The following is a 244,479-nucleotide window of genomic DNA, read 5'->3' as shown; positions in this document are numbered from 1 at the left end:
TTCGATGTATATATAACAAATCCTACTCACCTTATGGACTATGAAACACTCCCAGAGTAACGCTGGCTCATTGGCACGTGAGTGAGGAGTGCTGACAGCTTACTCCACAACAGTACGGCAACATACGCGCCATTACTGTGCCCATTTAACAGATGAGAAAACAGGGTTCAGGCACAGAGAAGTTAAGTAATCACAGCTGGTAAGCAGGGAGCTAGAATTAAAACCAGGAGGCTGTACCATCAACATCTTAGCTAAGGTAAATGAGAGACGTGGCCCCAAGATGGACCTCAAGTGTACAATACATATTGGGCATTGGCTCTAAGAGTCCTTTTCCACTTCTCTGCTGCACCCCCCGCCCCATATTGCAGGGAATCAATGGCTATACACGACATTTTCCTTGCAGCTCTGGACACAGAGATTGAGCATATTGGGTACTCTTGTAAATGTTCACCCAAAACACCCATTTTTAGAGGATTTTGAGAAGCAGATGGGCAAGAAGACTTCCTTGGATAACAGTCTTCTTTCCCCCAAGTGATTGTTCAAAAAGAATGAGGAGGATGTGACAGCAAGAATGCATGATATGTGAGTTTATCGACATGGAATTCTCATCAAAGCTAATTTGGTCGCTGAGCACCCAATGTGCCCACAGCAGAGTCCAACTCTGACCGCTCAGTGTGGACTGGTTACATGGAGCCCTTCCCTCATGGAGTGGGCAGGTGTTTGTGGAGTAAACATTTATTTCACTTATGAATTGGCTTTTTCTCCCTGCAAAGCTTCTGCCAGCAACATCACTGTTGGACATTCTAAATACCTGTTCACCATCATGGATTCCCTCCCTAATGAACCCATTTTACAGAAAAAGAAGTGAGGCCGCACACTGACTACCATAGAGTTCAATGGCTTTATTATGAACTCCATCACAAAAGCAGCTGGCCTTACAGGACAGTGGGCTGGCATAGTGAAGACTCAGCTACAGCCCCAGGTAGGAGCCAACACTTAGCATGCAGTATATGCTCTAAACCAAGCTGCTGGGTTTTCTCCACGGCCATAGTACATGCGACTGGGAAACAGGAGAAGTTAAAGGGTTGTCTCCCCCTGGTAGACCTTACCGCGTACTTGCAGATCAAGCGCTTCCTGCTCCTATGACATTGGGCTCTGTTTCCACTAGAGGACATAGAATTCCTTGAATAGGAACTTGAAACTGTATCTGGATATTGCAGGTTCATCGTGCCATTACGTCCTCAAGAAAGTAAGGGGATTACTGAACTGGCTGGGGAGACTGACATGAATTACCAAGGGGAAATAGTGATGCAGCCACACAGTGAAGTCAGGGACTTCTCTGGGGTTCCTTCTAGTAATCCTGTTTTCAGTGATACATGTTAATGGAAGTCCAAAGCTGCTCAACACAAGCAGGACTGTGAAGGACCTTCAGGGCCTTCCAGGTCGTTGATTAGTTATCACCCCACTAGCTGGGGAGACGCCTGAGGGCAAAGGGAACAAAGGAACAAGGACGCTACAGACACCAACTCTGGTCTCACGACCAGTTGCAAAATAAAGGACCACAGAGGCTATGCATGTTTCTTTTTTACTTGCTTTGCTTTTGTATGTATGAATGAATTTCTTTTAATTGCTCTCCCCTTTCCTTTTTTATGTGAGATTTGCTCATGGCAGTTAATTTTATAAGGTCGTCTTTACATGAGTGTCTTAGAGTGGGACTGTGACTAAAATAGAAGAGGAAAGAACATCACATTACAATGGGTATAAAGATGTACAGGCTAGGGTGTGCATGTTTTCATTTGAAGAAGGGAATGAGTTAGGTGAGAATATAGTGTTGTTGTTTGCTTCAAAGATTACTGGTTGAAGAAGTGGACCGTACTAGATATTGTTCATTTTTATTTAGCTTCCATTTGTCATATCTTGCCATGCATAACACACACATTTTGCCCAAATTTTTGAGGGGAAAATAAGGGTGCGCATTATACATGGTTAGTACCTGAAGTACCTTGTATCCGTACTTGTGTTTTCTAATTATTTGTTATATAAAATTTCTTATACCATAGTATGTTCAAAAATAAATGCTAAAATCTCTTTACAATACAAAAAAAGAGTATCTAAATATAAATAAATTAATTAAAAAATTAAAATGAAATTTTTTTTTCCTGAAGTTTGGGCCAAAAATGGGGTGTGTGTCATACATAAAATACAGCATTCCTTTCTGTCTCATCATCTCCTGGATTGTAATATATGGAAGGTTAAAAACATATTTTCCAAATTCCATGAAGTTATGGGTATAGTTGGAGTTCTGCCCGTGACCGGTGAGAAATGGTGTAAGATTTAGAAGATGAAAGGGAGGGTCAGGCAATCCTTTTCGGCAGGACAAGCTGACAAGCAAGTTCCCATGCTCAGGACTGTTTGCAAGAGCTGGACTACGGCGTCCTTGTACATTCTCCAAGGGTCTGAGCATCTGTGGTGGCAGCAGCGGCACTGGCAGGGGCCTGAACTTTGCATAGCAGCTGCTGTGGAGGGCTCCTGATTTCCATGCTGCCATTCATTCTAACAGTTAGGTGGTAAGTTCCTACATAACTTTTTGTTTGGCATATGGACAGTGGTTTGTGATTCCTGTCCTGAACAAGGAGAAGCCTCTCTGGAAAAGGAGCTTACATCGAGGGATTATAGTTGAGAGGTGAAGATTAAAAATCATGTCCTTATTTGAGCCCCAGATCAAGTCTTACCTGAAGCTAGCCCCCATCTCAGATGGATCAGAGCCCCCTGGCTTCTTCTCTTTCTACTATAAACCAATTTGTGTTTGATTTTCTGATAATTACATCAAAAGCATGTTCTGATATACTCAAGACACACTTCTTGGAAAAAAATTCCTTCATTCATTAATTTATTCAATAAAAATTTATTGAGTGCCTCCAGTGTGAAGCACTGTGCTGGAAATACATCATGGCAAGAAATAACATTGTGTCCTTAAGTATTAACATAGAAATTAGTTTCCTAAGGACAGAATGTTTGTAGGAAGAAAGCAACGTTGTGTTTGGTGGAATAGATACATAGATAACAGATACATAGACAGGGCAAAAGCATCTTTGATAACTCTTGTTAATTTTCAGTGATGGTCTCATTTAATATGTAACTCTGTGTGAATTCCCATTTGATTAATTGACCTATAGTTATTGCCATAGATCTACTTTTCAATTTTGACACTCACAATGACTTTAGATCAAATGTATAACAGTACAACTAATCACATACAGATAAAAGAATCTTGCATGTATCAAGTATTTTTAATTTTGTAACTAGAAAATAAAAAACAATAACTGCTCTTCCTACATTGGGAGGTTGCTGAGTAATATAGTTTGTAAACAGGAAATGTGAAGCCTTCAGCTTTGTTCTTCTTTCTCAAAATCACTTTGGCTATTTGGCATCTTTTATAGTTCCATATGAATTTAAGGGTTGTTTTTTTCTATTTCTATGAAAAATGCCATTGGAATTTTGATAAGGATTGCATTGAATCTGAAGAGTGCTTTGTGTACTGTGGCTATTTTAACAATATTAATTCTTTCAATCCATTATCATAGGACACCTTTCCATTTGTTTGGGCCATCTTCATTTTTTTTCATCAATGTCTTCAGTTTTTAGTGAAGAGATCTTTCACCTCCTTTGTTAAATTATCCCTATTTTATTCTTTATGATATTATTACAAATGGGATTGTTTTCTTAATTTCTTTACTATAGTTTTTTATTAGTGTATATAAATGCAACTGATTTTTGTATACTAATTTTGTAACCTGTAACTTTAATGTATTCCTCTATTATTTCTAACAGTTTTGGACAACTTTGATTTCTTTTTTCTTGCCTAATTGCTCTGGCTAGCACTTCCAGTACTATGTTGAGTAAAAGCATAGAGTCGGCATCCTTGCCTTTTTCCTGATGTTAGGGGAACATCTCTAAGTTTTTGTTAAGTGTGATGTTATCTCTGGGCTTATCATATGTGACTTTTATCATGTGGAAGTACATTCCTTCTATACCCATTTGTTTAGTGATTTATTACTAATGTTGAAATTTGTCAAATGCCTTTCAGCATCTATTGAGATTGTCATATGGGTTTGTTTTGGTTTTTTTAGAAAGAGGGGAAGGGAGTGAGAAAGGGAGGGAAACATTAATGTCAGAGAGAAACATCAGTTCAATCAGTTGCCTCTTGTACGTGCCCCTGACCAGGAACTGAACCACAACTAGACATGTGCCTTGACTGGGAATCAAACTGGCAACCTTTTGCTTTGCAGGAAGATGCCCAACCAACTGAGCCACACCAGTCAGGGCCTCATATGGTTTTTATCCTTCATTTTGTTAATGTGATGTATCACACTTATTGAACCATCCTTGCATTCTTAAAATGAACTGCACTTGACCCTTTCGATGTATTTTTTAATTCTGTTTGCTAACATTTTGTTGAGGGTTTTTGCATCTATTTTCATCAGGGATATTGGTCTGTAATTTTCTTTTCTTGTAATGTTCTTGTCTGGCTTTAGTATCAGAGTAATGCTGGACTCATAAAATTAGTTTGGAAGAGTTCCTTCCTCTTCTATTTTTGGAAAGATTTAGAGAAGGACTCATATTAATTTTTAAGTGTTTGGTAGAATTCACAGATGAAGCTCTCTGACCCTGGACTTTTTGTTGTTGGGAGGTTTTTGATTACTGATTCAATGTCTTTACTAGTAATTGGTCTGTTTAGATTTTCTATTTCTTCATTATTCATTCTTGGTAGGTTGTATATTTCTAGGAATTTTTTTTAATTTCTCCTAGGTTATCTAATTTGGTGTATAATTGTTCATAGTAGTTCCTTATAATGCTTAGTATTTCTTTGTTATCAATTCTCATGTCTCCTCTTTCATTTGTAAATTTACTTTTTAGTCTTCTCAGTTTGTTTTGTAAATTTCTCCCTATTTACAAATAATACTTGAATAAACATTTTCCTTCATGTATTCTTATGCAAATGTGGGAAAATTTCTCTAGGGTTTTAGCTTAGGTGTATAATTGCTGGACTGTAAGGTATATAGACATATAACTTTACCAATTTTCTTTCCAACATGTAAAAGAGTATACTTCTATTCCTCCTCTCCCATCCTTTGTGCCATTTTTGTCATACATTTACTTCTGCATACATTATAAGCCACAAAGTACATTGTTACTATTTTCACTTTGAATTGGCAATGATCTTTTAAAGAGATTTTAAAAGAGCTCTTATATATACCCACATATTCACCATTTCTGGTGCTCTTTATTCCTTTGTGTAGAATAAAATTTCTGTCTTGTATCATGCTCCTTTTGTCTATACCCACTTTATCTAATATTCCTTTTTTTAAAAGATTTTATTTATTTATTTATTTTAGAGAGGGGAAGGGATGGAGAAGAGAGGGAGAGAAACATCAATGTGTGGTTGCCTCTTGACCACCCCCTGCTGGTGGCCTGGCCTGCAATCCAAGCATGTGCCCTGCCTGGAAATCTAACCGATGACCCTTTGGTTCTCAGGCCAGCACTCAATTCACTGAGCCACACCAGCCAGGGCTCTAATATTTCTTATAGTGCACGTACATTAGAGATTATTTCTCCCAGTTTTTTAATATATAAAAGCCCTTTATTTTATCTACATGTTTGATAGATTTTTAAAATCCTTTTCGTAGCTAACTGGCCATTCCTCAAAAAGTGAACAAACTTAAGTTTTTGCTCAAAAACTTCAAATATTATCATTATTCTTAAATTTGTATTATTTATCCCTACATGTTATTTACCTATCATTATTTGCTTATTTGACCAATTTGTTGTTTTATTATTTAAATTCAGTTATTATTAAGGAAAATAAAATACCCAAGCCTGAAGAACTGACCAGAATCAAGCTTGGCAATATGACTCATACTTCAACTTTGCTCCTAGTGCAGTGCCTGCTAAGCACTCTTTGAATTTTTCATCCATTTCCTGGTTCTGGGTTTCATTGAACAGATGTTTCCAATCACCAACTTCACCTACAACACACACACAAAAACAGTAGACTCAGACACTTGTTAGAATATTTTTTCTTACTTTTACCATTTTTAAGTGTAGTGCTTCACTTTCAAATGTGAAAACAGACACATGAAAAATATAGAGTCTTAAAAAACTAATGTAATTTCTTTTTTAAAATTAACCATATCCACTGGAGCTTCCCCATCTGTGGTGTGGTAGGCGACATGCTTGCGTTCTATCACTGAGCGGACCCTTGGGCTCAATAATCTCCCATCTCCACCTCTCTCCCAACAGTCAGGACTTAAATGCCTTGTGTTTTTTCAGAGCCACTTTATTCCTCTTTAAAGTCTTTTAAAACCTTAAATACTCCTGGAGAAGTGAACATTTTGGAGCAGGTTTTGTTTAACACCTCAGATCCTGAAAATTTTGCAAAAACTGATTATTTTGCCTGGGGTTAGAATACGTTTTTCTTACTTGCTTTTAAATGTAAAGGAAGTTACTTCTTCCTTTATCATCTTTTGATGATTTGGGTGGAAGTTTTACTTCCTTGTTGCATAGCCATTGAAATGTATGCTTATAAAGGATGGTTCAAAGACATGAGGAAATGCTTAGACATATGAAGGAAATAAAATAAAACACAACTGTTTACACATGTCATCAACTATATAAAATATCACAGAATAAAGCTGGAAGAAATATGCCAAAAAGTTCAACCTGCCTCTGGTGGGGGAAATGTGGATACTTTTTAATGCTTTTTCACATGTTTCAGTGCTTTCTGAATTTTCTACAAGAAATAACAGTAAAAATCTTATTACATTATTTATTTTAAGATTTTTCTACTCCATATGGTATTTGATTAACAATGTATAGAAAAGTTGCATTTCCCCCTCCTTAAAGCCATAAGACTAGGCATAAAAATCAGGGCTAAAGTCAGGAATCAGACCAAAGTCAGAGTTACAATCAGTGGCCCATTCACAGTGGGTTTTAAAAATAGGTTTGTATTTGACAAAGTGTAGTAGAGTCAGTCAAATAGACTTAAGTTCAAGTCCCGACTCCATCATTTATTAGCTTTGTGACAATGGACAAATTAACATCTCTGAGCATGATGCCCACATTTCTAAAAGGAAGGATTCGGTATCTTTTTTTTGCTATAAAATTTAAGCCCAGCAAGGGCCAACCACATGAATAGATGCCTAACAATTGACAGCTGTTGTGACGTATGCTGCCTCTAAATCGCACTGTGCTCTCATTCCGTACGCAGTAGAATAAACTGGCAATCCCTGAGCTATGCCATCATAAATTTCCACAGGGAACTGGAATGCTATAACAAAATTTAGTGGAATCACCAGTGCCAGGGACAACTAGTTGCCCATCCAATATCATTTTCTTTTCCTTCCTCATTTACAAAACCCTAATTTTAATTGGGTTATGTGCCCACCTTTAGAAAATCACATTTCCCAGCCAAGGGCGCAGTGAGAGGTGGCCACCAGATACAAGAAGTCACAGATTGAGGCTTCTAGCAATGGTCTTAAAAGGGGTCTCACTCGCCTAATACACATAATTCTGTCTCTTGCCTTTCCCTTTTCATTTTAATGAAACAATCCTTGAATGTTAACGTAATGGTGGAGCCCTAGCTGCTCCCTTGTCATCAGAAGGTGACAAGCAGAAAGGGAAAGGAACCTAGTACTCTAAAAGATATTCTAAGCTGCCAGTTCCAGCTCTGAACTGTGGCCAGACTTCTTGATAAGGGAGAGAAAAAGAAAAACCTGTCATATTTAAGATAAAGTTATATGAATTGCCTGTTACATGCAAACTGATGGATGTCCTGGAAACCAGCGCAACTTTACCTTTGCGGAACAGGAACGGGCCAACAGCCCCGTGTGTCTCCTGGCACTTGGCTCGCATTGCCTGGAAGGTACTCTGAGCAGAGACAGTTTGAATCTGCTCCCCAGTGAGAGAGAATCCAAAGAACTCAGCGATTTGTTTTATTCCAGCAGCCAGATTCTGAAAACAAAATTTTAAAGGATACCCTTCTTTCAATGTGAATTGTGCCATAAGCAAAGACATACTTCTTAGGCAAAATGGATTTATTAAGCCTAACTGTTTAATTCATCTGTTTATCTCTCTACTCAGATTTACTTTGATATCTCTGTATAAACAGTTGAGATGTCCTTAGCAGATATTCTGTATCAATTTTACATTATAGTTTAAATTTATAATTCTTTTAAATTATTTAGGATGTAAATAATGACATTAAACATTAATTAATAGGTTAGAATTTTATCTAAGATGATAGACTTTTTTTTAAAAAAAGCACCAGTCTAATCTAGCTGAGGAAATTAATGTATTTGTACGTGCTCACTTGAATTCTCTTTTCTTCTGAATCCTATTTATAGCTAATGTTTAATGTGATCAAGGAAGTATAATATTTAGAATCATAAAAAATAGAAGGGATTTTAAAATTTATCTTGTCTAAATACCCTTGTAAATCATGAGCCCCACCTTCACCCCTAACAGTATCCCTGACAGGGGAGGCTCATTAAATTTCTTAAACTATATTCTATAAAACACTCATATACCTCAGGACAGTTATAGATGTTTCACAAAAAAAGAAAGAAAGGAAAGAAAGGAAAGAAAGGAAAGAAAGGAAAGGAAGGAAAGAAAGAAAGAAAGAGAAAGAAAGAGAGAGAGAGAGAGAGAGAGAGAGAGGGAGAAAGAAAGAAAGAAAGAAGTGTGAATGGTTGAGGTCAAATAAGCTTGGAATCCTCCGGATTAAACAAAAGTAAGACTTTTCTCCCCCTGCAGGGTTTCTCAGTCTTTAATATGCAAAATGCAACGTGAATCTCCCAAAGGAGCGGGCTGTCTAATACAGCAGTTCCCAAATCAATTTGAACAAGCAACTGTCTTCCAAACCCCAAGAAAGAATCATTAATGCCTGGGGTAACACTAGCGTTCTATGGAGGATGAGTTTCAGAAACATAATTCTAGACTAGAGGGAGAAAAGACTAAATAATTATGTTCTTCCATGCTATATAAATGCATCCCATAAACGGAAGAGGTAGGTTGCATTATCCTTTCTTTTGATGAAACAGGAGAGACTTGTGTTAAAAACACAGTTCGGTTAGAGGGCATTTGATACTCTCCCTTCCCATTAACATACCTTCTTCACTGGGGTTCCAGGACTCTGGTTACCTCCTACCTCGTTAGTCATTCCTGCTCAGTCTCCTTTGCTGATTCCTCCTCTTTGCCCCCAACTCTTTTTATGGGAGGGCTCCAGGGCACAGTTCTTGGTCTCCTTCTGTTCCCTCCCCATATACTTACACACATAGGTAGGTAATCTCATGGCTGTGAATGCCATCTATGTGCCAGTGATTCACAAATTTGTATCTGTAGCCCAGAGCTCTTGCCTTCAAGAGTTTTATGCCCAACTGACTACTAGACCTCTCCATTTTGGTGACTAGCACGCATCTCAAACATAGCAAGCCCCAAAACAAATCCCAGTGGTCCCCTCAATCCTACTTCACTTGCCATCTCCTACGCAGATGATGGCAATTTAATCCTCCCAGTAAGTCAGGCCAATAATATTGGAGTCTATTTTGACTCCCCTTTTTCTCTCACTACTTTTATCCTCCTCCAACCCAGCAGCAAATCCTACTGGGTCTTCTTTCAGTATATACCCAGAACGCAACCACTTTTCATCACCCCCACTGCTTCTCCTGGTCTGAGCCTCCACATTCCCTTGGCTGGCACCTCACAGTTTTCCCTGCACTGTCTTTGCCCCTCTCCAGTCTGATCTCACATACCAGCCAGGAAGATCCTATGAAAAACACGTCAGCTCCTATCACTGTTCTGCTCGAACCCTACAATGGCTTTCCATTTCACTCAGAGCGAAGGCCAAAGTGAGGTCAGCGTACTGTGACATCAGCCATTCCTCACACTCCGCCCCGCATGGGCAGTGTTCTCATGGGTTACTCTCCCCTTGCCTCCCTCCTGACCCTCAATCATACAGGCACTCCCCCTCAGGGCCTTTAGTCATTTCTTCCGGCCTGCTCTTGTGCCAGTTCCCCACTTGGCTCATTCCCTCACCTCCTTCAGATCTTTGCTTAAATTGCATCCTCTCCAGGATGCTTTCCCTGACCATCCTATTTTATACTGGTGTTTGTCCAGCATCCTAATCCCCCACCCCCAGGCATTTCCAGTTTTTCTTCATCAGCTATGCCATTTCTCCTCACATATTATATACATTTTCATTGTTCCTGTTTTTACTATTCATCATTCTGTCTTCTTTCCTTCTCCGGTGAGAATGTGAGCTTCTCTGGGCCAGTGAACTTTGTCTGGTGTCTCACTGGTATATCACAAGGGCCTAGAACACTGCTGAGCAATCAGTCACTAAATGGTTGTGAATAAACAACTACAAATTACGTGGAAAAATCAATTCACAGCCAAATGCATGTTCAATTAAATCTCAGTTAAGACCTACCTATTGTTTTTCATGTTTCTAATTTGGACCATCTATCATAAAAGGAAACTAAAGCAGCAACTGTGAGTAATAAATTGCTAAGCATTATTTATTTCTGTTAAATAATCCACCTAAGCACGTATGCATTGTTTTTTTTCCCTAGCACTATATCATATCTACAGAATATTCTTTTTTTCCAGCAGAAGAAAGGCCTGCTTGAGTGTGGCTGGTAGGGCAATAATATGGGTGTAATAATTTATAGCTTTAACTTAAACATTTCACCTAAAATGTCATATGGTGTGTTTGAGTGTGATATTGTCATGTTACAGACTTACATGCTTAAGGTTTTATGATCATGTAATTAAAGGGGGCATAATTTGTGCCAGACCCTGTATGTGTTCATATAAGCAGACATTCTAAGTGCTCTGGGTTGTACTTTATAATAAATTTTGTTAAAGAATATCAGGAATCATAATCTCACCTCTTTCAGGTCTTCATATAATATAAACTTAACATGTTCGTCATCAAGATGTTTGTTCCAATTGATTGCAAAATCAAAATAGCTTCCCCAAGAAACTAAAACCATAAGAAAAAAAACTTCTTAGGGAATTCTAAATAACTGAGGTTAAAATGATAGGTGGTTAGTGTATGCTCTAAAACACAAGCCACCCATACACGGGCGAGCTCCGACAATGTGTTTGTAGGTCGTTACACATCCGTGCGGCACAGGCAGCGGCACGAGCCAGTCCTGCAGTCGTATTTGCGTTAACTTTGTCTCCATCAGTACTAACGCAGCTAAGCAAGCTGTACGATGGTTTGATTAAAAACTACAGACATTCATGAATATTTAGGTGAATAACATAATTCAGAAGTAGTGAATGATACATGAAAACTGACAGAGATAATGCCAGAAAAAATGATGGGACAGATATTATCTGGACCAGTATTAGCCAATAGAACTTTAATGTAAGCCACGCCTGTAATTAAATTCTTTTTATTTTTTCCCAGCCTTAAAATGTTTTAGTAGCCGCATTAAGAAAAGCAAAAAAAGAAACATGTGGAATTAATATTTTCTTGTATTTAAGCTAATATATCCCAAAATATTATTACTTCAGCATGTAATCAACATAAAAATTATTAATGAATCATTACACATTGTTTTTGTATTTTAAGTCTTAAAAGCCAGTGATTATTTTGCACTCAGAGAATCTTAATTTGAATGCTAAGTTTTTACCTGAATCACTTGATATGTTTTTAGACTTCACAAAACTTATATTTGGAAAAGTAGATTCATACATTCAACTTGTACCAAACTTACTTTAAAAGTTTCCAGTAAATAAATTGAGTAGTTTTTAAATCTAAATTTAAATTAATTAAAACAGAATAAAAGTAAAAAAATTAACTTCTTAATTGTATCACCTTCCAAGTGCTCAGTTCCCACAGGAGGCTAGTGGCCACCGTACTGGACAATGTGGGGCTAGACATTGATCAGCTGTGCCACTTACTGTGTGACTTCGAGCGACTCCCTAAGCCTCTTCGTGCCTTAGTTTCCTCATGTGTAAAATGGGGTCTGGTGTGTGAGGTTTAAATGAATTAACACATGTCAAATGCCTAATTAATAGTACGTACCAATTCAATAAATTTGGGCTATTATTATTTCATTAATAGTAAAAATAATCTCATAATTTCTATAGTTATCATCCTTATCATGAAGCCCTTGCTTTCATCTAGGCAGTTTCTACATGTTTTATTTGTTGTGGCAAATATAGTAAGTTTCTTACCCTTTATCCAATACACTCCCTTATTGGGTGCTAATCAAACCCCTGTTGTGACTCCCTTAGAAGAACTGTGATTGGTTGACGTGATAGTCTGGCCAGTGAGACACAAGCAGGGGTCTGCTGGAAAGCAATTGTTGTTTCGGTGAGCATTCTTCATGATCTGAAGGTGATGGTTAGAGAGACAGTAACCAACTTGAGAGCACAGTGGAAAAAGCAACAGCATGAGCCCAGGGAGTATCAGAGGTTCAGGCCTTCCTCGCTGGGCTGCCGAACCAGTTGCCTACCTTCAGGCTTCTTGTTGGGTGAGAAAAAGAAAATCTGATGTGTTTGGGCCACTGTGACTGGGATTTCTGCTCTTCTAAATGTAATATTAACTGACACGCACACACTTCACACTGCAATCTTTAGAGCAATCCAGTGAGACAGGTACAATTTTCATGCCCATTTTGTTAATGGGGAAATAGAGAGTGTAAGTAACCACTGTAAGCCCACACAGGTGGTAAGTTGTGGGTGTTGTACATTTCAAAGACAGTCTGACAGTAGACCTTGTGTGGCCAAACAAAATCTATGCTGTCATACCTCCGGTAGGTCAGATACTCTTACGTGTTTTCACAAGTAAGAAAACCATAGTTCGGAGAGACAAAAGCATTGCTCAGAATCCCCCAGGCAATGAATGTTTTGAACCCATGTTTCAGTTCTAACTCTGCTTTTTAATAGCTGTGTGACCTCTCTTTTTTCTTTTTTACTTTTTTTCTCGGTGTGACCTTTCTATGCCTCTATTTCTTTCTTCATAAAATGAGGATAATAATAGTATTATATTTATAGGGGTCTGATGAGAATTAGAGTTAAATAACGTGTGCTAGGGAAAGCATGTAGTGCCTGGCATGTAGTAACTGCTCAGTAAACAGTAGCTATTTTATTTTATATATTGATTACTAATATACAACAATAAGTGGTGGACCCCAAATCCAGGCCTTCTCATTCCAATCTTACATGCTTACAAGTGCATTCAGCTGTCTCCGTAAGTTGAGCTTAACAAATTCATAAGGCAGAAACTCCATCCAGGTTATCACCATCATATCTAATTATTGCCAATCAAATAATTAGGCCAAAAGGATGGATAAGCCAACAAAGGTTCCCCAAAACAGATTATCCCAATGATGACAGGTTTCTCATGGTGGAATGTTCTCTTGTATTACTAAGGGGATGATGTTTCAGACTTGCCCTGGCTCCATCCTGTCTTAGTGAGTGGTTACCAGGTAAACCAAAGTTTTCGTAATGGTGCTTCATAAGCACCTTCTGTGCATTTTCCTTTTTCTCCAACATCCAAGTCCCAATATTTCATCTTTTCTAAGGAGCCAGTCTGTACCCAGTGTCACACACTGCGCTGATCACCTTTAAAAGTGGTCCTCTTAGAGACACGTAGCAACGACGTCCCCTGTAGGTTCACCTGGCATTAATTCTATCTTCTACACTGCGAGAACTCAACAGAGCCACTACTAAAAGGAGGCATTTATTAATCTCTGGCCACTATACCCATGGAAGTAGAGTCGCTGCCACTTACAAGCAGTGGGACCATTGGCAGACAAGTGATTTAACTTGTTTGATGCGTTTTCTCATTTGTGCAATGGGGCTAATACTGCCTTCCTCATAGGTTGTTATGGTCTTAAATGAAATCATGAATATATAACACCTAGTTTAAAACCTGGAGCATTAGTAGGCACTTCAGAATTGTAGTTATCAACAACCAGAAGTAAAATACCAAGGTGGTCTAACAAAAATTTATTTCCTTTCTGGCAAATATTGTGGTTACTCAGTATTATGGTTTTATATATATATTTTGTTTTTATCACTGGGTTAGAGACTTAAGAGAAAATGAACTAGAAATGCTTTTCTATATGATTCTGTTAGAAGCCTCCTTGTCCCATGTCTGAATGGCCACTCAATACTCATGGTCAACATATAAATTGTGTAAATTATTTTTAAAAACAGTAACGTAGCCCTGGCTGGTGTGACTCAGTGGACTGAGCATGGGCCTGTGAACCAAAGGGTTGCTGGTTCAATTCCCAGTCAGGGCACACACCTGTGTTGCGGACCAGCTCCCCAGTTGGGGGCAAGAAAGGCAACCACACATCGATGTTTCTCTCCCTCTTTCTCCCTCCCTTCCCCTCTCTCTAGAAATAAATAAATACTTTAAAAAAGAAAAAACAGTAATGTATTGTTTGATGCACAGACTAGCGGTGCTATAAAACTTCATTGAAAAGTTATTTTGAATTCCTGGATCCAGCTTAATCTCCTTTCTTTCTTTACCCTGAAACACATTTGAATTTTCATATTTATGTGGTCATATGTCAAAGTGAGAATTCTTTCCCCAACAGCCATACCTTGTCCTTTCATGAACTGTCTGAAGAATTCATCCCAAGAGCCATAGCTTGGAATATCAGGGACATCATTGTGGAAATGGAAAAAAGACACTGCCGTATCTTTAGGGTTTCGGAATATCACCAGCATCTAGGGAGACAAAATTCAGTTAATCAATTTAGGACATGTTTTGAACTGTGGAAAAGTGAATGGGTGAGCAATATCATGTGTCCTCTTGCAGGCTGCAGAGTTTTTGACCATGTAGAGAAAGAATGACGGTAAGAAACCGAGGAATAGGAGGTGATAGTTGGGGAAGTCTGGAGAGAGGGGAGAAAAGAAGAAGAAAAAGAACACTGAGGTTATCGGAGAGGACTTCTGGTCATGAGTTTAGAGAGTAAAGAAACATACGTAGAAGATGAACAAAAGGGATGAGGGCAAACTCACAAGCCCATAATCTGGAAGGTTAAACCTCTAAACAAAGTAAAAAATGCAAAATAATATTAAGGACAATTAAGATAATGTTTGAGTTTGATGGGAGAAGATCAAAGAATGGCAGGCCGTTCTTGGGACTGAGGTATGATGGGTGATGTAGATCTGACCTCCTATCTTACACCTATCTTCTCTGATGAGGAGTGAATTTATTCTTTGAAGTGAAGAGTGTGAAATACACCTTGTAAAGAGAAAACTGACACCCAAGCAAACCAAAAGATTACAGGAGAACTTCTGGTCACTCCACGTGGATTTAGTTAGGCCTTCCGTCCTGACGAATTCCATGTCAAGAACCAAGGAGACTGAAGAACACCGTACTGAGCACTGTTGATGGTCACTGAGGAATCTGAGATGACACGCAAGCGCTTCAGGAGACTAGAAGTCGGCAGACATCATTTCAGGTTCGGAAAGGAGGTAGATGGGGATTTGCAAAGTACAGATTTGTGAACCTGACTTCCATTTGGGGGAAGTTTTCTAGAATTGACCGAAGTGGATGATTTGGGGCCACAGAAAAGAGGAAGTAGTAACTGTCAGGGGCAATATGGGTTCTCTAAGAATAAGTCACTGCTAACGCTAGGTTTTTCTTAAGCATACTCATAGTTTCTAAATTAGTAAATTTGCGGCTAATTATTTCTCCTACAAAATGGAACTTAGAAGCTGAAAGCAGAAGCAATGAGGCATACAAAACTCGTGTGCAAAGGAAGTAAATAATTTAGGTAAACATGCCTAGAGGTTTTTTGATGGCATTTCCACTGTCCTGATGAGGCCATCATCATTGTAATGAGTGATTTAGGTAAATATAGAAGCTTTATTTATCAAATTTATAGATGACATGAAACCGAGAGGGAATCAGGATCTCAAAACACCTTGCCAGTCTAAAGAAATGAACTAACGCCAACAGGGTCCAACTAAATACAGATAAGTAAGCTGGGGTCTATGTCTTTCACTTAGATCTACAATGCCCCCCAACCCCTGAATCCAAATATAGCAGATTTTTGTCCTGTGAGGGTGTTATATTTGGGGCTTTGACTATCACTCATTGGTTCCCTTGGCTTGCAGCAGTTACTACAAAGCCATAGATTTGAACAGTGAGGGCCAGCTGCAGTGTGGACAACTCCCCAGCATCAACCACTGCCCTTAGCTGCCTTTCTTTTCTTGCCCTTGTACTCTTGTGACAGTGAAACTGTTTCACTCCAGATCCAAATCCAAATGTTTTATAAATTACTTTAGCTCTGTTTCTTATGCAATAATTAGAGGGAAAAAAATCACCTAGATTTGTGATTATATTTAACTACATTAAACTGGAGAGATTATATGTGGAATGGATTTTAAAGGAATGGTGGAATCCTCAGAAAAAGAGCTAAATGAAATTGAGGCAAGCAATCTATCAGATTTAGAATTCAAAAAAATGGCTATAAGGATAGTCAAGGAACTCAGTGACACCTACAAGGAACTAAGTGGGAACTACAGCAGCATGAAAGAGGACATAGAAACTATGAACAAGAACCAGGGAGAAATGCAGAATACAATATTTGAAATGAATAATACACTAGAAGGAATTCAAAGCAGGCTGGATTAAGCAGAGGACCGAATCAGCGAGCTGGAAGACAAAGTAGAAAGAAGTACCGAAGCAGAGCAACAAAACAAAACAAAAAAAAGACTCAAAAAGAATGAGGACAGTTTAAGAGAACTTCAGGACAACATGAAATGTAACAACATTTGCATCATAGGAATATCAGAAGGGAAAATTACAAATAAACAACCTAACCCTACGTAGACAAGAACTAGAGGAACAACAACAAAGCCCAGAGTGAGTAGAAGGAAAGAAATAATCAAGATCAGAGCAGAATTAAATGACATAGAGACTAAAAGAACAATTCAAAGGATCACTAAACCCAGGAGCTTGTTCTATAAAAGATAAACAAAATTGACAAGCTTTAACCAGATTCTCAAGAAAAAAAGAGAGAGGCCCCAAATAAATAAGATCAGAAATGAAAGAGGAGAGATTACAACTGATACCGCAGAAATACAAAGGATTGTAAGAAACTATTACAAACAACTATATGCCAAGAAATGCGACAACCTGGGTGAAATGGACAAATTTCTAGAAACATATAATCTTCCAAATCAGAATCAAGAAGAAGCAGAAAGCCTGAATAGACAAATAACAACTAGTGAAATTGAAGCAGTAATCAAAAAACCTCCCAGCACACAAAAGCCCTGGACTGGATGGCTACACAGGAGAACTTTACAAAACATTTAGGGAAGAGCTAACTCCTATCCTGCTCAAACTATTCCAAAAAACTCAAGAGGGAAGACTCCCAAACTCTTTTTATTAGGCTACTATTATCCTAATTCCAAAACCAGGTAAAGACACAACAAAGAAGGAAAACTATAGGCCAATATATCTGGTGAACATAGATGCTAAAATCCTCACCAAAATACTAGCAAACTAGATCCAGCAATAGATTAAAAAGATCATACACCATGATCAAGTGGGATCCATCCCAGGGATGCAAGGATGGTACAATATTCACAAATCAATAAATGTAACAAACATAAACAAAATGAAAAACAAAAATCACATGATCATATCAATAGATGCTGAAAAAGCATTTGATACCATACAGCACCCATTTATGATAAAAACACTCAGCAAAGTGGGAGTACAGGGAGCACACCTCAACCTAATAAGGGCCACATACAAGAAACCTATAGCCAAAATCATACTCAATGGGCAAAAACTAAAAGCTCTCCTACTAAGATAGGAACAAGACAAGGGTAACTGCTTTCACCACTTCTATTCAACATAGTATTGGAAGTTCTAGCTACAGTGATCAGACAAGAAATAGAAATAAAAGTCATCCAAATTGGAAAGGAGGAAGTAAAACTGTCATTGTTTACAGATGACGTGGTAGTGTATAGAGAAACCCCATAGGCTCCACCAAAAAATGACTTGACCTAATAAGGGAATTTGGCAAAACAGCAGGATACAAAGGCAATATTCAGAAATCAAAGGCATTTTTGTACACCAACAATGAAATATCAGAAACAGAAACTAGGGGGAAAAATCCCATTTACTGTAGGAATAAGAAAAATAAAGTACCTAGGAATAAACCTAACCAAGGAAGTAAAAGACCAGTACTCAGAAAACTACACAACACTGAAGAAAGAAATTAAGGAAGATAAAGAAATGGAAGTATATACCCCATTCATGGACTGGGAGAATTAACGTCATCAAAATGTCCATACTACCTAAAACAATGTACACATTCAATGCAATCCCTACCAAAATACCAATAACATGTCTCACAGATATAGAACAAATATTTCAAAACTTTATATGGAACCATAAATAACCCCAGATAGCCTCAGCAATTTTGAGAAAGAAGAGCAAAGTAGGAGAGATCACTATAGCTGATATCAAACTATACAACAAGGCCACGGTAATTAAAACAGTTTGGTACTGGCATATGAACAGACACATAGATCAATGGAACAGAATGGAGAGCCCAGAAATTAATCCATGTCTTTATGGTCAGTTAATAGTTGACAAAATGGGCGGGAGCATAAAATGGAGTAAAAATAGCTCCTTCAATAAATGGTGTTGGGAGATCTGGACAGGTACATGGAAAAAAAAAAAGACATTAGACCACCAACTTACACCATACATCAAAATAAACTCAAGATGAATAAAAGACTTAAATATAAGTCATGACACCATGAAAGTCCTAGAGGACAACATAGGCAGTAAAATGTCAAATATCCCTGACAGCAATATTTTTGCCAATATATGTCCTAGGGCAAGGGCTATAAAGGAAAAGAATAAACAAGTGGGACTACATCAAATTAAAAAGTTTCTGCACAGTTAAAGAAACCATCAGCAAAATGAGAAGGGATCCATGTGTACAGGAAAACATATTTGCCAATGATACCTCTGATAATGATACCCTGACAAGGGTTTAATCTCCAAAACACAAAAAGAACTCATATGACCTAATGGCAGGAAGACAAAAAATCATTTAAAAAATGGGCAAAGGACATGAACAGACACTTCTCCAAGGAGGACATACAGAGGGCACAGAGACTTATGAAAGAATGCTCAACATTCTTTAGTAATGCTCATAGCTAGCCATCAGAGAGATGTAAATTAAAACCACAATGGGATACCACTTCATACCAGTCAGAACGGCCATCATTAATAAATCTACAAACAAGTGCTGACGAGGATGTGGGCAAAGGGAACCCTTGTTCATTGTTGGCAGGAGTGCAGACAGGTGCAGCCACTGTGGAAAACTGTGGAGTTTCCTCAAAAAGCTAAAGATGGATCCACCATTTGATCCAGTGATTCCACTGCTGGGATTATACCCTAAGAATCCTGAAACACCAATTCAAAAGAACCTATGCACTCCAATGTTCATAGCAGCGTTATTTACAATAGCCAAGTGCTGGAAACAGCCTAAATGCCCATCAGTAAGTGAGTGGATCAAAAAACTGTGGTACATTTACACAATGGAATACTAAGCAGCAGAAAGAAAGAAGGAGCTCCTACCCTTTGCGACAGCATGGATGGAACTGGGAAGTGTTATGCTAAGTGAAATAAGCCAGGCCGTGAAAGACAAATACCATATGATCTCACCTATAAGTGGAATCTAATGAACAAGACAAAAACATGAGCAAAATAGAACCAGAGACATGGAACTAGGAACAAACTGACAGTGATAAAAGGGGTAGGGGGGAGGGATAACAGGGGAGCGAAGGGGAGGGGTCTAGTCAAGGAACATGTATAAAGGACCCATGGACATGGACAGCAGGGTGGGGACTGACTGAGGGAGGAGGGCGGGACAGTATAGAACAGAGGGGGAAAATTGGGACAACTGTAATTGAACAACAACAACAAAAAGAATTTAAATCCTTATTTCAATTAATTCTCATCTTTGCTCTTGAGACAGAGAAAAGAGGCACCCTGAAATAAGGAAATGGGAAGAGACCAGGTGAAAACAAAAAGGATTGGGTAAAAACTAATAGTTGTAAGAATAGATCAATAATGTTTAATAAAACAAGATTTTTAAACAACTAAGAATAGCCGAAGCACCTACAGTTATTTATGCAAGACATGAAGCTTGCTATTACATCTGAAAATCAGAAATGAAATAATATCAGACTTCAGATAAATAGTGCTGTACCAAATAGAACTCAAAGGAATAATTTTAGCTCACTTTCCTAGGTTGTATTCTTTTGTTAAATGCTAAATGTCCCAGAGCTGAAATCTCTTCACTATAAAACATATTTTAAAATATGTATATGTTTTATATCTTTGTTGATGATTCCACTGATGTGAATGTAACTATAACTCATGAGTAGCATGAGTTATAGTAGCAAACTCATCATATAGTTTAGAAAGCCAATCACTTTACATTAAAAACTTCAAACTGAAATACCACTAGGAAAGGACACTCACCTTGACTTTATTCTTGATGATGGACACGGGTAATTTGTCATAATGGAGGTGAGTTGCCAAAATCCTTGGTGATGGAAACTGTTTCATTCTCTTAAAAATATATAAAATAAGTTGAAAGCATGTGTGTGTGTGTGTCTGTTTATAGTAAATCACTCCTAAGTTTGGTATATGAATGGTAGTGCTTTTTTTTTTTTTAGATTTTATTTATTTTTAGAGAGAGAGGAGGGGAGGGAGAAAAGAAAGGGAGAGAAACATCAGTGTGTGGTTGCCTCTCATATGCCCCCCACTGGGGACCTGGCCCACAACCCAGGCATGTGCCCTAGACTGGGAATCAAATCAGAGACCCTTTGGTTCGCAGGCTGGTGCTCAATCTGAGCTTCACCAGCCAGGGCTGAATGGTAGCTTTAAACATTATTATTGCTGTGTCTTCTTCTCCTCCCTCTCCAATTTTTTTTATTTCTATTTCCTCTGTGGGTACAAGGAATGGAGAATCATAAATGAATAGTTAAAATTTTACTTTTGAACTTCCTTGTTGGACACCACTTATCATTTTTTGGTCATTTTTTTTTGAAAAATTTACCTCTTCCCACAATCATACCAAATATTTTGTTCAAGAAAGCTCATAATGTGCAATCCACCTTTTCACTTAATTTGGGTCTCTTCTACATTCAAGGTCTTTAACAAAAATATTCAAGTCTTCCCATAGCTCCTTCAAATCCATTTTTAACATCTAGATCTATTTCATTTTACAAACAAAACTCCATTCAATTAAACATTCCAGCGGAACCTGGAAGTGCCCAGTCACTTAAGTACCTGAGAAATAATTTATGAGAGAAATTCTTGTCAGTATAAGGACTCAGTGATTGATTCTTTTTTTTTCTTTGTCTTGTAATCTACTTCTACTGATAATTTTACTTATTTTTTTAAGTTTATGTTTCAATCACAGTTACATTCGATACTACTTTGTATTCGTTTCCGCTGTACAGCACAGCAGTTAGACGTACACATCCTTTATAAAGTGATCTACCGAAGATTTTAAAAATGAGTTGTAACCTGTTTAATCTGCCAGGGTGCAGGTTCATCCTGATATCAGACCTTGATCATATGTTATGTGGGGGGAAGAGGGGAGGTTTCAAATATTCATTTCCCTGCTTGTAGACTAGGTTACTCACTGCTTGGTCACATAATTTCAAGTAATAAAATGATATTTTGACATTTATAGGCAATTGTTTTGTAAAAACTTAGTGGAGATTTCAACTCAAGCAAGGAGGCAAAAAATGAGGTTTTAAAAATTAAAAACAATTTAAATCAATGATATGGGTCCAATTGGTGATCAGGAGTCATACCACTTGATTTACATAAAATTGTACTTTTTAGATTTGGATGTACTTTTGTATTCATTCACAGTAATCCTCTCAGGCAGGTATGGTAACCCCTATTTTAGAGATTAACAATAGGCTTTGAGGTTTTAAGCCCTTTGTGAAAAATCACACAGGTGGTAATTTTCAGATTAAGTGATAGAGTCCTTTTTCCACAAACGGCATGGCCAAAAATCACATAAAGACATATGAGAAACAGTAAAGTTCCTAAAAGGATTAGAAAAATGTTCAAGGGGAAAATGGGAGTTAATTGTAACAAAACTGGATAAACATATAATATGTGCATGAAAATGTGTGATACAGCCATACTGTAAGCCATGTAAAAACTAGATACAGCTGCATCTCATTTAAGAAAATATGTGTACTTTAGAGAAGTTTTTTAGAAAGTGAACTTTTATGTGGAGTTCCTCCTGTCACTTCCATTTTAAAACAAAAGGCATATTGCACAGAAAACTATCTGTGTTGTTAGGTATGAAGAAATTACAAAAATACAAAAAATGTCTTTAAAACTACCTGGAGAAAAAAATATAAACATCTCTGATAAATTACAGATATTCAAAACCCAAATACCATCCCGAGTTAAAACATTTTCCTGAAACCCTGGAACTGCAATCTTATTATGTCTCACTCACCTTGTAGAACATTTTAATGTTAGTATAGATGCTTTTAAAGACTTCCTTTTTACTAAAGCTCTCTTTCTTTCTTTCTTTCTTCCTTTCTTTCTTTTTCTTCTTCTTTTTAAATAAGCTGGCTATACTGTGTAGAGGTTAAGAACTCAAATCAGAAAACTCAGGTTCAAATCTTAGCCCTGCCTTTTATTCTCCTCCCCTTGACCTTGGGCAAGTCTCTAACAGTTTTACCTTTTGTAAAATGGCGATGAGATTATTCCGTAATAAAATGAAACAATCTCTGAAAAGTGTGGGGGATAGGATAAGCACACAATAAGTTACAATAATTATTAGTATTATACTTTCTGAACTCAAAACTCAAAGGTACCCAAACCAGAAGAAATCTTTCTTCGATAATTTGCTACAAATTTAAAGGCTATTTTGTACTAACCTGATATTTTTCTGGGTCCCCACATTCAAGAACAGGGAATTCTGGATATTTATACTTTTTTTTAGAAGCAGCAAATATTAACTCACTAATAATGTGAAGAATCCAGTTTGAACCTATAAGAAAAATCAGACATACAAAGTTCATTAAGGAGTCTTGATATAGTAAAGGCATATTACTTTAGCAAACCCATCACAAAAATTAAAATCTGCCACCATTTCCTGATGCGTGCAGTTGGCTCTTCTATGTTTAAAGTAACCTGTGCTGGGCAAAGAAACAAAGGTTTGTGGAAAATGCTATTTACTTACATTAATATAAATTCAACTTATCTCTCAGATTTCTCCTTTAACAAGAGATAGTACTTCTTCCTGAATCTAGCATATGTTCCTTACAGGAAAATGTTATGCTGTGGCAATAACTGTTTAACATATATCACATGTTATTTTACACTAATGAATACTTTCAGTAGGAGTATATATAACTTTGATCTTATAAAAACCCAGCATCAGTGAAGGGAAAGAAAAATATTAAATGAGGTTGGCTTTAATAAACACTTAGAGATAAAACAATGGTTTAAAAAATCAAAAGTTGATGACATGAAATTGGATAATTTATATTCTTATTATTTTATCCTCCACCGATGATCAACCATTCTAAGACTGGTTTGAGAAACTGGAGGGTTGATGTTTTATCCTGAAAAAATAACTGATTACATGGAAATCATATAAATTACGGATGTAGCTGTGCTTTTTATTCAGCCCAAAATCAAGATGAAAAATCGCTGCCACTCTCAGTGCTCCATGGCAACTGGACTTCCCTGCGTCCTGTTTCTGGTTGCCAGCCCCTCCAAGCATCTGTCTCCCTCCACCCCGCCCCAGCCCAGCCCAGCCGCCAAGCTCCAGTCACACAGGCCTCCTTCCTCAGACCCCGGGGTTTCTAAATCTAGCAGTTCCAGTTGGTGACTCTACAACCTGCGCTCTCACCCACCTTGGCCACCCGCTCACCGATTTCTGGCTAGCTTCCTGCAGAAATGAAATGCCTTCTAGCCACCTTTGCCTTGCACCCTGCCCAGCCTACTCACTATGTAAAATTGACCTTGTTGAAAGGGAGTTATTTACCGCACTTTGGATAAGATGCTAGCACTATGTCATCGCTCCGGGCTTCGAAGGCGTCCAAGGCTTGGAACGTTTCTGAGGTGCACATGGTGACTGGGTAAGGAATCCCCTGATAGGTGAAAAACAAGTGAGAAAGTGCAGTATCTTTTGATTTTTCCAGAGCTTCATCAATGTAATCAATAAACCTGGACATATCAGTGGCCATGCTGGCTCCCAGCTAGCGAACCTGCTTTGTAGGGGCAGTGGTAGCTTTTAATGGAGCTTCTCAGGAGGTGGGATAAAGCGCTCCTCCCATTCACATGAGGAGGAAGGCATTTAATTTTCATGCAACCCCCCACCTTTGTGAATACCCACCTCTGACAAAAGGCAAACCACAGGTGCAAAACAGGCTGCGGATCAGGGAATATTACCCCAAGGGCAGATTATATTACCATTATAGGCACCCCTCCCAATGAAAGTAAGAATGGAATCTGTTAATAGACAATAATAGGTATTACATATTGAGCAAATAGTTATTTGATTGAATCAGGCATACAATATTCGTATAGGCAAAAAACAATTCATGAACGAAACCAGCAATTCATGAGCTCTGTCTTCAGTTGATAGCTTTGCACGAACATCCTACATGGCACGACAAGGAAGTAATGCGGTGGAAGAGAGTCCAAGATTTGGGGGGCAATTCTAGACACCAGGCTCAGAACTGCCATTTACTGGCTCAATACATTTAGAAGCCGGAAGACCTGAGTTCGAATCTTGGCTCTGCCATTGCTAGTTGTGTTATTCTGAGCTCATAATACACATGCCAGGGCCATGTAAAATGCAGATGACGACAGCTGCTCCTCCTGACCTATCTAACAGTAGAGTTGTGTGGCTCCTAGAAGGGAAATGCTTTGTCAAGGGGAACAAATGCACTGGTACCACTGTGCTCTGAGCTCCTTCCCTGCCCGTCAAAGTTTCTAGAGTGAGATACTCACTCTGCTATCCAGCTTTTCCCAGCAGTCTCTTTTCCCATCAGGGGGTCCAACCTTTTGGCGTCTCTGGGTCACACTGGTGGAAGAGTTATCTTGGGTCACACATTAAATACACAAACACTAACAAAAACTGATGAGCAAAAAAAAAAAGGTTTTAAGTAAATTTATAATTTTGTGTTGAGCCACCTTCATAGTCATCTTGGGCCACAGGCGGCCCACAGGCTGCAGGTTGGATACCTCTGCAAGTTTAGATAAATTGAACTGTAGTCTTACCTCCTTTGCATCTTGGTGTGGCCCTGGAGGTAGAGGGAGGTAAGCAGAGATAATGCGTTCAACTCCTTGGCCATGTCCTTAACACAGGAAGTTGATTGTTCTCTAATTCTGCTCTTTGCCCTTTCTCACATCTGCACGACAGACACGATGCTAGCCAGCCAGATTTGCAAATTCAGAGAAAAACAGCCTTCCGGGGGATGGTAGACCAAGATAGAAGAAACTTGGCTCACTGGACAACCTGATGAAATAAAGCCACTCTGCAAATAACGTGCCTCCTTCTCAACAGTATTTGAAAGAATACAATTGTCTGCCATGTGGGACCCACTGAATTTTTAGTGTCTTTGTTACAGTAATTTAGCCTATATCCTAATTACACTTTCTGCATCAAAATTTACTCTTTGTCTTCTTTTTAACTCCACTATCCTTGAATATACCCTTGTATATTAGTTTTCTTCTTTCTCTACCATTTCCTTCTCCACATCATTCTTCTTCTTCTTCCATTTTGATCCCCTCTAACCCCAGAAACATATATATTTTTTAAACTATATTTACTTTTCTCTAACTAATGAACTTAAGAAGTTAATTCCTAGGCTAAACCTTAAGAAGTTAACTCTTAGTTATGCATAGTTACCTAGCTGCTACAGTTATTCATATATCGGTTAAAATAACAGCTAATATCATTTAATAATAGCTAACAAAAATGGACAGCTTATATGTACCAGACACACTGCCAAGCTGGTAAGATTACATGGATGATTGAATGTAACTTCATATTCATAACAGCCCTATGAATGAAACCAGTATTGCTAGTGTTACCATTCCCCAGGCAGGTTAATTGGAGTGTTACGGAGCTGAGTCGAGTTAGCTATTGAAGGAGCTGGGCTTGGAAGGCAGGCTGAGTTTCCTGGCAAAAAGGCAACTGCAGCAAGATCCTTCTTAGAGGTCCCGGGTTTAGTTAGCGCCACTGCCTTCTTGGGGCTTCTTCATCGGCTACAAGAAACAAGGCCACAGGACTTTTCAATGAAAAACAAAACAAAAAAACAACTCTCCGCTTCTGAGGAGAGACATTTTTTTTATGACCCCAAGGGAAATAAATTTCCTGGATTCTAAAACATTTTATTTAATAATAGCATTTTGAGAAATCACTATGTCAAATGTACATAGATTGTAAGATGCATTCCAATTTCAGAAATGGAAACATGCATCATGGAATTGAGGAAACGTTATATGTCACTGAAAGTATCTTACTGAGGTACTGGTGGATGTGGGAGGGCAACTTTTAATCTCCATTTTGAGAGGAAAGGAATAAGTATCTGGGTTTTGTTAAAGTTGTGACTATTATTATTATTATTATTATTTTAGAGAGAGAGGGGAAGGGAGGGAGAAAGAGAGGGAGAGAAACACGGATGTGAGAGAGAAACATTGACAGGTTGCCTTTCATCCACGCCCCAGTCGGGGACTGAACCCACAACCCAGGCATGTGCCCTGACCAGGAATCACACCAGTGACTTTGCTCTTTGCAGGATGAAGTCCAACCGAGTCACACTGGTCAGGACATGATTTTTTTTTTAAGCTTGTAAAAAGGTAAAATTAGAATGTGTGAGTGTCTAACTATTTTTTAATTTCCATACAGTACTTCCCCTTCAAGGTCTCATTACCTTACACAATAAGAAGATGCTATTCAGTGGAGGTGGGAAGGTTGCGTATTTCAGAATTTCCTCTCCCCCAAAGAAAATGGGGTAGGACTGGACTCTCTGCCAAGCTGCTTAGTGGGATTGTTCCTTCCATTATAAAGAGTCTTTGTTTTCCTGGGGAAGATGGAATTTAAGACATTAATCCAAACGTTGTTATTGTCCTTTCTTTGGCACTTAGTGAGTAAAACATTAAAAAAGACAGTTTGACTGGATCCTGTTCTGACACTAATGCCTGTAATTATAGGAGGATTCATGGGTTGTTTTCAATTGTAATATGAGCTCTGATTCTTGTTAGTCTCCCTAAACTCAGGGTAACCTGTCAACCTGGTAATTCCATATACTCAATTCTAATGGTCTGGGATGCAGGAGGGGAGGGAACAGTTGCATGGCTGATAGCGAAATAACCTCGACTGCATGATGCATTTGCACTGGCGTGCCTTTGAGTGCAGGTGGGCCTCATGTTCTGTGAAATCCCAGCTTGCTGTTCAGCTCCTGGGTCCATTCAGACCCAGGGTAAGCGGTGGTGGACCTCTCAGACAGTGCTGGCCTGGCTTGGCTCATGGCCGTGGTGGCAACAGCATAGGAGGTTTATTTAAAGCATTCTTCTTTGAGATTAAAAAGATCGTTCCTACTTACCTCCTTTCTTTTATTTTCTAGGCTATCGACTAAGAAAGAGAGAGTGGCAAAAAGAAAAAAAAAAAGTCTAGGGTGATTGAAATCAAGTCTGATCAGGAAACCAGGAATCAAGTAGCATGTGGCTCCGGTGTGCCAACTGGCCCAAGGCCGGTTTTTAGGGGCAGGGAAATTGGCCCCTTCAGTTCTGTCTTCCTATCTACGTAGCGGGTGTCCTTTCATAGTCTTGTGCTTTTTCCCTCTGTTTTAGCAAAGGAAGTTCAGGATTGAAATTTACCTTGGAACCCTGCAGGTAGGAAGAAGGGTGTATCCTCTTTGTAGTTTGGGAGTTTACTAAAACCAGCTCCCCTCTTCAGAAGTTGAACCCCAGGAAGGCAGGATGGAGTCCAGGACATAGTGGATGCTGGACCCATTCCAGATCCAAGGCCATTTGTCTGCTAATGCTTTGGCCTTCTGGATTGGAGGTGTTGAAGAACCCTTCCATCTCAGTAGTGGTGGCTGGCTGCGCGAGGGTCCTGCCCCCACTTCCCTGCCTTGGGGATGGTGTCCCCAGCACCTGCAGCTCTCCACTTCTCTGTGTCCTGTGGCCATCTAATGGAAACCTGGGCCATTCCAAGATCCTGGGCTCTTTTGTCTGTAGGTGCCGTTTGGTGCCCAGCATCAATGGGTCATCTACACAAATCTAGACTAATCTCTGCTGCCTCATGTCAGGTAATTCAATGAGCTTTACCTTGAGGATCCCAGCCAGATTAGCTAGCTGCTCTCTCTCCAAGGTGACCGTGAGAGAATGGGCAGCAAATGTCCTTGGTAGTGTTCACGTGGGGTCGCTGCTGCCGGTGCACCTGTGACCACTACAGAAGACTGGGACTTTAGCCAGCTTCTGTGCCTGGGGTGTGATGCAGCAAGGAGTATCTACTATTGGCCACCTGCTTCCCTCTGCCAGCGTTAGCAAATCAGGATCAGACTGGGAAAGTACAGCCCTCAAAGGACACTTTTGGGAAGGGTACTGGAGACTTGGAGGAGGATCAGCTAGACTTCTGAATGGAAGAGCTGGAGCTTTTGCCTCTGGGGTTGGGGCTGGAGCAGGTTAGTTACCCTTCACCCAAATTATGTGCAGGCATAGCCCTCACACCTGCTACTTGTGAGTTTCTCCACGTGACACTTGTGAGAATCAGTTCCACTTTGAAAATCTGCTGCCAGTCTCTCCCACCTGCCCCCCAAACCCTCTGCCCTCTACCCCAACTCACTGATCAAAGATTGAATCAACTTGACCAGAGTCTCCAGAGTCTAAACTTTTCCTGCCCTAAACCTTGTGGCCAAGTGATCCTTACCTCAAAACATGTTTGTGAAATCTATAGGGAGGTCCAGGATGTGTAAGAAATGAATGTGAGGATGTCAAGTTTTGTGTGATACTGGGGAACTCCCACCCCAATTAAAAGCCTCCCTTAAGTTACTTTATATACACTTATATACACTCCCCAGTGGAAGTGACTGAGTTTCTGGGGAATCATTTCAGTCTTTGTTACCAAGTTTTTTTTCTTCTTCAGTCTGAACCATTTCAATGACCTTTTCATCTTGTTTTGTCATCCTGGTGCCTTTAACGCCAATGCTCTAGCATTTCAAACTGAAGCAGGGCCTGGCGTAGAGTTAAGTGATATATACAGTATATATCATGTCACTTAAATATATAATATATACTTTAAACAAATTGTTGAAGTAACAGGGGTTGCTTTTAAAATGAGCAATATTTCTTGTGGGTGAATCTCTGAATGGGGATGAATCTCTAAAGACTGCAGATGTCCTGGTTGGGGAGGAGGGGAACCTCAACAGAGCAGGTGATGCCTCACAGTTCTGAAAAATTTTTGAGAAAAATGGGTTATAGCAGCAAAAACAGTAACAGACACAATAAAAAGAGACCTTATGAGAAAAGCTTGAGAGAAAGTTGGATACCTAATATTAATAGAATGGAGATTCAGGCCAGAGGCAGTTTCTATAGAGCAAATAGGAGAAGTCAAGAGACTGTACATACCCAAACATGGAGAGGTCACCAGTAAAGTTGTTGTAGTGGAAGAGATTGGAGCTCTGGGTCTGTGTAGACCTGAGTGGTCTTGACTAAAAATGACATTATTACCTTTAAATGAGTATAGTTTACATATCCCCATTTCCCACTGTTTATAATAGTGTAGTTGCGCAAATGAACCACGGGTGGGGGCTGGATAGGAAAACGGGCATCAAAGAGTGCTTCTCAGAGGCACTTCCTTTACTTGGCACTGACAAAACCCGCTCCAGCCATCACCCCTTCTCTTCCAGCTCTCGGATCCCTCGGGTCTGAAGCAAGGCCCTAGTCACTGTGTGCTTTTCATTAGTTATTCGCAGACATGTTTTGCTCTGCGCTACATTACCATGTCAGTGAAGGTAGGTCTGTGTCTATTTGGGGTAGTCCAGGCTTTCTTTTGCACCTGGTGCCTTAATAGACCTTTATATTCCTTTTCTCCTCCTCCCCTTCCCCCTCTTCCTCCTCCTACCTGGTGGGCGTTGCAGGCAGTGCTTCTCAAATTTTAATTTGCAGTCGAATTGTCCGGGGATCTGGCTAAAATGCAGATTTTGATCCAGTAAATCTGCATTTCTAACAAGCTCCCAGGTGAAGCCAATATGCTGATTCTCGGATACTATCATACTTTGGGTTGAAGAGCGTGAAACAACGAGCATAGGCTTTGGAGTTGGCGTCCTTGGTTCAAATATGTGTTGTCTCTTATTAGTTGTGTGATTGTGGGCAGGGTAAGCCTTTCCCCTTCTCTGTACAATGAGATATTCGCAGCATAGAGTTATTTTGAGGGTTCAATAAAATAATGTGTAGTCCGCAGTCAGAACAGGCTCCCAGCAAGCGTACAGCAGTAATTACGGCGTGGGGCGGGGCCAACGCCGGGGGGCGGGGCTCTGCCGCTGCCCGCGCGGGCGCGGCCCTGCGTGCGCGCGATCCCGGCGAGGCAGCGGCGCGGGGCTCTAGTTCACAGGTGTGACTTGCGCTACCCAGAGCCGGGAGTGCGGCAGGTTTGGGTGGGACCTCTCTAGAGTTTTGGGGCCACGCTGAGGACCTTCGGGTGTCACTGTCTCCAGTGCGCTGGAGCGAGCGCGCGACTGGCCCGAGTGTTTCCGGGTCGCTCGGCCACCTGGGCCGCGCGGCCGGGCGGTGCAGGCCGGGCTGGACCTTCTGGGATCCCGGGCCATGGAGAGTCGGGGGCTGCCACGGTGCACCGGGCAGCTAGGGGGACGGTGGGAGCAGGCGCCTTGGCGATGCGGGGCGGCGAGGGGCTGGAGATCGTGGGTGGGTAGGCAGCCTGAGAGCTGCGGCTCAGGCGCCTCGCTGGAGGCTTGGTTCTTGACGGTGGGAACCTGAAAAAACGGCCCTTGCTAATTAAACCCAGAGACGTAGCCGAGAAACCTTGTTCTGCAACATCCAAGCTGGGAGAGACCTTGCGGTGTGAAATCGTGTTGCCTGGACAAACCGAGCCGGTCTGATGTCAAGCTTTGGTGCACAGAGGAGGGGTTTTCTGGTGCAGCACTAACCATTGTCTCAGCTTGTGTGCCTCGAGTCAGCCTGTCTCCCAGTGAGATGGCAACCCCGTGGCGCACAGCCCCGCTTTTCTGCTAGCCCGTCAGAGGACGGCTGTGTTTTAAACCTCACCTAAGTTCCATCCTTCTCCAGATCTTCTCTACTTTTGCTCCTCCTCTGCCGGTTAGTAACCTAGCTTTGCCGTGGACAGTTTGCCTTTGGTGGTCTTATCAAAAGGGCTTTAGCAGTCGTTATAAACACCTCTCCTGAGCTGAGGGACTGGGAAGGTAAAGTGTGTGTGTGTGTGTGTGTGTGTGTGTGTGTGTGTGTGTGAGAGAGAGAGAGAGAGAGAGAGAGAGAGAGAGAAACACATTTTTTTAAAAGATTTTATTTATTTATTTTAGAGAGGGGAGGGGAAGGAGAAAGAGAGGGAGAGAAACATCAGTGTGTGGTCGCCTTTCATGCTCCCCTTGTTGGGGACCTGGCCTGCAACCCAGGCATGTGCCCTGACTGGGAGTCTAACCCGTGACCCTTTGGTTCGCAGGCCAGCACTCAATCCCCTGAATCACACCAGCCAGGGCTCACACACATTTTCAAGAAAAGTAAATGATTTATTATACAGTGTTATTTGGTTTTTATCGCTTGAATCCTTAATCTCACCGTCTCCAACAAAACAAAACAAAATTTTACTTGGATTCCTTACACTGTGGGTCCAGCTACAGACAGGCCTTGTTTTGTTCTTTTCACACCTTGAACATTAAAAATACCTCCGGGAGAGCTCCCTGTTCTCATCAGGATTTATTTCCTGTCAGTAATGTCCAGCATCGTAGTAAAACAATTCTCCCTACCCACTCACCTGCCTGGTGGTTGTAAGTTCTTCTTCTTTTTTTTTTTAAACTTCCTCTGCTTTTCTTTTAGGTAAGAATAATAAAGTTTTAATCTTTTAGTCCCCAGGGTGATCACATTATCAAAATGAGAGAAGGGAATTTGCGGAGAAGGGACACCTGGTAACGATTTTAGCAGGATAATCCTACAAAGGTAGGGTATTTAGTTACCCCCACCCTTGGGCATTGTGAGAAGGAGTCAGAAGGGAATGGAGTAAATAAACGCTTGATTGTGAGCAGAGCTGGGACTGCTGTGTATTAGAGAGCATACCATCTGCACAAAGGACAGAGCAGTGTGAGAAAGAGCATACATGGACAATATCAAAATACTGGGATTAAAAACAATGGTTCTCTTGTTGTTCTTGACTTTAGGGTTATAAGGAGGCAGAGTAAAAACTTGGGTTTACATTCATATATGCAGTAAGAGCGACATAAGCTATTTTCTTGTGACATAGCCCTTTAACTTGCGTAACTTTTACTTTAGAGAAAGAGTAAAGACTCAAATCCTGTCTTTTGATTAGCTTTTATTTTAATTACAGGAAGAGAACCAAGATCTAAAGTCTACTCTTGCCACTTACTGGTTGATGTAGGTCAGTTTTCTTCCTCGTTTGGCCCTGTGGCCTCCTGTATAAATGTTAATTGGAGTTACCTGCTAAAGGGCAAATTACTGAGATACCAACCCTGGAGTTCTAAATCAGAATCTGGGGATTGGGGAAGTGCAGGTCGAGGCCCAGGAATGTGCTTTTTAATGAGGTTTTGGGTGATGTAGTGAGTTTGAAAATAATGTTAGAATAGTAGCTGTTCAGGAACAAGAACCTGTTATTGCTCAGCTTTGTGTAAAGTGCCCGGACTGTGGCACATAGGTCAATATATGCTGTACAAATAAATGAAAAGCTCCCGCTATAAACATGTACAACCACTTACAGAATAACCTTACTTTTGTAGGGTATTTTACAAGCTTTGACATACTGTTCCCATTAGATCATACCTTAATTCCTAGTTCAGCTACAGAATTATTTACTCTTATCTCCCACCATTTTAAATCCTTAGACAATTTTAAAGTTGTAATTCCATAAATTGTCAGTTCTTTTTACAATGCCTTCTATTCTCCTCTCTGCTTTATCCAGTCACATCTTTGGTTCATTGCGCCCTGAGGGCGGCGATTTTCAACACTTGTCATCTCATGGCACACAAACAATTTACTAAAATTCTGTGGCACACCACAAGATATATTGTTGCCAATCTGACCAAAAAAAGGTATAATTTATAGGTATAATTTTTATTCATTCATACCAGATGGTTATTGTGTTGGCTGTTGTCATTTCTTTGACAGTTTTAGGGAAAAAGAGGTCAGTGCCCCTGACTAAATAGTTGGTTATTGCATGTTTTAAACATTCTTGCAGCACAGCGGTTGAACATTGCTGCCCTCAGGCAGAGAGATTGAAAACTAGGAACGTGAGCCATCTCTGATACAAATAAGTAATCAGTAACTGTTTTTTTCCCTATACAGCTAACCATGCAAACTGTAGGAATTGGAGTTATTTTTGTAGAAGCGGTACTACATTTGAACACGTTCACTTAGGTTTACATGTATTTGTTGTTAAACTTAGGATGGCTCGCACTTTGGAACCACTGGCAAAGAAGATCTTTAAAGGAGTTTTAGTGGCTGAACTTTTGGGCGTTTTTGGAGCGTTTGTTTTATTTAAAAAGATGGACACAAGCCAAGGTAATCATAGATCAGAAGTTATTTTTATGGGGGGTATGCAGTTTGCTAATGCATTTTTAGTGCTACATGACATTTTTAGAGAAACTGCTTCAGATTCAGCATTAGTAGACATTTTTATGGCCACAAGGGGAAGCTAGGTATTTATTGTAAATTATTCTTAATTTCCTCCTTAAAAATTAATGTTTGTAGACTAAAGGTTTCACACTTTCCTCAAGTCTTACTAGTGAGGGCAAAGAGCGGTGTCCTTAGTCTGGCTTCTTTTGGGAGCACAAAAGGAGCAAATGCACTTCATCCTTTGGCAGACTGAGTAGCGTAGTTGAATTGTCCAAATTATCAGTTTCTTAGGATCAGAGTTCTGTCTCCATCAGTACTGGGTGCTGAAAACCCTTTCATGCCACTGGCTACCACTGAAAGTGCTCTGACATTTTGTGGGGCTGAATTTTATATGAGCTCAAAAATTTTTAATTAGGAAGTGCTGCTTTCTCTTTCACCGAAGCAGCCCTGAGCGGTGGTCAACTCTAAAAGGTGTCATTTATTTCTCAAAAGTACTTCACTGGAACACTGTTCCATGATAACATTGGATATTCGCAAAATCTCCACACTTTCAAACTGTAAGTAAGGATATAAAAGAAAATATCCAAAACAGTACTTAAAAGCAAATTAAAGTTTAAAACCAACTTAAAGAACTGGGAAGTCTTACTTCTAAATCTAAAACAAAGTAGTTGCATCCATAAAAATAATTCATAGTTACATAAGCACATTGCACATTGAAAAATTGCCCTTTAAATATTTCTAAATAACTTACATCGAATATACAGGCTAGAACTTTAAGTTACAAAATAACTACAGATGGCCACGTGTAAGGCAAGTGCAATTTAGACCCAAACGGATATAGTTCCTGGATTAAGAGAAGGACCTTAAGAAAAATTTCTAATCTGTGGAATTCCTGTTTTATAGACCCTAAGGCTAGCACTCTATTATGGCTGTGTGAGTTAATACAATGAATTTCTAACCATGTCTAATTAAAAAAAAATTTCATCAGATTTCAGGCAAACAATGAGCAAGAAATTTCCCACCATCTTAGAAGGTATGTTTCATGTAACTTATTCATCCTATAGGTATTTATCTAAACTAAGTAGTAATTTTCTTTATGATCAATTAAGAGCTAAATGACTCTATTGTGTGATGTCAATTTCCAAAAGGAGAAAGATACCTTCATACCTATTTAGCTCCTTCTGAGAACTCAAAGTTCTCACCAAGAGTAACCTAAATGAGAGCAGTTAGCTCATGGGCTGGATACCTGAGGTGGTGATAGAATCATAGCTTAACATTAGGTAATTAGCACAGTATTTGCCTAATTAATAGTGTCCACTACAATGATTACTACAGGTGCTTCTACATGCAATATGTAGCAAGAAAGAAAATAAGCCTGATGTTTCTCAATATTGTTTAATTTTAACATTTTTACATGATTTTATAAATTACAACTATTTTTATTTATAGTTTATTACAAATCCATTGAATATTCTGGAATGTATGGAGTCAGAGAGCAAGACCAAGAAAAATGGTTGAACAACAAAAGTTAGGAGTAAGTAGAATTTTATAATTTATTTAGAAAACACTCATTTTCTTTGCTTTTTAATTTTTTGAGTAGTTTTCGGTCTCCTCTTTTTGAAATTCTTCTTTTTCTTGATGATACTTTTCACATCTCTGTTGTGTAGCCAGTCATCACGTTCAGCCTCCCATCGAAGCTGTTTGACACCTTTGGGGGGAGAGGAAAGATGAACACACCACACTCTATACTCTTGGGAGGCCCCACAGAACCACCTACTGAGGAGCAGGAGCTTCTGGCCTGCCAGGGCCTACAGTTGTTTCCCACCCACTATGCAAATCCCCTGCTCATTGTTATTTTCCTTCCATATTTAATATCAAAGATTACCGTTTTATAAATAGGCTAGGACAGGAAAGGAACAAATGCTCTGAAGATTTTATTTCCCCTGAACACTTTTACTAGCAAAAGAACAGAAGCCAGTAACTATCAATATGAGAAAAAATTAAAATGTCTATAAAGCATTTATAAAGTCACTTAGCCAACTCATACTACGTAATCTTCAGAAGTTCTAAGTATGGCTATTAAAAAACCTCATCAAAAAATTCAAGTTACTTACTTGCATTATCTTTGTTAGCCATGGCATTCATGCCAATGTTGTCAAACTTGGGTCCCATATTTTCATCCAATAGGTGGCCAAACTTAAAAAAAAAGGGGGGAGGAGATACACTTATTGGAAAACTTAGAACAATGTTGAATAGCTAACTTGTTTAAATAGTATATTTTTAGCCTTACCTCTTCAGCAGATACAAATAGGTTGGAGTCACTGAGATTTCTTTTCTTTTTTTTTCTGGGTCCTAAAAAGTATAAGCCTAGATTGTTATATTGTAAATCCAATGATTTTTGAAAAATATAAATCTTTCAATGTGGTTTTGTTAAAAGTTGTATTTGGGCTAAAATACACAATTGCAATTATCTTCTAGCACCATTAGGTAGCTAGCACTTAAAGACAGAAATGTATTTAAGAGTTAGTATACACTAATTTTCAAAAAGGTAGTACCCTAATAGAACTATTCAGATGACTTTTATGTCTTCTTGCCTTTCAGGTTTGGCCACTGATCAAAGTTTACCCTATTTCACAGTATCAGGCAAGATTAAAATTCCAGAACTGACATGGATGGATTTTGGAATATTTAAGGCAAAATGTAAATTCTAATTAAGCCAGAGATTTTATTCTTTGGACTATTAAGAAATTATTGAAGGTATGCTTATTACATTATAAATAAAGTTTTATTTATACTACTCAAAATAAAGTGGTTTTCCTTTAAAAATACCTCATCTATCATTCTGAATATATAAACGTTTCAAAACAGATAAAATAGTAACATCTATTTTTAATACTTACTAAATTCTAATTCACATTTAAAATCCATCTATCTAAAAACATATTAACTAGAGAAAGCTTTTTATCCATGTCCTGAAACAGTATTATCCAAACTCTTTGCATCTTTTGTGTCAATGTCTCTGGCACTACTGGAATCACTTTTATTTATTTATATATGTTTTTAAAGATTTTATTTTTTTATTTTTTAGAGAGTGGGAGGGAGGGAGAAGGAGAGAAACATCAATGTGTGGTTGCCTTTCACATGCCCCCTACTGGGGACCTGGGCCCCAAGCCAGACATGTGCCCTGGCTGGGAATAGAACCGGTGACCTTTAGGTTTGTAGGACAGCACTCAATCTGTGAACCACACCATCCAGAGCCTGGAATCACTTAAAATAAAACAGCTGTACCTAGGAATAAAACTTGTCATAAAATCCAGCTGTTTAAGTGTATAATTCAGTATGTTTCAGTAAATTTACAGAGTTGTTTAGCTACAATTTAGAATATTTCTTTTCTATCAACTCCAAAAGATCCATAATGCCCATTTGTAGTCACATGACCACTCCCATGAAGGCTTTGCTTTTTCTGGTTATTTTACGTAAGTGGAATCATAAGTGGTTTTCCGTACCTGGCTTCTTTCACCACATGTACCAGTTCTCAGGCTCGCCCACATTATAGCATGTAGCAGTACTTCTCTCCATTTTACTGCTGTGTAATTTACTGCCGTCCCACTACACGGGTAGACCATATTTTACTATCCAAGCATCAGTCAGTGGACATTTGGGCTGTTAGCCAGTTTTTGGCTATTCTGAATAATGCTGCTATTAACGATTGTGTACAAGTCTTTGCATGAATATACCACAGCCACTATTGATAAAATAGTTTCTAGAGCATTTCATCTCAATTTTTATCAAGGTGAAATACATGTTATATTATTGAAAAACTATACATGATGCTATTATTGAATGTTTTATTTTAAGCTAAAATGCTCGTTGATATAGGATTAGAAAAGGGCTTTTTTTGTTTTTCATTCATCTTACAGGTATATACCTATAACTTTGCTTAGTAAACACTTTTGCTGTACTGCCTTCTTAAAGACAGTTTCCTTTCTTTATCCAGCATTTGTCAATGTAAGGGAAACCCTTCAGGATCAATCAAGTGTAAAATTCCTTTACTTCTTTGTTTTAACCAATTCTATCATGTACACTTGAATTTGCATCCCAAACTATTATTGATTGAGATGTGAGATTCTTTCAGACTGTTGTCTTCTGAAATAGTACTTTTATTATTAAAAATAAGGTTGCTGAGAGAGCATTTTTAATATGACAGGCTCAGCAGGACTGGAGATAAAGCAACATTTCTAAGAGATGACTTTGAGGAAAACTTTGCCTTATATTTGAGCATATGATACTATTAAAGTGACATCACTCAATTGAAAACAAAATCGGGAAGGCACGTTATAATTTAAATATGTATCAGGTAAATCAATCTAAATAAGAGAACTGATTATTAGCAGTATTTTGTCAGCTTTTGGAGCTGATCAAAATTTTCTAAGCATAAAAATCTCTTGAGAGACTACTACCAGTATATAGTTTTTATTTTTATATTTATTGTCAAATATTGAATGTCAAGTTTTTTAGTATTTATTTAATTTTAATGAAGTATTGTTAAGTGTTTTAATTATTTTTAACTTTGCAAGCCTATTTTTATTCATCAGTATTTACTAGTAAGCAGAAGCCAAAGAGGCAAAGCATGAAAAAAAAGCGCAAGCCTGCACATTTATCCACAGGGTTATGGGATGAAATATTTACTGTAGTGCTGTCTGTATTTTTATCAACAACTTACGGTTGTCACCTGATAATAGTACTTTTTTCTTTTATTAGCACAAGTGTTACACTAACATGGATAATCTGTTATGATACACTTTAAAAAACGTTAGAGAACAAATTAGCAGAAAGAATTCCTATCTGTTTCATGTAAGGTATTTTTGAGATTAGAATTGCTTTGTCATGGCAACAAGATGACAGATCTCATAAAAAAGGGAAATGAAGTTAATGAAGAGCATGGATTTTCAGAGGGGTCAAATGGCAAAGAAAATGGGGTTGGTTGAGAAAAGGCAAAAGGTGTTTATGGAGAATGTAGGGCTTAAATTGAGTGATTTAAACATGAATGAAAAAAATCATCTAGAGATATTCAGATATGTGAATTTAGGAAGAGAAAATAATTGAAGATATGTGGGAAATAATTTTTACATACTAAAATACATAAAACTTATTTTCCACTGCAAAAATAAACTAAATTGTACCAACCAACAATTTAGAAAAATTTCCAAAATAATGAGTAATATCTTTCATATGTACACTGTTTATGTTTCAAAGAGACTAGATGCACTTTCTTACCTTGAAACGATCCAGCAAAGTCAAAATCATTTGTACCTTTCCTCTTGCTTTTCTTAGAACTGACTTTGGAGTTGACTTCATTGTTAGGTTCTGTTACCAAAAAAGTGCTATTAAGTAATTTAAAAACAACAGGACTGCTCTAGGGTTAGGATGATGAGTACTCACTTTTAGAAACTGCTAGTTACTATTCTAATAATATTTAAAAAAAGCAACATAACAGCTCAACAGGTATAGCACATATGGCCTAATTGTTGATAAAAATAGAAGTCCAAAACTCAGCACTCAACTGCTTTAAAAAACACCTTTCAGTTTCAAATGCGAGGGAGAAAAGGTCCTCTTTAAATTTCTGGCCTGAGTATTAATCTGAATACAGAGTAATATTAAAAAATATTCAACAGAAAAACAAGCCTATGCTGAAGAAGGAAGGAGGATGTCGTTTGTCTCAGTCTTATACTGAAAACACGCCTCCCCTGAACGCCCTCACCTTCATCATCCAACACATCCATGAACGTCCCTCCACCTTCGTCGATCTCAGCAAATTCTCCATTCATACTTCCTAAAGAAACTTCATCATCATCCAAGTTATCAAGGTCATCATCACTCTCTTCTGAATCTTCATCTTCTGGCTCACCCTTAGCTCCTTTTTTTTTCTTTTTCACGTTGCTGAAGAAAAACAACTCGTAATGTAAAAGAAGCAGCTGTTTTTTAAAATGTGATTTGATGACTACAGGGTATTAGGCTATGAACAAGTTTAAAAGGGGAGTTACAGAAAACTCAGAGCCTTTATTTAATGTGCATTATAAAGGTCCAAAATGAAAGTGCTGGATCTATTTCCCAAGCTTATTCCAGAGGGACAATTTGGGAAATGCTGAGAAAACAGTGAAAAAAAACATATTGAAGAAATGTATTTTACCCAGCAAAATCAAGATCATCCTTTCCAGGAGTGAAACAATTATCATCTTCAAATATATCTGCCAGAGAACAATATACAAATTGTAAGACATAGCAAAGAATAACAAAGTTGACATGTCTTCTAAATCAGTTAACAGTCAAGATTCTTCTGTTTATCATAAACACCAAAATAAACCTGTAACTATACTGACCTTAATTAAATTCCTAAACTAAAATGGTTCCAGTTAATTTCAGATTCTATCTACCGTTCTTTATAGCAAGAGGGTAAATAGCAAATAAAATATTTAGCAACTGCAGTCCTTTTTACTTTATTAGAGCTATGTAAGTGGCCTCAATGTAAGCCTTTCTAATTTCCCATGTTTTTTGTTTCAGTCTAAATTTCAATTAAGGTTTTCTAGCTCTGTGGAGCGTAAAGATAAAATAGATGAAATAGTAGACTGTTGCCACCAATAACGCAAGATTAGGGACAGTAAAAATGGTTCCTCTTTTTTAAAAGATTTGGTCTTAAGAATGAATATACTCATGCCAATATAATTTTTCCTCCATGAATTGTCATATGAATTATCATTATTCCACCAAAATATTTTTTAATTCTCCATTGTGATTTGCATGGTATTCTTAGTTAAGTGATTGTTTAAACTAAGGTCACTCCTACCACTAACGTAATAAATTATTTTACAAATTAAAGACTCAACAAATTACCAATCATCTTTTCAAATTCCTCATCATCCACATCTTCTATACTTTCTTCGTCTGCATTCCGTTTTTGTTTCTCTTTAACGACAGCAACTTTTTTATAATACCTGCAACGAAATTCATGTCACATATCTGATAATTTTACTAAAGGGACTACTTCACTATAACCAAAGCACCTATGACCATTCACCCAAACAAGTGTAAATGCTGTTAACTCTGCTGGATATAAATGACTAAAATTTGTATTTATTGTAGAAAAAAGTTGAATTCTATGAAACAGTTGGAGACTTCTAAAATGTGAAGTATAAATTTCAAATATTCAGGTTTGGTTCCTCATAAAAACACCTCAACTCACCTTAATTAAACGGCATGTGTAAAAGGTTGTTTCAGGGTCAACACTAATGATGAAAGTATTAAGAGTATCATAAAATGTGCTGACTTTTATTCACAATCTTTTATCAGACCTATTGTCATATTAGGATACCATAAAACTTGGCATTTTGCAGATGGGATCATGCCCTCAAAATTCTTCACACAAAAAGCGTCGAAAGAGCAAATCGAATCAAACCAAAGTAACAGCTGCTTTACTACCGTGAGGCATTTAGTACCCCCAGTAGGTTCACGAATTATCTCCATAGCAACACAGTGAATTCTGCTGATTCCGCTTAGAGCCCTGTTTTGCACTAATTACTCATGAGTTATCTATCGTTGGGTTAGATTAATACAAATTTAAAGCCTGTTAGAAAATTAGGGTATTAAAAAGAGGAAATTAGAGATTAAGTTCCCTAAAGTCAAGATTCATAAAACAAAAATTATGCCAGTTAAAAACAAAACCCTCAAATTTACTTGTTTCCGTTCCACTTAGATATCTCAATGGCAGCAAAATGACTGATTTATAAATTACCTTCACAAAAATGGACACTGATATGTCCTTTGATCTTTTCAAGCTTAGCCTATGTTAACAAAGCATTTATAGATTCTAAATTTTAAATTTTAACAGTTCCCCAAACAAAACTATATTAAGTATATTACCTATAGAAAAACACTTGATCCACTGGTATTTGGCTTTCTTCTTTTGCAAGGAACTCCTTGCTGTTCACTAGAAAAATTCAGTTAAAAAATTTTATTTATTAAAAAAATCCCTTTCATGTTATTCAAGCTCAAAGACTAAATACAGCATACCTACAATTCTAAAGTCTCCAAAGATAAAGGAGGTGGGCAGACGGGAACCTAGTGTGCAAAGCGCAGTCTCTGGGGAAGTTTGTGTGGAGTGGGGCCTGCACTGGGAACGATAGTCGGCTATAGTGAAAAGTAGGCGGTGCTGAGCCAACTGCACGTCGCAGGGAAAGAATGGGCTCTCTCACTGTCCCCCAACTGCACCCCAGATCTGAATTTCAAGAGATAAAAAATTCAAAAAGTTCTCTTAATAAATAATCACTTAAAAACTTGCCATTTTCATCTCAGAAAAATGACAATGCCTGTCATTCTGGGAACAGGAAGCAAAGGCAAACGTAGAATTATCCATACTTTTACTTAATGCTGAGGAAAACTAAAAAACAACAGTAGGGAGTGTAAGCACATTAGTTTTCCATCTTCAAAATAAAAATTTCTGATTCATCTTGATTAAAAGGGAATTTGGCTTCTAATTCTATTAACTTCGGGCAGGTCTTCTCACACCTCTGGACCTCTGTGAAGTAAGTTGGAAATGAAATGATTTATACGGTGTGTTTTCACCTTAGCCTTAGACAAAAAGGAGCTGAGACCTGGTATGCAAAGGAATGTTGGCTCTGAACTGAAAAACAAACACTCAGATCCCAGGATGGGCACACACCCATAGAAGGAGAACGTTACCACTCAATTAACAGGATGCTCTAACAACGCTGAGTGGGTTTTCTGCTAAGCTCATATTAGGGAGCTTAACATGGCCAGTCCTACAAGACAGTAGGTACATAATATATATTGGGGGTGGAGCGGGGGTGGTTCACTGATAAAGCCACAGATGATACCAGAAGGGCAAAATATCAATAACTGTTAAAGCTGGTCATGGCCACTGGGAAGGGGGTGGGGGAGAAGTTGATCATACTATTTATTTATTTACTTTGGATATGACTGAAATTTTGTGTAATAAAGTTTAAAAAAAAGGTTCAATCAGACACAGTGGACTTAGAAATGCCTACATGTTCTTGGGAACAAAAGGTGGTCAATGTCTCTGGTGCTTAGGTTTTAATCTAACAGTGGAACAAATAACACAATTTATATGTTATCGACTTGTACTATCTTGTTAAGTTTCAATTGTCCAGACTTTTATAAATTATTACAGCCCTGACTAGCGTGGCTCAGTGGGTTGGGCGCCGGCCTGCAAACCAAAAGCTCGCCGGTTCAATTCCTGGTCAGGGCACGTGCCTGGGTTGTGAGCCAGGTGCTCGTGTTGGGATGCCCAAGAGGCAACCAATCGATGTTTCTCTCACACATCAAAGTTTCTCTCCCCTTCTCTCTCCCTTCCTTCCCCTCTCTCAAATAAATAAATAAACACAGTCTAAAAAATTATTATAAAGTATTCGATAAACACTTACCGGCAAGACTATGACTATCCTTCATAAAATGCCTTCTTTTTGGCTGCATCACAACACTATCCGTGTTTTCTAAAATGTAAAATCCAGACAGTGTAATGTAAAACCTAGTTATACGCTCATACTGTGTATTAGTCAACACTGAAAACCAAATAATCCATCAAATAGAAGCATACCTTTGCCTTTATGTGGCTTTGGATTTCGGTACACAAATCGATCCAAGAATCTCATTAGTGTAAAATCCTGCAGTGGGTCCCCTGAATACTGAATATAATTCCCCTGAAAGGTGACGGGGATTTCAGAACTTAAATTATATGCATGCATCCAGATGAGGAAAAAATAGGAAACTGTAAGCGTCTATTACAATACATAGAAGGCACAAACTGCAATAAATGACTCTTCTAACATCTGTCATGCATATTATTCTTTACTTAAAGAAATCAAACACACTCATACATATTCTATGGTACACTGCTGATTATGTGAATAAGTAAATAATATTAATACTATAGGTCATTTAACCATTAACCCGGAACCAAGCCCTGTAGTAGCAGAGAGGAAATGAGAGGGCAACCTTTCTCCAGGAGAAAAGCCAGAATGTACTAAACAAGTGCGTGGTTTCCTAAAATCCTGTATTCCCATTCATCTCAGAGTGGGAAGACTTAACTGCTGCTCTGTGTTAAACAAGTCATTGCTCCCTTACAACAGCAGGCAAATGGACATGATTCTACCTGGTGGAGAAAATATTGTACGGCCAGTTATTTATCATCTAAAACTAGATCACTTACTTTTCTTTACTCTCTTTTGAATATTTTAGACTTACCTGAAGGATAGTCTTTGCAAATAGAGCCACAGAGGGATGAAAATGTTCAGACAGCTATTAAAAAAAAAAAAAAAGTGAGTGAGGTCCGTTCTTACTACAGTAATTGATTAAGAAAATCCAGAGACCTGGAAGTTAGGCCAATACATTAGGAGTGATTCTCACTATTCTGGTCTCAGGGCTGCTTAAGCTTCCTTACTTCAAGTGGTATATATCTATTGTTATTTACTTAATTAAAAATTACAACAGAAACATTTTAACTTAAAATAACAGTAAACCTATTCCATATTAATAGTCTACTTAAAGTAACAATAAACCTGTTATATATTAATAATATATTTCATGAAAACTTTTGAAAAACAAATAAATATTAGTGAGAAGGGCTGCATTATTTTACAGTTTTGCAAATCTACTTAATGTCTAGCTTAACAGAACACAATGGATTCTCACATCTGCTTCCACATTTCACGTTATTTTAGTTGAAGTATATGAAGAAACTCCGGCCTGATACGGATCTGTAGTTAAAAAAAGAGGGTTTACTAAGAGCCTTTCGCATGACTGTAGGCTTTCTTCATGTCCAAACCAATGGCTCTCAAATACCCAAGTCGCAACAACCGGAGCCGTGTTCAGCCAGTCTTTCATGAAGGACGTAGTTAACTGAGTTTCCAACAACCGCACAGACACCTGTCCTTGGGAGATGAGACGACCTCCACACTCAGCTATGCAGCAGAACGCACCGTGCGTTTTTGCTGTATCGCACACCGGATTATTAAAAACAAATGTCCTTTAGAGTTGAGATAGTAAAATCAATACTTTCACCTGCCTCAACATGCTTACATGATACTGCCTTTTTTTAAAACTGAAAGTATGTGACAGTAAAGAATATAAGAGATGCAAGTGTATCGTAGTGTTAGTCTTTGTCGTGCGAAGGCAGCAAGTTACATCCATCATTTCTTTTATACCATCCGTGCCACTGTGAACATAGTGACAAAGGTCAATGCTGTCTTAGTAACATTCTGAAAGTAGTTGTGACTCACAGACTTGCTGAAAAGCGGTTGGAGACCCCCAGGAATCTGGGCGTGGAATCACACTTGGAGAACCACGGTATAGGAATACTTACTTGCTTTACAAGAGAAACCACAAAATATGAGCTACTCCTATGCATTTATAAAGTAATTTGCAAAAAGTATTTTCACCGCAGAACCTTTCAGGGGTATCTAATGCATAAAGCAAAATTTACCTATTTTACAGAGACCTTATTTATAGCCATGTACAAACTCTTTATTTTGCATGTCCATTATTTAAGAATTTTCTACATGTGAGTGCAGAAAGGTATAAATGTGGAAATTTAACGTTTATCAGAGACAAGAAATATGGGTGATAAAGTATCACACCTGTTTGACATATTTCAAATTGCTTCCTTTTGACAATTAACTCGTGTCTAAGTAACAACTATTTAATTATTTGCAAGAAAAATGAATACTTCAAGGTGTTAAATCCATGAGGACAAATATATCGTACAAATGAATCAAAAGACAAACTGAAATTATCTTACCTTTTTGAGTTCCCAAAAACTTGTATTTTCAGCTCCACAGAACAAAGGGTTTCTACTGAATGGATCGTATGTGTTTAACCGTTTGCCACCTGAGACCAACAAAAAAACCCCAGAATTTCTCAGATGCTAATTCCTAGTCCAAGTTTTCACTAAAGTCAGTACCACTGATGTTGTTACCAAGATATTTATAATTTCCAACATTCTTAATTAGGCATCCTACCTAGATTACAAATTCCAAGTCCCTTCGAGAATTTATCTTGGTACCCACGCCAGCATTTGCTATTGAATAAATCAGGCAGCATTGAAAGGTCCCCTTCAAAACTTCTTTCCTTTTCAACTAACAACAAAAAGTGCCTATTTCTCAGTCAATTATGTCATAAGTGTTAAGATGGCAAATGATCTTAGGAGGAAATAGGTCTAAAGTCTTCTGGAACTTTAGAGTGCTCTAAATCTTTATCATTAGATTATGCCCCCGATAATTCTCACTTGGAACAGGTTTTACGTCTTCTTCATGTTTTCAGACAGTCAAGATTAAAAAACGGAAAACAAAGACCTTTCAGAGACATTATGAATTGTTGACTTCACAATGTACATGGCTCATCATCCTTCTAAGGAATTACTCTCAGTTTAGCCTTAAGACATCTGACAGATTTCTTTCAGAACTTTCCTACCAAACTTGTCTTTGCTACCACACAGACAAACCGAAATTTGCGGAGCTAAAGTAATCTGACCCTGAGTCCACAAGTTTGAAGAAATAGGTCTGGCCTATTTCTTGATCCTCGGGCTAGTAATCTTTTCTTTACAGCCTCAAATGAGGAGAATGTATTCCTAGGATTTCTTTTGCTCCTAGTATTTTATTAACAGACTTAATTCAATTTGTATATGTAAAGTATCTATCTCACAGCAAGTTTTCAATCCTAAAATATTACTTTAAGAAACTATAGAGGGTGAATATGACGCTCAAGCAATAGAACCAAACCTCCATACAATTCACAACATCTAACCAAATACTTTTGTTTATAAATAAAACTTTTATGTACAGACATTTGGTATCTTCATATATGTTCCAGGTTTGAGGCCTTTACATATATACATACACAGGTAAAGATCAAGAAACTGAAACTGGTTCAAAGGTACCAACTTTTATATTAATAGGTAAAGAAAATGAAGGTTTATTGTGCATCTAATATGTCCACAGTTTTCTCACTAAATCTTCAAAGTTCCAAAAGTATTTGCTTTAATTTCTAAGATTTAAATTATTTTAAAATATATATTTACCATCTGTGGTACTGTTAATAAATAAATGATCCACTATATTAAAAATGTACTTCTAAGGTCTTAAATGTACCTGGTCATGAGAGTTCCCATTTTTAAGAAAGCAATACTAAGGATTTCCAGGTCCCTCTTTTAAGAATTCAAGAGAGTAATTTAAAGATTTAAAAAATTCACCTTTCAAATTATCAAAGTGTACCCAAGACGCACACTCTGCTTTTTTGGTTTCCATATCACTTTTAGACACAGTTTCTTCTGTCTCAACTTTTTTCACGGTGCCTTTTTCTTTATCTGCATCAGCATCAGCATCTGCATCAGTAAATGTTTCTATGTCTTCATCATCTCTTATGTCAATAAAATTTTCTTCATCATCAGACTCCTGAAAAAGTGGTTTAATGAATCTGAGTCAATTAACTGGAGGTCTGTATTGAATCGTGTGAGGTAGTTTTAAAGAAGAAATGCACTTATTGTAATTCTGGTGAACATGCAAGTTCCATCAGGGAGATTTAGATCGAGGGGAGAACATATCTTTGCTTCTTAATGTAACAGAGTTAAGTTTTGAGCCAAGAATCCTTGAGACTTTGGGACTTTATTACACAAAGACATTTAGCACTGACATATTTTAAATAACCCTACCAGGCAGGTGTTATAATGTTCATTTCACACCCTAGGAAAGGGGTCTAAGATCGAACAGAGTTTAAGAGATCCACTAGCTCTACGACCATCTGTAACTATCTCACATAATTGTAGTTCCGTGTAGTACGGTCAGTCTGAGTAAAGGGTCGAGCAATACGCCCACCTAGTAAGCTGTACACCTGGGACTAAAGTCCAGGTCTGTCCAAGTGCACGACTCAGGTCTGACATGCTCCAGAAACTAAGAAAGTTACTGTCATTGAAGCAACGTAGAAAAACACCAATATACTTCAGAACCCACTCAATTTAAAAAACAGCTGTAAAACATACCGGATGATCTTCCAGTTGACTTCTTAAACCTGGTTTTGCTTTAAGGATCTCAGACACCAGATACAAAGCTCCACATATGAACGGTGGCATCTGTTCACAAGTAACTTGAAGTAACCTCTTCACAAAAGCCTTCACCCTGCGCAACACGACGTCAGCTTTCAGAGATTTGTAGACAAGGTTAAGGAACATGGCTTGCTTCGAACACATCATCAACCCTGGATCCAACATCTTCCTGTAAAACAAAAATAAGATCAAGCGTTTATTCATAAAACATTTCTACAACCAGCACCCACCTATCAGAGGTAACTATTAACCTCATCTAGGGATAACTTTCCTACTTATTTTAGAACAAGAGATTGTTTCTGACAAGGGGTAAAATGCAAGTCAATGACTAGTACAGAAAGAATGATGATGGTAGGGGTAGGTGATCATAGGAAAAAGACATTTGGGGTTTTTTTTTTTTCACTCTTTCCCAAGTGGTTTTTCATACTCTGGAGTAAGAGGGCACAGCCCTAACAGTATAATTTTTATAGATACAGAACCACACATGAAAAGCTAATCCAAGACCAAACAATGAAAACTGACCTATGGGAGCAGTGGACTAGATCTGGGTTCTCACCCTTGCATCACTATCTACTAGCTGGGTGACCAGATGCAGCCTCCTTCACATGGTTCTAGTGAAGACCATTCAAGTATAGTAGAAAACTGAATTGTGAGGACTTCAGAGAACCTCTAGTCCAATGTACTAACCGTGTAACATCCATACATGCCATTCTCTCTGCCCAGAATGTTCTTCCCCAATTGTCTACATGTCCATAGTATCTAAAACAGGTTCCTCCATTGTCCTCTATTATCAGTCTCATATTTATGTCCTTCACAGTTTAACACACAGTTACCTTTTTCTCCCTCCCATCCCAAGTCCAATGAACAGGGAGTGGGCCTGTGCCATTCACTGTTATAACCTCAGTGTCTGGCACTTAACTGATTGAATGAACAAATGGTTCATCCCATGCTTGGTGGTTATGCAACATCTCTAGTGATTGTGGATTGTTCACTCTCACTAGGAACCCAGTCCAATGTTGGACAAAATTTTACTAGAATGCCTCTCTCTTCTTAACCCATAGCTGAAATCTGCAGGATTCCCAACTATCACCTCATGTAATTTTTAAACTTTCTCTTTATTCTAGCTGCCCAATCCTAGAGATTAGAGATGCTCCAATTGATCTGAACCTCCAGACACCGGACACCCGGAATTAACTGTCCTTCAGATACGCTCACGCGGAACCATTATTTCTTGTTCTAAGTACTTCCACAAACTTTCCCCTACTGATACTAGAAATAAAGACATTTAATGTTGTGAAGCACTGCCATATTGCTCTGCACACCCACTTTTCCAATTTGTCAGCCCCATAATTCTAGCACCTATTAGTGATATTTTGAGATATTCTACACTATTCAAGCTTCGATATTCAATTTTCTCCCGTCACATTGAAATTTTTCAACCTTTCATCTGTTTTGCAACCTATTTTTAATCACTAAGTTCCACTGCACATCAGTGGAAACATGATGGCCTTTAGTTAGATAGGCGTATCTCCGTTTGACAGCATGTTCCTGAAGCTTTTCATAAAGCGCATTTTTGTAAACCAAGTAATTTCTTCATTTTTTACTCCCAAACATCAGGGACTTTTTATTTAAATGGTTCCTGATAGAACCAAGAGGAAATACATTCTTTAAGACGACTTTCAAGCCCTCTGAGGAAATCCATCTGTAAGAGCCCTTGGCAGGAGGTAACTTAAAGAATTCAGGAATGTACTTACTCTCCAGAGATGTGAGACTGTTGTGCTCAACACTGAGATGTTGAATGATATTAGAAAAATGTTTTCCGATAGATTCCAAACGTTTTCTAAAAATTACAAGTTCCTGTGACCCTCAAGTCACAAAAAACAAAAGATCCTGAAACCTCTGCATTTTCAGCATTGGAATCTTTCTAAACTAAAAAAGTGAAGTTTTTATTACTTGAAAAAAATTGTAGATTCTTAAGAGTTATGCAGAGGCCTTGAGATTCTTTTTAGTGTCACAGTGCCATCAGTGCCACGAAACATCATGAACTCCAATATGAGTTAGGGGGACCTGCCACCTAGCTCACTCTTGTGTCGTCTGCCTGACCTTGCACAAGTTACTGAACCTCAGAATAGAGGGCCGTTAAGAGGATTAAACTGAAAAAATCATGTGAACAATATTAATAACAGCAGCAGCCAACACTTACAGAGAACTTGTATGTGTCAGGCACTCCCAAGTGCTTAACATACATATGAAGATTACATGGGATAACATATACATAACTCACTAATCTTATCAAAGTCCTCATTTTGTCATTTTCTAACTGTGTAACCTTGGAAGGTTTCATAATCTTCAAAACAACCCTCAGAGAGAGGTTTCTCACTCCATTTTATAGACAAACTATGGCACAGTAAAATGGGATTAATCATATTTACCAATAGGGCTATAATGAGGATGAAGTAATTTGTCCAGTTACACAGCTGGGCCTCAAATTTAGACAGTGTGGCTTAGTCCAAGAGTTAACCACTACATTACATTTCTCACAAGGCATGTGACTGAGAAATTACAAAAATAAATTAGAAGAAAACGCAAAGCTTGTTGGTATACTCAACACCCTGTTCAAAAGCTCATCCCTCAATGGTGCACTGGAGGACAATTGCAAAGTTCAGTAAACAAAATGTTAATCCAAGTATTAAAATTAACTCCGAAATTGCAACCATCAACCCTCCCTACCTAACAAACTTTCCTGTTTACCATCGGACTTGCCCAATATAAATGTAAGCACCTCTAGTGGTGGGAATTTTGCTCACAGTGCTATATATCCTAAGCACCTGGAACAGTACCCAGCCTATAGTTGGCATTTGAATTCCTGGTGAGTGAGTTACTAAATGGCTGTGTGAAGGACAGGATAAATACAGGACTGGGGAGGGCGTGGGGAGCAGGAGGAGAAGAAACTTGTATCTGTAGTTCTATCTCTTTAATATCCCCAAAGATTTAAAACAAAAACAGCAAAATGTTAAATTTGAAATATTAGGTGGTAGGATATGTATGCTTTGGGCGGGGGAGTGGGGAGGAGTGCATTTTAACAACTTCTCAAAATAAAAAAATAATGTTTTCAAAGCATGTAACATACCGTATTTTGCCATGTATAATGCGTATTTTCTTTTTGCCCCAATTTTTAAAAAATAAGGATGTGCGTTATACATGGGTAGTAGTAATTCTGTCTCTATATAAATGTTTTTAATTCCTTTATTTATGTATTAAAAGTGTAACTCTAGAAAGCAATGATATCTGTGTGCAAAATAATACCCTGGAATATTATAACTGGTTTTGTTTCTAAATATGAATAAAAAGTTGAATTAAAAAATTAAAATGAAAAGATTTTTTCTCCCCTGAAAGTTTGGGTCAAAAATGTGGGTGCACATTATACGCGGGAGCGTATTATACATGACAAAATATGGTAGCTGCCCAGTAGGGAAACAAAGATTAAGTAGTGGCTTAGTCAAAGAGAGTGAGTAGGAAGTCTGAGGGGAGCCTAAAATCCAGTTGCATGAGTCTTTTCTCTTGCCCCACAGAGGGGCACTGTGTGTGTAGCATCATTCCTCATATTCACAAATTGGAGGGGGATTACTCACCTGTATAATGCTGCATAATATCGATTCGATATTGTCTGCTGAGAATTCATTACTTGGAAAAGCAACATTAAAGCCTGCACGCCGGTATTAAAATTCACAATATGCAACACTTTAAACAGCGTGTCAACCTGCTCCCTCACTTTGTCATCACCAGTCTGGGCATAAGGGTACGCCCTATTCACTCCTGTTAAGAGGGCACTAAGCATTTTTGATTCAATATCTTTTTTCTTGATACAAGTCCGAAAAAAACAAAAATAAATCGTTATTAATTTGTTAGCCAGTTCACTTTCTTCATGGGAGAGAACCATTTGATTTAAAAAGCAAATTGCATAATACTGCGCTTTGGAGCTGATATTTGAGCGAAAGAGCAGTCTTTCTACTTCACCACACACAACGCCTTTCATATTGGGATGTTTACAAAGCAACGTCTCTAACAGATGGGAGGCTTTTGTGGCTATTCTGTTCTGTGGATCTCCCAGTTTATTTACCACCTGCACAAGAAGAGCCTTTTCTTCCTCAGGTTTGTTACAAAGAAGCTCATGAGCCACCGAAAGGGCTCGGGTTTTGGTGGCTACTAATGAATCATGACTTAAAGTTTCTAGGACCTGCACAAATTCAGCCACTAAGTGTTTCAGCTGGTGTTCAAAATACCATAAGATCAACCTTCGGTCTCTTGAGTCCCTGTTACCACTGGACAATTGTCCTAGCTTGTCGAAAGGATGCTGGCTGAAAATCCTTAGTTTTCGACTGTCTGGCAAAAGGTCTGTAATGAGTAACTCTTTGAAAGTATCCAAAGCCATGAGGCACTGCTGTTTGCTGCCCTTCTTTTTCACCAGGTTTACGAGAGTTTCTACAAACTGGAGTGTGTGCACAGCATCATCCTGAATAAGAAGAATCATGGCCGCCATCCTGTCACCTAGGGTCCCCGATGACACAATCGCCTTCATCCAGGTAGAAGAGGCTCCCTTTTGATTATTTGTCTTATTTTTGTATAAGTTAATTTCATGCTCATACAACTTCTGAGCCAAAGTTTTGTACTTAGACACAACATCCCGAGGCTGGGGTTCCAAAGAATATTCACTGCTATACTCAAGATCATACCATTTGCCTCCAGGCTTCAGTAACAATGCCTGCCTCTCAAAAAACTCAAACACGTCCTGTTGTTTGTCTTTCTTGACTTTTGGTACTGCGCTGTTCTCATCAGAATGCTGTTGTGGTCTCTTCTTATTTTTCACCTTACTCACAGATGTCCTTTCACTTTCTGCTGCATTTTGCTTTTTATTACCTAATTTAGATACATTTGCTTTTTTGTTGGCATCTTCTTTGTTGGTTGGTTCATCTTCAATGACGAAAGCTTTTGCATACTTGGCCAAACTCAGATTTTGAATAAATGCTTCCAATTCACCTTGTTGAAGGTCATCAATTGCTCCTTTTTTGCCTCCATCCACAACTTCTTCATTCTCATCCAAAGCAGCCAGCATAAGGTAATCTTGCTGCATAAAAACATAAAGTTCAAAATAAATTACAAATCCAACAGTTTAGTTAAAACTTCAAAAGTTAATGTGAAGCCTATGTATTTTATTTTTTAATTGTTGTTCAAGTACAGTTGTCTTCATTTTCACCTCACCACGCCCCCACCCTCACCCATCCCTGCCTCCCAACCCTCAAACCTACCCCCTTTGGCTTTGTCCATGTGTCCTTTATACATATTCCTTGATGGCCCCTCCATTATCTCACATTACCCCTCTCCTCCCTCCTCTCTGGTAACTGTCAGTTTGTTCCTTGAAACCTCTATCTTTGAAATCAAAGCTGACATGGTATCGCCTGGTCTTCCCAACTACACGAAAATACTTGAAGGATCAGAGATTTAAATGTAAAAAATAAAACCATAAAATAATGGGAGAAAGCACAACATAATTTTTAAAAGAATTTCAGAGTAGGGAAAAACCTTTCCAAATTTGACATAAAACTTAGGGCCCATAAAGGAGAGAATGGGTAAATTTATCACCTTCTCATACACAAATCAAAAGACAAATAATAAACTGGAAAAAAAATACTGGCAACTCATATCAAACTAATTTGGCTTAATAATTAATATAAAAGTTGCTACATCAGTTAAGGAAGTGACAAATAACCCAACAGAAAGAAATATATGACAATATAAACAAATGGTTCATAGTAAAAATAAAAGTGATTCTCTAAAAATACGAAAAGATGTTCAACTTCACTGACATTTAGAGAAACTCACATTAAAATCACAGTGATGTACCATTTTTTAATCTGTCAGAGAAGCAAAAATCAAATTATAACAGATGGTGTTAGGGAAGGGGGGGGAGGACACCTCCTTCATGGCTGATGGGAGTGTGAACTGGCAAAACCTCTAAGGAGGCCAACTTGTCATCTTCAATCAAAATACACAGAAGACACACATCCTCTGACCCAGCAGTTCCATTTATGCACATTTAAATTAAACGTACACTTACAAATGTGGGAAAACACATTCAAGATTATAGCTGAGGCACTATTTATTTATTTAAAATTTTTTTAAAAAGATTTTATTTCTTTACTTAGAGAGAGGGAAAGGGAAGGAGAGAGGGAGAGAAATATCAATGTGTGGTTGCCCCTCACGTGTCCCCACCTGGGGACCTGACCCGCAACGCAGGCATGTGCCCTGAGTATGGAACCAGCAACCCTTTGGTTCGCAGGCCCGCGCTCAACCCACTGCGCTACACCAGCCAAGGCTAGCTGAGGCATTATTTTAAAATAGCAAAATACTGACAACTTACATATCCCCAATAAATGGCCGACAGAAAATTAAGACAGACACAATGATTTATGCAGGCATTAAACTAATGACAGAACTTTCCATTTTGATATGGAAGGATAAAAAAAAAAAACGGATGCAAAATATTATAGATGTAGTATGGTGCCCTTAGTGTAAAAAATAACATAGATGCACATGCATTTTCTTGGAAGATACAAGAGACTTATAAAAATATTGCTTCCTGGAAAGTAAGTTGCATGGCTCGAGCTAAAAGTGGGGAAAAAGGGCTTCTCACCATGTACCCTTTCCTTAAAAACGAAGCAAAACAGAACGTTTTCGTAGCATGTACATATATTACATATTTAAAAATCAAATGCAACTCCAGAGCAAAGTTAACCGTGAATCTGTTCCCGTAAGATACATTTCTCCTGCGTCTATTCCACGCCCCATCTCCAATTGTAGTCTCAAAACAACATTTAATAAAGAAAAGCCAAATTCTGTCACATATTTGCTTCAAATCCTCTAATGGTTTCGTCAAACTCGGAGTAAAAGCCCACTGTCTTACCTCGTTTCTTACTACTCTCCTCTTACCTCATTCCGCCTCAGCTAAACTGACATTTTTGTTGTTCATGAAACGAACTGGCTCAGCCCGTATTTTCCCTGAGGTTTTTGCTCGAAGATCTATCTCGGTGATGGGTTCCCGGTTCCCCTCAGCGTCCGACATACTACGTATTCAAAAGTTTGGTTACCGTTCCTTTCCCATAACCAGGATGTGCATTCCAAGAACTTCTTGCGTATACAGCGAGCATAGGCATGTACTCAGTGAGTACACACTATCAATACCAACACCACTAGAGTTCAGAACACTGACGCCACGAGGTCAGGGCCAAAAACGCCAGTCCTCTCCGACCTGACGGAGTGCCAGTTATACTACTTCAACCAAATTGAGAGGATAGCCCACATTCTAAGGCCAAACCATAAAAAACGCTCGACTCGACTTTTATCTTGCAAAGAGCAATGGTAAAGAAGTGGTGCGGGACCACTCCCCAAGCCTCGGTGCCTCTTCTCCCGTAGCCCAAGGCCATTACCTTGGTGCCTCCTAGCCGTAACACCTCCTCCACGGAGAACCCGTTCTCGGCTTCATCGTTATCATCCTCGTCGTCCTCATCCGAACCCTCTACCCCCTGGGGAGGACCCCAGGGCCGCTTAGCGTGGAACTCCAAAGGTTTCTTGCCAGGCCCCATGGTTAGCACAGCGCGCGGGAACCGTCGGGAGGCTCCTTCCGCTAGGCCGCGTGCCGTACTTCCGGTAGGGGCGTAATCTCACCCGGAAGTGGCTGTAATCCCCACCCCCGAGGCGGCTCCCGGCAGCTTGGCTAGTTCAGTATGCGTGTCCTGCGGAAGGCCGGCGCCTGGTCGCTGAACGCTGCGGCGCGAGCGGGTAAGTGTTCGCCCCGGCCGAACCCCGGTTGCCGTGGAAACCGCGAGGGTCCCCTAGCTTAGTTCGGGGCGTCTGGGGCGCTGCCTGCCGGAGACAGTGTCCAAAATAAAATGCCTATGAGGTCGAGGGCAAAGTGCTCGCCTGCCTGCGCCTTGTGTGCGTGCTGCGGCTGGGAGACGGCTTTCCCGGCTTCGGACGAGTTTAAGCGTTAACGAAGCCACTTTGAAAGCTATCAGACAGTTGTGCACGTGTAAATACTAAGGTTTTTAATGGGTCCTATTTAATGTGTGTTTTTCGCAGTCATTCCCTGCCTTTGGAGAGGAAAATATTTCAGCTCCGGTAAAGATCCGGTAGAAAGCAACCAGGTGACTCCGATGCTGCGGCATCTTATGTACAAAATCAAGTCTACTGGCCCCATCACTGTGGCCGAGTACATGAAGGAGGTCTTGACCAACCCTGCCAAGGTATGGGTCGGGGAGCCCGAGGACCATGCCCGCTGTAACAGGTTTGAGAGGTGCGAGCCTGAGCGTTGGAAGGGAGCCTGAGCGTCTTCAGCCCAGACTGGCAGGGTGTCTTCCAGGGGAAGAGCCCCCCGCCGAGTACTGGAGACGGATAAATTAATCTGTCACCTGCTTCGGGGCTGGATCAAGTCAGCGGCAGTGCCAGTATACAGATGACAAATTCCCAAGCTGTTCAGGAGACAATGTAACTGGTTGCATTTATGTGATGAGACAAGCGTGACAGTTCGACCTGGGCTGATGGGAGATGGTGGAGTCATTTCTCTGGGATAAGGGAATGGAGGAAGAGGAAGAGCAGTATCCTATTTAGGAGGGAGGGGAAGGATAGAGTTCAGCCCGATATACAAATTTGCAGTTTAGGGATTCTGAGGTGGAATTAGGAATTTAGTGCCTGGAAAGTTGTCTGTATTGGGATGGCTTCAGCAGGCATTGGAAGCATATTCTGGTTTCTATTTTCGACAATAGAAGGCCTGAGTCTTTGCTGTTCTGCAATTCAGTATTGCAGCTTTCTGGCCTGTATTTCTTTGTCTGCTCCACAAAGCCACTCGTTGAAAGTCTGTAGTCCTTTTATTGTAGAATGTTTCACCATCTGCTGAGTCGAAATGTGAGGTCTGTGGAATTCGGGAGTTGGTATGGCTTGTTGCTGGATGTGGTGGAGCGGCCCACTGTCCAGAGGTTTAGGCAAGGCAGTTATTTTAATTAACTTCTAACTGAACTTTAGCTTTTCTCTGTGAACATAGGCAACGACCAGTAGAATCAGCAATACCTGTGACTTGGGTTAGTATCAGTGGAACGATTGACATTGTCACCGCACGACAGAGTGATCAATCACAGCTATCTCAAAATACCATTGTGCTCGTCCGTGCTTCAGAACTTTGTTCCTTATTCGACCTTCTGTGCGACTTTGGTTTTTAGTAACACAAAGAAGCACATATATTACTGTATCACCAGTTTATTTTTAAATAGTTGATAAGTATTTTTCAGTTGCTTTCCTTTGTAATCCTGTATGTTTTAAGTCCTGTGCATTTGAAAACACTCTCTAAAGGAGTCCACAGGCTTTACTGTACTACCAAAGGGACTCATAACACTAAAAAAACACCCCTGAAGTGCTTACTTATGAAGGGAAGGAGAAAGGCTAGTGGGTAGATGCTGCATGGATCCTCACCTGAAGATATGTTTATTGATTTTGGAAAGAGAGGAAGGAGGAGAGGGAGACATGGATTGGTGCTTCCCATACACGCACCATCTGGGGATCGAACCCGCAACCTAGATATGTGCCCTGACCGGGAATCGAACCCATAACCTTTTGGGTGTATAGGACGACACTTCAACCAACTGAGCCACCAGTCAGGGCAAAAATAATTTTTAAATTTCATTATATTTCTAATGCTGAGGGAAAAGTTGAAGCTGTGAGAGAAAGGAAATCAGGTGATGCGAAAGGTCCTGGCTCATGGGAGCTGGGTGAGGAATTGCGATCCATCCAGAGCACAGGAGGGGTCGGGTTTGGATAAGAACAGAAGGGATGAGCATTTCATATGTGAGTCCCAAGGAAAGAATGGGAGCAGGTAGAGGCCAAGTGGAGTCAGGAAGTTGAGAAGTTGTGTTTAAATCCAGTGTGGGCAGGAGCCCAGGTCATCTGCCATGAGTAAGGTGGTAGAAGAAGGGGCATGAGGACCGTAGGGAATTTTTAAACAATTCCTGAGTGTTTCTTAAAGGTTAGGCATTATGAAAAAACTTGGGATATGAAAGTAAATAAGACTTAGTACTCTCCCCCAACTAACTGTGCCTTCTGGTGAAGAATGGACATATAAATAAGCGTAGAAAAGGGAACAGTGGATTTAGTCTGAGGTTGGAAGGCTGGAGGAGGAGGAGGTCAGAGAAGGTGGCATTTCAGCAGATTTGGTGGATGAGTATAAGATTGCCAGGAAGGTAGTGGAAAAGGAGAGGGGAAGGCATTTCAGTGGCATGGATGTGTGGACAATGACAGCCAATTAAAAAAAAAAAACAAACCCAAACATTGTTGAGCTATGACATTCATATGGAAAATGCATAAATCACAAGTGTACAGCTTGATGAATTTTCACAAAGTGAATATTCCATGGAATTCGCACCCAGGTCAGAAAACACCATGGCCAGCAGGCAGGGCTAATTTGAAACAAAAAGTATGAGAATCTGGGGGAGGAACGCGGTGGGGTAGGCAGGGTCTTACTGTGTTGGGTTTTGGAAGCCGGCAAAGGGAAGGAGGTTGGAAGGCAGAGATGGACACTGCCTGGCTTCTGGCTTTCTAGTCAAGAAGTCATTGGTTTTCCCCAGTTCTGCAAAATGACCGTCACTTTGTAAAATTTAGGCAAAGATACTGTGTTTATCTTGCTTATTTAGAAGAGAGAACTTTTTTACTACAAAATTATTTATTTTGTTGTACCCATTATGTAAGATTCTGGAGGGGTGTTTAAAAAGCTGAATTTGAAAATTAATTTGTTTTCTCCATTTTTCTCTCTTTACTCAGGGATATTATGTGTACCGTGACATGCTAGGAGAAAAAGGAGATTTTATTACTTCGCCTGAAATAAGTCAGATCTTTGGGGAGGTAATACCAGTCTCAACTATAAAAGAAACTAATATCACAAACATTTGAAAGCAGATTAAGGTGTCTTATTCTATAGTAGTATTTTACAGCTTTGTTTTTGTGACTCATCAAAAGTTTTCATTATTTAATAGTTTATATATTGAGGTAATGGAAAGGGAACGGAGGAAAGAAAATGGTAAAATGGACATTTGAAAAGTTTATACTTTTGCTGTAGAAAAGGGAATGTAGAGGTAAGAGACAAAAGGAAGGAGAAGGAAAAGGGATGGAGGTAAAGAGGTAAAAAAAGAGGCGAACCAGATGACAGAGGAGAATGGGGGAAGGAAGTGAGACAAAGGCGATGGTGAGGAAAGGGGTAGACTTGCCCCAGAAGGAATTGCTGCGGCAGAATGAGCTCTAAAGCCCCTCCCCCCCAAACATGATTTAGCCATAGTTACAGCAGAAGTCTCCCTGTAAGAAACTTCAGATTCTTTTCAGGAATTCTAATTTATTTTCATATAATAACCTTTGATCAATGTAGAAATAAGAAATAGTACATAAGAGGAAGTAGAATCCAGGTATTAAAAAGACATTGCTTGTGTCTAAGAACCATGTAATTATTTTCTTGAGAGATTTGGCTTATTTTTAGAGAGAGGGGAAGGGAGGGAGAAAGAGAGGGAGAAAAACATTTATGTGTGAGAGAAACATCAGTTGGTTGCCTCTCACATGACCCCCAACTGGGGATCTGGCCTGCAGCTTAGGCTTGTGACCTGACTGGGAATCACAATGGTGACCTTTCGGTCTGCAGGTCGACACCCAGCCCTCTGAACTATACCAGTCAGGGCGAGCCATGTAATTGTTGAAATCATATGAATGTGAAGAAATGGCCTAGTTAGAGAATTGTATTTTATATGTCTGTTTGCTTTCAAATACTAGTACCTTTCTGTGAGAGATACTCTCTTATCTGTGTCATGGGACCTTTTATAGTGGAGGGTGCCTTGTAACTATTTGCTCTAGTTCTTTAAGCTTCCTAACTGGTATGTGTTGTACCATAGTCCCACTGAAGTTTCCTTTATTCAGTTCATATGGTTGTTTGCAAACAGTTTGCTTTCTGACATAAATTATGCATTTTCATGGAGTTTTATGTTGTGGTATGCTTTTACACTTTATAATACTTCAATGTGTTTTTTTCCCTTGTCACAGCTGCTAGGGATATGGTTTATTAGTGAGTGGATGGCCAGTGGAAAAAGTGCAGCTTTCCAGCTGGTGGAACTGGGCCCAGGTCGGGGGACCCTCACAGAAGATATTCTGAGGGTAGGTAATAAAAGAGTCTTCAAGTCTCATGTATGTCTGAGTTTGCACTTTCGGTCCCACCTCCTTAACCTCGTATTTCTCAGCTAAAATATAATGTCAGAATAATACAGTGTTTGGTTAGTTATTGTCTGTTTACAAGATGGAAATATCGGGGTAGGGGAGAATGTGAAAGCTAAAACTATAAAACATTTAGAAGACATTATAAGAGAACATATTTGTCTTCTGAGTAGGGAAAAAGTTTTTGAATTATACATAAAACAGAAGCCATAAAAGAAAATATATTAATAATTTCCACTACATTAAAATTGAGAACTTTGTGTTCTTTGAGGAAACTAGGAGCTTCTTGTTCTTTGAAGACACCATGAAGAGAGTGGTGAGACAAACCCCGAGCTAGAGCAGTTATTTGCAGTACATGTAACCAGCAAAGAACTAGTAGTCCTTTAAGTCGGTGAGGCGACAGAGAGCTCACTAGAAAAACCAGGCCAAACATGTGAACAAGCCCAGCATGAAACAGAAAACCCAGATGGGCAATAAAAACAAAAAAATGCTCAGACTCGCTGGCATCAGGGAAATGAAGGGTCAGGTCGGAGAGACGCCACCAAACCATCCAAGTTACAAAGTCTGACACCACCAGGTGCCGGTGAGGATGGGGCAGTCTCTTATTCTCATTTGTAATCACAGTCCTAAATGTTACCCTTAGGGAACCAAACTGCGACCTGTTCCTTTCTTATGTAGACTGTGTAATAACTCTAAGAAGGTTATGATTCTCATGGAGTGCTGGAGAGTGGCTTGTGTAAGGAACACATTTCTCTGGAACTAATTATAACTTGTACTGTGACGAGCAAATTACTGAGGCCAGTGGTTAGAAAACGTAAAATCTACTCAATGTGTATTTTGCCAATTTGTCTTCTTTTTGTATTTAGGTGTTTAGCCAGCTTGGATCTGTGCTGAAAAACTGTGAGATTTCAATTCATCTAGTAGAGGTGAGCCAAAAATTAAGTGAGATCCAAGCATTAACTCTGACTGAAGAGAACGTTCCCGTAGAGCGAAGTGCGGGATCCCCGGTATATATGAAAGGTGTTACGAAGTCTGGGATTCCAATTTCCTGGTACCGAGACCTGCTGGATGTACCAAAAGGTAATGATTTTACATTGATTAATGAGAGAATTTTGATCACAGCCCCTCACAGTAGTGATAGGTAATCACAACCTTGTAGAACAATATACAGACTGTCCCAATTTAACAATGGTTCAATTTACAATTTTTCAACTTTACGATGGTACAAAAGTGATATGCATTCGATAAAGCCTGCACTTCAAGTTGTGAATTTTGATCTTTCTGGGGCTGCTGATAGGCAGTACAGTACTGTCTTATGCAGGGCAGCAGCAGTGAAATGCTTTTGCCCCGTTGTGTGCTAATGAAAGTGTGCTGAGCATGTTTAAAGAAGGCTGGGCTGAGCTGTGGTGTTTGGTAGGTTAAGAGTATCAAATGCATTTTTGACTTAACAAGGCTTGTGAGGAGGTAACCCCAACATAAGTTGAGAAGTATCTGAATTAGACTGAGTTAGTGCTGCCAAGTCCCTTACAAGAAGAGCGAACTTCATTCTATAAAAAATCCCTTGTAGCCCTTATGGGTGTGGCTCAGTGGGCTGGTTGTGGTCCCTCAAAGCTACGGGTTGCCAGTTCAGGGCACACGCCTGGCTTGCTGGCCAGGTCCCCAGCTGGGTACGTGTGAGCCGCAACTGATCTGTTTCTTTCCCTCTCTGCCTCCCTCCCTCCCTCCCTTTCTAAAAAATAAAAATATATTTAAAAAACAACAACATTGTATTAGAAAATAAAATTGCCTAACATTAAGGAACAATGAATTTCATGTAGTTTTGCAAAAACAAAACCAAATAAAATCCCTTCGTACTTTTGTGCTTTTTAGTGTTGCCCTACCCCTAACATAGGACTGCTGCCAAAGCAGCCCACTGCCGCATGGGCTGGAGGAGGGAGTGTTAGGTGGGTATAGCTGAATTATCCCATCTTTTGAACATCCTGACTTGCCTAGAGGCAAGCAGTGTAGTACAGGAAAAGGCCTGCGCTCTTCAGGAATCTTACATGATGAACTCCGGCTCAAACCTGAAGGTCTGATTTGGGCAAGACACCTCAGCCGTTCCTGGCCTCGGATGGTTTTAGGAAATGCAAGTCTTCTCTCAGCCAGCAAGTTTGCGTTCTGATTTCTTTCGGCCTAGTAATGAATAAGAAATTAAACTGATAACTGAGATATTTGGCTTTATGATCCTGGGGTGTGGAAAGTGAGAATAATAGTAATTGACCCTCTGTATTTTCTGCAGAGTAGCTTTGCTGGGAAGAGCGCAGTGGTTCTGTGGTAGAGATGATGATGGAAGCATCGCAGGCTCCAATACAAAGAACCAGGCATTTTTTATGTTAATGTTCAAAAGAACCAATTCATTATCTTAAAAATGCTTAAACATTAATTTTTCTTCTACTTCTAAATAGGATACAGCTTCTACCTTGCACATGAATTTTTTGACGTTCTTCCCGTGCATAAGTTTCAGGTATGATGGGGAAAAAGCCATGTTTATAATTGACTAACAAAGGGCCTTGTGTTGTAAGAATGAATATTTTTGCTATTTAATTAACATGTAAATACTATTGGTTGAAGTTAACTGTATTTAGAATGCCTCATGAATATAAATAATTGAAAAGCAATCATGAAATATCAAGTGGAATTCTTAATTCTCGTAGGATAATTATTAAGAATTCTTAATTCTCTTAAGATAAAGATGCATGAGAATATAAGATGGTAAATGGCTTTAGTACAATGAAGATCTCTTTTTAGCAAATATTTTTAAATGCCAAAGATTAAAATTTGTCTGTATTCTTTCCATGAGATTTAAGATTTGGTGGTAATGTATGTGTACTGATAACCTCTAAGGCTGAGAGTATGTATTATTATGTAACAATTTATTAGCAAAAGCTTCTGATTAGTCTTCGTAAGTCTGTTTTCCATTTTGAGGCATGCTGCTTATTTTGTCTTCCCCAGCTCTACCTCTTATCTCAACTACATTAATAGTCTGTATCTAACAGCCTACTCATTGGTTTAGAAGAAGTGAAGTAAAGCCTTGAAATAATTTCAAGTGGTAAAGTGCTCTGCAAGTGTTACTTACCTGTCTTACATATGGTAAGGGGAGAAAACTGGTGGTACTTTTGGCTCAAGAGTTTTGAGAACAAACTTGCAAAAATTGGTTTCTGTGTGTTACTTTGTGTTAGAAAACCCCAGAAGGATGGCGAGAAGTATTAATTGATATTGATCCAGAAGGTTCTGATAAACTGAGGTTTGTTTTGGCGCCTTGTGCCACCCCAGCAGAAGCCTTCATACAAGTAAGAATATGTTTCTTCTTAGTTTATTACCAGCCAAGTCTTATTTTCTGAGTTACTATTTTAGAGCTTCTTTACACAGGGGGGAAGGAGTTGCTCACAACATGTGAGATGTTTTTCATTAATAATGGAAAGTGGGGAGGATCTAGAGTCAGGAGAGTCATTTCTTAGCCGTGTGACTTTATATGTAATAGAGAAGTGAGTACACACTTACTCAGCAAGTCCCTTACCTTCTCTGTTTACCTGTCAAATGTTGACAGTATTGTCTCTTTACAGGAAGGGTTTGATGTCTGTGAGAACAGTGTAGTACAGTGTATGGTGAAGTAACAACAATAAGTGTTTATTGAGTCCTTTGTATGTATTACTCTGTATTTTCTCACCTAATTCTCAAAACAACTCCATTACTTGTGCCTTTCTTTTCTGTTTCCACCCAGATCCAAATTTGATTCTAGGCTGCCAGAATGGTATTTTACTACTCTTGGCTCCAAGGAATAAATCACAAAGAACCCATCTTGGGGTTATGCATAAAGGTTAAAAAAAAATCCTGTCCTTCTCAGGAATATTTAGGCTCTAGACTGTCTGTTTCATTCCTTTCTTTTCCAGTTCAGAAAAGAGATTTCCACTTTTTAGACCATAACTAAGAACTTATAACCCAGAATTTATCAGTTTTAAAGATTTTATTTTTATTTATTTCTAAAGAGAAGGGAAGGAAAAGAGAAAGGGAGGGAGAGCAACATCCATGAGCAAGAGAAACATAGATTGGTTTGCCTCTTGCACGTCCCCAATGGGGAACCGGTCCCACAGTGCAGGCATGCACCCTGACTAGTAATCAAACTGGCGACCTTTAAGTTCGCAGGCTGGCACTCAGGCCGGATCTCAGGCCACTGAGCCACACCAGCCAGGGCCAGAAGTTAGCAGTCTCAAAAGCACAGGACCTTTTAAATATGAATCTATGAATTAAGTTTTCTTTGCAAAACATAAGTTAAAATACCAGCCTAAGCGCTTGTGTACATTTCTGTTTTTTCGTATTCTGGCTACTTAATTTTATCTGAGAAACAAATTCATAAAGCTACCAAGAGCTAAGCCCCAGGTCCTGGGACTTGTGATTCTTTTTAGTTCTTGACTTGAGTAGTATTCATTTATGAGAGAGGGAGGGATGCTTTTTCCTCTCATGTGAACAGGGCGAATGGTAATAGAACTCATCATCTTGAAGAGCAGGCTAAGATGGTAAGAATGTCAGCGTGGTTCACTGGGCTGTGTCATTTATGCCCAAAGGTTTATAGTTAAACCACATTGATTTAATTTATCCTCACCTGAGGATATTTTATTACTGATTTTAGAGAGAGAGGAAGGCAGGAAGAGAAACACTGATGGGAGAGAGCAGCATCAACTAGTTGCCTTCATACACACCCTGACTGGGGATTGAACCTGCAACCTAGGCATGTGCACTGACCTGGGACTGAAACCACAGCGTGCTTAGTCGATGCTCCAGCCAACTAAGCCACCTGGCCAGGGTGAACCACAATAATTTATTTCATAGCACTGGGGCAAAACAAAACAAAAAGAAAACCTAAACACAAAAGAACAAAGAAAAAAAGATAGCTCTGGGGCTGATTTACTGTTTCATTTAAGCCTCACCACAAGCCTAGTACACATGTGATGAGGAAGGGGACCCCAAAAGGCTAAGTAACCTGTCTCTGGTAAGCAGTGGGAAGAGCTGAGGCCAGAAGCTGACTGGGTCTGACCTTGTGCCTGTTACAACTGTGCCATTATAGGCCCAGATGTCACGGCAGGGCAGCACTTCATTTTCAGCGGGGCGTTAGGAGAGGGCAAGAGTCAGTGTACGTTTCACTTAAGAAGCAAAGGAAATTTGCCATTATTCTAGGAGCTAGTGAAATTTCACATATACTAGTCAAGTTGACCAATATTAATATTGCCATTTCACTTTTTAAGCTGAGAGGCACTTACTGAGGACACTTATTAATGCTTGAACGTCTTGGGAAATAAAGGCCTCAGGTACATTGGTATTAGTTCATATGCTGATGTTTCTAGATACAGAGCATATCATTAGGATGCCGTTAGCTCCAACAGAAGGCATCATGATACACTTGTTTAATACGGTCTGTTTTTTTAAATCGGATTTACGTCATTTCGTTCAGCACAGTGTTTGGAGTACCTGTTATGTGGCAGGCGCTGAAGTGGGAATGTACTCGGCCACCTGAAGGGTTGGGAGGTCACCTGCCTTTTTAAAGAAAGGATTAACATTGAAATGCATTTGTAAGCTTAGTGCATGGCATCCGAAAGCCGAGTAGTTTTGTATAATAAAGAGGATGTCATGCGAAAAGTTAGTGTAGAGAACATAATTCGTATTGAGAATAAATTTATTTTTATTGTAACTAAGAAACGTTCATCGTAGGAAAACCGGAAAAACCCTGAGGAAACAGTTCTTTGGAGTGATGTATTTTCTTTCACCTTTTCCTTACTAGCACGATGAAACAAGGGATCACGTGGAGGTGTGTCCTGATGCTGGTGTTATCATTCAGGAACTTTCTCAGCGCATTGTGTTGACTGGAGGGGCCGCACTGATTGCCGATTACGGTCACGACGGGACTAAGACAGACACGTTCAGAGTACGTACACCTCCACACTGTGACTTCTCTGAAGGTGGTGGGTGTGATTTATTCAGCTGTCACTTGTTAGGGTCGAGGCCCACTCAAGATCTTTATTTTTGCTTTCTACAGTGTGCAGCACTGTTGTATTACATTATTTTATAATTAATATTGATGTTAAAACTACTCATAACTCTAGATCTTATCCCTAACTAAGGCTAAATCCACTGTCTAACTTTCCTTCGAACAGGACCTGAATTGTATACATTCTTCCTTAAGTTGCTGAACCTGGGTCTGCATAGATCCCAGTAAGCATCCAAATCGTACAAATGGAAAGATTTTCCTAAAGTTTTGAAATTTTTCTACCCTTTCTTCATTTAAAAAACTTTTTTGGTACTTCTTTGGAGATTTGACCTAGCTGCTATAATCAGACATTTTCTATCAGATTTTCAACATCTTTTTTTCTTCTCCAGATTTATTTTTTTATTCTTCCTAAACACCCATCCTTAAGTTCTTTGAATGTGATCAATTCTGTTGAATATACTTTAATTGAAATACATTTAACTAGATGCCATTAGTCATTTTCTGCATCTGTGGTTCTCAGTTTTTAACTTTATCGTACCTAAGGAAAACCTGGGTATGTGTTTAAGATGCCAATTTCCTAGCCTTACCTTCAGGGATCTGTTTCAGTGGGTCTGGGTAGAGTCCAGGAACACACAGGGTCTGTCCAGAAGGTATCCAGCCATGTGTTATGAAAAATAGAGACATTTCTTGAAGATACAAGAAACATTGTACAATGACGCCTCAATCCCCTTCAAAGTAGGCACCTTGGGACCTCACACAGTTCTCCCAATTGCCATCAGCTGCCCTGTTGTATTTTCCTGAATCTCATCAATGGTCTGAAATCTCTTCCCTTTCAAACGTGATTTTAGTTTTTGGAAAAGCCAGAAGTCACAGGGCACCAAATCTGGGCTATAGAGGGGGCTGAGTCACCTGGGTGATGTTTCCCCAAAAACCTCTCCACGAGATGTGATACAGCGGGCACGTTGTTGTGATGAAGCTGCCAATCACCAGCTGCCCACAGCTGTGGCCTTCTGAATCATCCAAATAGTTTCTGTGGAGGGAATGTTCAAGCTTAACACAAAATTTGGTGCAGACTCATTGTCCTACTCACTCAGTCATTTTGAATGCTACAGCCACACAGGACACATGCTTGCTCAGTGGGCATCTCCTACCCCCACTGACTAGTACAGTGAAGTCGTCATTGTTCACACGTGTGCACTGCAGTCCACTCTCCTTGGCTGCCAGGTTACATCCATGTTGAGCAAACTGTTCTCGCTATGTTAACAGTGGTTGGACTTTTTCCGGACAGACCTTGTATTCTTAGGTGATTCTGATGGGTTGATGGTAAGACTTTATAAAACACCATCTGAGAATTAGTGAGATCTCCTCTATCCACAGGCATTAATGAAAATGTTAAATTAAGTGTTAAGGGCATCAACATCTTTAGGTGCTCCAACACTGTGCTTTATATTGGGCTTTCCACATAGCATCTCATTCGAAGAAATGGGTGCTACTACAGTAAGTTTGTAAACCATTGACTTAGGTCAGCAGTCTCAAACTCATTATCACCGGGGGCCACAGCAGCCTCGTGGTTGCCTTCAAAGGGCCAAATGTATGTTTAGGACTGTATAAATATAACTACTCCTTAACTAGGGGGAAGGAGCTTGGTGCTGCTGCCGGGTAGAAACAAGGTGGAGGGCTGGATTCCACCCTCAGGCCTTGTGTTTGCCACCTGTGACTTAGGCCTTGTTTTCCTTACAGCTGTTACATAAAATGTGCTAAAGTGATGGTATTTCTTTAATCTTGACAATAGCATAAAAGGATAAAAACTCATCATTTTATTTAAAAATTATGTTCAAGGGGTTTTGTGGCCACAAGCTTCATGATGTCTTAATCGCCCCAGGAACGGCAGACCTAACAGCTGATGTGGACTTCAGTTATTTGCGCAGAATGGTACAGGGAAGAGTGGCTTCTCTGGGCCCAATAACGCAACAAATGTTTTTAAAAAATATGGGCATTGATGTCCGGCTAAAGGTAATGATTTATTTCCCTATCATTAAATATTTTAATTTCACGGTATTTCCAGCAAATATTTTAAATGAAGTTTACCTGGCCTTAATACGCTTGTAGTTAATCAGAACCCTGGAGTGCCAGCCTTTTCAGTAGTGTAGGACTTAGTTTCACCAGATGGCCTGCAGGTGGAGCAGCCCTAGATTCATGCATCTCCATGAGACGTAGAATTAAGACTTTCAAAGAGTGTTCATGTTCATTAAGAAAACTTGACTGCAGTTATAGGTATCAACTTTATAACTGTTCAGAGGACGTTTTAACCCTTCGGTATGTTCAGACCTTCTGGGAATATTGGTTAAACATACAAATTCACAGGGTTGTGTCACAGAAACATGTTTTTATTAAGTGCCTGTGATTTCGAGGCAGTTCATTAGAAACCACGTTTTAAGCGCTGCTTTATTGAATAGCTGATAGTCACTAGTATTGCTGCATGCAACTAGAAATCTTTTCTGCTGTTATTTTTACTAAGAATTTTTTTTCTTTTCAGGTTCTTTTAGATAAGTCAGCTGAGCCCTCATTGAGGCAGCAGTTACTTCAGGGGTATGATATGTTAATGAATCCCAAGAAGATGGGAGAAAGATTTAACTTTTTTGCCTTGCTGCCTCATCAGAGACTTTGTGGTAGGAACCCACAGATAACTGAGCATCAGTCAAAACCTTCTCCATCACCTGTAGCTGGATTTAGTGAACTTGCTTGGCGGTGATATTTCAAGTTGGGCCTTTTTGTCCCCAAGTCTGTCTAAGAAACCAAAATAAAGGGAATGAATTTCATATATCACAGGTAAAATAAGTATTTTATCTCTTTATAGTCAATAAAAGTAGCCCATTTTATATATAGTACAACTGAACATTGATCTTTTAAAGTTGTTTAACTGTGGGAATAAATGTGTGTTCTTAGGTATGAAATGAGTTATGAAACTGAATTTCCTTTATTAAGTAAAGCTAGTTGCTGTATTTGTATTTTAAAAAGTAAACATAAACACTAATTGGTTCAATAAAAACTGGAAACAGTCTAAATGGTCATTTACAGGAACTGATTAAATAGAACTGTCCATGTATTATTTTAAAAAACGATGTAGTGTGTTCTGCATGGAAAGATCTCTAAGACTTTTTTAAGTGAAAAGAGTAGGTGCAAAATGTTTTAGAGTAATTATTCCATTTTTGTTGGAAAAAAGCTACAGTTGAAGAAATGCTTGTAAGTAACTCCACAGAAATATTTTAGTGAAGACTGGTGGTTTTCTGTTTGGTGATATTTACTTGTATATAAGAAGGAAAGGATACCCAATAATCGTTATTAAATTTCCCAATCAGAGTGATGAGTTTTAGGGGTAGGAAGACACTTAATTTTTTATTTGTTTTCCTTCAAGGTATTTGATTTTTTTTACACCATGTGCTTCTGTGAATTCAGAATTTAAAATGTTTAATAATCACAGTAAAACCAGTAAACCTGACATGTACTTAAAATATGAGTTAAGTGTAGAGTACCTAGGATGAATAATTTGCTAAATTGAACTGCTTCTCCCTTATTTTCAGATAAATGCCAAATTTTAGTTCTATTAAGTTCTCATGTTTTCGTTCACAGAACTTCTATATTAATACCAGACACAGGGACTTTGTGAAGAATTGTTATATAAGCAACACAAATTTACATGTGAGAGTAAAAGAAAAGAATATTATCTTTGTGTCCTGAACTTCTGGCGTAACTATATGGGAAGTTCATTGGCAGAGTGATGAACTGTTGCTTTTTATTGCTTCTTTGGCCTAACTGGGAACAGGACTAGCATTCTGTACCTCACTCTGAAGTAAAGGAAGATGGAGGCCTTATTTTCCAGATGCTGTCCAGCCTTGGGCCATCCCTAGGCATCCTTTTCTGTTTCCGTATTTTTTCCAAAGTCTTGGGACAATTGATGTAAGATGAAAATGCCCAGGGTTTGCTCCTTTCAATTATTTATATAGTTTTTATAACTGGGGGGGAAGAGTCAGGCAATGCCTTATATCTTAAAACCTAGGAAGTTCACTTTGATATTAGGTGTTTAACTTATTTAAGTTCTCTGGCAGTTGCAGAAGTGGATTATTTGATGGAAGCTCCTGAAAACTTATAATTATTCCAGACTTTAATTCCAAGAAATAAGACCTCCAGATAATTGCCTCAAGTTGCATATAAAATAATAATAATGAGTAGTTTTTTATTTTAGGCAGTTAAAAAAATCAGTGTTCTTAAATAGAGCATTAGTTCCATTTACAAATACTATTTCCAAAATAGTTCTCTTACCAAGGCCTGGGAATATAATACAACCAAATAAAATTTTCTTTGGCTACCCTGACTAGAGACATAGGTAGGCTCAGGTTTTCACGTGGAGAAGCATGGTGATATGGAAATACATTTTATTATTAAGCTTCTTTGAGGATATTTACAAAAAGTGGGATGTAACAAAAAATATAAAAATGTACTCAACAGTGTCATTATAGACTACTTTGTACATTATCAAATGTTTCTCACAATTATTTCTTATATAAACACGGCTTCAAGACAAAAAAAAAGGTTATACAGGTTATACAGTATCTGGAGTAATTACTTAACTCCAAATTATCTAACAGTGCCTTTACAAATTTAGAAAACTTCTTAGGCATTTAACAACAAAAACAGAAAGAGTGCAATTAACTTCATGGCTTGTAGAGTTTGATTATAACTCGTGTAAGTATAGCAAACAAACACCATTCCAGTTAATTTTTACCTTATGCAGTAAAACCACAACAGAATGCCTAGTGACTCAGAATTACTCAATTTTAGCACGTTGATACAAACAGACTTAGCAGAAATTTGGGGACATCTTCTATCCTAGGGAAAACATTTCTAAAAGGTTTTGCAGAAGTAACTAGACTTTTAAAACTCATGTATGAGAATGAAATACTGGGAGACGTGGAATGTCTCCTGGAGACAGAGGGACTCCAGAGCCACACTGTTTGGGTTCAAATACTGTGTGACCTTCAGCAGCTAGTTAATCTCCCTGTGCCTCAGTTTACTTATCTGTGAGATGGGGTTCATCATGCCACACAGCCCATGGCAGTTGTGAGGGTAAGTTAACAACTGAAGAGGTGAGCACATAGGAACACATAGGAGTCTGTGTTCATATGACGAATCTTTTTCTTTTCTGCGCCTAATCAATGGGCAATAATAGTTAACAAATTTATAGTTTTTAGTTTATTGGCTACGTTCATGTATAACTAATCTGCAAAACAATGAGAAAGGTAGAGGCAGGTATTACGATCTTCATTTTACAGACTGAGGAACTCGAGGCTCAGACAGACTGTCACCTGGCCAGGCCTACATAGCTAGCAAAAGGAGCCAAGACTTACAAGGCCTACACCCAGATCTTCTGATTCCAAATCTTTTGCTCTTTTTGGGAGGGAAAAAGGTTTACAATGATTACCAAGGAATGAGGAAACAAAAAGCAGTTAGATTTTGTAAGTCCCAGATATTAAACTTTTTGGGGGGGAGGAAACTATTTAAAAACTATGAAAAAGTCTAACCTCTTAAGTCACATATTATATCTGAGTAGAAAAAACCTTCTTTAGCTGGCTACTGGAGCTGAAATGTTGAAGAGTATTTAGTCTTTCATTTGCTCTCCTGAGACTATAGCCCTACCCTTATAAGTGTTTCATGCTCAACTCAAAGTGCTTAAAATAACTGATTTAAAAACATTCCATGGGGGTGGGGGGGCGCAGTTCACAGCAGAGGGGGATAAAGGGGAGAAAAAAATTGGGACAACTGTAATAGCATAACCAATAAAATATACTTATATAAAAAAAAAAAAAACATTCCAGCTATCTGTAAAGCCTTCCATTAAGCTGAGGGATGAAAAAAAAGGACAGTTTGCTATTCTTTCCTATAGTTTTAACTGACCCTGCACTGGCCTTATTAATTTCCTCCCTCAAATTACTGAACCCTGTGTAAAGATGAACTGTATAATTATAGTTTAGGTCGATACCCATTCGATGCTGGAGCCTACCTGTGGCAACACAACGGTGTCAGCGGGAACTAAGTTGAGCTATGAGAAGGTAACAGGGTCTGGCAGAAGTAACGCCAGTGAGTGTGGGTGGAGGGCATGTGGATGTCTTGCACGAGACCGACAGCAATTTGAACATTTCACCTAAAATGTCTTGTGGTGTGCTTGAGTGTGATATTATGTCACACAATTACATGCTTATATTTTGTAATAAAAGATTTTTATGTAATAAAAAGGGGCATTATTTGAGCCAGACTCTGTATTGTACATAGTATTCAACACTCAGACCAGTAGTTCCTGGTTTGTAATGTCAGTTGTCCCAAATTATCTTGGAGGCTATTTTGTAACATACAGAAGGTGACAACTTAGTATGTTGGAGAGAGGATATTCAGAGTTTCAACTCTAAAAAGGTCAGGGATCACTGTTTTGGAGTCTTGACTGACCTGGAAAAAAAAAACAAAAACAAAAGCCCCAAAAAGGTAAAAAAGTCCAGCACCACTTTTGTAGGTGTCTGGTAAAAAACCCCTCAATCACTATATGCTCAATCAAACAAATGTTTCAAATCCTTACAGAAAATTGCATGCCAGCAGCCTCTGATATCACTCAAATGCAAACCTGTTTAGTAACCAACCTTGTAACTTTCATATGATTTGGTCAAGCCATGCAATAACTGGATTCTAGCTTGCCTTTTTGTACTTTTTTGAAAATAATATAAGAACAGGAAAGGGAAGATAAAAATGCCACTACTGTACTAAAGTGAAGGATTAGGAAAAAATACAAAAACCAGTTATTTCTTATGCTATAAAATTTATGAAAAGCTTCATCTTGGTTCCATTATGTGTTTTTATTACTCACTTTCCACTCTTGTACCTACTTATTATGAACTACAGTATTGGTGTCACCCATTCCTTATCATATTTCCTCATGTCTTTGCATCCTTGCAAATGACAACCTCCAACAGTTGTGCAGCAAAGTATCAGCCCATAAAATGAAATACGTCCTTACTGAAGTTCTTAGGTCATTGATAATTAGGGATCCTCTTCCATATCATCTGGATTGGGAGCCATGATGAAGTGCTTTGGGTATTCCAGGTTGTGTGTGTATGCATGTATTTCCCAGCGGGCATCATCACTTTCGTGTGTAATGTAACGTTCTCCAATGCGAGTTTCAAATTCTCTAAGGTCAAGCCAGGTCTGGTAGTCCTAGAAAGCAGGTGAAGTGGTTATGAACCGTAAAAGAAACAATCCTGTCACACACCCCCCTTTTTTTTGCTTAGCACTCTAGTCATATAATTGACAAACCCCTACTAACAGGTGCCTGCTGTAAGTTCCATTTGTAATATTTTAAAGTAGCAATGTTAAATACATTTTCAAATTGAGTCTATGAAGAAATTACCGAGTTTCTAAAATTTAAAAAATACTATCTCAGGGTTCTGAGGTGGCTAATAACAATCACTTAAACATTTTGTTCTATATTTCGAGAGGCCTACAACTTACTCCCTATAATAGGGGAAAGTGCTTAGTTTGAATCTATTATTGGAGTAATTTAATAATCCCTGAGAATAACTATGATTGTATTTTCTTGAAGTTAACTCTACCCCTCACTCCCTTTAAAATAGTTCTAAAGCTTCTCTCTTTACACTGAAGTTTGGGGGTAACTTTTTACCAGTCTATGCAACAGCTTTTGGAGGAATTAAGCCAAACGTTTGAAGTGGCATTTCCGACCCTTTCAATGCAAATGTAAACCTTTCAGTGGATATTTTAAAAGTAAAATGTATTTGGCAAAATAACATGTTATGTTCACCTTACAAAAAGGTGAGATGAATACATAAAGCCCTATAAAAGGTGAATTCGTTGCTTTTAGTTCCTGTGAGTTTAACTGCCTGTATCAGTTCTGCACTTCAATGGTATATTGCAAAACTTCCAGAGATTCAGGCACAGTACAAACTAATCACTAAAGATCACTTACGTCCTAAGAAGTGTAGAATCTGTTGATCTTAGGGTGGTTTCATCAGGCAAAAGAAATCAGTGATCTGTTCAAATGAGGACTGCCCAAGAGAGAGACAGATTTTTTTTTACCTGTAGCCAGGGATGACTAAGAGATTTGTCCACACTGTAGCGTTTTCTCATCTTCACTTGAAGGAGGTTGTTTATCAAATCAATTGCTAAGGAAAAGACAAATTAGATACATGAATTTGGGTAAATGAAGCACCTCGAACCTGTGACTCTGCCTGGAAGGCACTTCAATCCATGGAAATAAAGGGTTATGGATTTTTTTTCTCAAGGACTTGGCCTTTAAGCTAATAATTGGTGATCCATGTTTACTGAATTTACAGTGTATTTGTTTTATTAAGGAGTAATATAGGATACAGATTAAAAGTATAGACTCTGATAGGAAGAATTAACATTAAAATGTCCATACTACTCAAAGTAATCTATAGATTCAACACAATTGATATCAAAATACCAATGGTGTATTTCACAGAACTAGGACAAATATTCCAAAAATTTATATGGAAACAGAGAAGACCCCAAACAGTTCTCACCAACAAGGAGAAAGAACAAAGTTGGAGGTACCATACTATCTGATCCAAACTGTACTACAAGGTCCTAGTAATTGAAACAGCATGGTACTGGCATAAAAACAGACATACAGATCAAAGGAATAAAATAGGGAGCCCAGAAATAAGCCCATGCCTTTATGGTTAAATATTATTCAACAAAGGAGGAAAGAACATACAATGGGGTAAAGACAGTCTATTGAATAAATGGTGTTGAGAAAACTGGACAGATAAGATGCGAAAAAATGAAACTATTAGACCACCTTCTTATACCATAAATAAGAATAAACTAAAAATGGATTTAACACTGAAATGTAAGACATGAAACCATAAAAACTTTAGAAGACATAGCAGTAAAATCTCAAGACAATTCTCACAGCAACAATTTTTGCAATATATCTCCCTGGGCAAGGGAAACAAAAGGATAAACAAACATGAGACTACTTCAAACTAAAAAGATTTTGCACAGCATAGGAAACCATCAACAAAATGAAAAGACAACGCAGAGTCACCAATAACACAAGGTCTGTCTGGAAAAAGTCCAACCACTGTTAATAATATAATGAGAACAGTTTGCTCAACATGGATGTAACCTGGCAGCCAAAGAGAGTGGGCTGCAATGCACATGTGTGAACAATGACGATGTCACCATACTAGTCAGTGAGGGTAGGAGAACTATCATTCCAACTGGTGAATCTGAATCTCTGGGACAGAGCCAAAGGACTTTATCATCTCACCAAGCCTTTCTGATATGAGAGGTCTATGGACCACATGGCTGCAGGAGCTCTAAGATGCTTTTGGTAATATCCCCAAAGCCTCACATGCACTTTTTCCATCAGCTCTGCTCATTACCAAATGAGCCTGCTAGGTCTTTACATGTTGCTCCTTAAACTTTTCCCATTTTCATGAACAATCTTTCTGCTTCGGTTATATTTTTGGAAAAACAAAAAAGACCCCCTTGTTCCAAGGGTTGGCTAAATCCAGGTGGGGGTATTCCCCAGCAGTAGTTCTACTAAATTCTATGGGACTGCTAGATATGTTTGAAATGGATACTCTTCCTATCCATATCAGTAAACTAAAGAGGGCCAACCAAGTCATTGTTCCTGGACACAGAACCAGGGATAGAAAACTCAGAAGCCTTCACCAGGCAGGAAAAATAAATGCATAAAGCTTTCCAGTAGGGGTCCACAGGACAGCTGAAAACAAACTGGTGAGTGTCTATTAACTATGAAGCTCATTCCAGATATAAAGAACCTGAGCTAAAGGTCTCCTTTCAAGGAGCTTACAGTCTAGTTATGAAGATACGAAAAGTGACTGAAAAGATATAATACAGTATTTAAGGAAAAAATATGCCCAACTAGTAGCCAAAGTAGATCTTACACAGGTTAAAGGATGGGTTCAGGGAAGGACCTGGTAGATGAGCCACAGTTGAGGGGTCCCTAAAGTTCCACAAGTACAATAGTGGGGAGGAAGGAGTATAGGCAGGGGAAGGCCTCAGCAAAATGCAGAAAACGATTCAGAAGAGAGGACACAGCCGGGCAGGAGTAGTGGGAGATGGGCTAGAAGTAAGCCTGGGCCGGCTCACAGACACAGCTGCAGTGTGGTCAGGGGGAGGCTGGCAAGATGAAAGTAGTGTTTCCTGAAGATGCATTTGCCACTGGTGACTGGGAAGGACAGTTTAGAGATTTTAGTGTTTTCAAAATGAGCCAGTTGGGGCCTGGATTAGTGCCCTGCCTGGCAACCTAGAAAAGTGCTCAAAACCTGGTAACTAATTGAATTTGGAAGATGAATAGGAGATAGAAAAAAGAGAAGTCAAAAAAGGCTGACGGAGGATTACGAAGATTTGTAGACTAAGGCACAGAGGTAATTTTTTTTTTTTTTTTTTTTTACCTTCACCAGAAATTTCTTTCCATGGATTTGGTGGGTACATAAATGCAGCATTTTGGATTTGGTCATTTATATCTTCATCTTCATTAAAGGGAAACGTGCCACTGAGGCTCACATAGACAATGACTCCCACTGACCACATATCTAGAGAACGGTTGTAACCTTTGCTTCTGAGAACTTCAGGGGCTAAGTACGCTGGCGTTCCCACCACAGACCTCCTGAATGACTTTTCACCAATGATGCGTGCAAAACCAAAGTCACACAGCTTCACCTGGAATTCAAAGGATGGTGTTAGTTTTATATTATTAAATATGCATATCTACCTACCTACCTACAGACACCTGTCTCTAAATATGAGTGTGTGTCATTTTAACACACTTGCCAACTGTACTGATAATGAATGTGAAATAACTGTAGACAGGGAAATTATAAAGTACATTTATAACCTGTGATTCATTACTAACAGTGCATCTTTCAAAAAACCACTTTTGGATTCTAGCTTCCAGAATGCCAAAAGCAGGCTGGTATTGTAAGTGTTCCAAGTTTTTTATGAAATGGAGAGTGCTGATCTTTTATCATTTGGAGTTTAAGGAGATTACTTTTCCATCATCTGAGAGCAAGAATTATGTTTCATTTTTGAATCCTCAGTGGACTCACAGTGCCTGGGCACATAAAAGTACTTAATAAATGTTTGTTGAATGAAAAGTTATGATATTTAAAAGCCTACCCTTTATTTTGCTTAATCCTAGAATCTCTCTTCCCAAGGATACCATAAAGTCAAGTAAATGAAATTAAAATGTACTTAAGAGACTGCTTGAAAGAATAACAGTGTTTCTGTGCCTGTGGAACAAATTATTGCTAATCAGATGTTTATAGATTTTTAAAAAGTTGTATCTGAAGGTAGTCATGTCACTAACATGTCCATTTGGGAACGGAGTTCCGGAAGTGAGATAAGCTTGGCAAAGTTCAGAACACGTATCTTGCTGCCTTCTAGTAGGAGGTTCAGATTTTGGTGATGAATGATGCATTCATTCTGAATAAGCAAATACCAAGCCCTTTCCAGAGGAAATGCCCTGATCCACAAAATGTCTTCAGAAAAGCATTAATATAAAATGAGAGAAGGGATTTGGCCTGTATGAGCGAGTGGTACAAAGAGGGATGGGACAACAAAGATGAAGGTGTATTCAAGTGATACTACTTTGGGGATATGGACCTTCAAACATGTTTTTAGGATATTTTTTCTGTGTCATTGAATTTGACTACTTCTCTATTTGAGCCTTTGAAGAACAAGACTACTGACCATGAAGAAATATGAACTATCTCTTTTATTTTTTTTGTTAAAAGCCATAATTGAGCTAACATCTTGATAAAGTAAAGATGACTTGGCAGTTTGGCAACTGAAAAAGAAGTGTGGCCATGGCTAGCACTTGAGCAAAAACCATACCATTTACTTGATGGTGTTATTTTCCCTTTGTTCTTAGTGGAACAATGGGGATCACGGAAGCAGAGACCATGAGGCTGGAGTCTTAGCCTTAGCTCTAGGGGTTTGCATCCTTTGCCCATACTATTGTGAATTTCAAATGAGATGAGACATGGAAGCATGTTATTTAAAACATTGCACCAACTATTAGGGAATCCTTTTTGCCCTCACAGTGATAAGGAATCACTTCTAATCACATAAGCATTATAAAAGTATGATTTTGTCTTCAAAAAAGTGGATTTACTTTTAAAAATATCTTTTCTTTGAAAGACAATTTGAGTTGAATTTACACAGTGACAGAGCCATCTGCTGTTTTTACTCCAGCCATTTCTCTAGTTGTACACGTTTTAAACGTACATAACAGTCTGGCAACAGATATTCCAGCTATTTGGAGGATTCATCAATGACACAATCGTGAAAAACATACGTACTACTAACATATATCCTCAGGAAAACTCAAACTTTGGGTTATGATCCATTTTTAGGCTATGAAATAATCTGGATCAAGATCAACATTTTTTAGTGAAATGAAATTTAACTGAGTAAAATCAATGCATCATGCATGAGGCATACACACAGTACTGTCATAGACGTGTGAGTGCTGGTAGTGATGGCAAATGTCACTCTTATGTTGGTTTTGGTGAAACTGTTTGAAATATAACATTCTAAAGAGCAAGAAGAGTTAGCTTACTGCCCATAGATGTCAAAATCTATTATCTCCAAATTCAAAGTTACCCTCCAGTTTGCTTTATTTCATGGGGAATTTGTCCTGAGCAAGGAGCACCTACCAAGGTTTACCCCCCCCCCCCAACTTCATTCCCAACCCACAGAGAGAGAGGTGAATTTCGAACAGCATGTGCAGGAGGTATTCCTTGAGATCTGGTTAAGTCTAAAGAGTCTTAATGAAAATAAACAACATAATTAGTAAAATCTGAAATCACACTATTCAGGTGTTAATCCTCACTGGCAGTTGCAGGCCAAAAACCATTTCTGGAAAATGGTTACTATATATTTGAACCTATAGCACTGCCTTTCCTTACACAGGTTTTTCGTAATGTAGTCAGCTACTTAAAATGATACTTACGTTTTTTAGAGAATATCTCACCTGAGGAAATGGCTCTGCTGATGCGAGTAGCACATTTTCTGGCTTTAAATCACAGTGCACAATATTCTTAAAGTGTAGATTCCTCAAAGCAACAAGTATCTGTTACAGAAGGAAACATTTTTTTCAATGTCCAGAAAAGTCATAGCTAAACCCTAATCTGACCCATTAAATGGTACAGTAATTTGAAAAGTCCACTACAGGTCATCCACTAAAAGTGTTATTCTGTTCTTCAAGGTTAACAATTCCCACATTATGAATATGTAAAATACACATAATGCTATTTAATTCTCATATGTAGTTTTTAATCACAATATATTAAAAAAATAAAAAATAAAGTACATCATAGGGAAGACAGTCAATAATATTCTAACAACTATGTATCACATGGGTACTAAACTTACCAGGGTAATCAGTCACTTTGTAAGTATATAAATGTCTAATCACTACACTGTACACATGAAACTAATATAACACTGTATGCCAACTGTAATTTAAAAATTATGGAGAAAACAATGTTAACATACAAGACAACTTCTAAAATAGGATAAAGTCAAAATTAAAATAAAAAACTAAGCAGTTATCTTTCATTGTCAGAAAAAATTACTTACTGGTTTTAAAAAAAGAGTGAAAATACCTGTGTCACCATGAATTTAGTAATTCGTTCTGGAAGTCGACTTTTCTCACTGGACAGAATCATTTCCAACATATCTCCATGCAGCTTTTCCATTACTACGAAGACTCGTTCTGGGGTTTCAAACATACATTCCAGGTTTACAATCCCAGGATGGTGCAAATTCTGAGGAGTTGCAGGATTGTGTGGAATACATGGCACAGAAAGAAAACCAGCTTAGAAAAATAATAGAAGCAAAGAAAATAAACAGCATCATAGATTATGATATTCCCAAGTTACAGAGTTAAGCACTGAGAGGAAAGAATATGTCCTCAATGTGATCCTATAATTGCCCTTGCCCGTTATTGCTACTTTCCCTTTTCATCTTTTTCATCTTCTGACACTAACTTTATGCTGTCCATGAATAGGCACCAATTGCCGGATGTGAGTCAAGTACACAGAGCTCTTTGGGGCAGGTATTTGTGAAGGTTTTTGTTGAAGACATGGTTTTGTTTATAAGGTACTTATATACCTAAGGCTTGATTCTCCTTAATGTCGATTTGGTCTTCCCTCTTTTAGGCTCATCATCTCTTTATCTCCACCATCTTGTTTCTGAAGTACTACTATGTTACCAGGGTTGGACAATACAACGATGAATGTGATATGGTTTCTGTTAATAAAAAGCAACCTGTCTCACTGGAGAAAAATAAATGAAATGTCCTCTAAAGCCAATTTGAGAAGTCAGCCATGCTCAGAAACATTCAGTGGCTCTTTATTGCTGGGCATAAATCTAAACTTCTCTGCTTCGATTTTAAAATCTTAAAATATCTGGCTTCACTATCCCAATTCCATCTTAAATATTCTCTATTCGCCCAAATGATTAAGCTCTTTATTTCTTATTAATTGAAATATATTTTTCTTATGTTTTCCCCTTATTTTTGGTATCTAATTATGCTAAGAAGGCAAACTTTTTTTTGGCCTCTGAAGTTGACCTCCATCCCCAAAATATTTTTAAAATCCACCACCATCTCTCAATTCCCCCTGCAAGTGCCTTCATGTTGGCTCTCAACATTACTTCTTTTCAGGACTACTGCAACTGTTCCCACTAAACTCTACATGCGCAGCAACACTGAACCCATGGTACGTATTATGTGTGTATGTCTCTTACTCTGTAGCCTCATTAGCTCCCTGGGGGCAGAGACTGTGCCTTCGTCATTTTTAACTCAATGTCTAAGTCATGGTTGTTCTTTTTAAAAAATGTTTAGAAAAATGCAGAAGCACAAAATAATTGTTTACTAATCAACTTAAAACAACTTAATGTTCCAATCTACTAATCAGCTTAAAACATCATGATATTCCAAGTAGCAAAATAAAAAGTGACACAAATTTATAGTGGATAAACAAAAGTGAAAGTTATTTTAGACAAAGGGGAAAGGGGAGAAAAAGAGAAGAAGAGAAACATCAATGTGTGGTTGCCTCTAGCACACCCCTTATTGGGGACCTGGCCCACAACCCAGGCATGTGCCGTGACTGGGAATCGAACCAGCGATCTTTCGGTTTGTAGGCCAGTGTGCTATCCACTGAGCCACACCAGTCAGGGCTCCACATTTTCAAATTTATTTAATAAGGGTTGTACAGTATCTTAAAATTCCCTTCATTTTTTTTTCAGTATTTATGGTGATCTCCTCAAGATCCTTTTATATTTTATTTTTTTGATTAGGTTAACTACTTATTGTTACCCCCCCCCCCCAGAACGTGCTTTTGGATGTATTTTATTCTTTTCTATATTAAGTTTATTAATATCCATTTTTATATTTGCTAATATTTTTGCTTTCCTTAGGTTCACTGTTTGTACATTCTTTAACTTCCTGAGTTGGATTCTTATTTTCACTCTTTCTTCCTTAATACTTGAAGTTAAAAAGCTTCCTCTGAACGCTAGTCCAAAAGCCCTGATATACAATATTTTTACAGGTATTTTCTAAATAGTACTCTGAAATTTTGATTTTGCTCTGATTCAAAAATTAAGGTATTAAAATATTATTTTCAGGTGATGGGGGCTTTTTGGTTTTTGATTTTGAAATTTATTTCTAGTTATACTGCATTACGATCGCATAATACTGATTATTTGTCGAATATCTGTATATTCAAATGCTGGTTATTAGTAGAGTGTGATTCACACTCTTCCACTGGTAAGTGTCCTTCTTCAGTTCATTTAATGTGTTTTCCCTGAATTAAATCTCACCATATCACGACCATGACTGTCTCCTATCTAAGAAGGCTCCTAGATGTCACAATGGTAAACCTCAGAAAGAGCCAGCAGAAACAGTTCTTATCGTGGTACCGCTTCCTGCCCACGCCCCTCCTCCATCTCCACTGTTTTTGGAAAAACTTCTACCTATTTGGTAGGTCTGAACTCTCTCGCCTTTTTTTATGAAAGAGTATGCTTTTCTATTTACCATTTTTCTTGCAGCTTTTAGATGACTCCTGAGATGGGGAAAATGCTGAATCTGTAAAATTGTTTAAAGTAGAAAGTTCTCTCTTAGGGTTTTGATAACCCTTCCCTGTTTATACAGGTAGCCATGAGAGTACCACACCTTTTCTTCCTCTACTCCACTATCCTTGGGCACTAGCAAAGAAACACTTTACTATATCTCTGAAACAAAAGTAAAAATCCCTGTTTCCTTCTTGAACCACAATGTGCTGCCCAGATGTGGCAATGCTGAAAGTGTATGTAGGTATGAATCCTTTTCTGCACATACCATATACAGAGATGTATAGTGTACACATTACCGTAAGAATTTTTACAAATGGAATCATTCCATAATTCCGTCTTAAAAATTTACTATTATAGATAATTCCCCACATAAATACTTTATTCATCAAATAATAAGAGTATTTTCTATGTGCCTCGTATTATGTAGGCAGTCTGAATTCATCAGTCAACAAAACTGATTAAGTATCTCTTGTCTCATGGAGCTGCTTCTTGCTGGGTGAGTTTAGCTGCTGACACAAAATAAGCCATTCACCAACCATAAAAGTGTAAATATTTTTTGTGAACAATTTGAAGAGAATCTACCACAAAGATAGTATTGTATTAAATTTACGACGACAATATTATACTTGAAGACATGCTATATAATCACTTACTTCTATTCTCAGTTGGGCAATTTCAAGGAAAATAACCAGAAGGGTACACTAATAGTTTTTACATGGGCATTATTCAGTCACTGCGGCCCAGAATTGATAACACGGGTGAAAACAGGTTCTGTGTTTGTAATCAAAGTGACATCACGACATCACGCTTTAGGAGTATATCCTTAATATTTATTTTTTGCATATTAGACAGACAATGAGAGAGATTCCAAAATTAGGTATGAAAAAAGATCTCTTAACAATGTACTCACTCCCTAATACAGAGTGAGAAGGCTAATAATATTCTAAGCTGGCTCTCCTTGTAGGAGGCAGCCTTGAGGTGAGCACAGGGAGCTTGTAGACCGATCTTGTAATTGTCGCTCCTCTGAAAAAGAAAGTGAGGCAAATGTCATTGCTAGTGACCAATAATGTAATACATATAAAGTTAATTATGTGCTTATAAATTTCGTACCTTTGTCAAGGAAGCACAAGTTCAGTGAGCTGTGTCTTCTCGAACTTCACCCGCAGCAAATGGGGCACTGACAGCATTAACTATCACATCACCATGATTTCTTACATATTATGCAAAAGCTACACAATGAGTTAACAGAAACTTCCATATTATTAGATATTAAAAGAGATAAAATAAACATTTAAGATAAATAAGATAAACGTGTATCAGAAAAATTAAAGATAAAAGATAAATTTTAGTCTTCTAGATGACCCCCAAAAGACGAAAAAATGTTAAATGAAAATAACTTATAGATGGAGAGCAGATGACAGCTATTGGGGGGGCGGGGAGTTGAGGGGGGTGGAGGGACTGAGCAGAAAGGAAAAAGGACGCATGGACATGGACAACAGAGTGGTGACCGCTGGGGGAGGGGGATAATAAAGAGGACTAAATGGTAATGGAAAAAAAGTACAATAAAGATTCAATTAAAAAAAATTAAAAAGCAGCTTTGTATGTCAAAAAAAAAAAATTATTGCCATAGATAGGCTTTCTCCATAATTATCTAATTTTTGTTAATGAACTGTAGTGGTTCTAATATTTTCCATTTAGCATATAAGGTACTATCCCCAAAATGAAGGTGTACAATAGTTTAACTATAGGATACTGGCCGATTGCTAAGTTAGTAATGAAACCACTGACCTATCAGGCTTATAAGGAACCTATTAGAATGTAAGAGTATAGAAACAAAGTTAATATTCATCATTTTCATTATTAAATAAAACCCACATGTTGCAAAAAACAAAAAAAAGAAAATAATATAAAGTAATTTATTTTATGGGATTTAAATCATTGCCAATATATATTTTATAATATACCTTAATAAACTGAACTATTAAGTCCTTAGAGTTTTGACTTAATAACAAATACTACTTTTAAGAGGTAAACAATTTTTAAGCAGTCTTTATTTTTATAGTAATTGCTGTAATAGTCAAGCACCTCATTTGTGAGAATTGGGTGGGTACAAAAATGACCTAGCAAGAAAATATGATGATAAACATGTTAATTATTTTGAGCACCTGAATTAAGATTGATATTTTATTTTTTAAAGATTTTACTTATGAAAATGAGTTCTAAATAAATTACTACCGTAATACAAAATAATGGCAGTCCATGTAACTCCTACCTTACTGTAATCTAATTTTTCCTTGTTAAAAAAGCACTGAAGGAGTTAATTCAGATGTCCACCCTCTCAGAGCGAAAAGGTCATAACATGAGACCAAAACAAAACAAAAAAATGAACCTTATCAGTACTAAACAGTCTTTGATTTAAAATTCATAAATCAAAAATTAAAACAAATACAAGACAGCTTTTTGTTTTGTTTTTTACCTGTAAAATAGCCACTTCATTTCGGAGCTGACTTTCCTGTTTTGTAGGAAATCTCATCTTATCAATTACTTTAATAGCCACATCCCTTCCAGTCTTCCTATGTTTTCCTAGTTATAAAGAAAGTATAGACAGAAAAGAAAAAGCAAATTGACAGCTCATACACAAAAATTTATCAGAAAGTTTTTCACAGATGCAAATTTATATGAATTTACTCTTTTTTAAAAAAGTGTATTTATTTTTAGAGAGAGGGAAGGAAGAGAGGGAGAGAAACATCAATGTGTGGTTGCCTCTCATGTAGGCCCCCCGCCACCCCACTGGGGGCCTGGCCCGCAATTCAGGCGTGTGCCCTGACTGGGAAAGGAACTGGCAACCCTTTGGTTTGCAGGCCGGCACTCAATCCACTGAGTCATACCAGCCAGGGCTGGATTTACTCTTATGTTTCTTTTCTTTGGCCCATTTTTCTCTTTCTCCTTCATTCACTTTTAATTTTGAGAAATAAATTATGTTCTCCCTCTATAGAATTTGCACCTTATAAAGGGTGTCTCATTATTTGAAATTTGAATCAACTTTTTGGTGAAAAATAACCTGCCTTATTAAGTAAATGAGAGTTAACTTCCCTGACCTGGTATTCAGAGAGACTGTCAAGATGGAAACACTGTACCAATGAGTTAACTTTATTCTAGGTTCACTAAATCACCCCAATGTGATTTAGCCACATATAAGAGCAAGCCTGGAGGCAGTAAGGCCAACTAGGAGATTACCGTACTGTCTCAGCAAGGGATACAGGGGTTTAATGTTACATTTCTTTTGTAATGTGGATCATGCATGGCTTAATGTACGTACCCTTACATACATTCAGTTTAATACTAACAACCCTGTGAGCTATGCAAATCAGCTTTATTAACTCAGTTAAACTGATGAAGATAATGAGGCACAGTGAGATTACATGACTTTGCCAATATCCTAAGTCACAGAGCAAACAGGAGACAAGTGGTGCCATTTGTGTGGAAAATTAGGAGGGCATATACTTCAATAAACAAGCCTACACAGCCCAACATAAACCTCAAACCACTTATTTTTCCCACACAAATATCTTTATGTATGAGCTACAGGAATAAAGTGAGGCTGCTGTGAAACTAATTTTGTAATTCTTTCTGTTACTTAATGTGGTAAGATGTAACATCTGGCAGATGTAAAATTTCACAACTTTTCTATAGTATATACAATACACAAATGACTAGTCACTTACCTCCATAAACAATACCAAACTGGCCTGAACCAAGCACCTCATCTGCAAAGATCTGGTAAACAGTACTGATGTCCTATTTAGGAAAGAGGAAGCAGTAAGTATAATTTACTTTTACAAAGCACTGTCAGCACCTCTAACTCTTTTCATTCAAATGCTTAAGTACATTTTTGTTTTTATGACATAGGCAACTAATTTTCATAACAATATTTTATGAAACAGGCTTTCTATGTCCTAGAAAAGTAAGCCCAATTTTCATACTATCACTCTCAATGTGCAAGTATAATGTACTCTGTAAAAAGACCTTTGGGAGCCCTGGCTGATGTGGCTCAGTGGCTGAGTGCCTGCCTGCAAACCAAATAGTCGCTGCTTCCCCAGTCTAGGGCATGTGCCTAGGTTGCCTGCCAGGTCCCCCAGTAGGGGGCGCGCAAGAGGCAACTATAAGTGGATGTTTCTCTCCCTCTCTTCCCCTCAGTAAAAATAAATAAATCAAATCTTTAAAAAAACAAAAAAACAAAAAAAACGACCTTTGGGAAAAAATGCTTTGACTAAAAAAATCTTAAGATTTATTAAGTAGTGAATTAAAAAAGTAAATTAACATAAAAAAATTAAGAACAGAGTTTTACCTATTTTATCGTTAAAGAGATTTGCCACTTTAAAAAGAAAACTCAAAAGGTTCATATTATTAACATTAGGCTAATTTGGAAAGACTAATGAAAAGAGTATGTATGAGAAAAATCTGTAATTCCAATCTACTCAATTTTATCCCTTCTTTCCCTCCCTCCCCTTTCCTTCCTTCCTTTTTTGTTTTCTTAAACAACAGTGGTTGTCGGAAATTTGGGGGGGGCACTCTCTAATGCCATCGATAGCTCTTCAGCAATGTCATTCTTCTGTTTGGGAATGTCTTGCATCCTCCATGAAGTTCGGGACTCTCTATCTTGTTTAGTGTTACATTCCTAGCCAGCACCTGTCTCATGGTAATCCCTCAAATAATTTCGTCTCCTAGGCCTCAATTTCTTTTTGGTAAAATGGATACAGTAACATCTATCTCACTAGATTTCTGAGTAAATTAAATTATGGTGTATATAAAGTATCAAGATGTCCAGTGCCTGACATACAACAATCAGTACAGCTAACCCTCGAACGATGTGAGGGAAGGGACTACAAGCCCCACGCAGTTGAAAATCAACATATTACTTTTAACTCCCCCAAACTTAACTACTGTTGGCCCTTTGCAACTGAGGATTCAACCAAATGCAGAACAAAAATACTGTTTTCGCTCTGCACTTGGTTGAATCCATGGATGTGAATCCTGAGGATACCATGGAAGGGTAATTTTTACTTACCACATTCTCCTGGATCTGACAATTAGATACAGAGATACTGGTACACAAATCTTCTGTAAAATATAAGAATGATGTATGAGGAAAGAACAAAATTGTTAGTATATGACTTAACAATATTAATATTTACTGATATGTGAATACCCTGAGTATATTAAATTTAAAACACTGGCTAACATTCAGTTAATATAATTACATTTGTTAAAAAAAATTCATACATGCAACACTAATCCAGGAAGAGGAAACTGGTTCAATTATATATGGTACATCCATACAAAGGGATACTATCTAAACATTTAATAGTGTAGAGCTATAAGTAATGCATCAAAAGGTATCCGTGACATATCATGGAGTGATAAACGTAAGTTGCAGGGTAGTAGCATTTGAATTAAAAACAAACAAAAATAAAGATTACTTCTAGTGAGTGAGAGCACCAGAGCTGGGGAACAAAGATTGTAGTCTTCATATACTTCTATACAGTTTGTAATTTTTAAAACATAAGCATATACATTATTTTAATAAAAAATTTAAAAATTAGGTAAATCTATATACTGACATTGAAATATATCTGATATATATTAAATAGTGGATAACAGCAAGTTGCAGAAAGAACACAGAGTATGACTACATTTTTAATAAAAATATGATAATGTAGTACAGACAGTAAAGGTGCCTCTTCCCCTCACCCCTCCCCAAACCAATAAATATACACCAAACTATTCGTTGTTTTCTGAGGGGGAGATATGCAATTGGGAATGGGGGGATGTTTTATGTGTATAGGGAGCACTTTCTCATTTTATATATTTATATAATGTTTAAAGGTTTGTGTTACTTGGGAAGTAAAGAAAGTAACAAGAAAAAGAGAACCGGAGAACGTGGAGAGTAAGCCAAGAGACTAGATATCAAACATCCAGACCCTTGGAGACAACTAAAGAAACAAGATACAAAACTTCCTTTAAAATCCCAAATATAAAAATATAAAACTTCATTAACAAGGAAATGGTAAGTAATATATAGCTCAAAAAATAAGTAATATGACTGTAAAAAACTCAATTTTAAGTCAATTTAAAAATATTTCAAATATTGATTAATGAAACAAAAAAGGCACAGCATCAACAAAATTAATGTGTTTAAAACTCTGCTTTTCAGTAGTTGTAGTTTCCTAGTTTAAATCAATATTTAGCTTCAAAGGCCTTCACTATCTAGCTCGATCCAGTTTTTTTCCATTTTAAATCATTTTTCTTTTTCAATTACACTTGACATACACTATATTGGTCTCAGTGATTAGATATTATATTTCTTACTAAGTGATCGTCCCAATAAATCTATCACATATCTGACACCATACGTAGGAGAGATTTAAATGCAGAGGCCAAGATTACATAGCTAGTAAGTGGCAGATCTGGGGTTTCATTCTCCAGAATCCTCACTCTTAACCCTTCTCCAGTTCTGCTTTTAGAAACCCTTAACCCTAGGGAGGAGGTCCCTAAATCCAATGATATATGTAACTTGTGTGTATGTGCCTGTATTATATAGGGGGAAATATACTACAGTTCTGTCTAAAATCCCTCCGAACTTGAGGAGCACTGTAAACATCCATCTATTCATCCTCTAAAGATCTTAGACACCAAACGTGGTCATGGTCACTACCTTTCTCCCTTTGATCACGCTGTCTCCTCAACTAGAGGCCACTACCACATCCACCTCTGCCATTTAGCCCTGCCTATCCTCACCTACCTGAGATCCAAGCTTAAGGCCCAAATCAGGTTCTTCTACCAGGAAGTAAGTCTCTGTTTACTCCTCCTGTCCAGTTCGAGTAATGCGTTACTCATTTTTGCACTCTACTGCTTTATACTGCCATCTAACACTGGTGTATATATGTCTTTTCTCCTTAAACAGCCTTTAAAATTTCTAGTTTTCTTTTGTGTTCTAGCTGAGAACCTAGCATAATGCCAAGAATAGCTTCACAAAATAATACAGCTGAACTGAAATAAATCATACTCAGAAACTGGTTGATGTCTGTTTCAATTTAGATATATTCGTTTAATAAATGAGTTATGTTTCCCCATAAATAGCATGCCAGTGGAGGAGAAGTGCCATTAAACTGTGGCTTTCTGATTTAGTGTTCAGCTGAACCTTTATCAAATTTTGTTGGTACCAAGGACATATGTTTCCCTAATTTTAAAATATTTCCGAATGTTTTAATTCAGTTAAAAGAAACAGAGCATTTCTGACTTCACAGATTTCACGAGTATGATGTGAACAAACCGTAACACTTTACAGCCTGCTACTGAAGCAAAATACTGATACTAGTAGTTAATCCAACAATAATGCATGGATGGACGCTAAACCCTGTTATATGTATCTTATATGTCCTCCTTCATTTAATACTGATAACCGTAAAAAGAAGGTAATGTTTTAGAACAGTACAGTACTTGTCTAAGATCACACAGCAAGTTGGCCAAGCCAGGATTTAAATGTAGGGAGACAGACCCTGGAGCCTAGCTCTAGGGGACTTTATGTATACCCTATAACCAACATAACTGTATAAAGGAATTAACTTTAAGCTTTGTTAACACCAAACAAAGCTTAAAATGAGCATTAAAAATACATACAGAACATATGACCACACCACAAAATACTTAAGAACCGAAGGGGAAAAAAAGCCATCAACAAGCATATTGCTTACTGTGATCTTTCCCTTGCCCTGGAGAAGTGCAGACACTGGCTTGAGGGGTAACAGGCATGAGAGCTTGGCGAATTGCTTTCTCCCAGCTCTGTGCTACATCGAGTCCAACTCCAGTGGCGGCAAGAACAGGATTGTGAGAGCTATCTCCAATGTTCTCACCCACAAAGTACACCATAGTATCAGTGATGATTTCAAAACAGTGTGGGTTGCTGCCTTGTGAAACGTTTGTCAGATCTTGTGGCGAGGATATGCGGAGAATTTCTGAAAGTGGAATTTCCTGAAGTAAAAATTAAGCATTGGAAAATATAAAACTTTGTTTTTATTTTCATTACACTAAACAATAAAAAATATGCATTTCTAATAAATGCTATTAATACACACATGCGTGGCCCATGGAACATACAGTCAAGTCTTGTGATAGTATCTTCCTTGAATAATCTGCATGTTCAGCAAGGCCAGAGGCAGAGCATGAAGTGTCAAAACCGTCAGTGATTCCCTATCACAGGTCATTATAATGTAAGGAAGGAGAGGATTTAAGAAGCCAATGGCTGCTATAGACAATACTTGTCACTTTCCAACTGTCATTAAATCAACTCAACAACTACTTTTATACTGGCTGCTGTCTGCAAGATACAAAGTGGGCAAAAGTAGGTTTACAGTTGTTTGTATGGAAAATGATACAATAATTAATAAACAGTAATACAAGAATAAACTCTGTTTTGCGCACTCACAACTGTAAAGCTATTTTTGCCCCACATTGTATATCCCCAAAAGGAGACCAAAGCAGATATAATAGCAGCAAATTAGAATGTCCAATTCTGTCCATAACTGTAACAATGATTTATGTTTAGTCCACTTCTTAAGGCAAAAAAAATTTATCAAATAAACCCCAACTAACTTTAAGTCATTTGTTTCTAGTCTCTTTCTTACTGTTACAATTACAATCGTGTTGGGGTCAGTCAGTGACAGGGCAAAATGTGGAGCAAGCCAAGCAAAGAAGACTGTACAAAGTAAATGAAGAGGCAGAAGCAGCATCTGGGAACTGGGAGCTAAGGCAAAGTGGAAGGTGTGAGAAACAATACCATGGTGGCCTGTTCTGGACGTGCAGTGATCGTGTGAGTTTCTGAATAGTTTAATCTAAACCACAGTACCAGAAGTGAAGCAGCAGCAACCTGACAGGCAACCGAAAACAAAGAAACACAGGCACACAAAACAGCCTTTGGTAGCAGAACTGTTGAAGGGAATGAGATGGACAGGTGGGGACAGGTACTTCAACAAGGAACTGAACAGTGAGTGACTCCTAAAAACTATTAGGCAGAGTCGTAACGGGTATATTCCAATATAACATTTAATGAATATTATTCAGATGTATTTGGAAAACACACTATTTTAATGTACGTATCTTTAAAAATGTGAAATCTTTACCTTATAATACTTTGATCCAGATTCGTTTTGAAACAATGTTAGACATTTGCTGTCAAGTCTCCAATAATGCCTCTTTCTCTATAAAATAAAGAATATAAAACTGAAGTTCAAACAATGATTACTCCCAAGTACCTCTCCTTTTCACTTCTATTCATAAATTTGTACTTTTTAATAGGTTTAAAATTCATGAGGTTCAAAACTCTGAAAATATAGAAGATACAGAGAAAAGTATACTCCCACCATCACTCCTACTCTTACATTCAGACATCAATATTGCTAAGTTTGGGGAATCCTTTTAGAGAACTTTATACATGAACACACAAATATATATGTATTACACACACAGAGATACGGAATTTACCTATTGGCTAAATTTCTAAAGGCTGGCTTGCTGGGTCGAAAGATATGTTTACATATAATTCTGTTTGACAGTATTAAATTACCCTACATAAGCTTTCACCCAATTTAAAGGCTAATCAGCAACATGAGAGTGCCTGTGTACTCATACCTTCACAAATGCAGTATGTTATGAAACTTTTTGATGTTTGATATACTGCTAACACAAACTGGTACTCAGTGAAATTTTAAGTTGTATCTTAAGATCATGCTAAGTTTAAGAGTCATTTGTATTTTCTTGTCTGTGAACTCTGTTCATTAGTTTCTCACATAATATGTATTCATGGTTCCTCCATGTCTTCTCATGGCTTGGCAACTCATTGTTTTTTAGTGCTGAATAGTATTTCACTGTCTGAATGTACCACAGTTCACTTACCACTCACCTACTTAAGATTACTCCATTGCTTCCAAGTTTTGCAATTATGAATAAAGGTAATATAAATATCCATACGCAGGTTTTTAAATGGATATAAATTTTCATCTTATCGTAAATAGCAAAGAGTGTGATTTCTAGATCATATGATAAGAACATTTTAGTTTTGTAAGAAACTGCCTTCCAAAGTGGCTGTACCATTTTGCATTCCCATCAGCAATGAATGAAAAGTGCCTGTTGCTCTTTATCCTCACCAGCATTTGGTGTTGTCAGTGTTCTGGATTTCAACCATTTTAGTAGGTGTATAGTGGTAGCTTGTCGTTTTAATTGGCATGTCCTGCTAACATATAATGTGGAGCATCTTTTCATGTGTTTATTTGCCATCTGTGCACCTTCGTTGGTGAGGTATATGTTAAGGTCCTGTGCCGATTTAAAAAAAATTTTTTTATCTGTCCTAGCTGGTGTGGCTCAGTGGACTGAGTGCCAGCCTGTGAATCAAAGGGTCGCTGGTTTGATTCCCAGTCTAGGGCACATGCCTGGGTTGTGGGCAAGGCCTTGGTAGGAGGCACACAAGAGGCAACCACAAGCTGATGTTTTTCTCCCTTTCTCCCTCCCTTCCCCTCTCTAAAATAAATAAAATAAAATAATAAAATAAAAAGAATTTTTATCTTCACCCAAGGATATGTTTGATTTCAGAGAGAAGAGAGACATTGATGTGACAGAAAAACATCCATCAGCTGCCTCCCACATGCACCCCAACTGGGGATCGAACCTATGACCTAGGTATGTGCCCCGACCGGGAATCAAACCTGCCACCTTTTGGTGTATGGGATGATGCTCCAACCAACTGAGCCATTCGGCCAGGGCTGGGCCCATTTTTTAAATTGTTTTCTTACACTTGAGTTTTAAGAGTGTTTTTGTATATTTTGGAGAACAGTCTTTTATCAAATGTCTCTTGCAAATATTTTCTTCCAGTTTGTGGCTTGTCTTCCCATTCTATTAACAGTGTCTTTCGTAGAGCAGAACTTTTTAACCGTAATAAAGTACAGCTTATCAATGATTTCTTTCATAGGTATACATTTGGTGTTGCAAAAGGTTATGCAAAGGGTCTCTCCTTAGACCTCTTCTGACTCTACTGCTACACAGTTCACAATTCATTAAATATTCTGCCTTTTAAAAATCTTTACAAATATATACATCTGATTCTCATTTTGATTTAAAAATGCACAATACAGCACATAACAAAGTTTCACTACCACATTTAAATGTCTGTGATTACTGACCAGGGTGTCCCTGCTGGTATAATGGACCATCCAGCCTTCCTTCACCATAGTGCTGCTCTTCCTCTTGGTGTGCTTGATGGATTGTACGACCCTCATCAGTGGAATATTATTGCTTGTTGAAGGACTAAAAAATATTTAGTATTTGTGGTAAATACCGATTATTACAATTTTAAAAAATCATATACACACTATAAGTTAATCAAGCCTTTTTAAAGGTAATGAGCTAAAATTTTTCAAAATATCTCTGGAAGACAAACAATGGCTTCAGGAAATAAATCTGTTATGCTGATACACAGTTGATCTATGAAAGATTAAGATAACACCGTAAGTCCTGATTATTTGCCATATTTCTGGAGGTCACAGGACATAAGGAAACACTGAAGAGAGCAGAAAGAATCCTCCCCAGTTAGAAGATCTGGAGCCTGGGAGAGAGTCCCACTGGGGGCTGCTGTTTAGAAAGCTGCCTGTCCCAGGCAGCATGATAAATTAGTAAACTCACAGCCAGGCAAAAGCGAGTATACCTATACTCAAATTCTCATGGTTCAAAAGTCAAATTCTATTGTTTATGTTGATAGCAAAAAGTACTTCTGGTAGAAAGTATTTCAAAGAGAATTATTTACAGATATTAAGAAAATAAATAATGTAATGAGTCACAATGGGTTATACTGAAACACAGGTCGGTGACAGTGTAGCTAGAGAAGAAGAGTGATTTGGGGGCCATGAATGAAAAAAACACTATTTCTGAGTTTCAGTCTAAAACAGTTAACTGCTTTCTCTTAAACATATGAAGTACTCATGCTCAAGAAGCTAAGTCTTCTCAATAGTCTCCAAACTGGGTAAACGAGTTTTAGTTAATAATGATATAATAAGACCTGTAATTTAAGGAGAAGTCAAACTGAGTAAATAACAACTCTGCCATGTGAGACTGATAAATGACCCATTTCTCTTAAATTCATCTTTGTTGACAATGAAAAACAAAATCTGCCAAAATGTTAATATTCTACTATGAAGTAGTGTATCCTACGGGGCTGTATATACAAAATGTTGAGTTTCCGTTACCATACGGGATATTTAAAAGTTCTATAATCAAATACCATTTTTACAAAGTGCTAAAAGTCACATTAATTGTGGCATATGAAAACTGCCCCCAAATTCGTCACCATCATCTTTGTGTAACATTCTCAGGCATATTCTTACCGTGTTTCTAACATCGGGTAATCTGCCTGTGTAAAGGCTGCGTGAAGCTAGTGGCTTTAACTGGTGGTTCAATTCTGGCACCTTACAGGAGCTATTCTACAGCTAGATGATCACATCTAGACTATATTTAAATAAAGCATTTTTCCCTTTAAAAAAACAGAATTATACCTTTCCATCTTCAGTGGGTGGCAAGAGTGATAATTTATTTCAGAAATACTGTGGTGCATGTAAAAGAATTAGCCACAATTTAATTAGATTTTAAATTACGTTTTTGGTTCCACTTAAAGAGATGTGGCTTTTTCCTCATTAATGAAGCTCCTGGACCAACTCTGCATTTGGAAGCACAGTAGCTTGCAATACCTAAACGTGTATTACCTGATTGTTTTAACAGCTTCTTCGTCTCTTTCCACATCAAGATCAGATGGATCCAGGAAGAACATTTTATCTTCTGGGGGAGATGGTTCTTCTGTGTCCTCCAAGCCCCTACTGCCATCACTATTCATGTCACTGCTGTCAATATCCATTGGCATATCTGTATCTGTTCCCAGACTGGAAGGTTCTGGCAAAGTTTTACATGAACTTCAGAGTTTTATACTAATGAGATACCAATACATCTAAACAGAGACATTATATTCAACATGAAAAAAAAGTTTGAAAACTCTTAAATGAAAAGGTAGGAAATATCTTTATGATTTAGGATGAAATATTTCGTAAGAAAGATAAAATGCACAAACCATAAAGCAATAAAAGCAATTTATTTGATTATATTACAATTTTTAATTTCTGTATGACACAAGATACTAGAAGCAAAGTAAAAGATTTACCCACTATTATTATACTTGTGGCCAATTGATTTTCTACAAGGGTCTAAGGCAATTCAGTTTAAAAAGAACAGTCTTTTCAATAAATGGTACTAGGGCAACTGGAAAACTACATATAAAAAAATGAAATTGGACCCCTTCCTTAATAAAATACAAAAATGAACTTAAAGCAGATCACAGACCTAAATATAAGAGCTAAACCTATAAAATTCTTAGAAGAAAACATAGGGGCAAATCTTTGTGGCCACGGGCTAGGCAAAGCCTTCTGAGATAGCTATGGTACCACAAACCTAAGTGACGAAAGAAAAACATAAGTAAATTGAACTTCATCAAAATTAAAAACTTGTGGTTCTACAAATGATACTTCAAGAAAGTAAAAAGACAGCCTACAGAACGAAAGTATTTGCAAATCATATTATCAAATAAGGAATTTGTATCCAGACTATTTAAAGAACTCTTACAATTCAGTAATAAAAAGATAAACAATCTAGTTAAATGGGCAAAATATCACAATAGATATTTTGCCAAAACAGATGTAAAAATGACTAATAAGTACATGAAAAGTTGTGCAGTATCAATTAGCCATCGGGTAAACGCAAATCAAGACCACAATGAGATCTCACTTTATGCTCACTAGGATAGCAATAATCAAAATAACACAGTAACAAGAGGTGGTGAGGATGCAGAGAAATCAGAATCCTTACACACTGCTGCCGGGAATGTGAAATAGTACAGCTGCTTTGGAAAACAGTTCGGCAGTCCTCCAAACGTTAAACAGAGTTTATCGTATGACTCAACAATTCCAATACTAGGTATCTACCCAAGTGAAATGAAAACATATGTCCACAGAAATTATGCTCAAATATTCACAGCAGCATTATTCATAATGAACCCAAAGTGGATACAGCTCAAATGTTCATTGACTGGTGAATGGGTAAGTAAAATGTAGTACTTTCACGCAGAGGAATATCATTCATCAATAAAAAATATGTTACAATGTGGCCAAACCCTGAAAACATTATGCTAAGTGAAAGAAACCAGTCACAAAAGACCACATATTGTATGATTCCATTTATATGAAATGTCTTGAATAGACAAACCCATAAACATAGAATATGGTTAGTGCTTGCCAGAGGCTAGGAGGGAAAGTGGATGGGAAATGACCACCAATGGGTATGGAGTTTTTTTTCTGGTGAAGAAAATGTTCTAACATTAGATTGTAGTGACAGCTGTATAACTTTGTGAATAAACTAAGTGGGTGAATTGTAATATATATAAGTTATATCTCAATAAAGCTGCTTAAAAAATGATAAGCCAGCAACTGAGAGGAGTTTGTATCACATATAACTGACAATTAGAATTATCAACAACTTCTGCAAATCAATAACTACTAATATACAAACAAAAAAATGGACACAACTTGTGAACAGGCAATTTATAGTGGAAAAACCCCTAAATAAACAGTAAACATTTGAAAGGTACACAAATTCATTAGTACTCAGATAAATACACATTAAAATAAATGTAAATAGTATTTTATATCCATTTGTCAACAAGTATAAAGGTACAAAAATATATGAAAAGACTTCAGTAATGTAGAAAAACGAGAAAACCAATCATGCTCCGTCAATGGTGTTAAACAGCAACCATAAAAAACATGCCTTAAGAGAAAATGGTAAACTCTTAAGGAGTTGTGATTTCCATCCCGTGTGCTTTTTGTCCTACAGAACTACTTACATTCAATTTTTACCGGTCATGGAACTGTTAAAGAAAAATTATGCTGAACGTTTAAAGTCATTATTCCGTCCTTCCAAAAAAAGGTAATCACTTTGATTAATATAATCTTGAAAAGAGAAAAAAATGCCAAAGAAGGGGAAATGTTTAGCTAATGATTATTTAATGGGCGAAAGAGATAGTGAAGCTATACAATGTGTTCTAATAACTATGGACTATGAAGTCACACCATATGGGTTCAAATCTTACATACTGGCTGTATTTTTCTTTGTGCCTAAGTTAAATCATCTGTAAGTACTTACCTCAAAGAGTTGTTCTTAAGAGTAATTTTCAATATGTGTAATGAGTTTAGAACATTCCTGGCATATAGAAAGCAGTCAATAAATGTCAGAACTATGAAATAGTTCTAGGAGTAACAACATGGTTTTAAACTATGTCTTTTTATATCTAAAGATGAAAGGAGATATCCAGCACTATTTGCTATATTAAACTATAAGGCAGTAGATGGCTAAAGGGAAGATGGAAAAGGATAATTAGTAATAAAAGTATATCATTACTGATTTCTGTATTTTGCTTGATTATTAAATCAGGAAAAAAAAGTCAAAGCCAAAAAACAAAATATGCAAATATAACACCATACAAAGATGATACAAAAAAGAACTGTGACCTTGTTTTAATCTTTTATGAAAATTAAGAAAAAGAACTTTACCTCCATTGAAAGTAACCTCTCCAAGGCAGTCTCTTGGTACTTTTGATGCACAGCGTTTATGGCAGTTGAATTTGCAATCTAAAATAAAATATTCAGCTTATTAATTTATGTCAAAAGTCAAGCAATATCAGATATGATTAAAGACTTTCTTTAAATTGCTCACAAATAGGGCATTAGAAATGACAATGAAGATAAAACAAAGTCTTCCTTTACTAAGAACTTAGGTCTTGGACTAAAAGGTCTAGTTTCAAATTCTGAGGCCCCCTCTTAAGTTATTTTAACTCCTCAGGGCTCAATTTCTTTATCTGTAAAATGAAATTAAAATGTTGCTGGCAAGTTTGTTTCCTTCCCTTAACTCACATTCATCTTGCCAAATACCTCTGAAAGGTTTCTCAGACTGATTCAATTCTTTTCCAATACATGTTAAGCCTTACTTACAACGTCTACTTATTAGGACCTAGGGCATATGCAGAAATAAGAGACTGAGCTCCCCCAACCAGTTATTAGGAATCAGTGAGGGCTTTCCCATACAACCATGTAAGGAAGGGCTGAGCTTCTCATGTACAAGGTCTTCCACTAATACATAATGGTTCTTTTCAGCCTGCAAGAACCTCCGAGTTGATAGCACTGCAAATCAGTCAGGTACAAGTGGTTCAATACTACTGTGTAACTCAGTGGTTCTTAAGCTATGGTCCCCAGACCAGCAGCATCAGCATCATTTGAGAAATTGTTAGAAATGCAAATTTTGGGGTCCCACCCCAGAACTACTATCTCAGCAGCTCTGGGACTGGAGTTGAGAAATGTGTTTTTTAATAACCTCTTTAGGTGACACTAAAATTGAAAGACACTGCTGTAAACTACTAACACCACCACCTACCAGCAATAACTGGGTAAAAAAGTAATGACAGGTCCTGACTTAAAAGAAAAAAACCCATCAAATTAGTAATTTGGTGGCTAATAAAACTTGCATCATATAACATTGTCTTTTTAAATGAGAAGCCTTGGAAAAATACATACATATTAATATCTTGCATATATTTTAAATAATTCATTTGTTTATCTCATAAGTTTTACAAATTGTAAGGTCCCCATTTTCCCTTTAAAATGTAGAGCCAAATTTGTGGCCCACCTGCAGCAAGTATGTAAGTTCTAATGGCAAGCATTTTTATTTCTTGTACTCCTACTCATGTTTTATTAATTTAAGTTTTCTTATATTTTATATGTGCTCTCAAGTTGCCTTGTAGTTTTAATAAAGTAAAAAATAAACAAGATAACTGAGTTGTTCTTGGAGTTGTATTCTCAAATAATCCAGCATTACTGTTTTATCTTAAAGACTAAATTATTTTTTTCATTGTTAGCTTTAAAAGTGAATGAAAATTCTAACTATTGTACTTTTTAAGCATTTTAATTTATATAAAACTACAAGAATCAGTGAAGTAAGTTCTGATTGATTTTGACTGATAAACAAAATAACTATAACCAATATAATCACAAAATATTATTCTTTTAGAGCTCTAAGAAATTAAAACTAATAACCCAGTGACAGTTAACTGGTTTAATTTCAAAATTCATTAATCTACATATTTATTTTAGTTCCTCTACAAATATTGTACTTTTCTGCATATGACTTTAGAATGTTTCTGTTCTGCTCAGCAGAGCGGCACTATTTTACTACATTCAGTAAAATTATCTGTTGGCTAGAATTTGTACATCTGTTATTAATGTTCTTTCCCAAAACATTCCTTAGTGGCTGCTTGCCAGTATACTTATGTGTTGATATTTTAAAGTAGTAACATATATTAACTCATATTCAAAAGTAAGCTGTTGAAATAAAATTTCAACATGTAATTATTCCTGCTGGACGGTTATTAGATAGTTGACAACAAACGTACAACCTATTCTCTATCTGGTGTTCCCCAATGCTGTCATATTTTTACATATTTAAGTTAAATTTGTACACAATTATTTGATTTTGTGTTGTAAACAGGATTCATTGTTGCAAAGACCTCAGGTATGTTTTATTTAGATAAAACTAGTTTTTTCAATTCCACAAATACTTCTACTATATAAAAAAGTATGGTACCAACAAGAACTGTTAAAATAATTGCATGAAAAATAAGTACCTAAGATTATTTAGAAAGGTAACACTATATCCTGTCTTAATGACTAATAATACATTTAAATTGTTTTGGTTTTCACGCTACTGTACAGCATTGCTGAGAAGAGATTTAAAAAATATAAAATCATCTTTAAAAAGCATAAAAATAATATGTAACTATAGGAAAAATTATTCCATTATTCTATTAAAAACCTGGTTCATTAAAAGATGTTTCTGAGATACTATGACAGTGTTTTAGTTTAGTGTCCAAATATGGGTGATCCCTATTATAAGTGGCTTCTACTATCTTCTACCTATTTTGGGAATGACAGTTTTTATATAGCTTTCCTAGCTATATAATTTAAAACAAAAATAACAAAATTCTTGTAATGTGTGTGTATATTTAATGGAAAAGAGAAAGCATTATTTTCTATCTTAGGTAGTATCTATTTTTGGAATCAGTAAGACTTAATTAAGCTCAAATATTGCTTACCTGCCTACTAACTCTTCTGTGTTACCAAGTACTAAGCAGCCATACCTCAGATATCCAAATTCTAGTTTTTCTGTTTACGTTCTATTTCTTTAGCATAGTTCTTGGTACACAGTACACATTGAAAACATTAGTAGTTGTTAGTAAATGTTTCGGTCTGTGGGTATCTTTTTAAGTTATCAACTACAAAACCAATATCGTTGCTTAATACTTCTAAATGTAAATATTGGGTTGGCCAAAAAGTCAGTATAGTTTTTCCACAAAATAAAAGGCACGTTTTTCATTTTCACTAACAACTTTATTGATTTAGATAGTTGGAATATGTTGGCTATCTCCCACGTGGTATAACACTGATTCTTCTCAATGAATGTCTCGATTTGATCAACTTCAATTGGTCTACCTGACCGTGGAGCGTAGTCCAGTGAGAAATCTCCAGCACGAAACTTTGCAAACCACCCTGTCACAGCATCTTCTCTATACACTGCACAAATCTTTTTTTGCATTTCAGTTGCATTTTTACTTTTCTTGAAATAATAAAGCATAATATGCTGAAAACAGTTATTTTCTTCCATCTTTGATATTAAAATGGCTACACAAAAATTCACCAATTTTGGTAATGCTCATTGACATGACAGCTGTCACAACACAGTCTAACAAGATTGTTTCAAATGAGGTCAAAGACAACTAAGTGCTACTAGAGCCATCTTATGGGGAAAAAAAAACAAACGAACATTTTGTCCAATCCAATATTTGAAACGCACATTCGCTAACAAAAAGTTATAAACTTTAATTAAGAAAAACACCCAATCCTACCTTTACACTGCATTCCTTGGCGAAAGAGGCCTTTCAGCAACCGCTTGCAGTACTGACATATAGTGGGACGGGTGTAAGAGTGAACGGCAAATGTGTGCGGCACTTTTACTCTGCACATTACCATCTTTTCCATCCAGATCGGGCGGCCGCTCCAAGAAGGAATTCTCTTACTTGGTTCTTGGTGAAGATGTGACTGAAACACACGTAACTTCCGTAAGTCAATATTAAGAAACAAAATAATAAGAGCAGGGCTTGACCACAAATGTCATTTTTCTCAAACTGTACAGCCAAAAATCTAAAAATGTAGATCTCAGCAGTTTCCTTTGGAAGCTTAACTTACCAACCTTTGAATGAGAAAAGTGCAAACCTTTTTTTGCTATTTACAATTTTTAAAAAAGGGTATTTTCATCCTCATGTATGTACATTCATTGGTTAGCTATTATTTGCCAGGAACATATGGCATTTTTCAAATAAAAAACCAAAGGGTTTAAAATCAATTTACAACAGATGTTCAAATTGCTCCAAAAACCTTACCAAGGAATTAATCACAGAAAAAGTAAATAAATTCAGAAAGTGTTATTGCCGTTCATATTAAATTACTGAGCACAATGTCTGAAAATGTTTCATAATGTTATTTTTCAAATTTATTTTTAGAAAAGACTAAAATATGTATGTAAAAATTTAAGTCTAACTAACATGATGATACAAATAACGGCAGAGTCAAGACTAACTAAAGCAACTTTACCCCCAGTAATTATGCTTTAAAAAGTTCCTTGATATTTTAAATATATCAAGTTATTCAGATTTCTCCTTTTTTTGAGCAAGTAAAACAATTAAAGAAGGCACTGATTGAAATTTTTTGTGTAACCTTAGGGATAAGTGTTTTTTGCAACAAGGGCTCTTTCTATGTATACAAAAGTAGGAATCATATTAGATTATATGTGAGTTGAATATGGCTCATCCCAGTCATTCCATGTTCATTGATTACTATAGGCCAGGTCTAATAGTATGTGTGGGGGATACAAAAATAGATATAGTCCATGTTTTCAAGCACAAAATCCAAATACCTATCTAGCTATAGTACAGATATTATTGTACCTGCATGCATCTTTACTGCTAGAACTGAGGTCCTGAGATCTTTTTTTTTTTTTTTAATACTTGCCCAAGGATACATTTACTGATTTTAGAGAAAGAAAGGACGGGGAGAGAGGGAGAGAGACACTGATGTGAGAGAGACAGATCAATCGGCTACCTCCCATGCACACCCGATCCAGTTGACTGGTAGCCTCCCGTATATACCTCATCCAAGGAACCAAATGCACAATCTAGGTGTGTGCCTTGATCTGAACTGAACCTATGACCTTGTGGTGCAAGAGATGACACTGCATCCAACCAAGACACACGGGTCAGGCTAGGTCCTGAGATCTTTCAAATGCTTTCTGTAACTAGTAATGTCTGTACCCTCATGAAAGTTGAGCCATTCTACGTTGATATGTCAACCAATGGAAGGAAAAGAAGCCAGAAGAACAAACAGAGAAGTGTGAGAGAGAAATGAAATGAGGAGATGGGAAAAAAAGATTTTTTGAAGAAAGTAAGAAAAAGGAAAAGAAAAAAAGAAAAGGACAGATGAATGGAGAAAGGCACTATAAAAAGAATACAAATACAGCCTCTGATGGCTAGGTTTTCAATAATGTACAGTGAGAAATTTTCTAAAATAAATTATGAAGTAGTTTAAGAAAAGTACGAACGGAATGTTAAACCCAAACGAAACCTGTATGCTCTATGTGTCTAAGGTGTCCTGCTCTAGTGTGGCACACCCTTCATCCATGCTGCTATGTACGGAGCATCTTCAGCAAAAGAAACACCACAGTGATTCTGCAAAGCTAACAAAGAAGTCAGTGGGAACCAGAAACATGTTTTAGGCCTTTGTTCATTCCTGGCTTCCTATTCTAGCAGTGACTCAACACTTTGTCTCCTGCTCCTGCTTCTACCACTTTTAGTGTGTCTCAAGTTTAAAACATACAAGATGGAATAAGCCTAATATAGCCAGTGATCATCAAATATATACGATATCCCTAAGAACATTCCTAACAGACCCCTTAATATACCAACAGCCAGTTAGTGACTGCCTTTTTTCAGGGATCCTGCTGGGACTGGGGTATTTGGGCCATGGTACACAACATGTGTACAAGGACTGTGCCACGGCATGAAGTCTGGCACATGAAAACTCAGGAGGCACTTACTGTGCAGCCACTTAGAAATTAGTTCCTCCTTATCTTTGGTTCAGATTTGAGGTTTTGTCCCTTCTTGTCATTGCTATCTCCTCTGTTCCTCTACAGGGTCCTCTTTTCCCATTCTTCCTTCCCGGATTTTCTACCCTGAGCTCTTCTCTTACTGTGCCTCCTTCCTTTTAGAGTGCATGCATGGACTGACATTCCCCTCTACAATTTCTACTTACTCTACAATACTCTGCACAATCTAACCAATCAAACATATCACTCTACTTCTTATACTTCCCTAGGAAACTTTCATCTTCAGGATAAAACATAAATTAATGAACTAAAATGTAATGCCATCTTCATCTGCTCTGTCCCTGTATTTCCTAATCTACTAATATCCAACTAAGGGTAGCTGGCATACCAAAATCATTGCAGGGGTCTTAAAAGAATATATGTCTATCTTACAGTCCACATTCCCAGCTGAGTCTCCTGTGTTGATGTATAAAATGTGCTGACTTTGCTATTATCAATCTTTCTCCAAGCTCTTGTATATGTTTATAACTCACTATTCTCAGTTCCTTATGTGATGGGAATCTTCTACTTTAGGGCTAAGCGATGTGGAGATATGGGATCTTTTGTGAAAGAATTTCAGAAGCTTTTATTCTGCTTCCTCAGTTTACAAAATCTTGAGACTAGGGAATCAAGAAACAGTCCAAAGGCTTGATTTTATCATTAATTTATAGAAGAACAAAGGCTTTATAGAAGCAACTAAGTAAGATTTGGTCTATGAATGGAAATCATTTTAAGTACTATAAAATGAACAAGAAAGTTGTTTCTTTCTTCCCTGATCTACTAACTTTACACTTGAGGGATATAATATATAAGAAAAAGCCATTGATTTAAAAATAATCAGTTCTGAATTAAATTCTAATATTACTTCTTATTTTGTTCTATGACTTCCCTGAAGTCACTTGACCACTCTGAGCCTCAACTTTCTCATGGTAAACAGATGTACTGATCGATAGATCTCACTGGATCTCACTGAGGGTCAGTGGGGTCATTCACTCACTCATTCACTCATCACTGAGTATACCTACTAAGTACCAGGTATTGTGCTCCCCAGCCCTATGGTGGGGCACCCAAAGACACAAGCATTGCTTTCTTTAAATAAATCATAAACTTCTTGAGGACAATCTAGTATACAAGCACTACATATACCATTAGGAGCTTTCAAAAGTACTATGGCATTCAGAAAATAAAACAACTTCTAGATAAGAGGAAAATCAGGAAAGGTAGCTATTGATCTAGGTCTGGAGAAACATGTAGGGTAGAGAAGAGCAAAAGTGGGAAGAGCAAGGATGTGTTCAGGGAATGCTGAACAGTACAGATGTGCTCAGTAACAGAACGTACAGAGGTTTTCTGGTAGGGAGCTGTGTATCATGCAGTGTAAGAAGAAGGTCCAGATGTAATATGTAACATGGAGTAAAGTGTGGAGACGAGAAGTTGGGATACTGGTTAAGAGGTAATGCAGTGAGGTCCAAGTGACAATGTGATACCAAAGTTAAAAAAATGCAGTTCATTACTATTGGTAAGCCCTATCTCCATAACACATTTTAAGCTTCTTAATTGTAGGAATCTTATTATTCTTTAGTATAAAACTTATGCTCTAAAATGATGTCATATGTACCATACAACATAAGGAATAACTAGTACAGCGCTGTTCTATTTCCTTAGAATACGTACCTCTTCAGTGGGAAGAGCTACATACTCAGTTTGCAGGGGTCTTGGGACTGAGAGACCAGGTCCTGGCAGAGACACATTTGACAGACGCCTCTTTCTTACTCCACTGCAGTTATTTGGAATCTTGAAGGCACATCGTTTATGATAATTTAATCCACAACCTAAATGTATTTTAAAAGATTAAATAAGAAAGTAGATTAGAGAACATTTTTACTTATGTGTTACTTAAAAAAACAGGTGCCTCTTTTATTTATTTTCTCTGGCAGCAATAGTTACCCTAATTAAGAACCCAGATGACAGGCTAAATTAAATCTAACAAATTTAAGAACAGGAAATGTGTAAGGTTTATTAGAAAGGTTAAGTTAGAGTGGTAGTTCTCAAATTGTGGTCCCCAAGTATGGCATCACCTGAAAATCTGTTAGAAACGTAAATTACTTGGCTGTACTTTAGACCTACTAAACCAGAAACTCTGGGGACAGGGCCTACCGAAGATGTTTTAACATGTCCTCAAAGTGACTCTGACACAAAGTATGAGAACTGCCAGCTTAAAGCACTTCAACGAAGTATGGCCTGTATACCAAATCCTTACCATGACATGTGTAAATTATATGAAATTCAAATTTCAGTGTTCATAAAGAATTTTATTAGAATATAGCATGCTCATCTTCTTCCACACTATAACAGCAGAGTTAGTAGTATTGAGAGACCATACATGGCCAGCAAAACTTAAAATATTTACTCTGGCTCTTTACAAAAAAAATGTTGACCCTTCACCTTTGAGTTTATTTTTTTCTTTTTTTTTTTTAAATCCTCACTCAAGGATATACTTACTGATTTGAGAGAGAGGAAGAGAGAAACATCAATGTGAGAAACATTGATTGGCTGCCTCCCATATGTGCCTGGATCAGGGATCCAACCCGTGACCTTTTGGGGGTACAAGACGACACTCCAACCAAATGAGCTACCTGACCAGGGCACCTTAGAGTTTCTAAACAGAAATCTGCACCTCATCCTATTCCCTAGCAATTTGAATTTAGAGCAACTTTGTTGTGGCAAAAGACTAATGTTTCCTTTAAGAAAAAGGAAATTATTATTTCTTTTTTTTGATGTATTTATTGATTATGCTATTACAGTTGTCCCATTTCTGCCCCTTCACTCAACTCCATCCTGTCCACCCCCTCCCTCCCATATTCCCCCCCTATAGTTCATGTCCATGGGTCATACTTATAAGTTCTTTGGCTTCTACATTTCCTACACTATTCTAACCTTCCCCCTGTCTATTTTCCACCTATCATTTACGCTATTTATTCTCTGTACCTTTCCCTCCTCTCTCCCCCTCCCAATCCCCTATTGATAACTCTCCATGTGATCTCCATTTCTGTGGTTCTGTTTCTGTTCTAGTTGTTTGCTTAGTTTTCTTTTGTTTTGGTTTTAGGTGTGGTTGTTAATAACTGTGAGTTTGCTGTCATTTTTACTGTTCATATTTTTTATCTTCTTTTTCTTAGGTAAGTCCCTTTAACATTTCATGTAATAATGGCTTGGTGATGATGAACTCCTTTAACTTGACCTTATCTGAGAAGGCACTTTATGTGCCCTTCCATTCTAAATGATGGCTTTGCTGGATACAGTAATCTTGGATGTACACCCTTGCGTTTCATGACTTGGAATACTTCTTGCCAGCCCCTTCTTGCCTGTAAGGTCTTTTTTGAGAAATCAGCTGAGTCTTATGGGAACTCCTTTGTAGGTAACTGTGTCCTTTTCTCTTGCTGCTTCTAAGATTATCTCCTTCTGTTTCATCTTGGCTAATGTAATTATGATGTGCCCTGGTGTGTTCCTCCTTGGATCCAGCTTCTTTGGGACTCTCTGAGCTTCCTGGACTTCCTGGAAGTCTATTTCCTTTGCCAGATGAGGGAAGTTCTCCTTCATTATTTGTTCAAATAAGTGTTCAATTTTTTGTTCTTCCTCTTCTCCTTCTGGCACCCCTAGAATTCGGATGTTGGAACGTTTCAAGATGTCCTGGAGGTTCCTAAGCCTCTCCTCACTTTTTCGAATTCTTGTTTCTTCATTCTTTTCTGGTTGGATGTTTCTTTCTTCCTTCTGGTCCACACCATTGATTTGAGTCCCAGTTTCCTTCGCATCACTATTGGTTCCCTGTACATTTTCCTTTGTTTCTCTTAGCATAGGCTTCATTTTTTCATCTAGTTTCCGAACAAATTCACCCAATTCTGTGAGCGTCTTAATAACCAGTGTTTTGAACTGTGCATCTGATAGGTTGGCTATCTCTTCCTCACTTAGTTGTATTTTTTCTGGAGCTTTGAAGTGTTCTGTCATTTGGGCCATTTTTATTTGTCTTGGGGCATCTGTTACTTAAAGGGGCGGAGCCTTAGTAACACCCCTTCACTGAACACCCAGTGAAGGGGTGTTCACTGGGGCGGGGTAACACTGGTCGCTGCGCTGTGACCCTGTACGTGGGGGAGGGGCCGAGAGGGAGCAATGGTGCCCGCTCCACTCTCCACAGGATTCCAGTCACTCCCTCCGTTACCCACAATCAAACTGGGCCCCTCTGGTGCTGGTTCCCAAGTGGGTGGGTTTGTGCACACTCTAGGCCCCTGTGGGTCTCTCCAACGACCTCTCCTGTGAGGCTGGGAGTCTCTCCTGCTGCTGCCCCAACCCCCACGGGCCTTTTCAATCAGAGGTTTGAGGCTTTATTTCCCCTAGCTGTAGCCCTGGGTTACTCAGTCTGCTTCGCCCCCCTCCGTTGGTCCTGGTTTATCTGTGCGTGAATGTGGGGCTGCGGGGTGCTACCCACCGCTCTGCCTGCCCCACTCTCCGCCACTCTGAGTCCGGCCCTCTCAGTTTATCTGCGCGAATGTGGGGCCGCAGGGTCTGCTAGTGGTCGGACTGCCTGCCCCATTCATCCCACACTCCGCCAGTCTCAGTCCCGCCACAGCCACACGAGTCCTCTCCGCCCTGGTGCCCATCTCCGCCCCTCCTACCGGTCTGGGTGTATGTTTCTTTTTTATTTCCTTGGTGTCGGACCTCCTTGCCGTTCGATTCTCTGTCAGTTCTGGTTGTGCGAGGAGGCGCAGTGTGTCTACCTATGCCACCATCTTGGTTCTCTTCCAAATTATTATTTCTTAAGTCACAGTGTAGCCACAAGTATTTTACCCATATTACCTCATTTAACCATTTACTCTTTCATGACACCAGAGAAGTAAAGTATATTTTACAGAGAAATGATCCTCAGAGAGGTTTAGTAAGTTGCCCAAGAATATGACCAAGAAGGTGACAGAGGAAGGACCGGAGTCTAGATCTCTCCAATTCGAAACCTGGCTTACTTCCTAGTTACCAACTAGTGATCTCCTTCTTTCACTGATGATAAGAGAATGCAAATGTGAAATCCTATTTCAAATGACACAAAATTTAGAACACATACCTTCACATTTCAGTCCCTGACGTACCAGTCCCCAGAGCATCTCACCACAATAGTCACAAAAAGTAGGAGCTTTGTAGGAATGTACATAGAGCGTATGTGGACGAATCTGGAAATCTTCCACTGTGGCCAAAGCTTTTTAAAAAGAAAAATATTAAAATAAACCTTTTTATATTTATAATTACTATGAGCTTAGGAACGTTGTTCATGATAATTTTTTCTCTGAAAGTTTCATCTAATCATAAAAATAAAATTATTTTCGGCATTTAACATTGTGGTTTTTAAACTCAATTTTAGGAAGTTTATTAGCTTCAATTAATTCCAGCTCCAAAAGCAAATATGTAGGTAGATATTTTGACCTCCAAAAGCATTTTTTCGTAGTTACAAGACTGGATTGCAAATAGATGTTAGGTCTATTTTAGCCAATTAGAAGGCTAAAGTAAGTAAGTAAGTAAATAAATAAATAGAATTCTGGAACCTGACCTCAATTTATAGCAGTGTTCCTGTGAGAAAGGTACTCAGTTCTAACTTAAGCTCTCAGGGTGTGCTCTCTGTCTGTTCTCCATAGTCCTAGGGGTTAATAGTCTCCTCTCCCCTCTGTAAGCAACTGACCAGTGGACACATCTACCAATAGACATCATCTCACCTACACCACAAGTCATTACTATCCACAGTGGCCTGATGAAGGGTCCATAACAAAGAAGGAATGGATGTGAGCATGACCTCTAGAGAGGATAGAGACTGATGCCCCTTCAAAGTGAAGAGGAACAGAAGGACTGAGAAGTATAGAGATGTCTGGGGTTGTGATACAGCAAATGAGTGATTGATGTAGGTGCTAAATCAATGGGAAGGATCAGGGACTCATAAGGAAAAGTGATGGTCAGAGAGGATCTTAAGAACAGGCTACAAAAATGAGTTTGAAAGAGGTAAAACTCATGGTAGGACCCTGGACTCTTGGCTGGCATTCCTCTCTTTTCTTCCCTTCCTTCTCCTCCATCTCTTCTTTCCCTCCCTTCTTCTTGCTTTTTTACTCTCTCCCTAAGTCCCTGCCAAACAAGTTTTGTGGGCTTACTATATGCATTCTTTGTTCCTTTACAATTGTCACTAACAATCCTGTCCACCTTTTACTGCATGCTATCTGAAATATCAGGAGCTAAGGAACAATGAATGGCAAGAATCGGTGAGAGAGGGAAAGAAGAGAGGTAAGAAAATGTCCACTGAGAACAACAAGAAGCATGACTTAAGTTGTGGCAACAACCAGCACTGTAGTTGCCTCTTCCACATCTTCATTACTTCTCTATTTTTCTGATTTTCTTTTCTGAACCCCAATTCTCTTCTTTTATACTCTTTACAAAAATGAAGAAAGGAGAACAGAATTTTAGTGTATTTATTTCATTTCTTCGATTCAATTCCTCTTCTAGTTCAACTGATAATTTCCCTTAGCTTAGTAACACCCAGTAAGTTAATTCAGGGATTATTTTCCTATGTTCTCATCTGTGATATAATTTTTCTGAAAGTTAAAATCACATGATAACCATTATTATAGATGAAAGAAGTCAGCAACTATAGTACAAAGTATAACTGAATTTAGCACTTAGTACAAAAATAAAGCTTGTTGAAAAAAAAAGGCAACAAAATTAAAAAAACTATTTACTTACCTGAAAGAACAACTTCTACCAAGTCGCCTTCACGTATTTCATCTGCGGAGGTAATCAGCTGCAAAATATTTTCTGAGTTCATGTCATGGCGAAAGAGAAGAATTTTGTCATACATGCCAAAGAACCCACACTCTGGAAACTGCAGGAAAATAGTCTTATATCAGTATAACTATAGCTTTCTACTTTTATAAGTAAATGTCTCAATCTCACAAAAGAATTTTAAATGTAGTTTTTAGCTTAACACTGTCTATTTGCTAACAATTTTACTAATACCTATAAGATCGATCATGTACTCTATTCAAGCATCCTGGTTAATTTTCAAGTTCAAAATAGAAAAGCAAACTTAAATATAACCACTGATTATCTTAAAATACATGTCTCTTAGAAATACAGGATTTCTTTATTCAAGTACAGATGGAGAATATAAGTTTGAACTTATTGCTACTCTATCTTACATAGCCTGAAAGGAAAGCAGTTTTTCCTCTCCTCTAGAACTGAGTTTCCTATGTGTTTAGCTATTAGCCATGTGCAGTTACTTAAATTTAAGTTAATTAAAATTAAATTAAATTAGAAGTTGAGTTCCTCAGTCACACTAGCTACATTACATGGTAAGTGGAGGCAGTCTGGCTTACTCACCCAGGTGTCTGGGTAACTAAGGGAAGCAGTGTTCCCACAGCCTTAGAGGGGCCTGATAAATAGTGTTCTCATAGCCTTGAGACTGGGTCCAATAAACCGTTCCCATAACCCGAACTGGGCTCGCATGCACAGAATTATGTTATGAAATGTTCTGGCAGTTTTCCGGCTTTGTTCCCCTCTAGTACTTAAACAAGTAAGGACTTCTCACTAGTGAGACTACATGCAAGGGGACGGTTGCCACGATGGGTGCCATGCTGGGGAGCAAGGCACATGACATGTACCACACAGAGACATGCAGAAGGACAGGCGGCTTGCAGCGTGCATGGCTCACCCACCCATGAATAAAAGGCATGTCAGACATCCCAACGGCGCTGTGAATATTATTCCAACTGCACGAATACCACGGACCTGCCAGGCCTTGAATGGTTGCCAACACAGTACCATTTTGAACAGTGCACAAAGGAACACTTCCATCATCAGAGTAAAATGAATAGTGCTGGTAGGTCAACAATTCCCAAACCACAGTCACAAAAGTTCCAAAAATCCAATATTTTTGCTAAATGCCTCGGTAGCCTCCAGCATTTATCTAATATTTTCTTTAATCTAGTCACTGTAATTACAAATACATGATTATTATGGTATCTTAAAAAACAACAACAACAAAAACCTTTAGCCAGAGTAGCAGACTTGCAGCTCTGTTCACATTTGCCCTAAGTATATTATTTCAGTTCATCTAAATCTTGTGACTATAGTGCTAAGATAATTTAGGGATTAGTATTCCAAGGACTAAAATATGAAGGTACGTGTTCTAAAACTGTTTATAGTTAATAAAATTATTTAAGAGAAAATTTTAAGTACTTGTTTTATAAAATAATTATGTTTAAAAAAGAGACCGTCTGCCTTGGGAAATGCTGCTGTAGATATTTCCCATTTACTTAATCTTAGAATTGTGTACTCTCATTTTGGCTCCTCATAGAATATCCTTTAATAAGCTACGCAGTATGTCACTGGCCTGAACTGAACGGCCTGATATGGAGTACTCTCACTAAACTATCACTGCACTTAGCGCAAGGATGTTGATGAGGATATGGCTCACCGATTTGATACGACAGTCCTTTGTGAGGACCCATATAAGAAATTTCTCTGGATGGTTTTATAGTATGAACAATTTGATCAGGTAACTGATCATGTTTTCTTATTTACTTTGCCCACAGCAAAAGCAAAGCCAAATCTGTGGCCCACTTCTAGCATCAGGCTAGGTAGGATCTCATGGCATGTGTTATAGGTAGAAACACAAACCTTGCCTTGTCTTAGTTTCTGACCTTAATTTTCCCATTAAAAATTCTTGTCTATGTCTCCAAAAAGGTGTCAATTTTTTTCTGAATAAGTTAATTTTTTAAAAAGATTTTATTTACTTATTTTTAGAGAGAAGGGAAGGAAAGGAGAAAGAAAGGGAGAGAAATATCAATGTGTGGTTGCCTCTTGTGGTGCCCCTAACTGGGGATCTGGCCTGAAACCCAGGCATGTGCCCTGACTAGGAATCAAACTGGCAGCCCTTTGGTTCACAGGCCGGCACTCAATCCACTGAGCCACACCAGCCAGGGCTGAATAAGTTAAATTTTAAAAATTGAAAACAATGACTTTATTAGAAACTAAAGAGTTTATTTGTATTTTTTAAATCATGGGTAAAGAGTGGAAAATGCAGAAATATTTAGAAATAATACAGAAATTTTTATAGTACCAATTATTCTTTCAATTATTTGTTACCATTAATATTTATAAAATTCCACTGCCCTGGCTGGTGTGGCTCAGTGGACTGAGCATTGACCAGTGAACCAATGGGTCACGGGTTCAATTTCCAGTCAGGGCACATGCCTGAGTTCCGAGCCAAGTTGGGCCCCCCACTAGAGGGCATGCGAGAGCCAACCACACATTGATGTTTCTCTTCCGCTTTCTCCTTCCTTTCCCCTCTCTCTAAAAGTAAATAAAATACTTTCTTAAAATGTTTATAAAATTTCATAATATGCTTTAAATATATACTTAACACTAAGTATTTTCAATGGAAAAGAGGGAAAATAGAATCTAAAACTTTATATTAAATTTTTAAAAAGATTTTATTTACTTATTTTTAGAGAAAAGGAGGGATAAAGAGAGGGAGAGAAACATCAATTTGTGTTTGCCTCTCGCATGCCCCCAACTGGGGAGCTGGCCCGCAACGCAGGCATGTGCCCTGACTGGGAATTCAACTGGTGACCCTTTGGTTCGCAGGCCAGCTCTCAATCTACTGAGCCATCACAGCCAGGGCTATTAAATTTTTTGTTGTTAAATTCTACAACATCCAATAGGGTACAAAGCATACCCATAACTTGGTTGTAACAATGGTCAAGGATTAGTAAAAGATTCCACATTCCATCCTTATAAAAATAAAATCTCTAAAAATATTTGTATGAATAAAACTCATTTTAAAAATTCTCATTTTTCACATGTCTGCTAAATGTAAGGCACTGGTCTTGCAGTTTGTAGAGACAAAACGGTCCTTGTCTTCCAGGAACTTACAATGCAACAGGAAGATTGAAATAAACACAAATATTACACAACATGATAAGGGAACTGCCAAAAATGAAAAATAAACAAAGTTCTGGAAGATAGAACAAAAAACTTTAGCTGGGAAGGTGGAATAGCACTTTAACAGTGATACTTGAGTAGAATCATAAAAAAAAGAGAAGCAGGGTTTCCAAGGGCAGAAAGTGAAAGTGAAGTGTAAAGTCATGGTTGAGAAAATACAAGGTAACTGGGAGAAGGTAAGCGGACCTTTGTGACTGAAGAATGAAGTAGAAAGGGGGTAAACATGCACACAGAAGCCCCACGAGGGCCATCCTAATAGAAAAACTTGGAGCCAATAGAACTGGGTTTAAGCTTTGCCACCTACTAACTATAGCACCTCAGATAAGCTGCTTATCCTCTACATGGTCAGCTTCTTGTCTATAAATTGAGAATAACAAGACAATGGCTATATAAGGTCCTTGTAAAAATTAAATTACATGATAGCTATAAAACACTCAGCACTGTGATCAATTAATACTAGTGGTTCATACTATTATCCTATATCCAAGGGTGAGGGACAGTGGTCCCAGAACAAGGTAGTAACATGATCAAATCTCTATTTTAAACTGATGATGCTGACAGCACTGTGTAGCAGGAACTGGAACAGGAAGAGACCAGAGCAAGCTCCTGAGGAATTCGTCAGGAAAGAAGTATCAGGGTCTGGTTTATACAGTAAGAAAGTAGCAAGGCAACAAGGAATGCTTTTCCTTAGAAACTATCTTTGGTAAATTACATAGATCATTATTACAGCAGGTCCTTGAATAATGCCACTTCGTTACGATGATGAGATACTATAATTTAACTCATAAGATGAGGAATTTAACTCTGGTTCATAATTCATATATATATTAAAATATATAATTGGTAAAATTGGTTTCATTATATATTGTTTCATTTAAAGACAATGAACCTGTCAAGTGAGGATTTACTGTATTAAGTTTATTCTCCTAGGACAGTGGTTCTCAACTGGGGCGATTTTGTCCCCCAGAAGATATGTGGCAATGTCTTTTTTTTTTTTTTTTTTTAATGTGGCAATGTCTTGAAACACTTTTGATTATTACATCTTGAGGTACTGGCATCCAATGGATAGAGTCCAAAGATGCTGTTAAATGGCCTACAATGCACAGGAAAGCCCACAGAACAAAGAACTGTCTCACCGAAAATGTTGAAAGTGCTAAAGTTGAGAAACACTGCTCTAGGAAATAAGGGAATAAGAGCACAGAGAGAATGGAAAACGTGGAAGGAAGTTGACAAACTTCTGAAAACTAGACATGCCCATATTTCCTCTCCTAGCCTACCTCAGCATTGATTAAAAGAAGAAAGAGGAAATGAAAGAAACAGCAAGAACATCAGGGTAGAAGCAAAACAGGCCTTTAATCTGGCCTCTTTCAAAATTCCCCAGGCTCTTCTGGATTTGTTTTTACAGACTGTGCCAATGACTATTCTTGACTGTGCAAAATGAAGTATGTTCCCAATCCATAAGGAAAATTAATAGAATTTTATCATAAAGTTATCAAATTCCCACCTCTTAGGAGTTCTCTTTGCATACTTCAGACTCTTTCTTTGCTTTGCATTAAAGATGGCTTCAAGAATAAAGAAACAGATCATGTTATCTTTCGATAACCGTATTAGAAGTTATTTTTATGTTATTCACTTACACTTGTTATAAGTAAAAAGTTGCAATACTTGCAAATATAACTCCTTCAAGTAACATTATATGTTGAGAGTTCTTTATGTAAACAGTTTACAAGTCATGTCATTAAAACCCTGCAGATGTCAATGAGGTAGGAAGTTTTCTAGTTTTTAATTCTATATGGTCACATACCATTTTTACTTGTTAATAAAGTAGCTTCAGAATCTAATATTATCTGAACAAATAATTTATCACTATACACCTTTTTAAAAAGGAGCATGAGTTTTATTCTAAGTACAATGGGAAACCTTCAAGAATTTTAATGTACATTTAGTTTACTTGAAAAAAAGTCTAACTGAAGTATAATGAGTAAGTGCACTAGTCTTAATTAAAAGATAGATAAACGATACACATACACACGCATGCATGCCCGTAACCCCCACCCAGGTCAAGATGTAGAACATTCTCAGCATTACGGGTTTCTTTACATTCATTTAATTTTAGAAGCTGAATATGAAAATCATTTTTACATTTGATGCCAGATAAATCTTCACAGTACATCTTTCTAATAACCAGATCATAGTAAGTAAGCACCATGAGGGCAAGGGCCTTCTCTTTTCATGGTCCCTACTGAATGAATCCGTTAGCACCTAGAACTTAGTATTTCACAGGCACTTACTAAAAACAGTTGTTGGCTATTTTTTTCTTTTACTGGCTCTAGAGAGAGAGGAAGGGAATGAGAAAGAGAGGGAGAGAATCATCGATGTGAAAGAGAAATGTTGATTGGTTGCCTCCTGCACACACCCCAACTGGGGACCAAACCCACAACTCAGGCATGTGCCCTGACTGGGAAATGAACCTGCAAACTTCCAGTTTGCAGGACAATGCCCAACCACACTGGCCAGGGCTAAAGTTGCTGGATAATGAGCAAAGTTACCTAATTTAACACTAACTTATTTCCCAGGAACAAATATAATACTAATTTAACATCATTTTTAGGAAAGAATTTAATTAAAGAATAAATTCAATGATTCTGTTTCTAAATACTGACGGAAGGCAAAGAGTGTAGATGAGTCAAAGAAAATTACTCAACATGGACTCTGAACGTATTCTGAACTTCCATCATTAATCTCTAACCCAGAATTTTCTGGATAAACCAGGAGCGCTTCATTTAACATTTGCTATCTCTCTTTGACACAAACCAGAGCAATCTTGTTTCATTTTCCTCCCTTCTTGTTTTTATTAGTTCTGATTACCTTTAATTCAAACTTCCTGGAATTTTCTATTCTAGCCAAGGTCTTTACCTGAATATCCAGCAGAACTGAAAACGAAAACAAAAATAAAATGAAACACTTCTTCGAGTCTGAGCCTCTAGATTATTTACAATTGCCTGACACTGGTTTGCCAAAACAAAAAGGGCTAGGGTAAAGAGTAGGTTGTCACCTAGCCTTTGCAACCCAGCTGTAGTAGAAAAAACAAGACAGAAAAAAAAACCCAAACACCCACAAAGACAACTGGTTTCTAGAAAACAAAAGAAACAGCTGGGGTTTTTGTTCTTTGGAAGGACCTGAAAATTACACCCAACCCATGTCTGCAGAGACAATGTATTTGGTCAAAGAACAGACCCAAAACACTCCTGAATAAAGATACATAAGCAAAGAGTCTTCAGGTCTAGTGTCATGGAAATGGTGAAAACTAAGAACAAATGTTTTAAATTAGCTAAAAACACACAGTCAACTTTAGTTAGAATCATTTCATTTTCAGTAAACACCATTATAGCTTAAAATGAATTGTTGTTTGGCAATTTTCTTTCTCACCCTAATTACATGTACTATGTTCATTCAGCAAATTAACACAGTAGCAGGCATGCAGTGGTATTTCCTAAGCCTTTTGGGGATATGAAAGCAAGAAGGTGGGGAACTAACATTCACTGAGCATAGTTATTATGCATGAGGAACCAGATATGGGTGCCTCATTTAATTTTCTCAAAATTCCTAAAACAATCTCAGCTCTCAAATAAAATGAACAGCTGAGCTCTATTTTTTTAATAGTTTGTCATATGCCAAATACTAAAGTCAAAAGGCAAGAGTAAAGCAATGACAGCATGTTGGAAGAATGCTATAGATACTTTGTTATTTACTAAAATTTCAAGAAGCTACAGGACCAATGGTGCTTCCAGATTTAAAGAGAATTAAAAACCATAACTATTACTATTTGGGGGCATTAATTATGTGCCAGACGCTGTATCAAGGGCTTTGCATTTAATCTCCATAGTTTTTAAAATGGAGATACACTCGTGAGTACACAGATCAGAATCAAAAGTCAAGTGACTTAAGAGTTCTGGCCAAGATAGAGGCATAGGTAGAAACCCTTTGCTTCCTCACACAACCAAAAGGAAGATAACCAATCTAAAATCAATAAACCAGAAGTGCCAGAAAATCAAACTGCATGGAACTCCGACAACCAAGGAATTAAAGAAAAAAATCGATCAGAACCACCAGACTGGTAGGGTGGTGGACCACAAGGGTGGGGTTGGCTGCAGCAAGGCGGTGGGGTGCTCCAGCTACGTGGGCGGGGCTGACTTCATGGGAAACAGACCCAGAGTTGATACGGCGGTTGGTACATTGGAAGAAACTCCCAGTCTCACACAAGAGTCCCATGGAAAGTGTGCTAGGGACAAATAGGGCAGCTGCATTGTTCCCTCTGGCACCTCCCCCACAGGGAGTGCTGCTGTGCAGCAAAGAGGGTTACCCTGCTGGGGTGAATACCTAAGGCCCCACCCCCTTACAACTTATCTGGTGTGTGGAGACAAAGAAATGTGGCCCAAATGAAAGAACAGAGCATAACCTCAGAAAGAGAATTAAATGGTGAGGACATAGCCAACCTATCTGATGGAGAGTTTAAAGCCCTGGTAACCAAAATGCTCACAGATCTGATTGAGCTTGGTTGAAAAATGAAAAAAACAAATGAAAGATAGCCAAAATGAAATAAAGCAAAATATTCAGGGAACCAACAGTGACAGGAAGGAAACCAGGACTCAAAGCAACAATTTGGAACAAAAGGAAAAAATAAACATCCAACGGAAACAGAATGAAGAAACAAGAATTCAAAAAAGTGAAGAGAGTCTTAAAAACCTCTGGGACAACCTGAAACACTCCGATATTTGAATTATAGGGGTGCCAGAAGGAAAAGAACAGCGGCAAGAAATTGAAAACTTATTTGAACAAATAATGAAGGAAAACTTCCCCAATCTGGCAAAGGAAATAGACTTCCAGGAAGTCCAGGAAGCTAAGAGAGTCCCAAAGAAGTGGGACCCAAAGAGGAACACACCAAGGCACATCATCATTAAGTTACCCAAGATTAAACATAAAGAGAAAATCCTAAAAGAAGCAAGGGGAAAGGAGACAGCTACCTACAAAGGAGTTCCCATTAGACTATCAGCTGATTTCTCAAAAGAAAGCTTGCAGGGGAGGAGGAGCTGGAAAGAAGTATTGCAAGTCATGAAAGGCAAGGACCTACATCCAAGAACACACTATCCAGCAAAGCTTTCATTTAGAATGGAAGGGCAGATAAAGTGCTTCCCAGATAAGGTCAAGTTAAAGGAATTCATCATCACTAAGTCATTATTATATGAAATGTCAAAGGGACGTAATTTAAGAAAAAGAAGATCAAAACTATGAGCAGTAACATGACAACAAACTCCCAACTATCAACAAATGAACCTAAAAGAAAATGAAAACAAAAACTAAGCAAACAACTAGAACAGGAACAGAATCAGAGAAATGGACATCATATGGAGGGATTTCAGTGGGAAGGGAGGAATGGGTGAAAAAGGTACAGGGAAGAAGCATAGTTAGCAGGCATAAAATAGATGGGGAGGGATTAAAAATGGTATGGGAAACAGAGGACTCAATTATATGTACAACCCATGGACATGAACTGGGGGGGTGGGATACTCGAGGGCTGGGGGGGTGCTGGGGGGTTGGAGGGGCAGGGCAGAGGGGGGATAAAGGGAAAAGAAAATTGGGAAAACTGTAATAGCATAATCAATAGAAAATACTTGAAAAAATGGTCAAGTGTCTTGAAAAGGGTCTATAATCACAAAACAAGAAAATGGCACAATTGTATCACCACCTGGGTCTGTCTGATTTGAAAACACTGCTACTTCTTTTTTTTTGGGGGGGGGGGGCGGGTTAATTCCTTTTTTAAAAAAAAAAAAACATAACCAATAACAAAAAATAGTACAGATGTAAACACTAATGTAATTTTGACACTGGGAATCCATGCACACATAATCACTGTAAAACAGGCAGGGCTTTTGGCCTATTCCGTCAATTTTGATTTGCTCATTTGTAATATGACTCTCTGGTATTAGCCTCCCAGGAGAGATCTGATCAGCCAGTTTCTGCTTGGCTCAATCACAGCTCTACCTGCTGCTTAGATCTGCCTGCTTTCTTGGTTCTCCTGATTGCCAGTCCCACTAGTTCTTTGGCTTTTATCAGTATAAAAAGCATTCCCTTCAGCTTTAAACTCCTAGAAGGCAGAGATCCTGTTTGTTGCTAAGTTTGCTTTGTAAACCAACATGAAAATATAGGAATCTAATAATACATATAGATTAAAATTTTACATCCTTGTTTAACTATATCCATATTTATAATGGAAACTATGTGCTATTCTTTTAAAATAATTTATTAAAAGATTTTATTTATTTATTTTCAGAGAAAGTGAGGAAGAAAGAGGGAGAGAAACATCAATGTGTGGTTGCCTCTCTTGCACCCCCAAATGGGGACCTGGCCCACAACCCAGGCATGTTGCCTGACTGGGAATTGAACTGGCGAGCCTCTGGTTCGCAGGCCAGCGCTTAATCCACTGAGCCACACCAGCCAGGGTCTATGTGCTATTCTTAAAACAAACACACTCAAGCTAAACAAGAAATCCTATTTTAAAGCTCTCAAGCTTTCCCAAAGATATTCATATTCACTAATTCAATAAGATCCTGTGCTAGTATTAACAGAAGTTTTCAATTTCTCCAAACTTCAGAAATTCTGTTTCTATATCAGTTAATCTTAGGGATTTTTCAACTTCAGAGAGAGAGGAAGGGGGAAAGTAGGGAGGCGGGGGAGAGAGAGCGAGAGAGAGAAACATTGTTCTGCTATTCCATCCATCTCTGCATTCACTGGTTGTTCCCCAGGCCCTGACTGGGGATACGCAAGCCTGGTGTTTCTGAACGACAATGTTCCAAACAATGAGACAGCCAGCTGCAGCTGGGCCAGGTAATTCTTTGTTGGGGTGGGGGGGACACTCTCCCGTGCATTGTAGCAGCATCCCTGCCTTCCTGCCCTCTACCCACTAAATACCAGTAGCACTCATTCCGTCTCCTCCAAGTTGTCCATAATGGTCAAAATAACCCCAGTGGAGAACTGCTGGTTTAATTTAATCTTATACATTAAAATTAGATACTAGGTTTGTAATATTTGCCAATAAAATAGTGCAAAGTCTTAAGGAAAAAAGGGAAGAAGGAAACCCTTCCATTTGGGACAGCATGGATAGACTTAAGAACATCATGCTAAGTCAGGCAGATAGTGAATAACTGAGAATTTCAGAGTCTTCTAGAAGAACCTGACCTTTTGCACAGTCACAGAAAGAGCTCTACCAATTAAATACAAGTATCCCCTCTTTTCTAAAGTTCACTTAATGCCACTTCACTTTTATGAAAGACCAGCATTAGTACCTGTTTTCATTAACTGAAAGATATCAGAAGAGGATTTTCCCTTTTACAAAAAAAAAGGTGAAAAGTGGAAACAGCATTTGGTGGTTGTTTTGCAGCAAGATATTAAAGAGGCAGAACAGCGAGACTGGCACCAGGCTCCCTCTACACTCCGCACTGTAGCATCAAGCTAGCACAGCTCTGAACTGTGTCTCTGCTGTATCTAGATTTATTTTGTGCATTTGTTAGCAAAATGTGTACCTAAAGCCTCAGAAAACTCCTAAGGATGCTATTCTTAGCATAAAGCTGGACATAATTTAGCATTTCAACTGCAGTGAATGAAATGAAGACATTGTACATGTACTGAATTTTGGGTCTGGAATGTTAGAAATTTTTTCTACAGAAATTAATAGTAAATGCTTCTTTATTTTACACTATTCTGCTATGAAAGGTTTCATAGGAACACTCTACTTTTAGATAGAGGGGAAACCTGTACTTAACCATCTAAACTACTAGTGGAATAGGTGGGCACAACTAACAATACTAGTGCTCATCTGCTCATTTCTTTGCAGTTCTGACAACTATAAATAATTTCATCAATGAGAGTAATTACCACTATCAATTATTTGCAGTATTCAAGTATCATGTTTTTAGCAGTTAAAAGCAGGTAAAATGTGTCCTTTAACAAGTTTTTATCGAGTGTAAGGCATTTAGGGATAGAAAGATGAGTAAGATATCACCAACATCAATGTAACCTAAATATTGGAAGTGTTTCAAATCTTCCACCCAAAAAAAAAAAAAAAGGAAGCTAAATTTTAGGCTTAAGCTAACAACAACAACAACAACAAAAGAAACTCCACCTACTCCACCCTCAGGATGTGTCATGAAAATTGGACTGAATTCAAAGAGTGACCACTTCAGGTTTAAAGCAAAGCTCCGCTATAAATAATCTGTTGGTTTCAGAGATATACAACTACCATATGATCTAGAAATTCCATTTCTCGGTGTATATCCAGAAGGAAAAGAAGTCATTATCTCAAATAAGTATCTGAACCCCCATGTTCATCGTGGCATTATTTACAATAGCCAAGACATGGAAACAACCTAAGTGTACACTGATGGATAAAATGCATAAACAGTAGAATATTATTCAGCCACTAATAATAAGGAAATCCTGCCATTTGGGACAACACGGATGGATCTTACGGACATCATGCTAAGTGAAACAAGTCAGGCAGAGAAAGACAAATATTGTATGCTCTCACTTATATATGGAATCTACAAAAACCAAATTCACAGAAACAGAGAACAGATTGGTGGTTACCAGAAGTGGAGGGTAGCAGGTGGGGGAAATACACAAAGGTGGTCAGAGGTACAAACTTTCAGTTATAAGATCAATAAGTTCTGGCAATGTTTGTCATGTACAGAAAGGTAACTATAGTAACAAAAGAAAGCAAAAACATAAAATAGATGGAATCTACATTTGGCATCACCACTAGTAGATTACAAATGCATTTTAAAATATCTAAAATACGATTAAAATAAAATTACAGTTGGGGAAGCCCACCTTCCCATAATTTAAAAGTAGGGCTGCCCTCTGGGCTTATCTCACTAGCTTTCAGAGGTCCCTCCTCAGATCCTCCAAACTAAGAGATCTGCTCGTTACTTTTCTGTCTTGTTAGTGTCTCTTTAGAAAGACAGAGTTGGGAAAGACCCACCTGACCAGCAGTGATTCCATTTTAAGAGTCTTAGCAGAACACTAGGGTCCCAGTGTATATCCTTGTGCCAAATCTTTATGTGAAAAACACTTTGGCTATTTAAAAAAATTATAGCACACAGGAACTCTACCTTATTAGATAAATTTTGATAAAACTCAGTCCTATTATCTCCCCCAGGAAAACTTGACTTTCTGGATATTCTACCTTGGTTACCAGTGTCACCAGCCATCCAGTCATCCAGGCTCCCTGTCTCTCACCCTTTGCTCTTCTCCTATATTCAACAGGACACCAAGTTTTACCAACAGTACTGTCCCAATCCCCTTCAAATATATCACCACTTTCCAACTGCTTCAGTTCAGGTCTTTATCATACTGGTTTCCTACCTAATCTCCCAAGTTTACCTCACACTTAGTTGCCATATTTTAGTTTTCCAAAACACAGGTCTGATCATGCCACTCTGCTGCACAAGGACCTTAGTTCAATCTCTACTCTTAGAGGAATGAAGTGCAGACCTTTTCATTGGGATGAGGGAGACAGTGCGATGCAGCAAAATGAGTGTACAGGTTTTTGACCTAAAACAGACCTATGCTTGAATTCTGACTTTTAGCAACTAATTTAAATGTCTCTGGAATTCAGTCCTACTTTGTTTATTTAACAGAGACCATATCCTCTACAAACTTTCAACTTACTGTTGAATAAGACAGTTGAATATTCCCTTGGATAAGGAGCGTCAATATCTCCTAAGGGCGTAACAGAAATGCAGACCCATCCCAGACCTACTGGTTCAAAATCTGTATTTTAGTAGCATCACAAAATAATTGGCATGGAGATTAAAGTTTAAGATGTACCACAAATTATTGTGAGTATTCTATGTTACCTATCATAACTTCCTATCTCCCTCTTCCATTTCTTTGCTTATCCTCTTTTGTTAGGAATGTATTCTTCACTCCCAAATTAATGAAATCATGCTCAATTTTTAAGTATCAGGTTAAAGGCTACTTTCTGTATGAAACCTTCCATACCTTATCAACCCAAGAAGGGCACTTTTTCTTTAAACTTCCCTTTCTACTTTTCATGTTTTATATATTGGTGAATAGGTTTCCCTCCCTAGACTAGAAGCTTTTTGAGGGAAGGGACAATGTCTGGTTAAACTTTCTATTATTTAAAATTTAACCAGTGTCCTCTCTTTAGAAGGTTCAGATAAATGTATTAATGACTAAAAATGGAACTAGAAAGCTGGTATGCCATGAGAATCCTGGGAATTAACCTGGAGCTGTACATATGTAGGTAAAAGAAGTGGGTGTCTGGTGAGCAAATGTCCAAGACAAGAGAAAGGTATTTCTGACAGGTTTTTTCTATCTTCCCGATAAGTTAGGGATCCATGAAACCTCTCTATAAAACCCCAGAATCTGAGAATATTCGCTTAAGATTTCTTTCCAGTTAAGACTTAGAGCAGGTCATCCCTTCAAACTCCTTTCTCCTTTACCTGTCTCTAGCAGTGATAATCAAATTCAGATTAAATGACTCTGAATTTCACAGCTGGAAACACACTAGAAATCATCTCAATCATTTGACAGATCTGGAAGCTGCGATCCAGGGAAGTGAAATCACTTGTCCAAAGTTAAGTCAGCGTGGCTTTGTAGGTTCGCTGTCCCGCAGAGCAAAGCCGGGCACAAGCCTGGGTTGTGGGCCAGGTCCCCAGTTGGGGGCGTACAACAGGCAACCGATAGATGTTTCTCTCCCCTCTCCCTCTGTCTACATCCCTTCCCCTCTCTCTAAAAATAGATAAATAAAATCTTTAAAAAAAAGTTAGTTGTAAAAACAAAAGTTAAACAGTAAATAAATAATAGAGCTGACCTAGTTCTAAGCTCCATACTCTCTTGCACTTCAACAAGTTAGCATTCTAGCACATGTCAAAAGGAATGTGTGAAATACTTGTTATAGTATGTTATACATTTTTTTTGCCAACCACATCACCATGTCACTATAATATCGGTTCAAATTCAGTTCACTATGATATTCGTTTTATTTTGTACCCATAACCAATGGTTCTATTTCAATGTGTATAAAGTTTACCCTGATTTATCTTTTTTGAGCTATTTTTGAGCTATATCCTGTTTATTTCCTTGGTATCACTCTACTTTTTCATGGATTATGATTTTAATCTAGTTTCCCAGGAGTTTAACCCATCTGACCTACTTCTCGCATCTCTATTAATGATGAAGTAACATTAATTCTAAAATATTCCTGTAGAAAATCAGTATACCTCTGTGTAAATATAAGAAGTAAATGATTTAAAACTGAGTAACACAGGCTCTACCAAAACACTGGTTATGAGTTTCTATTAGCTCAAATAAAAAGGAAACATTTAAGTTAAAATCTTACCTTTAAAGTAAAAAGTATAACCTAGTTGCAGAAATATGTTAACAACCTCTGTACCATTTAATGAAAGGGAAATTAAAAGCAAAAATACTTAAAAGACAGTAGATGGTTTTACACATCTATGAAAGGACCCTGGAAACAAATGGATTACACTGAAATAGGAAAGTCCAGATAAAACACAGGAGGCACAGGTCATCTCCATAAACCACGTAACATTTTTCTGGACTGTTAATTACTTCTACGTTAGAAGACAGTGACAAACCATATCAGGCATAAGAAATTGAAACAAAAACAGTAAGATGAGGAGCCTGAATCCAAATATATTAACCTCACTGATACGATTTTTAAAACAAAGTATTATTATGAACGATAAAATGGCAATACATTATCTATCAATAACTGAACCTAAAAATCAAAATAAACAAATAAGCAGAACAGAAACAGACTCATACACAGAGAACATTTTGAAGGTTGCCAGATGGGAGGGGAAATAGGGGAGGTATGAAAAAGGTGAATGGATTGAGAGTACAAATAGGTAGTTAGTTACAGAATAGTCATGGGGATATAAATAAAGTACAGCATAGGGAATAGTCAATAATATTCTAATAACTATGTATGGTGTCAGATGGGTATGAGATTTATGGGGATAATCACTTAGTAAATTATATAATGTCTAATCACTGGCATGTATACCTGAAACTAATACATGGTCTGGCACAAATAATGCCCCTTTTTTATTACAGGATATCTTTTTACAAAATCATAAGCATGTAATTCTGTAATATAGCAATATCACACTCAAGCACACCATATGACATTGTAGGTGAAATTAAATTAAATCAAATTAAAACTATAAATTATTACACCCATATTATTACCCTACCAACCACACTCAAGCAGGCGTTACTTCTGCCAGACCCTGTATACTATTGTATGTCAACTGTAATCGAAAAATAAAAAATAATTTAAAAATACAGTATACTAATTTCTTTGAAACAAATTTGAAACATATGCTTGGTCCATTAAAAATAAAGTGTAACCATTTCACACTACCCATATACTTACTTTTATAATAGAGAACATACCAGCCATCCGTCAAATTGAGATTATTAAAGGCACTTATCTAAGGTTCCTTAAAACACAGTATGCTATAGGGCAGAGGGTGGGTAGATGGGAAACAAAACCACCCTCAATTTTCAAAATTTCATGCATTCTGTCACATACTCAAACTCACTTACTTGTTTTTTAAGAGAGGAAAAAAAACATGATTCACTCATATGAAATGGCAGTATAGATGAAATCAGGATCTCGAAGGAAAAGTAAAAAAAAAAAAAAGAAAGGAGGGCAGAACACAGGGCACCTAGGGCCAAGGGATGGACCTGGAACTGAGGTGCCACCGTGTCCCAGCTTTTTGGTAAGCCACCTTGATACCTTGTGCTGCCTCCTGATTTTTCTGAAATCAAATGAGACTTCTTAAATTCTCTTTATGCTGATTTTTCTGCTCTTAAGAGGACAATGAAATAAGCAGTATCTTGAAGCTGGGAGACAGGCTCCAGTTGTTGAGACTATGAAACTTTAGACTTTATAGACTCATAGTCTATCAGGACTCTTCTAACAAGGCTCAGAATTAGGGTCCTCATATAAACAGTTAGTTCATCCATATGTGTTAACTCACTGTTGCATGTATAATTCATAAAAAACCTTAAAAACATTAATTAGAAAAACTACTGACACAAACAGCATGCACAGTACCTTTTGATAAACAATGGAGCACACAAGATCCTTGACAGCAGATAAAGAGAGTTCCTGAGCTTCGATGGTAACACTCTCTCGTGTAAGGCCAATTTGCAGTAGAAACGAAACTGTATGCACTGAACCTCTGGAGTTGGTGAGCGAAGGTGCACTGAGGCTTCCATTAGAGAGTCGGGCAGAGAGTCCTGTCTTAGGACTTGAACATGAAGAAGGCGTTGGAAGCACAGCAGGAAGAGTTGCAGGTAATACAGACTTCTGGGCTGATGGAGGGGAATTGTTTGCAGACATCTGCCTTCCTTTAATCTTTTAAAATAGTTGTCAATTCTTTTTCAATGGTTATGAAGACGCTTTTAAAATCTCAGCAGGAAAAGAATGACTGTACTTTTAGATTTAATTGAAAACTTATTTCCTCTTTTAAGCAACTCATGCTGATGACTGCAAATTTTACAACTGTGAATTGAATTCACAAAAGGTCCTACTTTCTTTATTATCAGTCCCATCAAAAAAGAATCTTGGCTTTAGGACCACAACTAGGGATTTGGAAAGGATTTAACATCATTGAATTATCCTCATCAGGAAAGAGTTAACATTGCTCACTTTCTCAACTTCTTCATCTATCTCCTTTTAAGTTTTATTCTTGTCTCTCTCTTTTAATTTCAGAAAATACATACTGAATAAAAGTTGTTTTTGTCAAGATGAAATCCTCCCAGTTAAAAAAAAATAGGTGCTTAGGATTAATCTACTCAGTACTTATCCTTTGGTTCACTGAATTGATGGGATGCTTTCTCAAATGTCCACACCTTAAATCACCTTCTCAAATGTCCTCATTTTCATTTTTAAGGGGGGTAAATATTTCCATTATGAAGTACAAAGCTTTTTAAAATAGTACAGGCATATTTCATTTGATGAATGGGTCCATCAAGAAAAGTTGACTGTTTCTGAGATGTAGTCAGCCTGAAAGAAAATTTTTAAAAACTTTTAATATTTTATACTCGACATTACTTTAAAAATGCAAGAAGCCCTATAATTTTTAAATGATAATCTTTGGTTATGTATTTGTAATTCACCAATATATCCTAAGCAGTAGCCATTTTTCTTTTGGTCTAGCTATCACAGCCTTTTTTTTTTTTTCTTTTACTGTACATATATAACTTCAGGGAGAGCCACCTGCTCAAAAATAATATTAATACCCCAGCATTCCTCACTAATACCTAAAATTGGAAGATCACACACTTGTATTTCACAATACTTGTGTGTTGTTTATTTCACAACACACAACTGAGTTATAAAGGGGAAAACAGAGAAAACCAGAAGGGACAAAAAAGAAAAGTAAAACTAACATTGTCACAGAAATAAAATATGTACCATTCAGCCATATGAAAGATACATAATACTGTCCTAACAGAGACAAATTAAGAGTATTCTTTTTTATATTAAAGGTCTAATTCTGCCAAAATATAATTCCTGACTTGCTTTGTTGACAGATTTCTTTCAGAGGTCTGAAGAAGCTGGTGGGGATATGCTATACAGTTATACGGCCAACAAGAAATGTGAAAAACATACTTATGTCAGGAACTCAGCAAAAAGTGATCTCATAATAAGACTTCAAAAAGTAAAAAAAAACACTAGGCACCATTACATGTGTATCACACTTTTATAAAAGGACAGTTCAAAACATAAAAAGGATGACCCCACCCCCTAATGGCTAAGTGAAACGGCTCACAACAGATGGACCTCTCTAAATGCCATCTATGTACCTGTAAACAATTCCAAAGATAAAAACGAGTGAAGTATCCAGTGTGGTTACAGAATGACTCTGTGGAGAGTAATTAATGGGCCTAAATTAATTAGGATGAATATAACAGAAGAGCAAAAACCTACAGCTATAGTATCAGGAATGAGAAGGAAAACTAAGGCTTGGGGAAAAAATACCTAAAGATAACAAAAGCTTTTATAGCTATGTTCAAATTAATGATTATTATCCGACCTTTTACCGTACAGCACTTAAACATTTCAAATGTTTCATGTACTTTATCTTACAATATCTCTTTGGAATCTGACAGGGCAAACATCATTTTTGCGGGTGAGAAAAAACAACTTGTGCACCATGGCTATTAAGAGGTGGGGAGAGAATTCAGACCCAAGTTTCATAAAACATACTATTTCTCAAAGAGAACAAGGAACTGAGAGAATCACTGCTCAGAGAGGATGTCGTTAAGGTTGAGAGAGCACACAGAAGGCAGAATTGCTCAACTTGTATTTTGTTTATCTTTTCTCAGTTTTTCAACTACAGTTACAGAAAAGCATTGAGAACTGAAACCCAAGCCTGGTGAATAAGAGACACTAAAACAACTTTATATGGGGGTAAATCTCCAGGTCCAGATGCAATCCATCCCACACTGCTAAAGCAATAAACACGTGTAATCACAAAGCTGACTGCTATAACCGTGGAGAAATAGCTTGGATAGAGAGAAACAATCATGGCCTGGAGATGGGTCAGAGTTGCTTCAAGTCTTGTGGGCTGGGGCAATGGGGAAGCAGGTTTCAGAAGGCACAGACATATAAATTTAATATTAATCCTTAGTCAAATCTGAGAATGGATTATGTATGAAATGGTTTTTGAATACCTAGGAAAGAATATAATGATTACTGAGCTCTATCTGCCAGACACTGTTCTAAGCGCTTGATATGTATTACTTCCTTCAATCCTCACAACAGCCTATTTTATGGTTGAGAAAACAGAGGCTTAGAGATTACTCACCCAAGAGCACACAACTGGCAAAGCAAGAAAAAAGTGTATTCTGACCACAACAGTATTCAAGATGGTTTTCCATGTGACTTTTGTACATATGTTGCTTGAGTGTGAGCTGGATAAGTTTGCTGCTCTATATGAACTTAGATGAGATAAGTCTTTATGGAGTGAATACCTTGGAAGTCTGTCCTTGGCCCTACATTGTTTTCTATTATTTATAAGATAAAGATGGAAGACATGCTTATAAAATCCTCAGATTCTACAATCTGGGAGAAATAAACTCAAATTAAGGTGAAATGTAACAAGGATGAGTGTAAAGCTTTTCATTTAGTTTCAAAAAATTAAATGTGTGGGGTGGAAGTGGAAGAAGGTGTAAGAGGGATAAATGGTAATGAAAAAATACAATAAAAATAAAATATTAGAAAAGCTAAATGGGCAGTACAGAAATGGAGAAATGCTGACTTAGAAGCTGTTCATAAGAGAAGTGTAACAGGAGCTGCTGATATAATGGGGACTAAAAGAACTACTGCTGGCCTAAACCCTCAGGATACCAAGAACACACCAGCACTGATGTGTATATACTGGTCACCGGTTGGCCTGCTTTACCAGTGTATTCACTTCTACAGTCGACATTTTCTAGAGCTTTGCTGATTTTTTAATTAAAAAAAAAATTTTTATCCTCACCCAAGGACGTTTTTTTGCATTGCTTTTAGAGAGAGAGGAAAGGAGAAAAAGAGAGAGAGAAACACTGATGTGAGAGAGAAACATTGATTGGTTGCCTCCAGATGCACCCTGACCAGGACTTGAACCCACAACCTAAGTATTATGCCCTGCCCGGGGACTGAACCCGCAACCTTTTGGTTTACAGGATGACACTGCAACTAACTGAACCACCCTGGCCAGGGCAAAGCTATATTGATTTTTAAAAATAAGATAATGATGAAAACAATGTCATGTGACAAAATATGCTTAACAAAACCACATAGAATAATGGTCTTCAAATATCTGAAAAGGTGGAAGTTTCATTCAGCATCACGCAGAGGGCAGAAGTAAAATGAAGGCAACAGCACTACTTACTTAGCTCACAGGCTGTTGTGAGGACTGAGCAATGGCATGTGAATACCTACAACAGCACGGGGGAGGGCTCACAGTAAGTAGTCAGGAAGTTCTAGCAATTTTCGTAGTGTTTAAATGAAGGAATTAACAATTAAGCTCCCATTTTATGCTAAATAATGAAATCAAGATATGATACTTCATTGAACTTTTGCAACAACCCTAAGAGACTTGTTTAATTCTATTTTATAGAAAAGGAATCAGAGTTTCAGAGAAGATGCTGCTTGCCCATGACTACGTAGCTAGTAAGTGATGGAACTGCAATTCAAAAAAAAGTTTTCCCTGACTCCAAAACCTATGTTCTTTCTACTATTTCATTCCACCTCCAACAACCTAACAATGGAACAGGTTTTTTTGTGAGGTAATGAGCTCCTTAACATACCTGATTCGATAATTTCAAAAAGCTGAATTGTCATTAAAATAGTAGTAAAATATCTATGCAGGTTAAATATTACAAAATACAAGATAATGCTGTGCTCGATAATAATAATATATTTTTGATAGATGTCTTCCCACTAAATTTCCATTTTATTATATCTGTTAAAATCAGCCAAATAATAGCAACTGTCTAGTAATACAATCAACTAATTTATCAGGATTACTGATAACTATTAATAAACTATGTAAATGTTATACTTTTGAACAAAAAATATTTTTAAAAGTTTCAGCATGAATACAAATAGAATAAATGACCTGGCATATTAGCTTCTGCCCACTCATCCCATCTGGTTTTTCCTCTCCCTGTTTTGTTTTACGGAACTCTGATTTGCTCTGTAAGATACAAGAAGACGTAGGGTGCAAAGTATTAAAACTAAATATCAAAAAAAATCTAAAAGCTCTAATTTATTTTGTCTTCATGCCTTAATTAGAAAACTGAGACAACAGTACACATCTTACTAATTTAAAAATTATACATCAATTAGATACAGGTTTCTAACATCTATGAATTGGCAAGCATTTCTAATATGCTTATTTGGAACATACTGAATATTCTTTTGGGGAGTTTTCAGTCCCATATGCCATTCAAATGAGGTCATATAACCTGTCACCACTGCGGAATGGAATAAAAAGATAGGATATCTTGAGCCCCACCTACCCTATTATTACAGACAAGATAAAACTAAGGCCCTGGAGTGTAGGGACTTACCTGAGGGTTACTTCATGGTAACATCACAAGTTGATCTCTCTTTCTCTCCCTCACCTCCCCCCATGGGTACATTATCTCTTAGCAAGGCATCTAATTAGAAGAAGCTCTAACAGCAGCATTTTTACTCAACAAATATTTACCGAGTGCCCAGTATTTGCCAGACCATTATGAGACACTGGGATTACACAGCAGTGACCAAAACAGACATAGCTACTGCTCTTTTTGGAGCTTACAGTGTGACATGGGCGACATACATGACACAAATATTCACATAAACAGCAAAGTAATTACAAGTTATAAAAAGTGACATGACTGAGCACAATACTAAGAGGACCTAATTTTAACTGGAGTCTCAGGTAAGGTGTGCCTTTAAGGAAGTGTTATTTAAATTGAGCCCTAAAGGATACGTAGGAGTCAGGGAAGCAGGTGTGAAGCAAAGAGGATTCCAGGAAGACAAAACAAATACTTCAAAAGGAATCTCGTTATTTAGTTTAGCCAGTGTTCTTTTTGTCCTCAGTAAAGGCTAAAGTGAAAAGGTAAAATGCTTTTTCTATTCAGAATAGCATATTTACCAACACTCTAAACCAGTAATGGGTTTTCCAGTTCAATTTACTTTTGTGTGCTAGGAATGCAAATGAACGGAGAGTCTTTTTTTTTTCCCTCCTGTTGATGTGTACAAGTATTCTTTCAGCATATAAAAAAGCATGTGACCTTTTTTAATGCAACATTGACCAGATGTCCTGAAGTCAATGTCCATGTTTTGCTTTGATCTAGGCCTGACTTCGCTCAATAATCCTGAAGCTGCTTTTACACTGCATATTGTATAAAAATATTCAAATAACTTTCTTGTTGGTTTTAAAAAAGCACAGTTCAGCCCTGGCCGATGTGGCTCAGTTGGCTGGGCGTTGTCCTGCAAAGTGAAGGGTCACTGGTTTGATTCCCAATTAGGGAACATGCCTGGGTTGTACATTCGGTCCCAAGTCAGCTGCCTGTGAGAGGCAACCAATCGATGTTTCTCTCCCTCTTTCTCCCTTCCTTTCCCTCTTTCTAAAAACAAATAAATAAAAAGCATAGTTTGTAGCAATCCTTACATTTACGTATTTTCAAAAAGATAACTATTACCTTAGATTTATATAATACTTTTTCTGCTAAGAGCTCAGCATCTGACTAAATTGTTTCCACTACAATCCTGCTCATGTGGAGTAAGGGTATTTGAATCTCAGTCTTTCCACTGTCAGAGATAACATAAAGAGAGCTCACCAGGTCTGCCCTCTGCTCAGGCACCGAGATGCTTATCCAGTAATGAGATTACAGCTGCCCGTCTGGCAACGTTGTATAAATCTCTGTTGGACTTGAAGGATCTTCATCACCAATCTTTGCATCAGTGGCATCTAAGAAACCTGATTGGCTGATAGCCGATGAACCATTTCTCTCACATACTGCCACTATAAACAAACCACAGAAGTGGAGAAAACTTTTCCTACTCTATTAAAATTAAAGCACTTCCCAAGTACACTACCTCAGGTTTTTTCCACTAATGAGACAACTGCTCCAAAGAGGCACACATACAAGTTCAATTTGAATTACATAATCAGAGAGAGTATCAGCAGAGAAAATTTTGGATCATAAGCATGATTATTAAATAGAATTAAAACTTTTATTAGCAAATAATTTCCCCATATTTCAAGTTCTGTAAAAGTAGCCTCTTTTAAAAATGAGCAATTAACTCTAATATGGTAATACTTTCATCAACTTTAGACTGTCCTTTTAAAAATAAGAAAAACACTGTCCCTTAGAAAAGTGCATTTAAATGACTGACCACTATTCGTTTTTTCCTGCATATGGTTTTTTCAATTCTTATATAATTTTCAAAACTTAATACTCCAAAACGAGATGAGGCTCTTTTTTATTTGAGTGTGGCAGTGTTTAAATTAAAAGCAATCCAGTAAGAAATTTTCTATTTTAAAGAGGTCACCTGGTAAAACTGAAAGCTTACAAAATCTGTATATTTAAAAGACTCACTACTAACTGGTATGCCTTAAAAATTAAGTTTCAAGATCTAAACCAGTGAACATTCTTGAACTTGAGTCACCTAAAAAGTTAAATGCTATCTACCAAATTATTAAACCTAGGGCGGTAACTGCCTTGTCAAAATACTCCACGCTCGTCTGATCAGGCTTACCACGTCTCCATTACCTACTGAAGCAAAGCCGAACGCGAAGGCTTCTGTGACACGTTGTAAATACTCTTATCAAAACTTGTACCTTCCTTTTGTCTGGCTTTCCAAGCCTGCTCTCAATCCAGATCCTAACCGTGGAGTACAAAATAAAACTGGCCTAGACGCGGGTAGGGCACCTTACGGATGACTTCAGCAGCACGTCCTTTGATATTTCCAGCCCTCTCTGCGGCAGAAGTTGGTGAGTTTGATCAAAGCAAAATCAGTCGCTAAGCAAGTAAGGAAGAACTTCAGCGTTAAGTACGATGTAGAAGCAGTTTACGAGTAATACGGCAGTAACATTTTCTAGGGTACAAATTCAGGCATTTAGAAGTTTTTGTTTCATTTAAGACTAGAGCTCATTAAGTCTGGGTCGTACAAAGTAGTAGTTCAGGGTGGAACTTATCCTTTCTAATCAAAGATGACACTGATAGTCTTATTTCCTGTGGGGCTGGGTGTGGTTGAAGAGACAGTTATGTCCCAGCCATCAATCTGTGTACGGAAAAGTCTGCCTGTCTCACACACATCTGTCACTTGATTTATACTCGTGCCTGCACTCGGCAGGGCCTCTGCTTCTGCTTGCGACGACTTCAAACTAAATATCCAACAGGCAACCGAGTGGCATAGGGTTATTTTCATTGCTCAAAAAGAGAAAAAACGGTTGCACTCCTCCGTGGTTCATCTTAAGAAAAACCTCCCCGGGGTCAGAACTCGGAGCAAGGCAGCAACTTGCAAAAAGTAAACAGTCAGGAAACTGGGGTGGCGGGTTTACGTTCCCCAAGCACCATCTACTCTCCCCGTGGAGACCCGTACAGGGCAGAGAGGTGAAAAGAAAAAGGCTCCCCCGAAATTCCGCGGCGTGACTGCCGCCACTCGGACATCGAGAGCTCGTCTGGGGACCCAGGAACAGATCGTGACCCCCGGGCCGGACGCGGTGGTCGCCCGCGGAGCGCGGTCCAAGTTGGCCTCCGCGCCCACGCCGGAACTTGGCCTCATCTGGCGGCCGCGCCGGCGCCCCCAACCGCCTCGGCGTCAGCCGCCCGCGCCTCCCGCATCGCGCTCCGCCAATTTCCCGCCCAGCCCCGGCGGGCGCCGCCCAGCCCCGCGCGGGACCCTCGTCCCGCCGCGGCCAACGCCGCGGCGTGCGGGGAAGAGGGTGGGGGAGGGGCCGCGGCCGCCGCACCCCACGGGCCGCGAGAACAAAGCGGCGGCCGCGGCGGCGCTAACTTTTTCGGCACCTCTTCCGCGCTCCCCGCGGCGACTACTTACAGAGGCGGGCTCTGCCGGCCGTGAGAAACTCCGCACCCGCCAGCGCTCCGGTCGCAGACGAGGCGCCAGCGAGGCTTCACGCGCCTCGCAGGATCCCGCCCGCCGCTGGTACCCCTTCCTCCCTCCGCCTCCTCCCTCCCTCCGCCCCGTCCCGTCCTGAGGCCGGAGGGCGGGGGGCCCGGGCGTGCGGGGCGGGGGCGCGCGAGGGGCGGGGGCGCGCCGCCAGCGCGGAGCCTGCCGGGAGCTGTAGTTTCCCGGCGGGCGCGAGCGGGGGGCAGTCGCGCGTGGGTGTCCCTCGCGGTCTTCACTCCGCTCAGGGGCAGCCGGACCCCTTGGTTTTCGGGGGGCTCGTGCTGCACCCTCCGCGGTCGCGGCTTCTCTGTGGGCGCGGGGCCGCGGGGCGCCACCGTGTATTCAAACCAGTTACACACGGTGCTGGATGCCAAGCCTCGCCACCGAGCTGCCTTTCTCTCTTTTGTCGTCCGCTCTGGCGGAGGCGACGGTGGCAAGGAAGCGAGAGGTGACGACTTGCACCGGGGACTTGTAAGGGGCCCAAGCAGACAACAGTTTCGTCGGGAGGTGATCTTTCCCCTGCTCCCCACATTTCCGTCCCTCCTGCCCGCCCTGCAGGGGCCGCCGGCAGAGCGCCGCCGTGTTCCGCACCTGGGCAGACGCAGCCAGAGCCCGTCACCCAGGGCAGAGGGGCTACGTTCAGTGTGGTCTGTGTTTCCTGCCTGGCCATCTTTAAATTCCAGTGTGTCCCCCTGCGTCAAAGTGAAGTGCAGCCAAGCATCAGGAGCCCAGGCTTCCACCTGCTTGGAAACCAGGTGGAAGGTGCGGCGAGGGGGGCGGAGGTGGAATTCCGGGTGAGGATCTGCCGGGAAGATGCGCTCTGTGTTTAGTGACAGACCTTTTATACGAGAGAAGCCTGAGCAGCCGCCAGCCATGGTCCCAGAAACGACCTAATTCTCCTTATGAAAAAGTGTTATCCCAAAGTACTGAAGTAAAATGTACCGCAACAAGCGATGGGCGACAGTCAACAATCCTTCCATCCCCAAGCATCCCCAAGCAGAGGTCAAGAGGGCAGTTTTTGAGAATAGAGGGAAGTTAAGTAGATTCCTACTTTCTATAGCAAGTCATCAATCTCAATGACTATTCGAGGATTTAAAGTTAAGAAATGGAAATTTTAAAATTAATTTATATCAAAGATGGGACAAGTAAAATCGTGTGTAACGCTGATCCTACTCCGAAGCTGTTTTTCAAAAGTCATTTCTGAAACATTCTCAGGAATGGGAAACTGTTAAATGGTTCACATCCAGTACAATCTATCTAATTCAAGCTAATTATATCCAATACTTTGTTTCATTCTGCCATTCTTTCACTGTGAAATTGAAAGTAAATTCACTCGTTTGCATTCTTTTTTTAAAGAATGCTCTTACCTAACTTTGCCTTTTTCTTCCTTCCACTTCCCAACAGACGTTTTAGTCCAGCCCCAAATATCCTCTCTCAGCAAGATTCCCAGGACCTCATTGGAGCTGTCGACAGCCAGTCCCCTCTCACTAGTGACTTCCATTTTCTCTCGTGGTCCTTAAAGAGACAGATGTTACTCTCCTGGAAGTAACTTTTCTAAAAGAATCAAGCTACTATTACATAAAGGCATAAGGATTTGTCTATGTGTGTGAGAATTCCACATAACACCTCTCTTTTCTTCATTTGCATTTATCTTTGGCTTTATGTAATTTACCATTTGATTATATACTATGTTATAATTATATCTGCAAATATGAGCATATTTACATATCTAAAATACAGATGCAGATATATTTATAACATGCAGTGAATCAAAGAGAGGTGTGTTAAGGATGGTTCATCTCAAAGGAGGATTAGAAAAATCCGATAACTGGAGGGCGAGATTATGGCATATGCTCTACCTAGGATTTCATTTGGTGCCCTAAAAGTTAAAATTCAGGTAATTGGCAATAAAAAACCTAATTATCTTCCTCATCCTATGTATTTCCTGTTTATTTTTGTGGTTGCAAATAGTATGTTTCTCCAACAAAAAGAAAGTAATACATATATGTGCTTCTGGATCTCATTTGAATTGATTATTAATGAAAAAATTCCTCTTTTGAAATACTGTAAACTGATTATAATATATTTAAAAAGCCGACCAAGAAAAAGAACAAAGATGCTACAGACCTGAATAGGGAACCGATACTAGAATTAATTTTCACACCAGCGCTGACCAGAGCAGAGGAAATAAGGAAGTGGCCTCCCTCATTTAAAGTCTGGAAACTGTACCAGCCCTCAAAGACCAGTTGAAAGGGAAGGATTAGGATGGGACTTCGAAGACAGAGTCTAACCTAGGCTCTGCCATTTAGTAGCTGCACGCTACTTAATCTCATTAAGAATTGATTTCCTTACCTGTGAAATGAGAGAGAATTACCTAGTCCGAAGCATTGTATGAGAATTAAATGAAAAAAAAGTGCATCCTAATGCACTACACATATAAAGGGCTTTAAAGGTAGTCTACCTGGGTGTGAGTCTTCATTCTACTGTCTAACAAGCTGTGTGACCATAAGCAGGTTAACCTTTCTGTGCTTCAGTCTCATCATCAGTTAACTTAGATGATACTACCCCTTCCCCCACGGGTTGTCTAGGACTAAATGAGAAAATACATGGGAAACATTTTTAAAAATTTACACGGTGAATGCTCAATAAATGTTAGCTGTTATTATTCACATTAAACAGCCATAGCTTCCTAGGTCTCCACATCGCCTCCTGTCCTGGCAACACAGAGAAAGAAAAGTTACTAAGCTTGATTCTATGGAGGAAAATTTTAAATAATAACAAAAGAGTTTAAGAGGAACAGGAATCCCTTTGGCCATAGAAAGAATTCCTCTTCACTTCGTCAAAGGAAGGTGCTACTGCACCGACCCTCAACTGACCAGAAGGCATCACCATCACATTTTCTACACTGATAACTTCAAGTGTTCCTGTGCAGGAAAAGTCCCTGAATGGTTTACGTTTGCTGGTTTTATTACTAATAGAGTTAGTCAGACTGGAATGACCTGAGCATTTGACTGTAATTTGTACTCTGATCATACACCTCACATTTTAAAGTCTCAAGTATCTCTAGAAAGAATTGTGACTTTATAACCCTAGGCTTTAAATTATCTCAAAGTTCCTTAAATGATGATGGAGTGTTTAGATGCAGGTGAATTGATGTGAATTTAGTTTGTCTTTTTGCCTAGATTTCCCTGGAAACTTTGCAGTCCTTGATGTATTGATTCAATAATCATTTTTCGAGAGGCTACTGTGTATGTGCAAGGCTCTTAATAGATCTACAGGTAAAACAAACATTCTCAGGAACCTAAAGTTTATTAAATAAGATATGTGGAAATCTCTAATACAGAGAAGAGAGTGGGAGGCAAAATAAATAGTTGGCAGATGTCAGAGAAGACAAGACATACCCCTGACATGGGGAAGGCTAAATGCATGGAAAGGGATCATTTTAGCTGGGCTTTGAAGAAAGAGTAGGATCTGGAAACATGGGGAGAAGAATGGGAGATGAAAGGAAATTCTAGGTGGAAGCAACAGTGAGCAAAGGCTCATAGGTGTGAAAATATGGGCATGTTTGTGAACCAAGTGGTTTCAGTTAGGTTGAGCCATTGGGGTTTTTTCTTCTTCACAATTTTTAAAAATTGAGATACAACTTATAAAGTCCACCCTTTAAAAGTATGCAATTGACTGGTTTTTAGTATATTTATAAAGTTACACAATACCACACTATCTAATTTCAGAATAGTTTTATCACCCCCCAAAAGAAACCCCATACCCTGGAGCAGTTGCTTTCCATTACCCCCAGAGGCGGCCAGCTTACCCTGTGGGCTCCCACTGGAGACACAGGTGCTTGCAGTTGGAAGCCCTCAGGTGGGCAGGCACCTGAGTGCTGAGTATAGAGGGGATACTGACAAGACATCTGCTGTGTCTGCTACATATCGCTTCAGTCTGTATCTCTAGCCTTGATCTCTTTCTGTAACCACCCGAATGTCCCACAGAAAGATCACAAATTCAGTGTGTCTCTGACTCGACTCATCTTTTCTTCTTCCTATATGTATTTCCAATCTTAGTGCATACTCCCACCATCTATTTAGTCACCCAAGACAGAAACTTCTTGGTCAGCCTAAACTCCTTTTCTCTTGTTCTCCAAATCTAATTGGTGACTAAATCCCATGAATTTCAAACCGTGAGTTTCCTGTGTGGTATACTGTTTCTTTTCTTTTTTAAAAATTATATTTTATTGATTATGGTATTACAGTTGTCCTCATTTTCCCCCTTAACACCCCTCCACCCAGCACCCCCACTCCCTCAGACAATCCCCCCACCAGTGTTTATGTCCATGGGTCATGTGTATAATAAGTTCTTTGGCTACTCCATTTCCTATACTGTACTTTACATCCCCATGGATATTCTGTAACTACCTATTTGTACTTCTTAATCCCCTCACCTCTTCACCCATACCCCACACACCCCTCCCAGCTGGCAACCATCAAACACTCTCCATCCTGGCTGGTGTGGCTCAGTGGATTGAGTGCCAGCCTGCAAACCTTGGGTTGCCAGTTCAATTCCTTGTCTACAGCGCATGCCTAGGTTGGATGCCTAGGTTGTATGCCTAGGACCCAGCCAGGTCCCCAGTATGGGGTGCATGAGAGGCAACCACACATTGATGTTCCTCTTCCTCTTTTTCTCCCTTTCCTTCTCTAAAAATTAATATATACAATCTTTAAAAAAAGCCTCTCCGTATCCATGATTCTGACTGTTCTTCTTGTTTGCTTAGTTTGTTTTTTAGATTCAGTTATTGATAGATTGTATTTTTTGCCATTTTATTGTACATAGTTTTGATCTTCTTTTTCTTAAATAAGTCCCTTTAACATTTCATATAATCATGGTTTGGTGATGATGAACTCTAGTTTTTTCTTGTCTTGGAAACGCTTTATCTGCTCTTCAATTCTAAATTATAGCTTTGCTGGGTAGAGCAATCCAGGCTGTAGGACCCTACTTTTCATGACTTTGAATATTTCTTGCCAATTCCTTCCAGCCTGCAAAGTTTCTTTTGAGAAATCAGCTGACAGTCTTATAGGATCTCCTCCTATAGGTAACTAACTGCTTTTCTTTCACTGCTTTTAAGATTCTCTCGTTATCTTTAACCTTTGGCATTTTAATTATGTTGTGTCTTAGAGTGGACCTCTTTGCATCCATCTTGTTTGGGACTCTCTGTGCTTCCTAGACTTGCATGTCTATTTCCTTCACCAAATTAGAAAAGCTTTCTTTCATTATTTTTTCAAATAGATTTTTAATTTCTTGCTCTTTCTCTTCTCCTTCTGGCACCCCTATGATGTGAATGTTAGACTTCTTGAAGTTGTCCCAAAGGCTGTTTATACTATCCTAGTTTTTTTTGGATTTGTTTTTGTTCTTGTTGTTCTGATTGGCTGTTTTTTGCTTTATTTTCCAGATCATTGATTTGACTCTTGGCTTCATTCAATCTACTGTTGTTTCCCTGTAAATTGTTCCTTATTTCAATCAGTGTATCCTTTGTTTCTGACTGGATCTTTTTTATGATGTTGAGGTCCTTGCTGAGTTCCTTGAGCATCCTTATAACCAGTGTTTTGAACTTTGCATCTGATAGATTGCTTATCTCCTATTGTTTAGCTCTTTTTCTGGAGTTCTGATTCATTCTTTCATTTGGGCCATGTTTCTTTGACTCTTTGTTTTGGCAGTCTCCCTGTGTTTGTTTCTGTGTATTAGGTAGAGCTGCTTTGACTCCATGTCTTGGTAGTGTGGCCTAATGTAGCAGGTGTCCTGTAGGGTCTAGTGGCACAGCCTCCTCTATCACCCAAGCTGGGTACTCAAGTTGCACACTTCACATTGGCTGAGTACACATTCTGCTTATGGATGAGCCTTGATTGCTGTTGGCAGATCAATGGGAGGGATTTACTGAGGCCAGTCAGCTGCAATGGGAAGGATTTGCCGTGACCAGTTACCACCAACCCACACCCTCCCTGGAGAATCAACTGTGCAGGGGCAGGGTGGTGGTGCTCTGACCTGGTCTGTAGCTGTCCACTGGTTGTGCTGGCCTTGGGGTTTCCAGGGTGGTGCAGGCCAAGGTCAGCCCCAACCTGTGTTTCTCCTGGAGCCACCCTACCTGAGCTATGAAGCAATCTGAGATGACTGCTATTTGTGCTGGGCTTGGAGATTCCCTGGCAAAGCCAAGCTGTGAATCTAGACTGGTTGCTGCTAGTGCTGGGCCTGGGGCTCATGAGGCCAGCTGTTGCTTGTTTGAGAGGATTTAGGAACTTGTGCCTTGTGAGCCAAGACCAGCCATTCATATGGAGAAGCAGCGTGGGTGGGGTTGGGTGGGGCCGAGTCTTGAGGGATCTCCAAGGTGTGTTAAACAGTGTTAGCCAGGTTGATGGTGTCGCAGATAGGGCACCAGCTTGTCAGCTCTGTGGCAGGAGGGTTTAGGAAAGGGGCAGTGGCCTGTGCTCTCCTTGATGCCAGGCCCTTCAGTTTCTCCCTGTATACCACTGGTGTCTTTCAAGCTGCTACCCCAGTGCTGGAGCTCAGAGGGAGCGAGTCTGAACAGGTAAGTCCATGTGTGGGTTCTTTAAGAGGAACTGCTTGGGGCTCCAGAAGTTTCTTCCACTGACTCAAACCCCACTGGTCTTTGCAGCCAGAAGCTGTAGAGACTTATCTTCCTGGCACTGGAACCTTGGGCTGTGGGGCCTTGTGTGGGGTAGGACTCCTCAATCCCAAGATATCCCTCCTGAATTTTTATCCACCACATATGGGTGAGGGACCAGCCTGTTCTGTGTCTGCGCCCCTTCTACCAGTCTGGATGGATGTGGTTTCTTCAATTCCATAGTTGTCAGACTTCCATTCAACTCCATTTTTGACAGTCCTGAGTGATGGTTGTTCTATATTTTAGTTGTAATTTTGATGTGGTTGTGTGAAGAGGTGAGCCATGTCTGCCTACGTTGCCATCTTGACTGAAAGTCCTCCCGTTTCTTCTCTTTTCCACTACTGTCATCTTGGTTCAGGTCTTTTATTATCTCACCTGATCTACTGAAATGATGATCTAAGAGATTTCCCTGCCTTGAATCCTTTCTTTGTTAATCCACTCTCCACTCTGCCACCAGAATGATGGTTCTAAAACACAGAATTGAGCCTATGATTTCCTGAGCCTAAAATCTTTCAATTGCTCACCAATGCCTCTCTTGTGCTGACTTTAGAGCACAGCATGCCCCCTTCATTGTGCCTCTTCCTGCTTCCTCGCATTGCTAACCCCCATTCTCCAAGTATCTAGAACCTCAAGCAGTGGTGGACTGCTGGCAGTTCCGTATTGTGCTTTTCTTTATGCAATACCTGTCTCCCTCTTTTCCACCTGGTAAATAATTCAGATTCATACAATTCAAGTTCTCTTCTGTGATGCCTTTCCTGTCCACTTCAGACCTGATGGGAATATCATTCCTTTCTTTGTGCTCCAGATGCGGTCCTTCTGTGACACTTCTTTACACTACTCTCTCCTTCACTAAACAGTAAGCTCTTTGAGCACAGGGGTCATATCTAATTCATCCTTACATCCCTTGCAGAGTGCCTTGCACAGTCTTAGTTCTCCCCTGACATGGCTGAATACTAGAAATTTGGGAGTCTTTGCATAGGGTGGAGAATGAAACTATGGGAAGGGATCGATTACCCTACAGAAAGGCAAGGGGCAAGAATTGCATCCATTGAGGTTCTACTGTACTGAAGTTTGCAGGATTCTGTTTGACTCCAGAGCTTTTGTGCTTTTCACTAATCATATAAGTACTAAAGGAGGTCTGTTCTATTTGAATCTGGTGGGATAGGTGTCAGGAGAAGATTGAGGGCCAAAGCCAAACTGCTATGAATTGAAGAGATAAATGGAAGATGAGAACATTGGTGGTCCTCAGATTTTCAGATTTGGGGGGCCAATATATTTACAAAAAATTTGAGACTTGAGTTACCAACTTCTTGTTTTGCCAATTAAGAATATTAAAATAAAACAAGACCTCAAGCCCTTGTGGATGTGGCTCAATTGTCTGGGTGTCGTCCTGCAAACTGAAAGGTGATATGTTTGTTTCCCAGTCAGGGCACATGCCTGTTTTGTGGGTTGGTCCCCAATTGGAGCAAGGTCTGTCACTCTCTCTAGAATCAATAAAAGGAAAAAATCTTTTAAAAAGCAAGACCTCAAAATCACTAATCATGAGGGAAATGCAAATCAAAGCTACAGTGAGAGACTACCTCACAGCCATCAGGATAGTATCATACTATCATACTACCATGATAGTATCATACCACCATACTATCAAAAACCAGAAAAACAACAAGTGTTGGCAGAGTGTGAAGAACTTGGAACCCTATGCACAATAGATAGGGATGTAAAATGGTACCTCTGGTATGGAAAACAGTATAGCATTTCCTCAAAAATTAAAAATAGCATTATCATATGGTTCATCAATTCCACTTCTAGGTGTACAAGTATACCCAAAATAATTGAAAGCCCGGTCTTGAAAAGATATTTGTACATCCATGTTCATAGCGGCATAAGCTACTCAAGTGTCCATTGATGGATGAATGGATAAGCAAAATGTGGTGTATACAGACAATGGAATACTATTCAGTCTTTAAAAGGAAGGAAATTCTGATACATGCTACAACATAAATGAATCTTGAGGACATCATATTAAGTGGAATAAGCCAGTCACAAAAAGACAAATACTGTCTTACATGAGGTACCTGAAATAGTCAAATACATAGAGACAGAAAGTAGAATGGCAGTTGCCAAGGGCTGGGAGGAGGAGGGAATTGGAGTTATTGTTCAATGGGTGAAGAGTTTCAGTTTTGCCAGATGACAGGAGTTCTGGGTATCGATGGTGGTGCTGGTTGTACCTCAATGTGAATATATTTAACGCCACTAAACTGTACTCTTAAAATGGTTAAGGTGATAAATTTTATGTTATGTGTATTTTACCACAAAAAACACCCAGCATTTTAATTAGGATAATTAAAAACAATTATGTAATTTTAAACATGTAACATCAAATATGAAGGAAGAATATAAGCATAAAGATCGTCTTTCTGATTAAATATAATTACCTTATTAACAAAACATATTTTTCTTAATTTTCTCATTTTGTAACAGATTTAAGTACTGGGCAGCCATTACTATGGAACTGGCATTTAGGATAATTGTATTAATTACATTAAAATGTAAGCAAAGGGCAAGAGGACAATAATCAAAGAAGGTAGCAGGGTCAACAGAAGATCATGTGTACCTGCCATTATTGACTAGGCTGTAATATTACATACTATGACGAGTCAGATGCTCTTTATATTTCTGTCAGGCAGTGCTTTGAATAAGCATGTATTTGTTTTCAGACCTTCAGTACGAGGCTTGTCCGGAAAGTATCCAGGCAAGTACTATGAACAATAGAGACATTTCTTTTTTCTTTTTTTGTTGTTCAGTTACAGTTGTCCCCATTTCCCCCTATTACTCTCCCCTGCCTTACTCACTCCCACCTCCCCCATTCACTCCTTCCCATCCATTGTCTTTGTCCATTGGTCTTTTATACATATTCCTTGACAACCCTTTCTCTTCTTTTCCCTATTATCCTCTTCCTGAAAAATAGAGACATTTCTTGCAGAAGATACAAGAAACATTGTACTTGGGACAATGACATCTTAGTCCCCTTCAAAGTAGGTATCTTGAAACCTCACGCAGTTCTCCCAATTGCCATCAGCTGCCCGTTGTATTTTCCTGAATCTCATTGATGGTCCGAAATCTCTTCCCTTTCAAAGGTGATTTTAGTTTTGGGAAAAGCCAGAAGTCACAGGGCACCAAATCTGGGCTGTAGGGGGGATGAGTCACCTGGGTATTTCGTGTTTCACCAAAACACTCTGCATGAGACGTAATACATGAGCAGGCACATTGTTGCGATGAAGCTGCCAATCACCAATTGCCCATAGCTGTGGCCTTCTGAATCACCTGAATAGTTTCTGCAGAGGAATGTTCAAGCTTAACACAAAATTTGATGCAGATTTGTTGCTCAACTTGCTCAGTCATTTTGAATGCTATGGCCACACAGTACCCATGCTCACTCCATGGAGTCTACTGCCCCCACTGACTAGTACAGTGAAGTCGTCATTGTTCGTGCATGTGCATTCCAGTCCACTTTCCTTGGCTGCAGGTTATATCAATGTTGTGCGAACCATTTTCATATTAACAATGGTTGGACTTTTTCTGGCAGACCTTGTGTTTTATTGAAAACATCCAATAGTATGCTGCCAGTTCCCTGTTCTTGTAAGGATTATGTTTTCCAGTCTTTTACAAATGTAAAGTAGATGCTACTTTACATTTACAGTAGATGTGTGTGCGCACTATGGACTGATCATGTAACTAGCTGCATAATTTAATAAACATGAAGAACTAGCACACAGAGATGTGTACAATCAGGGTATCAGCTAACCACCTGTCTTATTTCCCTCATGTTTTCAATCTCTAAAAGTCCTAAATAATAATCTTTACTGTATCCTGTATGCATGGTATGATCCTGAATGTCATCTATTTCCTGGCTGAACTGTTAGCTTGTTTCCTGATTGGTGTTCATTTTCTCTGATCTAAGAGTAGAATTGAAAGAAGGGGACCATTTCGCCTCAGGTAGAATGAAGATGCAGTTTTCCTATGGCTACTTCCTTTGCTTATGAAATTTCCTCCCAGCCCACTTTCTAAAGTTACAACTTTGTTTCTTCCTAATTTGAAATGCAGATGTAAGCCCAAACTGTTAGAAGATTGTCTTGGAAATCTAAACAAATACATTGTGAAAAGAAATTAATATCTTTTGCTTTCTTACAGATCTCTAAATTGAAACTTTAGTGTTCCCCATAATAGGTATGTGACTTGCTGAGTGAACATCACAAAAGAGCAAGGTTTGTCCAGTGACAGAAGGTGATTAGTTTTACTAAAATTGTATGCTGAGTAATTTAGCTTCTTTTTAAGGGGACTTTAGGTACACTCTTGGCCTGGTGCTGCTGATGAACTCTGTTGAAATGCTTTTTCAAACATTAAAATTGAAAGTGGATTAGTTCATTTAATTTTAAAGTCTGGCCAGTGGAGTATATATAAACTGTTGGGTTGAAAGGAGTTTTTTATGACCACAATCTGTACTGTCTTTGAATTACACAAACAGTTAAAATACTTTGCTAATGCTTTCAGGTATATAAATAAAACAAACAGCATAAATGCATCCTAATTTTAAGCAGAAATAAGGGTGTATATATATAGGAACATATGTGGTTTAAGGCAGAATTTAGCTTATGGTATTATGTTGCAACTTTCTAATACTATTATTCACAGCTATGCATGGCACAACTTGTTTTTCTCTTAAAGGGTTGCTGCTATTTTCTGTGAATTTGTGTCATTTTTATTTGCTTTCTTAAAGTTCTATTTTTGAATCCTGTGGAGAGAGATTTTAGAGCCCTTCTTCCTCTTTTATTTGAGGCTGCTGTGCCTAATCTGAATCTTAAAAACAAGCAATTTTTTTTTGGTATGACTTAAAAGCTACTCTTGAAACAATTGTTCTTTCATGAAAAGTCAGAAAGGGCCTAATTAACAATCATAATTAATACTGCTTCAAGTTCACAGAATTGAGGGAAAGAGTACTTTTACGGTGAAGCCTGATCACAATCTGTGTAGTCTGATCAGTAGAAAAACCTCACAATTTCATATTATTGAAACATAAATAGAATATAATACCTTGAAAAATCCAGAAATTATCCCCATACAAAAGACAACAAAGTGCCTCTGTCTTGACTTTAGATTATATTAATTTACATTTTAGTATTTAAATTTTTTGGAAAAAATTCACTTTTTCCCCTTTTAATAGATATGGTATTAGACATCTGATTAAAGGAGAGCAATACAAAATGAGTATTCTGCTTAAAACGTGGAAATAAAATAATTTCATGGGTGTCTGGTTTTACAGTCAGCAGAAACTTGCCTCAGCATATTACACATGAGATTTTACTCGCTACTGAAATTTTCTCCTTTGAAACTGGAAAAACCTGTAGGTTTGAGTAAAAGCACAGTGCCTGCCGCTGCACTGGCTTTGCACACGGCCTGGGCAGGCTGCTTCATTACCCTGTGCTGGAATTTTCTTGTTAACAATGAGGTTATTAACCTTATCTCTCACCATGCTAATTTATACAATTGGAGGGTCTTTTAAAATGTTTTATTGACACATCTAACACCCTTGATCATATTTTTAACTTATACCATAAAAACCTTTTGAATGGAAAGAAGTTTTTAAGCTAACAGCTTTTTGTCTTTCACATATCATTATTAACATTGAAATACACATATATTCCAGAAATTGATGGCTTGCCACCTACTTGATCTTAGAAAGTGCGAAATAAGTTTAATAGGGAAAAAAATTTTTAAAGAGCTTATTTATTTACTTCTAGAGATGGGGAAGGGAGGGAGGAGGGGAGAAAAACATCAATGTGTGAGAGAAATATTGAGTAGTTGCCTCTTGCACATGCCCCAACCAGGGACCAGGCCCACGACACAGTCACGTGCCCTGACCAGGAGAGCCCGTGACCTTTTGTTTTGTGGGATGACTTTCAGCCAAGTGAGCCACACCAGTCAGGGGGAGACAGAATTTTTTGAATAAAAAGTAAAAAGTGTTTCTAAATATACATACAGTGTATACATGTGTGTATACATATGTGTGAGTATATATACTCTTCATAACAATCAACTGACTGAGACTTCACATTACAGTCAACTTTGGTATTGTATAGATCGGAGCTGTCTTTTCTGTGAATTGTAAGGAGATGATGTTTCTCTTTAGTTCTGCTCTTTTGATTCTCTGTATTTTCATCTCGGAGTGAATTAGGATTCATTTCTTTGAACCTTGAAGGCTTTTGGTTTTCAGAGCCCACAGAGAAAAATTGATTTTAAAAAATTAGACCTGCCTGGTGTGGCTCAGTGGATTGAGCGCTGGCCTGAAAACCAAAAGGTCGCAGATTCTATTCCCAATCATTTAACGTGCCTCCTTGCGGCCCAGGTTCCTAGTTGGCGGTGTGCCAGAGGCAACAAATCGATGTATCTCTCGCACATTGCTCTTTCTTTCCCTCTCTTTCTCCCTCCCTCTAAAAAGAAAATAAATAAAATCTTAAAAGAAAAAATTAGGACAGAGTAAAGAAGGGAAAATAATTTTGCTTGGAGGCAGGATTAGTCTTGGGGAAAGGAATCAGGGTGTATGAGGGATGTTCTCACCTACTTTCAGAGAGTGAACTGTTATTCTGCAGGGCTGGGAAGGGAGAGGGCCAGAAAACCAGGGGAAAGGAGAATTTTTCCCCTAACTTTTATTGCCACCTTGATTTCACCTCTGATCTGTGGTAAAGGATTTAGGAAGACTTACAGGAAATCTGGATTCCTGAGATTTCTAGGGAACAGCAGAAATCTGACTCTGTACTGCAGAAGCAAACATTTTAATTTTTCATTCCATGATTGAAAGCAGCGGTGGACAGATTTGAGCAGGGATATAATGTGGGCCTCTTTATATTTTCCATGGCTATTACGGGGACAAAAAAAGGTGTTTCAGCTTGAAGCTTCTGCAGAAGCAAAAAGTGAGGGGAAAGTTGGGAGGTTTGAATCTAAACTGCCTGCTCCGTGATTTGTCTGGGGTTGGCCCACTTTGCCAATCTTTTTTTACCTTTACCCTCAGGGCCTTACAAAATAACTACTATACAATACGATTACTAATGTTATCATTCATCTATTATGTGGTTTTTGCTAATGTATTTCTCAGAGCGCGTGATGAATGCAGTGGTTCTCAGCCCTGCTGGAATCACCCGGAGAATTTTAAAGACACCTGATGTCCAGGCCACACACCAGAATAATTTTATCAGCACCTCTAGGGGTGGCACTCAATCATCATTATTAAAAAAGAAAGAAAAAAAGAAAAGAAAAGCTTTCTAAATGATTCCATTGGCTTAATGTACTATCTCTCCTAGGTAAAATAGTTCGCCATGCATCTCTAACAATTGGAGTGCTTTTCCTTGAGACGTTGTCCTTCAGTATGTGGCAGAGCACTTTACTTGTACCTCCCCGTTTGTCATGCAGAATATTAAAATATTCATGCTCTCAACTTCTGCTTTCAGTCAAGATGGAGTAGCGGACTGGATTTATCATCTCGTCTTGAAAAATATCAAACAATGGTGTTCAAATATTGGACAACAGGCAGTACAGGAGGGCAACAAAAGAAGGGAAACAAATGTCATGAGCTGGACACTTTTGCCAGCATGCTGTCTTGAGAGTGTTTCCAGGATGCGGTGCAGGCAGGAGGAATCCAACCAAGGCCAGGGGTCTCTGTGAAATGGAAAGACAGAGTTGAGACCATGGGGAGGTCAGGTGGCTATAATTTACACAACAGAATGTGGGAGGAGAGAGCGAGCTTCAGGAAGAGAGCACGTCAGAAATCAGTACATGTTTCTTCGTAGGTCTCTTCAGCTGAGTATGGATTCTGCACATGCATGGGAGGAAACTAACCAAGGTGCAGGAATAAAATACCAAAAAGAAGCAGACAGAACAAGCCCCAGAGCACAGAGGAGTATTTTGTGTTTCCACCAGTCAGAGTGGGAACATCTCAAAATACAAGCGATAAAAAGTAGAATACCCAGAGGGTATTGCTTCAGTGGGGGGTCAAATTACACCTCTGCTCCAGCCTAACAAAATTTAAAAGCAAGCCTTCAAAGGATCAAACTACTTCTAACTCAACTGTGTCTCAGAACAAACATCAATAATATTTAAACAAAATACAAGTATGCCCAGCACCCCAAAAAGTAAAATTCACATCTTGTATCTATAAAAAAAATGACTAGGCATGCAAAGAAGTAGGTACATACAACCTATAATCAGAAGAAAAATTAGTCATTAGAAGCAGCCACATACACACCTACCCACCCACCCAAAAATACCCAAAAAAGAAACAGATACAGAAATGACACAGATGAAAAATTAGATAAGAATAGTAAAACAGTTGTCATATTCCGTATGTTCAAAAAGGTAGAGGAAAGGTTGAGCATGTTAAGAAAAGACATGGGTAGTGTAAAGAAAATCTGAATCAAACATCTAGAGAAAGCAAAAAGCGATGCCTGGGACAAAAATACACCAGATGGAATAAACAACAATTGGGCACTGCAGAAGAAAAGATTAGTGAACTTGAAGACATAGAAATAGAAATTATGCAAATGAAATAGACAAAGAAAAGAAAACAGAAAAAAAACAGAGCACCGGTGAACTGTAACTTCAAAGAACTTAACATGTATATAATTGGAGTCCCCAAAGGAGGAAAGGGAATAAAAATACTTTAAGAAATAATGGCTAAAATGTTTCCAAACTTGATGAAAACTTAAAACCCACTGATCCAAGAAACTTTATGAACCTCAAGCATAAGAACATAAAGAAAATTCCACCAAGGCATTATCATAGTTGAATTGCTCAAAAACTGGGATAAAGAGACAATTCTTAAGACAGACTGAGGCACGTTACATGTGGCAGAACAAAGATTAGGATGACAGCCAACTTCTCATCAGAAACAAAACAAGCAACAAGATATTGTAGCAATGGCTTTAAAGTACGGAAAGAAAAAAAATCCGTGAACATAGAATTCTACAGAGAAACTATCTCCCCCTCCAAACAAAAAGGCAAAATAAAATTTTTTCCAGCATATAGAAATTTCCATCATGTTAAAGGACATCCTTTAAGCAGAAGGAAAATAATACCAGATGGACATATTCATCTACACAAAAATAGGGAGAGCATCAGCAAAAATAAACAGGTAAGTCAATAAAAAAGACTTTTAAAAAATCTTATTTTAACAAACTCTTTGAAAAATAATTGTTTAATATGAAGATAATATCTTGTAGGATTAGTAACATATTTAGAAGTAAAATACATGACAAAACTAAGAGAGGAAATAGTATACTATTGTAAGGTTCGTGTACTATGCATTAAGTGACATAATAATTCTTGATGGTAGTGATGTACTAAAGATGTATATTATAAACAACCACTAATAATAAAACATAGACATAGCTGAAAGTTGACAAGGAAGATAAAATGGAATAATAAAAAAGATCACTTAATCCAAGGTGAATAAGAAAAAGTGGTAACAAAGAACAAACAACAGATTGAACAAGTAGAAAACAAATAGCAGACTGATACATTTAAGTTTGACCATATCAATAATCACATTAAATATAAATAGTCTAAACACCCCATTTAAAAGCCAGAGATTGCCCAACTGGATTAAAAAAAGCAAGACCTAACTATATGCTGCCTATAAGAAGCCCACTTTATATAGGTTTATAAGAAAGCTGTTTAAAATGAAAAAGGATGGAAAAAATATACCTTGCTAATGCTAATCAGAAGAAAATTGGAGTGACTATATTAATACTAGAAAAAAAGTAGATTTCAGAGTAAAGAATATTACCAAATATAAAGAGGCTTATTTTACAATGATAAAGTGGTCAAATTGTCAAAAGAAAATTTCATTCCTAAACATGTATGCATTTAATTAGAAAATGTAAAAATATATTACATAAAAGTTAATAGAACCAAAAGAAATAGGCAAATCCACAATTATAGTCAGAGATTTTAACACCACTCTTAGTAAGCAATAGAACAAGTAGACAGAAAATCAGTTATTATACAGAGGATTGGGGGAATATCACCAAGTACCTTGACCTAAATGACATTTATAGAACATTCTTCCAATAACAAAAGAATACACATTCTTTTCATGTACAAAAGGAATATTTACCCTCATGGATCATATTCTGAGCTATCAAACAATTCTCAAAAAAATTTTAAAGGGTTCACCCACACCAAGTCCATTCCCTGACCAAGATGGAATTGAATTTGAAATCAATAATAAAAAGATAGCAGAAAAATCCTTAAATATTTGGAAACCAATAACACAGTTAAATGGCCCATGTGTAAGAAATGGACATGTTCATTCTCTTGATTGTGGTGATAGTTTCATGGGTGTAAACATGTTAAAACTCATCAAGTTGTACACTTTAAATATGTTCAGTTTAATGTATTTTAATTATATCTCAATAAAGCTGTTAAAAAAGACATGTGCTCAGGGTTGAAATTTAATAATAACCACAATTTTTATTGCTTCATCAACAATATTCTTAAGTGAGACTGGCTCTTTTTCTTTTATCATCCTGCCTGTTCTCTGTTCTCTCTCTCTCTCCCTCCCCCTGCCATGCATGTCGGTAAAGAATACAATAAATACAAGCACCGTTTCGTGTTCTGTCTTGGTAAGTGCTACGGTGCCAGAGTTTTATCTTTCATTGCTTTTGCAGCATCAGTGCAAAGTCAATACAGTGAGCAAAGCAAATCTTGCTTTGGTATTATTATAAAAATTTATTTGACCTTGCAGACAGCATCTTGGGAACTCCCCGGGGGACCATGGACCACATTTTGACAACTGCTGTTTTAATAGAAACTTCTGGTCATTACTACTTTAGTCTAATGGTGTCACTTTACAGGTGGGACTAGGTGTATGAATATTTCACCCTGGCAACTGCGTGGGGAAGATCTTTTTTAGCAGTTGGGTCCTTAACGTGCTCCAAATCATAGAGTAGAGTCTACACAATAATAAAGATGATAACGTCTCCACTTGTGACTAGGCAACCACTGCAGATGCCAACTTTTTTTTTCCATAGTGGAAAACAGGGCCTGGAATTATTTAGTTAAATGGAATAGTCATGAGTTATCTTGTACAGGAAGAGTTTAAAGAAAGGAAAAGTTGCAATAGTGAAAAAAGTAGCAGATAGAAGGGATTTCTGAGAGTTTCCAAAATGAAGGAGGGAAGAAAAGAAAAATGAGTGAAGAAAAGGGGAAACAGGGCATATAGTATATGAGGCAAGATATAAATAAAGACAAGATATAAATAAAGAAGGTAGGGATACATAACTAGCGTCCGGTTGGATTTGTAGATTTACAGAAAGTTGTCAGGAAAGCCCACATGTATAAAACACAATTTACTAAAATCAGCTTCTTATGTAAAATGTTTTAGATTTGTACAAGAGGCATTCTACAAATGCATCATCAGTGGTGGATACTGCTCAGATCCCCGTTCATGGAAGGACTCTGCTCCTGCTGTTAGAGTGTTGTTGGCAGCCAGCCTCTAGCTGTCAGGTCCTTTGGCTGCAGAGAGCTGCTTGCAGGAAGTCACCCCACGGAGGTGGGGGTATAAAGCCCCAGCCGTTCTCACTCTTCTGACTCACCATGGGACAACTCTGACAAGCGACTTCAGATCCAGGGCTCCCCTTGGGCTTGGGTGAGGCTGTGGAGAGGGGCCCACTTTCCTGCTAAATTTGCTCTCTGGCCAGTCCTGTTCCTCCCTCTCCCTCCCTCAGGGGTTTATCCCAAGGGCACTCCCTGATACACATCCTGAATGCTAAACTCTGTCTCAGAGTCTGCTTCCTGTAGATCCCAAACTGCAACGGCATCTTACTGACTTAAATATAACCAAACGTGGTGAGCCCTCCAGAGTGGAAAATCATCATCAAATTATGTGTTAACATTTCAACTCAAGCATTTCCTTATTTCTTTTTTTGAATTGCTTATACTTAGCATGATATTATCTTTAACATTTTATTTCATATAGGTTTGCAATTTCCACCTCCCCCCTACTTCTTATAGGAATCATATTGTGGAAAGATAAAAAGGTAATAGGGTAAGAAAAACAATTAGGCTGTTTGTTACCCAGACATTCAGTAAACTCACTATTTCAAGATTGGTCTAAGCAACAAGAGCGGAAATAATTGGGACATGTGATAGCGGTTTTGTTCTGAGCATTGTAACAACAGAAAGTTCTGAAGTGGTTCGATCATCAGAAGAACTGTCCATGAATGTAACAAAGAAGCTATTTAATTTTGTTAAAGCTTGAAGAGTCCAATTGTCACTTAAAACTCTTGGACATAAACAGGGTCGATAATTCTGAACATCAGGAAAGTAGGTACTTCCACCCTGTTTTCCCCTGTAGCTCCAGAAGGGGGGCTGAACAGTGTGTTTCCAGAGCAGCCCTCTCTTTTTAAACTCATCTACCAGCCAAGCCCAAGAAAACAGAGTCCATAGACATTCTGGCTGACTCTGTTACCTCCAGACCTGGGAAGCAGGTCCGTGTCAGGGTCCTGCTCTGATTTTCCCGGGATGGACACATCTCTAGGACATGACTCAGCATAGGCCACGCCCTGATTCTCACTGTGGCAGAAAAAGAGAATCGGGAAGTAATTGTCCTGACAACTTAGATCAGAAACCTACAAAAAAGATTGAGATATTGTTTTATTTTTTTCTAGGATTATCTTGACAACAGTGATCTTCGATGTGACAAAGTCAATTCAGTCGTGTTTAGCTGTTCCTTCCCGGGCCTGCACTGACGGGCCGCTGTGAACGTGGTAGATCTTATTTCAGGTAATTACTTCCACCACACATCTCAGTTTGGGAGTATGATGGTCGTCTTTTTATAAGGCAAGGTAACTGTTGGTGAGAAAAAAGAGAAAAGGTATTGAGGCTCCCCCTCCTTCCTGCATGCAAAGCCGGAACCAGAACCCTCAAACAGGCCGGTTCTGGCTCCGGCTTTGCATGGAGGAGGGGGCAGTCTCAGTCTCCACGTCTCTAAACCGAGCTGATGTGTACCACACGCGGTTGAGAAGATCAAATCAGGGAACGGGGGGAAGCACCCAGGACAGTGCTCCTACGGAGGTCTCAGTAAACACCATTCCCTGTGGGGAAAGGAGCTGCGGGCAAACACTCCATAACGGCACAGGGGCTTGATGAAGCCTCGCTCCCCTTTCCATTCCCAGTTGTGACACTGGAGATTATAACGATGCCTCTTCCCCGTCCCCTCCTCTCTTCCTCTCCAAGACAAGGAAGTAGCCATCTCAGTTCCCTTGGATTCGGAAGCTTGTGCCTCTCAGAACAGCCCAGCCCGGGGGTGCTAACTAAGGTCCGGGATGAGGGGGGTGGGGTGGGGAGCTGTGGCTCAGCCTGCGCAGCGCAGTAGGGAGGCGACCGGGAGCGGTAGGGGGGCGGGCATAGTCCATCCCAAGGGTGGAGAAGAGGGCAGGAGAAGGACGCGCGTTCCCGGGCTCGTGACCGCCGGCGGCCCAGGGAACCCTCACCCAGACATCCTCGGAGAGATGGCAGGCGTCTGGGACCCGCGCGTCCTGAGCACCCGCCACCTGCTGCTGCTGCTGGCTGCCCTGCCTCTGGCCACCCGGGGGATCAATCGAGGCGCAGCAGTCTGGACCCAGGAGAAGGTAGGGACTGCTGTTGCGCGACTGTACCTGGGCGGCTCTTGCCAGGTGCGGGGATCTGGGGCCAGGCGAGCCCCACGTAGGCAGGGAGGGAGGGAGGAGGGTCGGAGCTGCGTCCCCGGCCCAGGCAGCGGTGCCTTCTTGGGCGCCTGGAGGAGTCGGGGGTCTGCGTCCTCGCGGGGGTGCCTCTCTGGCCTTGGGGACGACTGGCAGCTGGGTGATGTCACCGGCCTCCCTTCGCCTGTGTCTGATGCGGGCACCGACAGGCGCAGGAAGTGTGTCTCGCTGGCAGTGGCCAGCAGGGAGAGCAGAGCGCAAAGCCACCGCCCACTCGGGATCCACGAGGCCAGAGGTAGCCTCACACCCGCGGCCTCGTTGCGGGACGCGCCTGGGGGTGTGCCCACGCTCCCCCCACCGCTGCATCCTAGGACACCTTGGGGACATTGACGTTTCCTTGTGTTATTATTATTTCGTTTTAGATTTTTAAGCGGGTTCCAAATCAAGGAACTTAATTGAAGACCTGCCTTACTTAATTTTTTTTTTCTCTTAAAAGTGAGTTAAATGCAATTGTCAGAGCAATGTATTTAGTTGTAGGTGAAAATTTCATATAAGGAACTTAGAATAAAAGTGCTTTGCAAGTGCCCTCTGTGTGAAGTAAGTAGTTCACAATTATTTCCCTTTCTTATGTAACAGTTTTGAAATTATGAAATTGCTAGGGACTTGTGCAAATGTTCATGGTATTGGAGTAAAATGGTATGTTCTTAAAGATACCAAGAAAGCGGCAAAGTGAAGAGATATAAATTTCGCAAGTGGTGTTGAAGAGATCTTTTAAATGCTTACAATATGCCTGTGTTTACTCACACGTTTGAAATACAGGGCACGCTAGAGAAGGCACAGGCCCTTTGACTGTGCTGGCTCCCCAACCACGTGCGTGTGTATGTGAACACACACTTCAGTTCCCTGCATTAGGCTTAATGAGGCCCTCTTACACACGCAGACCGTCAGCCACAGGGAGCTGGGTGGGGATGCAGGAAGTCAATTCCAGAATAACTTCATTATAAGAAAAATAACTTCATCGGTAGGTGTCACGTTCATTGAGCAACATCGAGGTACACACGCAAATCCCTTCCTTCGCTTGACGGTGAGTACCTTCCTGGTCAGAAATTGGGAAGAGGGCGTGAAGAACCAGAATGTGGAGCCACACCAAGTCTGTCTTCCTGATCCACCTAAATGGACCCGAGGAAGTGAGATGGGAAGTTTCAGCACGCTGCTCTGAAGGGATCATTTGTAGGCAGGTTGTACTTGTGAGTGGCAGAAGGTGCTGGATTCTTAAAGTGTTTAAACCTGCAAGAATTTAACTTTTGGGAAATGTCTTTTAAAGCGCAAGTCTCTTTTATATTTATTTTAAGAAGCTTCTAATCTCTGCTGTTTCGGGAAACTTGGATGCTTTCTGGGAAGATGGTGCAAGCAAACGAACAAATGACAAAATCAGCTGTGGCAATTCCCGATTCCTGGTCTCCTCCCTCCTTTTTCTGTAAGCCTTCCAGGTGGCCAGTAGCGTTTGCAGCCTGGGAAAGCATTAGTCACCGTTAAAATACATGCCTCCCTGCTTTCTAGGGCAGATATACTCTGCCCATGTGAGGTGTGCTGTTGGTACACTGGTCTGCCAAAAGGTGCGGCGTGGTAAATCATCGATTTTGAAATTCATTTTCTTGGCTGTGAAATAAAGGTGTGTCTCATCCAGTGGCATGTAATATGTAAAAACGGTTCAAACCTAGTTGATGGTTGTGTTCAAAAGATTGTGATTTGATTATTTGAAACTTGCAAGCAATTTCTCCATAGAAGCAATATTATGGACCTCACAGTGCCCCTGTGAGGGTGCATGTATCCCTGATTTACAGAGGAAGAGACTTGGCCACAATTACACCAGTGAACTGAAGAGCCCTCATCTCTCCTTTCCTCCTCCGCTCTCTTCTCCAGGGTAGATGAGTCCTGGCTCATGATTCAGGAACAGGGACCAACTAGGGAAGGAGTGCGGGGCTGCGGGGAGGATTGGAGGGCCAGAGGGAGAGCTTATTTACCCCTCTCTGGGTCAGGGTGGGCCTTAAATGGAATTCCAAAATAGGTCACTTGGTTTTGGAACTTTCTCTTCTCTCACTCTCTATTTCTCCCTTTCCCTAATCTCCTTTATAGAGCTTAAGTTCATTATTCCTGGGGTTAGCCCATATTCCAAAATTGCTTCTTTTGAATCCTGCCATCCCCAGTCTCCCATCTTACTACTGTCTTCCTTTAGTACAACCTTGCCAACCAGCTATTAAAAGGAATTTCATGAAATCGGTCCTCTCTTAGGTATGAAACTGTTGAGGGCTTCATTTTTTTTTTAAAGGGAAGCTGTTAGTTCCAACACATTGAAAAGTATGGCTTCTCTTGAAGTCTCCCAATTGTAAAGTTCACATGTGCTCATTTTAGAAAACTAGGAAAATACACAAAAGTCCACTAAAAAGAAAACTATTATCACCCATAATCCCACATTCAGGGATAATTGCCGTTAACCATTTTGGTGTTTTAATTTCTTCTCTCTCTCTCTCTCCCAGTTCAAATCATACTAGGGTTGGAGGGACATATTCTTGGAACAGAGCAACCACTAGGCAGGAGAGTTGTCCTCACCTAGGAGTCCTCCTTCAAGGTCAGCGCTGGCGAGCTGTTACTGCTCTCCCCAGCATTTCACATTCCTCTGCTTCTAGAGCCACATGTATTCTAAAAGTTCTTAGGGTTCCCCTTTTCCGTGGCCCTAAAAGTCCTTAGTCATCTGTCTTCCCCTCCACCTACCATGATTCTTATGGAAAGAGCAATGGAGACTTCAAGGCAGGGTCAGGGAGGTCAGGCTGGGTGTTGGGAGGGGAAAAAGCTAAAAAATATTCCATTTTGAGCTTTTACTATAGTAACTACTATGACATCCCTTTTACAAACAAGGAAACTTGCCCTAGTCGCAGCTCTTAAGTCAGGGAGCTGGAATTTGAGTTTAAATTATTCAAAGCCTGCACTGCTTTGCTTTTAGATAGATGCCCGCTTACACTGAAAGAAGATGTAACTTTATCTTATTCAGTCCCTACTCTTCCACACTGCATTTGTAATGTCAGTGGCATCCCAGCCGTTCAGTGAACGCTGGCTGGGTGGAATTTACATGTAGACACAGGTGTTAACCTGAGTGCTGTTGGGAGATTCTCATATGGGATGGAAACTGGAATTGAATCGGCTGAGCTTCTGTAATGATCTCCCTTTAATTCGATGATTTGGAACCTCAAATCCCTCTGCAAACTGAGCCAGCTCTACCAATTACGTAATTAAAACCCTCTTTGGCCTGGCACCGTGATTCGCCTGGTGGAGCTGCTTCAGGATATCTGGTTCACAATTTTTTAGCTGAAAGATTTTTGTCACCCAAAGCAGACTTATTGTCCTTTCTGCCCGGGTGAAAAGACAAGGCAGGGGCTGTCACAGAGACTCATTCTTTTGAGAATTCCTGTGCCAATAGAAAATTGGCTACGGGTCTTTGAACTGAACTGAACCTAGAATAATTTGGGCTTTTGCACTTAACTTTGGCTCAACACTATTTCTGCCTCATTTACTTGGCTCACACCTAGCCCACACTTTCTCCCCAGGTTTCTCCTCTTTTTCCTTCCTCTCATCTCCACGTAGATATTTCTATTTATTGAGTTCAGAGAATGAGTCTCCATAAAAATTGAATGAGTGCCATTTAGGTTAGAGAAGTCTAATGCTTCTCCATACAGGACTTTAATGAATAGAAGGACTTAAGTAATTAACTGTGGTTGTTTCTCCTCTCTATCCTTCACTGACTGGGAAGCTTTTCTCTCTGTGATTTCACAGAGGCATCTTTCTTCCCAGGGAGGTAGAGAGAGGGGAAGGCTTGTTATGGAAGTACATTAATTAAGTGGTTGAGCCCAAGAGACTGAGGAATCCATGCAAGACTCTGTATTCAGGAGCATCAATGGACCTGTTTGCAGAACTTACCCTTTATTTGTCTATTAAGCAGTTTTGGGGGGATATTTGTCAACTATGTTACATCTAAAATCCTGGACGGTTATTTGTTTTGTTTCTCTTTCCTTTTTTCCCCCCTGAAATCCCTTAAGAACTCTTTCAAGCCTCCATAAATTGCCCATTAAAACATGAGCTTGATTTCCTTTTACCATGGACATGACCTCATGCACAATGACCAGGTAGGCTCTGGGATGGCAAAAATGTCAATCATTAGAAAAGGAGTCACTGTTCAAACTTAGCTTTTGAAACAGTGGTTCTTGATTGTCACAATGACTGCCCTGGGCCAACCCAACTCTAAATCATCACGATCATTGACTATCAGAAATTCAAAAAGAACAAAGCTCACCAATATTGAACTATAGCATTTCCTGGTCATGTACAGCAGGTAGCCACCTGTCTCTTCTGTTTTTATAATTGCTTGTGCATTCAACTAACTTGACATTTATGATAGCAAAATGCCCATTTTACTTTATTATGTAAACACAGTCTTAGTGAAGATAGTTTTAGAAAGATGTGACTTCCTTATTTGATGAATTCACCCAATGTTTATTGAGTGCTCAATATGGGCTAGGAAAAGAGTGGAAAATAAGACAGAGTTTTGCCCTCATGGAGCTGACACCTTGTATGAAATCAGACATTAAACAAATAAAAAGTGAAGGAAGTGGCTTCTGAGCTACCACCAGGTGAAGAGGAAGGGAAAAGCCTTTGAGGATGAAGGTACCACAGATGCAAAGGCCCCAGTGGAACACAGCTTTACACTGCTTTGGGGCCTGGGAGGGTGCCAGAGTGACTGAAGCCTGGTGAGCTGGGGCAAATGGCCCTAGCTGGGGCAAGTGGCCCTGCCTGGGGCACGTGAGCCAGGAGAGACCAGATAAGCTCTTAGTTGGCTGTTGTCTAGGTTAAGTAATAATTAACCTCGTAAGTCTTCTGGTTTCTTGACATCATTTTCTTCTTTTCCCTTCTTCCATTTCCAGTGGTTTGCCTTTTAGCTTTAGCTTTCTTCTCAATGTGCTGTTTAAAAGTTAATGTGGATGAACTTTGATTGTAGAGGTACCAAGGAATTTAAAGGCTGCAGTGGCAAGTTTATTAAGAAAATGTATTTTAAAATGTTTTACCAGTAAACAAACACAAACCTTAGATGTTCAGGCACAGCATCACCATTTGGGAGTACATGGGAAGTACATAGATGAGGGAGGGAGGCAGGGCTGAACTAGCACCGGATTGGGAATCCACAGAACTGGGATCTTTCCATGGTTTACCAGTAACTCTCCTACCACTGTGGGAAAATCAGCTGGTTTCTATGAACTTCAGTTCCCACTAACGTAATCCAGGAGGTTAATCTAGATCATCTCTAGATGGTCTTTCCAGCTCTTAACCCTTTTGTGTTTGATGGAAGGCAATAGAACCAAAACTTACTGAATATTTACTCTGGCAGTTTACATGTATTAGCTCACTTAATTATAATTACCTTCCGAAGCAGATGTTATTACCTCCATTATACAGATGAGGAACTTGAGCCTTAATGAGATCAAGTGACCTCACCGGAGTTACAGCTAGTAAACGGTGAGGGGGCAGGGTTGAGAGGGTTTGTCTGAACCCACAGCCCATGCCCTTTGCATGATGATACCAAAGAGTAACACTGAGACATATCCAAGTGTAGATGAGTATAAGTAATTAGGCAATAAGCATTCTCGAATTCCACAGTTTCTCACCAGCCACATGGAGTATTTGACATGCAATGAAATACCTATGTGATTACTTTGACATATTCAGTAAACACTGGTCCCTGCAAAGACTGTATAGTAGACAAGTCTGCCTCCATTTCTGTTTTGCACTCCAAGAACTTAATATTTCTACATTGCCTTCATCATTCCCCTTAGGGAAGAAATCCCCTGTGGGGAGGAGTGATATTCCGTCACTGAGTATCTGATAAGCCTGTGATGAATGAATAATTCATCACTGCTAGTATCAGAAGTATGGGGTAATATCCAAATTACAAATTTGAATGTTATGTTTATGTATCTGTTTAAGTTTCACTTAACTAATATATCAGCGTACCTAAGAACGTGAACATTAACAGAATATTAAAATAATTTTAACTGAAGATAAAAAGCGTATTATTTATTGGGTTATGGAATCATCAAGCTCTGGCTGAAAGGAATTGTAACACAATTGTAGGTTAGAGCTATTCAAGAGAAATAAATAATGAGAAGCACATATGAAATTTAAAAATTTCTAGTAGCTATATTAAAAATGTAAAAAATGATGAAAATAATTTTGATATATTTTGTGTAACACAATAGATCAAAAATTATCATTTCTATATGTCATCACTATAAAAATTGTTAATGAGATATTTTACACCTTTTTCATATAAAATCTTTGAAATCTAGTGTGGATATTATACTTAAAGCACATCTCAATTTGACTAGCTACATTTCAAGGGCTTAATTGTCATAAGTGGCTTGTGGCTACCATATTGGACAGTCCAGTGTAGCTTAAATTCCCTTATTAGTATTTGAGGGGAATGAGAAGTTAAGGGACCTGCCTAAGGTCATACAACCTATAAAAGTCAATAAGCAACTCTGAATCCAGCTTCTCTGATTCCAAGACAGTGCTTATCTGGTAATACCACACTGTCTTTTTAAAAGCAATTATGTTAATAGAATATATTGTTTTGTTGTCTACAGTTTTTAAAATATTGAGTTTTCTTAAGAACAGGAGATCTATAATTGATATTTTAAAATCTTAGTTTTACAAGGCAATTGTACCAGGAGTTATTAAAGCTTACACAGGAAATAAGTGTTAAATATTAATTTTTAGGTTCAAACCATTATATTAATTTTGTTTTTAAAATAAGCTGCCAAAAAGTTGGTTTAATTTTCAAGATCTAAGGGGCCAATTTTTAATTTGACTAGTTTAATGTGCCTTGTATAACAAGAGCTTTCCCTTCATTTTGAGGTTGAAAACCAGTATTTTTCAATTGCGAATGTCTCAGGGTAGGTCTTAAACATATTATGAAATGATAGCTGGCTAAATAATGTTGTTTAATCCTCAGAATTATCACCAACCAGCCCTTCTGAATTCATCGTCTCTTCGGCAAGTTGCAGAAGGCACCAGCATTTCTGGAATGTGGCAAAATGACTTACGACCACTGCTGATAGAGCGGTACCCAGGATCCCCTGGAAGCTACGCTGTACGCCAGGTGGGAACGCAGCACACAAACCCAAAGGCTGTCTAATATTTGCTTTCACATGAGAGATGATATATCCAACGTTCAGAGTTATCTAATTTTTAGATCTGCATTCTAATCTTTTGTTCACCAAAATACGTAACCAAGAAAACCAAACAACTGTGAGTGAATGTCCATTTTGTTTAGTGTTACATCTTAATAAATCCATTTATTTGTGAAATCTCTGTGTGGGGTACAACATTGTCCTAAGTGTGCAACTCTTGGTCATTTCTATAACAACCCCTGGGACTCAAACACCCAACGTGAACAACTTAGACCATCCTTGCTTGACAGTTCTGGGCCAAGAGTGGGTTACTGTCCTTTCAGGCCCTCATTCCCCTTTGGGAAATTGCACCCTCCCTGGAGGAAGAGTGAAGATCAGCTGCTTTCTCCAGTGCAGTGCTTCTGAAGCGTCCTACTCTGATCCATGGCAATAAAGAAATACTTTATTTATATATTTATATTAAATATATACATATAAAATGCCATATATATATGTAGCATTTATATACACAAACATAAAGATACATATATACATATACAATGTCATATATCTATATATCTATATCTATATCTATATGGCATTTTATACACACAAACATAAGGAGCCATAAGCTGGGCTAGACCTTGAATGTTTCTTTGCCTCCGTAGTGCTCTCCACCCTGAATGACTTTCTTTTTCCTTCCCCAAACTGGTCTCATTTCAAGGGGTAGCTTGAGAGGCAGGGATAGAGACTGGCCCATTATATACTCCTCTGAGAGTACTCCACCTGCCTAACTCTTCAGGTGCCAGTGCTGTGACAGAGTGGCCCCTGCAAAGCCATCAGCACAGCTGTCGGGCCAGCCACTGTTTTACCCAGTACACGGCGTTTGCCCCTCCAGCCTAGCCCAGACAGCCACTGTCTGTTACTCCATTAGCTGCTTGCCTTCCATCCAAACAGCTCCTGCTTCCCTAAGGGATTAGATGGTGGAGGCCCAAAGAGCACCTTAGTTCTTTCTGCCTTTCAGGCAGAATAAGTAATAATGATGATGGTGGACTTTCACCAAGCACTGTTTTGAGGTCAGACACGGTATGGCATTCTTTGCGTGGATGATCTCATTCAGTCCTCACAACAATGCTACCATGTGAGTGCTACAGATTAAGACCCAAATGAATTTGCTCAAGGTTATACACTTACCAGTGGTGAGGCCGGAACGTGGACCAAAATCGGACTGCTTGACTTCTCCATCTTATTCCTGGAGAAGGGATGCTGCGGGGAGCCAGCTCGGTGGTGTGTGCTCACAAACATCTCTGGCTGTGTGTGTACTCATGCCTGAGTTGGAGAATGAGGCACATACCACTCTTTTTAATGATACTCCCTCAGCCTCATCTCCTAAGTATTTTTTTAGAAGAAGCTCTGGCCACTGATTGGGGCTTTCCAAAATCCTCAGTTCCTCATTAGAAAAAAATCTAGGTCTCTAATACTCAATTCAACCTTTTTCATTTCCCCATACCATTTGCTCCTCAGGCTGTATGTACCCAGAGACATATATAGACACTCAGAGCTGAGCTTCCTCACCTGGGACCTCTAGAAGACCATGAACCCAGCTATTGCTATTTTGACCTTTACCTAGCTTTAATAGACTATGTAGAACAAATAACATACACAGGTAGTGTTGTGATTAAAATACAAATTCATTTAAAAGTGTTACTGTAATATTTTCTATGTCAGATGAGGTGCTAACAAATGAGGAATTTATTGACAATATTTTAGAACATGTTGAGCCTAACAGGGTAGTTGTGTTAGAACTCTCACTTAAGAGGTTCAATTTTATAAGTTTTTGAGAAGAAAATCACCATGATTTTTTTTTTAAAGATTTTATTTATTCTTAGAGAGAGGGGAAGGGAAGAGGATGAGACGGAGAGAAACATCGATCGGTTGCCCTTCCCACATGCCGACAGGGACCTCTCCTGCAGCCCAGGCATGCCCCGACCAGAATAGAACAAGTGACCTTTTGCTTTGTGAGATGACGCTCAACCAACTGAGCCACGTCCGCCAGGGCTGCAGCAGGAGTTTTTAGACAGCTGCCCCCTAAGCTGTGAAAGATAAGGGGTGTCCACTTGTGATGATGAGGTAGATGGCACTTGAGTTATTATGAGGGAACTAGACTAATGACCTTTATTTGAGTTCGTACCTTTTACTCAGAACCAATTTTAAACTATAATGGTACAAAATGTTTTTTTTCTTCTGAGGCCTTTGTAAGCACTAGACTAGATTTTTTGTAATTTACAGAGTTTCAGCATTGTAACTAGACAGGATTCTCAAATCTAAAAAAATGAGGACTTGATATAAAATTAGTGAATTAACTTGTAGTTCTCAATGATGTGCATTGCTGTGGATTCCCTTTCACAGAGGAATATATGACCAAGATCCCTTCATCTGCATTTTTGTTATCTCTGATCAATGAGCCTAAAGCTGCCTATTGGATTTTTAGAATATTTGTATTTGAGGAGATAATTTATTTGTAAAATAAATAATTTGAAAGCATTAAATCGGGGGGTTAATTATTTTAGTGATTTCTAGCTGAGATAGGGAAAATATGAATTTAAAAATCAGGATGATAAATTCTCACTAAGGAGCAAGCCAGAAACTTTGTCTAAAAGAGGCAAGCTAGAAGTTTCGGGGTTAGAGTCCCCTATAATGCTCAGTGCATCAGGGAAGCTGAAAGGCATGTGTGGCCCAGTGAAGGGCCTTGGCGGGGAGAGCCCTCAGCTTGGAGACAGAGACTACTCAGTGCTGCACCCAGGGAGGAAGAGGTGCGTGAAGTCCCCAGTGGCAGGATTCAGCATCCCGACAAGGGTCTGTTTGCAAGTTTTAATGCAAATACAGCAGAATCTGCTTCCTCCAAACAGACCTGGTCTACCAATGGCATTGTTTCTCAGAACCTGGACACGAGAATTTAAGTTGATAACTTAGAGCTAGGATCATTCACTAATGTTAACCAAAATTCTCCCCCACCTCCCCCCACCCTGGAGTCATATTTGCCTTTATCTTTTTTCTCTCTTCTCCCCTCTCTCTCCCCCTCCATCTCTTCCTCTCTCTCTCTCCTGGTCTCCACCTCTATCTTTATGTCCTTTTCTATCTCTCTCTACTCAGTCTCCATCTATCTCTTCATTTCTCTCTGTCTCCATCCATTCATCCCTTTCTCTTCCCCATTTTGAAAAATAAGTATATAATAATCCAAAATAGAGCCTGCATTCTAAATTGCATTTGACTATGGCTAGCAGGCCCAGGCTTTTGCTCCCCAGAGTGAGGGAAGCACAGCAGCTTTAGACAACCCCCCCCCCCCCCGCCCCGCCAACCCCCTTCCCACCCCTCACCCCCTCAGTGCCAAGCACTCCCCACCTAGGGGCATTCTAGTGAGAAGAGCAGTCGTTTTGGGAGCCTACTCCACAGAACTGTAGTGAAAGCTTGCAGATTAAGTTTGAAAGCCAAAAGCACAACAAGGAGGGATATTTGTGATGTCATTAGATTATGCAGCCAGTTTGATTGTTTATAAAGAAATTAGTTGCTAAGACAAATAAAAAACATTTATACTGAATAAAAAAGATTATTTTAAGGCAAATTCTTTCTGGGGCATTTGCAGATGCTTTTGAGGATTTTACTGTCAGTGTAGATATCAGAAATTATCATGACTGATTTAGTAGTTGAGAAAGGAGTTTGTGTGTGAGACTTCAGCTGAGCAAAGCTAACGTATATATTCTTAAATCCCAATTCATTTTGTAAGCATGCAGTCTGCTATTGGTGCTGAAGACATTTTATGGAGCAGTTCATCATCTGGATACCAGATGTTCTGGAATACATGCCTTTTTTTGTTTTTTTTAGATGACCCCTTTTATGGAAAAAATTTTTTCCTCAAGTCTGGAGATAACTTATTTTCATATTCTGTGTCAAGTTTGTCTTAGATGCACAGTGCTTTATTTCTGTTCATACTACTAATGTTCTATACCATAAATGTTATATATTCTCATTGAGAATAATTTATAATTAAAAATAAAAATATTGTTTAAAGAATGAAAAAATATTAATTATAATTGACCCATATTTACTGATGGTCCACTGTGAGCAAAACCCAATACTCAGAACTGTGGAGAATAATAGAATAAATGAGATACAAATGATGATTTCAAAAAGATGCTAAGCATTTCTTTCTGTTATATGAAAAGACAACTTGTCAACCTGTAAGAGAAAAAGGTAAGGTACTGTGTATATGGGCTACGTAGGCCAAAGTCCACCTCACCACAGAACGCAGAAAGTGGATAGCTGGAGAATTGTGTGTTTATTTGGCTTTTGCAAGAGTGACTGTAGAGTCGCTGTTTTCCCCCCGGTTTAGTTCTCCTCTTCCTGGAAGCTTCCTGCCACGGTTTTTCCAAGGCCCTTGCCTACGTGTCATGTCACATTAGTTAGGGCAGGAGGCCACACAAGACTTGGCAAGGCTAGAAAATTTTGTATTTCCTTGGGAGAAAAAAAAACCCTCCCATTCTTTTCCACTTATTATGTTATTTGTTTATCACCTCAAGGTCCAGCCTCACTGATGTTAATTGTGGAACAGATTGCTGGTTATGCGGATGGTTAGTTTGTCACTTGACTTGAAAAAAGTGCCCTTTAAGACAACTTGCAAAGATGTAAATATTTCAAAATAAAGTCAAATAAATGGAACCCAGGGAGAAAAATGAGACAAGGGGAAAATAAAGGCAGGAAAGGGCAGATGGAGCAGTGAGGAACTCACCCGTCACTTCTCACAGTATGAATTCGAGATTCTTCAAGAAGCCCGTCCAGTCCCTGTGGTGAAGTTCCTTTTCCCTCTGCTACTTTATCTTGTCATTTGCCATGTTGCTCATAGGGCCTAAAATAACCGAGCGAGATGAGAAAATAGGTTCTTTTTTATTTTTACCAGCATACACAATAGGTCTGGACCCCCCTTGAGTTCAGAGGGGAAACTCCTTGGTAGTCACTGTGGTGCAGATTTGCTTATTGATTCTTTGAGTTGGCAGGACCTCAGGCATCCCCCAACCACCCCCTTGTGGTGGGACTCTTTACATTATCCTTAGCAGGTGAGCACCAGTGTCTTTTGTTGGTGCTCATTACGTTTGCTGGACTTGGGGCACATGCTACGCACTGGGGACCCAGAGAGCTACCACGTGCAGTGCTTGTCTTCAAAGAGCTTAGAATTGACACCAGTAGGTCCCTGTATCCCTGATTTCTCCAACATGCCCTCTTAGCTGCCTAGAAAAACTGAAAGTGTACTTCGCACACACTGAACTGGACCTCTATCTCCTGACATGTAGAAATATTCACATTAGAGGAGGGAGAAGAGTAGGATTCTATTCTTATAAAAACATACACCTGTCTGCCAAATATATGTGTTTGTGTGTTAATGTGTATTTGTATAAACAAAGGGAAGATACACATCAGACTCTTAACAATAATATCAAATAGGCAGGGGGAATATCGGGGGAGAGGGAGAGAATTACCTTTTCCTTTACACATCCTTGCTATTAATTTAAAAAGGCATGCATTGCACTACTTTGGAAGGTAGTGTATATAAATTTTAAACTATATTGGACAAACAAAACCTGTCTCAATCTTTAAATTTTGTTTTTTTGTTTTGATCAGCACATCATGCAGAGAATTCAGAGACTGCAAGCTGACTGGGTCTTGGAAGTAGACACCTTCTTGGGTCAGACACCCTATGGGTATCGGTCTTTCTCAAATATCATCAGCACCCTCAATCCCACTGCTAAACGGCATTTGGTCCTCGCCTGTCACTACGACTCCAAGTTTTTTCCCCACTGGGACAACAGGGTGTTCGTGGGAGCCACTGACTCAGCGGTGCCGTGTGCGATGATGTTGGAGCTTGCTCGTGCCTTAGACAAACAACTCCTCTCCTTGAAGGTATCTGTTTCCCTCTCATAGATTCCTGGGCTAAAACACATTAGAGTAACTCAGAGTGAATTTTAGAGTGCTTGGGGGGATGAGAGGGCCATTTTGAAATGTAGACTTTCAGTACATTTTGTATTAATTGTTTGCAAAATGGTGTGAGTTTGAGTGAATATTAATTGGCAGATTACATTATTAATCTAAGATATATGACTGTAAATTCATTAATTGGCACCTGATTTCTTAGTTTTGAATGCACACTAAATTAACTGCAAATTTCGTTGCGAAAAACGAAGACGGCGGATGGTTGGTACAGGTATCCGTGTGAGCACTCCGTTTATTTCTTCTCGTTTATGGAGCCGTGAACATCGGAACCTTCAGATCTGAGAGATGGTGGCTCTCGAGAGTGAGTAATTCAGACATATCAAGAGGAAAAGCATGAAGCAAAAATGCATTATTGTTATTATCTGTGAATCTTGGCTCAATTTTATGTAGCATAGCAGAGCTTTTGTTGTGTTCTCAGCTCAGAGTACTTCAGGGACTCTCAGATGTTATTTCAGTCTCTGTGTTCTTAAGGGTATATTGGAAAAAAAGTGCTTAACGAGATGAAGACATTTTGTTCAGATATCACTCATAACCAAGTAAACACAACAAAGCAAAACCAAAAAACTTTGTTCGCAGGCAACGAATGCCTTTTTTCCCCTCGGAGCTTTATGAAGGGGCCAGCCTTTGGTACAATGGGGATAAAGAAGTAAAAGGTTTATCTTGTAATGGAAGGAATAGAGATATTTGGTGCTATTTTTGCTGGATATGCTGAACTTGAAGAAAGCAAGAATTGTTTATAACCTCTCGGTATCCTTTTCACTGTTTTTTCATTTCATTTTGTTTTCTGAACCTTCTGTGATGTCTTTGTCCCCACCTCCACCCTGCTTTTTTTCTTTGTATGAACCCTTTTTTTAATATACAATTTTTATTACATATTTTTCCTATTGCCATTTAGTCCCCTTACGACCCTCTGCCCCCAGCATTCACTACCTTGTTGTTCATGTCCATGAGCCCTTTTTCTTTTTTTTGCTCAATCCCTCCACCCTCCAACTCTACCCTGCTTTTAACTAGTCTTCTTCCCCAGCAATTGAGTGAGAGAGTTCAGAAGCTGATATAACAGTTTCATTTTTTCATATTTTCATCCTAGTGTAAGGACATGAAATGAAGTCTGACTTAAAGGCACAGGCTGTGACGTGGCTGTGTTTTCTCTGGGGCAGCTCCTTTGCCTTTCCTTATAGCTCATACTTGCTTTTGGTAGAAAGGGCTGAATGAGTTGTTGGGTAGCATTCCCCATTAAAAAACACACTTACGTTCTCTTGCTTATCCTTGTGAATAGAGGTAAACACTGATGTAGACAATTTTTTTAAAGGGCTAGTTGTGGATACAAACATTGAGAGTAACAGATTTTTTCTTTCAGTTTAACGTAATCGGTATGAAGGAGTTATTTTAAGTTCTTCAGCTGTCATGGATGAGGTAGGTGGTGGTGGAATGTGACCTGGAGAGGACTGGAGAGTAGGCTGGATTATTGCTCCAGCTCTTTGCAGCCCTCCCCCCTCCAGTAATAAGGTTACATTCACATGTTTTGCCTTATTACTTTGCCATACCCCAGTAGCAAGTTGTACTTTATCATTCCTTGACTCTGGGCCTGGTTATTTGACATGTCTTGGCCAATGGGATGCTCATCGATGTGATGCAAGCAGAGGCTACAAATGTACTTGTGCAGTTGGGCTTGCTCCCTCCTGCTTTTGCCACCAGCAGGAGAGGGGCATGCCCTGCCAGGCCCCGCAGGAGAAGAGGCACTTGGAGCAGAGCCAACCGGGATGACTGCAGAGTGAAGCAGAGCTCCTCCAGCCCAAACCAGCCTCAATCAGCTGTCCCCCAGCTGACCACGGACCCTGGAGGGCACATGATTGTTATTTTAAGCCACTGAATTTAGGGTGGCATTAGCTGAGACAGCGTTGGATGGGGAAAGACTGCAGATATTTCACCAACTATGTTGACACAGTTGGTAATTAGTCATTTGTCGCATTGCCTTGAAGAAGGACTGGATGACCTTCCCAAATCAGACCACACAGAGAGTGAGGAATGCAGAAGTGAAGCAGGGGGCTGGGAAGGAGAGTGTGGATAAATATAAGGAGCACTTAGATATGTAGGTTTCCACCCCACACCTGGCAAATAGATGAGTACCCCACTTATGTTCTTGAGGAGAGGAGAGAATGTTTTTTTCTGAAAAAATGGAACCGGGGAGGTTCTGGATATGTGGGGACACCAGATACAAAGGAGGGCAGTGGTGAAGTACCTCACAGAAATCAAGGGGATTAGGTGAATAGGGAGGTCCCCAGCCTTTTCCCTACCTCCAGCATGAGAAAGCCAGTGGCCGCTTATCCCCAGAACATGGGAAACGGGAGGATCCTTCTCTGGAGAACATAAACCATTCCTGGGACAGTGCTGACTGGGCCCGGGCTGCCCTGAAGTGAAGCCAGCCATGTGTGTCTCTAGTCAGTGTTGTAGGACCTTATTCTTTCATGTGAATGAACACAAAGGATAGCCAGTCATTTGAGGACAGTCTCCAGCATGAAAGCAAGCAAGCAAAACAAATAATGCAAATTGAAAAATGAACTCAGAGGAAACAGAGTACAAGGAGCAGAAGATAACTTAAAGGGCACAGTTTTTAATATCCTTAGAGACATAAGAGGAGAAGTTGTATCTATAACAGATTAAGGAAACATCAGAGTCAGTTTGGTCCAATGGGAGCACATTCCCTCAGTACTTTAGTGAGGTGCAGAGAGCAAACGGTTGTATATTTTTCTCCAGCCAAGTTTAGCTGCATGAGTGCAGACACAAAAGTGGCAGAGAGTTGGACTTGGGGTTATGTTTTTGCCATGTGTGTTTGACCAAGGTGTGGGAGTTGAGTGTGCTTTCAAAGGAGTGATTAGAACGATTGGTCCCAGAATTTAAGCAGAATATGAAGTAAGGACATCATGGCGGTGAAGGACTCTGAAAAAAACAAATGATTCCATGGATTAGAGATTCCAGTGGGGCTGATGGATTGTGGAGGCCAGGTTACCCGCAGGACTGATCTGTAAGGTGGGAGTTGTCGGACAGTGGGAGTGGAAAGTCATCAGAACCCTGTTCACACTCCTAAGTTCTCCTGAAATACCGTCTCGTGCATGAAGTCTTCTTCGACACCCCAAGGATTCAACCTCTCATTCTACCCAATTCCCAGATGAGTTTCATTTTCCATTTGTGACCCTGGGCATATTTGGCCATGCTCCTGTATTTCTTTTATCTTTCCTACCCTCAACTGAAGTGTAGGTTTCTTCAAGGGGTGAAGCTGTAATTACTACTCTTCGTGTCTCTGTTGCATTCCTAGGGCAGATCCTTGAACCTAGACTCACTAGAAAAAATGCAGCCTAATAAGGGGAGAATCAAAAATGACACACAGTTGTTCGGTTGGGTTCTCTGGGATGCACAGTCTGACATGGAATTTAGCATTTAGGTCATTTCGCAGGGAGGGGCCTTGGCTCAACATCTGTGGCAGCGAAGGGAGAGAAAGGGGATTAGGCAGAAGAAGTCCAGCTGCCATGCGGGTGTAACAGCTTCAGCCAAACTCTGGGGAACTCCGGAGGTGGAGTGGGCTTTTAAAGTTCTCTGAAGAGTTAGAAAAAATGTATGACTTCTATTTTTAGGGGAAGTGGGTGAAGGTGAGATTTATACAGAGGAAGCCAATGAGAAGTGTGATGATTTTTGGAGAGGAAGTGGTACAAAATAAATTTTGGCATAGTTTTACTCACTTTTATCTTCCTTTTCTTCATTAATAGGAAAGTGTGCTATTTTTTTTTTAACCAGCCATTTTGCTATCTTTTCGCTGTTCTTTTTACCAGAACGTTTCAGACTCCAAGCCAGACCTGTCACTCCAGCTAATTTTCTTTGACGGGGAGGAGGCTTTCCTTCACTGGTCTCCTCAGGACTCTCTGTATGGGTCTCGGCACTTAGCTACGAAGATGGCATCGACCCCACACCCCCCTGGAGCAAGAGACACCAACCAACTTCACGGCATGGTTAGTCCGGGCGGTATCTGTGGCGCTGCGGCTGCAGGCGCCGCCTCACAGGAAGCCCAAACTAAAGCCAAGTAAAGACCCAAAAGTGCCACAGCATCCTTGGAGCAGAGTGTTTATAATAGAACATTCCTTGGCAGGCACTGGGTTTTTGAGGAATCCCAGAGCTAAAAAGAATGATTCTGGGTTAGCAGTTACTTACGTTTGAGCTTAATCAAAATATTATTAAATATTAAATATGTTATCAATTAAATAGGATTAAATATTATTTTACTATTTTAATTAAACTATTTTATTGATATGAAAATCAACATAAAGTTTAAAATTTAAATTAGTTTTTCAAAAATGTAAAAAGGTTTAATTACAAGAATATAAAACATCAGGTTAAGGAGATGTCAGATTCAGTTTGTGCAATGGGAGCACATTCCCCTGGTCTGTGTGGAGGTGGACAGGGTGTCCCTTCTCTGCGGCCTTGCTAGAGCCTGAGGAGTCCAGGGTCTTGGCAGATGAACTTAGAGAGGGACGTGGTATGAGGATGGGAGTGAGGAATTTCCTCAGTGGCTTCAAGGCATTGTAATGACTCCAAGTATGTATGTGACATTTTGATGTGTCTATTTTGATGTGGTCTTTTTGACATGGGGGTGGAGACATTTTGATGCTGCCTTAAAACACTGCTCTTGTTACCAAGTAATGGGTGCGATACCTGACCCCGTTTTCATCCCCATTCTTGGGCCCACACCCCAACTCCAGTTCCTCACCCTGCTCTTGAGTTCTTTCCCTACTCTGATTTTCTTCCCATATTTGACCTTTACTCAGTTGTAGGTCCTTACTAACTCCAGCTTGGGACTTCACGCCCCCCTTGAGTCTTCATTCTTCCCTGTGCCTTGATGCATCGCTGATCCTCACCCTGTGAACTGCAAGCCTATTTCTAATCCCTCCACTTATCCCAGTCCTGTGCCCTACCACCGACCTTCACCCCCTGAGTCCACATGGCCACATTAAATGTCCTCTGTGACTCTGGCACATCCCATGTTGGCATTCTTTCCATCCTATGGCCCATGGGCGGCTCATAATGGAACAGGGGAAAATGGTCAGCCCCTCATTTGTCACTTGAGCCTAAGTGGCTAAAAAGGATTCAGAAGAAGAAGAGAGATGTGGTTGATCAGTAGGAGGAACAGGAGGATATAAATATATCAGTCCAAATATAGAGTCCTCAGTGATGGTTGAGACCATGTTTTCCCCCCAGAAACAAAGTCTTAGTAGCTTATCTAACCTTGTGAATATATTTTGATTTCAAACAAGCCTATTTTTCTAATGAATACAGGAATGGGAAAAAGTAGGTTTAGAGTTGTAAGTGACATTCTTTTGAGTTAATAAAGCTACTGTAACAATCATAACCTGTGTGTCTTTTTCCATCCGAACTGTAAACCTACTTTTGCCCACCCCTACATATTTAATCATTCATGAATTAATAGATATGATGAGTTTAGGATCATAGATTACAAATATGTACCCACTGTGTGCCAGGATCTACACTGATATTTACCACACATTATCTAATCTACATAAACCAGGAGTTCCTAATCCAGGGGTTAGTCTTCAGGGAGTCCTCAAGTCTACTGGTGTTTTATGGCTCAAACAATTTAAGGGACATTGGTTTAATGTAGAGCTTATAGCTGGAAGCGAACTTTAGAGATCAGCAAGTTTGAGCTTCTGGTTTGACAGAAAGGGAAATGGAGATCCCAAATAAGGTCCTGTAGCTCCTAGTCAAGGAATATTTTTATGTGCTGCTTTGAGAAATAAATAGTTACTAAATGTTCTCCTGGAGGTGGTTGTGTCATTACAGACAATGGATAAAATGTCTATTTATAATGGAATAGAAGATTACACAGGCTTGGACTCCTATCTGAAAATAAAGTTAAATGTATTCTCTTTAAATCTATGCAATACTTATCCAAATGTGATCTTTATAATTTATCCTTAGTGATATTCTTCTGGGATTCCAGACACAAAGAATCTACACTTTGCCATTTAATAGAAATCAAGATACAATAAGTTTTTCAAAATTGTTAGCTTATAATGTTATTCAACATTTTGCTTATTTATACAGCTGCCTAGATTATTCTCAATTATTAAACTGCCATTAGTTTTGACTGGTTGTTGTTTTTTCCATTGATGAGTGTGAAATGTGTTTTGATGGCAGTGATTAAATCTTATTTTTTCTCCCTTAGGATTTATTAGTCTTACTAGACTTAATTGGAGCTCCAAACCCAACATTTCCTAATTTTTTTCCAAACTCTGCCAGATGGTTTTACAGACTTCAAGCAATTGGTAAGCACCACTGTTATTAAAGAGTCAACCAGGTTTCTTCCTCCTGACAAACATTATATTTTAAAATTCAAAATTTATGATTTAAGTGTATGGTTTGAATATATAACATACTTTACTGAATTTTTTCTTACATTGTGAATTAGTTTATTGTTCCTATTTATCTCTTTTAGTAGGCCCCACTTTATTTTCCTGCATGAAACTGCATATTGATAGGAAAACATACTACATTTCTTATTAGCATATATTTAGAAATGGCTTGAAAATATTTTCCCAGAGTCCTGTTTGAAGTATATGGAATGTATGTCTAGGGCAAACTTTACTAAACAAAGCATGTTGGCTAATGAGGAATGTTATATCCTTAAAATGATACCAGAAGATATTCTTTAGTTTTTCCTTCCTTTTCATCCCTTTGTCGTCTTCTATTTTCTGCCTCTTCCAGACATGATTTTCTTGTAAATCTAGTACAATCTCTGCCTATTTTCTAAAAGAGTAAGAGATCGAGATCCAAGAGAATGCTGAGATCTTTCAAGAGTCATTTAAGAGTAGGGTTAGAGTCAAATCAATGACAGCAGATGAGGCCAGACCAGGTCAGGCCAGGCCAGGCAAAGCAACAAAGATATCTGTGGCTCAAGAGCGAGGCTCGGGGCTTAGAGAAGGAAAAGGGAGTAACTTCTTTCCCTCATACCTCCACTCTTCCCCTCCCCCAAACACAAACGTCCCTCCCCTATCTACCCACACAGCAAAAAACCCAATTGACATCAGGGAGAGAAGAAAATGCCATAGGCCTTTGTTATAAAACCTAGGCCAGGAGGCCTGCTTTGGAAGCAAGAACTTCAGGCTAGGAATTCCTTTCTAGCCACACACATTCTTGGAGCAGTATTGTGTTGTTTTAGTTTTAAGCAGTGGGAAAAGCCCTGCCATCTCAACTTACGCTTTTGCCATGAGTTCAGAATTTGACCGTATGCAGGTCTAGAATACTACAAGAGAAACTTTGACCGGAACCTCAGATACTTGCCCTTGGCAAGTTTCAGTTTCTAGTTTGAAAGAATTGCTATTATGGTATTATTAATATAAGATTTTGGGGTCTCTTTCTTACAGCATGTTTTCCTTACTTTAATGGTAGCCTCAAAAAATTGGGTCTGGCCTTTATTCAAGGATTTTGTGCGCTTATTTTGTCTAGCAGAATGAATTTATATTAGTACCTTGCCCCTTAATGTATTTTTAACCCATTGTTTTGCCCCCTCCTCCTGGTACTTATACTTCAAGCCATATCTGATTGTGTAAAGAAAAGTTACATCCTAAGATGAAAGAATTATAAGTGTCAATAAACAATATTTCCTGGTGGTGGTAAGGGCTTTCTCCATGTTCCTTACACATCACATGTTCATGCTTACCACTTAGTCTAGTTTTACAGTTTAAATTTAACAATGAAAACGTCCCCAGCTATCCTGAGAAGTTTTGTTCAGTTGTCTGATACTCTTCTTGTGATCTCTTATCATCTCGGAACATAGAACTCATGTTGTAAGTAAGCATGTAACATAATACATGGGTTCCATGATACAAGACGATGAGTGATGGAATGCGGGCCCATGGTTCTCAAACAATAGTGTGTGTCACCCAGGGGGCTTGTTGCAACACAAACTGCCGGGCTGCGTCCCCAGAGCTCCCGAATCAGTGGATATGAAGTGGGGCCAGATAATCTGCATTTTTAACAAGTTGCCCAATGATGCTGATAGCCCTGGTCAGAGACCACACTTGGGGAACCACTACTGCAGACTAATCCAAGTCATAGCAGGTAACCCTTTTCCATAGAGTGGCCATTCAGTATACTTTATCCCTATCTCCTCTTAAGGTATTCTTTTTTCCATGTTATTTATATTAATTATTATTAAATATTTAGTACCTGAAAGGTATAAACATGGATCAAATGAAAGAAAATACAAACTGAAACCAAACTATTCCATATGCACATAGGCAGACTGACTTTTGTTCTATTCTTCAATCTCTCTGAAGGGAGCAGCAGGGATAGGAATTCTGACGTGGAACTGAGTTGAGAATACTTGTATCATAGAAGAAATTCCTAGAGGAAAGAGACAAGCATTGGGATCTTAAGTAGGCATGGGGAGATATGTTTGTAAGAAGTTAAGGTTTTAATAAAGAGAATCAGCCTGGTGAGAAGCAAACCATAGACACAGCAGATGGAGGCTTTACTGAGGCATTGAAAAGGGGAAAAAAAAGAACTGAAGCAAACAAAATGGAATAGTTATGTATTTGGTAGCACAGTCTAAGAAATGAGTGATAATTTCTCATGGACTAATGGACGGTTGGTACAAAAGATGTTACATACATTTATTTCCTCCATTTAAGTTTCTAACTCTTCTGAATATTAAGGAAGACATGGAAAAAGGGAAATGATATTAGATGCGGAAAGGGAAGAACACTAGGAAGTCATCTCAAAATCAAGAAGGTGGATAATTTATGGGTTTCTGGGACCAGCTGATGATAGGTAACCCAGACTTCTTCCTGCTGGTGCACATGCTCGGGAGCTCCCAAGCTCAGAAGCGCTGGTGATCTTGAGCAGGAAACATGAAAATCCTTCTTGTGCCGTCAGGATTGCCTTTTCTGATTTTTTCCCATTTCTCTATGTCTTGCATATCCTTTGTGTTGACCTTGTTTGGCTCAAACTTTTGTTGAGTTGTTGTATAAACATGGATCATATGAAAGAGAATAGTTTGACACCAAGAGCACGTAAGAGACTGACTTCTGTTTTGATCTTCAGTTTCCCTGAAGGGAATGCGAAGCTGTGGTTGCAGCTGGCGAGTCAATCACCTCCACGTAGCGGTTCAGAGAAGCTAAGGGGCCTCTCTGGCTTGACTGTGGCCACAATTTTTCCACGTGCACACCACCTTAACTCTCAGCAGTTTTTTGAGAAACCTTTCCATTGAGGATGGTCACACAATCCCTGTCTCTTACGGGGGTGGTATCTGTTATAATTTTCAACAGTTCAGAAGTGTAAGGTGTTCCATCCCCCCACAGCCAGGCCTTGCCACTGCCGTTGAGGGATAGCCCTGTCCAGTGAGAGCAGTAAAACTCAGAGTAGCCGTGAGGCACGGCAACTGCAGCACTTCTTGTGCGTTTGTCTTCAGCATGGTTGAGTTCTCAGCAATACAGAAACAGTCACAGTCCTGCCAACTCTTGTTCTCTTCATAGGGTTGGTAGTGTTTGTCCCCATGCCATTTCCACTTTTCTTGGCACGGGCTATGCCTGTGGCTCTCCAGTTTTGTTATGAAGCTCCTGTCATAATTTTTCAGCTACACACTGCAGTTTCTACAAGCTTCCCTTCCTGGACTTGGAGACATTACAGCTTGGAGACATTACAGCTTGGAGACATTCTCTCTCTGTTGAGAGAGATTCCCTAATCTTTCTTCCATTTTAGAAAAGCTGTCTGTCTGAATATCAGAGAGCTGGTAGAACTGAAAAAACACAACCCCCAATACTGCCAGGCCAATCAGCAGCACCAGGAACAAAAGGAGCAGGGTCAAGGCCACAGGACACCACACTGAAGAGGGAGGCCAGTGCTCTGTGCCACCACACTCAGGATGATGAGATGTAGTAGAGGCTCGAGAACACAGGCTCATAGTGGTGTCCCCATCAGCACCCAGCATGTCCCTCGTGCTGCTGTGCTTGGCCTGCATTGGGATTGCTGCAGAGGTGAGGGTGAGCTGTGGTTGGATTGCCCCAGCTGCCTGGCTTCCATGACATAGTTTAGGAACCAAGGCCCTGAAAGGCATTCCTAATGTTCTTCTCTCCCAGCAAGCAGCAGGGAAGCCTCTCTTAAAGTATTCTTCATAGAGCATCTTGGATCTATAGGTATCTACATCTGTGTTTTCTTCTCCCATTTTTTTTTCTGGTTTTCTCATTCTTTATCTCACCATTGTTCTACTGAGTTTCTGCCTCTAAGGATGTTCTCACTTGTAAAGCTACAGCCACTTGTGACCATTCACAGTCGAGAGCTACTCAAAAATGGACACACCCATGTTCAGCCCAGAGGTTTATTGTCGTGTGCTCACTGCTGCATATTTTAAAAACAACGGCCACATGTGCTAAGATTTCAAAGTCCTTATGCATTCTGTGTATTGATCAGATAAAAACTAGATACTCATCTACTGTGTAATTGTCATCTGCAGAACATGAACTCCATGAGTTAGGTTTGCTCAAGGACCATTCTTTGGAGAGGCAGTATTTCCAGAATCATGGTTATGGAGGTGTGATTCAGGATGACCATATTCCATTTTTAAGAAAAGGTAATGTGTGTGTATATGTATGTGTACATGTGCATGTGCATTTTAACCTATTGTATTTTATGAGCTTTTGCAATAATCTAGAAGAGTGAGGAACCACTGAATGTAATTAATTGAATAATTAAGTCATCCAAAAATTGGCTTACGGCTTCTATTTTTTCATGAAAGGGATTTGGAATCCTTAAGGACACCTTTATATAATTTTTCGACACCTAGAATATGTGTGAAAGCTCATGTTCCATTGACCGTGCCTCTACTTTCATAGTGTCAGACTGTATTCTTACATTCTGTGTTACTCTGATGTTTTCTGATTAATAAGGAAGCGATATCTTTAATGCCAATGGTGCAAGTTTAAACGAACCTCAGGACTCTTGCAGTAGCCTCCCAATGGATTTCCAGCATCTGTTTGCTCTTGCTTCCCTGGTCTTTACATAGGAAGGAGAGTTATCTTTTTAAATGTAAATCAGTTTATGTAACTTTCCTACTTCAAAGCTCTGGTGGCTTGCTGTCCTGTAGAATAAGACTAAAAATCTTTACCATGACCTGCAAGGGCCTCCATTTTCTCGCTCTGTTCTTCTTCAACATCACCTTCTACGTCTGTCTCCAATTAGTATTGCTCTGATCCAACCACATAGGGCTCCTCACTGTTCCTCAAGCTGGCCGAGCTTACTCCTACCTCAGGACCTTTGCACTTGCTAATATTGCTGCCCAGAATGCTCCTCCCCAGATTTTTGCACAGCCTCTTTTCCTTTGTTGCATGTCTCAGTGTAAATGTTAGCTTCTCACAAAGACCTTCCTTTGCCGACCTTAAATACCTCTCTCTTGGCCCTGCTGTCTGTCTCTCATTCTCTATTTCCTCGTTTTTTTATCCTTTATAACCCTTATCACTTTCTAAAATTATTTTTTATATTTGTGTACTTGCTTCTTTCTCTACCAGAATGTAAGCTCCATATGAGCAGGGCCTTGCCTTTTTACTGACGAAATGTCAGCTTCTGGAATAGAGACAGGTACATAGTAGGTGGTTTCTAATTATTTACTGAATTAATTTACAATTGCTTAATGAACGAATGACCTTGGAGTATAAGAGTAAGACGTCCGTACATGGAAGATGATGAATCATCAGCTGTCTTTATATGGACAGTGCGGAGCTCCCATTCAGACTCCTGCTTGCCGAGTGTCACTTTCTAGTTTGAATATGCACTTGATTAAAAGTTGGTTCTTTCTTATTAGGTGTTCCAATTTTGCATCTGATAGCATTTCCTTTCCCTGAAGTCTGGCATACCATGGATGACAATGAAGAAAATTTGGATGAAACAACCATTGACAATCTCAACAAAATTATACAAGTCTTTGTGCTGGAATATCTGCATTTGTAATATTCTCATTCAGTTTATGGTAACTGCATCTACTATTGAATTCAAAGTCAAGGTACAATTTAAAATACATAATCTGACTCCAGATCAGTGCTGTGTGGATGTTTCTATTCCAGGGATTCATCATGTAGGTAGCTTTGAATATGTAATTAATAAATCCTAGATTTACATTACATCCTAAATTTTTTGTTAATTTTTATCTAGAGATACAAAGGGGAGATGTAAGGAAAGTAGAAACTATGAACCTGAATCAGGTTTATATACTCGGTATCACAGTCTTCTGAATAGAACTTGAATATAATGGTAATGGGTAATATGTAGCCTTGATTTGATGATTTCTTATTACTGGGGAACCTATTGCACATAATACAAAGACAGAGATGTGGTTTGAAGAGTCTCAAATTTCTTTGAGAAATCTTTATAGGGCTTATATCATTAGCATTAATTCAGAATTACATGCCATGTGAATTTTTTGTAGAAATGAAAAATTGTAGAATTTAAAGTATAGTTAAACTTTTATAGAGTTTTACAAATTTAGCATTTTTATTTTAAAAATAATATAGTCAGTAACAAAAAATAGAAAATGGGAAAAAAAGAAGAAAACCATAATGCCATGATGTTAACAGAATCTTTTTTCAATCTTTAGCTTTTCCTCATGCATTTTGAGTGCAGATTTTTAAGACTGTAGTTACAATCAAACTATGTGTACAGAAGTTTTTGTCCTTTTTTTCTGTTCAATTATTTATGCAACTACCAGCATTTACTTGCTGCTTTGATCTTGGGTTGGGATGAAGACAGAAGAAGATGGTTTGAGTGTGACCTCCGCAGTCAATATTATTAGGAAACAGAGCAGTGGCCCAGTAGTTACAATTTTTGCATCAGTAAATTATATGCTATTTAAGTTGGGTTAACTACTTTTAGCATATTGTTTTCAGCTGATTCATGGAAGCAAAATTGTTTGGGCTGGAAACATGTAGGAATTCATGGTTTTTCTTTAGTTATAGGAAACAATTATCTAGAAATACAAACTTGATCAGTTAAACAATTAGGAAATTGATTCTGCCATATAGATGTAGCTGGGGCTTCTGTTCTTCATATGCTCCCTGTTCTGAGTGGACAATTAATAAAGATTCACTGAGTTAATGTTCTGGGGCCTGGTGGGGATGCAGACCGACCAGCTGAGTGGGGAAGCAATGGCAGCTTCAAGTTCAATGACCAAGGACGTCACTGGGAAAAGAATTTACTTACCAAAACATACTTTCCAGGTTAAAAAAATTAATGTAATTTTAGCTATATAAAATTACATAAAAGAACAGCTGGAATTCTACAATCATATATATACATGTATAAAACATTATCAGTAATTACATGTTTGTAAATTTTACAGAATTAGAGTTTTCAAGGATTTCTTCTTCTTTTACAAATCTGCTTCTGAAATTATGTAAAGGATGCCATGCCTTTGTAAGTTAAATACTGTCGTGAGCGAACATCGAGTACTGTCTATGTCCGGCAGTGTCATAAATGCTTTGTATGTTTTTACAAAGTTACTCCTCACAACAATCCTAAGGGGTAAATGGTACGATGAACCCTATTTTATGATGCAGAGAATGTCTTCTTCAAGATCACGCAGCTCATAAGTGGCAATGGTGGGATTTTAACACAAGCAGTCTGGCTCCAACTTCACAGAATATCCTTAAGGCCAAATGCAAAGCAACAATTGTGTCTTGAAGTCACTGTAGGTCATTCGCTCAGTGTGGGAGAGCATTTGTAATGCACTGCTGTTAGGATTCAGCTGACAGCCTTAGGCTCCAGAGGCATACCATTTGCATGCAGAGTTGTTTTTCTGCCACAGCAAAAGCTGTTTTTACATCAGCACAGGTATGGCAGAAATGAACACGAGCGCTTCCAGGCCTGAAGAATCTCAACCACAAAGCAGGATTAAGGGAGGCTGAGTTTTCTGGATTAACTCTTGGATAAGATAAAACATTTGAAAGGGGTTCAGGGAAAAACATTTTTTTTTTAACACCAGAAATGATTGAATGGATATTGAAGCAGAATGAAAAGTTTGAATAAGTAGCCTAAACATGAGTTGCCATTAATACATAGGTAATTAATAAGGCTAAAGAATAAGTTCCTTTTGAAGCAGAATGAAATTAATAGGAGATCTACTATAATCTGTTGAGGTGGCATTAGTTGAATTATTTTTAGAGGAGGAAGTTGGAGGATATGTTGAAATGAGATAAAGGGAAAAATAAAAACATAAGCAGCTTAATCCAATGAAGGTTTCCTTTCTTCCAAATGGCCCATCTAAAATTCTGGTCACTAAGAGTTTGCAATAGTATGAGAAAAGCAACCATGATGCCATAAAGGGAAACATTTTAGGGTATTAATCTCGATATTAGTCTCTGAAATATATTCTGTGTAATTCATGCCAGCCAGAAGTTTTAGTTTTTAAAAAATTATAGCTGCGGAGGCAGTGCTCCATAAACATTATGTTGCATTTGGAATTTTTCTGTGTGCATTTTGGAGCCTTTCAGTACCCCTAAGAGAACAATTTGTATGTTTTGTCTATTACTGTCAACTCTGCAATACATAGGGCTGTTTTTCTTTTCCAAGAGCAATGAGTTCAAAGGCAAATATTCATAAAAGAGCAGTCATAAGCTTGGCATCTAAAAAAATCACGGGCCTGTTACTGCAGCTTGAGGGTTGCAGCTGGAAGAGAAAAGACAGATCCTTTAAAATGGAGACATGTTTTAGATGGGGAAGCAGTTGTCATAAGAACAAAGCAGCCCGTGTTTCCAGCTCCAGCTCCAAACCCTTAAACTGTTTATTTCAAGGGCCTTCTTTCTCCCATCAAAGAGGTACATTCACTACGGTGCTGCAGCAAGATCACGTGAACACTGAACAGTCGCTCCGTCCACTTGGCCCAGCTGGAGGTGATTACTTCTCAGAAAGGGGCACAGACGACAAGCAAGACAGGTCCGACAAGCAAGACAGGTCCGACAAGCAAGACAGGTCCGTTTCTCTAACCTACAGACAGCCCCACGTGAGGCTTGGCCACGGCATCTTCTGCTGAAAAGGAAATCTCAGTTTCTTTGCCAACCCGAAGTCTGAGGAATGATGGTAGGGAGTAAAGGACGTAAAGAGAAGACGAGGCAGATTATCCATGGCAGCCAGAGTAATTCAAAGCCAAGCTCACCCAGAACATTTGGGGAGATCACTTGCATTTGCTTTCCACGGAGGCCTGGGTCTGTGCTCTCGCAGCCGACCTTCTTCCCACCGAGTCCTGGCTTCAAAGATGGATGTATGAAAGAGTGGGGTTTCACTCTGAGCTTCAGGGCTGTGTTCTATGCAGTCTGAAGCTCTAAAAGTAGTTTTGAAGTGGTTTAACTGTCTCCCCTTACCTCTCCCTTCTGTCTCACTTCTCTGACTTCCCTGGTACCTCTCTCTACGCCTTCAAATAGCCCAACGACAGCTTTGTTGTCCGGGGCAGACACCAGTGGGTACAGTCACTGCCATGTTTCACCGAAGGGCCGAGGTGGAGAGGAGAGCTCCTTAGCTGGGTGAGCCGGTGGGGTGGTATAATACCCCTCGAATCCTCCCAAACATGGAAATTGCCCCCAGGATCTTGGCACTGCATCCAACAGCCAGAATTTATGGCAGTTCTGAAGAGGGCTGAGATGAAAGAGCCGTCTGTGTGGCGGCTGCAGCCCTCTGCCTGAGCTGGGTTGGCGTGCTCATGCTCTGTGAAGTCATCTCACTGTGCTCGGATTTCAAAGGCAGCACATGGAATGCAGCCCGCTCTGGGCATCTCCTCCGAATCAGCCAGTGCCGAGATCAGACCATTTGGTCGAGTTTTACTATGGAGAGCACACAATTGCCAAGAAGAGGGGGAAAAAATGGTTTAAAACAAAAGAAAATAAAACAAAAAATTCATAAAGATTACAGAGGTAACATGAAAAATAGATTTTAGAACTGATAAATATAGCATATAGAACCTTTACTCTCTTACATTTACAGAGGACAATGGGGCACGAGAGGTTCTCGGCATTCAAGGATTTAACATTTGTGGTTTTGGCTAACGAAGAATGGCACGTAATAAATTATTCAAGCTGAGATTGGCATGGAAAAGTAAATGAATCTAGCTGACTGCCAGCCATCAATTTCATTGTTGTTCTCTAGTCATCCATGCAGTTAACACTTGGGAAGTAATAAAACCCACTTGTTTATAAAAAATTACCCCTCCCTCCTCCTCCACACCTTCTAAGCCCATCTCTCTTGCTGGAGATGTAATTAAAGAGGGCTAGAAAAATGGTGACACAGTAGCTTTATAAGTGATTTCAATTCTTTATTGATAGATGAATTAAGAGTATGAAAAAGAGTATGAAAAGACCCCTTTAAAATTTTCAGGTTTTTGAAATTGTCTTCTTCAGGGACAAATGATATTCAAAAGTGTTTAGGATATTTCCCTTGGGAATGTGAAGAATCCATTTTAGGTTATGCTAGAGTTATTTCACATGAGTAATTTATCACAGCGGTCCTTTGATCGGTTTGCCCATCCACAGAGCTGTATGTTAGTGCCTTCATTAAGTGAACACAGAGACTAACTTATTCTCAGTTGGTGCTCAGACTACACTCTAGGGAGCTTGATTTCTGGTACATTACATGGCTAATTTCAGCCCAGTTAGGAAGGGCCTTGGAGATTTTCTAGTTGATTTGTTCTAAACTGGGGGGAGTACATGCCCCGAGGGGGCTGTGGGATGTGTGTGTGTGTGTGTCTAGTGGGACAAGGGAATCTTTGGTGTCATAATAACTGAAGGGTACTTCCAGCATTTTGTTTGCAGAAGCAAAAATGAATGTTCAGAGCAGTTTGCACAATAAAGAATTGTCTCACCAAATGCCATTAGGGCCTCCATTGAGAAACACTGACTGGTTTTCAGCATCCTCGTTCTAAAGGTTCCGATATTGAGATCCAGAGAGGATGGATCATTTAAGATTCTTCTGGTTGTAAGTGACAAAACACCTAATTCAAATCTACCCAATAAAAAAGGAAATTTACTTCATGTCTCTTGTTCTGGCACAGCTGAATCCAGAACTCTACTTGTTCTTATCTTTCTGCTCTACCCTCCCCTGAGTTGCCTCTAAATTTAGGTAAGCTTTTCATCCTGGGGGCAAGTTGAATGCTAGTAGTCTCAGGCTCACATCTTCACAACCCCAGTTTTAGTGAAAGGAGAGTATCCATCTCCTGTCCAACAGTTCCACAATTTCCTAGCCCTGATTGCCATTGGCCCAAGTGGGGCCCTAGGTCCATTCCTGACTCAGTCTCTGGCCTGGGGAACGCAATGCACTGATTGACTCTGGCCTGTGGCTCATGCCTACAGCAATAGTTGGGGGAAGGGTTAGCTTCACCAGACCACAGGAATGAAGGTGGGACAGGGGATCCCCAAAGGAAGGCCTAGAGAAGGATGTTGTACAGACAAGAAGTAACAAAAGTTCACAGCAAGCGAGTTAGGTGACTTATGCCAAACCTACGGCATGGTACCACGCTGCCTTTATTCTTATCTTACACAGGATGTAGCATTATCATGTTCTCTTTGCTCCATCAAAGTTCTTAAAACAGAGGGGCAAAACCTTGGAAAAGAAGCACAGGAGTTATAAGAGTAGGTGATGCCTCAGGCTTTAAAAAATCTGGATTGGAAGATTTCTAAATACAGCTGCCCGTGCTTCATTTCCTTGTAGTTGGATCTGGTGTTGGACATGAGAATTTGTCAAAGGAAAACAATTGCTTCCCCCATGCTCAGCTTTTCTTGAGGATCATGATGTTTCTGCCCTAGACCTATGGAGCCAGTGTACAGAGCTTAGAAAACTACATCCAAAGGAAGGGCATCTTTGGATACCTAAACTTTTTAGCATTTCATCTTGGCAGAAAGACAGAGAGATTCCAGTATCTGGAAAAATCCAAGTAATGGAGGATACTTAGAAACAGACCAGGAAAGGTAAATTGCTCGGCTACAGGAGGCTGGCAATCGTGGATGAGGCCTTGGTCCGGACCGTGCCCGAGGACAGACTGGGAAGCTGATGGAGATCCGGGTGGTCCGGAGAAGGAAGCATTGGCTGACTCACCGTGAACTTTCAGTCTAGATGGTCTCAAAATCAAAGCATTTAGGGAAGCACTTGGTCAACTAGAAGTTTTCTTATACCACTCCTCGAAGGCCCATAAATATTATCAAGCACATGCCCAAGGGCCATCTATGTCCTATGTCTCCCTCAAGATCAGAGCAGGGGAGGAGTCTGGACTGAAATTACTATTCAGGGGCTGGGCCCAAGAAAGAGGAATCCACGTGTTTTAGAGTTGAAAGAATTCTCAGAAATGATCACCCTCAGCTTTAGATTTTTCCCTGGGGGCAGTGCTTCAGAGAGAGTCCCTTCCCACATTCTGGTCCTTTCCTGGTGGTAGAATGTGTTTTCAAAGTTTTGTGTTTTAAGTCATAGAACCCTTTCTTCAGAGGAAATCTTACAGAAAACCCCAAAGCTAAAAGAGGAGGGGTCCTGGTTGAAGCAGGGAGAGAGGCCTGGAACCCTGTTGGCTAAGCCTTATTCAACCCCACTCTACCTTCCCTACCCACCCCTACTGCCCCTACCCACACCCTCTGTCTCTGCCCCACCCTCGTGGGGACTCCATGAAACCTAGGGCTTTGCAGAACATGGTTTAGAACTCTGATTTAATTCTCAGTCTCCTTTCGCTCAGTTCTCAGAGGAAATGACTTGGCTGATCACTCACCCACTGGCTTCTAGGTTCCTACTTTCTCCTGGCTCTCCCACCTCACCAATCTCTCATTCTGTCTCCTTTGTTGCATCGCTCTTGTGTTCCTGACTCCTGAAAGTGGGAATATTCTGGGGTCTAGTCCTTAGACCTCTTTTCCAACTACACTCCCTTCCCAGGTGATCTCATCCAGTCCCACAGCTCTAAAATTACATGCGGATGATTGTGAAGTTTATATCTCCAGTCCCAACCTGTCCTTGAACTCTACACATCTCCATTGGGATGTCCCAAAGACACCTCACGTGAAGATATGCAGAAAGGAACTCGCGGTTCTATGCATTCCCCCACATCTTCTCCCCACATCTCAGTTCATGAAAAATTTTGACCCAGTTGCCAGCTCCTCCCTCTCAGTTCAGGACATCAGCAAATCCTGTTGTGCTCTTTTATACTGTGTCCTGATCTGTCCACTTCGGAGGGCTGCTCCGCCTCTGGGTCACACCACCGTAATCTCTCACCTGGCCTTCCTTAGTCTCCTCTCCACACAGGAGCCAGAGTCGTCCGTTTACATTACAGCCTGGTGATATTACTGCTTGAGGAAACACGGCCCCCCACCTCCCCTCCACCCCAGCCCAGTGGCTTCTTATTTCACTTGAAATAGAATCTGGTGCTTTTGCCATGGCTGGCTAGACCTTACATGATCTGGCCTCTCTACCTTTCTATTTTACTTCCTACCACTCACTTCCTCACTCACATCGCTCTGATCACGTGGACCTTCTGACCTTTCCCTAACAGGCTGAGCTTGTGCTGGAATTGCCCAGGAGCCATGCAGCAGGAGATCAAAGCTCAGGAGTCAGAAAGGAGCCTGAGGCAGGGTTGTGAGCTACCTGTGCCTGGACTCCTTTTCCAGGGCCAGCCTGAAGGGAGGCCATCCATTTCTAGCAGGTTCTGAGAGCGCTGCCCTCAGGGGAGTGGCTGACTTAGACACAGAACAGCAACAAGATTCAGTGGGTCCAGAGAACTCCCTCGGTCTGTATCTTGCCTCCCTCCACCTCTCTCCTTCAAAAGAAAGACATTTTAAGAAATGCCAAGGAAAAGAGGTGAGAAATATGGGATATGAAATAAAGTGGAATGAAGAACGCCAGTATTGAGTATTTGTCAGCACTGGGTAAAATTTTGGGGTGAGCTGTAGATGTGGGTGAAGAGCAAAAGGCCAGAAGAAACTTGATAGAGGAGAGAGAACAAGGAAGGAGTTGAGGTTCCTTCAGGTTTAAGTGAGAAACTTATCCTTCAGACCCTTGCAATAGTCGCACCAGGTCTCCTTTCGGCTTCCACGTACCAGCAAGGCCTTGGGGTTTAGGCTGTTTCCTCTTTGGTAACAAAGAGGCACTCTCCCCACTCCCCCGCCTATAATTTGCATAGGCAGCTGTAAAGCATCAACCAAAGAGTTTCTGACTCATCGCCCTGACCCCCTCCTACATCTGTCAGCTGGGGGAACTCCAGGTGGTGAGGTTCCACTTCCTGCTTCCCAGTTCTGGACCATTTTCCACCCCAGGAGGTGGGTGGGTTCTCCATCCTCATGATCCCACACGCTCTCCCTTCTTCCTGTTTCTCTCCACCAAACTCTACATTTCCATTTTGAGCTGAAAGTGTTGGGCAGCAGGGTTTATTAAAAAAGCACGAAACATTTTTTAATCAAGAGATTAAACTCTGATTATGGTGGCATTTCAAACACGAGTCAGTGTGTAAATCAGGTGGTAGAGTTGAAGCTTTGAAGATATTTCTGTGTTCTCAAAACCACAAAAATTAATTCCTCGACATTGTTTCCTCCTTCAGACAACTTCTGCATGTTAAGCACAAGGAGATAGAGTAAGGAGCCTTGTCGGGGCAAGAGGTTACAAGTCTCAAGTTGTAGAATGCTCTGGGTCCCCAAATTTATCTGTGTTCTTCCCCCGGCTCAGTACAGCACCTTCTACACGGAGCTGCGTGAGGCCCTGCCAGTTTGCCCCAGGCGGCTGGCTTGAGCGCGCTCTCGTTCTGTATTGGGAAAGCATCGGGGATGGCACAATCTGCGGGATCTGTTTGGATTGGCCGTTGTCCCTGTGGACACTGGGCGTATCAAAGCAGCAGGCAGGCTGCCTGTCTGAGACATTTTCCTGACGTCAGGGCTACTGCTCTGGCTGCTACCAGACGTCCACAGTACTCCCGGAGAGAGGGCTTGAAATGGTTGGGCAGTCAGTGCAAAGGAAAACGCGCTCAGAAGTGCTTCGCGTTGATTCGGAGAACCAACGAAAAAAGTTCCTGGAGAATAGAATATTCTCTGCGCCCATTGAAATTAGAAACTATCTTACTGCCCTTTCTCAGTTCTCCAGCTTATTGGTGGCTTTTTTCCAGGCTCTTTTGCTGATTTTTCTTTGTCTCCAGACGGGTTAATGCTGCAGGGCCTCAGGGCTCAGTCCTTGGCCTCTTCCCTCCTCTGTCTCAGTTCATTGTTGACCTCATTCAGCTTCGTCTTTAAACACCGCCCTATGTGGATGATTCCCAGAGCTCTCCACTGCCTTCCGATCTCCTGTTATCCAACTGCCCACCAAACAGCTCCGCTTGGAGGTCACACTCAACAAGCCCCCATGGATCTCCTGATCTCCCTATACACCTGGCCCACAGGCTGTCTTCTTCATCTCAGCTGACAGGAGGTAACTTCATTCTTTCTATAGCTCAGCCCAAAACATAAGAGACACGCTTGACTCCTCAACATCTTTCACATCCTACATCCAATTAGTCAGGGATTCTCAAACTCCCCACTGTCCTGCAGGGGCAGATGCAGCGAATGCCATTGTAGGATCACACTGCTTCACACACCACCCATCTGCCTTTCTGCTCTAGGTCCTGAGAGCTGAGTCTCAACTACTCCCCTCTGAGCTTCACCCTTGCCCCATCGGTATCTGTCCTGGGGCTCCGGATTGCTCTTAAAATGGCGCTGAGATTCTTCTTATTAAAAAAAAACTTTTTAAAGAGAATATATCTTAAATATGCTCAGCACACACACATAAATTGTTACCCCCCAAAACCAGAATTTATTTATAAAAAATTGTGTATTTATTTTTACATGTTTAAAATTCAGTCACCTTCAAAGTACTCTCCATTTGATACAATATTGAGACATTTTTTCTAACTACTCAAAACAGTTTTTGAACTTGTTGATTTTGATGCTTTTTAGTGTTTTTTTGGTTCGTCCCTTCCACATAGGCAAAATGTTCCTTTTGAGGACTTTTTTCATCCAGAGAAATAAAAAAGTTGCTAAGGGTGAGATTGGTTGAATAGAGAGGGTGAGGCACAGGGGTCATGCTGTTTTTGGTCACACAGCATGGTCAGGTACTCTCTTGTCACCCATCATGAAATGGGCAAAAGTGTTGAAAGAATGTTCAGAAAACTTCACTGAAGCTGAACGCAGCCTCTCACAACAACGCCAGCTGATACAACAACGGTACACTGATACAGATTGGTTCCTAGAACACTCACCTAGTGGGGGAAGCCTGTACTACAAGGGGCCCACCCTCCAGAAGATAATTCTGGTTTTTTTTGGTGTCCCCCTCATATTTGAGGTAATAGAAATGTTAACTAACCTCATTGTGGTAATCATTTTGTAGTATATATGTGTATAAAATCATCAAGTTTTATACCTTAAACTTACACAATGTTATATGTGAGTTACCAGTACATCTCAATAAAGCTGGATAAAATAAAAAATAATTTTTATTCCTTTACTTTCTATTCATTAAGGTAACACATGCTTAATGCATGAAAGATGAAAAATACAGACATGTATAGAAAGGAAAACACTAATCTCATAAATGACCACTATTAACTTTTTCTACATTTCATTTCAGATTTCTTTCTATAGCATATGCATACACCAATTTTGCAAAATCATTATCCTTTATTTGTTTTGTTTTATAACTTTTGTTTCATACTTAAAATCTTTATGTGAGAATTTCTTCATGTTATTAAAATAATTCAAAAATAGAGCTTCGAATGGATCGTCCACTATAGGCATGTACAAAAGTTCGTTTAACCAACTCCTCACTCTGGGACACTAAGTTTTTCCAACATTCCATTTTTATAAATAATACCTAATGAAAACTTGCGCATGTAAATCTTTGTCCACATGTCTGATATTTCTTGGACAACAATGTTTCCTGTGTAAGAGGGCAAAGGGAATAAATAGCAAAATTTAACCCAAGTTGGGAGCAGGTGAGCGACCGAAATGCCGTTTGCAGTGGCCTCATGAGGCCAGTAGGTGTCACCTTCGCCCCACAGTTTCTCTTAACTATTTTCCTCTGGGTGGTTTCTGAAAGCCAGGAAGAGAAAAAATTTGAGTCAGTGGAGTTGAACTCCCAATATTAAAGTCTCCCACAAGGGACGCACATCAACAGTGCCTGAGGGCTGCCGGCCTGGCTGTTTTGCTTTCTCTGTTGGGCTGATTCCATCCAACCCAGTGGCATGTTTACGCTGACCTGATTCTGAGAAAAAGGGTTCAATCTGGATCGCTGGCAAAACTCCATTCTTTCAGCCTCTCTAGGAAAAAAAACACACCAAAGTGTGAAAAACAAAACCACACTACTGCTTACTGAGTGCTTTCTCAGAGCGTGGAGTAATTCAAAATTCACAACAATTTGAAAAGGTAAGTATTCTTATCAACCCTTTTTCTAGATCAGGAAAATGAGGCTCAGCATGCTCACTTGGCCAAAGGGCCAAAGCTAATTAATGCTAAGAAAGCATTCAAACTCAGGTACATTTGTTTCTGAAGCCTGTGATTTTAACAATATTCCTGTGCTTGTTAAAAATACTGATTCTGAGGCCCCACCGGACCAGAATAGCCTGGCAGAGGGCCCTAGAATTTGTATTTAAACGATCAATTGGGAGATTTGTATATGCATTAAAGGGAGAGGCTGATCTCATCTGTTCTATGACTAACCCAACCAGCTGGAGGTCATGATCAGAGAGGCTGGGTTGCCTTTGGGCAGGCTGGGCCTTGAGTCATTTGGTTGCCGTTTTAAGTCAGCAGCAAAGGTCTTGAAATACAATTCTCTAGGGTTGGCATGTCGGAGAGCATATGATTTATTTTGAAATTGAGAGTTTTGTTGCCTTGGCAACTACTTCCCTTTCTTTTGCTGAAAAAAGATTCTCTGAAACTCTTTTCATTCCTTCGCAGAGCAGCAGTGTGGTTTACTGATGGGCCCGTGCTTTCAAGTCAGACAGACCTGGATAGGAATTCCAGCTCTGCTGCTGAGAGCCTGGCCCATCCGCCTGAAGTCTCAGTCCCTTCCTCTGAAAAATGGGCATCATTGCCCCGACTTCAGAGGGCTGAAGAGAACAGTAAATAAGTTAGTAACAGTAAGGGGGAGATATCCAGCACTGGTCTCATAATAGGTGTTTAGAAAATGACAGAAAAAAAAACCCATTTAATTAAATAATGGAGTAAAACAGTTCTTTTAAACATAGATACGTGTAATTTTTCTACCTATTTTAAAACAACTTTATTGAGGTATATTTACATATATCATAAAGTTCCCCCGTTAGTGTCCAGTTTAATACTTTTTAGTAAATTTATTGAGCTGTGCAACCATAGCGACAATCCAGTTTAGAACACTGTATCAGTTTTTGCGGTTTCCCATCATTCACCTCCTGTCTTGAGCAACTACTGATCTGCTTTCTGTCTCCATAAATGGTTCCTTCTTCTGAACCATCTATACTTCTGAAATTTCGTACAAATGGCATCATACCACCTGTAGTCTGTAGCGTCTGGAATTTACTTAGAATAATGTGTTTTTGGTTCATCCATGTTGTAGCACGCATCAGCAGTTCTTTCCTTTTTATTGCTGGGTAATAGTCCATTTTACGGCTAGGCTACATTTTGGTTATCCATTCTTGACTCTATCATCTTCTCCAAATTCTCACCCCTATTTGTTAATGTCCTTTTTTTTTTGGAGTATAGCTTGTTGTAGTGGGTGTCTAGAGGTATTACATTATGGTTTTAATTTCCATTTTGCTAATGATATTGATTATCTTTTTGTGTGCTTTTTACGCATTTGTATATTTTTAAAATAAAATGTCCATTCAAAACTTCTGCCCATTTTAAAATTGGGCAGTTTGACTTCTTATTGAGTTGTAATAGTTTTTATATATCTTACACACAAATTCTCTACCAGATATATTATTTGCAAACATTTATCCCCTGCCTAGAATGTGGCTTTATCGATGCAGCTTTTTTAGAAAAAACATTTAAAATTTTTAAATGTTGAGAAACTTTGTTTATATGTATAAGTAGAAGGGAATGGATCAAATATAGTTATACCAATGTCACTCAATTTTCTGAACTCTTCCTAATGTGTAGGCTATTGTGTGGACTATTATTCAAAGTACTTTGAATGACAACTTAATTAGGTTCTCTTTTAATGTCTCAAAGTTTTATTGAGCTATGACTCACGTACTATAAATTGGTCATTTTAACATGCATAATTCAGTGGTTTGAACCCGGTCGCAGAGGGATGCAGTCACCAGCACTACCCAGTGGCAGAACATTTTCCTCAGCACAGAAGGACACTCCGTACGCGTCAGCAGTCATTCCCCTTTCTCTCCTTCCCCAGCCCCTGACGATGACAAATCTATTTCTTTGACTTTTTGAACTTGCCAGTTCTAGACATTTCGCATAAATGGAGTCATACACGATGTGGCTCTTCGTGAGTGACTTCTTTCACTTACAGTGTTTTCGATGTTCAGTCCTGTGGTAGCGCGTGTCAGTAGTTAATTCCTTTTTATGACTAGGTAATATTCCATCATATGGATACACCACGTTTTATCTCTCCGTTCATCAGCTGGTGGACATTTGGATTGCTTCTAGTTTTAGTCTCTTAGGAATACTGCTGTTGTGAGTATTTGAGTACAAGATTTCGTGTGGACATATGTTTTCAGTTCATCTGGTTATTTGTCTAGGAGTCGAATTGCTGAGTAATGTGGTAACTCTACTGAAATTTTTGAGGAGGTGCCAAATTGTTTTCAAAAGCAGCTGTGCTATTTTACATTCCCATCAGAAATATTGAGGACGACTGTGTTCTGCATTCTCCCAACCCTTGTCATTATCTGTCTTTTCGATCAGTCATTTTAATAGGGGAGCAACGCTTTCATTGTGGTTGGGATTTACTGATGACAAATGAAGTGGAGCATCTTCATGTGCTAACTGAAAGGATAGTGTATATATATATATACATCCAATATATATTTCCATTTATGTATCTATTTACACACATCTTTGGAAAAATGTCTATACACCTCTTTTGTCCACTTTATAATCGATACATGTGTCTTTTTATTATTTAGTTGCAAGAATTACTTAGATATTTTGAGTACAGTTTTTTACCTGAATTAGTTGTCTTTTCACTTATTTACTTATTTATTTTTATACAACCAACTTCTATTCACTTGGCATGGTATTCATTAAAATATTGTGCAAGTGTGTCAGTAATACAATTTGCTAATTTTATAATTTCAAAATTGTAATTTACACAGGAAAATGATTTAACATGGCTAGTATGATTTTTAAATCTTTTTAATTTCTAGATTTATTTAGATACAGTTGATATATAATACTGTGTAAAGTTAAGGTATTGAATGGGATGATTTGATACATGTACACAGGGTGGGGCAAGAGGAGGTTTACAGTTGTGAGCACACAAAACAGAGTTTGCTCTTGTATTATTATTTGTTAATTATTGCATTATTTTCCATATGAACAACTGAATACTTACTTTTGCCTCACCCTGTATATTGTAGAATGTTTACCACAATAAGATTAATTAACGCATTAAAACTCCCAGAAGAAAACACAGAAAATAGGCTCCTTCACACTGATCTTGCAATGATTTTTACATCTAACATTTAAAGCAAAGGCCACAAAAGCAAAAATTAACAAGTGGGATTTTGTCAAACTAAAAAGCTCTGTACAGCAAAGGAAACGATGAAAAAATGAAAAGGTAACATATGGAATGGGAGAAAATACTTGCAAATTATATATCTGAAAGAAGGTTAATATCCAAAATATATAAAGAACTCATACAACTCAAAAGCAAAACATCCTGGTCAGTCCACTTTACAAATGGACAGAGGAACTGAGTGGACATTTTCCCATGGAAGACATGCGAACGGCCAACAGGTGCCTGAAAAGGTGCTCAGCATCACTGATCATCAGGGAAATACAAATAAAAACCACAGCGAGACATCGCCTCACACCTGTTAGAACGGACATAATGAAAAAGACAAGAAATTACAGGTGTTGACGAGGATGTGGAGCAAAGAGACGCCTGGTGCTTTGTCAGTGGGAATGTAAGTTGGTGCAACCACTATGGAAAACAGTGTAACGATTCCTCAAAAAATTAGAAATAGAACTACTACGTGACCCAGCAATTGTGCTTCTGGGCATTTACCCAAAGTAGATAAAAACACCTACTTGAAAAGGTGTGTGTACACCCTGGTGTCCACTGCAGCACTATTTATAACAGCCGAGATACAGAAATAACTCAGGAGTCCGCCGGCGGCGCTGTATTGGTTTCCCAGGGCTGCTGTGAAAAACGGAGCACAAATGGAGTGGCTTAAAATAACACCAATTCCTTCTCTTCAAGTTCTGGAGGCTGGAAGTCAGAAATGCAGGTGTGGGTTGAGCCATCCTCCCTCTGAAGCTTCCAGAGGGACAGCCATCATAGCCTCTACAGCTTTTTGGCGGCCCCAGGTGTCCCTTGGCCTGTGGCGGCATCACCCCAATTTCTGTTTCCATCACCATCTTCCCTCTGTGTCTTTGCTCATTTTTCCTTATACAGACACCGATCATATTGGGTCAGGGGCCCACTCCACTCCAGTTTGACCTCATCTTAACTAGTTACATCAGTAATGACCCTATGTTCACGTAAGGTCATTCTAGGGTACTAGGGGTTAGGAGTTCAACAGATCTTTTGGGAGGAATACGGTTCAACCCATAATAGCTGTTGAGTGTCCTAGAGTTTCCTGGTGAGAGGGAAGGAAAGATTATGCAGTGACTCTGGATTTCCAAGCTGTGGGTGAGAGGTGGAATAAAAAGCATGAGAGTGGAGTGGGGCTGACATTCTAAGTCAGGACATGAACTTGAAGACCTGGAAAAATACTGCGGCAAATTAAGGGAGGAAGAATCTGTCCCTTTCTGAAACTAGTCATTGTGTTAATATTAAACTGGATGTTTTTGTTAATTAAACTTTTAGAGTCCAGGAAATTTGGTTTGCAGGTGGGTGAGTGGGTGAGTGGGGCCTGCTGTTCTCTGGTGCCCCCCACACAGCCGCACAGGCTCTGCACGGCCGCTGCCCCGTCTGCTTGGTGCACGCTGCATTCTGACTGATGCCATTTCTTGTTAAATCTTTTAAATCCCACCCTTGGGAATGGCTACTTAAATGAACCATTGCTCTAAGCAGTGAGGAAGAGGAGTTAGCATAGACAAACTTGAAAAAATATGGATGGTCAAAGGAAAATGGTTATAGTAGTTTGATTGGAAAGCAAAGCTAATTTATTTTAGTTTTAAATTGTATTAATATTGTTCATTTTACTTTTAAAATGTTGTGAATGGAATGTATTTAATTGTCCAACAGGAGGGCCCGAGGCCATGCTGTGCACAGGAAATTTGGGGATCAGGCACATCTGTGCCAGGTTGACACTGGAAGGGAGCTAAGTGTTCCTATTTGGGAAATTATTTTACTCCAGGCCCGACGTTTCTCAGAGTGTCCTCCTGGCTCTTAGTCAGGGTGGCTGGGATGAGTGCCCTCATCACGGCTGCTTTCTTGGTTTGGAATCCATCTGGGCCATCTGGCAGGCAAGGAGATGGCCGCTTTCTCCCCATGGGGTCTGCGGCACCTGGGCACACACACACACAAACCACCGCCAGAGGCCAGCAACTTGGGAACGGCCGGGCCATGCTTGATTTCCTTTCTTTCTTTCTGTCCCTTAGTGGCCAGCTGACCTACTTTGCAATGGGAATGAAGTCCCATTGATTTGTTTTAGCAATATTTTTACTAGTATAATTTCATCAAAGAGTTTTATGCTTCTGGGTTAATAAAATTTATTTTAAAATTACATTTACTTCCTTCTAGTAACTTCAGGCTTCATTTGTTCTTATTTTTCTAGTTCTTTGGGGGTGAAGTTAGGTGGTTTGAGGTCTCTTTTTTTGTCTAATGTAGGCATTTATTGCTCTAAGCTTCTGTCTTTGGACTCTTTTTGCTGCATCCAGAGTTGGAGTTTTTTTTTTTTTCACTTGAATCAAGATATGGTTTGATTTTCCTGTTGATTTCTTCTTTGACACGTTGATTGTTCAGGAGCATATGGTTTAATCTCCACATATTTGTGAATTTTTCTTCTTCGAACTGATTTCTAGTTTCATACCGTTGGTAGTTTCTGGATTCTTGTTAGAAGTAATTGCTGTGTGTAGCTGTGTATTTGGTGTGATGGGAGGAGGGAAGTTTAGGTACCTCCTGTGTTGTCGTCTTGATTCCTGTTAACTTCTGAATGTATCTTATCATTTTCTAAAATGACATTAACATGTTACAATTAGAGAAATTTTTGAAGATTAATTAACAGAGAAAAAATATTCCAAGTATTACCATCTAGAGAAAACTGCAGCTAACAGTTCATATGCTTCTTGCCAGACCCTTTATTTGCATTGTTAATACAGTTGTGATCATACTGCATATACAAAATTTCCTCCCGCCTTGCAAACTTTGCTACAGCACAGACACTCTCTGTGTTACCCCAAGTTCGATACGAACACTGTAATGGCTGCACAGTATTTCGTCGTGTGAACGTGTGGTGTTTGTGTGACCACCCACTGCTTTTACCAGGAAACAACCTTGTGAACACTGCCAAGGACATCTTTGTGCCGTGTGGCTGGGATAGTTAGAGAACATGACAGCAACATGCATGTGTACATCTGTGTTGAAAGCAATGTTCTCTAAGAGATATAGCAACTTAGAAGTGGAGTCCACATGTTGACGGCTAGCTCCTTAGGTCTTTCGAAGTTAATGTCTCCTAGGGCTCCGATTATGCCTGGAAAGGGATCTGGGGATGAATTAGGGTGGGAGGCAGCACAGGGACGGTGCAGGCTACTTACTAGTTGGCCGTATTTTCTGACAGATTTGCTTGGGCTGCACAAAACACCATGTGCCTTGTGGATCTTGTGCTCAGAAGGCTGGAGGTGAAATTTCACTGGCCCTCAATTTCCCTGATGCTGTTTTAGAGAGAAATTAGACTTAATACTTGTCCCTTTAACAGTGAGTTGTCTTGCATTGATAAAAGAAATTGAAGAAAACATAAATAAATTAAAAGATACCCCATGTTCACTAATCAGAAGAGTTAATATTGTTGAAATGTTTATACTATCCAAAACCATCTATAGATTCAACGCAATCCCTGTCAAAATTCCAATGGCATTTTTTACAGAAATAGAAAACAATAATTCTAAATGGGACCACAAAAGAGCCAAAATAGCCAAAGCAATCTTGAGAAAGAAGAACAAAGCTGGCAGCATCACACTTCCTGATTTCAAACTCTGTTACAAAGCTATAGAAATCAAAACAGTATGGTACTGGTATAAAAAGAGACACATAGACCAACACAACAGAACATGCACATATGTCAGCTAGTACTTGACAAAGGAGTCAAGAATACTTAATGAGAGAAGGAGAGTCTCTTCAATAAATGGTGTTGGGAAAACTGGATATTCTCATGCCAGGGAATGGAATCGGGCCCCTACATTGAACTGCTCACAAAAATTAACTTGAGAAATAAATTAAGGATTTAAATGTAAGACCTGAACTGTAAAACCCTTAAAACAAAACAGAGGGAAGAAGCCCCTTAACAACGCATGATTATTCACAATAGCCAAGACATGAAAACAGCCTAAGTGTCCCTTGAAGGGTGACAGATAAAGATGTGGGAGTTTACACATATTTCATTCACAAGAGAAGGAAATCCTGCCATTTGTGATGATATGATGGATCCTGAGGGCAGGAAGTGAAACCGGTCAGACAGAGAAAGACAAATAATGTATGATCTCACATACATGTGGGATCTAAAAATATTGAGCTCATAGAAACAGAGCGTAGAATGGCGGTTGCCAGGGCCTGAGGGGCCCAGGACGTGGCGATGTTGGTCAAAGGTGCAAACTTTCAACGAGAAGAAATAAGTTCTGGGGATTTGGTGTACAGTACAGCGACTGTAGTAATACTGTATTGTGCACCTGCAAGTTGCTATGAGAGTAGAGTGTTAGTGTTCTCACCACAACAACCAGCGCAACAAAATCGTAATTACGTGAGGTGAACGATGTGTTGTGGTAAATAAACTTATTGTGCTAAACATTTTATAATATATATATATGTGTATCAAATTGTTACATTGTATACTTTAAGCTTACACAACATTATATGCCACTTATAGCTCAATAAACCTGGAAAAAGAAAACACAAGACTAAAAACAAATGAACAAACAAATAAATAGATAAATAAATAAATAAATACATAAAACAAAACAAAACACTAAAACAAGCCAGTGAAGTGTCTCGGTGTGTTGCCCAGACTACCGTGGAAGTCTGAATGACTGCTGTATTTTCTCCCTCACTGTCTAAAGGATGAATTTTTAAGAGTTAATCTAGAGATCACCACTAGGAGATGCTCACGATTCAAAGAAGTTACAGCAAATCTTGGTGATTTTTGTTCTTTTATCTGAGTTTTCAGGTTTCTTTTGTTCTAAACCCATTGAGAATTGAGATCAAATGTCCGTTTCTCAGATCCCATTAGCACCCCAGAGTGAAATAAGGGTGATCATGCCCTTTATTTCACCTAGTGAAATAGACCGAAGGAAATGGCAATCCAGACTACCTGTGATAAGGGCAATTATCTGTGTTGCATTTGATTCTTTTCAGGGAGACATGAACATTTCACCTTCCTCTGTTTTGCCAGAGGCTGGTGATAATGGCCATGTGACTGGTAACATGTACTGAGTTTTCACTTCCCACTAGGCACCAAGCTAATGCCTATATTCTTTATCACATTTAATTCCCTTGTACACTGTCTCAGCTCACTGACACAATGTTGTTATCCCCCTTCTGCGATTTCGGAGGAAATGGAAGCATAGAGAGGTTACCCACCTAGAAAGTGGTTGAGCTGAGATTTAAACTCAAAGTCTTGGACCCTCGTGCTGCTCATTTAACCCCTTAACTATGGGGAGGTTAAACTATAAACTATGCTTTCTGGTCATTATCCCAGCTTGACAGATGAGAATCCATCCGACAGAGGTCAGACCAGTTAAGGGACTTGTCCCTGGTCCCAGCTATTGTGGAAAGAAGCCTAGACTGTGTTCCTTCTTCCTGTCCAGAGTGTTTCCCTTCTTTATCTTGCAAGCTTAGCATTTGCTAAAGGCCATGAATAAGAAAGAGGAAGAAGTGGGGCTCCTTGGTTGGGGACACACTGAGGGGATCTTAACAGGAAGAAAACTCTAGAAGGCTGCCAGGTGGCACACCCTCCTACCACCAGGTTCTTCTGGGCTGCGGCCACTTTGACTCTGCTTGGGTTGTGGGGCTGATTGGAGACTGTCTTGTGTTTTGGGTGCAGGGTAGAGCAAGCTAGGGTGGACAGGGCAGTTAAAAAAAACCCTACAATGTCATCTTGACTTTGGAGCTGCTTGGTCACTCTGTTAACAGTAGGTGGCAGCAGTAGTCCCTTCCTGCAGGAGCCAGGTGCCTTGGGTTTCTTCTGTTACTCTTAGTTTTGTCCTTGGCAGCGTTGAAATACAAAGTTAAATGATCTTACAGTCTTATTCCTGTGTTTGTATAGATTCATTTTTGTCTCTGTCCACGCTTCTGTCCCTTAGCTGCTTGTCTTTAAGACAGAGGCTCACAGCTGTCACTCACACGACCTTTGTGCTTATTCACAGCCCCAGCCCACCCCTGTCTTCGTGGGCAGCTAGCTGCCTTTGCATGGAACGTTGCCCTCACAGTGATTCAGGACTTCAAAGCTTGGCAGGGCTGTGGAGGCCTCCTCCTGCTGGGGGTTAAGACACTGTCCCCAGGAGTCTCTGTCTGCAATATGCAGTGCTGAATTGCAGGGACAGATGGCACACTGACCTCTCCAGGAGAGGATGAGGGGCCAGACCAGCTAGTTGAAATCCTCAGGAATTGTGAATGAATGAGTGCTCTGCGATGGAAGGGGGAGGATTCTGGGGAGGGGGTGGCGGGGGTAGGGACAAGGGAGACCCCCCAGTATTCTATGCAGAAGACATGCAATAAAGGATGAATGGGAAAACCGGGCTCTGAATCTTCCTTCCTGCCTTCCCTCCCTCCCTCCTTCCTTTCTTCCCTTTTTTCTAATAGCCTTGTGGGCCCACAAGTCCGCATTTCATTTGTAGTTAGCAGTTTAGTGATCCCTTGTAGTAGCCTAGGCTGAAAGGAAACCGGACTGCAAAATGCTCGTAAAGCTAGAATCAGAATAGAGCTGGCTCAGCCAGTGTGCGAACCCTTCTGGCCACTGGCTTTCTTTCCTGAAAATTCGAGATTTGGACAAGAACTTTTGGAAGTTTTAAGAGTCATTAATTCTAACATTTTATTTTGGAGGAGAAAATTGGGCATTTGAAACCAGCATCTTGGGGAAGATGCTGATACAAAGTGTTTCAAACACAATGTGGAGAGGGTGTTGGGTCCTTAATCTCCTGGGTTGTCATGGATGCAAAGAGCGAGACTCTCGTCAAGACCACCTACATGGCATGAGCCACCGTAGGGCTTCTGCGCTGACTGCACACAGAACACTTCACAGACTTGTGTGGTAATTGCACAAAGCTTACCATTTATAACCCGCTGGGGCTTGCTTGTGCGTCTTAAACACTCTCAAGACAAATAAATTGTCACAGTGGTCTATATTTGGTGACCCCCTTTTTTTTTCATCCCTGTGTACAGAGCTGAACTGAGCTGGCCGCTTGCTCTTGGTGCAAATATAATGGCCCAATTGTCCCCGCATGCCAGGGGTGGGCTCTGGAGCACACCCAGGGCCCTGTGGGGACCCACAGAGGGAAGGTGGCTGTTTGGACATTTTGTCTGTAGTGGAGACAAGTTAACGATCCTGCTTGGGGCGTTCCAGAGTTTATTGAATGATGAAATTGGCCCCCAATTCTCCGCCGGGGCTTGTAAGTTTCGTGCAGTGCAAGCCGGGGCGAGAACGCTGTGAAACACAGGCCCATAAGGCGTTTTAGCCTGTGAGGAAATGGCAAATCCTCTCTGTAATTGGAAAATACCATTTGAAAAATTGTGCCCAAAGATTTTTGTTTCTAACCCAGGTCCTATAAAGCAGAAAAGCAAAATGGTAGCTTAATCTGTGACTGCAGTTGTCAAAACAACTGTTTAAAGAGTGAAGAATTCATCACTGGCGTCACGTGGCTAAAGAGAATGCGGCTCTCTGATTGAATTATATGCACACATATTTTACCGAATTCAGTCAAACTGATTCATGTTGATGTAGCCTAAATGTGCCATTGGCCTGAAACTCACTCAGTAAATTGGATGTGAAAGTCTTGAATAAAACAATATGCATTCCCCAAATATCAGCTTCCTAACATTATGACTCTGGCGGGTATTGCGTTTCTAGTCTTGTTGGAGTTGCTGACAAACCCCGGTGTTGCCAAGGGGATGGGGCTGTTGCTAGGAGGACATCTCTGAACCTGTGGACAGACTCCTGGGGTGTTAGTAAGCATGAATGACAGGGAAACTGAGAAGAATGTCCCCGTCTGATGACAGCACCACTACTAGCACCTTATATTGATGGGCCTTTCCTTTCAAGCCTAGGGTGTTCTGCACGTGTTCTTTCACTAACTAATTCGTTAAGCTAATGAGGGGGGCTCTGGGAAGAAGGAAGGTGGGGCCAGAAGCCCTTTGTATGAATTTCATTTTCTGTTCCTTCCAGTCTGATGAGGACAGGAGGGTGGTGAGTAAGTCGTCAGAGGGATGCATCTCAGAGCAGAGTCGGGGAGCAGAGTGCTTTGCCCCCCCTTGTGGGTTCCACCCTCAGTCAGACGCGTGCAAATGCAGGTGGAGGCTGGCTCACTCCAGAATCCCAGGGAGGCTCGGCAGAGGAAAGACTCATTCTAGAGGGGAGATAGGATAGGCTGGGCCAGCAAAGTCTTGTGTTAAATGTGCATGTGGGGACCCCACTCCTTTAAAATGTGTGAAGAGATTGCCTTGCAAGTACATTGTCCTGTGAAGCTAGAGGGGATTCAACAAAGGCATCAGTGACTTAGATGTAGTTTGGGCAAACGATGGAGCGGGGCAGGGCCTTCAGAGAAGGGGGGGGACTAGATCAGGAAGTAGGGAAATCTGTGGAAAGAATAGACAAAAAAAGAGGTGAGGAAAGAAAATACCACCAAGAGTGAACCTTCTTGTAAACTATAGGCCTTAGTTAACAATAATGTATTAATAATGGCTTATTGATAGTACCAGATGTATGCAAAACGTTAATAAGGAAAACTGGGGAGGCAGATATATGGGAACTGTGTACTTTTCACCCAATTATTCCCTCCCCCCAAAATTCTATGAGAGAGAGAAGGTTGTAGGAAAATTGAGCAGAGCCCCTGTGCTAAGCTAATCAGTGAAGTCTCGAGTTGAGTTGAAGTAGAAAGAAGGAGAGAAGTGTCAGAATGCATTGAAGAGTGAGAGTAGGACCTACCCTTAAAGTCAGGAGAAAACCTGCAGCAGTCAGAATCTCCTTAGGGTCAAGGGAGGTGGGAGTGGAGCAGCATCACTGCACTCAGAGAGAAGATTAGGGCCTGGCCCCAAAGAGGGGCAGGGTCCTCCGAGACCAAGTGGGAACTAGACGTAAGGAGCAGACTACGGGGTGGGTGTGGGAAGGTCCAATGAATAACAACCGTGATACTGATAATTTATGAAGTGCTAAGTACACCCTTGACAGGCATTATTTTATTTACTTTCCATAGCAACCTGCTACAGGGGGCACCATCTTTTATGCCCACTTCTGGGATGAAGAAGCCAAGGCTGGGGAGGCTGAATAACGTCTCCATGTTCACACAGCTTGCAGGTGTCAGGACCAGGCTTTGGAACCAGTTTGGCTAATGTCACAGGTTGGCTCCTAACCGTTGTGCTTTCTTCTGCGAGAGTGGCTTTCTGAGAGTTTCTTGCTTTGGCAGTGGTACTTTCATCTCTTAGTTAAAATGACTATCATGAATTTACACTTTTAATATTTGCCTCTGTAATGAGTTCCTACCATACCACATACTCTCTTACTCTACAAAAACCTCAGCTGTCTGATGACTTCTTTTTTGCTGTGCTGGAGAGAAACACAGAGGCTGAGCTTGGTATTCTGTTAGAGAAAAAAGTCAAGGACAGTGACTTTTTCTCTTATTGCAAAATCAATCCCTGATTGTTGTAACTAATTTAGAAATGGTAAGCACAAAGCATATTATTCCTAATCTCAAAGGGGGAACAAGAACCCTTCTGAGAGCTATGCGCAGCTGAGTGCAATGCAGAAGACGTACTAAGCGTGCCATGTGCCAGGCACAAGGCCAGGTGCCAGGAAGGAAAATTAAACCAGGCCCAGTCCCTGGTCTACAGAAGGTCATGATCGTGACAGACACGTGAAAACAAAGAGCTCCACTTTATGTGTTAAATAAACTTGAAACTCTGTTTAATTCCCACATCTCCTCCAGTTCACACCACCTCTGCCTCCGGAGAACTCACAGGGCTGGAGGCTCGGCCTCTTCTAGAAGACATTGTGATACTGAATCTCAGCTGCTAAGTCTTCGTTCTGAGCCAATATCCTGTGGATTTTTGGGCACTGCATGAAAATGGCCCAAATGAGGAAATCAAATCTGTGTGCAAAGCCAAACCCACACACACTCGTAGCACCATGCAAAGCATGAAACACATTATTGGCTGCCTTTGGTCTTAGAGAGACGTGAAGAAGGAAGCTACTCACACGCTGATGGATTCAACCTCAAGCAGCTCTGGGTCTGGAGTCCCTGTTCTGTGGCAGTTATGATGAAGATGGGCTGGGTCCTTGGGGAGCTAACAGGTGGGAGTGCAACACCCAACTATGGAGTTCCCAGGTGATCTGGGATTAGTTTATCCACCATGCCTCCCATAGAGGCCCAAGTGAATGATCACAGACTCGTGGTGACTCAAGGAGTTGTGTACTTCAGAGACGTGGTGGTGTGAACGTGAGTTTTCTGTCAGAGTTCACAGGGACACTGACTGAATAGGGCAGCTGTGTGCAATCTATTACAATGCATCCAGCTGCCATTCTCTATGCTGTGCAAGCAAGAAGACCTGTCCGTGTGCACTGGGCACATACATTGTTGGCAGACTTGGGTGGTTACTAACTCCCAGCTCATTACCCACAATTTGGAAGGATACAGCTCATCTCAAACAAATTATTTAGCAATATTATATGTCCACTATGTGTCAGACACAGTTCTAGGCGTTGGAGACATGGCAATGGGTAACAATGTAAACCGCTGTACGTGTCAATTATGCTTCAATAAAGTGTTGTGGGTTTTTTTGCTTCAGTAAAGTATAAGGCGTTGGAGAGAGAGAGAATATCAGTTGGCTATGTAGTATGTCAGATGATAAGTGACAGTGGAGGAGGACTGCTGTGGGCAGGGGTAAGGCTGCAATTTTCAATACGAAGGCACCTAATGGAGGTGATTGAATGAGTCACATGACTTGTGGAAGAGTGTTTCAAGCAGAGGAAAGAGTAAAGTCCAAATGATGAAACACCAGAGGTCGCTGAAGAAGGGAGAGTGACAGAGGGGCAAGGGAAGGGAGATAAGGTCAGAGAAGCCATGCAAGGCCAGACTGGCCCTGGCGTTTCCTACGAGGGAGAAAGGAAGCAATTGCAACGTTTGGGCAGGGAAATTACATGATCTGACTTTTTTAGAAGGATAATTCTGGATGCTTTTCTGGGAAAAGACTCTAGGGGGAGCAGGGTCGAAGTGAAAAGGTCAAGTAGAGGATATTGTACCCCCAAATGACAAGTGATGATCACTTGGACCAAGATGGTAGCATTGGAGGTGGTAACAAATAGTTGAATTCTGGATGCACTTTGTTAGTTGTGTCAACAGGATTCCACAAGAGACTGGATGCAGGGTGGTAGAGAAAGAGAGGAGTCAAGCATCTGAGCTGCAGGAAGGGTGAAGTTGGCATTACCTGAGATGGGGAGGAGCGCACCTGAGGGCAAGTGTCAGAAGCTTAGTGTTGAACGCGTAAGTCTGAGATGTTCATTAGACATCTAAGTGGTGATGGCTATTTTATACACGTCTGGAGTTCAGGGGACAGGTCTGGGCAGGAGGTAAGTCATATTTTGCCAGAGACAGAGTGGGATATTTACAAGTCTGGATGAGATCAGTGCGGTGGTGAGTGTAAGTAGTGAGAAGCCAGAGCAGACTTCTGAGACTCTGTCTTCACTCCTGCCAGTGGAGGACTTGATGGGGGGCAGGTTGTCCTACTGTTGTGTAATAGTCCACAGGACTAAGAATATATACAGCTTTTATCATCTGCTTGCAAGAATGCTTATTTCAGCACAGAATGCCAGATTTGGTTGGAACATTAGAGATCATTTCAGGTAGAACCCCCTTATTTTGGAGAACTGAGATCTGAAGAAGAGAAGTGAATTATTTCCTGTAGATCATCTCTTTTGTGGCTCCTAGATGTGGAGGTGGTGTGTATGTGTGTGTGTGTGCGCACGCGTGTGTGGTAGGGAGGGACATGCTCCTCATGTGTTGGGTGACTTCTCCTGTTTGCTGAGCCAGTAAGTGACCCTGCCTTCACTCAGCTGTGGACCCTCCAGAGCCCTAGGATCTGGGAAGTGGAGGTCAGGCCGTTGAGCTCAGAGGAGATCAAACTTTAAATTTTGCTTGTGTCCTCTCCCCTTCTTCTTTTGAGGTGCTAGCACTCTTAGATTTTATAACAAATTACCTTTCAGAGATGATTAGGTCTTATATCTTAAGTGCTTGTGTGGGATTATCATACTTTCTGTGCTGGTTCTTCCAAGGATATTTGCACTGGAGGCCTTGTATCTTCCATGGTGGAATGGATGGCTTTGCCACATGGTATGGTTGGTAGAGTTAGGTACCATGAAGATTAAGAGCACAGGTTTTGGAAACAAAACAATTGGTTTTAAATCTTGCCCCTGCCATTTACTATCTGTGAGATCTTTGGCAAGTCAGGAAGCCTTAACCCTTGGTTTCCTGTGAAGGGTTGCTAAGAAGATTAAGTGAGATAATACTTGTTGCAAACACAGCATGGTGCCTGGTGCGTGATGTTTGATGAATTAATGGTGGAAGTAACTATGGTTCTACCTGCCAAGAGGCCGGGCTGTACCCTGGTCTTTGGCTGATATGTGCAGTGATTGGTGCGCTGGCACATGTATGGGGTGGGTGCCGCTCCTGGTCTGGAGGCTTGGGAGAGATATGTATCTTACCTAGTGCCTCTGAAGATGGGTCGAATGATTTTTTTCATTGAGAATCAGAAGCCTACCAAAAAATCTTATTTAAAACATTCTTTTTTTTTAAGCAATCAATTCGTTTTGAAAAATGCATGTTAGCAAGAAATTTGACATTTCTTGTCTGAATTAATTAACTATCCATTTTGAAGAATCTTTAAATAGAAAATATTCAGATCACATTTTTAACAGAAGCCCTAAAAGTGTAAGCCATTAATTTACCTCTGACTTCCACTGCCTGAGAGCTACAGGAAAAGAGACGAACTTTGCTTGATATATTGATTTATATATTTTAGTCAGGACTAAAAATGGCCTTTTGATATGATTACTGGTCTCTTTACAATTTCTAATGCAGACGATTTTCATGAGGAATTTATTTTCTCAGTTTTATCCATCAGTTTTAAAGCAAAAATGTTTAAATAGTGAATGGGTTTCTGAACTCAGTGAACCCATTAAGCTGTTAGGGCTGTGACAATGACATTGAGTTAAATATATTATAACGGTTGCAACACACAGAGAATTTTGTCCTCCAGGAAGCTCACGGCTGGTTCATTTCGAGTTTACCGAGTTTTCAAACATTCTGTTGAGGTCGATTTAAATCGCCCTATTTATTTTCCTAAGTGTGCATGTTTGTGTGTGTGTCTTTGTGGCTGTTGTCAGGTTAAAATTCATTGCTGATCCCTCCGTCAGGGAAGGGCCTCAGTTCCGTGTCTCTGGGGCGGTCACACTGACTGAGCCCGTGGTGGTGATGTTGAATGACTAAACATTCCAGTTCAGAGGCAGAAGTTGTCAGAACAGATCAAAAAGGCAAGACCCAACTCTGTCTGACTAGGAAAGATGCACTTGAAATATAAAGATCCAGACAGCTTGAGAATAATTGGGCGAAACTAGGTGTGCTATGAAAACATCATTTGAGGGCTGAGGTGGCTGTATTCATACCAGATAAAGTAGACGTCGAGAACAAGAGTATTGCTTGAGGTAAAAAGGACTGATAAAGAAAACAAAACAAACAGAAATGTGTATGTGCCTAAAAAACAGCCTCAAAATATATGAAGCAAAAATTGACAAAGTGGGAAGATAATTCCAGAATTTTAGCAGGGCAATTACAAAATAAACATTCATTTTAGTGTATAAATACACGTGTGTTTTATTGTACATGGGATGTTCACCAATATATGCCATATTGGAGCCATAAAAAAGCCTTAATAAACTTACAAGGACTGAAATAATATAGGTATTTTCTCTGACTACAAGGAAATTAATTAGAAACCAATAACATTAAGATATCTAGGTGAATCCCAAATATTTTGCAATTAAAAAACACATTTAAAAATGTTAATAGGTCAAAGATGAAGTCACAAAGTAAATTAGAAGGTATTTTAAACTCAGTGATAATCAAACTACAATATATCAAAATTTGTGAGATGCAGCGAAAGAAGCGCTTAGAGGGAAGTGCCTGGCTTTAAATGCTTACAGTAGAGAAGAAGAAAGAGCAATGACTTCAGGTGTCCCCTCAAGACGGTAGGCAGAGAAGAGTAAAGTAGTCTGAAGTATGAGAAAGGAAGAAAATAATGAAGACAAAAGCGACAAAACAAACAAATGATTCAAAAGCAGGTTCTTTGAAAAGATCAACAAAACGAATCTTTAGTTAGACCAATGAAGAAAAAGAACATTAATCACCAATACTGGGGAGAAAAGAGGAGTTATCACCACAGATCTTACAGCATTAAAGGGATAATAAGAGAGTATTGGGAATGACTGTATGCCAAAAATGAGCTAATTTAGGTGAAGTAGACAAAGTCCTTGAGAAATTGATATAGGATAAAACAGAAAACCTGAGTAGCCTCCTTAGCACATAATGAATTCGATTCATTATCAAAAACTTTCATTCAATGAAAACTTCAGACTCATGATTTCATTGGTAAATTCTATGGAATAGCAAAGGAATAACAACCCAAAGTCTTTTGGAGAACAGAGGATAAGAGAGTACCTTCCAGCCCAGTTTCTGAGGCCAATATAACGCCAATACCAAAGCATGACAAAGAGAAAAAAAACCTAGACCACTATCCCTCATAAATCCAGCTTTAAAAATCCTTAAAAATATTGAGTAAACTGAATTCGATCCTACTGGGTGAGCACATATGGAAAGAGACATAAAGGTTACGATTGTTGCAATAGGTTATTAACTCAGAATAGTGGCACAATACAACCATAAACCTACTTTTGCCCACCCCTGAGTATAAAAAGGATAATACAAAAAAATTTCTTTTGTAGAAATTGAATTGTTGATTCTAAAGTTTAGAAATGCAAGTAACCTAAAATAGCCCAGGCAAATGAAAAACAAAAACAAAACAAAGTTCAAGGTCTTATGCTACCTGATTTTAAGACTTACTATAAAGTTATGGTTTTTGAGAAAAGATAGCCATATAGATCAACAGAAGTAAAATAGATCGAGAGAAGAGACTAGAGTCCAGAAATAATCCTGTATGCGTGTATTCAATTGATTTTCAACAAAACATGCTTGAGTAGCTGGTCTCCACATGAAAAGAGAAAACATCATTCTTTATTTTACTCATACACAGATTAGCTCAAAATTAATCACAGACCTAATTGTATAAGCCAATACTACATTAAAAAACTTAAAAGAAAAAATGGGAGAAAATTTTGTGACTTTGGGTAGGCAAGAATTCCTTGTATACAACACATGAAGTACAAACCACAAAAGAAAAAATATGATAAAATATATTCCATTAATATAAAAAACTTCTGTTCACCCACAGACACCATTAAGAGCATAAGCATGCAGGCAGTGGGAAGGGAGAAAATATTTGCAATGCATATATATGACAAAGAACTCAATTTCAGATATACACAGAATTTTTCTTACAACTAAATAAGACACACAGCTCAGCTTTAAAATGAGCAAAACATTTGCACATACAAATATAAAATGATTCAACTGTTTTGGAAGAGTATGGCAGTTTTTTAAAAAGTTAAACATACACTTACTTTACAAACCAGAATACCCCCCTTAGGAATTTGCCCAAGTAAAATAAAAACTTGTGTGCATGAAAAGATTTGTACACAAATATTCATGGCATCATTATTCATGAGAGTTCAAAGTTGAAAACAACTCAAGTGCCCATCAATATTTGCTGATTGGACAAAACAAAGTGATATGTCAATGTGATGAAAAAGTACTTAGCAATTGACCAGAATGAGCTGCTGATAAATGTAATAATCTGAATGAATTTTAAGTCATGCTGAGTGAAAGAAGCCAGACACAAGAGTGTATATATATAAAATTCTAGAAAATGCAAAGAAATCTATAGTGACAAAAAGTAAATCAGTGGAGTCTGGGGTGGAAAAAAGGAAGAATCTTTTGAGGACGATGAAAATGTTTTGTAGTTTGCTTATAGTGGTGTTTTCATGTGTGTATGCACTTGTCAAAAGTTATCATTTCTATACTTTAAACAGATGCAGTTTATGATATTTTAATTATACTTCAATAGGTTGATTTAAAACAAAGGAATCCTTCAAAGCGAGAAGAAGAAGAAGGGGTTGACAAGGGGTGCAATTAGTAGTGCAATTAATTTATAAAAGAGAAAATGAATAAGTCTTTATCCTTTTTAGTCCTTTAAATAATAATCCATTTTCATTTTCTACCAGTGATACTATGGAGCTTCATGTGAGGATAGTTAAACTAATGAATTAAACTAATGAATCACCATCTCTGTCAACATTATAACCGAAACCCCAGGGTTAATTTAAAAACTCCAGAGTGAAAAAACAGAAAAGACATTGGTAATTAAAACCAATGGACTTTTTATATAGTGAAAATAAAGGTTAAATACCCAGTAATGAATTATTTGCATACATTTTCACTTTCAAACCCTTTTCATCCTTTTCATGTCATAATGAGTATATTATCTGAGGGGCCCCACTCAGGAATTTTTTAAAATCATTATGGGATATTTATGTTTTATATAAAAGATTTAAAGTGAAAATAGTTACGATCGATTTTCTAAACCATAAAATCTGAGAAGACCGTTCTCCGGAAGATTGCCCCCCCTTCAGACACGAGCCATAAGTTTGGGGGTTCCCGAGGCTGCTCTCGTTTCAGACCAGCCGGCTACAAATGTATGGTCCCCACAGACTCCCTCGGGTTTGATAATCTACTAGAATGACTCATAAAACTCAGAAGAGCATTTATAGTGTTTTCGTAACAAAAGGATAGAAATTAGAACCAGCCACAGGAAGAGATGCCAAGGGGTAAATCTGGGAAGCTCCCGAAGTGGTGCCTTTGTCATCCTCAGGGAGGTGTTACAGTACCGGCACTGAAGTGTGACAGTACTCAAGGATGTTGCCAACCAGGTAAGTCCACCCAGCTGAGCCTCGTGTACCCGCCGTGCAGGGAAGAGCAGCGCTCAGCTCTGCAAGACCAATGTGCAGCGGCCTCCTCTTAGATGGCTTTTTGGGGGGCTGATTTTACGTTATTTCATAAATCGAATGCGGCCATGGACTGTGGTGGCCGTATGCTATTTTAGCTTATTTCCCCCTTTGTTTTTTGGAATAAACTCTAATTTCTGTTCAGAATCCACCTTCTCAGTCCTCCATCCCATGCATACCTCTGTTTCTGGGACGGAGGTGTGTATGCTGTGCTTTGGTATTGAGTATTGAGATTTGGATCTTACTTGTAACCTCTCTGTACTTATTGACTGGTTTGATTTGGGAGGTACTTGTCCCCAATATTTAGAGTTGTCTTCCTGCCATTACTTTATACAGGGTGGAGCAAAACTATGTCTACAGTTGTTTGTACGGAAAATAATACAATATTAATAAATATTGATGCAAGGACAACTTCTGTGTTTCACATACTCCCAACTGTAACCCCACTTTTGCCCCACCCTGTGCGAGTAGTTCATCTCGTCTGCAGCAAATGCTTCTCGCCTGGTCTCATTACCCTTCCTCCCCACAAAGAAAACTACTTTTTTCGTTAATATAAATCTCTCCACGGATAACAGGAGTGTAGATTAGAACATTTCTAAAACATTATTTTATTGCTAAAATATCATTTTTATTTGATAAAACTTAGAAAAAATAAGTAAGCAAAAAAAATAATAAAAAGCGGGAGGAAATAAGAAAATTCCTCCACTTAGAGTTAACTACCATCACTTCAGCATCAACTCTTCCAGTCTCCTTTTTATGTGTATTTATTCTTTCAATAAACATTGAGTCCACTGCATTTACAAAAATGAATCACTCTGTAAACGCAGTTTTGAAATTTGCTTTTTTACGTAACCATACGTTGTGAACAATTTTCCACAGAGAAAGTTAAAATGGTTCTTCCGTTGGGTCTTGCAAAGGGCCTGGCACTTTTTCTCGGGGATGCGCTCTTTCATGAGAACTTACGTTCCGTAGACAGATCTTTGTTTTCCATCTCTAAATTTGCTTATTCCAGGAGGCCCATTTGTTAAAAATTATGAACAGAAGGATTGAAAGAAGAGAAATCTTTCTTTCCATTTAAGAACCACATAAAAATGCTCTGAATGTATATTGGACATTATCATCTGCTTCACAGATTTCTTTGGCTGGTATCCATTTTAATTGTTTTGCTCTCGGCCACATGAACTTGGTGGAACCATCAGCTCACTTTCACTGGGAGATGTGGTAGAAGACAGGTGAGAGGTGGTGGAAGGTGGGAGTCGGCTGCAAGGAGAAGAGTTGAGAGTCACCACACGGGTTCCTCATCCACGGACTGGGGTCGAGTGAATGACTGTCAGCATTATTCTGATGAATCATACATTAAGGAGATTTACGGTGGAGGCAAATAGATTTTTCTCTTCATCCAAATGGCCAAATGTTGGCTTTTGGGGGGGGAGGGCAAAGCTTTTTGCATAATACTGATAGGTGGTTTCTACATACATAACAAAGGAGGGGTCTGTGAGCAAGCAAACCTGGGAAATGCTGTATTTTAGATAAACCTAGTTCTTTAATATAGGACCTTTAGCAGCATTTTAGCACAGTGTTATGCACTGTGACTCTCCCAGGGAGGGAAGTGGTCAACTTTTCTTAAACTCACACACTCTCTGTCTTTTGAGGTTGGGTGTACACATGTTACAACTTTGGAAAATGCTAGTTTTAAAAGTGCAGTTCTCTACTGATATTGAATCAGGAGAAAACCAAAAGTGGCTCTAGGGTTGAGATGTTATCTTGTCATTAGACCTTCTAGAGGTCACGTCATTGAAGAGCTACCTCCTCATTGGAAGGTGGGGTGTGATAGAAGTCCTTTGTGGGGATTTTAAGTGAGTAACTCTAAGCCAAGATGCTTTCCTGAGCAATTGTTGAGTAAAGTTGGTTCTCCCCTTCTTGCTTACTTGAGAAGTGAGCAAAGTAACAGGTGCTGGCTGAGAGGTGAAAAGCGTGTTTATCGGTCTGTTTCTTCCACTTCTATCCCTCAAACTCTTCTTTACGGGGGCTGTCATCCTGGAATGAGACCCATGCGGCCTGCCTTCCTAGAGCCAGCGAAAGGGCTCCCCAGTCGCCCTTCTGACCAATCCACTCTTCCCGGAATCAGTGATTTACTGCCCCAGGCTGAGCTGGGGCAAGCTCCTAATGAGCCTTAGGGCCTGGGGCTGTGCTTGGAGCTGACTCAACCGCAACTATTCTTACCAAAAAAAAAAAAATTACCAGAAAACTAAGACCCCAGAAGAGGACCTCTGTTGGAGGAGTGGTGGGTGTTTAAAAAAGGAGGCAGGGCAGCATTCCTAGTCATCCATAAATTAAAACAAAAGAAAATCACATCCAACTGTAGTCAATTGCTCCTGTAAGAGAAGGAGTGTAATTCAGAGAGGTTTATGTATTTTGGCGGAGGACGGGAGGTGTGGGGGAGTTTAAAAGCGTAGAATAACATGACCAGGAACCAGCTCCAGCCGCTGGCCAGCTCATGCTTTCTCACTCCATCCAGCTCATGAGCCTTGAGCCAATTTTTTTTTTCTTCCTTCTTTATCCCGATTTGATCTCTCCCATGTCTGAGACTCCAGGGGGTGTTAAAAGAAGGGCTAGATGTGTTCATGATAATATCTTACATTTCATAATTAAGAACCATTTCAAACAACAGCATGTATTATATTCTGTCTTATTATACCCAGCCTGTGAACGAGCGTAGGATTTAGCCCCATTTCATATATGAGGAACTGAGGCCTAGAGACAAGCCTCAGAAATCATAGAACAAGCAAATGGCAGAGCCAGGAGGGAGCTCTGCATTCCCAGCCAAGGGTACAGGCTTTTCTGTTCTAGGGCCCTCTGGGTGGCCACGCTGGCCTCTGAGCTTTGACATCTTAAATGAAAAACACCAAAACCAAACAAGACTAATCTTTGGTCACAATAGTCCACCCACTGCATGTGGAGGCAAGATCATGAAGTGTGCTGATTAGAAAGCTTCTTTGAGTCACTGCTCAGCACCAGGGCTTGAGTCGGGATTGTGGAAATGAATGAAGGCTACCCGAATAAGAACAGGCAAAGGCTATTTATTCAGATCTTGCTATCATAAGGGAATCCACTATCACTTGGATTTAGCAGACCCTCGATTAATAATTGGTATGGGGTAAGATGGCAGGGAGTTTGAATGTCATTCTTAGGAGCTTGGATTTTATTGGTGTGGGAAGCCTTTATGTTTTTGAACAGGACCTGAGACGATCAGGGCTGCGTTCTTAAGATTACTCTGGCAGAAGGATGTGTGTTGACTTTGAAAAACAAGGCAAGTTTGAAGCTGGGGAAACTAGTCTTTTAACTGTTTTCAACAAAGAAGAAAGAAGTTTGAACAGAAGTCAACATGTCCTTTGGAAGGCAACTGTCGATACACTCCAAATTAAATGTTTTTAGGACATCCGCCTTTTATGTGCGCATAAATCATGAGCCTACTTTAGATCTCACAGGGGGTTTCTGAAGCTATTCCTCAAGCTCAGCTGTGAGCCCAGGAGGAGCCATCAATAGCTGGTTTTAAAATGCAGCTGGTAACAACAGGTAAGAACGATCAAGAGGGAGAGCTAGGGAGGAGTGAAGGCAGGAAGTACTCCCTTAGCAAAGCAAGGCAGCTTGGTTTGTTTGGCAAAGGGCAGCAGGGCAGAGAGGGCATCGGTACATCAAAATGAAGGGAGAAACTTAAAAATAATCCTACCATAATATGTCCTTGAAACCTTGGAATATTACCTTAAAATATTTAAAATTATGCAAAGATTTGACTACATGTGTATTGATCTGAAATCCTGGTTTTTGGTATAAGTAGCTACTATTAAGTTATTTGCTTGTAAATGTTCTGGAAACCTTACAAAAAGTGCATAATCTCTTTGTGAATTAACCATAGTGAAACAATAAGATGAATTTTCAAAGGGGTGCGCATAAGGATGTTTTTCACAACATTATCTGTAATAGTGAAAAATAGACACACTAGGAAAATACATACATTATGGTATATTTAAGCTATGACATCGTGCAGTCCTAAAATGATATTGCATGTCAACTTGGAAATACATCCGTGATGTGGTGTGAAGTTTTAAAGAAGGGAGGTGTACGAACTGTGCATATGTTTCCATTCTAGTAAATACATATATATGTATATATATGTACGTGTATATATGTCTATATATGTAACTAAATACATGCCTGCACATATATTTAGTTATATGTATATTTTCCAGATTTTGGTACATAAGAACATTAAGAATATTGTATACATGTGTATGTGTATGTATAAGCATCTGGAAGCCACATAGCAAATACTAACAGAGGTTTTATCTAGGCTGTTTGATATGATTTCTGTTATTTTCTTCTTTAAATATGTTGTATTTCCTAAATTTTTTTTACCATGAGAAAATAGAAATTCATTTAAAGAATTTAATTCTGTAAAAAAAAAATGAGGTGATTTGATCATTCTAGAGCTTTTTGGCACAAAATAAATGCTATTTACTCTCTAATATACATACATACATATTTATAAATATACAAATATTTATAAATTATATAAATTTATATATAGTGTGTGTTTGAGTTCCAATAGCTAAATATGCACATCTGTCTATAAAAAGGCCATATATGCATAGTTTAGGAAGCCTAGGAAGTATACTTTCTAATGTAGTTAAATTTCCTTTTGTAAGAAGACTGAGTGACTATAATGGTGTATTTTTCTGTACAAATTACAGTCCCTTTCAGGTGGGAAAAATCACTACCTCATCCCTGGATCTTTCAACTTGATCTTTGGAGGGTGGTTGCATAGCAACTGCTGTAGGTGTAAATGACTAGTCTCGGTTCTCTGGGGGATGCTATTGATTTGTACGATAAAACTGTGCATTCAGATCCTCTGCTGGTGATAATAGGATAAAAAAGCTGCCTGAGCTAGGGCCTTTTAGGAGCCCTTTGAAAAAAGCCGTTTGGGTAAAGGACATTTAGTTTGTTCACTGGAGACAGTGCATTGAATACAAGGCAGCTGTGAACACTGAAATTCAAGGTTGCAAATTTCCAGAATGCATCATTTCCCTTCTTTCCATCAACTTTTACTGAGTTCTTACTAGGTACCAGGCATTGTACTCATCCTTAGGGATACAGTAATGATATTATGAGGTCTCTACCATCCGGGGGCTTATACTCAAGTGAGTAAGGAAAACACAAAAATTAATAACTTTAATACCTGATGCAAGTGACAGAAGCATGTACAGAGGTATTGTGAGACACTAAGAAAGAGTACCTATTACCACCTGGGGATTGTTCTGTAATCAGTTCTTGAGCAGTGATTGTGTGCCTTGGCACTGCGGAGACAAAAATGAATGAGGCTTGGCTCTTGGCCATAAGGATTTTACAGTCTTAGAGGGGAGACAGAAAAAAAAATTCAATCTCATGCAATGTGGTAAACACTCAGCTAGCACAAGGCTTAAAATATGAGGGCACAGAGATGGAGACTAATGAATGATTAATGCCCATTTAATATTGTACTGTTTACAGAGCCCTTAAAACATACATTACCTCATTTGATGCTTATGAACAGGTAGGATTTATCTCTCTTTCATTGATGAGGAAACTGAGGCTTGGAGATGTTGTGACTTGTCTAAGGTTGGTGTATTAGTAACAAAATACCATTGACTGGGTGGCTTAAACCACGGACATGTATCTTCTCACAGTTCTGGAGACTTGAGGTCTCAGATTAAGGTCTGGCAGGGCCAGTTTCTGATGAGGACCCTTTTCCTGGCTTGCAGAGAGCCCTCTTCTTGCTGTGTCCTCACATGGCAGAGAGAAAGAAAGTGACCAAGCTTCCTGGCGTCTCTTCTTCTTTTTTCAAATTCTCACCTGAGGATATGTTTATTGATTTGAGAGAGAAAGAAAGAGAGAGAGAGAGAGAGAGAGAGAGCAAGCATCCGTGTGACAGAAACATTGATTGGTTGTCTCCCATACATGCCTGGACCAAGGATGGAACCCACAACCTAATGTCTCTTCTTCTGAGGACACTAATCCCATCAGACCAGTGCCCTACCCTTCTGACCTCATTTAATCTTCATCATTTCCTTAGAGGATCTAGCTCCAAATATAGTCACACTGGGGACTTACAGCTTCACCATATAAATTTGGGGGGACATAAAACTTTAGCCCGTAACACTGTGAACTTAGGGCTTCAGCTTCCAAATCGTGTGTGTGTGAGTGTATTTTGTACACCATGCTAGATCTCAAAGGCATTTTTCCCAATGTGATGACTCAGTGACTCCCTCAGAAGGAGCTCTGACGTTTGGAATCTCTGGTTATGCTTCCTCCTCCGGCTTGTCTTCAGGACTGACTTTCCACAGTGCCCTGGGTTTATGCACAATCCATGGATACTCACTGGGGGCCTGTCACTTGGAACTGTCAGTTTTAAGAAAGGGCTGGGATGGTGGGTTGAGATTAGGACCTGGAGGCTGGTTCTGTTTTAAAAGGGGAGGATACCTGGGTGGGTTCCCATTGCCCAGTCCAAAATGGGATGGCAGCCTGCTCCAGGACCACTTGGAGGAGGTGGAGGTGGAGGTTGGCCAAGAGCAGCCGTGAGGGCCACAGGGCCGAAAAAGGGCATTTTGCTGCTGCCCCATATTGTGCACCCCTTCCTCTTACCCTCTTTTTCAGCAAGACAGCAAGATGCTTCTTCCCGCTAGTGTGGCACTGATGTTTCCCCTTCTTGGCCTCTTCCAGTCTCATAATCTTCAAACTTGACTGTACCTTCAAATGACCAGGGGAACAATTATGTAGTATTAGTGCTCTGGCCCCATCCTCAGAGATTCCGATTTAACTGGAGCATGACTTAGGCTTTCTATTTTTCAAAGCTTCTCAAATCACTTCAACATGAGCCCGAAGAAGAAAAGCACATCCATCTGCTCCTTTTTCAAGGGTGTGGGGCATACACTGTGACTCCTGAGCTTCTGACAGTCTCGTCTATTTTGATCCTCTCAAGATCTGTGGGGTAGGTAGGTGCTATAACATTAAAGATGAAAAGTTGGGACTGCATTTGACCTGTTAGTTGTGAGTCCTCAACTGGTAGGCAGGAGTCACAGGTAGAAAGAAAAGCCAAGAGGAAATCAAGAAGGAATGATTTCAAGTTCCTTTGCTGATTGGGGCAGACACAATTTCATTCATTTATTCATTGAACAAATATTTACTGAACATCTGCTATGCACCAGGTGCTAGGTTAAGAGTTAGCCCTTGGCAAGCGGCAGGGGCTGGTGATAGTGGCACAGGCAGGCCACCCCCAGCTGTGCCTGGTGGCTTTTTGGAGAAGTGCGCATTGTCAGAGGGAAGTAGAACAAAGAAAATGTACTGTCAGGCACCTTTTCTTTTGTCTGTATGACTCCTAAACTGAAAGAATGAAACTAATTTGTTTTTCTATTTAAGATTAAGCCTCGTCAGAATCTGTACTCCTGTTGGAATGAAGGTTTACAAACTGCAAAGAATGGACATTATGACTGGTTTAAACTAAGACTTGGTGACCAGGACAAGAGAACACATAGCTTTAGACTCATGAATTCCTCTCTGACAAAACTGACCGCTCTGGCACCCCCAGATGTCCATTCATCTCTGCTCAGGGACATTCCACTAAACAAAGCTGGTTGATAGCTCACATTCTGGAGATTTTTCAAATATTATTACTACGGCATTTTCCATTGTTTTGTTTTAATTCAAGAGGGCTTTTATTTAAGACGTAGAGGTCATAAGTTTTATATCCTTAGGCGTGATTTAAAACCTAACCATGGTGGGTAGGAAACAGTAGTCTCATTTTCTTGTAACAATAGTTTGTGACACTGGGGTAACCAGCTAAACTGGGCAGCCGAACATGACAGAAAGTGTGTGGGTTTGGGCGTTAAATAGACCCGAATATGAATCCCGTCAGTTACACTGTTGGGATCTAGGACAAGTTACACACTCATCTGAGCTTCTATTTCTTCACCTTTCAAATGAAGACAGCCACATCATAAAGCATGTGTACATGCCTCGAACAGTGCCTACCATGTACTTGGTTTTCAATGAGCATTCCTTTCTCTTTCTGGAATGCCGTGACGCATCTGTCCACAACCTCAGGGCCCAGGCGTGAGGAGGCACGGAGCGCACAGGACATCGTAGTGGAGATTCTACTTGGGGAGAAAAGACCGCATGATTTCTACCAAAAATTATGAATATCGGAGGAAGCTAAATAGCATGTTTCTCTTCTGTATACATTACATTCGATTTATATGTTTGTGAATAGTCAGATGGTGGCAGCCACAGTGGCTTCATGTTGAAATACTAAGAAAGCAATAGTACATGTCAATGGACCTTATCTATGAGCCCAGCACTTTGCATGCGCTGTCCTGTTTCATCCTCACCACTCCCGGGAGAGGCGCCATCACTCTGCTTGTGAATAAGGAAACAAAGGACTAGACCATCTGTCTTTCCCCAAGTCACACAACCAGTGGCAGCGTTGGGTGTCCAAGCCAAGGCTTGTCAGTAAATCTTCGAAGATGGTGGCTGTTATATCAATAATTCATAATTAATAGGTAATATTATTTCTTGACAAAACTCAATCATGAGGTCAGCATTCCAGTACCAATACGTTGGAACTTGCTGAACAAATAGAATCAGTGCCTGCAACTAGCGAGTGCTCAGCTGTCCAAGAGGATTATTTCCTGAAATAGGGGCGTAAAATAGGTAAGTGGAGTAATGTTCCCTAAAGTACCCAGGGCTCTTTGGGACCGTGGCATCTATAATGCAATGATGATTCACTAATACTTTGATTGTTTGCTTTACAGTTTGTTGAATGAATGGACAAATATTTCCTTAATTGTTTTGCCTTTGTTGGGCATTTTGGTTGAGTACAATTTTTCCATTTCACCATTGGGCTCTTTTGAGTACTTTCCTGAAGACTTACTTATTTTGGTGTCTTTAAGTGTTTGCAAGTGTATCTTTTGGGTGACATGTCCGGTGTGTTGACATTTATGTTGTAATGACAGGCACAGGCAAAGGCTTTAAGACCTATAGCAAGGCTCGAATTCATCCAGTGAATACACCGAGCAACAACAGAATATGCAATTTGTAATGATAAAAGTCTTAATAATTATTCTGTAGTCAGTCTCATGCTTTCACCTAATCTTTAACATACATGAGTTTAATTCTTATTAAGAGCAGAAAGCTTGGAATCCTCTCAGGTCTCCCTTCATGCTTATCATTAAGAATTTAATCTTTTTCTGAATATCAGTCTGTAGTTGGTTATGTTTTCCCCATTTCTATGCATTTATCCGGGTCAAAATGTGGTTAGAGTGATGACATGCAGAGGAAATTCAGGACTCTTGACACAGAGCCAGAGGCCTGAATAAACATTCCTCTGTCTGAGATTTTGGGGTTGGGGAAGGTCTCTGGACTTGTCCCCTCAAAATGTCAGGAGCTTACTACATTTCCTAGAAAAATGTGCCTTTGGTGATAAAAAAAAAATACATAGTGATCATTACATGGACATTTGAAATATCTGGCTCTTTTAAAACTAGGCAGATGATGTTAAAAGTTTATTGGTAGTGTTGATGAAGGAGCGAGTCTTGGTGAATACGATCTTAATAACAGTCCTTTACAGAGGCAAACAAAACCCAAAGACAACATTTGGGCAAATAACTATTAAAAGCACAGCAACACAAAACCCACAGGGCTCCGTAAGAATACAACCAAAACCAGACTCCAGCCCTCCTGGCTTACATAATTCCAGAAAAGATTGTAGGGGATGAATAGGTGGCGTAAGTTGTCCATGGCCAAGAGAACCGACAAGGTCAAACCTCTCGGAGTCCTCACATTTCTGGTTTCCCATTAGATTTCATCTGCTGTTTCAAGCAGTAGGATCTGGCAAGAGGGGCACAAGAGATGCTGTGATTCAGCTTTCAGAGGGCTGGGGGAAGAAACAAGGCCATGCCTCTCTGTTAATAATCTGTGCTGTTAGACCACAGTGTGAGAATTTGGACATCTGATGGCAAGGAGGAGGCTGTAGCAGGAATCTTGGCCTGGTATCAGTTTTAGGGAGTTCTGCATGAAGGTATTTACTTTTGGAAGATAGTATTAGCTCACTTATTTCCTATGGAAACTGGAAAATAAACACTTCCTTTAAAATAAACACATGCACATACTTAATTTCTATTTGTCCTCTTCCCCTGGCTAGTGAGGGAGAAAGAAGTGAGTTTGTGTGTGCGCACGCACGTGTGTGCTTCTCCGTGGCTACATTTTTGGTTTGCTTTGACTTACCGCATGCTGGCTGCCAAGCAGACAAGCACGGGCAGATTTTGATCAGGGTAAAGGCAGTTTGCCCATTATCTGCCATGGTGGGACTTATGCTTACCCATGGGCAGGCCTCCCTGAAGTTCAGCCTGTCTGTCAAAATGCTGATGCAGCAAGATGGATGGATTTTGTGGTGGAATTCTTTTTCAAAGTCTGCTTGGGCCAGCTCCTGGTCTAGTGCCATGTCTTACATAATAATGTATATCATGAACTTCACGGAGACAGGAAACACAGGCCCGTGTTTCTGAAGTGCCCTTCGGCTTTGGGAAGTCCTGTTTGCCCATACACTTTGGGTAAAATTCTTTTTACAGTAGCCTCGGAATGGGTCCAGGGTGCAGAAAAGAAGGATGTGTTGTGCTTGTGGGTTTAGCAGTTTATCTATCACCACTCCTGTGAAAGAGCCAGGCTGTCTCACTGGTGATTAATTCAATTCTGGAGTAACAGGGAGTCACTGAGCGCAGGTTTTAGTCAGTCTCAAGTGAAAGAAGGTGTGCTGATTTCTACGCAGCAGCAGTAGGCCTGATGACAGGGGAATAGTTCTAGGCTTGGTAAAAAGAATGATGATGATATGACGCCCACTCCTTCCACTGATTTTGTGCACTGTCTCAAGTGTGACGTTGCTGGGGCTGCTATACCCGTTACTTGTACTGCATATCAAGTCACCCCACACTGTCTGTGGCTCAGACACCCAGAAAGGGCTCTGATGGGTGGTTCTGCCCTCCCTCCCTCCACGTGGTCTCAGGGCTTCTCCAAGTGCTCTTTCCACCTGGGATAATTTGGGATTCCTCACAGCATGGTGGCCTCAGAGAGATGGACGGATTGCATGGTAACTAAGGGATGATGCGAATGCTTCAACGAGCCACTTTAAATTCTCCAAATTTGTCATTTCTGTTCAACATCGTTTTGACTGTTCTAGGTGTTTTGCATTATATCACTGTAAGTTTTAAAAATACCCTGTCAATTTCTTTTTAAAAAACTTCTTGGGAGTTTGATTGGAGTTGTGTTGACTCTATAGATTGATTCAAGGAAAACTAACTTAAAATCTTGAGTCTTTTGATTCATAAACATGGTACTGTCTTTCTATTTATTTAGGGCTTTAAAATTTCTCTCAAGTGGTGAAGTAGTTTTTAGCATAGAAATCTTACATAATTAAAAAGATTTACATCTAAGTATTTATGTTTTCTTTGATGCTATTGTAAATGGTATAATTTTGGGGAGTAGCTTAGTGGTGCTTTTGACTCAGGCTCTGTTAGGAGGTTGCTGTAATGATATTGGGTAAGGCTGCAGTCATCTGAACGCTTGTCTGGTGCTGGAGGACCTGCTTCCACACTCAGTCACTCGACTTTCGGTCAGAGGTTTGTGTTCCTTAGCACAGGGCCTCGGCCTCTTCTTAACTGTGTGATGGCTAATCCCCAGGGAGACACACACACACACACACACACACACACACACACACACATACACACACACACAGAACTTCTGTATTCTTTCTGTTTTCTAGTTTGTTGATTTCTGCTCTTATTATTTCCTTCCTTTGCATTTAGGGTTTAATATAGGTAGTTTTAACTTCTTCAGTTGGAAGTTTAGAGTGTTGAACTTAAAATTGTGTTCTTTCTCATGTGAGCACTTAACACTATGCATTTTCCTTTAAGCACTGTTGTAGCTGCATCCTACGCATTTTGATATGCTGTGTATTTGTTATCATACAGTTAAAAATACTTATACATTTCCCTTGTGATTTATTCTTTGACCCATGGCTTATTTAGAATTATTTTATTTTTTTAAAGATTTTATTTATTTATTTTCAGAGAGGGAAAGGGAGAAAGAGAGGGAGAGAGACATCAATGCGTGGTTGCCTCTCAGTGCCCCCCAGTGGGAATCTGGCCCGAAACCCAGGCATGTGCCCTGACTGGTGACCCTTTGGTTCACAATCCGGCGCTCAATCCATTGAGCCACACCAGCCAGGGCTAGAATTATTTTATATAATTTAGAAAATTGTGGGGAACCTCCAGTTACATTTTAGCTATTCAATTCTAATTTTTTTCATTGTGCTCGGAGAATATACTTGATATGATCAATTCTTTAAAATGTATTGAGACTTCTTTTATCATCTACCAGATGTCTGTCTGCCTTGGTGAATGTTCCATTTGAACCTGAAAAGCATGTATGTTTGGCCATGCTACATGTAGTGTTTAAAAAGATATCAATTTGGTGATGTTGTTTGAATTTTCAGGTCCTCTATATCCTTACTGAATTAAAAATCCTGCGTGTTCCATCAGTTACCAAGAAAGGAACATTGAAATCTTTGTCTCCATGTAGGTTTGTTAATTTTTCTCTTCTGTTACTTTTTCTCCACATATTTTGAAGCTCTTCCATTAGATGCATACACTTTGAGGGCTGCCATGCCTTCGTGAAGATGGACACATTGTCATGAGAGAACGTATCTGTTTCTATCTATTGATCTTTCTTGTCTTGATGTCTACTCTGTCTGAAATTAATATATTCTCCAGCTTTTTTATGATTAGTGTTTGCTTGGCATGTATTCTTTTATCTGTTTATAATTAATGTCGCTGTTTCAATGTGTTTGAAATATTTTTTCTCATAGGGTATAATTGGGTCTTTTTAAAAATTTTATCTGACAGTTGTTTTGTAATTATAGTGCTTAGATCATTTACATTTAATGTGTTATCAATATGCTTGCATTGAAGTTTATCATCTTGCTATTTATTTTCTATTTGTCTCATACTTTCTTTCTTCCATTTCCTCTTTTCCTGAGTCCTTTGGATTAATTTAGCATTTGTTTTATTTCTAATATTGGCTAATATTTATACTTTTATTTTCTTGGTGGTCATTCTAGTGTTTACAATATGCATCTTTAAGCCATCATAGTCTGCTTTCCAGTGATACACTACCTCTTTATATATAATGTAAAAACATTCCAGTGATATACTTTCATTTCTCCCCCTTGTCCTTTCTGTTATCATTGTCATACCTTCTACTTATACATGTATTATCAGAATACAGTCATCACTGTTGTTTTAAACTATATGTTATCTTTTAAAGAAACTTAAAAATCAAACAAATCTCTTTTATATTTGCTTGCCCACTTAACCATTTTCAGAGTTCTTTATTCCTTTTGTATATCTGAGTTTCCATCTGTTATCATTTTCCTTCAGTCTGGAGAACTTCCTTTTACATTTATTGTAGTATAGGCCTGCTAGTCATAAATTCTCTCAGCCTATGTTTGTATGAAAGTATCTTTATTTTGCTTTTGTTTTTAACAATATTTTTTTGTGGATAGAGAATTCCAGGTTTACTTTTTTTCTTCCTATTAATACATTTAAGAATGCCATTTTTGGTTTTTTGGCTTACTTTGTTTCTGATATAAAGTCAATGATTTTCTTATCTTTGTTCTTCTGTGTCAGTTTTTTTTTTTTTTTTCTTTCTGGCTACTTGCAGTACTTTTTCTCCATTTCTAGCTTTCAGCTATTCTAATATGATGTACCTTAATGTGTTTTTCTTTGTGCTTTTACAGTGTGAGCTGTGTTGACACTCTTGGACCTCTAGGCATATATATATATGTCCAGTTTTGAACATTTTTGGCCATTATTTTATATAACTTCTATTTCTATATCTTCATGATTACTAATACTTTCTTTTCTAGTGTGTAATCTGCTGTTACTCTTATTCGGTAAATTTTTTACTTTGAATATTATGTTTTTCAGTTCCAGAAGTTCCATTTGGTTCTCTTTCATATCTTTGATTTATACTTTCATTTATATTTACTTTTAAACTTGTGAACATATAAAATGTCACTTTACACATCTTTGTGAATTCTGTCACCTGTGGAATTTCTGTATATGTTTCTATTGAGCAAATTTTGGGGGGGCTACAGTTCCCATTTTCTTGCTTCTTAGCAGGGCTGGTTATTTTTGAGAGGATACTGGACATCGTGACTGTCACGTTGTTGAGTGGATTTTGGTATCTTCTTTTAAAGGTTGTTGGACTTTATTTTGGAAGGCAGCTAAGTTACGTGTAGATCACCTCGATCCTTTTGAAGGTTTTTCTTTTTTTTTGAATTTTACTGTTGTTCGAGTACAGTGGTCAAAGGCTTGTTTTTTAGTGCAGGTCTGTAGCAGCCTTGCTCCAGTACAGTTTCGCTCCCATACTTTGGGAGTCTCCTCTAAATGCCCTGCTTATTCAATGAGATTTCTCCACCGTAACTGGTTAGAACTTGGGTGTCTCCCAGCGCTGTATGAGTTCTGGGAATACTTCAGCTTATAGCTCCTCGTTAGTTGTTCTTTCGCTCATAGTTGTTCTTTGCCTGACTTCGTGGTGTCTTACCACACACATGCAGAACTGGACATTCTGCCGAAGACTCAAGGGCCACTTAAACAGATTTCTGGAGTTATTTCTCTTCATAACTCTCTCCTCTCTGATACTTTGCTTTGCAAATTCGAGCTGTCTAGACTCTCCAAACTCTAATACAATTTCTTTAATCCAGTGAGATCTTGTGTTCTACTTGGGTTCTACTTTTATACATTCTAGTCTCCACATAGAAAGCTAGGGCATTTTTAGGGCCACTATCATTTGTCCCTCCCTGCTTTCAAGTCCTGTGCAGTGTACAGTCCATGTTGGAAAAGAGGTGTCTCATAGATTTTGTCCTTTTAAAAATAGTAGTTTGTAGTGATAAGGCAAGTCTAGGTCCACTTACTATATTGTATCCTGGTAGAAGAAGATGTAAAATTGAATTTTAAAGCAAATGTAATCATCTTTTCCATCACTTTTTGTAGGCACATATATAATTTTATCTGATGACTGGTTAATCGAAAAAATCCTCTGAGCTCAATTTTTAGAAATTAAGAATTTCCAATAAAAGCACTAGACTCTTAGAGTTGAATTAATTGGATGTGCCCTTTGCCCATCGGGCAGGATTCCAAAACGATTTGGGAGGAAACTTGGCTTCAATTTCTTTAACAAATATCAAAATATCCTTCATTGTTCTCAGTCATTCTGTTCTTGTCTACAAAAAATGAATTCAAAAGAGCTGGAAGAGAGACACATCCGACCGTAAGGAATCGTGCTGCGCTGGATTGCCAGTTGCCGTGCACAAAAGTACGTTGCATACCTTTATCCAGAGCCATTAGCGTGTACAAAGAAAGGTCTCATTGCTCTCTTGGCTAACGTTGTGGTTTTATGTTCCCATAGCTTGGAAGCTATGACTTAGAAAAAACCATGGTACCTGGCTGACAAGTCAGTTGACATCAATGTGCTAACCATATGCTGGCAGGTGGCCTGGTCTGCCAGCTGGGTTCTGAGAAATGATAAATACAGGCCTCAAAGACAGATCACCCCTATCTCCAGACTCTGTAAGTTCTGGAATCAGAATCTGGAGCAAATTCATTGCTCACTATTTTCACTGGAAATGGACCAAAGAAACTGCCAAAGGCTCTCTCTGTGTCTAACACCCATCACACAGTGCAACATTGTTTGTTGAGCTCTTTAAGTTCTTTATCTCGGTAGACTTGGGAAGTTACATACACATACATACATTATCTATCTATCTAAATATAGGCATGCTATAGACGTGCATATTATATTCATAGCTCATATATTTTAATATAGAGATGAAGCTAGTGTAAGATAGTTTCTCAACTACCTCATCTGTAATGTATGGATAATGTTAATTCCTACTGCAAAGGGTAGAAGAATGTCATGGATTAATACCTGTAAATAACTTAGTGCCTAGTACATAGAGCCTTAACTCAATATGGTTTTACTACTGTCGCTGTGATTACTATGTGTGATAGATGCAAGCTAGTGCTTCTTGGTTACTCCGAGACTCATTTTCTAGAGAGTGCCATGAATTTGGCCGCCCTCTGGCCTTGGTTTAACTTTTTGTTGTGGTGTTTGTCTGTAAACTCTATTTAGCAGATATTTTATTTCTTGTTTATTTATTATAACATATATTTTAGAAACACAGTTTGATAGTTGAGGTAACAGATACACCTGAGAATTCAGCTCTCTGCCAACACCAAGTAGAGAAGTGAGGTAAGAAAATTCAAATTAAGTTGTGGTCATTCTCAGACGTGGTGGAGAAGCAGAATTTTCACTTTGTAGGTGTGGTTCTCTTGTCTGAGATTTGGATCCAGGTGTGATAGGCAAGAGTGGCATTGTAAAATGTTGGGTGGCAAAGGCAAAACAAGCTGAAAGGCATCGTAGAAGACACCAGGTTTATTTTAAGGAGAAGGAACCTAGAAACATATCACTTTCTGTGCTGATCAGTTACCTATTGTCTGAGCCCCAGACCCTCAATGTTACGCTCTGCGCTGTGATGTTTAGGGCTCTGTCAAACATAATCCCAGACAATGTTGCCAGTTGACTTGCTATTGGGTTCTGTTAATTTCTATCTCTTGAGGGAGACAGGAGGTAGAAGCTGGGGAATAAAGACTTCCTTTCTGATTTCTATTTGGTCTGTCTTTGGTTTCTTTTAGCTTTGTCAAAACCAGCCATATCTAACTTGCTCAGAAATATCTTTGGTGGCCAGGTGTTTCTCCTTCCTCAGGGCCATGGGACTCCCCTGAGATTTAGAGATTCTATCAGCAACCAGGGAGTACCACCTCCTCAGAGGGCTAAGGCCCAGTTTCTTAGTGGGTATCCTTTTTCTGAGCTTCTTGGTTTTGAAAATCCCAACTTCTTTCTTTTCCCCACCTAGTCCTAAGGTTTGTATAGAGATGACTTCCTTTAGTTGTCATCTCTAGCTTATCTTAGTTCTCTCTTTTGTTTTCATTTCTCCAGTACCTGTGAAACCAATTCTCTAATTAAACCCTCTCTGTTTAAATGTCTGGTGTATTTTCTCCTTCCTTGCTTCCTTCCTTCCTTCCTTCCTTCCTTCCTTCCTTCCTTTCTTCCTCCTTCCTTCCTTCCTTCCTTCCTTCCTTCCTTCCTTCCTTCCTTCCTCCCATGGATAGACTGATTCTAATAGGAATAATCCTATTAAACTATATAAATAATCAAATTCTTGAATTGGTAATGACCTCGACCTTGAACGTACCACTGAACTCCTTTCCAAAGGAAAATAGGGTACTTTTATTAGTCTATAGCATGCAGTGGCATAATCATTAACTTATTAATTATGGTCACTTGGAATAAAGTTCCTGTTAAAGTAAATTCTTGGGGACAAAGTGACTTGATGCACTTGAGTATTATGTAGTAATAATGACTGCAAGGACTGTGGGATGAGATGGCTTTTTTTGGTCTGCAATGGAGGAATAACAAAAAGAAAATGACAAGCTCAGGGTTTAAAACTCTCAGCCTATGCTAGAGAATCAGAAAATTCCTATGGTTGCCTTATAAAAAAGATCATTATTTTTTCAGAGTGGTGGAATAGTATTATTAAAAGCCAAATTCAAAATTGAATTGTATGGATTGCAGAATTACAGTGTAAATGGAAACTACAGACTTGCCACATTTCTTACGTGAAAGTGAGAGATTTGATTGGGAAGAAGTGGGATCTCGAAATTTGGAATAAGGATATTCTGGGTGGACCTAGAAAAAGCTGAAAATCTTGAACCCCTCCCAAGTGTTCCTGAACCTTCCTTGCTAGCAGAATGAATCCCTCCTTCCAAGTTTGAGATGGTCTCTCCCTTGCCTGAAAACGCTGTTTCATCTCACCTGTTGTTTTGTGAGGGGCAACCCCATCAACACCACTTTCCATTGCCTCTAGAGTTACAACAGATCCCATCATGTACAGGAGCACACATGGAAATCTGACCTGTGAAGAGAAGGTATGTACTTCAAGAGACTATCACCCGAAACCTGTTGAGTATGGAATATGCGTGGGAATAAATTCTAAGTGTACTAGACCAAGGGGAATACAATATAATATGAAGTTACGCTGAATTTATTGATGTGGGTGTATTTATCCGAGATTCTGGACTTAATGTGTTGGCTTAACTAGCAGGGTGATTGATTGGTTGACTGAAACTTGGACTAAACAGTGGCCTACATTCCGTTAAGCTGAGATGTCAGAACTCGTAGAGCAGAGATCAACAAATTATGGTTCATGGGTCAAACCTGTGAGCTAAGAGTGGGTTTTTTTTTTACATTTTAAAGGGATATAATCAAAGGAGGAAGAAGGCAAGGAGAAGAGGAAGAGTATGTGGAGGAGGAAAAGGAGAACCATTATTTGGCCTGTGTAGCCAGCAAAAATGTATGCTGTCTGGGCTTTTATAGAACAAGTTGAGTTCCTCAGAGATAGAAAAGGAATGGAAGGTTTAAGGGGGCAGGAGTAACGAAATAGTGTTACACGTGCACCTTCTCTACCCCTTTCAAGTGTGATAACAGCCGTGGCCCACGTGGCCTCACGTAGAACTTAACTGCGGACAAGTGGACTCGCTCACTTCTCAATGTTTGCATTGAAGGGAGGTGGAGGACATGGGCTATAAACCCCAGTGAACCTTTGGATAAAGACCAGTTATCTGTTGGAGCTTTTCCTCCTTTAGGAGACGTGGCTTCCTGGAGGAAGAGAAGACAGACATCACTGGGACCTATGCTACCAAACACCTTATTCAGACTGAGGTAAACTCTTCTAAGATAAAGTTGTCAGGCATAGCTCCACACACCTCCTTAGTCAGTACTGGGGCTGACAAAGTGATTGCTGATTGTGTGATTGGTTTCCATGGTTACCACGAATTCTTTTTCAGGGGGAAATTCCATTCCTTTTCCAGCTTACCTTTTCCAACTCACGTACTTTTTAAAAAGCCATGTTTGTAGTTCCTGCCACTCCAGTGTCAACGAGAGAATTTATTTTATAATGTGTATGAACTGGCAACTTCTCTAGAGGAAAAAAACCATTGTTGTTGGAATGAAGTCATCTGTTTGGAGAGCAAAGCCTCAAGTATCATTCAAGGGGCGGGAACCCAGTGCCCTCTGCCTGTTCAGCCCTTCGGCACACAGAGCCATTGTCAAAACCTGTTTCCAGAGCAACTGATCTCTTCCCTGAAATTGCTTGGCAGCTCCTCTCCCTAAGGGTCTGGAGTTAAGTTCTCTTAAGGACCTCGTTTTAAGGCAGCTTGTCCCTGGTGGAAATCAAGGTCATTGCCAGCAAAAAATCTTAGCAATACCTTTAAGTGGGCTCATCTAATACATGTTTATAGTCTACAAGCCAAGGTGTGTGTTTGGGGGTTTGATCTCCATCTGATGTCCCCATACTCTCTGGAAGGTGTAGATAGTCAAGATAATATCTGGCCTTTGGGGTTATTTCCCGAGTAGTATTGTATCTGAATATATAGCGTTGAGAAGACAGTTTATATCCATGCGTTTACCCCAATTCAGTATGGAGTAGATAGCAATTCATTATAGACTTTTTTTCTAACAATGGCATCTTGGGAAAGAGAAGGCTAGGCCTTCTTTTGACTTTTTAAGTCTTTACTTTTCAAAAAGTCTTTTTAAAAAACCATGATGAAAGTTTAATTTAAAAATAAATGTCCAGGCTGAAATGCTGGGTCAAAACTAACAAAAGTGGAATTTAATATAAGTGTAAAAATCCTGTGATTAGGTTAAAAAATCAGTTTCCTAAATAACTACCAGGTGGGGAAACTCTCTATTTCAGTCACAGGGAATCTTTTTCTATTAAGAGAAACTGACTTGTACCACTTCTGCTACCCTCCCCGTCCCCCTCCCCCAAAAGCTGCTCATGGGTCATGTGCAAACAAAGAATAATTTAGGTCTCATTTTTAAAAAGATTAAACAGAATACTTCATTGTTGAATGGTATTCATTAATTAAGAGCTAAAGAGTAAGAGCATTTTAACTCTACAGCTGAACTAACAAAATTTGATATTTAGGCTGTTAAAATGTAAAATCCAGGTCAATCATTAAAAAGAAAATTGAACACATACAGAAAGTAAAAACACAACTGAGAAAATGCAAGTGGCTACACAGAGATGAGAAGGAGCTGAGGTCCCAGGAGTGAAGTATGTTTGATGAACTTAGGTCTCTTGATCAAACCCAGGATGGTTTTGGCATTTGTGGGGGGATGAAAGGACATGGGCTCCATTAGGGCAGATGAAGATGGCTGCAGCCAATTGAAGCAAAGCCCCATCCAAAAGGCCATGCATGGCTGGCCTAGAACAGGTCTTTCACCTGTCATGGTGTGTTACAGTTTCAAAGTACCTTCACCTTCATCACCTCTCTTGCTTTTCCTGCCTGGTGGTTAAAAGTCTTAGATAAGAAATGGCTTTACATTCCCAGAGCCAATTAGCAGCAGTGCTAGGGACTGGTCTCCCAGGCCCTTGCTTTTTCGTATTAGTGACTTCCCCTAGCACACTACATCCTTCAAAAGGTGGTTATTTTACCTGGGAAATGTGAATCCCAATTTCTACCTTGAATTAAAATTGGTTGGAGGTATACATGGGGGTTGAGCACTTCCTTATTCTGTCCCTCCTCTTCCTTGGGATAGTCTGGGAGCTGCTTCTTAAGTCACCTGGGCCCCTGACTCTTACTTCCTTTCAGTGCATTCTCCAAATAAAGGGAGTTGGCGGCAGCAGCTGGGGCTTTGGGGTTGCTGAGGCTTTGCTGCCCCTTCTTGAACTAACAGAGCCTGGGATACTCTTTCAGGAAGCAGTGGGGTCCACAGAAGCTGTCACTCCTAAACTTAGGTGCAAATGCCCTTGTCTTTCCAGACAGCAGAACTCCTATGGGTACTGAATTGGGGGAATCTCTGTCTTTTTAATTCTCCCTCCCTATTCTTTCTTCTCATATCACGCGCCCTCCCCCGCCCCCATCATTGCTTACATTTCTAATCTAGAATGTTTTGTCTTTATATACCGGTAGTACTGACTCACTAATGAACATTTACACTCTTGGCTTGGGGGTTCTCAGCCACATAACCTCATAGATGGTCTTGCTTTGCATTCCCATGATGTCATCCCTGGCCCCTGTAGAGGCAAATCTCAACCTGTCAAACCAGTCCTGCTGGGTTGCAGACTCATTTATTTAATTACTCACTTCAACACTACTCCTCAGCTCCCACCTCTCTCTGCTTTGGCCCTATGTCATCCTATATCTATCTCTGTGCTTCAGAAACTTAAGTGCCAGACTGACATTGCATGGATTCCGTTTACTTAATCATTACAATACTAAAAAGTATTTATTAAGTTCCTAATCGTACAGGCTGCTCTATAAAAAGGGCTGGCGATGATGTGAAAATAATATCTCTTACATTTTATGACAATTAGTACTGTCATAACCATGATCTCCTTTAATACATCAACTCCAGCTACTTACACCTTACACATCTGTCGATGTGGGATGCTTTGGCAGATCCAGGACACTGCTTACAGGAAGGACTCCCACGTCCTATGGGCAAAGGAGCTAGCTACACAAAGGATCTTGAGGAACAATTAATTCAAAACCTTTAACTTTCTCTCCCTCTGATTTAGAGTTGAAACACTATTGTAGGGAAACCGAGGATAAGAGGAGGCAATAGTTATCCCCCTAGTTTTGGAACATGAGCAGTGACTTGGAGGAAGGGGAACAAGTGTGGCATAATTTAGCGTTTCAGGGTTGGTCCTATGTCAAATACCCAAATAGTCAATGGAAAAATTATTCTGCAGGTTAAACATATCTTTAGTGATGTGTTAATAAGCACAGCACAACAAAAGTCATCCATGGTCAAAGAAATCAGCAAATAAGACATCCATAACCCACGTTAGCATAGGCTCTGAGAAATCCTGCAACAAAAGAGAGTTAAACCTTGTTTGACTTTATTTCCCTGAAGTATTGGATCATGGGACCATTTTGGAGAGAAGCGGCTGAGAGCATCTGTGTATCCCTGGTAGGGTTCTGTCAAATTCGTTTTGAGAAGTGTTGCATTTGACTAAATTCTGTAATGCAGGGAGATATAATATCCAAAGAAACGGTCTTGAGAACAAGGAGGAAACGGAGCAGTGCCTGCTAGGAGAGGCAGGAGGACTGGAGCAGAGGTGGCGATATGCCCTTGCTTGTTGTGGGCCACGGCGAGGGACTGCCTCTAACCTTGGCATCTCATTGTGAGTTTTCTTCTGGGAAGGAAGGGTTGTTTTTTCCTCCCGTCAAAGTACAATATCAGTTTAAGGAGAAAGTTAGAAGATTCTAAGGTTGGACCCTGGCAGAGCTCATCAGTGGATTTGACCGGCCACTCTGGATTTCTTTGCTCTGTGTGTGGCCAGGAAGCAGGTACTCAATAGAAACTACATTGTTGACCCTTCACCGACTTTTAGGAATCCTTTTCCAGTTTTTCCTGATTTTCCCTGGAGGGTGTTCGGGATCATGCTGCTGCCAACCTACCAGATGACATGCACCCAAAGCTGCTATTTCTGGAAACTCTTGACCATATAAAAATGCCTAAAATGTTTTTTCCCTTGTCAAAATATAAGACCTGGTCTTAGTGAGATTTTAATCATAAATTGATTTTGCTTGGAAAGGCCCCAATGTTTGTTCTGTTTCTTAGGACATACTTTGAAGTTCAGTTCCAGGGTTTTAGCACATGTTCTTCAACAAATAACCTGATGTATCTGAATGGTGCTCCCAACTTTCTGAAACAGCACTAAAGGATGTTATTTTTTGGTGTGACTGGGAATAAAAATACCTCGTTAAACTTCTGAACTATACGCCTGTGCCTAGAGCTAGCTGGGCAGATGGGGAGAGAAAATGCCTTTTTTTGGAGGGGAGGAAGAAGGTAGTACCAAGTAAAGTTTTGTCCCAGCACAGTTTTGCTTTATTTGAAGACATGTATTAGACAAGACTAGTCTTTAGGCAATAACAGAGATTCTTTGAAAATCAAATATTTACACTTTGAACTAGCTGTAGAACTATTTACTGATTTCTGTGATTTTAGCTTAGTCTCTGTTATTCATTGTATTCAATTAATGCTTTTGTTCTTGGAAATGATGTTTGAGGTAATATATGAAATGTATAAATAATTAATATGATGGAAGATACTTTAACCTGAAGAATAAGTTTTCCATTGAGAAAGGTTTATGAATAATTACAAAGAAATCTGAGGCTCATTTAAAACTTTAGAATAAATTTTAGAGGTAAGAAAGACAGTTTTTTTTTAAAAAAAATGCCTTCATCAAATTATCTCTTTATATGAAGGTTAAGACTTCCAGGAAGGGGGCTGAAACATTTTACAGCTAAGATCTATTTTGATCATCTTTGATTTGAATTCATTGCTTTTAATTGGCCATTTTTATGCAATGATTTCTGCATGGGCAAATGAAGGGTATTCTGTCAATGTTTTGACATTTTTATTAGATAAATTTGACAATCACTTATTCATGCCAATTTCATGAGCCTCTGGAGCTTCAAAGGAAAGAGTCTGCAATACCCTAGCCATAGAGCATCTCAAGAAGGACTTACACTTATCCTTAAGAATGACGTTTCATTTGGTATATGTTTGGCTAACCTATTGCAGTGCTAAAACCTTGTGCAGACAAGCATTTTGAACAGATTATTCTACCAATTTAAAAGTGATTATAGAACATCTGTGAACTCAGTGTGCATTTCAGGAAAAATGTTGTTGGCTTTGTCTTTGTGCTCAGGTCATACCTTAAGCAATAAAACGCAGAGATGTCCTTCTGAGCTGTCATTATTCATTCCCAACTACCCCGCATCCCTTTCATGGTTCAGGCCAATGACAGCATGCGAATGAAGTTAGAATTTCATGCAGCATAGATTTTGATGAAAAAAGATAATAGCATTCTTCCAATCTCTCTTTTTGTTCAAGGATCAATTTCGTTTGCTGTGTTCCTTCAAAACCAGAATCCCCAAACCTTCGGTACAAATGGCAGTTACATGTTAAGAAGAGAAGCCGATTTTAGATTCCTCCAAATTCCCTCCAAGGATGGGCCTACTTGGCAGTTTTGTGAACACATACCCTGTTATGTCTGTGGTGGTGACTTTCTGATAGGGCAGTAATTTGGTAGAATTTCAGGGTTTATAGACTACTGCCGCTCCCTCTATCAATTAAACCACCAACAAAGCAGGTTGTTCGGTAGGTAATTGGAAACATTCCACATTAGCCTTTGGGGTCATCAAATGTTAAGCAGAAGCCTAGTTTTGGTCCCCCCGTTTTGTTGACAGGATGAATAAATGGATAGTGAAAAGCTTCCTTCTATCAGAGCCTAGCTGTGGAGAAGCTGACTTAGTCAATGTGCATGATAATAAATTTGTGAAGCCCCAATGATAGCACATTGACTGCTGCGTCTCAGAGGTCCTCACTCACTGGTCCTGCTGCCCTCCTCCTGGTCCAGACCCTCATCACCTCACCCTGAAGCTACGATCGCAGCTTCCTAGCTGGCCCCCTGCCTCCAGCCTCTTGTATCTTCTAGTCTGCAGTAGGTCTAGCTGGCTGAAATGTCATCGTTCTTCCTAAAATGCCATGTTCATCTTGTTAATCCTTTTGCAAAGACCCGCAGTGCCCCCAGTCCCCCTCAAGCTCATCAGGCTGCTGAAACACCTGGTTCTTTGCAGCCAGTAGTATGAATCCACTTTCTCTGCTTTGGCCCCGTGCTCTTTTCATGCCTGCCCATCTTTTTCGGAGGGGTGGAGGAGAGATCAAGTTTCTACTCATCAAACAATTTGATAATATGTACTGGGTCTTAAAATCTTCCCACTCTTGAGGAAATAATTTTTCACACAGGAAAAATGTAATGTACAAAGATGGCCATTGTGTTATTTATATAATTAAAATTACAACCTTACTGTTCAGCGGAGGAGAATTAAGTGTGGCACACTTATAAAGCATGGACAATAAAAACGGTGTGTACTAAGTTGCCAACATAAGAAAATACTTATATTACAATAAAAGAGAAAAAACACCAAACTCTCTATACAGTAGAAGTGCAAATATTTGGAAAAAAATGGACTTTTCCTTCTCCAAAATCCATATTCTAAGACTGTCAAGAGAGATTAGATATGGGTGATGGGATTATGGGCTGCTTTTCTTTATTTATTTTTTACAATTTTTAGTGTTGTTGATATTTTAATCAGAGAAACTTTACTTATTTTTAAAATATATTTAATGCTTTTGCTGATAACAAGGGCAATTTGTATCCATTGTTAAAATTTCAGAAAACAAAGACATTTATACATTTTGTAAAAAGTAAAAACCACCTCTAATTTTAATTAAAAAATTCATCTAGGGAATGTCACTGTTTCTCTCAGGTTTATTCTGGAGACAGATGACACACAATAGCAGTAAACACTTGTTCTTCCCCATGTGACGGGGGGCTGAGGCTGGCCGTGGGCGTGCTCCACGTGCCTCTCACTCAGTCTCAGGCTAACGGAGCAGCCCTGCTCAGGGACCTCAGCAGAGAAGAAGAGCAAGAGGCTGAACCCAAACCACACCATCACATTTAAAGCATTAGCTTGGACAGATGGCACCTGTGCTCATATTCTATTGCAACCTGACTGTGGCAGGGAAGTATACCCCACCCACAGCAGGAGGGGAGCGTTATCTACCATAACCACCAGCAATGAGCAATGTTTTGGTGTATACAACCTTGCAGACTTGAATTTTAATATGCAAGGACATGTACACACACACGCATTTACTAATGGGATGGCTCATATTGTGAAGTTATTTGCCAAATGTTTTTGATGAACACCTTTCTAAGTCTATATGTATACTCTTAACATGTTCATTTTAGTTGATTACCTATATTCCAATTTATAGATATGGCATAATTTCCTTAATCTATCTTCCTGTGTATGTATATTTAGGTGGTTTCCTTTTTTCTCTCTTGAAAAAACAAGATGTCTTGAATTTCATGTTATATGTATAATTGTGTGTGTGTGTGTTTTAAAGATTTTATTTATTTATTTTTAGAGAGAGGGGAAGGGAAGGAGAGAGAGAGGGAGAGAAACATCAATGTGTGGTTGCCTCTCTCACACCCCCTACCAGGGACCTGGTCCGTAATCCGGGCATGTGCCCTGACTGGGAATCAAACTGGCTACTCTTTGGTTCACAGGCCTGCACTCAATCCATTGAGCTACACCAGCCAGGCATGTGTGTGTGTGTGTGTTGTTATCTCAATTATATTGTAAGTTTCTGGAGGACAGGGACTATTCATTGGAATGTTTTATTCTCCAAAATAAACTGTTTTTGTCCCCTACCTTGACACTCTGGGTTCCAATCCCTCTATCTCCCCATCCCCCCCTCAGGCAAGTACGGCAATTCCCATCGCATCAGGAGTACACAAGGAGGGGACGTGCTGGTAATGCCCAGACTGGGACAGAGGGCAAGTCTTTCTGGGCTTTGTTTTGAAAACATTAAAGCCCAGAGAGGAGAGAGATTCCCAAGCACAGACACAGCAAAGGAGAGAGTGGGACTTCTTTCCAACTTTAGGAAACGAGTCCCTTGGACCAGAGAGGGGGCAGGGAGTGGTCCGAGGGCTTCGCCCTGCCTCCTGCAGCGCAAAGGCCCTGAGACCAGAAACAGTGCCTGCAGGGAGCACCCAGGCTTGAGCCTCACTGTGGCAGGCATGAGCAGGAATGGCCCTCATGCAGCCTTGTTTCCTCTATGTTTAAACTCTTTTTAGAAGAAGAAATTAACATCATTTAAAGCGTAGGAGATTTACTGGACCACATTCCTACATAGACACTCTCGACAGGGTTAAACATTTCCTGTTCCCTTTAGATGGTGCATGAATGCTCCCGACTCCCACAGTCTCCTTTGCTCTGGAACGGCCATCCTCCTCCACCTGGCTTTGCTTATTTCTAGGCTCCAAGCCTGCTCTAAGCAGCCTCTCAGAACCCTTCTGTGCCCCAACCATGAATTAGAAACAGCAGAGCTCCAAATGGCAGCTCACTGTCACTTGTATGGGCTGTTGGTATGATGATCAGGGACTGTCTCCCAAAGCCTTCAGCATTCGACACAACTCAGGGGTAGAGGCGAGGGCCTGGAAATGACTGAGGTTAAGTTTCCTGTGATCCCTTTGGGGCAAGGCTCAAAACAGAAATTAAGTTGTTTACAGAAAGAAGAGCTCTGCTATTTCTTATGCACTTGAGCTTGTGTATCACGCTTCACAGCCTGTTCACACTTTAAAATTTCATTACATGTTTACTGAGTGCTTATTATGAACAGGTGCTGTATAGGTATTGGGAGTATAACTGTGACTACGACAAAACTCCTGTCTTTACGGAGCTTATACCCCACCAGAGAGACGGTGCCCATCTGGACAGCAGAAGCCTTTGCCGCAGCTCAGGGCTCCCTCTTTCTTAGAACACGTCCCTCATTTGGCTTCCAGAACATGCCCACACCTGGTCTTCCTCCTTCTCACTGGCTGCTCCTTCTTGTCTTCTGGTCTGGTTCTTCCTAGTCTTTCTAACCTGTTACTGTTGGAGAACTGAGAAGTCAGTCTGCATGCATTTCTTCTCCCTTATTACACTTTCTCTGAGTTATTATTTAGCCTTCTAGTTTTAAGTAGCATCTATTGGCGAATGTCTCCAGCCCAGATTACTCCAGTGAAGTCAAGACTCCAACTGTCTACACAACCTCATCACCTGGATGTCTAGTAGGCATTTCAAGTTTGACATGACCCTGTTCTTCTCTAAAAGGCTTGCTCACATCAGTTAGTGGCACTCCGCTCACCTGAGGACTTTTTCACATTGCTTGGTGGCAGTCCATCTATTCGGTTGCTCAGGCCAAACAACCAGGGGTTGTTCTTGAAAACTCCCTTACAAACACCACATCCAACCTATATGACAATTTTTTAATGACTCTACCTTTCAGATGTATCCAGAAACCAACCACCTCCCAACACTTGCTCTGCTACCACTTCGGTTCAAGCCATTGGTCACTTCCACCCAGATTATTGCAATAGTCTCCTTTGCTGGGCTTTCTGCTTTGTCTTGTTTCCCTGCAGCCTGTTTCCATACAGCCCTCAGACTGATTAACACATAACAGCCCTCAGCTGTTAACACATGAGTCATATCTTGTCTGAAACTCTAAAACCCTCAGTGGCTCCTCTTTTCCCACAGAGTAAGAGCTGAGAGATGACCCATGAGGCCCTGTATTATCATTACCTCTCTGATCTCGTTGCTGGTCTATCACTGTCACCTTCCCTCAATATACTCTAGTTATATGGCTTTCTTGCCCTTCCCCAGAACCTTGCACTTGCTGTCCTTTCGCTCCAAACTCTTCCCTCAGATATTGTACCTTTTCAGTGAGGCCTCCCCATGTTTACAATTGAAGTAAGCCACTCCACAAAACCATTTGTCTCCCCACTGCACTTACCTATACCTACATACTATGCATCTTATTTATTTTTTTAATTGTTATTTTTGCTGCATTCCCAATGCACACATTGTGCTAAAGAAATATTTGTTGAATGAATGAACAAATGATTGAATCTCAGAGGACAATGTACCTGAATTGATAAGTGGGTTACAGGGAAAAGTGTGTTTGCTTATTTCATACTTATGGAGAACCTGTTATGTGTTAGGCAGTGTGGTCCTTCCTGGGGCAACAAGCGAGAATAAGACTGTCCCCTCTGCATTTCCAGTGTACGTGCCGACGTGGCTTTGCTTATTCAGTCTTCCTGACAGGTCAAGCTGGTTCATCTGAGTAGCATTGCCGAGGGAGCTGTGGGACAAGTTTTGTCATTTTTTTCCCTTTAGAATATCTAAGGAACTGTTTCACGTGCTTCTGGAGACTCTTTTTAGAAATTAGATTTCGTAAGATTTTTCTATCTGTCTAATAGAGCTAGAGGGGATCGGTAATAAGAGAGACCAACTTGTAATAAACCAGTTTTACTATTAGAATATCACAACTGCTTTGGTGGCTAGATTTAAGAAAATGAAATTTGGGGATTCCTTTTTTATTTAAATATATCCTTATGAGCTTATTTTTCTGTTTCTGGGATAATTCAGATGTGGCTGAATTGTATTATTTGCAAAGGGCAGGCCAGGGTGTGTTCAAACATGAATTTTATTTTATTTATTTATTTAAAAAAAATTTTTATTGTTATTCAATTACAGTTGTATGCCTTTTCTCCCCATCCCTCCACCCCACCCCAGCTGAACCCACCTCCCTCCCCCACCTCCACCCTCCCCCTTGATTTTGTCCATGTATCCTTTATAGTAGTTCCTGTAATCCCCTCTTCCCACTGTCCCCACCCCACTCCCCCCTGGCTATTGTTAGATTGTTCTTAACTTCAATGTCTCTGGTTATATTTTGTCAAACACGAATTTTAAAAGGAGCCTCTTACCATCACTATGGCTCTGGGTCAAATGTAGGGTCAAGTAGCAGTAAAATGGTTGATTCAGAATCATTTTATGTGACAGGGGACCAGACTGCTCATCCCACATCACACGTGGGACTCCAAAATGTGAAGTCAAGGTTCTCAGTCAGAGAGAGATTGTGAACCTGGAAGTCCATAACCTTTATAAAAATGACAGGGTTCTGAACACCATTCTAGAACACTGAGAAGGTCATGTTATAAACTGCAGGGTGCTCTGTTAGAAACCACCATTGTGGGAGGGGCAGGCAGTAGGGTCCTTTTGTACATCCGCGATGCTAAGTCAACTTGAGTAGTAAGGATTTTTTGTAAACATAACAAATAAGCCAGAGACAATAAATCTCTCTCTGCAAAGCCACTGGCACCAGCCTCCCCCCGCATTCTCTCCCATGATGCTATATCAAAGAGTCTCTAGCATTTAACAGGAAAATACAAAACTTCAGAAGACTCAGGTAGAATTTTGGTGGAAAAAAACTAACAAAGGCTTTAATCTCAGACCCTGGGAGGTGTCTCGCCTCTGTAAGTAGAAGCAGATTCGATATCATTCCTTGAATTAAAACCATCTGATGCACAAAATCCCTTCTCAGTTGCCCTGAATAACTTATTTTCCAACTCCATCTTCAAACAGTTTGTCTTCCAATAAAGCATGTTATCATTTGCTCAGAAGACTGATAACCCAAGAGTCGTGAATAATGGAAAAATGACAAAATGTGCTATACATAATCAGTTGGCAAAGAGAGGAGAAATAACAGCTGCTTGACTGTTGTAACATATATTTTTAAACTGTATTTGTAAGTCAGTATGATGCCAAGTCACAGATTTTTTCCAAGAATCTCATGATGGCTTAAGGCCATGCAGATAGGAGTTTTTTTGGTGGCTTTCTTCTACCCATGAAACTTTGGCTTTGGGTAGATAGTGGGTGGAGGGGAGGCATTTGTAGAGCTACTGCTGTTCAGGGTCCCAGACTCTCCAAAGCAAATGGCAACTAGAACCAGACAGTTATTATTTACAGACACATTTTTGTCAGCTGTTTAGTGTCAATGTCCATGAATGATAAATGCAGGTAAGCAGTGACTTACGGGGGAAAAAAAATCAATGTCATTTATGGGGGAAAAAATCAGTTTATGGGAAAAATCAAAGTTGATCACCAAATTTTGATAAATATTTTATGCAATAATGCAACTTGATCTTTACAGGGCTCTGAATGATCATTTTGCAAGATAAGAAGTTTTTGGAGGACAGTGTTGATATGGTGACAAGTTGAAACCCCAGCTCTTCCCCTTATGGGTTCCCCTTATGGTTGGTAAGGGATTTAACCATGAGGAACCTGTTTTCTTATCTAAAACATGAACAACATAACATCTTTTTAAAAATTTATTTTTAAAAATATTTTATTTATTTATTTTTAGTTTTAATTTTCTTCCACATTTTTTATTGTTGTTCAAGTACAGTTGTCTCCATTTTCTCCCATCACTACCCCCATAACATCTCATATATGAGGTTGTATTAAATTGAGTTGATGGATACATAAGTGATTTGTTGACTTTGTTTATTAAAGTTTCAAAATTATGGATTGAAATATACAGAGAATAATCTAACATATACCCATACACTAACCACTAGGTTTAAAAACTAGTAATATTTGCCTTATTCTTCTATTTTTAAGAAACAAAATATTAGCAAGACAGTTAATTGCTTCTTATTCCATCCTTTGCCTCCCTTTACAAAATTAGCCAGTATCCTGAAGTTGGTT

General features: G+C 39.4%; 6 protein-coding genes, 1 long non-coding RNA gene and 1 pseudogene across 18 annotated transcripts; 3 read left to right on the top strand and 5 right to left on the bottom strand.

The window, feature by feature from the left end:
* Nucleotides 1-5,659: 5,659 nt before the first annotated feature.
* On the bottom strand, nucleotides 5,660-24,339 carry SULT6B1 (sulfotransferase family 6B member 1). Its single transcript, XM_024552661.3, has 7 exons — nucleotides 24,108-24,339; nucleotides 22,993-23,105; nucleotides 20,555-20,644; nucleotides 14,628-14,754; nucleotides 10,947-11,041; nucleotides 7,854-8,010; nucleotides 5,660-6,026 (listed from the first exon to the last, which is right to left on the bottom strand). The coding sequence occupies exons 1-7, from the start codon at nucleotides 24,307-24,309 to the stop codon at nucleotides 5,896-5,898; spliced, it is 915 nt and encodes a 304-aa protein (XP_024408429.3). The 5' UTR covers nucleotides 24,310-24,339; the 3' UTR covers nucleotides 5,660-5,895.
* A 6,256-nt stretch (nucleotides 24,340-30,595) lies between these two features.
* Nucleotides 30,596-36,649, top strand: CEBPZOS (CEBPZ opposite strand). Of its 6 annotated transcripts, XM_024552655.4 has the most exons (8): nucleotides 30,615-30,689; nucleotides 31,101-31,411; nucleotides 32,176-32,266; nucleotides 33,240-33,369; nucleotides 33,723-33,838; nucleotides 34,881-34,925; nucleotides 35,342-35,426; nucleotides 36,494-36,649. In XM_024552655.4, exons 4-7 carry the CDS (start codon nucleotides 33,296-33,298, stop codon nucleotides 35,422-35,424), a joined length of 318 nt encoding a protein of 105 aa, XP_024408423.2. In that variant the 5' UTR covers nucleotides 30,615-30,689; nucleotides 31,101-31,411; nucleotides 32,176-32,266; nucleotides 33,240-33,295; the 3' UTR covers nucleotides 35,425-35,426; nucleotides 36,494-36,649. The 6 variants fall into 6 exon arrangements, with proteins under 6 accessions (XP_045045272.2, XP_045045274.1, XP_024408426.3 ...); XM_045189337.2 differs by lacking the exon at nucleotides 31,101-31,411 and having other exon boundaries at nucleotides 30,596-30,689; XM_053924544.2 differs by lacking the exon at nucleotides 33,240-33,369.
* On the bottom strand, nucleotides 35,421-55,710 carry CEBPZ (CCAAT enhancer binding protein zeta). The gene is made up of 16 exons (XM_024552654.4): nucleotides 55,505-55,710; nucleotides 51,653-53,145; nucleotides 47,958-48,189; nucleotides 47,172-47,373; nucleotides 45,723-45,811; nucleotides 44,171-44,224; nucleotides 43,524-43,626; nucleotides 43,351-43,419; nucleotides 41,810-41,876; nucleotides 40,784-40,884; nucleotides 40,083-40,140; nucleotides 39,654-39,832; nucleotides 39,170-39,259; nucleotides 36,183-36,244; nucleotides 36,007-36,088; nucleotides 35,421-35,600 (listed from the first exon to the last, which is right to left on the bottom strand). The coding sequence occupies exons 1-16, from the start codon at nucleotides 55,658-55,660 to the stop codon at nucleotides 35,461-35,463; spliced, it is 3,177 nt and encodes a 1,058-aa protein (XP_024408422.2). The 5' UTR covers nucleotides 55,661-55,710; the 3' UTR covers nucleotides 35,421-35,460.
* A 56-nt stretch (nucleotides 55,711-55,766) lies between these two features.
* NDUFAF7 (NADH:ubiquinone oxidoreductase complex assembly factor 7) lies at nucleotides 55,767-69,150 on the top strand. Of its 2 annotated transcripts, XM_024552663.3 has the most exons (10): nucleotides 55,767-55,856; nucleotides 56,157-56,320; nucleotides 58,881-58,961; nucleotides 60,141-60,251; nucleotides 61,175-61,388; nucleotides 62,753-62,811; nucleotides 63,527-63,637; nucleotides 66,121-66,264; nucleotides 68,167-68,340; nucleotides 68,864-69,150. In XM_024552663.3, the coding sequence occupies exons 1-10, from the start codon at nucleotides 55,802-55,804 to the stop codon at nucleotides 69,077-69,079; spliced, it is 1,329 nt and encodes a 442-aa protein (XP_024408431.2). In that variant the 5' UTR covers nucleotides 55,767-55,801; the 3' UTR covers nucleotides 69,080-69,150. The 2 variants fall into 2 exon arrangements, with proteins under 2 accessions (XP_024408431.2, XP_024408432.2); XM_024552664.3 differs by lacking the exon at nucleotides 55,767-55,856 and having other exon boundaries at nucleotides 56,291-56,370.
* Nucleotides 66,288-135,760, bottom strand: PRKD3 (protein kinase D3). Of its 5 annotated transcripts, XM_053923697.1 has the most exons (21): nucleotides 135,590-135,713; nucleotides 133,366-133,550; nucleotides 131,652-131,729; nucleotides 127,094-128,047; nucleotides 110,662-110,800; nucleotides 109,007-109,138; nucleotides 105,574-105,731; nucleotides 101,612-101,804; nucleotides 98,211-98,288; nucleotides 95,322-95,505; nucleotides 93,750-93,873; nucleotides 91,698-91,775; nucleotides 90,273-90,549; nucleotides 87,587-87,639; nucleotides 86,244-86,316; nucleotides 84,995-85,101; nucleotides 80,049-80,210; nucleotides 79,415-79,513; nucleotides 76,833-77,100; nucleotides 74,461-74,546; nucleotides 70,564-73,584 (listed from the first exon to the last, which is right to left on the bottom strand). In XM_053923697.1, exons 4-21 carry the CDS (start codon nucleotides 127,379-127,381, stop codon nucleotides 73,411-73,413), a joined length of 2,673 nt encoding a protein of 890 aa, XP_053779672.1. In that variant the 5' UTR covers nucleotides 127,382-128,047; nucleotides 131,652-131,729; nucleotides 133,366-133,550; nucleotides 135,590-135,713; the 3' UTR covers nucleotides 70,564-73,410. The 5 variants fall into 5 exon arrangements, with proteins under 5 accessions (XP_071077669.1, XP_053779672.1, XP_071077670.1 ...); XM_071221568.1 differs by lacking the exons at nucleotides 131,652-131,729; nucleotides 133,366-133,550 and adding an exon at nucleotides 66,288-67,357 and having other exon boundaries at nucleotides 73,388-73,584; nucleotides 135,590-135,726; XM_071221569.1 differs by lacking the exon at nucleotides 131,652-131,729.
* Nucleotides 134,306-181,772, top strand: QPCT (glutaminyl-peptide cyclotransferase). 2 transcript variants are annotated; one of them, XM_045189343.3, is made up of 8 exons: nucleotides 134,306-134,522; nucleotides 155,051-155,165; nucleotides 163,125-163,271; nucleotides 168,955-169,233; nucleotides 173,148-173,324; nucleotides 175,553-175,652; nucleotides 179,840-179,956; nucleotides 181,184-181,772. In XM_045189343.3, the coding sequence occupies exons 3-8, from the start codon at nucleotides 163,197-163,199 to the stop codon at nucleotides 181,327-181,329; spliced, it is 894 nt and encodes a 297-aa protein (XP_045045278.2). In that variant the 5' UTR covers nucleotides 134,306-134,522; nucleotides 155,051-155,165; nucleotides 163,125-163,196; the 3' UTR covers nucleotides 181,330-181,772. The 2 variants fall into 2 exon arrangements, with proteins under 2 accessions (XP_045045278.2, XP_024408800.2); XM_024553032.4 differs by lacking the exons at nucleotides 134,306-134,522; nucleotides 155,051-155,165 and adding an exon at nucleotides 155,789-156,013 and having other exon boundaries at nucleotides 181,184-181,770.
* On the bottom strand, nucleotides 155,024-156,246 carry LOC123478928 (uncharacterized). The gene is made up of 2 exons (XR_006654344.1): nucleotides 156,041-156,246; nucleotides 155,024-155,231 (listed from the first exon to the last, which is right to left on the bottom strand). It is a non-coding gene; the product is annotated as an uncharacterized lncRNA (long non-coding RNA).
* LOC112297991 (C-type lectin domain family 1 member A-like) lies at nucleotides 178,474-179,347 on the bottom strand (annotated as a pseudogene).
* Nucleotides 181,773-244,479: the final 62,707 nt, after the last annotated feature.

This window comes from Desmodus rotundus, chromosome 5 (assembly GCF_022682495.2).
Source record: "Desmodus rotundus isolate HL8 chromosome 5, HLdesRot8A.1, whole genome shotgun sequence".
Classification (NCBI taxonomy): domain Eukaryota; kingdom Metazoa; phylum Chordata; class Mammalia; order Chiroptera; family Phyllostomidae; genus Desmodus; species Desmodus rotundus.
The sequence above is the reverse complement of the archived record's forward strand: the minus strand, read 5'-3'. Positions and strand labels throughout refer to the sequence as shown.

Bases quoted from the DNA above. Each gene is read 5' to 3' on its own strand.
- SULT6B1 (XM_024552661.3), bottom strand. From the start codon at position 24,309: ATGGCCACTGATATGTCCAGGTTTATTGATTACATTGATGAAGCTCTG. The intron at 20,645-22,992 runs GTTAGTACAAAA...TATATTTTTAAG, and splicing joins GGGACCCAGAAAAATATCAG to AGAATGAAACAGTTTCCATC. The intron at 8,011-10,946 runs GTGAGATTATGA...TTTTGTTTTCAG, and splicing joins TATATGAAGACCTGAAAGAG to AATCTGGCTGCTGGAATAAA.
- CEBPZOS (XM_045189337.2), top strand. From the start codon at position 33,296: ATGGCACACAAACAATTTACTAAAATTCTGTGGCACACCACAAGATAT. The intron at 33,370-33,722 runs GTATAATTTATA...TGTTAAACTTAG, and splicing joins GCCAATCTGACCAAAAAAAG to GATGGCTCGCACTTTGGAAC. The intron at 34,926-35,341 runs GTATGTTTCATG...TTTTATTTATAG, and splicing joins ATTTCCCACCATCTTAGAAG to TTTATTACAAATCCATTGAA.
- CEBPZ (XM_024552654.4), bottom strand. From the start codon at position 55,660: ATGGGGCCTGGCAAGAAACCTTTGGAGTTCCACGCTAAGCGGCCCTGG. The intron at 48,190-51,652 runs GTGAGTAATCCC...TTTGTTTTACAG, and splicing joins TATTATGCAGCATTATACAG to GAAGATGTTGGATCCAGGGT. The intron at 36,089-36,182 runs GTAAGGCTAAAA...TTTTTTTTTAAG, and splicing joins TATTTGTATCTGCTGAAGAG to TTTGGCCACCTATTGGATGA.
- NDUFAF7 (XM_024552663.3), top strand. From the start codon at position 55,802: ATGCGTGTCCTGCGGAAGGCCGGCGCCTGGTCGCTGAACGCTGCGGCG. The intron at 61,389-62,752 runs GTAATGATTTTA...ACTTCTAAATAG, and splicing joins CCTGCTGGATGTACCAAAAG to GATACAGCTTCTACCTTGCA. The intron at 63,638-66,120 runs GTAAGAATATGT...TTTCCTTACTAG, and splicing joins CAGCAGAAGCCTTCATACAA to CACGATGAAACAAGGGATCA.
- PRKD3 (XM_053923696.2), bottom strand. From the start codon at position 127,381: ATGTCTGCAAACAATTCCCCTCCATCAGCCCAGAAGTCTGTATTACCT. The intron at 101,805-105,573 runs GTACGTATTCTA...CGTGTGTTTCAG, and splicing joins TAGCTCTTCCCACTGAAGAG to TCACATCTTCACCAAGAACC. The intron at 73,585-74,460 runs GTAAAAAAAAAT...CCTGCTTTCTAG, and splicing joins TTAGTCATCCCTGGCTACAG to GACTACCAGACCTGGCTTGA.
- QPCT (XM_024553032.4), top strand. From the start codon at position 155,894: ATGGCAGGCGTCTGGGACCCGCGCGTCCTGAGCACCCGCCACCTGCTG. The intron at 156,014-163,124 runs GTAGGGACTGCT...TTTAATCCTCAG, and splicing joins CAGTCTGGACCCAGGAGAAG to AATTATCACCAACCAGCCCT. The intron at 175,653-179,839 runs GTAAGCACCACT...TGTCATCTGCAG, and splicing joins TTACAGACTTCAAGCAATTG to AACATGAACTCCATGAGTTA.